Below are 254042 nucleotides of genomic sequence, written 5' to 3' on the forward strand. Positions count from 1 at the left end.
TCTGTTTCTGTTGTTTCTTGTCTTATGCCTCGATTGTAAATTCCTCAGGGTAGGGACCATCTTTCTGTTGTGTGTTTGTACAGTGCCTAACACAATGGGGTCCTAGTCTATGACTAGGGCTCCTGGGTGCTACTGCAATAAAAATAATAAATAATTTGATGCTAATACACACCTTAGCTGTGCCTTCCCCAACACTTCAAACCTAATCCAAACAATAAAATTATCTGTTGAGGAGGGCCCAGGACCTATTTTAATTTGAATAACTTTTTATAAATTTGTCAGGTGGCAGGATTCAAGCATAAGAAGAAAACATTTCTTTGGTAATTTTTTTTTCTGTTTCATCCCTGTCCTGTTGATTTAAGTGTACTCTGCACAGTGAACATGGACTGGCTCCAAGAAAGAGACTCCAGGCAGCTGTGGTTTCCCTTATGGTTACTACTTGATCATATCTGTTCTAGAACAAGCAGCATCCATCTGGCTCAATCAGCGTACAGGGGCTCAGATTCCATTTTCCTTTCTCTTAATGGCATGCAACCACCTTGACAATGAAGCAAAACATTACTGTGACAGGCCAGCTTATGCTGAACACAAATGTGTATTTGTCATTGAATTCATAGTGCTGGAAAGCAGAAGATCAAGTAGATTTCAGTAGAACACACTGATTTACAAAGCAATATATCTCTTGGTTTCTATCAGATGCAAAACTCCTGCAATTACAAAGCTCAGTCAGGATAGTCTTTGTTAACAACACTGGAGAAATTTGGGTTTAATTCCTAGTTTTACCCCATACTTCCTTTGTGAACTTAAGCAAGTAGCATTGTATCTCTGTGCCTGACTTCCCTTACCACTAAGATTGGGATAATTATACTTATTTTCTGTCTGATCTACTTAGTTTCTAAGCTTTTTGTGGCAGAGGCTGAGTTTTGTAGCACAATGGGGCCCTGAACTTATCTGGAACCTCTAGGTGCTACTGATGAAAATAACATTTGATATATTTCCTCACAAAATTCTATCACATGACTTAAAGTGGCAGTTTTGGTTTCAGTTTGTTTATAAACTTTCATCTGCGTCATTGAAATGTTAAAGAAACTAAACTTCTATGCTTGTAATATAATCTGAAGATTTGAGCCATTAGAATTCTTACAAAAACACAATATTTCATTGATATTTGAAAAGAAATGTCATGAAAACAGTACTTTGTGAGTTTCTGTAATAAAAAGGAAATAGACTGATATCTGTGAGATTGACCTAGAAGAGAAACATGTTAGTGATTAACTGGTTTCCCCACAAAGAAAACCTATGGTAGCTACAGATACACTGATGCAGCACGTTGCACTCAATTGCAGAACGGTTGGATATCAAGCTGGAGTCAAGAAACTCTCATTCTCCTAGGTAACCAAGAAACCTGAAAGCCTGCTGATTCAAAGAAAATTTCATTATTTCATGGACACCCCTCTCTGACTAATTAAGGAGTAGCAAGGCTAGGCATGGTCTTGATAGTGGGGGAGAGAAAAACAGGAAATCAAGGGAAATATGTTTTCTTCTGACAGAGCAAAGTATTAAAAACTAGGAATTAAGGCTGGAAGAACTAGTGTGGTGAAAATAAACAAGATCTTCACCTCCTCCTCGCTCTGGACCCATCCCATGAACCAAGCAACCAGTAACTCATTTCAGTCAATGGCAAGGACAGTGGGAGAGGGGAAATATTACTGATGAGCAAATTCACCATTTAATTCAGCCATGTTTATACCATTTATAACTTCTTGTTCTATGAATATTTGTGAAGTGGGTTTTGTGCTTGCCTTGCCTATTGACACATGCTTCATGAATGTAGGAGAGAGAGCATGTTAGGAATCAAGAAGAGAAAGGGTAGTTTGATTTTTGAACCGCTGAGTGATCACTAAACATAGCCAGCAGTGAGGGGGAGGGGAAAGGAAGTTCATGCCTGAGCAGCAGAAGAGTTGCAGTGCCTGGAGACCCCTTGTGCTTTGTTCTAGCCCAGAACTTGGAGCAAAGTGTCCAGATATTAAGGCAGGATGAGGCATAAGAGATTTACAGCTACCCTGTGTAACCACCTCTGCACAAACACAGGATAATGGTTATGGACTCATATGCTGGCATGGTGTTGAAGGGCTAATAAGGAGGAGAGATATCGCATCTACTTTCTTATTCAGGGAGAAATAGGGAAGTCAGAAAGTAGCAGCTCTAGTTAGGAGGAAAGGTGGCCACAGAAACAGAAATAAGAGTTAATTGTGACAAGAGAAAATTCAGCATAAAGCCTGCTGGACACTAAGTAGATCTGGTTTATCTCTTTTGCACCAGCATCTCACCACTCCTGAAAAGGTCACTTATTTAGGTGCTAAAATATGGAGTTGGGAATCTAATGTTACATACCCATTTCTGAAAACATTTTGGCATCTGCTACTGAAAATGCAAAAAAATTGAAAAGAGCTTTGTATTAGAGCTATGATAGTAAAGTGTATCAAACAGAATGGGCCGAGATAATCCCAGATCCTCCAGTGCAGCAATATATGGCTTTGGGTAGTGATTTCTCAGTTTATCTATTTGTTCAATGGAGATCAAATTTACCTTAGTCACAGATGTGTTGTGAGGGTTAATTAGTATTTGTAGAGCACTCTGAAGACACAGGTTCAGAGTCACTGCTGTGCCAACCATCTGCTTAGCGCAGCAGAGGAGTAGGAATCTGGCTATGGCTCCCCAATTTTCAGGGTAAATCTGGAGGCAGTGTATACTAGTGGGTAGACCCCCTAAACTGAACCTCCGGAGACCTGGATCCTGGTCCAGGATTTGCCATTAGGCTGTTGGGTGACCTAGGTCTTCAGTTTCCCCATTTCTAAAATGAGGATAATGCTAGTGATCTTTGTAAAGCTCTTTGAAAGCTGGGGATGAAAAGCACTATACAAGAGCTAGATATTATTAGTATCATCTGCATCATCCAAAACCCGGGTATAAATTAGAGCAGCCTAGAGAGACCATATGCCAGCTAAGGATAATCAAAGAACAGCCCCTGCACTTGGGTGGTGCAAATATCTGAATCACAGCCAATAATCTGGCCCATAATCTGCTTCTAAATATTAGTGCAGTCCTTCTCAAATGATGCTTAGAGAATTCAGAAGTATAATTTACAGATCAAACATTCAGCCACTTACACAAACTTCTGCAACAACACTTTCCTTTAACAGGTTTCTAATTTAAAAGCATTTAATGCTCATGGTTCACAACTTATGACATTTCAAAATTTTAATAAATCTGTGAAATTGTGTTGCTAAACTAATTAGGCAACTGCCTTTCATTACAGTGCTGCATTAGCTTCCTGCCAGCTTGGATTTTTATAAGTGAAATGAGTGTGATGATCCCAGCTTACTTTCTAGCAGTCTGTCACACATAACCCTCATATTTGGCACACCTTAGCAATCAGCATAGCTTCCAAATGTAATGACTTTGCCAGCATAGTACCTGAGCTCCACCTCTGGTATCTAAGATAGTTTACTAAGTAAAATAAAACCAACAGGTTGCAAATGTTTATTGAAAGTGATACAACACTGAGGGCCAAATCCTACTTTGCTTCACCCATGCACTTAGTCCCATTGATAGAGGTAGGGCTATTTGCAGGAGTGACTTTAGCCATAGTTTGAGGTGGAGCATGGCCTCTGTATCTAACATATACCATACATAATAATAACAAAGAAGCTTTTATTTGTAGCTGCTCTCTACATATCAGGCATTATAAACGAATGACAGGTGATTAGTGACACAAGAGAATGGGGTCCAATTTCCTGCTCCACTAGTCTTCCTGGGTGACCTTGGGCAAATAACATACCTTTGCTGTGCCCAAGCTTCCCTACTGTTAAATGGGGATAATAGTACTCCTATGTCTCATAAAGGAGTTGTGAGATTCATACATTAAAGATTGTGAGCCTATGGCTACACTGACAGCGGCAAAGTCGCCGCCGTCAGATCGATTTCTCTGGATCGACTGAGCGGTCAGTTAAGACCCGCTCAGTCGATCCAGAAATCGACGTACTAAGACCACCTTCACAAGTGCCATAGCACTGCATCAACAGGAACGCAGTTCCCGTCAGCGCAGTGCAGTGAAGCTGGCGCGCCGAAGAGGAGCAGAGAAGTCGACGGGAGTTATGAAAGTTTTTTTGCCTAGTTTGCATAACTCCCGTCGACTGCCACTGAATCTCGGAGGTAAGTGTAGACAGGGTCTCAGATATTCAGATACTGTGGGAATGGTGGATGTATAAATAACTTGGCTGGAACAGCGCTGACTTTAGTGCAAAACTTCTAGTCCTTCTGCATGCTCTTCACACTCTCTCTTTCTGTTCCACTGGCAAACAACTAAGGGTAAATCCTACAGTACAAGAATAACACAGAAGTGGAAGAACCAGACATGAGAAGGATGATATTTCAGAGAAACAGACCGGATTCCACAAAAGCACTGAATTGAACTCTTTTTGCCCCACTCCATACATGAAATGTTCACTTTATAAGGAAGGTTTTCCCACTTTTAAAGGGATTTTTTATGGCCAAAAAAAGAGCCATTTTCTTACAGATGAAAGGAAGTTATTTAAAAGAAAGAGAGAGAGACAACTCAGTATACAGACAGAAATTTCACAAATCAAATAGAATGCAACCCCTCCAGCATCTGAAAGGCCAAAATGTTATAGGCACACTTTGCAGACTTACGGCAAAATAGCAGGATAAAAATTCCTCTACAAAGAGATAATGGGTACATTGTTCATGATAATACCAGACATAAAGCCAAGTTGCATTTTACAATAATGTCTCTTCCTCCGTAGATGACATTGTTCAAACAGTTCTGTGCTCCTTTCCTTACTATGACGAATGAATCGTGCACATTGTATTGTATTGTATTGTTTAATCTGCCCAGTACTTGAATGGGGAAATTCCAAGGATAACCCAAGATATGGCTGCAGTAGAAGTTGAGAGCCTGAGACGTGAGGCCTAGTATAACAGGCCTGGTATGAGGCCTGAGCTAAAGTAGCTGGGCCCTGCTGTGATAAAGGAAAGTTAACAGGAGTCAGGCTGTGAGCCTGCTTGTAATTTCACAAAAACTGCAAACACACTGTCACGGATGTGCAGCCTGATGCAGCTTGAATCTGGGGTACTGCTGAACCTCCTTACCCTTGCAGCTTGGGCTGACCTCGAAACATGCTGTAACACAATGCGGCCCACGTACACCCTTATGGTGTGATTGTGTATCATTCATGTTCACCCTTATAGTGTAACTGTGTATTGTTTAATGCAAAGTATGTCATGTAAGATATTTTTGGAATGTTCATGACATACTGAACATTGTTGTTATGACAGTATGCTTCTGGCAATGTCACATGCGTGGTTATGGAGCTTTGCTATGTAATATTCCCAAATATGTGTCTCACACTGTTTGGAGCAGATCCAGGCCAACACTGACCGCAGAGTGAGAGTTCATGCCTTGCTGAGGCATACATACAGGAACAATGGACTGGCCTGAGCATCTGATAAGGTGATGCACATTTGACTTAAGTGGAGAAAGCCACAGAGGACATTGTAGTCACCTGACTACAGGCATTTTGGTCTCTGGAGCTCTCTTGTAATCCATCTAAGAAGCAACATCAAGCAACTGAAAGACTGACCACAGGGAGGCGAGCTTGGCTGAATGAGTCAGCCAGCCTCTGGTAAGAGAACGTCAAAGACTGTAAGGCTACTGAAGTGTTAAGTTTAGTGTAGAATGTGATTTGCCTTTTTATTTCTTCCTGATCAAATCTGAAGTATTATTCTGACTTATCACTTAAAATCTTTCTGTACTTAATAAACTTATTTGTTTATTTTATTTAAAGCAGTGCAGGTGGTTTGAGTGTGTGTGGAGACCTCATTTAGAATGACAGAGCTGGTGCATATCAATTTTTTTGATAAATCAACTAACCAATGAGCTTGCAGAGTTCAGTGGGCAGCACTGAACTTCATAATATGGCAGTTCCGAGGGTTGCATCTGGGACTGAGGATATTATCTGGGGGACATACCATTGCAGAATCCCACAAGTGGATGGCCAAAAGCACTCACTCACTAAGGTCTGAGTCGCTTGCTTGCAGGAGACTGAGTGAGCTGACTCAGAAATGGGTGGTTCACACAGCAGGGCAAGTACAAAACAGGCTCCAGGAGTGAGGGTTTGGGGTGACACAGCCATATACCAGTCCAGATTGCAGAGAGGAACGTCACACATGCTTCTGCTGCTGATGGTACACAGGCAGTCTCTCAAGAGCTCATTATCACCCAACACGTCAGCAGGTGGCGCTACACACCCAACTGAGTCACATGAATACTCTGCCTGAGCCACTCATGCACCCACCATAGAGCAAGGTATCAGCCAATAACTCTTCCATTGACAAGCTCTTCACTATAGGAGTGCACACCAAGATTATACCATCTTATACTGGACAAAGATTTGTTCAGTGCAAGCTCATTAATAAGTCCACCCCACCCCTTGATGTGAGGAGAATATGCACCTGCCTTCTGAACTGAGACTGCCTAAACACTTCACTCAAGAATACACTAGTTAACATAAAACACTAAACAAGTTTATTAACTACAAAAAATAGATTTTAAGTGATAAGTGGTGAGCGTAAAGAGACTAGAAATAGTTACCAAAGAAATAAAAATAAGATTGTAGTCTAAATTCTACACACTAACAGGATTTGAATCTAAAAATGTCTCACCCTGAGAGATGGTACAAGCAAGCTACAGATATTCAGTACACAGGCAGGAGATGCTTTCCCCGCCTGAGACCACCCCTTCCCCAGTCCAGAATTCTTTGTCTTCCCAACATTTCTTCACGTGTTTTGCTGGGTGGAGACAGAATCCAAGCAGTGATGTCACTCCTGTTCTATTATAGTCTGTTCCTGCTTTCTGGAAAAGTTGATACTTGTGACCTGGGGGGGTTGTCCTCATTTGTCAGCCAGGATCCATTGCCTACATGTTTCTGCAATGAAGCTCCCACTGTAAACAATCCCTGTCAGTGGATTCTTTCCTTGAACTTGTGATTTGCATGTCTGGCCACTTCATTGATGTACCTGCAAAGCTAGTTTGTGTGTGTTTTCCAATTCACAACATGTTCTAGTAGCATATTCAATAATATTTTATAACTTCACATACAATGATAGCACATAGAGTTCACCAGGAGATTAATGTTTAGCAGATCAAGACTTTTTTAAATAATACTATACAAGGCATATTTTGTATAGACTATGTAATTATATGACAGTGGTAAAATGGGGTTCCAGGGCACAGCATCACACACATTCCTAAGAACTAGGCATAGAACACTCATGTAAGCACATTCCTGAAAAGTGGTACCAGAACACCCCAATACCAAGCATGGTACAAATACAAACTAACCCCTCATAAAGATAAGGTCAGGGTGACAAGATGATGAATAGAAATGTTTTGATTGAACCATCATGTACAAGGTGAAGGGTGGGAACTAGCCACTTCAGAAGATGGTAACAAGCCACATCAAAGGGACAATACATAATTTGTTTGTATCAGTGTCTAAAAGAGTCTCAGGGGGTGTGTTTTTGGCCAGCCCGGGGAGAATGGAAGATCCCACCATTCACTGTGTTGTGTCATTTGTAATGAGCATACATGTACTAGAGTAACTGTAGATCCAGGGAGCTAGCATCAAGCTTCATCCACAATAAACCTGTTCGGGCACCGTTGCTACTGAATCAGGGTCTGTGGATTTATTGGGCAGTTTGATTTAGATCTGCTGTGTCAGCTATATGCACAGAGCTGGGATGGCACGCTGAAAGAACACACACACAGACAACATATGACAACAATGGGAATAGTTGGTGTTGATTTCATAGTTGGCATTCTTCCTTTGGAGTCATCATTGAACGAGTATCTGAGTATTGATAAGGTGCTAGGGAACAAAGTATTGCAAGCAGTGCTCTCTTTTTGATAACTTATCTAATCAAACATCCCAAGAATAGAGGCGGGATATCTAGGATATCCCAAAAGTAGAAGAGGATCACCTATTCCCGCCTTGCTTTCCTGTGTGGGCATGTTAAGCTTCTCACAACAGAGCCCTTAACAAGTTTTTTCAGTGAGTCTGAGATTTGTATTGTACTGCAATGAGTTAATTTAAGATTTCAATTATTTAAGACCTTTTGTCACTGAGACCAATTCTAGTCCTTCCTTAGGTAACACTCCAATTAAAGTCAATGGGAATTTTGCAGACCTTACTAGGACTCTACTCCCATTGACTTTAAGTGAAGTTGTACCTGAAGAAAGGTTGTAAGGTTTGCAGCTACAGGGGGAAAAAAAAAGACAATAGAATTACATAAATTGACTTGTATTTTTAAATTTCAGCAGTGCTTTCAGTTCACTTGCAAAGATGCCAGAATTAATGTTCCTCCTAGTTTCCTAATATATTGCATGAAATGAACATGAAATGAATACTATTAGGGAACAAGGTCAAGGAGGTTGATCTGGTGTCATCATAAATTAAATGATTTTTTACAATAAAAATGTAGCTGCTATCACAAAACCACTGTAATTTAGAACAGTTTGCAGTCTCTAATAAGAAAAGGCCTGGATTAGAATATTAAAGATAAATCAGTAGATTGAAGGTGTACTGGCAGAGCTGTAGATGAAGCTTGCATAGAACACTTTTGCACAGGCCTGCCCACCAGTCCTTCATTTCGTGAGCACAGACAGTTTTACAAGATGGTGTCTGGAAACTAAAGGTTTACAGTACATCTGCAGTAACATTTACAAAAGTGTCTAAGGAATTTAGGAGCCTACAGGCATATCCACACAGAGATTTAGGGAGTGGCAGCCTCGAGCTGTGTAGATTTACACCCCAGCTTGCTAAGCACTAAGACCTGATCCACACTAGAAAATTAGGTCTACAAAACTATATCACTCAGAGGTGTGAAAAAGCCACACCCCTGAGCAGTGTAGTTAACCCAACCTAAATACCGGTATAGAAGAGTTCTTCTGTCAGTTTAACTACTGCCTCTCAGGGTGGTGGATTACCTGTTGCCAATGGGAGAATCCCTCCCCTCAGCATTGGTAGTGTCTACACTGAATCACTGCAGAGGCACAGCTGCAGTAGCGTTTGAAGTATAGACAAACCCTAAATGTCTCTGAACAAGCTTTAACTTTCGCTGACTTTCAGTGAATATAGGCTCCTGAGTGCTTAAATCACATTTGAAATGAAATATTTTAGGTATTTTTGAAAAGTGTATCCCTAATTTATTTTATAAAGCGTGGGAGGCAATATTAATCTCATTAAGATTATTTATTTTCTTTCAATTGTTTATCAATTGATAAACAAGACAGAATTTTCTCTTGATGAAAACAATGTTCTAAATCTTTTTATTTTTCATGTGTGATTAATAGACAAGACTGAGCTAATTTGCCTAAATATCTGAGGGAGAGAGCTAATTTTATTAAAGAAAAAAGAATTAAATGATGAAATAATAGGGTAGATCATAACAAAATGCATTAATTTCTTTTTAGCATTCTTACTATGCATATATGATGGTGTCATCTCCCTCACCCCTCAATTTGTTATTTTTTTAACTATAATGTTAGTGTAGGAACTCTCCTCAATGACAGAAATGTGATCATATTCTTCCCATGCTTCCATCAAAAGAGGAAATAAATCACTTTATGTTTAAGAAAAGTGGAAATATGAAAACTTGTTCCATAGCTAAAGGTAACAGTACTTCTGGAACCAGTCTCAGAAGTCTTAATAGGTCTCCTCTGAAGAGCAAACACTCTGTGAAGATTCTTGTATACCAGGATATCTGAGAGACAGAGATAAAGCAGCCAGTACTGCCACAGACAGGATGCAAGTCTTCCAAATCCTGTAGAAGAGTCAGAACTTAGCCCCAACGAAAGGGATTTTTTAAAGAGAGAGCTTGGTTTGTGGTGTAAGGCTTCAGGTTGTTTTCACCTAACAAGTTGTAGGTCAAAACTCATTTAAATAGCTAACAAGCATACTTGAGCCTCAAGGACAATGGCTAGTGTAAACATCTGATGGCTCAGGAAGGCAGATGTCCTCTTAGTGATTCTAATTCCATTGAGAACAGCACATCTGCTTTTAGAATTTTTGTCTCATCTGCCACCTATCTGTAAGGACCCCCGCCTTCTTCCTCCACCCTATTCCCACCCCAAGTATAGCTCTAGCATCCTTGATGTAAGTAGAGTGATTAAAGTGTCTCTGCATGTATGTAATGACCATTATCACTGTTGTTCTCTCCAGATGGGACAATGTCTGTATTTGTAAGTGAACAGATAAAGAATTTAAAACATACTATGTAATCAATAAGAAAGCGTATATAATTGACCACTAACACCATGACATTGAAGCTGATTTATCAGACTTCCCAGTATCGTGAATAAACCTCTTCAGTATTGTCTGTGCTGCCTGATTCTTAGAGAAAGAATCCTTCGTGCTTTACAGTGGCAAACAGTCAGCTTCACCTTAGTGCAGGGGTGTCAAACATACGGCCCGCGGGCCTTTTTGATCTGGCCCGCGTTTGGCCAGTGTTATTGAGTGGTGCTGACGGCATTTCTCTGCATACGGCATTGCCGCTTTAAGAGATTTGTCGGCGGAGGGCATTGCCACTTTAAGAGATTCTTAAAGCAGAAATACCTTCCTCCGCAGAACCCTGCCGCCGAAATCCTTTAAAGCGGCAATGCAGTCAGTCCGGCAACAGGGTCCACTGCGAAATCCCACCCCCGAAAAGGGCTGATGCCGCGCCACCGAAAAGGGTAAGATGGCCCGAATTTTTCAGCGGCAGGTATTGCATGGCCCCTGTAAAGTTCAGTTTATGTGAATTTGGCCCAACACCATCAGCGAGTTTGACACCCCTGCCCAGTGGGTCTTACGCTTTTGCCTCTCATAGTGGGCCAGGGAGTTGCCAGTTACCCTGTCTCCCCAGGGAGGGGGGTAGGGATCCAGGCCCACCCACTCCTTTGGGTCCCATCCCAGGGACCCTATGAGTGGCAACTCTGTGCTGCTGGCACCGTAATCACAGCTGCAGTCTTTCCGCTGGGCTACTTTCCCCCCTCTGTCCTTCTGGCTCCCCAGGCCCTGCCCCCTTGCTGCCTGGGGCTGGGCTTCCTTACCCCAGGGTGGGGATATCACAGTCCTGCTTGGGCAAGCTTCCCCCTCCTGAGCCCAGTACCTTTCTCTGTACACTCCTCTGCTCCTTCACACAATTCTGAACTCCCCCACCACCTTCACACAACTCTGAAATTCCTTTTTGCTCCTTCAAACAGCACAGCACAGCACAGCACATGCCCTGTCTGTCTGGAGCAGAGAGTTTTTATCAGACACCTGGCTGGGCCTTAATTGGCCTCAGCTGGTCCTAATTGCCCTCTAATGACTCTGGCTAATCTGCCAGGAACAGAGCCCTGAGCATTCTGGGGCTTCCCTACCTCCTAAGGCTGCCCTGGGGATACTGCTGGTCAGTGGAGCTCCTGGGGCTGCTACTCCTCCTCCTCCTCTTGCTTGGGGGCCCTCCCGGCCAGCCAGGAGGGAGTGGGTGTGGCCCCTCCACTGCCACTACTACTACTACTGCCACCACCACCACCACCACCAGTGACGGGGCCTTCCCAGGCTGGCTGTTGCTGTCACCTGGGAGCCTGCTGCTGCCGCTGCTTGTGAGGAGGAGACCAACCACCACCTTCGCCACTGCTGCTGCTGGGGGAGCGCTGTGGAGGGGGCTGCTTCCTTTTCCTGGACTGTGACTGCACCACCTCTGCTCCTGTGGTGCTGGGGACAAGTACTGTTGCTTCTGTGGGGAGTGGGGGGAGCCGTGTGGAGCTCTCCCCCTGTCCATCCGCTGCCCGCCCTACCCCACCACCACCACCACCACTGTCGCCCCCTCCATTACCTCCAGCCACCGCTCGCTTCGCCTCCTCACCCTCAGCTGAACTGCTCATCCCCTGGACCACCTGGGACCACTGCAGCAGTAGGGACTTGTTTTCCACCACTCAGGCCCAACTGGGCACATGTGCTTTCTCCCCCTCCCTGGCCTTCCTTCCCTTATCTGGCCGGAGAGCTTCCTTTGCCTTCTGCTTTGACCTCCGGTGGTTCCAGAACAGCTTATCCCCCCTCCCTTTTCCACTCACCCCTTACTGACCAGTTTTGCCCCGCCTTCCTTGGTTTTTCCTGCCCCGCCCAGCCCTGAGTGTTTGTTGGTTTGCCCCGCCCTGCCCCACACTTCAGTGTTTGTTGTCTGCCCCTGCCCCTGCCCCATTCCTTGGAGTCTTGTGCTCCCCCCTGCCCTGCCCTCGCTCCGTACCTGCTCCTACCCCCCCATGCCTTTGCTACTTCTCCATGCCCCGATCCATCTCACCCCCTCAGTGTTCCCGAGTGCTCTTCAGCGCCCGTGAGTCCCTAGAACTCCAGTTCACTTTCATATTGCCCCATTCACTGCACTCCCTGGTGAGTTTATGACCCCCCTTCCCAGTACACCCCACGTTCCCACCCTGTCCCTGTCCCCCCTTTTGTGGCACCCTCCTCCCCAGCCTGCAGCCTAGTGGGGAGGAGAGGTTAGCCCCCCCCCCGCCCCTCCCCAGTGTTTGCCCCTGGAATCCCTCCCTGCTCACAGCCTAGCAGGGTGGGGTGGTCAATCTTGACTCGCCCCCCTCCCCTTCCCCTCTGTCCCAGGTGCCTATTCCCACCCATCCCCTTCCGAAGGATCAGGCAGCCCCTTTGGTGGCCCCTGTCCCTCCCCCCATCCTGCTCCCCTGCCCACCCCCATAGTTACAAACTTGACCACCGCTCCTACTGCCACTGCTGCCCCTACTGGGGCACCAGTAGCAGCAGGCATAGGGGGGACCTCCACCGCTGCAGCAGAAGCTCCCTTCACTGGCAGGAAGGGCCAGGGCATGAAAAAGGGCAAGATCCCCTCCCAGAGGGCACTGCCCCCGGGGGGCGGGCCACCCTCCCTGCCACGGCCCTGCCATTCCCGGCTGTGCCCTCCACCAGCTCTGGGGGTGCGTCTGCCTCATCCCCCAGAGCGTACGCCCAGATAGCCGCAACCCGTCCGGCTGCCGTCTTGTCATCTGCCCTCACCGCCTCCTCCAGTTCCATCTCCAGCGGCCAGGGCCCCTTCCCAACCATGACCAGGAAGCATGGTGTCCATTGCCTCCTGGTGCCCGCCTTGCCCCACGTTGAGACCTATGTGCGGGTGCTGGCGCGAGTGGTGGGGCCCTCAGCCATCGTGGTGGCCTCCAAGATGTATGGCAAGGTCATATTCTTTCTGGCTTTGGAGGCCGCCGCCCAGGAGGTGGTAGAGAAGGGCTTGGCGGTGGTGGGCGTTTACGTCCCACTAGAGCCCCTGGAGGACCTGTCCCGCCCTTCCTCCCCAACACTGTCTTGCTTCCTTTCCTCTCCACCCTGGGGAAACTACTCTCAGGTCTCAGCCCTCTCCCGCTGGGTTGAAAGGTCCTCGCCCTCAGTCACGTTTTCTCCTTCCGCCAGCAAATTCAGCTCCAACTGCCGCCGGCGGTGGTGCGTGATGGGGAGGCCCTCGAGGGGTCCTTCCTGGTGCCCCATCAGGGAGCCCGCTATCGGATTCGTTATTCCTCGAGGGAGGCCCTGTGCTTCCTCTGCCAGGCAACAGGACACGTCCGGAGGGACTGCCCCTTGGCCCAGCACGGAGGAGTGTCTGGGTCGCCTGAGATCCTGGTGGGCACTGACTCTGTCACTGCCAGCAGCCCTGGCCCCCGTGGCTGCCCCTCCTCCTCCTCCTCTTGTGCACATCTCTGCTCAGGACGCAGGGGTGGCTCCCCCATTGTGCCCCAGTAAGCAGCCGGTCTCCGTCACCCTCACAGCGAATTCATGGAGGAGAGGGTATCCGGATTGGACCTGGGTTTGGGAGAGGGCTTTCCCCAGGGAGAGGTTTCCTGTCCCCTTGCCACCCTGTCCCTGCCCCTTCAACCCCCGATCCCGTCACCCTTGCTGCGTGGCCCCGACCCTGCGGGCCCGCCTTCCGTTACCATCCTGGAGGGCTGGGTGCTCGTTGGGGGGGGAAGCGCGGCAAGCGGAAGAAGGCTCAGAACCTCCCCACCCACTCGGACGGGGAGGAAGCCCCCCAGAAGTCTCTGAAGGGGGCTGCCATCACTGAGCCTTCTGCTGCACCCTCTAGCGAAGTCCAGTAGCGTTGCCGGTCAAGGGGGATGCTGCGGCAGTGCGGAGGAGTAGCACTGCCCCTCTCTTGGAGGCCCTCTTAGCTTCCCTGCCTGGGGGAGCCCGGAGGGTGCTGCCCGCACCACCCTGTCACCTTTGCCCCCCGTCGCCGCCGAGCTGCTTGTTGCCCCAGCTTCCGGCGGGGTGACACCTGGGAAGGCAAAGGGGGATTATGATCCATCTTTGCAGAGATCGAGTCCCTGGGTCTGACCTCGGTTACCCAGGGGGAGGACGACACTTTGCCACCGGGCCTCGATCTGGGCAGTCTTGTGCCGGCCCCTCCCCCTCCTTCCTCTCCCCTTTCCCAGACTGCTGTCTCCACCCTTGAGCCACCATCCGATGCCTCCATCTGCCTGGCTGCGGCCGGCGTCACAGCTGTGACCGCTGAGCCTGTTGAGGCGACGGCTGGTGCCGAGTGGCCAGACCCCGGGGCATCAGTGGTAGGGCGGCCACCCCCTACCCCTTTTGGGGGCCCTGACCCGGGCCGTCCCCTGCCTCTCATGGGGGCTGCGAGCACCGAGTCCACCATGGTGCCTGGGCCCAGTGTCGGCAAGGGCCCTTCTCCTGACCCCATGCCCCTGACCCCTGTGTGGCTCTGCCACTGGGACCCCTGATCCCAAACCCACCTCTGTTCCCGTTCCCACTCCTGACCCTGACCCCGTTCCTGCCCCCGATCCCGCTCCTGTCCTTCCCCTGCCCACCTCCCATATTGTTACTGCCCCTGGGGTTGTGTCATTCCCCCTTACATCTGCCAACTCCCGGGAGGCAGTATTAGAGTTCCCCCTTCCACCCGGGGCTGCTGTCTTCCCTCTGCTGCCACTTCTTGTGCCGGGGGTCGAGGCCCTATAGCGCAGCGCCCACAACATCGGCGCTGTGTTGGGGCTCTGCCCCTTGTCTGCCCGTCTCTGTCAGCCACTGTGGGGCCGCTGTGGGGACCTGGCCAGAGGACGGCCCGGGGTTTCCTACCTCGGCCCACAAGACGCTGCGGGACGAGCTGCAGACCTTCCTGGCCAACTGTTGCGGGGCCAGGGATAGGGTGCAGCTCGCCCTGCAGCGCTGGGAGGACTTCCACCTCGTCCTCCGGGCCGTGAGGGTTATACTGAAGGAGGGGAAAGGAACCAGGAGGCAGGACGCTGAGGCCTACTGGTGGGCCCTCTGCTTCCGTGACTCCCTCCTGGTCTTTGGGGTCGGTCACGGATTGCTGCGGGGCCTGACGGGGACCACCGATATTCCTGCCCGTGAGGATCCTCCCCAGCCCGCCCCATGGCTCCGACCATCTTCGCAACCCTGAACGCCAGGGACTGTCAGATGGGTCTCTGCAGGAGACAGGTGCTGTCCTTCCTCTGGGAGGGAGGGTACTCTGTGGTGTTCTTGCAGGAGACCCATATAGATCCAGCCACCAAGGCTAGTTGGGGGCTGGAGTGAGGGAAACGGGGTGTTCTTTAGTCACCTCACTGCCTGCGTGGGTGGAGTGGCCACCCTGTTCTCCCCCAAGATCGTGCCGGGTTGCCTGCTGCACCTCCAGGTCCGTATGGAGGGGCTGGCATTGAACATTGTCAACGCCTATGCCCCGAAATCGGACCTGGAGAGGGTGCATTTTTTCCAGCAGACATCCGCCTTCCTCAGCACCTTGGATCCTTGCGAGTGCCTGGTCCTGGGTGGAGATTTTGACACCACCCTCGAGCAATGGGAATGCACGGGGACAGAGCAGTGCTTGGCCACTGCAGACATCCTCTGGGAGATTGTAGCCCATCACTCCCTGGTGGACGTCTGGCGTGACCACCACCCGGACACGTCGTCACCTTCACCTTTGTCTGGGTGAGGGAAGACCAGTTGCACCACTCCCGGTTGGACCGCATTTATATTTCTCGTCACCATCTTTCGCGGGCCCACTCCTCTGGCGTTCGGTCGGCCCCTTTCTCAGATCACCATTTGGTGACCATGATGGCCTCTGTCATCATGGAGAGGCCAGGGCCGGCCTACTGGCATTTGAACAATAGCCTGCTGGAGGATGTGGGCTTTGTGGCGTCCTTCTGGGATTTCTGGCTGGCCTGGTGGGAACAGAGGCACGCCTTTCCCTCGGCATGGTGCTGGTGGGATGTGGTGAACGTGTGCGCCTGGCTCTTCTGCCGTGACTACACTCGGGGGGCCAGCTGGAGGCGGGATGCAGTGATAGAGCAGCTGGAGCAGGAGGTTTTAGGGCTGGAGAGGCATCTTGCTGCCAGCCCCGAGGATCCATCCCTCTGCGGAGTGCGCCAGGAGAAGCGGGAGGAACTCTGGGCCCTTGAAGACTTTTGGGCTTGGGGTGCCTTTGTTTGATCCCACAACTGTCTCCTTCGGGAGATGGATTGCGGCTCCCACTTCTTCTATGTCCTGGAGAAATGGCGGGGGGCCAAGAAGCACATCACCTGCCTATTGGCGGATGATGGTGCCCCCCTCATGGACCCGGTGGAGACACATGGAAGGGCTAGGGCCTTCTACCCGGACCTCTGCTCCCCGGATTTGACCAAAGTCGCTGCCCACAGGGTGCTCTGGAATGAACATCCCATGGTCAGCGCGGGCGACCGGGACCAGCTGGAGCTATCTCTCACTCTTTCTGAGTTCTCGGAAGCCCTCTGCCTCATGCCCACCAATAAGTCCCTGGGCATGGACGGGCTGACCATGGAGTTCTACGGCACATTCTGGGATGTCCTCAGCCAGGACCTTCCCATTGTCTGGGCCAAGACCGAGGGCAGCGGACCACTCCCCCTCTCGTTCAGGCGGGCCGTGCTTGCCTTGCTGCCCAAGAAGGGGGACCTCCATGACCTTCAGAATTGGCGTCCTGTCTCGCTCCTTAGCATGGACTATAAAATCATAGCCGAGACCATCTTGCTGAGGCTGGGTCTGTGCTGCAGGACATGGTCCATCCCAACCAGACCTATACCGTCCCTGGCTGCACCATCTTCGATAACCTTTATCTGGTCTGGAACCTCTTGGAGTAGGGATGGTCTGTCGTTCGCCCTCCTGACCCTGGACCAGGAGAAGGCGTTTGACCAGATGGACCATGGGTATCTCCTGGGCACCATGCAGGCATTCAGCTTCAGGCCCTGTTTTGTGGGCTTTCTCCAGTTGCTGTATGCCTCTGCAGAGTGTTTGGTCAAGCTCAACTGGACCCTGACCGAACCGTTCAGCTTCGGGCGAGGGGTGCATCAAGGCTGTCCGCTGTCGGGCCAGCTGTATGCTCTGGACATCGAGCCCTTCCTCTTTCTCCTCCGCCGGAGGTTGACGGGGTTGTTGCTCCGTGACCCAGAGCGGAGGCTGGTCCTGTCAGCGTACACTGATGACGTATTCCTAGCAGTACAGGACCCGGGTGACCTGGTGCGGCTGGAGGCCTGCCTGGCCATCTACTCAGCAACCTCCTCCACCCGGGTCAACTGTGTCAAGGGCTCTGGCCTGCTGGTAGCGGCCAGGTGGTGGGTGAGCTCCCTCCCACCCACGCGTCAAGCCATCCAGTGGAGCGCGGGTCCGCTGCTCTATCTGGGTGTTTACCTTTCCACCACCCATCCCTCCCCAGCGGAGAACTGGCAAGATTTAGAGGGCAGGGTGTCTGAGCAGCTGCGGAGGTGGACAGGACTGCTCCGGTGCCTCTCCCTCCGGGGGAGGGCGCTGGTGCTTAAACAGCTAGTCCTGTCCATGCTCTGGTACTGGCTCAATACCCTGGTCCTGACCCCGAGCCTCCTGGCCCACCTCCAGAAGACAGTTCTTGAGTTCTTTTGGCCAGGACTGCACTGGGTCTCTGCAGGGATCCTGAGTCTTCCCCTTGAGAAAGGAGGGCAGGGCCTGTGCTGTCTCCACAGTCAGGTCCACACCTTCTGCCTCCACACTCTGCAGAGACTCTTTTATGGTGCAGGTAGTCCGGCGTAGAGCCACTTGGTGCATGCCTTCCTCCGCCACCTCTGAGGGCTCCGATATGACCGGCAGCTCTTTTATCTCCATCCAAGAGGTCTTCTGTGAGACCTCTCTGAGCTGCCGGGAGATCTTCTACCGGGATCTCCTCCGGACCTTGAGGCTGGTCTCAGCCTCCAGGCCCCTTGCGGTCACCAAGGGGGAGGATCTCCTCATGGAGTCCCTGCTACACAACTCCCAGCTCCATATGCAAGTGGCAGAGACCCCCTTGGTGCGACGGAGGTTGGTCCTGGCAGGAGTCACCAAGATCGGAGATCTCCTGGATTACGACCGGGGGGACTGGGTGGATCCCCAGTGCTGGCTCGGCGCATGGGGATCTCCACCCTTTGCACCCTCCCCCCACCCCCCACCCCGGCTCATACTCCAGGATGTGAGGGCAACCTTGCCCCCTGCTGCTCAGGCTTCCCTCGAGTGGGTCTGGGAGAGGGCGCTCCCACCCCCTCTCTGTCCCAGCCCTCCGGTGCTTTCCATCAGGCTCCAGCCCTGCGAGCCCCCCTGGCCTCCCTCTCCCCACACACTGAGCCAGCTGCACGACCTGCAGCTGGTCCTCTTTCGAACCGCAATGACGGACCATCTCTACATGCTCGTGCTGCACACCCTTCACTTCCTTGCCCTCGTGTCCTGCCCTGACACCAAGTGGCAGGACCTGTTGCCACCTGCGGAGGGCGAGGACCCCCGGTGGGCAAATCTGTACTCCATCCTGACCCCACGGAACACCAGGGACATCAGTTGGCGGCTCCTTCATGGAGCCGTAAGCACATGCGTGTACTTAGCGTGGTTCACCCCTCATCCCAATACCTGCCCTTATTGCGTCGTAAGGGAGACCCTGGAGCACATCTACCTCGAGTGCGCCAGGTTGCAGCCCTTGTTCCGGCTCCTCCAGAACCTCCTGCTGATATTCTGGCTACACTTCTCCCCTCACCTGTTCATCTACGCACACCCCATCTGTGGCCCCACAAAGTTGCGAGACCTCCTCGTCAACCTCTTCCTGGCCCTGAAAATGGCCATTTACAAGACCAGGGAGAGGAGATTAGCAGGAGGGGCACTCTGCGACTGTGGGGCCTACTTCCGTTCCCTTGTGCACTCACGCATCCGGGCAGAGTTCATCTGTGCAGCGTCTGCTGGCTCCCTTGAACCTTCCGGGGCAGTGGCACTGTCCAGTGGGCAGTGGGCACTGTCCAGGGTTTGAAAGAGGACCGGCTGCAGGTCATGCAGCCGGTTTGGTACATGGGGAGAGGGCGGCCCGGTGGGCTCGCGGGGCTGGGGCCCAATGGAAAGCACCGGAAGGCTGGGACTGGAGGGGGGAGGGCAGAGAGTGCCCTCTTGCAAGACCCGCTCAAGGTAGACTCGAGCAGTGGGGGCAAGGCTGCCCTCACCTCCTGGAGTACATGCCGGGGGGTTTGAAGGGTGGAGAGCCCCATGCACCAAGCCAGCGACTGGGGATCCACCCAGTCCCTCCAGTCGTAGTCTAGGAGATCTCCGATCTTGATGACGTCTGTAGGAGAGTGGTCTATTTGTAATCCAGGGAGTGGGCAGGCACAAGCCAGCCAACTACTAAAGGCCCCTCCCCCAGCCTAAGGGGAGGAGTCAGTGAGCCCAGGATACAACTGATTACGGGGGACAACTAATGAAAAAAATGGGAAGGTGCATGGGGGTCACAGGGTCAAACAAAGAAAACCAAAATGGCAAGCCCGCCCACCCCTGGAACTCAAATAGTACCACTCTCCTTCTGCCCTCTGCCCTTGCTATATCACAGGTTATAAGCCTTAGTTCTGGGATGCAGCTTGTTTTAAATCTCTAAACAAAATCAAACACAAAAACAAAACCCCTAAAAAAACCCTGTGTTCTTCATTTTACATGCCAGAACAATCAGTCCCTCTTTTATATAAGGCCACATTTTACCTTCATTTATTGTGGTGTAAATGGAGAGTAACTCAATGGACTTTTTCTGGATTTACTTTATAACCTACAGAATAATTTCGTTCAGAACCTGCATATTACTGAGCCTTAGCAATTTATACTTCTGTTACTCTCAGTACGTGGCGGTCTCAGTCCATCAATTTGACATAACTCAGAGTTATGTTACAAAATAAAAACGGTTTCTCTTGGTGAGCTGTGACTTTTCTGAAAGTCATTCTGATCTCCCAGTGCAAACAACCACACTCTTCTGTAACTTTTGCCAAGGCTCTGTCTCTAGGCTTAATATCAACCTAACAACTGTGATTATAGGTGAGGGTGGCAACACTGCTTATTACTAAGGTTGTCCAACACTGCACAGTATAAAACTATGTTTTCATTTCCATATAGCCAAAACTTTCACTGTTTGGGCTGAAATTTCCCATACCAGGTGTCTGCTTCAGGCTAATATTTATTTATTTATATTAAATTGGATGGGGGGAAGTTTTAGCCATTTCTGAAAATGAAGTTAGAAAAAATACATTGTTTTGCAATTAAAAAAAACTTCTGGTGTCCTTTTCTTTGGCAAGCTCTAATACCCCAAAGCTTCAGTGCCAGGGTGGCTTTTGTGTCCTGGATTCTCCTTTAGCTGTTCTTGTGAAATCAACAGCCCTCATTATCTAATTATCTAACATAGCTAATTATTAGATTTGGTTTAAATTTGGAGGGAAAAGTCTGCAAAATATTAATTGAAAGATTTTTTTTCTGCTCTTGTCAAAAATTTCAAAATGAGCTCTACTGATTGCATTAACTCTTTCTCTGGGGAAGGATAGAAAAGTAGAAACCAGTCTCATACCGGTATATATTTCAGAAGCAGATACTTCGGCACTCTGACCACAGGATCCAGGAGAAGCTATCAGAGGATGTCATTTGGGAATCATGTACTTGCAAACAAGCCTGTGAGTGCAGCTGATGTACATCCTCACACAGCCCCACACGGTGATAATACTTGCAACTTCCTTTAGAAAGTAGATTCATTTTTCTCTCCGTTTTTCAAGAAACTGTTAAGCATGGGTAAGGCACAGACATATAAATATATATATATTCACTCAGTTGTGTCACTAGCTAATGTAAACAGACATTTTGTGTATTTTTCTGTGCAGACTCCTTGTTTCCTGAGTGTTTAAGTATGTAACTGTAGTTGTTTTGTCTGATTGAACCATGGCATGGTTCCCCCTTAGAGTGGGCTAGAACCTTCATAGAGCTAGCTTGACCACTCTCAGTTGTAGGAGATTTATGCTGTGAGCCTCTGCCTCCTGGCTTCAGAAGCGCTGGACTTATTAAGGTTTCCAAGTGAGTTCACAAGCCCTCCAAGTTGGTGTTCATTGTGAGGCCTAAAGCATATGAAAGGCAGAAGCCATACCTTTGTGGACATTGTAATGGGCTGACCACCATTGTAACGAGTTGAACACCTGTGTCGGAACCCATACTTGTTCTTTCATGTATTTTGGGGAGTGGCCCCTGTGAAAAAGTCAGGTTGGGCAGCTGCAAAGGAGTGGTCTTATTGGGTTTTGGGATGTGGGTGGGGACTGAAGACCCCTTCCCCAGCCTAAGAGGATGAGCTAATAAGCCTTGGACTCAAATAATTGTGGGGGTGGGCAACAAATGAAAAAAACAGGAATAGGCGGGGGGGTCAAAGGGTCAAAAGTAGGGAAGTTGAAGGGGACACCAAGCAGAGAACCCCAGACAGCGCACACTGCTCCTTGAAGGTTTCTAAGGAGCCAGCAGACACAGCCCAGAGGAAATCTGCCCAGATACGTGAACAAAGAGGAATGGAAACAGGCCCCAATGTTACAGAGAACCCTCTCAGCCAACATCCTCTCCCTGTTTTTATTGATGACCACTTTGGCCAGTGCCAGGAGGAGGTTGACGAGGAGGTCTTGTGACTTTGCGGGGCCCTGGATAGGATGGGCATAAATTAGAAGATGTGGGGAAAAGTGCAACCGGAACTGTAAAAGAAGGTTTTGGAGCAGCCGGAAGAGGGGCTGCAGCCTGGAGCACTGCAGATAGCCATGCACCAAGGTCTCCCTCACACTACGAAAGGAATAGGCATCAGGGACGGGGGGGAAACCATGCCATGCAAGAGGCTGGTCTTGTGTGGTACTGGGACATGTGCAGGCTTCTGCCTGGACTTCTGCCCTCCCACGGCTAAAATCCCTTCCCCCAGCCTAAGGGAAGGAGTTACTGAGCTCAGGACTCAACTAAGAATGAGGAGCAACAAATGAATAAAACAGGAACACCTGTGCTAGTCAGGTTGGATTTGAACTGTGGAGACAACTTCGTTGCACATGGCTTGAAATTTCTTGGGGGAAGGGAGGGAACTTTGCTTCATTCCCCCCTCCCCCCACACCCTGCTTGGATTTAGAGCCAGACTGCTCAACTTCCTCAGTAGTGGAAAGTGGGGGGGAGGAGGAGGTCTCATATCTCCTAGATATTATTTCTTTCCCTTTTTAGCCTTTTTTACATTTTTAAACTTTGTTTGCACACTTTGGGAATGTAGAAATTCTGCTGCAACTTTGGTGAGGCCTTATGCGGTTTGCCTTCCTTAGGGCCTGGAACCCTCTCGAGAGATCTGTGTCAGAATCCTCCCCCCACTGAATTCCATTCCACCATTGTCAGAGTCCCCCTGCTTGGCTCAGGAGGAATGGGGGCTGATTAGAAGTCCAGCTTCTTTCCCCAGAGTGCTCAGGATCCACTTTAGGAGTTGGTGGGACTGGATAGAACTAGTGGCCTCACAACCCTCCCCTTTTTGTTCTGCAAGGGTCTCCTGAGACTTACTCCCTGAGTCAAATGAACAGGGTCCTCCTGACTTTTGGAACCTCTCCCTGCTCTGCACTGGGGATCCTGGTCCTTTTTTCCCTGGTTGAAGTCACAGCTGCCTTGGTAGAAGGAAGAAAGCTGAGAGGACAGAACACTACTCCCCAGTGCCTCAAAAACTGGGCAGAAAAGTTAAAATAGAAGGAGGAAGCAAAAGAAACCACCACTGTTGTATTGGAGACAGAGTCTGACAGGAGCAGAGGGGATACAGCCAGACCCTGTGGTGCCAAAATGCTAATCATCCTCCGTGTCCTGCAGAGAGAAGAGGGCAGACCCAATGTCCAGAATTGTGGGAGTTATTGGGCTGAAGAAAATAAAAGTATGTGATTTTTTGCCAAACATTAAACTCCTTAAACAAGTAATGCTGCTGGATAAATTACTTTTATCTTATTACTGGAATGTTCCATCTTATTTTATTATGTTTTTAAAATGTCACTTAATTTAGAACTTATGGAAATGAAGAATTAATAACAGTGGCTGTACCAATGCATAGTGCAGACAGAGTTTCCATATACCTCCAACAGTGCCTCTGAAGTACCCTTTTCTTGAAGTCTCCCTAGAGAAGAGGCTGCCAACCATTCAAAGGTTTAATTGTTAAGGATTTCGTGATGTGGCTGTGTGATGATTAGGATGAAAACACAAACCTCATTTTTAATTGTGAACTACGGCTGTATGTGAACGAAGCCCGTCAGAAATGAAAGAAGAGTGCATTGACTGAGTGTGCGATCTAGCCCTTAGCATGGTGCATGTTTTGAGTTGGAGAAGCTATTGCTCCTTGGGCTGGTTATAGTATCATTAATAGTTAAACCAGTTGAGTCGCAGGAGGATCATTGTGTCATTGAATCACTTGCAGATTGAGTCATTAAGGTTCAGACTTCTCATCTATATATGAGAAATGGAAGGTAGAATGCTCCCCATGGCAGCTCATCTGTCAAAAGTATGTGCCAATATTGTCTGAATATTTTATTGATCTGAGGGGAATGTAGTGTGTAAATGTAAATTAATAGCCCATACATTTCTTTGGTCTTAATGCTACAGTATCTGATTATAACACTTCTCCCTGTTCTGAATCTGTGGGGTGGGGTTTTTTTTTCTTTTGCTTCCCTACTACTATACATGTCTCTTACTAAACTATTCAATTGCATTGGTCCACCAGCACCAGAGATTTTACCATACAATGTAGGTGATAGCTATATATTTTTCTCATGTTAAAACTGGCTATAAAAAAGGCCTGTTCTAAAGACCCCAGAATAATAATTTTTAATGTGAGAAAGTCAAATGTTCCTGTCATTTGCTTTTCCAAGTACTAACATAGTGTATTAGTAAAATTGTGATTAAATTTGTAACAGATTTCTCAACAAATGTAAGAAGCAGGAAACATCGACTGCACCATTTTTATATATATACTGTGTGCAGTATTTTGTATGACTGCCCACTTCCATAGTAAAGATATAGGAAGAACTTCATGTTCAGAGTGGCACCAATCACTACCAGAACAAGGTACTTCGCTCTACTGGCAGCACCCTGTGACACGTCCGTGCCTAGGGCAGCCACCTGAAAATGCCAAGGTCAGGGCACGCTGTAAAAGGAGAGCAGATTCTCCCAGCACTGGTGGGTGGCACTGAAGCCAGATTTCCCAACCAGCCACACACTGCACTTCTGAATCCCCACAGAAGCCAGTACACAAATGCACTCAGCCCCCATTTACTGCATTTACAGCTCCAGGCTCCCAAATCAGCACCAGGTCCAGGAAAGAGACCAGTTATTTAAAACTCTATGCTCTTTACCACAAAGATTTGTCCTGACCCCAAAGTGTCAGCCACAGTACCAGATCAATATAAGTTTGGATCTTACCTAAAATACCACGCTGCCAGCCCATCCTTTAGTAACTAAACCTAAAGGTTTATTGTAAAAAGAAAGAAAGAAACCATGAGAGAAATGTTAAAGGATTAGAGCAATCACATACGTACAAATGATTAAAAGTCCATATACATCAGGTTTCTGGAAGAAATATGGAGTTGCGGGCTTGTATAGTTCCCTCTGGTACACATCCAGTACCTGGATGGGTCTAAGTCCTTCGGTTCAGTTGCAAAATAAATTGATCCAGAGGTAGGTGTGTGTCTGTAGCTGGACAGGAACATAGACAAAATTGTTTCTGGGGTTTGATCTTATATACCCTCTGTCCCTGGCCATGCGGTCTGTGGAAACTTACAGGAACTAAAATGGAGTCCAGAGTCACATGGGCCAATCCTGGTGACGCTTCAGGTATGCCTTTAGTTTCTTCCTGGGCCTCTTGCATCCGTTAGTGTCTTAATGGGCCATCAAGCAGGCTATTGTTCTGCCGCCTCTCTGTCTGGGGTGTGTTCCAACCAGCCCAAATTGACATATAGAAATATCAAATACATTCATAACTTCCATTTCACATATAATACGTGAACATGAATATTATCTTACTCAGAACGATATATCCCTTCTAACAGTACCTGACATGATATATCTCACACGAATTATCATGATTCTGACATACTGATGTCACACAATATACTAAATGCACCCCCCCCCTCCCCAGCCATCCCACGTGACACACCACAGGATACTCAATATATTCCCAGCATAGTTGATGAGACTGCTCATGTGCTAAAAAGTAAGCATGTGCTTAAGTGCATTGCTGACTCAGGGCCCAAGTGGTTGGAGGGGGTCAAGGGTCATCTTCCCTGGGGCATAAAGGTGTATCGTTACTTAGATGACTGGCTCTAGACATGGATAGGGTTCGTAGACAATAATAATCTTGTCTTTGTTGGTCATATCCTACTGGAGTGTTTCTTCATTGTCAAATCCCTTGGCCTGAGAGAAGTTTGAAGAAAGCCACTCTGGTAGTTAGAGGCTCTTGCCTGTAGAGGAAGTATCCTTGAGTCAACAAGAACTCTAGACTACTGTTCCAGCAAAGGTTTTGGGATCTTCTCCTAGTAGTGGGCCAATTAAGTTCAGAGTAGATGGACTACTTCGATTCTACTTGGGGGTATTGGGCCTGATGACATCCTATACTTTCCCCACCACTTCCAAAGACCATGGATGTGTTCTTTGATGGTGTAGTGGTATTTGGCTTATAGAACCTTTTGATAATAGTATGGTCATGGCCATTTCCCACTCTCAGAAATTCAAAGATTTTGACATGTGGTGGATGCAGCCAGATCATTTATTGGAGGGAATATTATTTTTACAACCAAGACTTTGGATAATGATGGGTATAGATGACTCTAGCTTAGTCTGAGGGCTAATATGGGAGCTTTGCCTATTCATAGGCAGCCCTGGAAGTTGAGGCTTCTCATACACATATAGTCATCAGACCAGCTCTCAAATTTTCCTTTCAAAGAAGAGAAGGAAAGAGATGCCGAATCTCACAGACAACATGGCTATTATATTCTGTCTGAGCAGGCAAGAGGGAATCTTGCTCTCTCCCTCAATGTATTAATCCTTCTGGAATTGTGTGCCAGTGCGTAATGCAATAATGTTCCCCACATTTTTCATGAAGAATTTGTGATTTCCACCAAAATGCTTCCTTTTGATAGAAATTACAAATATCAGCCCCATGTGCAGCAGCACTGACAGAAGAGAATTTTGCAGAATTTTAAAATATTGTTTATGGAATTTTTATTTCTTTGGCACACAATTCCCAAAGGAATACTGTATATCAGAAATTAATACATTTGTCAGAATGGTACATCAGGTGATCTCATGTGTGCTGAGTCTGATACTTATCAAAAAGAAAAATTCCAACATGGCTGATAATCAACTTTTAAAAGTTTAGATCAACTTGAGTTGCCATGCAAGTCCTTAATGGCATGTCTGACTGTTGCCAAGCAAAGTCTCCCAAACATAAATTAATCAGAAAAAAAGCCTCAAAATGCTTAAAAGAGATTTTTTTTTACATTAAGGGAAAAGGGCTCCCCTGTGAGTGTATTTCTTTCCCTCTTATCCCTATTGTCTTGAGAAATATTCAACAAGATAAAGATTACAGCTAGATGTAAAAAGGGACAAATTTGTCATGAAAAGATTATTTTTTAGTTTTCAACTATTTCAACCATTTTCAACTGAAAATGTTGATCAACTTCATTAAAAATACTACAGAATCCCTAACCATATAAGAACCTGGATGGCTAGAAGGCATTGTTCCAGTGGTTCCAGTGCACAGCACAATTAATTCCTGGTTATTTTATCTATTTGCTCTATCCATGTCTAAAAATAATCCCTGGCAACAAATAAAGCATACCTAGTGGCTATTTCTTCTTACCATGTCCCCATGAAAAGAGCATTTGAGTTCATTGAGCACTGTGTTCATTCCATGGTAAAATGCTATTTGAAAGGCTTTGCAGACTTATATCCTCACATTCAGGAACCTGCTGACCAGAGGGTTTTGAATTTTATGTTGAATGGGCTTATGGTTGGGCCCTTTGAGCCTTTAAGATACTGTTGTATATATCAACTTCTAATAGAAGGTCTTTCCTAGTGGATCTTTCCTAATCTTTTCCTAGGATCTAGAAATTGCAGTCATTTAAGGCAAAAACATCTCTTATGATCTTTTTATAAGAATAAGGTGGCTCTGAAGCCTCGCCCATTTTCTCATGAAAATGGTGTTGATATTAATCTAAATCAATCCAAGTCACTTCCTGTAGTTTTTTTTCTGTAGCCCACAGCCTTCCAATAGAAGCCAGGATGTTTTTCTAAGAGAAATTCTTTAGTTCAAACAGGAATTAATTTAGGGATGTCCTATGGCCTGTGCTATGCAGGTGATCTGTCTAGATGATTAAAGTAGTCACTTCCAGCCTTAGATTCTATGAATCTACAGCCAGAATGCAAAGCTTGCTGTCAGATCCTATTTAGACAGGAGTGAGTCTTTCAAGATATCCAGTAAATCCTTTGTGGCCACCTAAGCTCAGTGGTAGTTGCTGCTTCTAGGAGGGCAACAAATCATTGTCCAACTAATGGAGCTCCACAGTCCATCTCCTGTATAATGTCACTAGTTGTTAGTCTCTTAAAGAGTGGCACAGTGGAAATAAAGTCAAGAAGGAAAAAAAGGGGTTATTTATTACACTAACTCTTGTTATCTTAATGTTTTGCCCCCACAGCCATGCTGACATTCTCTCCTCCTGTGGTATTGGAGACTGTCTTTAAAGGTTGATATTCCCTGAAAGAGACTCTGGGAAAGGCACTGGGAAGCTCTTGCTGCTATGCACAGTCAGTTGGATTCAGACACAGAATAAACCAGGTTTCTTATAAGCATCCTAGGCACTGAGTACTCATTGAGTGGAGTATAAGTGGAGTGGAGTGGAGTATGAACCCACATGGGCGTGCATCCTGAGGTAGTCACCCCAGATGGGCAAATACTATGGAGGGATCAGTGACACCTTCTCCAAATCACAGAAGGGGGAAGGTAAAGGGGGCACTGAGTATGCTGTTCTGCCCACGAATATTGCAGACAGACAATAACCAGGTTGATACAATGGAGACCTAAAATGCGACCCAATCAGAACAAGTGAAGTTGTTGATTCCTGGCAGCGGTAGCTAATGTTGCAGGGGAACTCCATAGATCCAAGTGACAGCACAAGGCACCTCAAAGACTAATTTGTAGATGTAATTATTAAATTTTGGCTTGGAAGGAAAGCTGTGCTATTGGAAACTTTGTCTTTAAGGGCTGAGTTTACTAGAGAGTCGGGGCAGGGCACCGTGAAGCTCTCGTTATGCCCAGCTAGCTGGGACTGGATGCAGAATAAAGCAGGCTCTCTCAAGCACCTTACGTACTGAGTGATGTTGGAATTCCATGCCCCAATGGTGCTTTGGAGTTCAAGCTCCAAGATGCAGAGAAGAACTAAGAGACTTTAAAGATATTTTTTTTTAGACAATTACAAGTTTGGTTGATAAAGGTAACAGTGGGGACATAATATACTTAGACTTCCATGAGGCATTTGACTTGGTACCACACAACATTTGATTAAAAAATTGAAACAGTATAAAATTAGCATGGCATACGTTAAATGGATTGAAAACTGGCCCACTGATGGGTCTCAAAATGTAACAGTCAATGGGCAATGTCATCAGATGAGTGTGTTCCAGTGGGGTCCTGCAGGGTTTGATTCTTGGCCCTATACTATTTAACATTTTTATCAATGAGTTGGAAGAAAACAAAATCATCCCTAGTAAAGTTTGTAGGCAAAACAAGTTAGGGGAGTGGCAAATAATGAAGAGGGCAGGTCACTGATTCAGTGCAATCTAGATCACTTGATAAACTGGATGCAAGCAAACTATGTATTTTAACATGGCTAATGGTAAATTTATTCATCTCTTAACAAAGAATATAGGGATATACTTGCAGAATTGGGGACTCTATCCTGGAAAGCAGGGACACTGGAAAAGATTTGTGGTTTGGGATGGATAGTTAGCTGAACATGAGCCCCCAGTGCAACTCTGTGGCCAAAAGGGCTAATGTGATCCTGGGATGCATAAACAGGGGAATCTTTAGTTGGATAGAGAGGTTTCTTAGCACTGATGCACCAGCTAATGGAACATTGTGCCCAGTTGTGGTGCCCACAATTGAAGAAATATTTTGATAAATTGAAGAGGGTTCAGACAAGAACCATGAAAATGAGTAAAGGATTAGAAAACATGACTTATAAATTCAAAGAACTCAATCTATTTAGTTTAACAAAATGAAGGTTAAGGGGTGACTTGTTTACAGTCTATAAGTATTTACACTGGGGAACAAATATTTAATATTTAATAGTGGACTCTTCAATCCAGCAGAGAAAGATGTAACAGAATCCAATGGCTGAAAGTTGAAGCTCACCAAATTCAAACTAGAACTAAGCCATACATTTTTAAGGGTGAGCATAATTAACCATTGGAACAATTTCCCAAGAGTGGTTGTGGATTTTCCATCACTGACCATTTTTAAATCAAGATTGGCTGTGTTTCTAAAAGATATGCTCTAGGAATTATTTTGGGAGAAGTTCTATCGCTTGTATTATATAGTAGGTCAGTGTATATAAACACAGTGGTCCCTTTTGGCTTTGGAATCTATGAAAGGGCATAGGGTATTTAAAGGTCACAGGGCTTGAGAGCTGTGCAGCCATCCTGTAACTGTAAAATACTGTTTAAATAAGTTTTATGGCCCCATAATTAGACACATGACTCAAACAATGTGGGACTTCACAGCTCTATGGAGGTATTACCTTTGGAGAACAAGAATAACCCATTTTTAATTATTATTATTACTGAGTTCATACTTCGCAAAATCTCTGTATATCTACTTACCTCTCATATGAGACAGCAAAATGTGCTCTGTTTCTCCCACGTGGTAATGACTTTTATGACATAGCCAGGAAAAACATCACTAAGGTTCACATTTCACAGGGAGAATCAACAGAAGCACTTACTGCAGCTGATCACACTTGGCATTAAAAGATATGTCTACACTGTAATGTAAGCAGAGGGTTAGTGGGATTCAAGTCAGGTGACCTGTATTAGGGAACTCTGGATTTGAGCATCTATACTGTATTTTAACCCTAGGTTAAGAATTTTTTGACCCATGCTCAAACCTAGGGCTTTGGCATCCACACTGCAGTGTGCAGACCCAAGTCAAAATAACCATATCCCAGATTCCCTAGCATCCCTGCCTCGAAATGTGGCCGCCCTAGGTGCACTGTGGTGAAAACTTTACTGCCTGCTCTGCATATTGCCAGTGTGACCCTTCCGTACCTAGGGTAGACACCTGAAAATGCCAAAGTCAAGGCAGACTGCAAAAGGAGAGCAGATTCTCCCAGCCCTGGTGGGTAACACTGAAGACTTCCCAACCAGCCACAAACAATGCTTCTTATTCCCCACACTGGTTATCAAGAAGCAAAAACAAAATATACACATCCCCCTTTACTGCATTTCAGTCTCTGGCTCTCAATCAGCCACTAGGTCTAGTAAAGAGATAAGTTATTTAAAACTCTATGCTCTTTACCAAAAAGGTTCTCTTGACCCCAAAATGGTGAGTCACATTACCAGATCAATATACGTTTGGATCTTATCCAAAATACCATGCTGCCAGCCAATCCTTTAGTAACTAAAACTGAAGGTTTATTGTAAAAGGAAAGAAACAAACTATAAGAGAAGTGTTAAATGATTAAAGAAATCAGATATATACAAATGATTTGAAAATCCATATATATCAAGTTTTCAGCAGAACCGTGGAGTGTGCAGGCTTGTACAGTCCCTCTAGTGTACATCCAGTATCTGGATGGGTCTCAATCCTTTGTTTCACAGCTTCAGTTAGATGAGTTGATCCAGAGGAAGTTGAAGGCTGAAGACTAAAGACAAAATGGATGTGGTGCAGCTGCCTTTAATGTCCCTTTTCCATGCTGTTTGTGAAATTTTACAGAAATAAGATGGAGTCCAGGGCCACATGAGTAAGTCCTGGTGACTCATCTGGTGTAGCCCTGATTTCTCCCCCTGGGCCCATTGTACCTGTGAGTTTCCTTAATGGGCCATTAAGCAAGCTAGTGCTGCAGCCATCCGGTCTGAGGCGTCACCCAGAAACACAGCACAAGTTGAACTACAGATACATCAAACATATTCATAATTTCCAATACAAATATGACACGTGCACATAAACAATATTGTTGCAGGCTTGACTGAAGAAAGATTGAGCCGGGTGGAGCGATAAGCATTTATTTGGTTACAGCCTCTAGTCCACTTGTTCCTCTTCACCTCGTGATCAACGAAGTGAACCCCAAATTAACTACTCTATAACTCTTTATCTAAAATAATATATAAATACACACACTTTTACAATGCCCCATGAAACCCCTATTTGGTGATATAAATGGTTATAAAATGAATATTAATGGCTATAGGAGGCATATAATTATACCCACCCCAGTTTATTATTTACCACTTACCCTGAGTGGCATATGTATTTTTGCCATGAATTTGACTATCTTGACAGCAGGAATGACAATAAATTTCCTTAACGAACCAACTGCATGGGAAGAATATCCTGAGCTTTCTCTAACAGGCATGCTGTCTGAGACAGAAGAGATAACACACTTCTTACCACCTTCTTTGTCCAGATGGTGAGCGGAGGAATAGAAGGGGGGACTTGGCCTGCCAGTATTATAACCCTGTTACCATGGTACCTATTGGTCAGGTCATTTTGCCCTGCTTCAGCTTTTACCTCCCCACTCCCCAACTCCTAGGCTAGGAAGCTGCTGTGTGATCAGCGCATGATTATTGCTTGTGCTTTTTAGCCCAAGCCAGGGGTCCCACAGAGGACAATTTGTGCCCAAAGCCTGGGCTCAATTCCCAGCCCCGCAGGAATTTGGCCTAGCGCTGGCCTCCTTTGTCCCTGTGCCCACAAATATCATCCTACTTAGCAAATTATAACCTTTCTAATAGCATTCTGACAATGAATATCTCATATGAATTATTGTAATTCTGAAATATTGATGTTAAATAATCTCATAAATGGTCCCCCTAATCCAACGAGTGGCACAAGCAGGAAACAGCTTGCTTTGCAAAATACTTGATCAATTTACTCTCCATTGCCAACCGAGGAAGCTTTCTGATAGTGTGCTTGAAGATCGATAATCAGAAAATAATGAGTTAATGCTGACCTAAGCTGCAGTCTTTTGCAAAGGGGGGGAGGCTTCCATTTTCAACAGAATGAATTGCAGATTGTTGGGAAGAAAGTTGTTCCATGGAATTGTGGTATACTTCTGGATAACTCCTAGGACCTGAGGCAAGTGGGCCTGTGGCTGCCCTGCAAAGCAATAAGTCAGGACATAGGGTCTAAGCCCTAATTCAAGTTTGGACCCTCCAGTTCTGCAGGATCCTGGAACCCTGGGTCCAAGTCCTGAGTTAACGCAATTACAGTGTAGATGCAAGGGGGGGAGGTTAGCCTTGAGCCCAGGCTCAAGCATGGGTTTACACTGCAGTGCAGACATATCCAAGGAGCACAGTATTCTGATTTGAAAGTCCAGGGTAGACTTGAAATGACAATTTGGTAGCAAGGAAAATGAGTAGGAAACAGTCAGATCACTTCACTTGTGGATATGCTTCTTTCTGAGAAATGAAGAAATTCACTTGATAATTGCCAGTATTAATGTGAGTCTCACATGTTTTTGGCCCCCTCTTTTGACCCTTCTTTAGTAATATTACTCATTTAAATAGAAATTATTGAAATAAGTAGCATTATAACATTTCAGATTTTAATTCAGTTACAAAGGTTCCAGTTTATTGTACTGAATGCAGCATGTATTACCTTCCTTATCGCTGGGTGGCATATTTGTGCATTCAGTGCAAGGAGCTCCTGGCCCTCAGAGACCATGCATGGCCTTTCGAGACCAGGGTAGCTGAAATGGAGGCACTAAGGGAAGACAGAGAGGTACATAGATGAGACTTTCCAGGACACAGTAGAATGGTCCCACCCCCAGACTAACAACCTCTGTACTGTTGAGGAGGATAAAAGTCTCAGGGAAGGAGAATATTAAACAGGAGCAGAGGGAAACAATCCGATAGTTGGGACCCTCCTTCCAGATGATGTCATGGTATCTTCTCACACTGAGGATACCTTTCTGGAGGAGGGAACTCCAGTTATTAGCAAGAGACAGATAATAATAATGGAGGATTTGATCATTAGAAACATAGATAGCTGGGTTTGCGATGACCAAGGGAACCGCATGGTGACATGCCTGCTGGGTGTGAAGGTTGCAGATCTCTCAAGACATCTAGACAGACTTATGTGTAGTGCTGGGGAGGAGCTGTGGTTGTGGTACCTATAGGAAAGAGGTCCTGGAGGCCAAATTCAGGTAAGAGACTGAAGTCCAGGACCTCCATAGTAGCATTCTCTGAAATGCTTCAAGTTCTATTCACAGGACTAGTTAGACAGGCAGAACTACATGGTCTCAATGTGTGAATGAGACAATGGTGTAGAGAGGAAGGGTTTAGATTTATTAGGAACTCGGGAACCTTTTGGGAAAGGGGGAACCTATACAGGAAAGATAGGCTCCACCTAAACCAGATTGGAACCAGTTTGCTAGCAAGTAAAATTCAAAAGGTCATAGTGCAGTTTTTAATCTAAGGCCTGGGTCAACAGGTGCAGAGGAGCACGTGGTTCCAACAGAGACATCCCTTAGGGGAGTATCTATTAATGGAGAGTCTCTATATCAAGAGAGGATATCAAGAAGAGGAAGGAAGATGATAAAATATGGGTAGGATCTGATGAGAAACAGTCAAATGAAAAAGAATCCCATTCAATTACATCACATTATGGCAAACAGCTAAAAAGTGACAATTTTTTTAAAGTGCTTATATACAAGTTCTAGAAGTCTAAATACTAAGATGGGTGAATTTGAGAGCCTCATATTAAATGGGGTGATAGCTATAATAGGCATCACAGAAACTTGGTGGAAAGAGGCTAATCAATGGGACATAGTAATACCAGGGTACAAAATATATCAGAAGGACAGAATAGGTCTTACTGGTGGGGGTGTGGCACTATATGCGGAAGAAAGTATAGAGTCAAATGAAGTAAAAATCTTAAATGAACCAAACTGTATCATAAAATCTCTGTGGATAGTAATTCCATGCTTGAATAATAAGAATGTAGCAGTAGGGATATACTATCGACCATCTGACCAGGATGGTGATAGTAATAATAATGGGGGATTTCAACTATCCCCATATTGACTGTGTAGAAGTCATCCTAGGACAGGATGCACAGATAAAGTTTCTTCACACTTTAAAAGTCTGCTTCTTGGAGCAGCTAGTCCTGGAACCCACAAGAGGAGAGGCAATTCTTGATTTAGACCTAACCTGAGCACAGGATCTGGTCCAGGAGGTGAATATAGCTGAACTACTTGATAATAGTGACCATAACATAACAAAAGTTAACATCCCTGTAGGGGAGAGGGGGAAACCAAAGTAGCCCAGTACAGTAGCATTTAATTTCAGAAAGAGGTACTACACAAAAGTGAGGAAGTTAGTTAAACAGAAGGTACAGTGCCAAAAGTGAAATCCCTGCAAGCTGCATGGAAACTTTTTAAAGACCCCATAATAGAGGCTCAGATTAAATGTATACCCCAAACTGGAAAACATAGTAATAGGACCAAAGAAAGTGTCACTGTGGCTAAACAACAAAGTAAAAGAAGCAGTTAGAGGCAAAAAGGCATCCTTTAAAAAGTGAAAGATAAATCCTACTGAGGAAAAAAGAAAGGAGAATCAACTCTGGCAAGTGAAGTGTAAAAATATAATTAGAAAGGTCAAAAAAGAATTTGAAGTACAGCTAGCCAAAGACTCAAAAACTAACAACAACAAAAATTATGTATATCAGAAGCAGGAAGCCTGCTAAACAACCAGTGGGGTCACTGGACAATCGAGATACTAAAGGAGCACTCAAGGAAGATAAGGTTATTGTGAAGAAACTAAATGAACTCTTTGCATTGCTCTTCATGGTGGAGAATGTCAGGGAGATTCCCAAACATGAACCATTCCTTTTAGGTGACAACTCTGAGGAACTGTCCCAGATTGAGGTCTCATTAGAGGAGGTTTTGGAACAAATTGATAAACTAAAAAATAATAAATCACCAGGACAAGATGGTATTCACCAAAGAGTTCTGAAAGATCTCAAATGTGAAACTGCAGAACTATTAACTGTGATATGTAACCTATCACTTAAATCAGACTCAGTACCAGATGACTGGAGGACAGCTACTGTGATGCTAATTTTTAAAAAGGCTCCACAGGTGATCTTGGTAATTACAGGCTGGTAAACCTAACTTCAGTATCATGCAAATTGGTTGAAACTATAGTAAAGAACAGACAAGACACATAGATGAACATGATTTGTTGGAGAAGAGTCAACATGGTTTTTGTATAGGGAAATCATGCCTCACCAATCTACTAGAATTCTTTGAGGGGGTCAACAAGTATATGGACAAGGGTGATCCACTGGATATAGTGTACTTATATTTTCAGAAAGCCTTTGACAAGGTCCCTCACCAAAGGCTCTTAAGCGAAGTAAGCAGTCATGATAAGAAGGAAGGTCCTCTCATGGATGGCAAACTGGTTAAAAAGATAGGAAAAAAGAGGGTACAAATAAATGGTCAGTTTTCAGAATGGAGAGAGGTAAATAGTCGTGTTCCCCAAGGGTCTGCTCTGAAACCCATACAGTTCAACATATTCATAAATGATCTGGAAAAAGGGCTAAACAGTGAGACGGCAAAGTGTGCAGATGATACAAAACTATTCAAGATAGTTAAGTCCAAAGCAGATTGTGAAGAGTTACAAAGGGATCTGTCCAAACTGGGTGACTGAGCAACAAAATGGCAGATGAAATTCAATGTTGATAAATGCATATTGGAAAACATAATCCCGACTATACATATAAAATGATGGGGTCTAAATTAGCTGTTACCACTCAAGAAAGAGATCTTGGAGTCATTGTGGATGGCTCTCTGAAAATATCCACTCAATGTGCAGCAGCAGTCAAAAAAGCAAACAGCATGTTGGGAATCATTAGGAAAGGGATAGATAATAAGATAGAAAATCTCATATTGCCCATTGTGACAGAGTGGGCTTACCCCGCACTGAAACAGTGAAACCCACATTATGGGCAGCAGAAGTTCCGCCCTCCCAGCTGTGCTGGGCATGTTCCAACTGCTGCCTCAGTATGAAAGAGAGCAGCCCAGCTCATTCCAGGCAGACTGCCAAGGAGGAACGACACTTGGAGAAGGCTCCAAGGAGGGAGTCGCTTCAGCCCCCAGCTCAAGGAACCAGAGACCACGGAGACGTGAACGAAGACCCACTGTCCACAGCCAATGCCTGGAGTCAGACATTCAGGGAGCTACCGATGCCAGGGAATCTGAAGGCCCCAAGGAGACCCGGACAACAGCATCGGGAGGCATGGTAGGAAGTGGTGCAGGGGGACGGTGCAAGTAAATCTCCCATCAGAGGCAGATCAGCATGTTGCAGTGTGATCCCTGCTAAGCAAGGTGGGGATCACCCCCATCATGAACAGGGGCCTGGGCTGGGACATGGTGGAGTCAGGTGGGCCCGTGCCCCTACCACCCTGCCCCTCCCCTTGGGGTTACAGCAGTCCCTTACCTGCGCACAGACTACAGAAGTGTGAAAAACCCTGCTGTGACTGTAGCCTGCATGCAGCCCTGCCCTTCCTGAGGTCTTGGGCTATAGACTGTTTACTGCCCTGTCCTGACCCGAGGGTGTCTATTGACTCTGCCCGCTAAGCCTCACAGGACCAGCCCTAAAGGTGGTCACCCTGACTCAGACCCTTGAGACATACGGCCGGGAGGGGACCAGTCTGGTAGACTGCACCTGTGGGGACGCCCTACTCCCCCTTCACCCACCCAAACCTCCCCACCGGGTGGGGGACGGAGTGGGTTTACCCCAGAATACCTCTTTTAAATCCTTGGTACGCCCACATCTTGAATACTGTGTGCAGATCTGGTCACCTCATCTTAAAAAAGATGTATTGGAATTTGAAAAGGTACAGAAAAGGACAACAAAAATGATTAATAGTCAGCTTCCGTATGAGGAGGGGTCAATGATTAGGGGTCAGCTTCCATATGAAGAACGATTAATAAGATTGGGACTTTTCGGCTTTGAAAAGAAACAGCTAAGGGGGAATATGATAGAGGTCTATAAAATCATGACTGGTGCCGAGAAAGTAAATAAGGAAGTGTTATTTACTCCTTCTCATAACACAAGAACTAAGGGTCACCGAATGAAATTAATAGGCAGCAAGTTTAAAATGAACAAAAGGAAGTGCAGAAGAACAAAACACACAGTCAACTTGTGAAACTCTTTGCCAGAGGATATTGTGAAATCCAAGACTATAACAGGGTTAAACAAATAACTAGATAAGTTCATGGAGGATAGGTCCATAAATGGCTATTGGCCAGGATGGGCAGGGATGCAGAACCATGCTCTGAAGTGTCCCTAGTCTCTTGGGAATGGGCAACAGGGGATGGTCTGAACCAGTATAGCAGTTCTTATCATGTTTGTGGGTTTTTTTTAATAAAATAGTTACATCGTGTTTTGACTTTGATGGCATCTAGACTCCAGGCAGATTATGTAATATGTGAAAGTGTTACCAATATGATTCGGTTTCATACAGAATCCTAGAAAATCTTCAGCACACAAAATGTTAATTCATATGCAAAATCATATAAACCATTGGAACAAATTCTGGTCTCATTTGTACTGCCTGAAGCACAGACTAACTCCATTAGTTAATTGGATTTAAACTGGTAAGGAAAGAAATTTGACTGGGAAAGAAATTGGATCATACTGTGGATACTTTCATATTACATTGTCTGACTGGTGTCATGATGCTAGCAGATAAAATCAAACCAAAGAGTAACCATTTTTTTCAGTGAACATAATTATTTGTGTTCATCATTTTGAAATAAGAATTATAATAACAACATATTAAAATACAGGCCTCATGGTTAGATAATTTAAATAATGTGGGGTGTTCATGTCTCACCCAAACCCTGTTTGTGAACTGAAGGAAAAAGGATAAAATAAATGTCTTGTTATGCACCAGAATTTGTCAGCTCCATGTTATTTTATCTGTCAGGTGTTTTTGTACAATTGGTGCCTGAAGGCGTTTGCGTACATTTCATCACTCTCATACTATGTAATCTTTCAAAAGGTTGTATTCTATGAAAAGCATTCTTTTACATTTTCAGGAGTAAATGTACTTCAAGATGGAGCTTTTAAGCTGTTCCAGTGCCTCCAGACATCAGCATAGTGACACTCTGAGAACACCAGGAAGTCCCGGTCCCTGAGATGTGGGTGGTGTCCATGTGATACTGGAGTGTTGATCAGGAAGAACTGAGGAGGCGTGGGCTGACTTGCTATAGATCTTTAATGGCTGGTAAATGCATTACTAAGTATTTTTATTTAAATTATCTGTAACTGCAGTCAATAATGCAGGGATGTCTGCAAGTCTAATTGACATGAGAAGATGCATATTTGCTATGGGTTTCTGCTTTGCTCAAAGTGTTTTTGTTTCTCCTCAAGATGCTTGCAAGCAGGGGAAGTTTTAGCTGTTCTCCATAATTCTCAATAATGGCTTTTTGACTCTTCATACTGTGGATACAAATAATACACTGCATTTCTTTCTCTCCTTTTATCAAATGTGTTTCTAAAGTCCTGGTTCAGCAGTCCAACCCTATCCAGAAAAACATTTAAACACTTAAACAAGTGACTAATTGTTGGAATGTCTGTAAGTATTCCTGAATAGGGATAGACGTTACCATGTAGTGAAATGTTTACTTAATTGGAGCCTAAAATTCTGAGGTTCTGTGTCTTCTTGTATGTATGGGCCAATTTTGAATGATCTCAGAATTAATAATAATAAATAATAATAATAATAGTAGTAATAGGTAATGAGCAGTTTACATAAGACTCTGTTCTGCCACCAATACTCATGGAGAGTAGTAGTACACTACCTATGGAAGTAGTTCCATTGAAAGTTACCAAAGTGACTGAGGTTCTACTCATCTTGAGTAAGGGTGGAAGAATCAGATGGACAGTCAGCAAAACACACACAAAATATCATAAAAATATTCATCTAAATCACTTTGCATTTGAGGATTTCAAAGCACTTTACCAAGATTAACAATCTAGGTCCCAATCCTTTAATTACACATGTGAGCAGTTCCATTAAATACATTTGTCAAGTTACTCCAAGGCATGTTTAAGGGATGGAGCCCTTCATCCCTTCAGATTTTTAAAGGCATTTAGGTATTGCAGAGATCAGCGTTGCAATGCCAAACTGATTTAGTACCCTGAATCTCATTTTAAAGGGTTTAGGCACCTAGGAGCAGACATGCTATTGGATTTAGGCTCCTAACTCAGTTAGGCACTGCAACACTGAGCCGCACAATGCCTAAATCCCTTTAAAAATCTGGGCCTTACTCCTCACAGTACCTCTTGTGAATATGGTAAACATAAAGCAGCTTTTCTCAGTCTCTTGCATTTAATAGTTCTTAAGTGAAATTAGCTATATGACATGCCATTTTTACCAGCAATTCCAACTCTGTCTTTCTAAATTAATTTAGAATATTTGTATTCTGCTGACGGTTTAATACTAAACCCAAAGTTTGAACAATTGGTATAAACAATTTAAGCTCCTTTTTCACTGTTTATTCAAATGTTTGCTTGAGGATTGCTTTGATAACCAAATTGAATTAAAATCTGTACCAACACTGATAACAACTTAAGAAAATAACTTACTAATGAACTGATCTCAGACTTGGCTTTATTTTGTTGCTATTGCTGTTGAGTAGTACAGCTTTTTCCCAGATTAAGATTTTTTTCCCACGAATTTTCTGGAAAACTATAGCTTGTAATTTATTCTAATTAAATGTGTTAGGTTCCAAGGTCCAAAAAACCAAAATTTACTCAGATAAAAGAATGGATATGATTTGGCCTAATAATTTGAGCACCTCTGAAGCTTCAACAGCCTGTCAAATTAATACAAAAGTCAGAGTTAATTGTTCAGTATTAGTTTTAATATATCCACTTTTTACAATTTCTCATGTCAGATTAAAGTGAAGAAAAGCTACACAGAGAATTCACAATGTATGTATTTGGAGGGAAAAAGTTAGCACTCATTACACAGAGCTAAAAATCACTTACTAAAATACCTACTGCAAGCAGTTGATTTACCAAATATTTCTGAAGCCTATTGAAAAGTACAAATCTCAGGATGAAAAATCCAGGATTTTTTAAATTCTGAGGATGTACTGTAAATTACAAAGGGGGGAATTTTACTAGAGCTGGGTGAATTTTTTTTTTTTTTTTGGACAAATAGTTTATTCACCAAAACACATAGCTTTGGTCAACCTGAAACTATTTGAGAATATGATATGAACCTGCCAATTAGTTTTGTCCAGAAAATTTTTCTGGACAGATTCAGCAGATAGATGGAGGAGGATGCGGTGAAGGCACTCCACTGAGAGATGCATATTTGAATCTCTGGAGTAGAAATTTGAACAAAGCACTCCATCCTCCTAGCAGAATACCCTAACCACCAGGATAGAGGTTATTGTGAGGTAGGGTTCTCTCACTTTCTCCTGTTGAAGATATTACACTTTGTATAAACAAATAACTATTCATTGGAGCAAGAACTTAAATTTGGATCTCCCACGAGTCCCCTGACTACCAAGCTATAGAGTCATTCTCTCTCTGGCCAAGTGCTTATTCAAATATTTTATGCAAAGTGGAACATCTTCAAAAGCAGTGCTGAAGAGAAACCCAATCCAGAATACTCTAATCTGAAAAGCCAATCCCAGTTGATTGGCATATTAAAATGGATTGTACAGCGATTATAACTGCAACTACAGTAATTGGAAATACATTTTTTAAATGTCAATGTACTTTGTAACAAAAGTTCTGTGAATAATGGATTTCTCATTTCACTGGTCTTCAAAAAGAAAAAAACGGGAAAAACATTGTTTCAGGTTGAACTGAAAAAACAAGGTTACTTACTGGTAACTGATGTTCTTCGAGATGTGTTGCTCATGTCCATTCCACTATAGGTGAGTGCACGTCTCCGTGCACCGTTCCCGGAACTTATTTCCCGGAATTTATTTCCCCTGGAGTCCTGGGCACATGCCGCGGTATATGAAGCGCTGCTGGCCCTACGCCCCCTCAGTCTCTTCTTTCTGCCAACTCCGGCAGTGGGGAGAGGGGTGGTTGTGGAATGGACATGAGCAACACATCTCGAAGAACATCAATTACTGATAAGTAACCTTGTTTTCTTCTTTGAGTGATTGCTCACATCCATTCCACTATAGGTGATTAACAAGCAATACCTTTGGTGGTGGGCCGGAGTTACTGGTGAGCTGTCTTCAGTATGGCTCTGCCAAATCCAGTGTCCTGTCTCGCCTGCTGGACGATGACGTAGAAGGCCATGAAAGTATGCACCGATGACCAGGTGGCAGCTTTGCAGATGTCCTGCAGGGGTACTCTCTCCAGAAAGGCTGTAGACAAGGCTTGAGCTCTGGTTGAGTGCGCTGTGATGGTTCCCGGAAGTGGCACCCTCGCCTGCTCGTAGTAGAACTTGATGCACAATGTAATCCACGAGGAGATGCGCTAGATGGAGACAGGCGAGCTTTTCATCTGGTCCGCCACTGCGATGAAGAGCTGCGTCGATTTTTGGAACGGCTTTGTCCTCTTGATGTAGTAAACCAGGGCTCGTCTCACGTCCAGCGAATGCCATCTCCTCTCCTCCTCCGAACCGTGTGGTTTGGGAAAGAATACAGGGAGAAAAATATCTTGGTTACAATGAAATTGGGAAACCACCTTGAGCAGGAAGGCTGGATACAGCCTCAACTGCACCTTATCCTTATAGAGTACTGTATAAGGGGGCTCCGAGGTTAAGGCCCTAATCTCGGAGACCCTCCTACTGAGGTAATAGCCACCAGGATGGCTACCTTCCATGAAAGGACGAGCAGAGAGCATGAAGCCATGGGTTCAAAGGGGAGCCCTGTGAGTCTCGAGAGGACCAGGTTGAGATCCCAGGAAGGCACCGGGTTATGGACCTGCAAATAAAGCTTCTCCACCCCCTTGAGGAACCTGACTGACATGGGGTGGGAGAACAAGGATCTCCCCTCTAGCAGCTGATGGAAGGCCGAAATGGCCGCCAGGGGAACCCTCAGGGAGGCCAGCACCAAACCCTGGAGTTTTAGCTGGAGCAGGTACTCCAGGATCGCCTGAATAGGAGAGAGTCTGGGTGGAATACCCCGGGACTCCGCCCACGAGGTAAACCGCCTCTACTTAGCCCAATACACAACCTGTGCTGAAGGTTTCCTGCTGCCTAGCAGGACTTGTTGGACCTGCGCCGAGCAGGCTCTTTCTCCCTCCGTCAGCCACAGAGCTTCCAGGCTGTGAGGTGTAGGGAGTCCAGGTTCGGGTGCAACAGGCGGCCATCGTCCTGGGAGAGAAGGTCATGTTGTCTTGGGAGCTCCATGGGCAGGGCAATCGAAAGGTCCAGCAGCATGCTGAACCAATCTGTTTCGGCCAGGCTGTGGCGATGAGTATGACATCCGCCTTGTCCCTCTTGATTTTCAAGAGAACTTTGGGCAGAAGCGGAATGGGTGGGAACGCATACATGAGGGTTCCCGTCCAGTCAATGAGGAACGCGTCAGAAATTGATCCAGCCTCGCAATTCTGGAGCGAGCAGAACCTCGGGCACTTCGTGTTCCAGGTCGACGAAAATAGGTCCAGTTGGGGAATACCCCACCTCTGGAAGATCAAAGTCATGACCTCCGGGTGCAATGACCAGTTGTGGCAGGGTAGAAATGACCTGATGAGGCAATCCGCCTCGTTGTTCCTCACTCCCGGGAGGTGAGAGGCAGTCAGGTGGAAGTTGTGCTTCACGGCAAAGTTCCACAGGTGGATGGTTTCCTGGTAGAGAGCTGAGGAGCGCGCTCCCCCCTGCCTGTTTATATAGAACATGGCTGCAGTGTTGTCCATCAGCACCTGCACCACGCTGCCCGTCAGGAATCGGAGGAACACCTTGCACGCTAAGCTAATGGCCCTGAACTCCTTCACCTTGATGTGCAGGCGTATCTCCTCCTCTGCCCAGCACCCCTGAGTGCCTAAGTTGGCACTGATGTGGGCTCCCCATCCCACATTCAAGACACCGGAGATCAGGGTGACTGACGGGATCAGGTCTCTGAATGGTACACCTCTCATCACTACCCTGGGAGTCCACCACCACTTTAGAGAGGCTAGGACTGGCGGGGGAACTGTGACCACCCAGTCGAAGGGGTGCCTGCTTGGTACATAAGCCAAGGCCAACCATGCCTGAAACGGTCTGAGTCTCAGACGAGCTAGCCTCACTACATAGGTGCAGGCTGCCATGTGGCCTAACAGCTGTAGGCAGTGCCTCGCTGTTCTTGTGGGGCACTGGTGCAGTTGGGCGATGATTGAGGCCATCGCCTCGAACCATGGTTGGGGGAGGAATGCTCTGGCCTGGGATGCATCCAGGGTGGCCCCAATTAATTCTATGTGCTGCACCGGGGCTAGCGTTGACTTCTGCTCGTTTATGAGCAGTCCCAGCCTGCTGCACATGGAGCAAGTGAGGGTCACGCTGTCCTGCACATGGGACCTGGACCTGCCTCTGATCAACCAGTCGTCCAGGTATGGGAAGATTTGCACACCCTTACCGGCAGCACAGGGGGGTGTCCGTGTTCCGTGCGCTGCCGCTTCTTCTTCTTTGGTGCCAGGAATGTGCCTCAGCGCCGAGTCGATGTTGGTGCCGGGCGTGCGCTCTGCACCGAGGACACACTTGGCGCCGAGGTGGATTGGGTCGGCTCGAAGGCTGGGCGGAGCGCTACTTCCATCAGCATGGCTTTCAACCAAACATCTCGGTCCTTTTGGGTTCTCAGTTTAAAAGCCCTACAGATTTTACATTTCTCTTTTCTGTGCTCTTCCCCCAAGCACCTAAGGCAGCGGTCAAGGGGGTCACTGAGCGGGAAAGCCTTCCTGCAGGAGGCACACAGCTTAAATCCAGGTGACCCGGGCATGGCCCAGCCACCCTAAGCCCCTCAGGGGCTTCTAATCTATCTAAACTAACAATACTTAACAACAATTAACTAAGGTATTAAAGAACAAAGTTCAAACAATGGGGAATGGTACTTACGAAGAGCAAAGCTAGTTCCAGCAATCGTTATGGGTGGAAAGAAAGAACTGAGGGGTCATAGGGCCGGCAGTGCCTCATATACCACGGCATGCGCACAGGACTCCAGGGGGCAACAGAGCCGGCCCTATGGGATCTGCTAAGGGGAAAAAAGTTCCGGGTAACCATGCGCGGAGGCATGCACTCACCTATAGTGGAATGGACATGAGCAAGCACTTGAAGAAGAACAGTTTTTTTCAGCGATTCAAAAATTTTAAAAGTAAATAAAAAACCAGACATTTTTGGTTGAATGAAATTTTTTGTTTGACAAAATTGAAATATTTCCTTTTGATTTTGACTATTTCAAAACATTTTTGTTTATTTTTAAAACACATATAAAAGGAATTTTGAAACAAGAAGTCATTTTGAACCAAAACAATTTGTCAATGAGGTGAATTTGCAAAATGTTTTGATGTCACTGAATCTGCTTTTTTTTCCCAGAAAAAGTTTCATGCAAAAATATTTGCCACAATATATTTGTAAGATTTTGGTTCTTTGTCCTTCCCATGTACATAATTACTGAGTTTTCTGAAATAGAAGAGTCTGACTGAAATTCACATAGCACCTTTCTTCCAAAATCCTATAGTGTTCAAAGCACATTTCAAGCTACACTGAATATATAAGAACCTCTCTTCCTTTACCCATCTCTAAAATGCAACCAGCTCTGAGGTCGAAGGTAGCAATGCTCAAGGAGCATTGTACAAAAGCTAAGGACAGAAGGACTCAGATGAAAATGAAGGGGGTAATTTACATGAGTATAATGTAACCAATTACAATTATCTAGGAGATCATTGAGGTTACTATTGCTACCTTGCAAAATGGAAAAAAAATCTTTTAAATTTAATGTTAGAGACAGCACTTCTAACAGCAGCACAATGCCCTCTAGCATCATAGTGAGACATTTGTTCAGCTTCTGAACTGAGGGAAAGTGCCACTTAATGAATCATCACTACTAATTCCTGCAATGTGTAGATTTTCCTTGGGGATCTCCAATCCAAACTCAGCCCCATTTAGTTTATGAGATTTGGCAGGATCATAACCCAAGGTGGTATAACTATAGGACAAACAAATATATATCTAACAATTACTGAAGAAAAATATATTTCTGTGATAATAGCACTCAAATAAGTTTATAAATATATGACACAGAACTTAGATATTTTATAGCATAAATGAATTATTCACATTATCTAGTTTATTAATATTCTCTCCAAAATTTTAAAGAAGCACCTGGTATCATTAAAGCTGGTTGAATAATTTGATCTCCCTATGATATCTGTACTTACTGCTGCTGTCATGGTAGTCTGTGTTTTTGAGAACAATGCTACTATCACTGCTACCAAGGTCAACCTTCACATTACTCCCTTCCCTCCAAATAAAAATTCTGTACAGAGGCAGAATTCATATTCATCACTATGGTACATATAATGTATTGCTTCTCCAGAGTGTTGCATCTTGTGGGTTCTGGATTGGTAATCTGTTTGAGACCAGTTTTTTATTTATTTTTAAAATCATTCAGTGTTCCTTGACTATCCCTGTGGTAGTAGGAGGCTGCCGTGTGGGAATGGGCAGTTGATGTCCCCAGTGACTGTGTTCATTAAACATTTCTCCTCCTTAGCACTGACTGGCAGTCTACAGTGTGCTGGTGTAAGAGCAGAGGTCATGTTGGGCAAAGAGATGATTGTCATCTCCTCTTTCAAAGAGGGAAAGCTTCTTCACAGCCTGAAGCACGAAACACATTGATCGGTAGTATTAGGGAAAAAAAGAAAAGAAAAAAAGTCACTACTTATGACCTCACAAACTGCTGCCCAGTATCTAAGCTCCTTTATCAAAGCAAACTCACTGAGATACTAGCAAAATATCTGGATCCACATCTATCAGGCTTCAGCACTTATTGCTCTAGTCAGTTATTTCTTCCTTTTCCTAAGCAAAGTCAGGACATCCATATTCCTCTAACTGGCCCCCTCTGTGATACTGATATTATTCACCACCAAATACATCTGTCTGGCCTCCAAGGATCACCTGGTGTGTGTGGATAGTGCCTCGTGCTTTGTAGTGCTATCCAAATAAAAATAGTCGTATTTTTAATTAAATGGCTTGGTTTATTTATCTCTGGCTGTATTCAGATCTGCCTCCAGATCTCTCTCATTTGTGAAGCCTTGCAAGGCTCAGCCCTCTCCCCTACGTTAGTCTATATCATCACGAAGCTGTTGGGAGAGCAGGTGAGACAACATAGCAAGTGCTGGCAGCACATAGATATCACCTAGGTCTACATCTCTTTTATGTCAGTCATAAATACCTCCATTTCCCAACTTTCTCAACCTGCAATCGTGTGCATTTGCGTATGTAAGACTGTTGTTAAAATGTACTATTTTGGTAGACTATGTTGGATTATGGTGTGACCCGTCCCATGCCCAGGGTAACCCCCTGAAAATGCCAAGGTCAGGGCAGGCTGTAAAAAGAGAGCAGATTCTCCCAACACGGGTGGGTGACACTGAAATCAGGCGTCCCAACCGGACACAAACTGCACTTCTGAATCCCCACAGAAGCCAGTACACAAATACACACAGCCCCCTTTACTGCATTTCACATTCTGGCTCCCAATTAGCCACTGGGTCCAGTAAAGAGACCAGTTATTTAAACTCTATGCTCTTTACTAAAAAGGTTCCCTCTGACCCCAAAGGGTCAGCCACAGTACCAGATCAATATAAGTTTGGATCTTACCCAAAATACCATGCTGCCAGCGAGTCCTTTAGTAACTAAAACTAAAATTTATTGCAAAAAGAAAGAAAGAAACCATAAGAGAAATGTTAAAGGCTTAAACCAATCAGATACATACAAATAATTAAAAGTTCATATTCATCAAGTTTCTGGGAGATTTGTGGAGTTTGCAGGTTTGTACAGTTCCTCTGGCATACATCCAGTATCTGGATGGGTCTTAGTCCTTCTGTTCAGTTGCAAGTGAATTGATCCAGAGGCAGGTATATCTCTGTAGCTGAACAGGAACAAAGACAAAATGGTTTCCCAGGCCACCACCTTATATATTCCCTGGTCTTGGCCATGCTGTTTGTGGAATTTTACAGGGACTAAAATGGAGTCCAGAGTCACATGGGCCAATCCTGGTTACTCTTCAGGTATGCCTTTAGTTTCTTCCTGGGCCCCTTGCATCCCTGAGTGTCTTAATGGGCCATTAAGCAGTCTATTGTTCTGCCACCATCCTATCTGGGGTGTTGCCCAGGAAGCACACTTTGAAATACAGATATCTCAAATATACCTATAACTTCCATTTCACATATTACACATGAACATAAGTATTATCATCTGACTTAGCATATTATAACCTTTCTAACAGTACCTGACATGGCATATCTCACATGGATTATTATGATTTTGACATATTGATGTTAACCCATTTGTTAAATCCCCTCCCCCAATCTAACCAGCATGACATATGGTACTAAATAAAGAAATAGCCCTGCTTTATCCTCCCTCTGTGATTTCCTCTAATACTTTCAGAAACGTTGATACAAATAGTTTGAAAATGTCCTCTGGTCTTTTTGTCTTGGAAACACCTGTTTATTCCATCAGTTTTAGCTGCCAAGATAGAATTTTCCCAAGTATATGCTCATATTTGAGAGTTCACATAAAGCCTTTTCTGGGACTTTAAAAATGTTCTTAAACAGTCTATTTTTATTGCATAAACATTTATACATCCCTTGAGATGTTGAATCGGAGTTGTAGTTTCCTAGAGCTTTTCTAGCTGACAATGTGTGCTCCCCCCCCCACCCAGTTATATGCAGTGTAGTTGTAGCCATGTCGGTCCCAGGATATTAGAGAAACAAGATGAGTATGCTGGTCTAATAAAAGATATTACCTCACACACCCAGTCCTCCCATCAGATAGTTCTTTTTCAATTTACAGGAATTTTGATTTAAAAAATCTATTAAATTTGACAAGTTCCAGAGGGGGAGTCGTGTTAGTCTGTATTCAGCAAAACAATTAGAGTTCAGTGGCACTTTAAAGATTAACAAATTTATCTGGGCATAAACTTTCGTGGACAGAAATTACATTTGATTTTATTTGTGGCCCATGGAATACCTTGGCAAGGACACTGTAGTCTTGCTATCAACTGAAGTAAGAAGATTTCTCAGGTTGTGATAACTGATGCTTTCAGGAGCTAAGTATTAAAATTCATGCTAAAAGAATAATGAATGATTGACAGATATTTTGTAGAAGAGAAGGAAAGAGAAAAATAATATAGAAATAATTTAACTCTATATTCAAAATAAAATATTCAGGTCAAAAAGCACTGAATATTAAGGTAATGGCCACTTCTTGTATTGCTCATTAGAATAAAATAAGCAGCTTCATCCCTTCAGGTTATTCCAGTGATGGTTGATCCCTTATTCATTAGTTGACTAATACTGAACACAGATTTTTTTACTGACAGTTTTCATGTGGCAGGGGAAGACCTTCAAGGATTTCTTAAGAACTGCATCCCGAATAATGTTAAATTAGTAAATGTAAAAGAAAACTCAAATGGAGCTGTTTAGGAAAGGAGCTTTCAGAAAATGACATCCTCTTTCATAGATTCCAAGGCTAAAAGGGACCATTCTGATCATCTAGTCTGACCTCCTGTGTAACACACATTATATATGTTCCCCAAAAATAATTCCTAGAGCATACATTTTAGGAAAACATCCAAACTTGATTTAAAAATTATCAGTGAAGAAGAATCCACTGCATCTCTTGATAAGTTTTTTCCAATTGTTAATTATTCTTACTGTTAAAAGTTAATGCCTTATTTCCAGCTGGAATTCATCTAACTTCAACTTCCAGCCATTGGATCATGTTATATCTTTCTCTGCTAGACTGAAGAGCCCATTATCAAATACTTGTTCCCCATGTAGTTACTTATAGAATGTAGTCAAGTCACCCCTTAAACCTTAACCTTCTCTTTGTTAAACTAAATAGACTGAGTTTTTTGAGTCGATCACTATAAAGCATATTTTCTAATCCTTGAATCATTCCTGTGGCTCTTCTCTGCATCCTCTTCAGTTTAATCAACATTCTTCTTAAATTGTGGATAGCAGAATTGGATACAGCATTCCAGCAGTGGTCACAGCAGAGCCAAATATAGAGGTAAAATAACTTCCCTACTCCTACTCAAGATTCACCTGTTTATGCATCCAAAGATTGCATTAGCCCTTTTGGCCACAACATTGAACTGGTAGCCATGTTCAGTTGATTATCCCCCATGAGCCCCAGATCTTTCTCAGAGTAACTGCTCCCCAGGATAGTCTTCCATCCTGTAACTATGTCCCTATATTCTTTGCTCTGGAACGTATACTTTCCTGGAGCCGTATTAAAATGCTTATTGTTTGCTTGCACCCAGTTTGTCAAGCCACTCCATAATGTTGCCCAGGATTGATTTCAGGCTAACAGGCTTATAACTACCTGGTTCATCCCATTTACCCTTTTCAAATATTGGCACAACATTAGCTTTCTTCCAGTCTTCTGGAACTTCCCAGATGTTCCAAGACTTACTGAAAATAAACATTAATGATCCAGCAAGCTCCTCAGACAGCTCTTCTAAAACTCTTGGATGTTAGGTATCTGGACCTACTTATTCCTTAAGTGAATATGTAACATAGAGCCTGTTTTGATTGTCTTGTCAGCTGATAATAATTCAAGTTTTATTCCTTTCTGATTACTACAGAAAGAATCTCATAAGTAATGCCACTATTCCTGCATGAGATATAAAGTTTTAACTGTCAGCTTTCTTTTCCATTTTGCATTTGGTGTAAGTTAAGATGGGGTGGCTCAGGGATCAGTCATAGGATATGGAGTCTTTCTCCTCTAGGTTATTGGTTTGAGTGCAGCACTAGCTCAGGAGTAATTACTTTCACAGCTTTGCAATGGTGCAGTCATTTACATCTGTGCAAAGTAGGGGTAAAATACTGCTAAGCAGAATAGTAGTATACACTCCCTTTGTACATATGTAAATGGTTACACTAAGTGTAAGATAGTGCAGAATCAGATTCAGTGCATTCATATCATGACTGTTGCATCATCACTGGAGTATGTATATTTCTGTTCTTCTCAGAAGAAGCAATGTGCTTATCAGACCTCCTGCCTGTCTTTGCTCGATACTCATATGCCCCATTTTTAGCTATGCTCCATTTTCTCTGAACCATGCTCACATAGGCCAAGGTACATATCTCCACACCTTCCAGAGCTAGACCTGCCAGTGTACCCTAATGTAGAATATTGTCAGCCCTCATACACTGGAAACAAGCTATCCTAAACCCCCTTTTTTCTCCTTGTGTTCATGTGCAAGAGGAATATTGAATCTGGTATATTCAGACCATATGGAATATCTCCAAGTTCCAAGAAAGACATTTCTTTGGGATAGAGGATCCTGGAGAAGATCTATATTGCACAAGATAATGAACTCAGAAGACAGCACTACATTTAAATGTCTAGAACTAGGAAAGTAAAAGACCTCAAGTCTAATTTTCAAAGCCAAATAAATACTCTTTCAGAATAATTTTTGGTATATTTGTTGTAAATAATTTAAAACATATAAATACAAAAAAAGTCATTTGTGGATTGATTCCAACATTTGGTTTTAGGTCTTATCAGTCATTAAGTTCTGCTCTATTCTAGGCATCCCTTTGTCTTCCTTTTACTGATGGTCAAGGGGAAACAATAATTAGTATTGTTTAGTCTTTAATCTCTGAGATGAAAGAAAGACAAGTAAGATCAAGACTTGAGAGGTGAGAAAATGGAGAGGAAAGAGAGAAAAGCAAGCATAGAAACAGCTACTGGGCAATCCATTGTAAAACATGAAGGAAGGAAGGAAGAAGAAATGTTTACAGCTTTGGAAGAATTTAAACAAAATCAAGCAGATCTCATAAAAGTTTCTTTATTGACAGAGAGAGGAAATATGATGCCAGACAATTGTTTTTTTTTTCCTTCGCCTGCTCCCTAAACCTGAGTGATGTTTTATGCTTAGTAATTATGTGTCTTCTATTACAAAAAAGTACCTCTCTGAAGCAATATTCCATGAGCCAATTAGGCAGATTACTTTCAGAACACACATGATGCAGCATTGCTCATTTGTTGACCTTTGGAACGCTCTACTAATGGGCTTGTCTCTAGATTATCAGTGTATTAGCCCAATTACAACTGTAGATAAAAATAAAATGCTAGGAACCTCATTTAAATTTATAGTTGAGACAGAATATGTGGCCTGATGTTCCAGCTTTTTCTTATTTCACTGAGCACAAATACTACAGCCAGAGAGGACAAAGCAGCATGAGGTAAAGTGGGAAAGTCAGCTCAGACTGCCAGATCTAAATAGCCTTATTGGTGGCTACTTAAATGTGTTTGTTTGTTTGACATTGAGTGTCTCTTTTAATAATGCATGCAATATTTAGTTTTGATGTAGCAAAAGAAATACAGACATAAAATGTGGATGTAACAAGGAGGTCTGATCCTTTAAGGGCTCGGGAGAAAAGAAAGCAGCTTACCCTGTTTTGGTAGGAAGCCCAGAAGGCAGATGCTAAGAATTAGCTGACCCAGCCCAATAGCACCTCTTGACTGGATCTGATTCCCAGCTAGAGGATATAAATGAGGGCCTGATTCTACTACAGCTGCAGCAGAAGACTGCAAGAGGGCAAGCAGGGATAGCCTCCCTCCCTAGGGAGGGCCAGATCCTATTGTTACCAGAGGTCAGGGCTTCTACAGTCTCAGCCAAGAACAGAGCTTTTGCTCTACAGTTTCTTTTGTTCTGTGTTGGAGAATAAACAGACCCTGAGGAAAGGAGCTAAAAATGGAAGTAGGAGTGACTGATTGTCCCAGCTTACACCTGGTGGAGAATATGGGCATAGTGTGCTACTACCTATGGGTTAGTGTTGATCCCAAAGCTCTGATAAAATGGAGGGGATAGCACAGAAACAACAGGTCCTGGTGCAGCAAAAGTTACAGCAGAATTAATAAATCAGCAACTACAATTACTAGAACAGGAAAATGAACAGAAGTTCATGCTTTGACTGCTGACCCAGGATGGCCAGGGCACACAGGTTGGTGGGGGGCCATGGTTATGTATGTGGGAGGGCAGAGTCCTCCCTAAGATGTGGGCAGAAAATGACTATGAGGCCTTCTTAGAAACTTTTGAGTGAGTGGCTGAGGCTATGCTTTGGGTGTAACTGTGACAGAAGACTATGGGATGCTCAAGGCTGCCATATTGGATTGCCCTAGGGCTCTGTGAGGGAAGGTATTGATGGTGATTCAGATGGGAACCTTTTACTCTAGACTATAGCAGTAGCCTAGCAGCTCTGAGACTTTTGCTTGCATTCATTGAAACCAGAGACAGGTTCTTCAATGAAAACAGTTGAGCTGGTGAATTTAGAGCAGTTCTGTTAGATCATATTGTTCTACATTTCCTCTTGTTCTGTGTTGGAGAATAAACAGAGCCCTGAGTTAAGGGGCTATAAATGGAACAGGTGTGGCTGATTATTTGTCCCAGGTTGGTGATCAGATCCACTAGCCACAGTACTTATTTTTCTTTTATTCTACTGTGTAAGGATGAGTGAAGTATGGGGTTTTTTGTTTGTTTGCTTAAGTGGATTTTTGTTTTGTTTTGTTTTTGTTGCATTTGATGCTTTTTAGACTTGAATACATTTTTTAAAATTCCTTTGATTAGCATAGATTTTTTTACTTGATATACAGTCTTTCGTTCTCTGTTTTGGTAACAGAAAGGCAAATGCAGCAGCCATTATTTGCTTATCTGTTGCTGCTCACACACTGCTTTTGATCATAGGATATGTTTTCAGAGACAAGGAATCCCTGGTCTAAACACTAATTATCCCCTTCTCAGATGGAGTCATGGGACCTTTAATGTTCAGGCAGACTGGTACCAGGCACCATAGTTTAATGATTCAGAGTAAGACACCACATCACATCAGACCTCCCCACTCCAATACTGGACTGCAAGTTTAGCCTGGGATTTAACTAAAGCATAGTTTCCAAAGTACCAAAAACCAAAACATGATCTTCTAGCGATGTAGAACCAACATAGGATATCTTATGTTCCAACCTCTTCTTGCTGCTCATGTAGCTGGGGAAAAGGAGGCATGGCTGGGATACTCCTAACCTATCCCAATTCTGAGCTGTGGTTTTGGTCCTCTGTAGACCTTCTAGTCTAGAGTAAGTTAGAACCGTCCTCAGGCTACTCTAAAACAGTACAGGGAGACTTGTCTGTACAGAGCAACATCAGGATCAGCATAGTTTAAAAGAGGGTTTTATGCCAGCTTGCATCCCCTCAATATTACTTTTATAAAGGGACCATTCAGTTCAACAAGAACAATCTCTTTTTGCTGGGATTCCTCAGGCTGGGAACTTGCTACTTTATTCAACTGCACCATAACAGATGGTTGGATTCGGTAGGCTAGGGAGAAATCCCACTTACAAGTCAAGAAGTAAGGGAGGGTTGGAGCATAACTCCATCCCATAATACTTTGGGTAAACCAGTTAACATCAGTAATGAGCACTTTACTACACTGACCTTTTAGTCACACACTAGGAACAAATAAAGATGAATCTGCTGCTCTAGATTATTTAAATCTAGAGATGGTTAAAACATTTCCATAATATGTAATAGAAATTAACTTTTCAAGCAAAAATATTTTTTTTTGGTTAGGAAAAAATGATTTTTCAACAAAAAGCTGAAAAAACTGAAGAAAAATTTGATAAGTGATTTTTTTTTCTTTTCATTTTTGTGGGGAAAAAATCATTTCCTGACCAGTTCTTTTTAAAACTATGTATGAACATTCATTTGGGGCAGTGAATTAAAGTTAGGCAAAGAATGATCCACCTCACCATTTAATTTTCTTGTAGCAGCAATCTGTGATATCAGATTTCTCAGTCCTGCTTAGAGTAGCACAGGGCAGAACACACACAGGCTGATTTTAAACCCTCACTCGCATTGACATGAACCTGGACTACTTGAATGTATAAGTACTACTCCTTGGATTGGATTGACCGTACTTTGTGTAGCCATTTACTCCAGGGAGAAGTGAGTGCAAGTTAGGTGTAAAATGCTATCAAATCAGAATAGAAGTATATTACACCCCCTTTGTATTTATGTAAATGATCACACAAGATGGATAGCAGTGATGAACTGAACCCAGTGTAAGTAAGGGTTGCAGAATCAGGCACATAACATAATCATTGTTTTCCTTATAGCATGGAAGTTAGAAGTGAAGACAACCCACAGCTTGAATCTAATCAATCAACAAACCCTCCATCAATCTCCCCTGCTCCTATGAAGAACATAGGATCAGATCCTCAGTAGTGTAAATGGGTGTAGGTCTATTGATTTCACCATTGCCTGAACATTGTGTAGTTATTGACACCAATATAAAACTGATGGAACCATTCTGATTTACATGAGGTGAAGATCTGGCCCACAATCACAGATAAAGCATCATTTCATAAAGTGTTATGTACTGAGTTTTGCTCACATCTGTTTTTTTGCTGTTAACACATGCTTCCATTTTCCCCTACAATTATTCAACCTGTTTCACAATTTAGACATGTGCAATAACAAATCTTTTATTTCTCTCCAAATTATTCATGACAAATTTACAGCTATTAGCACCAGGCCTGGGAATGTCCTAGATAACATGATCAGGCAGCTGGTAACATAACTGACTTATCTCATTTCTTTACCAGTCAGAGCCTGTTTAGTGTTGAGAGGAAATTCATATTTTTTAAAGATTTCTGTCCCATTCTGTGTCTGATCCATCTGTCCCCAGTAGCATTGACTCCAAACTTCTAGCAGAAATAACTTTGGGAACTTTGTGGACACTCTGAAAGAATTTACTTATCATTCAGAAGTTCCTGTGAGGATACTGTTAAAGAAGGCCTTTGATGAAAACATTGTAAAAATTCAACCTTGATTAAAGATGAAGTGAGGGGGAAATTGGAGGATTTGAATTCACTTTCCTTTTTGTTGCCTTCAGTGCAGTAGCCTAGTGATCCTCATTTACCAATGCCTTGCAACTTGCACAATTACTTATAGCTGTGCAAGATGTGCCTAAAATGTTACTGCTGGAGGAAGTGGAAAATTCTGAACTGGTAGCATATTAGATCCACTTTACACAGGTGTAAAAGACTCTAGAAAATGCATTGCAGTGGAGAATCAGACCAAGTGTTCTTACGCCAAAATAGTAGGAAAGCCAAGGAAAGCTCTCAACCTGAAGTTCTAATACGGCAATGTAAAAGACTGCTTCAACACGCCAGGCTGGCCTTTGATGGGTTTTAAATGTCACTTCAGGATAGCAGGCCAGCCTCATTTTTCAATTTATTTAAAAAAGTAAAAAAGATTTTTCTCCCCTGAAGGACTCAGCTTCTTAGAGAGAGAGAGAAATCGCCTCATCTGAAAGGCTCAGACCTGAGTTTTTATTCTCTCCAGTTCAGTACTCCGCTGTAGAGTCTTAAAAGGTACCCTTGACCCTATCCTACTTCATTTCTTCTGTTAAACTGTGGCTATCATGAACAGAGAGGCAAGTACATTTCTGGCTTTGATTAAAGGGATGTTTCAGGGCAATTCCTTTTATCTTCTGGAAAGATCTCCTGATAGCTTAGAGGACCAGGAGAGATCCCATTTACTGATCAGTGCAACCAAAGTTTTTTACCCTTTCCTTTTATATCCATTTTAAAAATAATCTTCCTAACAAGAAGTGCTTAAGGAGATGACATATAAAATAGAGAGTTAATTATGAATATGAAGACGCTGCTTGAATTAAATAAAGATGGTTCCCTATGAGCAGGAGAGCTTTAAAAAGTTGAAATATAAAATGATATTTAATCATTAATATTTTAAATGGAAAAGAATTAGATGGAAATTCAGCTGAAAGTTACCTGGAAAGCTCCCCAGGAAGTTCATGCTCAATACAGCAGATTCCTATGAACCTTTACATTTCCATGCTGTGAAAAATGAAAGTGCAAGTAAAATGTAAAAGCTAAATACAATAATGGGCTTTTAAAATTATTTGATCTGAGAACCATTACTTTGATGCCAGTACAAAATTTGCTTGAACTTTTTACATCTCAGCTTCCATTCAATGTAAGATGTACTGAGTAAATAACCCAGAGAAGTAATCACTTTCTGGTATAAGTTACATTTTCCTGAGGACATTTAGCAGATATAGAAGGTTATATAAAATGTATAGACAAATGAGATAAGACAACCTACACAAATACACAACATCCTGAGGGCTTTTTTCATACATACCTAGGAATCTCACCTGGGACTGATTTTCAATAGAGCCTCACTCCAGTCTCATGTTTTTCCAGCACTCACTTGCATGTCCAATGGATAGAGTCTAACATCTGCATAGACAGATGGTGGAATTTACCTGTGTAATACATGTGGCTGGAATTTTCAAAGCTCTTGCTATCCTGCAGCTGTGAACCACCACCTTACACAGATGTGTCCATTATAAAATAGGCTCCAGTCCTTCAGGCACTCATGAAGTCCCTGGAGTTCCGTGCACGTACAAAGGTTCACCTGCCTGGATTTGATTGCCGGACTAGGCTAAAGTGGTAAAGCCATTAGAGCAGACCTATTTCCGCCCCTTGTATGTCAGTTAGACTGTCATGCAGGCCAGTTTAGTAGTACCCTTCTTAGCTCACTTCCTGGGGTTTTCAACAAACAAAGCATCTACCATTAAAAAGTAATCTTTTAGTGTAAATAATCCATTTAAAATTACACTCCCTATTGCAGGAGTATGGCATACAATTTCTGGGGCAGATCCTACACTGATGAACATCCCTGAAATCAATGGAGTGACATCAATTTACTTCAACTGAGAGGCTAGCTCTCCTCCAAATAGTCCATTGTAACAATAGCACTTTTTCCTCCAGAGAAGCACACGTGGTTGCTGAGCCTTGCTCCTCATGAATAAGGAAGGAAACAGAAAAAGTGATTGAACCAACACTGTGTGATTCTGCCTTTGTTGCTTGTCATCCTCTTTTCCTCCCCCAGGTCTTACCCCCTCATGCCCATTTTGTTTTCTGAATGAAAGGTTTTCAGCACAGGGTGTCTTCCTGTCTGATTTTAATCCTCGTTAGTGCAATAGATCCCAATCCTGAGCCGGGCCTTTGGGGTGCTACAACAATAAAGAAAGGCAGTAAGCAGCTCAAATTAGCAGCTAAATACAACTGAGCTGTACAATAGCAAAAGCCAGGTAACCACCTTATTTGCTATTCTAGTCCCTTATTTTCTCTGTATTCCAGCTGGTAGCTTTGTGAATAACTATGCAATATTGATCTAGAGCACATTTGATGGAGCTCTCTCAACACATTGGCCCTGATTCTGTATTGGCCTGCACCTGGTCTAGCCAATGCAAAGTAGGCACAATTCTTCTCTGGTAGTTGTACACTCACTTTGCTTTACTGATTTGCATGGGTACATATCTTACTACACAAGGTGGAGGGCAACAGAAAGTCAGGAGACATTAGCCTACAGACCTACTTACATCTCTAGTGAAAGTTCCAATAGAAACAAGGGCCTGGTATAGTATATACAATTATATACCCATAGGTTTATGATGCAATCTTACACAATAATAGTTTACCTTTGCAATTTCAGTTGTGTTTGGAGAGAGAAATCCGTGCAGTGGAAGTTACCCTAATCAAAATGAAGCATCTGTGAAAGTAAACACGAGGAGCTAATATCTCGAAAACATTGCTCATTTAATAATTGCGCACTTACTCTTATCACAGCTTTCAGAGGACCCAAAACAATAATATAATTTAGGACTGGCTATCTGAAGTCACATATTGGTTGATCATCTCTGTATCATACATAGCATAAATGGCTAACTCAAAAGAGATGAAAACCCCACAATCACTCTCGGGTTGGAATCTCCTTTCTCCTATAACTAAATAGTTTTATTTACAGCATTCTAACCAAAACAATACACTGAAGCATAGGGCCTCCAATATCATACCCCTTTTTAAGATGCTGCATATGCTAATATATCTAGCACCAATTATGATTTACATACTATTTCCAAAGTATAAAATTCCTAGCACATAATCTATTAGCACTGTTGCAAGTGTGCACATCTATTATCACTGAGTGCTTAGAAACACTTGTTAGAAATCAACAACTATATGGGACAAACATTTGCTTTTAACTTAGTATGTAACTGAGAGTTTCTGTTACCTACCCACTTAACCCTACACCCCCACTGGAATCAGAGCAGGAAAGTAGCTGCTATTTAGGAAAGCTAGCACCTCATGTTGAGAATTTATTGCATGCATTTCTGTGACACTGATCAGATGTTACTAGGGCAATCAGGAAAATAGCATATGTTTTGAGAACATAATAACCACTGATTCAGCATTTTGGATTGATAGGTTTCACTGTACCTAAAAAGGTCTTTGGCCATCATTTGTCTAATATTTATATTGGAAAATTAGGAAGAGAGAAATCAAGTAGGATAAGCTGGTGAAATTCACGCAACAAGTATGAGGCAGAGGTAGGAACTGAACTCTCATGTCCCTGCGCCAATACTGTTGTCTTAGTCTCTATACTACACTGCCTGTCTGGAATTATTTTTCACAATATGCAACCCTTTCCAAAAACGCTTATACTGCAGCACAAGATCTGCTGCATTGGAGAAAGGTCTGCAGGAAACAGGTACCATGATGGTTATTGTATTGCTTTTTTTCACTGATACTTGCATTGCCATGCTTATACGTTAAAGGTTTCTACAGAGTAACACCCGCCCAACCTAACTTGTTGTTTTAATATATATTTTTCCAAACTCTTGTCACTGATACATCTCTCCCAAGGAGAGAGAGTTTGCAGCTTAAGTATGTGCTTGTAGGGCTGTTTGACTGCTTGTAGGTATGGTTCTAAAGCTCAGGCTCCTTAGAAGTATACAGGGACTAATACAATCCCATTGGGAAGAATGTTCCTTAGTTGGAGGAGGTTTTCTTTTCATTTTCCTTGCAAATCATATTCACACAGCCTTTGCTCTCACAGGCTTATCAGTGTGGACAACTGAGCCATGAGAGACTGTGTTCATGATAAAAGAAATTCTAAATTATTTTGCGAACTCAAGAGGAACTGTGTTTTAGAGCACCTGTGCCAACTTCCCTGCCACCAGAATACACTGTCATAAATTGCAAATCATCACAACTGTAGAGTGGCTTGACTTTACTCCAGCCTATAGCATCCAGAACCATGAGGAACTAAGATAAGTGTAATTGAAAGTTGCTTAATTTGCTCTACTCTCCAGTTATTTACATGCATCTGCATGATGTAGCACAGAGTGAGGAAGAAGTTGCACAGTACTCTGAATAATTGCAGTCCTTTATAACTTTGATTTGACTGAGTGCTACAGGCAGTGGGGACGGGGGAGAGTGGGTGTGATGGGAACAGAGACAGGGCATAGACATGGGCTATTGCAAATACTTAAATCTATCCAGAAAATGAAAATAAAATGTGGAGCAAACAGGATTTTTCAGTTATTCCTACTGCCAACCAGGAATAGCAACTCACTCATTCAAGCGTGCTTCAGAGGTGCACTAAAGTGAGAGCAGACGTTGCCATGAAAACTGGACAAAGACTGTTGCGCTGATGGAGCAAAGGGGCCTTATTGTGGCTATGCAAATTACAATAGAATGTAGGACTGGAAAGGACCTCGAAAGGTCATCTAGTCCAGTCCCCAGCACTTAAGGCAGGACTACATAATAACTAGACCATTCCTGACAGGTGTTTGTCTAGCCTGTTCTTAAAAGCCTCCAATGACAGAGATTCCACAACCTCCCTAGGCGATTTGTTCCACTGCTTAACTACCCTGATAGTTATGTATTGCTTCCTGTCCTATACTCAGAGGTTAAGGAGAACAATTTTTCTCCTGCCTCCTTGTAACAACCTTTTATGTACCTGAAAACAGTTATCATGTCCCCCGTCAGTCTTCTCTTCTCCAGACTAAACAAACCCAATTTTTTTACTCTTCCCTCATAGGTCGTGTTTTCTAGACCATTAATCATTTTTGTTGCTCTTCTCTGGACTTTCTCCAATTTGTCCACATCTTTTCTGAAATGTAGCACCCAGAACTGGACACAAGACTTCATCTGAGGGCTCATCAGCGCAGAATAGAGCAGAATTACTTCTGGTGCCCTGCTTACAACACACCTGCTAATCATCCCATAATGATATTTGCTTTTTTCATTGTTACAGTGTTACACTGTTGTCTCATATTTAGCTTGTGATGCACTATAACACCCCGATCCCTTTCTGCAGTACTCCTGCCTAGGAAGTCATTTCTCATTTTGCATGTGTGCAAATGATGGTTCCTTCCTACATGGTGTACTTTTTATTTCTCCTTATTGAATTTCATCCTGTTTACTTTCAGACCATTTCTCCAGTTTGTCCATATCATTTTGAATTATAATCATATCCTCCAAAGGACTTGCAACCCCTCCCAGTTTGGTATCATCTGCAAACTTTATAAGTGTACTTTCTATGCCATTATCTAAATCATTGATGAAGATATTGAACAGAACTGGACCCAGACCTGATCCCTGCGGGACCAGACTTGATATGCTCTTCCTGCTTGATTGTGAAGCACTAACTGCTCTCTGGGAAAGGTTTTCCAACCAGTTATGTATCCATTTTATAGCAGCTCCATTTAGGTTGTATTTCCCTAGTTTATTTATGAGACAGTCATGCGAGATAGTATCAAAAGCCTTACTAAGTCAAGATACACCACATCTACTGTTTCTCATCTATCCACAAGGCTTGTTACCCTGTCAGAGAAAGCTATTAGATTAGTTTGATATGATTTGTTCTTGACAAATCCATGTTGACAGTTATTTATCACCTTCTTCTCTTCTAGGTGTTTGCAAATTGATTGCTTAATTATTTGCTCCATTAGCTTTAGTTATTAATGGGTATACATTGGGGGGGTGTCACAGTTGGCGGGGGGAGGGGGAGAACAGGAGCATGATGAGTTCTGCTGCTTTCCTGTTGTTGGAACAGTCCCTAAGGGATTGTTCTAGCCAGTGTAACTTAGAGCAACCCTGTGGCTGTTCTAACTTGCACCAGCCTAAAACTACATCTACACTTGTAGCTGGGGGTGTGATTCTCAGCTTGAGCAGCAATACTCATGCTATCTCTTATCGAGCTAGCTCACTGAAAACAGTAGTATATCCACAGGCAGCAACGAGTGGCGGCACAGACTAGCCACTCTGAGTACCTGCTCATGGGATCCAGGTGGGCGTGCCCTTGGCAGCTAGCTCATTCTGCTGCCTGTGCTACTGTGGCTACATTGCTACTTTTAGCATCTTGTTCAATGATAGCAAGCACAAGTATGTCTGCATGAGCTGGGAAATCCCAATCTTCAAGTGTAGACATAACCTAACTGTCTTCCTAAGAGCATCCTTCGCCTCCCCTACTCTGTCAGCTGCATCAAGAGTGATCTTGATACCACTGAAGACTTTGCCCAGTGTACAGATCTCGAGGACAAGTTTGGGTCATCCATTTTTAATGAATTTTTCTTGTCAATTTTAAGATAAAGTTTTCTTGCGTCAAAACTGAATAAGCATTTGGCCCAGGGACTGGTACTTTTAATTTATGGGGAAAATACTGTTGAAATAGTGATTTCTATTTGACAATAATGCCATGGCCTATAGCCTTGGGCATTATTTCCTATTCTCAGTTACTTTTTTTTTTTTACAAATGAGTCAATAGTGTCTCTGTCTTACCACTCTCTTTGAAGCTGCAGATTTAAGTGGAAATTTGTTGCCCTATAGGGAATAATTCTAAATGGGCTCAGCCAGTATCTCTAATCTAACAAATCCAGTGTAAATGTTAATAAGAAACAAGAAACAGATATGGATTTTATGAATATCTAGTATGAAACCTTGGATCTATTTGTTTGCTATCAACATGATCTGTTTCAAATTAAAAAGGGAGAGCAAATCATTAATGTCAATCTGCTGGGTTTTTTTTTATTATTTATTTTTTCTGTCAAGATAAAATGCAGTGCTACCTTTTGAAATCAATGAATTGCTAACTGAAGATAGCAGGGGGGGAAACAAACTACAAACTGATGGAAAATCATTGGCAGACATTTCCTAGCACTATATTGTAAGTTGATTTAACTATGTGAGTGATTTAAAGTGAAAATTACTAACTCCTTTTTTTCAGTTTGTTTGGGGTGTGTGGTTTGTTTGTTTTTATCAGTAATAGGGACTTTTCCCAAATTCTTGTCCATACTTAGATTGTAAAATCTTTAGGCCAGGGATTGTCTCTTATTCTGTATGTATGCAGCACAGAGCATAACAGGGCTCTGAATTGATTAGGGGCCCTAGGCACTACTTTTATACTACTGCTAAGATATCAGTTATGCCATACTGGAATTGCAAACATGAACCAAAATGTGTTCTGCTTGTTGGTTTTTTTAAAAAAAGAATCCGTATTCCTCAGGATTACTGCACTATTAGTCAATGTGAGCTTTTAGCCTGATTTTTAAAAGTGTTGAGCATCTACCTATATTGGCATCTTAACTATGGATTTAGGAGTCTAATTTAAGGGACCATTTTTGAAAATGTTTGCATTAGTATTGTCCATGGAATATACAAGTTACGGAATGTTGAATGAGATAAGATGAAATATCCTTTCTTCATAACCACAAACCTTTGTCCAAAACTTACACTAAATCTAAATGGAACCCTTTGAAGATCTAAAGAATAATTCACATTTTTCCTTATTATTTTTAATGCTCACATGCCTCTTCTCTTCGGAGTTCCAGGTGGAACTCAAAGCACTGAGATTTGATTTGAAGCCCATTGAACTCAATGTGAGACTTTCCATATGATTCAGTGGACTTCAAATGAGGACCTTAGATTGAAATCTAAAAGGTCATTAGGCACCTAACTCCAATGAGACAAATATTATGCACAGGCTGGCTTTGGAGATTTTCTATCTTGACCAAAAACTTACCCAGCATTATTAAAAATAGTGTATATTCACACCATTTCAGGTTTGATAACTCTTTATGACTAAATTCTGAACAGATTAGAGTTCAAAATATATTAGAATCCAAGATTTATAGTTAAAATAAAGTAATTGTTGTAGCACACTAATAAATCTTACCACCTGGAATCTACCACATTGGATTTCCAAATGTTATAATTCTAGCATCTAATTCTGTGATGATTCCAAATAATTTGAAAAATAAGGTTACTTACGAGTAACTGATGTTCTTCGAGATGTGTTGCTCATGTCCATTCCACTATAGGTGAGTGCACGCCTCCGTGCACCGTTCCCGGAACTTTTTTCTTCTTAGCAGACCCCGTAGGGCCGGCTCTGTTGCACCCTGGAGTCCCGCGCGCATGCGGCGGTATATGAGGCACTGCTGGCCCTATGACCCCTCAGTCCCTTCTTTCTGCCAACTCCAGCAGCGGGTACAGGAGGTGGGTTGTGGAATAGACATGAGCAACACATCTCGAAGAACATCAGTTACTGGTAAGTAACCTTGTTTTCTTCTTCGAGTGATTGCTCACATCCATTCCACTATAGGTGATTAACAAGCAATACCTTCGGTGGTGGGCCGGAGTTACCGGTGAGCTGCCCTCAGTACGGCTCTGCCAAATCCAGCGTCCTGTCGCCTGCTGGATGATGGTGTAGTGCGCCGTGAAGGTATGCACCGACGACCAGGTGGAAGCTTTGCAGATGTCCTGCAGGAGCACTCTCTCCAGGAAGGCTGTAGACGAGGCTTGAGCTCTGGTTGAGTGCACTGTGATGGTTCCCGGAAGTGGCACCCTCGCCTGCTCGTAGCAGAACTTGATGCAAGATATAATCCACGAGGAGATGCGCTGGGTGGAGACAGGTGAGCCTTTCATCCAGTCAGCCACTGTGATGAAGAGCTGCGTCGATTTCCGGAAAGGCTTTGTCCTCTCAATGTAGTAGGCCAGGGCTTGTCTCACGTCCAGCGAATGCCATCTCCTCTCCCACTCCGAACTGTGAGGTTTGGGAAAAACATGGGGAGAAAAATATCTTGATTACAATGAAATTGGGAAACCACCTTGGGCAGGAAGGCTGGATGTGGCCGCAACTGCACCTTATCTTTATAGAGTACTGTATAAGGGGGCTCCGAGGTTAAAGCCCTAATCTCGAAGACCCTCGCAGCTGAGGTAATGGCCACCAGGAAGGCTACCTTCCATGAATGCATGAGCAGAGGGCATGAAGCCATGGTTTCAAGGTAGGGCCCTGTAAGTCTCGAGAGGACCAGGATGAGATCCCAGGGAGGCACTGAGTCACGGACCTGCGGATAAAGCCTCTCCATCCTCTTAAGGAACCTGACCGACATGGGATGGGAGAACAGAGATCTCCCCTTAGCGGCTGATGGAAGGCTGAAATGGCCGCCAGGTGAACCTTCAGCGAGGCCAGCGCCAGACCCTGGAGCTTTAGCTGGAGCAGGTACTCCAGGATTGCGTATACAGGCGAGAGTCTGGGCAGAATACCCCGGGACTCTGCCCAAGAGGTAAACCATTTCCACTTAGCCCAATACATGACCTGCGTAGAAGGCTTCCTGCTGCCAAGCAGGAATTGTTGGACCTGCACTGAGCAGGCTCTCTCTCCCTCTGTCAGCCACAGAGCCTCCAGGCTCTGAGGTGCAGGGAGTCCAGGTCGGGGTGCAACAGGCGACCATGGTCCTGGGAGAGAAGGTTGTGTCGCCTCGGGAGCTCCAGGGATGGGGCAATCGAAAAGTCCAACAGCATGCTGAACCAGTGCTGTCTCAGCCAGGCCGGAGTGATGAGTATACCGTCCGCCCTGTCCCTCTTTATTTTCAGCAGGATCTTAGGCAGGAGCGGAATGGGCGGGAATGCGTCCATGAAGGTCCTCGTCCAGTTGATGAGGAACGCATCGGAAATCGACCCAGACTCACGACACCAGAGTGAGCAGAACCTCAGGCACTTCATTTTCCAGGTCGACATGAACAGGTCCAGTTGGGGAACACCCCACTTCTGGAAGATCATAGCCACTCCGGGTGCAACTACCAGTCGTGGCAGGGTAGAAACAACCTGCTTAGGTGATCCACCTCATTGTTCCTCACTCCTGGGAGGTGAGGGGCAGTCAGGTGGTAATCGCGCCTCACGGCAAAGTCCCACAAATGGATAGCTTCCTCGCAGAGGGCCGAGGAGCATACTCCCCCCTGCCTGTTCATGTAGAACATGGCTGCGGTGTTGTCCGTCAGCACCTGTACCACTCTGCCTGCCAGGAAATGGAGGAACACCTTGCATGCTAGGCGAATGGCCCTCAGCTCCTTCACGTTTATGTGCAGGTGCCTCTCCTCCCCTGACCAGAGCCCCTGAGTGCCTAAGTTGGCGCTGATGTGCACTCCCCATCCTACATCTGAAGCGTCGGAAATTAGGGTGACCAACAGGACCAGTTCCCTGAATGGAGTGCCCTTTATCACTGCCCTGGGAGTCTGCCACCAGTTCAGGGAGCCTAAGATGGGCGGGAGAACTGTGACCACCCAGTCCAATGGGTGTCTGCTCTGCACATATACCGAGGCCAACCATGCCTGAAGTGGTCTAAGCCTCAGGCAAGCTAGTCTCACTACATACATGCAGGACGTCATGTGGCCTAACATCTGTAGGCAGTGCCTGCCTGTTGTCGTGGGGCATCGGTGCAGCTGGGAGATGATAGAGACCATCGCCTCGAAATGTGGCTGAGGCAGGAAGGCTCTGGCCTGGGAAACGTCCAGGGTGGCCCCAATGAATTCTATGCGTTGCACTGGGGGTAGTGTGGACTTCTGCTCGTTCATGAGCAGTCCCAGCCTGCTGCACGTGGAGCAAGTGAGGGTCATGCTGTCCGGTACTTGGGACCTGGACCTGCCCCTGATCAGCCAATCGTCTAGGTAAGGAAAAATTTTCACACCCTTTCATCTCAGGTGGGCAGCCACTGCCGCCATGCACTTGGTGAACACCTTTGGAGCCAAAGATAGGCCAAAAGGTAGGGCTGTAAACTGGTAGTGGGAGCCAGCCGCCATGAAACAGAGAAAACGCCTGTGGCTGGGGAGGATAGACACATGAAAGTATGCTTCCTTGAGGTCAAGAGCGGCATACCAGTCTCCTGGATCCAGGGAAGGGATTATGGAAGCTAGGGAGACTATGCGAAATTTGAGTCGTTCGACATATTTGTTTAGATGACACAGGTCTAGTATGGTCTCAGACCCTCCTCCGCCTTGGGGATGAGGAAGTATCTCGAATAGAACCCCTTCTGCCTTGAGGGACCATTTCCACCGCTCCTATGTTGAGGAGGGTGTCCACCTCCTGCAAGAGGAGGTGCTCGTGAGAGGGGTCCCTGAAGAGGGATGGAGGGGGAGGGTTGTTGGGGGGCAGTAGATGCAAACTGTAGGGCATATCCCCCTGAGACTATCCCAGGGACGCAACGGTCCAAAGTGATCTTTGCCCATTCTGGATATAAGGGCCTTAACCTGTTTAGGAAGGGGCAGGGCAGATCCAGGAGAGCTGTTGGGGCGCCACCCTCAGGCACACCATCAAAATTGTTTCCTCTGGTTGCCCGACCTTTTGGGGGCCCTTGCTGGGGAGCTGAGGACGAGCTGGGGGGCTGGTTTCTCCTTCTAAACCCCCTATTCCTATCCCTATTCCTATAGGATTGAAAAGGCCTGGGCAGAGGTCTTGGCTGCTGCTGCACCTGGGGCCGTGACTGACGCCTTGAAAACTGGGGCATGTACAGGCCCAGGGAGCGAAGCATGGCCCTGGAGTCCTTCAGACTGTGCAGCTTCGCATTGGTCTGATCGGAGAATAGGGCCAACCCATCAAAGGGGAGGTCCTGAATCGACTGCTGCACCTCCTGGGACAGGCCCGAGGATTGCAGCCACAAGCATCTTCTCATGCAGATGGCGGAGGCTATGGCTCTGCCCGCCGAGTCAGCAGCATCACAGGACATCTGGAACTCTTCCCTAGTCACTGTGGTTCCTTCCTCCATGATGGTGTTAAAGTCTGCGGCCTGATCCTGGGGCAGAGTCTCAGTGAATTGTCTGAGGGAGCCCCACAGATTGAAATTATATCTACCCAGGAGGGCCTGATGGTTGGCAATCCTGAACTGCAGACTTGCCGTGGAATAAACCTTTCTCCCAAACAAATTCAGCTTTTTATTGTCTTTGTTCTTGGGAGTGGACCCTGGCTAACTTTGCCGGTCTCTCTGGTTAGCCATGTCTACCACCAGGGTTCCTGGGGTGGGGTGAGTGAACAAATATTCAACCCTTAGGCCAGAACATAATACTTTTTCTCGGGCACCTTTGACGTAGGGGCAACCGAGGAAGGGGTTTTCCACACGGCCTTTACAATTTTAAGGATCCTTTCATGGACTGGGAGGGCCACACTTGCTGGGGCAGGTGCCGCCAGCACATTAAAGAGGCTATCTTTGGCCTCTTCTAACTCCTTCACCTCCAGCCCCAAGTTGGAGGCTACCCTCTTGAGCAACTCCTGGTGCGCCCTGAAATCCTCCAGTGGTGCCCATTGGTCCCGGGAGGCTGCCTCATCCACTGAGGAGGAAGAGGACTGCTGAGTTGTGGCCTGCAGGTGCGCCGCCTCCTGGCGAAGGGTTGCACCCATTGAGGGTCTCTTCATGGGGTCCAACTCCTCGTCCGAGGTGTGGTGTCTATGGCTGCCTCCCCCATGACAGGATGGATTGGGGCCCTGTCCCACCTGGATACCCCATGGGGCACAATAAGGCCATTGTTGCAGCCATTGACCCTAGAGCCAACCTGGGCCTGACTGCACCACAGTCTCTGATGCTTTGTGGGGGCGTCAGCTCTTTTGACGACTGTCCTCCCTAGGAGACCCCGAGTCACTGGACCGGTGGTGCCATAGACATCCTCGGACCCGGGCGGCCTTCCGTGCTGGGGACCGCCCTCTCGATGCCTCCGACCTGGAGGATGACGAGGACTGCCTCCATCGCCGCGAGTGGTGCTGACGAACAGAGGTGTGCTCCGAAGAGCTAGAGGTATCGGAGCGTCATCTTGGTACCGAAGATTTCCAGTGCCGCTTGCCTTGTGGTCCTGCAGACCCTTTAGGTGAACGAGGTCGGCGTTGCTCCGAACTCCTCGGTGCCGAGCTGGACTCCGGCGACAGGGTTCCGTGTCAAAGATTGCTTGGTGCTGGGTCCTCTGATGGTGACCGGGTTCTGCGCTGCCTCGGTGCGGGCAAACTCCTCGGTGCCGGGTCCTCCGACGGCGACGGGGTTCTGCACCGCCTCAGTGTGAACGAACTTTTCGGCGCAGGGGATCTGGAATGGGAGCTGTCCGAGCACCACCTGGCAGACCTCAACCGGTGCCGCCTCCTGTCATGTGCTGCCTCTGGTGCCGGGGATCGACGTTGGCGCCGAGAGGGAGACTCCGCGTTCTGTGTCGAAGGAGGTCGGCTCGACACTGCCATCCTGGAGCGACTACTGGGGGAACGGCTTGGCTCTACCTCCGGAGGCCATCCTGTGGGAGATCTTCCTCCCTTTACCGGAGATCTCCACCAACGTGGGTTTCCCCCGTGACACCGGCCCCTTCTCCCTCGGCAGAGGGTGGGGCGGAGGTAGCGTAGGCAAGGCCAACAAGGCTCTTGCCTCCTGAAAAGTCTCCGGTGTCGACGGTGTCGGCAGGGGCACTTTCCCACTTCTAGGAGTCGGGGGAGGCTCCCTGACCAGAGATTCAGGCACCGGAGAAGACACAATGGGCCGGGTCCGGTGCATCTCCATGCTTGAACCTGCCCATACCGACGGCACAGGGGAATGTCCGCGCACTGCGCGCTGCTTCTTCTTCTTCGGCACCGGTGATATTGCACGGCGCCGAGTCAAGGGCGGTGCTGGCGGTGCGCTGTGCACCGAGGTCACGTTCGGTGACGAGGTGGAGCGAGCCGGATTGGATGCTGGGCGGAGCACTGTCTCCATCAGCAGGGCTTTTAACCGGATTTCTCGGTCCTTTTGGGTCCTCGGTTTAAAAGCTCTGCAGATCTTGCATTTTTCTTTTCTGTGCGCTTCCCTAAAGCACTTAAGGCAGTGGTTGTGGGGGTCACTGAGCGGGAAAGCCTTCCCGCAGGAGGCACACGGCTTGAATCCAGGCGACCGGTTCATAGCCCGGCTGCTCTAAGTCCCCGCAGGGACTTGCCATATCTCTAACTACTCTAAACACATTTAACAACTACTTAACTAACTAAAACTAACTTAGAATAACAAACAAGTTCAAACATGGGGAATCATACTTGCTGAGAGCAAGGTTAGTTCCAGCAACCATCACAGGAGGAAAGAAGGAACTGAGGGGGCACAGGGCTTGCAGTGCCTCATATACATATGTGTGTGGGGCTTCAGGGGTGCCGGAGCCGGCCCTACGGGATCTGCTAAAGGGAAAAAAGTTCCGGGAACTATGCATGGAGGCATGTACTCACCTATAGTGGAATGGACTTGAGCAAGCACTCAAAAAAGAATACTGTGTTTTGGTGGTGGCTGGAAAGCTTGATTAGCATGTTTTTCATTAATGCATTTATGAGACAATCCATGGTGCCAAGAATCAACTTTTCATGATTTGAACATTATGTACTGTATGGCCAGGAATCTCTCAACATGACCTGCTATATTTCACTTTTCCCAAGATTTAAACAAAGGACTATTTTGTTGCTGTAACATTGTAACGCGTTGCAGAGAATGTCAATCATCCGAGCAGCCAGTAGAAATATTACACATTTTATATGCTTGGATAGTTTCCCAGCAAGTCCACTGTGAAAACGATGAAGGTTAAGAAGGTGTGCACATGAAAAAAGGCAAGTAGGTTTAAATGGCTTTCTAGCCTCTTTTGGACTCTATATTATATACTTGGGACAGATGCTCCCAAACTACTGGATAGGGTCAGCAGTATGTTTTCAGAGTACATATGGGTTTTGGGTGACTCACTTGATATCTGGGCCCCCAAAAAAGAACCCCCAAATAGGATATCTTTGAAACTCAGTTTTAAAACTGAGTTTAATGAAGTAGCATTCCAAGTGTTCCCAGTGGTAGTTTTCCCAGTGCTAAAGTATCAATGTCAAATATAGTAGGCTAACTTATAAAGGCTTTCCCCTTCCTCCCCCCATTTTGATAGTTTCTTATAATTCTAGGAATATTTCCATGAGGAGTAACCCCTTACACCTGTGAAAACCCAGTGGAACTCTGGGTTGACCTCAGTGCACTTGGAGAATCAAGTTTTGTACTAATTTGCACTATCAAAGTGGTGTCTGACATGTGCGGTGGCAGGCACACTGAAGGAAATTTGAGGGATCTGAAAATCGTCTTTAAAATTTTCATACATGGTCAAGAGATAAGACACTTTCTATGGAAAAATTCAAGGTCCCAAAGGGTTACATCATCCTAAACAAATACTTGCTGACTAACAAGTCCTAATACATCTTCAAAATTAGGAGCTCTTTTTATTGCAAATTAAGTGTTTATTCAAACAATGAATATTATTAACTGATTATTAGAGATACAAGGTGGGTAAGGTAATATCGTTTATTGAAACAACTTCAAATGTTGAGACAAGCTTTTGAGTTCTCTCACCAACAGACAGGGGCATGCACAAAGGGGGGGAGGGGGACAAGCAGGGCACGCTCTCCTCCCCGTCATCAGTGGGGGCACAACTCCTCCGGGGCTAGGACGGGATCAATGAGCTCCTCTGGCTGCAGAGAGCACAGAAAGTGCCCCTCCGAAAGCGGCCAAATTTTAATTCCTGTGCATGCCCCTGCCAACAGAAGTTGGTCCAATAAAATATATTACCTCACCCACCTTGTCTCTAATATCCTGGGACCATAATGGCTACAACAATATTGCATTCTCTGATTATTAGTTCATATGCATGAATTTATTTTCTTTTGTGTCTGCTTCTGATTACATCTTTAAACATAAAATTTAGTATCCCTGAGCTTGAAAAGGATTGCCTCATCTTAAATTAGAAGCAATACTGGAAGTGAAATGCTGAGAATTGCATGTCATTATGTAAGAGGCATTGTGAAAATAGCAAATATTTTCATAATTATTTTTTTAAAGATAATTACACAGGAACTGTATCTGGATGGCAGAGTCTAGGACTGTGCACAGAAATTCTCTGAGTCATCCAGATGTCAGGGGTTTGAACCCTGAATAAAGGTGTGGGGTAATTACTCCTGAGACAGAGTAACTGGTGCTACATGTTAACTCCAACCAAGAGAATAAGAGGTTGGAAACTCTCTCAATGGGACAGAATAGCTTCTGCAGGGGTAATGTACTAACAGCCAACATTAGGGAGAAACCTTAGGCTGAGATTTTCATTCTGTTGTTACTGAATTACCAATAAATCTATTTTAGCCCAGCAAGGGGTAAGTTTGGACTGCATTTAGGATGGCAATGATTCAGAAAGGGACTGAATCATGTGCCTAATTTGAAGCATATGAATCGTCCCATTGCCTTTAATGGAAGCACTCAAACATTTAGTTAGGATGTGAGTGTTATCAACTGTGTGCAATAAACAGGGTTAATATCAGTATCCCACTGGAAGAAAAACAAATATTGCAGGAAGCCACTTTGGACTCATTCCCTTATCTCAGTTATCCCAACTTCAACATTTTCATTCTGGTATTTTGAGCTCTATCTTACTGCTTAAGGTGTATATTTTAAAATATTTTATTTCTTAAGAACCTAAGTAATATGGAGGCAGTCTAAATAAAAAGGTGTCTAAACAACATTCTAAATAATTTTTGTTAGTTGAATCAATATTAGCAGACTAAGTAGGCTGTAGCAAAAATCATAGAACACTGAAGATAAATGGACTACAAAAGTCTAAAAAGGAAAGACTATATGCTCTCAAGTTCTTCCTCTGAAGCATATACACCAGTTCACTGTTTTCTAAAGTAATACACACTTAGGGTGACCAGATGTCCCGATTTTATAGGGACAGCCCCGATATTCTGCGCTTTGTCTTATATAGGCGCCTATTACTCTCCCCCCATCCCGATTTTTCACACTTGCAATCAAGTCACCCTATACGCACTTGTTCTCTAGCACCCCATTGTTCTTCTGTCCAGCAGAAGATGCATCTTGATATCCTGATGTTAGGCTGAAAAATCATAAGGATGTTGAATAATGCTCCTGAATTTAAAATGACCAACCTGAGTCTGAGCTTGATGATACTGTAAATCTGCCCTTTTCACTGAGGCAAATTGTGATAAAAGTGGTGTAAAATGAGAATCTGCCCAATTGATTAGCATATATGATCTGGGAGAGACAATAACCTGCACATGCTCATTTCAAGTCTTAGGGGCATAGGCACAGATCTTCAAAGGTATTTAGGTGCATTGATTTCCATGGGATTTAGGCACTTAAATACCGATAATTTGGGCCATATGGATGAACATATATCATTCCCATGATTATTAATGGGAGTTACATACATGTAACAAGAGGAGACTATAACACCTACTTAATCTTTCTCTATGAAACAAATAACGATAGATACATTTTATAAGTGAAAACAAATTGGTATGCATACATCCAAAGAACAGATAAAGTTGACATTATTTCACAAACTTTACATGATAATTTTATTTTTAGTTTTCATTTCTTTAAATTGCTTATCATAGGTAATTTTTCTTGTAATTCCATATATATGGACAAACTGGACACATTAGTCTCTAATACAGGCTTGGAATAGGAGTTAATGAGCAAGAAGAAATAAATATACATATATATATATACATTATATAGTGTATAAGCATTTATACAGTGTTAATATACAGTATGAACAACGAAATTTTATCAAGTCAAAAAAGCTTATTGAATGTAGACAGATGTTTATTATCAGCCTAAACATCTTTGGAATATGAATAGCACCCCTAACTAATAAATGATTGTAAAAAAATTCCAGTCACTATGTTCAAGTAAAAAATGTACAGTATTGCAAATTTTAAAAAAATGTTGTTAGTCAATAAGAATGGCTAATACGTTTAATTATTGCATAGCAAATTCTGCTGATATGGTGCAGAAGTGGTGCATTTTCTAAGTAGGCCATGGGTGGAAAATGCGCCAATGTCTCACTTAAGAAAGGGTGCTTTTCATACACTACTTTGAAAAAACACTCTATTCTTCCTGATGAAATTTTCTCTTGGGTCATAGGCTAATGCAGTTTTTCTCTCTGTATTGTGTACCTTCACGCAGGTTGAAACATATACAAAAGGTACGAAAAGATAACTCGTCAGCATGATGTTGTTTTAACTTTGACATTAATTAAACTTCAGTAACAACATTAAGAAAGGTTTTCTAAAATCCAAGGGTTGGCCCAAATTTTCAAGGTTCTATGCTTCTGTGTTTCTCCTGCACCTTCAATTCCCACTGAATTGTAAGGGACTTAATTGCCCTCAGCACCTCATAGAATCAGGCCATTTATGTTTGTACTATTATAGATGAAAATCCAGCCAAAATTTTACCATTTGTTCAGAGATCATCTATATAATATTTCTTCAGTTAGATTATAAAAAGCTCCTATTTTTTTAACAGCAGTTACAATACCCAATAATATTTTGGGCCATGTTGAACACGTGGGACATGGTAGAACACCAGTGATATATAATATTGCCATTATCTCTTTGAATTAATTTCTAATATAAATAAAACTAGAAGAAATTTTAAAATAATTAAATATATTCCTGTAGAAAATTTTCAGTTTCATTCATTGAAGTCCTTTTTTTAATCCACTTACAAATGTTTTATTTACGAAGCACAGTTTGTAATCCAGTATATATATATACATATACATAAAATTCCTTTAATTTATTTCTATTACCTGATATTCCAGTAATTATATATGTGATACCCTGGCGTGTGTGTATGTGTGTGTGTGTATAAAATATTTGTAAGTGGATTAAAATATATATAAAAATCCACAAAGAAATAAAACACATTCCCAGGAGATATGAATAATGAAAACTACAATCTGCTGAAGAAAAACTTTAAAAGAATGCAGTAACTTTCCTTTGGTTTTAAATAAGATTTGTTCAGGTATTTATTTAAATATACCTTTCATATTTAATAATCTACGTCTTCATTATTTACATAGACTATTAAAATAGTACACATTGTGCAAAAATGTAAGGACGGATTCATTAGGAAAATTATTCATTAGGAAAATTTGCCACATAGCTAGTATTTGTTATGTTATATTTGGTATCCCTGAGGACTGATATAGATAGTTAAAGACTAAGGATGAAATTTAGGCTCCTTTAAAGTCAATTGAAGTTTTGCCACTGACTTCAATGTGAACAGGATTTCACCCTCACAATCTGATCCAAACCCCTTTCAATGGGAGTCTCTCTATTGACTTAAATGGCTTTGTATCAGGCCATAGAATGGCAAGAATAGAGTTGCAGGATGAAAATAAGGATGTCTTTGTAGGAAAAGCCATCTGTGCTGTTGTACAAAAGACATGAAGAGAACTAACTGCACCTTGAACCCAATCCTACTTTCTATGATCATTCCCCTCCCCACAAATGACAAAAAAAAAAAAAAAAAAAAAAGCAGCAATATCAAATTCCTTATTATTTGTGAAATAAAGGAAGCATTGGTTTCAAACCTATAAAAGGCATTAGTTTACTGTAACATTCTCCCTTTGAGAAATGTGTCATATATATGTACCAAAATTCCTATAATTTGTTTCTATTACCAGATTCCTTCTTTTCCAGTAATTATAAATGTGGTAACCTGGTGTATCTGATGGAAAAATCAATAGGACACTTCATGTACTTATGATACCATAGTGAGTATTAAAGGTTAGATATGTGTAAAACCCATGCCAGTCAAGGGTCAGATACTCTGCTGATAGTCCAATTTCTCAGCTGGTAGTCAACAGAGCGAGCCCAGATATCTGAGAATCTGGTTTTAAATTTGCAATGTTTGTTTAAAATAATAATAATAAAATAAAAAAAAATATAATAGCTGTCTTTTAAAATATTTGGGAGGCTTTCTAATTCATTTTATAAGTTTTATCATGCTATATTTGCTTTCTCTTAGGGTCATGGACTTCTCTAAACCATAACTGAGAGGTAGATGATAGAAAAAGAACATTTACTGAATTACAAAAAAAAAATATGCAATTTATGCTGAGAAATATATTCTACATTTTTCATGCAAAGAATAGGCAGAAGGTGCCTATAAATGGCAAATGTATTTATATACATAAACCAATATAAAAACAGTACAAATAAAGACTTTAGAGAGAAAATTTATTAAAACTGAAATACCATATTTGGTAGAAACCTATAAAAGCTCCCCTTATACAAGTGTATATGAGTAGAAAAATAGTTATCGATAGAGAAATTAGCAAAAGTTGTCTTAATTTCATTTTGGTTCTAGGCAAAAATGTCAACCTAACTTACAGCAAGATTGTCTAAAAACAACTATCACTAATTTCTCTTACTGAAACCCTCAGGAGTGCATCATAGCAGAGACAGAACTGATGGTTATGTGTGATGTATATGGTTTGTTATAATATGATATAAACATTACTTACCTCATTCCAAGAAATCACAGCCCACTCAGGGAGACTGTGGAAAAGGAAGACAGTCACACAGGCATTTAAAGAAAAATAAATCAGAAGAACACCCTCAACAAAAGTCACAATATACCAGATGCTACTTCTATTGTGTTACATCAATATAGAGAAAAAACAACATAATGCGAGAGAAAAGGAGAGGAGGAAAATAAATGACGTGGTGACCACAGCTGAAGGGATGTAAGGACAATAAAACTACCAAACCTCAAAGTTTTTTTATAAAAGCCAAAGGACAAGAGCCAACCATCATCAGTATTCTTTAGGCCCTGTTCTGTAGATTGACTCTGTGGTGTGGGGAGTTTTTTGAGTCAATACTATTAACAGTCTCAGTGCAATAAAGGCAGATGATAGGTTAATAGAAAAAAAATCCTGCTCAAAGTCAAGATGAAGACACTGCAGAAAAAAATGAGAAGCCATGACAATTGAGAGTGAAAGGAATGACAGGTACTGCACATACTGACCATCTTGTTATGCTGTCACACACATTTGTATTTGCAATATTTTTGCCATCCCCTGCATGATAGAATCTTGTAAAAGAATCCTTGAAGGAAAGAAGAGGAAATGATTATGTCCTTCTTGATGTCATGTGACCTGCTAATGTGAAGGAATCATCTAGTGAGCCTACCTAAAGCACTGTATGGCTTTCTTACAAGGACATATTGTTAACCCATCCCAGTATGGCTAAGAGCATCCTGATCTTCCATCTGATCAAGTGCATCTCCCATTTTGGAGAGCACTTGCATCAAAATGGAAAATGTGAAAACAACCTACTTTTCAGCCTTTTAAAAACTAGTTAAAAAAAAGTATTTTCAACACACACTAAATCACATGTCCCATGTTTTGTTGCCTCATTAATTTACCATCCAACACTGTACATTAAATATTTGGAACTGATCAGCTTTCACTAAAGTCAATTGTACAACTATCATTGACGTCATTGGGAGCAAGAGTTGTCCAATTATGTTAACATTGAGAGAAATTTCATCTGCACTCGAAAGTTGGCAGGTATACAAGAGTCAGAAAAGGAAGAGACTTGGTATGAAATCTGGCCCTATTGAAGTCAATGGAAGTGTTGCCATTAACTTCTAGAGAGCCAGGATTTCACCCTCTAAAGGAGAGCAATGTTTAAAATAATGAGAAGGCAAAAGCCGACAATGGGAAAAGTAAGACCTTGCTGAACTCAACCAGGATATTTCACAATTCATGTTTTTTAATGAGGAGGGCCCTAGTATGGGGCTTCTTATGCCACAATGTGTACAATCAAAGGCATTTTTGTGAGTTTGGGGATAATTTAGAACTGAAGAAAGTTATAAACTGTTCAGTGATGTGCAGATGAGGAGAGGGGTTGGTGTACATCTACATGCATTATAAGCTTGAAAAAGAGAAATAACCAGACTCATTGGTGTGAAGTCTTTCTTTGTCGTTAAAAAGGACAGAGTCACAAAAATAAAAGGAAATTAACTGCATGTGAACATAGGCTCCAAGAAGCTAGCTAAAAAATAGCCATGTAGTAGCATGGGAGAAACGCCACTGCATATTGCAGTGTGCCTGATTCTCACACTAGTATAAAATTTCAGTGCTGTTATTCTGATACTAAACAGGTGTAAGCAAAAAGAGAAACTGGCATGCACTGAAGGCACAAACTCTATGGCTCAGGTCAGTCAAAAAGAGACTGAGGACAGCACTAAGCATAACTGCTATAGGAGAGCAATTCTACCTGTTTATTCTGAGAACTATTACTCAGTGCTGCAGGAGTCAGTTTCACCAACCAAAGAGCTTGTCTATTACTGAGAGTTTGCCATTCATAAAGATAAAAGCACCTTTCCGCCTATAGATTAAACCTTAGAATTACTTTGGTTAGTAGTTTTGTAAGGAAAGGGAAGGAGAAAATATTAATAAGGAAAATGCCAAATGCCCCATTTGTTACTAATCACAGAAATGAAAAAGACTCATCTAACAAGGTGCTGAGAGCTTTCTAAGAGGTACTATACTAAGCTCCATTCACTTCCATAAACCAGGAGGGAGTTTCTTAACATTTCCCAGAATTAGGCCCCCAAAGTGCTGGAGAAAGTTAAAGTTGCTGATGATATTACTTAAGGAATAAGGTACTTCTTTGCATAAGCAAGGATGCCACAATGTGGCCCATAGGCACAGTTGTACTCATTTTAATGTTTTGTTCTTCAGTGTAGCTTAGTGAGCTGATTGAGAGAGTTATGATTTTGTAAAAACGAGAATAATTTCCTTTTTTAAAAAACTGATTTTTGCACATGCTATTTGCAAAACAGCAAATCTTAATTCCAGACAAATTTTACCCAGAGATAATCCCAACCTGTGCCATTCAGATCTAGATAGAAACTTCCCCAGGGTTCAAGACTTTTTACATCTGAGTTTTAAGTTACTTATCTCTCTAGTTTAAGGGGAAAAAAATATTGGCATAAGAAAAAATATTTCATTTTGACTCCAGAGTTGACACTTTATATTGCATGAGGTGCCTGCTTCATCATTTTATCTAGTTATATGGGTTACAGTTGCACATTGGTGGGTGGTAAGGAACCAGTTTTTTTATTTCCTATTATTTTATTGGCAGCAGATGAGAGACTAATAGTTCTTCAGAGGGTTGTGTTTCTAGGATAGTAACTTAATTTTTGTCACCAGTGTTCATTCTTGTCTAAATCCCTGAAGCACTTCCCTTCTTCTGCTCCTTTCCTCTGCTGCACTGTCTTGAACAGGAGAATAGCCTCTGTGCCTCTGGAGGCCTCCTTTCATCATCTTTCTTCTAAGCCTCTTGTTTTACCCACAGCAACATTCAGTAGATGTCATCAAAAGCTATATTCCGTAGAGTTTATCCTGCATTTTTAACCAAGCTGTTTTGTGCAAGAAGATAATGAATACCTAGCTTCTTGCTTTTCTTGGTGTGGCTCTTCCTCCATATTTAATTTCTTTTGTTTATAATCCAGGCCTTTCTACTGCTCACTTCAGCAAGCAGAGTGACACTCCTGACTACTACTCTTTACGCAGCTTCTTAAATTAATCTTTCTTGATCTATCAGGGCTGGATTATGCTCTGATAGCATGCGGCAGTAAGGTTTCTCATCCTATATGGCCACATGGGACCCTGCTAGATGGTGGATCTAAGTGGTGCTGGGCTTTGCACCTGGTATCTCCCACACAAGCCATTTGACTGGGGAATGGGATGATCTTTGGCTCTACCTTGCTATATGCTGGCTACTCTATATCCTGAAAATGGGTGGACTAAATTACTTCCTCCCTCAAGCAAAGTGGGGGAAACAGGGCAGGAACCGTGACTGAGCCCTCTGGTGACACAGCTATAGACTTCCCATTACACAGCACTGAGCCTACTTTCATTCCATCGCAGAGTGAATAACAATGGTTGTTTTGTCTCCAAGATTTGCTTGTATTGTGCATTAGACACTGCTGAGATTCCAATAAAATCACCAGATTTTTCTCAAAATTGTCCAGTTTTGCTGCAAGAGCATTGGTAAACTGGAAGTGGATTCAATATGTTACTGAAATCAGCACTGAGGTCTTGAAAGGAAGGACAGTGTTGCAAATGCTATGGTGATTCGTTGTGTGTTAAATGTAATAGCACATCAAACGAAAAACAAAACACATGATGTAAATAATCAAATTGAATATGAGTACGGGGGCAAGTCTACCTTAACTGCACTCACATCTGCCAAATTTTTCACAGTATTTATTTATTTTATCTCAGATATTGGTACTTCATCTTCTGCTTAGTTTAAAAGTCTGTTTGATATGTTCACACCTTTCAAAGGTAAGAAAAAGGGCTCAAATTAACTGCAAAATAGCATATTTTCCTGAATCATGTGTATGTGTGTTGCATAAGCTGTCATAAATGTTGCATGAATCAGACCCTTAATTTTCACAATTTCTGATGCATTTAGACATAGGGGTCTCCCTTCAACATTTATGAATAGCATTTTCCCTTACTTATCTAAATAAAACAGAAATATTTTCATTTAACACAATCATTCTGAAACTTTGGCAAGCATGGAATTAACTTTTAGCATTAGCTTAGAAGAGTAAATCATATGTTGACATTGTTAAGTAAAACTGTTTAGTAGTTGTATTTTCGTTCTCCTTCAAGAAAAAATCTGTCATTTTTTCAACTGAAATTGAATACGAGTTTTTATGCAATATTGTAGGTACAAGACCAACATCCAGTAGGAAAAAATAGCACTACAGGCAGTGGCAGTGCCAGGTTTCCCACTCTGCACTGCCAACATGTTTCAGCTGTTTTACAGAGGGTACAGTTCTTGGCCTCTGCTCACAGAGTCAACAAAGGAGTTAGTTTATGTTTAATGTGTTGTGTGGGTAGATGAGATTGTGATGAGGTTACCTGTCCACAAGGACCTGAAGTTAAATCTTAAAATGACCTTCTGCCAATAAACATATGGCTCCGATTTGAACTAATTACCAAAGGACTGATTGATCCAAAGCCCACTGAAATTAATGTAAAGACTCACTTTGACTTTACTGGGTATTGGATTAGGTTCCTACAGATAAAAAGATGAACAAGCATTCCAATCCCCTCAATCAGTTAGTCTCTCTTGTTAATTTAAGTCTACGTATCTGATGAATGAAATGGTAGCTACTCTTACAAGCTATGTACCGTTGATATGTTCATCATTTTTTTAATTGTTCCAGAGGGGTAGCCGTGTTAGTCTGTATACAGCAAAAACAATGAGAGTTCTGTGGCACTTTAAAGACTAACAAATTTAATTTTTGTAGGCGTAAGCTTTTGTGAGACTCAGCTCACTTCGCATCTGACGAAGTGAGCTGAGTCTCACGAAATCTTATGCCTACAAAAATTAAATTTGTTAGTCTTTAAAGTGCCACAGAACTCACGTCATTTTTTTAATATAGCTTTTTAACATAATTTGGATTAAAGCAGCCTGAGTGTACTCTGTGTTCAAAAGTAAATGTTTAAACATGTGGCTAGCTATCACTGGAGGAAACAAAAACTTGCATTTATTATAAAGGAAGTGTTGATTGCATTTTAGCAATTCAAAATCTTTTTTGTCTTCTAACCTTATCTTCTACATCCACATTGTAAAGCTATATGTAGAAATACATCCTTTTGATCTAGTGGGCATACATTATAAAAGGAGAGGCAGTTTATTGTGCACTTCATTCAGGTAATTTCAGTATTTTGTCTTCCTTTTCAGATCTTAACCCATTAGTCGAAATCCTTCTTTAATACTAGAGGCCAAAATGTGGTGGGGAGAAGTCAACAGGCACTAGTAGTCCAGGGGGTTAAGACAGATGCTTTCTGTAACAGGTACTGTTGCATTAGAAGTTATTTTGGAACAAGATAATTTGTCATGGAAGACCTTAAAGTGTAACTCTACCTGACCAATATTGTCCAGCGTCACACTGGAATGGACTCATGTGCATGGAGTCACTGTCTCTGAAAACTAAAACTTTTATCATCAAAATAAACAAACAAACTGTAGATGGCAATTTGTCTGGAATCTTGGCATTGGGCAAATTTCTGTTCTCATCCAATATTGTGACTGATCACTATTACTACAAAACCTGGCCTGTATCTCGACGAAATACATCTAATGGAAGTCAAAAACATTGACGTCTGAACCACATTTCATATTAAATATTAGTTTCCCTTTCCAAAGAATCATTGAGTACTTTGTCAGCCCTGCTGGCAGGCTCCTCGTTCTCATTGTTGGTCAAAGGTTCTGCTTCCTTGGGATCAGCATTATTTAATGCTTTCTGCTTTTCATCTTCTAACTTCTTTTCTTTTGCCAAAAGCCTGTAGTTGATGGCATTGCCGATGAACAACCAGATACTTGCCACAATCACAATCGATCCACAGACAATGTACATGTATTTGTATTCTCCAGTTATATCCACTAACCAACCTGAAAGACAGAAACCAAACAAAACCAAACTTGAGAATGTTCTGGCTATAGACAGAAATAAATTCCAGTTCCTTCCCACAGATATTATCAATAAATATGATCAATTTTCAATAACAAATTATCAATAAATGTTTGATACAAATCAAATAAATATTTGATGTTAAAAGTATACAGTAAAGTTTGTCCTACATTGGGCGTTTTCACAGCCAGATGTACAGTGCAGCTCTAACAAATTTTATACTGATTAGATTGACAGTTATTATTGCATTTGTTATATGTATTAAAATAACTGAGAAACTAAGTAGAGCCTAGTCAACAATAGTAGGCTGTATACTTTTCTATTCAAACCTGTCTTTTTTCCCCCTTCTAATGTTTTTCTTCTGTTGTTTTGGAATGAATATCTGGCACTCAAAAGGGCTGCTTTCAGACAACAGGTTGGACAAATGTCTGCCTTCTCAGCTGCTGCCACTGTGGTTCATTGTTCAGCTGCTATTTGTGCTCCACTTATTCAGTCAGAAAATTTCACCTTGGCGTGCAGACCCACTGTTGTGAAAACTGAGTTTCAAACTCTGAAGCATGTTCCAAAACTAATATGGGTAATGCTTACTCCCCTGGAAAGGTCATCAGCAGCGGAGATCAAATGTCACACCTCTGTATCTTAATGCATGAGCCTCTATTGTCTGAACTAAAAGAACTTGCTCTCTTAGCAAGATTGCATCAGGCTCATCAACCACTAGAAGGGGACAGAGTGCTATGCTGAGCAGGCATGGCTTGCATAAATAAGCCATTGGGATCAAAGAAAAATGTATTCTGACTACATTTTTACATTGAGACATTTTTGTAATTCTGTTGCGTTTTCTAAACTCTAAAATTAAAAGAGAGACTTCCAGTACAGCAAAGCACACAAGCATGTATTTAAATTTAAGCATATGAGTAATCTTACTGAAGTCAATGGGATGATTCACATAATTTAAGTATGTGCTTAAGTGCTTTGCTGGCTGTAATATTGACATATTAACTAGACCTAGTCAAAACTTGGAATTTCTGTTCTGTGGGAAACTTCAACATCTAAAACACATTTTCCAAATCAGAATAAAATTGAAAAATTTCCAATTCCCTGCTAAGTAGAAATTTCTAGGGGGAAAAAATAGTTTTGAGTCACTCTAGAGGTTAAGAACAGAAGAACATAAAACAGCCATACTGGGTCTTCTGACAGTGGCCAATGCCAGGTGCTTTGAGGGAATGAACAGAACAGGTAACCATCAAGTGGTTTTATTTCTATTTTGATTTATCTATATATTTATAATTTTTGTATATTTTAAAATTGGGTTTTAATGATTTTTATAATATAACATAATAGAAAAGAATAGAATATATATAATTTCAAACCAAAAAAATCAAACTGTGCATTCTGATAAGGTCAAAATATTTGATTTTATCAAAATGCTTCATTTTTTTTTTCAAAAGGTAATTGTCAAAATCAACATTTTCTAACAGAAAAATGCTCTATTTGAAAATTTTTGACCTGCTTGAATATTAACCTTTATAATTTTATAAAGCATTTAAAGGCAATAATATTCTATCAAATGCAATAAGATCTTTGAAGATAATATACAATAGTTACCCTTTATAAAGTTAGCAGTTTTGCCTTAAATAAATAGACAAGTTTACCTCAGCATCTGCAGTATTTCCTATGCTTACTACTAAAATAATTTAAATATTGAGATATTAATAATATAGTACTGCAAACATATTAATATATTATTGTAACCTATCTAGATATCCCAGACAATTTGCTAATTTTTAAGGGTGCCCAGTCTCATAGAATTATTAACAAAAATTAGCTTAGTGTTCAAGCATGAAATCATCATAATACTTTAAGAGACCTGATCAAAACTGTAGTATGAGCTTTTCTCTATATTTATCCCTACTTGGTTTTCTCTGTTCAAGTAGAAAAATTAACAAAGGTGACCTAATTATATCCAAAATGCACCATTAAAAAATCTACGCAATAAATATAAGAAAAATAAATAGCTATATACTTTAGCATTACATATTAGATTTAATATTAATGTAGGTTTAAAAAACGTTTGAGGTGACTGGATTTTATTAGTCATAGGCACAGTCCCTCCACTAGGTGACATGAGTCTTGTATTTGAGGAATCTATTGTGTTCCAACTTCTATGAAAATAAAATGAGACTGGATTCTCTGGAATGACTTGTATAACTATTAAATATTAATTTCAATAAAATAATGTTTGTGTGTTCTAATCAGCTGACATCATTTAGCAGATGTTAGTTTTATACTCTTAATTTATAATTTAGTACAAACTATACCCTGAGTCCTGCAAACATTTACATACATAACTTTAGCCATGTGAGCAGTCCCATTGACTTCAATGGAAGTACTCCTGAGTGCAGTATTGAACATGTTTGTGTTTGCAGCACCAGGATCTATATTTATAATTCACACCTATAAAATATAATATTGTTTAGTTCAAATGTATATTTGGATATATTCCATTTGTATAAATTTAGGTCAAATTAATATTTGGTCTGGGATTTTACAAGTGGATTTGGGCACCTAAATCTCTCTTTTGAAAATCTCAACTCTATTATCAGAATTCTGAAGGTGATTGGTATACGAAAATTAATTAACACTGCCTTTTCTGAATGAGGAACAATGCTCTGAGGGGGAGTATCCTTTAGAGTCCTCGGGTGTATGCACCTTACCTAGCCATGTTGTGAGAATCCCTCTTATTTCAGTAACCTCCCTTGTCTTTGGGATTAAGGCAGCAAGGTAGTAAAGCAGCTTGTGGGGAGCATTAAAATTACAATTTATATATGTATCATTTTATTTTTAAGCAGCTACTGGTTTGGCAGCCATTGGTTAGGGAAATTAGGTGCCTTTTTGTGATGTAGCAACTACAGAAGTAGCTTCTTTGCTGTGGGGAAGGAAGTGGAGTCCTATGAATGGTGCCAATTTGAGAGAGACGGAGATATGCTGGCCAGGAGGTAGTGAAAGCACCACTATGGAAGAGATGTTATCAGCACTGCTAACTGTTGGGTAAGGCACAAACAAGACTGTGAGGCTAGCACTGAGAGCAAATATGGTCCTACCATATCTTATCTATGTGTGTATCTCTACCTATATAGCTACATACATAGCCATAGGGGGCTTACACCATACACACACAAGGAATATAAATCTGCATATAAATCTAAATTTATGAAATGTCCAACAACAACAAAAAAAAAGTTATGTTACAAAGGTAAATGCAAAAGAACAGGCAGTGGAAACATTACAGTTCTTGTGGAAACATTAACTAACATGCACATCTAATATTTTACATGAATATTAATAATACATTAAATGTTTACCACCGGCCCAGTGATATCTGAAAGGAGAATTTAAAAAACATCCTTACCTCCTAAAGGGGGTCCTAAGAGAACAGGGCAGCACTCCACAATTGTGACAAGTCCGACAGCACTGGAAAACCTGGCAGCACCAACGAGATCCATCAATGACTCAAAAAGGATACTGCTAACCATGCCAAAAGCAAACCCAAAAAATACGGCATACACCACCAGGCCTGTGTAGTCCTCTGCCAGTGGGCACATGATATGACAGACGCCATTGTACAAGACAGCAAAACTAAAGAAGTATTGGATCTTTGGCCGGATGTATTTGGAGTTTGCTACAAGTCCCATTGAAGGCCTAGCAAACATGTCTACAAAAGCTAGGATAGACAGCAGAAAAGCAGCGGAATATTCATCAATTCCCTTGTGCTTGGCATAAGGAGCCAAGAATACTATCGGGGCAAAGAAACCAACAAACATAATAACATTTCCTGACAAATAAACCAGAAACCCTCTGTGTTTAAAGAGGGATAGATCTAAATATTTATTCAGGGTTTGCCAGAATGATGACTTCTTGTTATTCACGTGCAAGGTTGAATCTCCTGCTCCCTTCTCAACATCTTTTTTCACAGGAAGGACTGGTTTTGGTCCAAGAGGTCTCATAAGTGACCCAGCCACACAGCAGTTCAAAAGAAGTCCTCCCAGAATGAGAAAGCTTCCTTTCCATCCAAATGCATTAAAGAGGAATTGATTAAGAGGTGCCAGTGTGCTTAGAAACACTGGACTTCCAGCCATAGACAGTCCATTAGCAATGGGACGCTTCTTATAGAAATACTTGCCAATCATAGTCAAGGCCGGCTGCAAGTTGAAGGCTAAGCCAAGACCTAAAGAGCAAAAGAGCACAGCGTTATTGCATGTAATACATTGAAAATCCTTCACTATAATCAGACAAAATCATTCAAAAAAACTAAAATGCTATTCAGAGATTCCCAGTGAAGATAAACAGCTATCAACACTGGAAAATGAAATGTGGTTTAACTGCTTTCCACACATTTTAATGTCACTACTATGTCGCACTCAAGTTCTGTCATTTCCTTGTATTGCACTGCAATAAAAGTAAATACTCCTAGTAATGTTTGAGCAATTATATAGACAATGGACTGACAGAGAAACAATGGTATCAAGATCTTGAATACACCATTTTTTGTATTTTACTAAGCTGAAACACAATTCTCTCTCATTTCACAAAAGTTATTAAATGTCACCTTGTCTACAAAAAAGAGCATATTATATTTAGAAGTATAAATCCACTGGCTTTTATCCCTCTATCCCTTTTTAAGGTTGAACATGTATCCAAAGTAAGGCTTAAAATAGTTAATAAACAATAATGATTTTGCAGGTAATCCAGCCCCACATCCACAGCTTTGAAGGTCCTGGCAGTGGAATCACTGGCTAAGCAGGGGCTGCATGGGGGTGCAGAGCCCCAGCTTCCTGCACAGCAGAGCACAGGGGTGAGGCACAGTTGGGCTAGATGCACAGAGGATTCACCTTTGGTCCTTCTCCTTGTGGTGGGTTACATTAGAGCAGCAAGGTTTTGTAGCTATGCACCGCTCTGTAGTCAAAGATGAAGGATTCCTTCTCTCTTCTCCCATGGACATACCCAGTGCCCAGTTTACTCCTTGGGTTAGGCAGTGGTCCCTGGTTTGGCTCTTAAAAAGTGGAGATGTGAGGTCTTAAACAAACCAAACCAAAGAAGAAACCCACCATGCTCAGTAAGGAAGGGTTCTTTTGAAATTATTAACTTCTCAAGTAAATTACAGATAAACATAAGCTTTTGATGTAGCGACAGAATAAGATCTTATTTGTGTATTGCATGCCACTATATGACCTCTAACCTTACCTTCTTTCTTTATTCAGAAGAGATGGTTTAATAAATTAAAATTCCTTTGGTAGTGAGGTAAATTTAACATAGTGGCCTTACTATCACTTTAATTACCACCGTTTGATCAGTTCCAGAATTTTAGTGAGTTAGCATTGTTCTTAGGAATAATTTTATTTTGAGGCCATCTGGACCCTGCCCAGCATACTATTGAGTTGGGTATGGATATATATTTTTGTGAGTCTACAGAAGCTTAGTATTAGAGTTTGCATATCTACTAGACCTTTATTCATCTCTGCTCTTTTATTCAAACTTTAGTAGGACTGAAGGCTAAAAAAAAATCAGTGCAAAATCCAACGCAAATAACTCTAATAAGTGCTGTCATAAGTCAATCAATTCCTGGATTGTAATTATAGTGCAGTACAGTATAGTACATACATAGAGAATTTATTGAATAAAATAGATGTGTATGAAGTATCTCGAGCAGTAATTTAATATCCTAAGAGTCAATTTAAGGGAGTACAGTTCAAGATAGCTGAAAATAACTGGACTAGTTACCATTTTTGAACCAGTCACTTACCTCCAACAATTCCTACACATATGTAAAGCTCCAGGACGCTGTTGCAGAAAGAAGAAGCAATCATTCCAAATGAACATAATACACCTCCTGCTATCATCACTGGCCGGCTACCATATTTGTTCACCAAGACACTGCTTATGGGACCTAATGGCAAGAAAAGGCTAAATTATCCATCATGCAGTGATAAATATATTTGCAGGTGAGTGTTTTCAGTGACTAAAAATCCCTCCCTGTGAGCCTGCCCCCAGGAGAACTTACATACTTGAAGTCAAAACGACTATTCACCCTCACAAAGTTATGCATGGGTGTGTGTTTGCAGAATCTGGCTCTGTATAATTACCTGTGATCATGGAAGTGGATCCAAGCATGTAAGACATGAGCTGTGCAAGCTGGCTTGTTACACTTCTCAAAGAACCAACAACGGGCCTACCAGTCAATAAAAGCTTTGGGCATGAATTGCAGGATTAGGCCCACAGTTTAATTAATAATTTCTGCAGTTTAATTCATAATTTAAAATGGGAAGAAGTTGTTTAATCAAGACTAAAGTTAACAGAGCAGAAGAGATTCTAAATGAGTCAGATTACAACATCTTTTGATAGGATGAATATTCTTTCTGAATTCCTTATAATTGCTGCTGTTGACTAAGGCAACATACTTAATTGTGTCAACGGGACCACTCCCCTGCTTAAAGTGTTGACATGGGGCATAAATAACTGACAGCTGGAATCTATTTTCCTTGTTCAGCTCTAATGAGGGTGATAATGTTCTGTTGTCTGAGACATCTGAATAGTGGTTGATGGTCTATAAACTTTGAAAATACAGCTACAAACCTGGTGTTTAGTTTCAAATGAAATGTATTCCAGGGTAATTTTTTGTCTATACCAAACAAAGAACCAGTATGCAATCTGTCATGATGTGCACTATATGTTCTTTAAAGGCCCACAACAGGAATAGATGGCATGTTGCGTATCAAGATTAAAAGGCTGTCAGAGCTGTTTTAGGAAGCTTGCACAACACCTGATTGTACTGTATGTGGCCCTAACTAATATTAACAATTTTACCTTTTTAAGCACTATATTCACTCCATTTAGAAACAAAAGGGGGAGGGAAGAAACAAATGTAAACTAAGATTTAAAACTGGTGATAAAAGAGACAACAGATATAAAGTGAAATTTCAAACACTGCATTTGGTTTTACTGCAAATCATTTTGGTTCCTACTGTGAATTGGCTCCAGTACAAATTTCCCATAGTAAACACCTGAAGAAATATACATCAGCATTTTCATTGGCAGCAAAACTCAAGTTCACCAAAACTGGAGATACACATTGTTTGCCATGTGTTCTATTTTGTGTCGCAATGTTTGACCTACCTTAAAACCATAGTCATGGGTTAAGTGCAAAAATCTTAGACCCATACTATGCCACAAATATTTAAGCATAAATCTCCATTGAATCTGATGGAAGTAGGATGACCAGATAGCAAGTGTGAAAAATCAGGACAGGGGTGGCAGTAATAAGTGCTTATATAAGACAAGGTCCTGAATGTTGGGACTGTCCCTATAAAGTCGGGACATCTGGTCACCCTAGAAGGAAATTTAATTTAAAAATCAATGGCATGATACAGTCCTTAGTTTGGTTAAATATACTGAAGTCTGGATACTTGTAAAAAGGTTTCCAGCACAGTTTTAAAGAGAGAAGAGGTTTGGATGACTGGCCATCTCATGAGATTTTCAATACTTTTCATTTTTTGTCAGGTCAGAGATACTTTGGGAACAGTTTCCTATGTGATAGGTTGGCATGTCTTCTTTCAGAAATAAAAACAATTACTGAGACGCATGGAATTGAGAAATCAAAATCAAAGCTTTGATCAAACAGATACATCTTGCACTGTGCCCTGAAGCCTACTGAATTTATGCTCTCATGAGCCATGTTCCAACCATGAAAGCTCATATTGAGATCACCCTTTTGCCAGTCCTGGGATGTTCAACTCCAAGAAAGAACCATCATGCTAGGAGATAGGGGGAGAGGTGATCTCTCAGATAGCTGGGTCCCAAGCCGTTTAAATCTTTGTACATTATAAACAACATCTTGAACTGCAAGTAGATGTGTACAACAAGCAAATGCAGATGATGGAATACTGGACTTCATGTACTTATAGCAGTATGACCCTCTTCTCATGAGAGGAAGAAGGAGAACCAGGAACAGGAGAGGGGTTAGAAGAGTTAGAAGAGTTAGAAGAGCTAGGGAAGGGTGGATAGGGAGAGGATGAGGAATGGATTGGGTGTTGAAAAGACAGGGAGACAGCACCACAAAGAGGCTACAGTGCCACATGGAATTATGTTGTTGACTCAAATTTATTAATATACATACCAAAGAGGAGGTTACGCATCACTGATGACTATTTAAAAGCACAACCAAACATGGAGACAAAACCCGAATAGCCTTCATCATACACCACAGAAACTAATTAAAGATAATAGGCGAATACTCCACATTCCCTAAAATTGATCCTTAAAACAGCACTCTTTTTCTCAGAATCCCAACAACGTGTCCTAAAGGTGAACATATGTGGGGGGAGGAGGAGTTTCAGAATGGGACAACAAAAGTTACATAGCAGAGGCCCTTCACAGAGAAAGCCCTGCCAGCAGCTCCTTGGAAACTCCAGCTCAAGCAACTCTACTTGTCTTAAACTGTGGCAGTAATGCATGGTGATCTCGTAAGTAGAGAGACATAGTATTCTGAAATTCGCTTTCCTAGACCCGAAGAAGAGCTCTATGTGACTTGAAAGCTTGTCTTTCTCTCACCAACAGAAGTTGGTCCAGTCAAAGATATTACCTCCCCCACTTTGTCTCTCTAATATCTTGGGACTGACATGGCTACAACTACAATGAATACAATGGAAGATCTCATAAGTAGACAGGTCCCAGCCCATTTAGCACTTTGTAGGTCAATCCAATACTTTGAACTCCAACTAGAGGGCAACCAGTACAGACCCCAGAATACCCATTGTCCTATCTGAGATCCCATGGTCTTGGGTGGGTGGTGGGTGAAGATAAAAGGGAAGCATTAGAGGCACCTGCACTCTGTACTGCCATAGAGTCTAATGTTTTAAGCGAAACTTTGAAATCAAATTGCTGACTTTCAAAATTATTTTTAACTACAACATGCTATTAAATTTTTTTTATCAACATGTATTTACCACCTTCACTCCAGTTTGATTTTGTTTTCTGGGAATATTCCAGTATTTCAGTTTAAAATCCAGACACGTGGGGAATATTAATTGTCATATATACCATAATGTGGGGTTAAGCCACTGAATGAGAAAACTCGATATATTCCCAGTTTCCATCAGACCTGATAAGTGGATTATACATTTTCTTCTGATATCTTTGCATATACTTTGGTTTTAGAGTCTTATAAAAATACCACATATTCATCAATGTATATGGATTTATGAATCTACATAAATTCTAGCTGTGAGCATGTAATCAGGCTTTTTATGGGCAAGTACAAATTTGATTTTACATTTAACTGCATCTACAATCACTTAAGTAATGTTCACTTGCCAGCATGTATCTATACCATGCTGCAAATTCTTCTTCTAAATACAAAGCAAATTTCAACCACTCAACTTCAAGTAACAAATCAGTGGCAAAATCATGCTATCTGCTAATATATATATATTTTTTTAAAAATCAAATAAAAATAAATTCTGATTCAATATGCAGATTATTTTACTCTTAAATGGGAAAATTATTTACTCATTTCAATCCTTCCCTGGATTTTCACATGATTGGTCTCTGGCTGGCAAGGCAGACAGACTTCAAGGGAAGAAGGGGACAATTGCCACCAATGTATGTATCAGACTGCAGGATAGGAGGGCTATAGAGAGATGGTTTGGGAGAGGGTCAGTGAGCTGTACAGAAGCAGCTTTTGGCAGTCCACTCCTCCTCATGTGCCTCACTGAAAGGTAGATTCAGCTCTATCTGCAGGGGAAGTCTGACTCCATAGCTCATACATTTGCAGGCTCATTTGGTAGTCTTGTTTGTGTGTGTGAGACCAGTGAGTCAACAACAACGTGAGAGAACTAATGCGAGTTGGTTCTGCAGGTGCGTATCTACTCAGCTAATCTGCTGTCATTTTCACCAGCCCTGGTGGCTGGATGTTCTTTCAGGTAGCCAGTCAGCAGGCATTTGCTAACTTGACGCAAAACACTGTTTTTAGTAAAACTGACAAAGATGCTGAGACAGGTCAAAACTCACCTTCTTCTAGGGGACTGGTTTGGCCAACAGAGGAATTAAAAATAGCATAAGATTCTGCTAAAGTATTTTCTTTTGGATTGGTCACTACTTGACTTCCTACCTCAGGACTGTTTAGCCCAGATGTTTGCTGTCTAGACAGCCATTTATACTTCTTTTTATCTCAGACTAGAGTGGACCAGATTCTTCTCAAAGGTTTGTTTTTTTCCAGGCTCTGACTCTTACCTATTGCAACACATTTATACTTAAGAGTGGGAAAAGGGAGGAGTTTTGCCCAAGTCCATGGCTGGGAAAGTCACAGTCCAAAGCAAAATGCTATTAAAAGTACTTTAAAAGAGCCACAGTCCCCGTGCCACCATAAAGCTCTAGCTTCCACCCCCTACTGCTGCATCTTGAGGGAAGACAGTTCATTCCCTGTGAAGGTAAACACATGTCCTCTATAATCAAAAGGGAATCAATCATAACAAACACATGCCAGTAGAGGAGGTCTGCTCCCTTGGGCTCCCAGAGATTTTAAAGAATGCTTTTGGATGTCTCTAATAGTTCTTCTCCTTGCTTTTCTCTTTTAAAACTTCTCACTATTATGGGAGCACCCAGATGTGTATGACAAATACAGGAAAAGATGGTTTCCAACTTCCTCCTACTCCACTCTTTTCTAGACTTGCCCTTTCCAGAAAGCATGGAAATAGAAGACTGAAAATGTTGATGAAAAATTGAAATATTTTGTATGGATATTTTGAGCAAGGTGTCTCCCATTCTCTGACTATCTACACTCAGTATAAAGTTATTCCTTCCTTGCATCTGAGAACTCTCAGCATATTACATATAAAAAGAGGAAACATCACAGAAGCATCTGCTTGACTAAATTGGGAGGAATTTGGTCAACATAGATGACCAGCTTGACAATAAAAGTCAAGTTTTATCAAAGCAAGAAATATAGATAGACTATTCCGAAGATTATCAGCAGGTAGATGGCAACAGCTGAAGCCTTATCAAATGGCAAAGGAATCTGGATTTCTATCTGGAGATTTTTTTTTCTTAAACTGTCACCAGTGGGAAAAGCCGGATGTATTAGCCAGCTCTCAAAAATCAGCGCTCTGAAATTCTTCACCATGATCCCGTGCACTCTCTATCCCCTGGTCATGTACAATTCCTGAGTGGCTTATTTTACACCCTCTTTTTAGTTGCTTTTTCTTCTTATGCATTTCTCATTTTCTGGGCCCGTTTCTCTTTAGCCTTGAAGCTAAATTAATCATTTATACTAGTGCTACTGAAAAGAGTGGAAACGTTTTACATCCACTTTGCAGTGATGTAAATAGCTACAAAAGGGGCAGGGCAACATAGTTTCAGGCCCACTGCTTTCTCAGTATGTAAATTACTCTTATTTTGCACACCACAGGATGCCAGGTTAGTGCGAGTGGCACTAATTTTATCATTTACATTCTTGTTTTTTCTCTAACATAAACTTAAAGTGTAATCGACATCAGTGGTTAAGTCACTGATTAATTTGACTTGTTGTATTTTGCTTTAGTATTTGTTTAATGCATTTGGGTATATATAAAGTACCTGTATATATTTGGGTATATCATAGGTAACATAGGTTATCTTTCCTATATATAAAGTACCTTTATATAATACAGTATATTATCTACAATACAGAATTAAATCAACTTAAGTTACATAGACAATCATAAACAGCTTTAATTACATTGGTTGTGCACGTCCACATAATGCTTCTTGTGTCGGCGGAGTGCGTCCATAGTCATTACTCTTGTGTTGACAGAGAAAGCATTGCATCGTGGGTAGCTATCCCACTGTGCAACTCATCACCCTCTGCTGCTGGGAGCTATGGGAATCCATCCCATCATTCCATCAACTTCCAACTTCATTTTGCGCCATTTTTCAACAGCCCTTGTAAACTGTGTGCCCGCCATCTCTGCCTGACAGCATCAATCCTGAACTGCTGACCAGTCTGGTGATGAGCATTATGAACACAATGTGGCTGGTCCTGCAGTATTTCATGAGATGCAAAACAGAGACTGAATTGGTGGGGCCTACCTTGCTGTCTGCCATAGAAACAAATAATTTAAGATTGCTGCAGGCATTCATGGAACAGCTGCACACAGTGGACCATCAATATTTGGCTCAAGAAATAAGCACTGAGTGGTGAGATCACATCATTGTGCAGGTATGGAATGATGAGCAGCAGCTGCAGAACTTTCAGATGCACAAATCCACTTTTCTGAGTAGTTTTATATCATCTATATACCACTTTCCTGAGTAGTTTTACATCATCTGCAAATTTTGCCACCTCACTGTTTACCCCTTTTTCCAGATTCTTTATGAATATGTTGAACAGTACTGGTCCCAGTACAGACCCATGAAAGACACCACTATTTACCTCTCTCCATTCTGAAAACTGACCGTTTATTCCTGCTCTTCATTTCCTATCTTTTTAAGCAGTTTGTGATCAATGAGAGGACCTTCCCTCTTATCCCATGACTGCTTACTTTGCTTAAGAGCCTTTGGTGAGGGAACTTGTCAAAAGCTTTCTAAAAATCTAAGTAAACTATATCCACTGGATCACTTCTGTGCACATGCTTGTTGACACCCTCAAAGAATTCTAGTAGATTGGTGAGGCATGATTTCCCTTTGCAAAAACCATGTTGACTCTTCCCCAACAAATCATGTTCATCTACATGTCCGATAATTCTGATCTTTACTATAGTTTTAAGCAGTTTGTCTAGTACTGAAGTTAGGCTTACTGACCTGTAATTGCTGGGATAGCCTTTGGAGCATTTTTTAAAAATTTGCATCACATTAGCTATCCTCCAGTCATCCGGTACAGAAGCTGATTTAAATGATAGGTTATGATAGGTTATGTACCACCATTAGTGGCTCTGCAATTTCACATTTGAGTTCCCTCAGAACTCTTGGGTGAATACCTTTGAGTCCTGGTGACTTATTACTGTTTAATTTAGTAAATGAATTTATGTGTGTGGCTTCAGATTGGCTCTGTATGTCGCTCGCCTCTGTGCCACTCTGTTCTCTACAGAAATAATTGTTGGGTGGTGCGGCACAGCTTCCTACAGCAGGGGAAGAAACAAGGCAGTTCTGCAAAGGAAATTTCAGCAGAAGTTTACCTACAAAAAAGTTTCCTAGAGATCTCTATGGAGGATTCCTGGGCATCACCGTGTACATTAACAAACTTTTCCACTGGTCCTGCACTGTGCGGATGCCAGGCTCTGTTGTTAATTTCTGTCCCCTATCCCTCCTCTACTATATAACAAAGTACATGAGAGCTTAATCTCCTTTCACCGTGCAATATCATAGTAAAATGAGCATTTACTGTAGTTCCTCTCTTCTTCATCTTGCACATCAGAGTCAGATTGCTGGGACTGGCTAGACCCCTCTGAAATAAAAAAGAGGTCCTGACTTGCCATGTCACCATATGATCCTGTTGTGTGCTCCACATCATCCTCCAACTCCACTTTCTCATCCACCACTTCGTCTTCGGAGTTGAGTCTGCTGGCCACTGCATCCAGTTCCCCTAAAGTATACATGGGGCTCTTGGCGGTGGATGTGGGGTCTCCGCTGTGGATGGTGTGCAGCTCCTTTTAGAAGCAGCATGTCTTCGACACCACATCAGAGCAACGGTTGCCCTATTTGCCTTCTGGTACGCCTGTCTCAGCTCCTTGATCTTAGCACGGCACTGCTGCATGTCCCTGCCGTGCCCCTTCTCCTTCATGCCACTAGCAATCAGCCCGTAGGTATCAGAGTTCCTAAGGCTGGAGCAAAGCTGCGACTGCACAGCCTCCTCTCCTCATAGAGCCAGCAGATCCAAGAGATCCGGTGTACAGGAGCACATCTGCTGTGGAAAGCCATCATGGTCAGTTGGGAACATGCTGCGTGAACTGTGCACACCAAGCAAACAGGAAGAGGAATTTCAAAAATTCCCAGGCCTTTAAACAGGGGAGGGGCGCATACCTGTATACCTTCAGGGTGGTGGAGTTCAAACTGCTGACCAGAGAGGTCAGGATGGTCACCTCCTGGAGGCCAATTATGGTGACATAAACAAGCATAGTGTCTACACTGATGCTGTGTCATTCTGTCTATATTACAAAAAGCCCTATGCCTTTCATCAAGATGGTTTTATTATGTCTGCAAAGCAGGGGAGTTACATTGGCAGGAAGAGCACTTTAGTGTGAACATCTCCACTGTTTTGTCAATGAAAGCTGACTTTCGTTGACAAAAATGTGTAATGTCGACAAAGCCACAGATTCTATTTTGAGTGTTTACATGAGACTTTAGTGCTTAGTACACCTTGTCTTGACCCTTCTGCAAAGTGGAAAATTTAAACCCATTGGACAGATCCTCAGCTGACATAAATCATCATACCTCTATTGCAGTTAATTTACACTAGCTAAAGATGTGGCCCTAGGTGAACAAAAGTACTCTGATGTAAAAATAGAATATATTATTGTTCCCATTAAATAAACAGAATTACCTTTTCTTTAAATAATAAAGGTATCAGTAATCTATGCTGTTCTTTTCCTCTCACTTGTTAATTTCTCTTTTCAATCACCATTTTAATCTTTCCTCTTTTGCTAAGCCATGATGGTGTATATGAGCAGCAGTTAAAAAAGCAGTTAAAATGACTGAATAATAAGGCATAAAAAAGCAGATGTTTGAAGGAATGACCCTTTTTCTTTTTATAAAATGCTACTGTGGTAATATGATCTTAACAGAACTTGACCAATAAAATATTCTATTGTTCAAAATCATAACATGATATTTTTGTTGAACTGAATGTTTAGGAGTCATATTATGTGTTATACATTTAACATACACATATACAATCACACACACACTTACCTGTTCTGATCTTTTTGTCATCCCTGTAAAGAATACATAGTTCATGAATGATCTAGCACTGATGACAATGAAACAGCTTTCTACTTAAGGTTTCTAAGAGTTCAAAGGATGCAAACCAGATGACAATATTCCCATTTCATAATACCTAGATGTTTCCATTGCATAATATCGAGAGGTAGTGGTAGTGGCAGATCAGTTTTAAGGCCACAGAATAGAATAAAGGAAGATTTATTTGGCATAAAATCTATATCCTGCAGAGCTCTGAGATAGAATAACATTTATGCCATCATGTGCCAGTAATGCCCCATGTACATTGGCCAAACCGGACCATCACTATACAAAAGAATAAATGGAGACAAATCAGACATAAAAATGGTAACATCCATAAGCCAGTAGGAGAGCTCTTCAATCTCCCAGCTAACTTGAAAGTTGCCATACTTCAACAAAAAAACTTCAAAAACAGACTTCAGTGAGAAACTGCAGAGCTGGAACTCATATGGTTATCTCATTACAAGAAGTAATTGTCACTGTTCACACATTCATACCTTCTAATCAATGGTTGTGAATAGACCTCATCTACCCTAACTGAATTGACTTTGTTAGCATTTGCCCTCTCCCTTGTTATGTTTCTTACCCTTCGATGTATATATATACCTCCTATCTGTGGTTTCCATTTCATGAATTTGATGAAGTGGGTTGCAGCCCATGAAAGCTTATGCCTGAAGAAATTTGTTAGTCTTTAAGGTGCTACAGGACTCTCATTGTTTTTGCTATATACAAACTAACATGGCTACCCTTCTGGAATTTATGAGTCCAAATATATTAGGTGTACTCCATTAATTTATAAGAAGAAGAGAATCTAGGACACTAGAATCCCTGCTTTCTTCTCTCTGTTCCATCAATTGTTTATATTAAGAACAAATACATTTCTCTTAGACAGATTGCTCTTAGACTTAACTGGATGATAGCTAATCAGACTGCAAAGACGATAACACCAGGGATTAGCTGGTACGGGTATCAAGCTGCCTCCAATGACCTTCAGTTCTACACAGAGGTCATCTTCAAGTCCTTCCTATGTATACACAGAAGTGACATTTATTTTATTAAATAAATAAATTTGTTTTTTAGGTATCTTCTCAATTCTTACTTCTAGTTTGACTTATTGCTGTAATTTGTGATGGAACTAAAAGCCTTTAATGCTCACATTGTGTTTAGTATACCACCCACTTGTGCTTTGAATTTTCTTATCTGTCTTGACTTCTGTATTGAAATACACTAGACGTTGCTTAATACAATGATGGCATTTTAAACATATGTTAACAATGAACACTGCATACATCAAACTTGATCACTTTGAAACCACGAATTTGAAACGAGTCAATTTGAACAATATGACACTTTTGTACATAATATAAAAGTCAAAAGAAATTGAAAATAAGCACAATCGTTTTATTTTTAGCTTTCAGTAATTCAGTGTTATAGATGGCAGCCTGCCAAGTCAAATGATATAAATACAACTACAAGTTTGGACATATGGTTGGCAAAGTCAATGTAGATCTTTTCTCAGTCTGGATTTATTTCTTTTTTCTACCAGACTGGAAATGTCTGAAGAACTTTACAATCTTAAGAACCTCCTCCACACATGTCAGTTGAGTATTTTACTACATACAAAACCTATTTACATGTGATGAGTTGATTTGTTTGGACAAAAAACCCTAGGTTAGTTTGCTAAAACAAAATCTTATTTTTCCCTTTATAAGCTCTTTGCTCAGCAACAAATGCTATTTGGAACTTTCTGACACTGCTTACAAAATGGCTTCTGTGGCATCAGGTGAAACATAAATTTTTTAGTCTGGTACTTGTTCACGTCCTTGGATAACGTTTTAAAATCTATTTTATTTTATATTTTTAATGGCTAAATGGAACTAGTGGGCTTTGTGAGGCGATACGATTTCTATTTCCAAAGGCTTTTGATCACTGTTGTAGGATTGGCGGGGTGTGGAGATAGGTGTGGGTGCAGAATGGCATGGAGGAAAGGAACCCCAAAAAAGGATACATGAGTTTTAAAATGCTAAAACTTGTCACAATTTGCAGTACATATATCTACATTCTCACATTCTCCCTGCTTCCCCCTCCCAAAAAAAGCCGAATGTTGACTTAAGGTTGCTAAACTGCAGAGCTCATCAGCACAAAGCATATAAATCAAGGAAAAAGCAGTAAAGTCATTCAATATCCTATCTGCACTCTATGCATTAGTTCCTCATCTTAAGCTAAACTACCTCACTTTCATCACTTGTAGCCCACATATCTCCAAATCCACCCTGAACAACTTTTGAACTCTAACCATGTTTCCTGGTTATTTGCTCATGAGTTATGTCGGCTAATATAGGGTTGGTTTGACTTTCATGTACTACACTGCACATGGTTCTTTTTTATTAATAATAATAACAGTAATTATTTTTATTATTATTTGTGCTGCGGTAGCACCTAGGAGCCCCAATCATACGGCAGAACCCCAGTACAAGGGGCACTTGGCAGGGGGCCAAGTTGGGGTTGCTAGTGGTTGTAGCAGGCATCAGGCCAAGTGAATAGGGCAGACATCAATAGCAGGAATGATATCCCAGGGTCAGAGGTTGAGTCAGAGGCCAGATGCCATAGCCAAGGGTCAGAGCCGAAGTCAGGAATCTCAGCTAAGGGTCAGAGCCGGGTTCCCTGGTGTAAGGCAAGGCAAGGCAGGGGCAAAGCTTGGTCTAAAGAAGGAGCAGGGCTGGGTTCAGGGCAGAGTCTAGGCTGGAGCAAGGTGGGAGCCATGCAAAAGCAGGGCTTAGAGCAAGACAAGCACAGGTAGGAAGCATAACTGAAGTTGTGTGCTCTGAGCAGCCAGCGAACAGCTGCTAGCTTCTTCAACCAATCAGGAGAGGTGATCCATCAGGCAGTTTAGCTGATCTGTCCAGCTGTGCTTTTTAGGCTGTAAGGAGACTAAGCAGGAGCAGCTGCAGGGCCTCATTCCTAACAGTATGTCCTACCTTTAGGGGTGCCCCCGAGGCACCCCCAGGCCTGGCTTCTGGGGGTAGTTTCTGTGAAAAGCTCACAGCAAACCTGGGGTGTGGATGTGTTCTGCTGGTTCCCAGGACAATTCGTAAGGGCTGTTTTCCTCCCAGTCCAACAAGTATAGCTGTTGTCCTTTAAGACACTGGGAGTCAAAAATCTGTTTCACTATGCACTCATCTTATCCTTGGATTTGTGACAGGTGGAGGCAAAGGGCTGGAGTGGTGCAGGAAGGGGTTTTCAGTATATGGGTTCAGGAGGAAGACATCAAAGATGGAATGAATCTTCAGGGACTTGGGTAATTGCCATTTGATCCATGCCTTACTCCTGAATGCGCACAGATAATGGTGATCCATCTTGGCCAAGAGGTTGATTTAAGATTGCGGGTGGACAGTCAGACCTTGTGTCCTATGGCAAGTCTCAGGGTGGCCTATCATTCCTGGTCAGTGTAATGTTGATATACTTCCTTAGTTATTTGTAACTGCTCCCTGAGCTCCAGGTGTGCTTGGCAGAGATAGATAGCTAGATCTGCGACAGTGGGTACTGGGAACTTCATGGGGACATCTGAATGAAAACCATGATAAAACCCCTAGTGTGCAAAAACAGGACTTTGCTGGATGGAGGCATGGATGGCATTATTATAAACATGCGCGGTATATGGAAGCAGAGACAACCAGTGATCCTGATGATAATTCAAGAAGCAGTGAAGCTATTGCTCAGGAATCTGGTTGACCTGCTCCACTTGTCCATTGGTGTGGCACTGGTAGCAGGATGAGAGAAGGGACTCAATCCCCATAAGCCTTAGAAATTCGTACAAGAACTGAGAAACAAATTGAGAACCATGGTCTGACGTGATGACTGATGGTAAGCCATGGAGAAAAAAGATGTTCTCCAAGAAGAGACAAGGCTTTTCCTGGGTGATAGGGATGCCAAGACAGGGGATGACATGAGGCATCTTTGTTAAGAGATCACCCACAACTAGATTCACTGTATACATCTGGGAATGCAACGTCTACACAATGAAGTTAATGGATATGGCAGCCCACAGCTGAGATGGAATGGGCAAGGACTGGAGAAGGTTGAGTAGTTTCGAGCATGGACATTTTGTCCAGGTGCAAGGATCACAGGATCTTATGTAGCTCTTGACTGAGTTCTGAAAGCCTGGCCACCAGAAACTCCTTGTGAGTAGGTTTCAGGTCTTGAGATGGCTGAAGTGCCCTGCAAAGGACATATGATGACATAAATTCAGAACCTGAACCCTTGGCTATCCCTCTGGGATGTAGATATGGCCCTGATCATAGAGATTCCCATCTTGGAACCTGAACTCGGGGGCTGGCAAGGCACTGGCATTACTCAGGGATCTGGAATATCTGAGTAGAGAAGGGGGTCACTGGTCAAGAAGGAATGAATTGACACCATTAGACTATTGTCTACTGTGCCATTAATAAAACTGGCTGCTTTGAGAATCATGGAAGGAGTCTCCCCACCAGTTTCCCAGTACTCAGAATTATAGGACAGGGCAACAGACTTCCCACTTCTTGCTCCTGAGTAATAGGTGACTATGATTAAATCAAACCAGGCAAAGAAGAGGGATCAGCGGACCTGATGTCTGGCCATTCAGAGATACTCCAGGTTTTTGTGATCTGTGAGAACTTGGATGGGGGATGGCTCTCTACAGTAGATGACACCATTCCTTGAATGCTGCCTTGATGGCTAAGGGCTCCTTGTCCCATTTATCATAATTCTTTTCTGCTGGGGCAAGAGTGAAAGGCACAGTGATGAAGTCAACCGTCAGGATCTTTTGGCTGGGACAGTATTCCATCTAATGTGAAGCTGGATTTGTTGGCTTCCGCCATAAATGGACCAGGATGGGCATTATGATGAACTTCTACTTTAGTCAGCTGAAGGCAGTTCACGTTTCTGAGAACCAGGTGAACTGGACTCCCTTTCACAGAAGTACAGATAGAAGAGTAATGACACTGGAAAATCCCTCAATGAACTGCCTGTACAAGTTAGTGAAGTCTAGGAATTGTGGAACTCTGAGGATGTTCTTTGATGCAGATCAGTAGGATATGGCTGCAACCTTGCATTGGTCCATGGTTAGCTTGCTGGGGGACATAATGTAGCTAATGAATTATGTCATATACTGCTCAAACTCACATTTTTCGAGCTTCACACATAGATGGTGTTGGTGAAGTCTTTCTAAGACACTGCATATGTGGTGATCATGGAGAACTTGATTATCAGAAAAGATGTAGATGTTATCAAGATAAATGGCTACATAGCAGTTCTAGCATATTCCTGAAGATATCATTTAGGAAGTGCAGGAAAGACACTGGGCTGAAAGGCATGATCAAATATTCAAAGTGTCTGTACTGAGTGCACTCAGATCCTTTTCTAATCCGGACCAAGCTATAGGCCCTGCAAAGGTCCGGTGTAGTAAAAACCTTGGTGGAGTGGAGTCTTCCAGAGTTCATTAACGAGAAGGAGGGGATATCAATTTTGAATTATAACCCTGTTCAACACTGGTAGTCAACACAAGGCCTTAGAGATCCATTCTTTTTCTTTACCAGAAAATCAGAACCCTAGCCAGAGTTATAGAAAGATGGATAAATCCTTTTTGTAGGTTTTCCTGGAGAGAGTCATGGAGAGCCTACAGTTCAGGGAGTAGATGCAGCCGAAAGGGACTTCTGCAACAGGTTGGAGGTCAATGGGATCACTGTAGCTGCGATGGGATGGCAGGGTATCTGCATTCTTTTGTCACACACATCAACAAAGTCCTTGTATTTGGGAAGTTGCACAGAGGCAGTGGAAGAGGCCATAGAGAATCCCTGTTGATTAATGCACTCAGAGTCGGAATCTCGGGAAAGGCAAACCAAACTGTAGAAGGCTTCTGGTTTGTGATCCCCATGATCAGGTATCAGGAGACAAAATTGTTGGAAATGCAGGGAGCTGAAATGTACTGTGCCCACCCACTAATGAATGCGTGGTGGTGAGCCAGGGCATGCCAAGGACAACTGAAAAGTGTGGTGCTTGGATAAGGCCCAGCTAGAGTGTTTCTTGATGACCTTAAAGGGTAACAACTTTGAAGAGGATGGTCTGGTGGGTAACTGGACTTGACAAAAGAGAAAACTGTAGACAGACACTACCAAATCTTAAGAGTTCTTGGATTGGGATTGCATGTAACTGCACATAGTTCAAGTCCAAGAAGTTGCTGTTAGCATGAGTCCACCAGTAGCTCAAGGCTGATTTCGGACATGGTGAGGTGTCAGATCTGCAGGGGGATTTAGAGATGTGCCAGATCCCACTTAGTTGTTGCTAAGGTATCAGCAGACAAATACGTTGGGTGCCAAACAGAGGGAAAGAGTGCCACTCTAGCTCAGACCCTCTATTGGGGCTGGGGACTTGGTATTTCCCTACCAGGAAGCAAATTGGATGTTGGCAGGGCAACTTGATGCCAAGTGCCCTGGTTCCCCACAGTATAGTCTTAGACCCAATGCCCAGTGTAATTTCTCCACATCAGACAGGTGGGGACAAGCCTGATTGATTTGCATGGGTTTGGGCAATGGAGATGGTGCTTGTGATTGGAGGACTGGGGCCAACCAGGCTGGAGGGGCTCAGGAGACTGGTCCTTTTTCTTGATGGTATTCTGTCAGGCAGTCATCAATCTTCATGCTAAGGTTATTCCAAGCCAAGCAGGGAATCCACCCACGCTACCTCATCTTGGATGTTGTCACGTAGGCTGAGACAAAAATGATAGTGATGCACAGCCTTGTTCCTGATGTCTGATATAAACACGGCCTTGTTCCTTGTGTCTGACAAAAGCGATGGAACTTCACAGTATACTTAGCAACAGGCCATCATCCCTGCTGCAGCACCTGAAGGGCAGCTCTACGCTCGTTACTCAGGTCATCGAAGATAACAGCCAGGGCTTGAATGAAATTCTCAAGCTAGCCCAGGAGTGGGCTTGCTTTCTCTAGGAGTCTGGCCCAGGCCAGAGCCTCCCCAGTCAGCAGGCTGATAATCAGTCCCATTCTGGATTGGTCAGCAGGGAATGATTGCAAGCACAGAAGAAACAGGAGCCAACACTGGTTTAGAAACCCTCATGATCACTGTTAAATGTGTCATCCAGGGAAATCTTTGGCTTGCGGGGATCAGGAGTCGGAGTTCGAGATGGCGCAGTCTGTCCTTGCAATGCTGCATTTCGCAGCTCCAGGCAGCAGCCTGGACCAGCAAGATCTGCAAGGCACCACTGTTTCTGGCAGGAAAATACTGGGATAGGGATGCTCTTCTTTGGGGTGGGAGAGGTTCAAACTGTCACGAGACCAGGACGTGGGTGGCTGTGCTTAGTAATTGGAACAGGCATCAGGCCTAGTTGTTATGGCAGATATTGGTAGCCAGGAATTGGAACCCAGAGCCAGATGCCAGGTGTCAGAGCCAAGGGTGACAGCCAGATTCAGGAGCCAGGATTTGGAGCCCAGGGTTGAAACTGGAATCAGAACTAGACACTAGAGCCAAGGTCAAAGCCAAAGTCAGAGGTTATTTATTGGAGCCACGCGTCAGAACTAGGTTACTTGGACTGAGGCAAGGCGGGGAAAGGCTCGGTCCAAGGCGAGAGCAGGTGCTGGACAGGGTCCAGGCTGGAGCAAGGTGGAAACAATGCAAAAGCAGGGCTAGGAACAAGACAAGCATAGGAAGGAAGCATAACTGCAGGCATATATGTTGAGCAGCCAGCAAATTGCTGCATCTGCTGAGCTTAAGAGCAAGCCTGCCAGACTCTTCAGCCAATCAGGCAGGGCGATCTGTCAGGCTAATTAGGTTGTGAGGAGACAGAGCAGGCATAGCTGCATGGCTTTATTCCTGACCATGTTGTACAAACACATAATGAAAAGACTGCCTCTTCCCCAAAGAGTTTACTGCACATGAGTTTGTACTGGTATATGTAAATTAGCAAGATGCTATGTCAGATTGCAAATGGTAGCTGTGAGATGCTTTTCTATAACGTTTATAAAAAAGCTATACAAATGGAAGAGCTATATCGCTAGTGATTGCTCTAAATGTGATATATTTATGTCAAAATTACAGGATTGAAATCGGCATATCTGTGTGCACTGGTGAAGTAGAAATGTGATCAGAGTTAAGACTGCTAGTTGGATTGTTCAGGATAAGGCTGAGATTTGTGGGCTGTGGGTTATAGAAGAGAGATAGGTTGAAAAGCTTTGCTGAATGACTTAGTTGCTATTTCCTTGTTTGCCATGGTGTGGATTTGTGGCCTATGCACTCTAGAAACCTTAATTTAAAGTTAATGCTGTTTTGCACAGGCAAACACACACAGAGAGACACAATAGAAGTTGTGAGTTCAGCCCCTATTTTTTTAAAAAGTGTGAGAACTGTCCCAGATGTTAATGTGTGTATCCATCTTGATTGTTATTTATATGAATCACTTTCTTTGTATTTATTATCCCTTACATGCCCTACTGTGTAGCTTTTTTTATTACAACAAGGTAGTACAGTGAATCACAAAGCAGAAGTATTAATTAATACAGTTTGTAACACTTCTTTGTAAAGCAGCAGGAAAAAACTTTGTCAAGTGCAGTAAAAAAAGGCCCAATTCTGAGAGGAGCAAAATACATTAATCTCCCATGTAGGGGGGTTGTATGGCTTCAGAATCAGACTCCTTTAGTCCCATTGACTTCAGAGGAAAGTTCTGCTTAAAAACTGATGGCACAATATTTTTTCATGTTGGAATGAGTTAAGCAAGATCCTGCATACAATTGAGCACGTGCTTAACTTTATTCATGCGAATATTTCCATTGATTTAAATAAGACTATTCACATGAGTAAAGCCAAGTACAGGGATAGATGTTTGCAGGTTTTAATCCTTAGAGTGGGGAATAATAGGTAGAAATGAGGTGAAGTCTATGAAAGAGAGCTCTATTAATAGATATAATACAATACAGGGCACATATTTTTAACAAAGGATCCTTCATGCTATTGTAATGAAGATAGCTGGAAATAGAATCGGTGCATAGGTAAATTGCAAATGCTCTTCTCAGAAAACCATAACATTTGGAAAACCAGCAGCTTGTAATTTAAGTGGCAAATGTGTCACCACGAACATTAGCAAATTCACTGGCAAATGCAAGGTGTTTTGCAGAATTAATAAATGTTTCCAGCAGAGGAAAAGACAGACTGAACTTTTCCTGCTTAGCATTTAACAGTGATTAATTCAATTCCCTGAGGGCTTATGTGCTGCTGTGAAACTAAACTTAACACAGTTTTTTTCATCTCTAAAATTTTCAAAGATTTCACCTAAACATTATTACTAGTGACCTGAACAATGAACCACTGGCACAAAAGACTTCTCATTTCTGAAATGAGAAAACAAACCAGAACCACTAAACTTGCTAATCTAATATTAAAAATACAGGAATGTTATTTAAATGATACACCTCATGAAATATATACTTTTTTTAGTTCTTCAACAGAGATTTTATGAGGCATGACTCTAAGGCCTGGTTTACACGGGCCATGGATTTCGGTGGCAGTCGATGGGAGATATGCAAGCTATGTACAGTAACTTGCGTATCTCCCATCAACTCCCTAATGTCTACTTATCGCGGCGTCTCCACTGCGCTGCGCTGACGGGAAATGCCCTCCTATCGATGAAGCACTATGGTTCTTGCAGGGGTGGATTTACAGAGTCCACTTTTGGATTCGATTGAGTGAGTCTTCACTGCCACTCCGTAGAACCTGTAAAATTGATCATGCACTGCCAGTCGCAGTGTGGATATAGCCTTACTATAGCAATGCCCCAAGTAAAACACTTAACAGTGTTCCTGCTGAGGCCCAGTTCTTTGAAACATTATCTACTAATCTCAGTAGGTGTTTCTTTTTCTTTCTATGTGGATGGTGAAAGTCTGAGTTCAGTTTAGCAATATCTCTCTTGGCACAGTTTTGCTGATCGAAGTATTGTATTTTTGAAAAGATTAATATGGACCCTATCTAATTTGTCTACTTCCGTGGAACTAAGAAAAATTAGTATTAACATTGTACTAAAGATTAGGCATATTAAGCAATCCAATGTAATGGACAAATTTCCAATGGTCATAGCAATACTGTACTTATCTATAGCAAACCAGTATTTATAGTAGTTCTTCTATCCTCAGAATAATCTTATTAGAAAACAGCTATGCAAAGACTAAGACTGTGCATTCACATTTTGCTTAAATGCATAGTCCTAAAAAATAATCTGTTTTAAAAAATTTGCTGAAACATATTCACCATAATGCAAAAGACTTTAGTATAAGCTTGGATATTTGTTATGCTGATATTAAGAGCCATTGTTCTCATTTGACAGTGAAGCTCCCAATGATATCAATAAGAACATAAGAACTTAAGAATGGCCACGCTGGGTCAGACCAATGGTCTCTCTGGCCAAGTATCTTGTCTTCCGACAGTGGCTGGTGCCAGATGCTGGAAACAGGATGAACAGAACAAAGCAATTTATCATGTGATCTATGCCCTATCATCCAGTTCCTGCTTCTAGGAATCAGAGGATTAGGGACACCCTGAGTATGGGGTTGCATCCTTGACCATCTTGGCTAATAGCCACTATCCTCCATGAACCTATCTAATTCTCTTATGAACCCAGATATGGCTTTGGCCTTCACAACATTCCATAGTAACAAGTTCAACAGCTTGACTGCATTGTATGAAGAAGAACTTCCTTATGTTTGTTTTAAACCTGTTGCCTATTCATTTCATTAGGTGACCCCTGGTTCTTGTGTTATGTGAAGAGATAAATAACACTTCCTTATTCACTTTCACCATCTCATTTATGATTTTATAGATCTCTATTATCTCTCTCCTTAGTCACCTCTTTTCAGAGGTGTTTTCAGAGGGCAGTCCAAAATGACTCCAAGATTTCTTTCTTGAGTAGTAACAACTAATTTACATCATTTTGTATGTAAAATTGGAATTTTCCATTATGCGTTACTTTGCATTTATCAACATTGAATTTCATCTGTCATTTTCTTGTCCAGTTTTGTGAGATCTCTTTGTAACTCTTCACATTCTGTTTTGGACTTAAATAGCTTGTGTAATTGTATCATTTGCAATCTTTGCCTCCTCACTGTTTAACCCTTTTTCCAGATCATTTATGAATATGTTGAACAATACTGGTCCCAGTACAGACCCTTGGAGGACCCCTGCTATTTATCTCGGTCCACTATGAAAATTGACAGTTTATTCCTACTCTTTGTTTCCTATCTTTTAACAAGGTGCTGATCTCGAGAAGACCCTTCCTCTTATCCAATGACTTGCTTACTTTGCTTAAGATCCTTTGATAAGAGACCTTGTCAAAGAGTTCAAGTGCCATTATATTCACAGATCACCCTTGTCCACATCCTTGTTGACCCCCTCAAAGAATTTTAATAAATTGGTGAGGCATGATTTCCCTTTAAAAAAGCCATGTTGACTCTTCCCCAACATATTGTGTTTAACTATGTGTCTGATAACTCTGTTCTTTACTATAGTTTCAACAAATTTGCGTGGTACTGAAGTGAGGTTTGCCAGCCTGTAATTGCCAGGATCGCCTCTTGAAACTTTTTTTTTAAATCTGCATCACGTTAGCTATTCTCCAGTCATCTGGTTCAGAAGCTGATTTAAGTGTTAGATTACATACCACAGTTAGTAGTTTTGCAATTTCATATTTGAATTCCTTCAGAACTCTTAGATCAATATCATCTGGGCCAAGTGACTTTTTACTGTTTAATTTATCAATTTCTTCCAAAACCTCCTCCATCTCTCCTCAGTCTGGGACAGTTCTACATATTTGTCACCTAAAAAGAATGGCTCAGGTGTGGTAATCCCTCACATCCTGTGCAGTAAAGACTGATGCAAAGAATTCATTTAGCTCCCCTGCAATGGACTTGTCTTCCTTTAGTACTCCTTTAGCATCTCAGTTGTCTCAAACTGATTGGTTGGCAGGCTTCCTAGTCTGATGTACTTAAAAAAAAAGTTTGCTGTTTGTTTCTGTGTCTTTTGCTAGTTGTTCTGCAAATTCTTTTTTGGCCTACCTAATTATACTTTTATACATGACTTGCCAGAGTTTATGTTCCTTTCCTCAGTAGGATTTGACTTCCAATTTTTAAAGGATGTCTTTTTGCCTCTAACTGCCTCTTTTATTCTGTTGTTTAGTGATGGCGGCATTTTTTTTTTGGTCCTCTGTTTTTATTTTATTTTACTTTATTTTAGTTTGGTTTAGTTTAGTTCATTTGGGGTATAAATTTAATATGAGCCTCTATTATAGTGTTTTTTAAACACTCTTGTGACTGTTCATTTTAATTTACATTTAACTAGCCTCCTTTATTTTTTGTGTAGTTCTACTTTCTGAAGTTAAAAGCTACTGTGGTGGGTGTCTTTGATATTTTCTCCACTACAAAGATGTTAAATTTAAGTATGTTATGGTCACTATTACCGAGTGGTTCAGCTATATTCACCTCGTGTGTCACTTAGGACTAGATCAAAAATTGCTTCTCCCCTTGTGGGTTCCAGGACTAGCTGCTCTAAAAGCACTCATTAATGGTGTCTAAAAATTTTACCTCTGTATCCTGTTCTGCAGTGACATATACCCAGTCAATATGGGGATAGTTCAAATCCCACTTTATTATTGGGTTTTCTAGTTTGGTAGCCTCTCTAATCTCCCTGAGCATCCCATAATCATGGTCACCAACTTCATCAGGTGTTTGGAAGTATATTCCTACTGCTATACTCTTATTATTCAAGCATGGCATTTCTATCCATACAGAGTCTGTGATATGGGATGATTCATTTAAGATTTGTATTACACTTGACTCTATGCTTTCTTGCATAGTACCACTCCCGCACCAGCATGACCTACTCTGTCATTCCCATGTATTTTGTATGCTGGCATTACTGTTTCCCATGGATTATCGTAATTCGACCAAGTATCTGTGACACCTCTTCTATCAGCATCCTCATCTAATACCCATCAGTTCATCCATCAATATTTAGACTTCTTGCATTTGCATATAAGCACTAAAAAAATTGTCAATATTTCATTATCTGCCTTCATGTGATGTAATTTAATTGGACTCTTTTTCATTTGAATGTTTCTTTTCAGCTTATACTTGTACTTTATCAACTTCTATCCTCTCCTCTTTACTAAAATATAGAATATATTATGGGCATAGTGTTCTAGAATCATGGATAGCGTATGGTCCTAAGAGAACCAGGAAGTGCCAGCCGCCTTCACTCATAGTCTTCAGTCTCTAGACAAGCTAGGCTGTGACACAAGACTTCAAAATGCATGACAAATGGCCAGAGTGTGCAATACCTGACTTTTGCTATGCCTCGTGTCATGCGTGACAGATGATAATCATCTTTAACTATAACACCTGTTTTAAAGATGATTGCTCCATGTGCAAATCAAATCGCAAAACCTTGCATATTTTTGTTTTGCCTGTTAAAAGGCACACTGGGTGACATCTCTTTTCTCTTCTTTCAGTTTTGTTTCAAAGTGGAAGAGAATATAATGCTCAAAAAAAAAAAAATGAAGATAAAGAGCTTAGCGGCCTATTCTGCAAATATTTTGTCTTCTAGTTTGGACTTCTTTTCAGATCTGATCCTGCACCACTGAAATCGATTGGAGTAGTGCCATTGATTTCAGGGGGTGAAGGATCAGTCTCTTAGAATATGTCTGTGCAACAGGTGGGAGGTGTGATTCCCAACACAGGTAGACAACACATGGTAGCTCTGCTTGAGCTAGCACTTAAAAATTGCAGCATGGCCACAGCAGCACAGGTTCGCCACCTGAGAATAATCCTGCCTGATTCCCTGTGTATGTACTGAGATGGCTAGCCTGTGCCGCCATGCCCACACTGCTATTTTTAGGCATTAGCTCAAGCAGAGCTAGAGCATGTATGTCTACCTGTATTGCGAATGCATTCCCAGCTGCTGTCTAAGACAGACCATTAGAGTCCTAGATATCTTCCTCCGAAGCCATTATTTCCTTTTTGCTATTGCATTTATATCTTAGGAATGCTAGATTGAAAGAAAAGATAGTGATTAAAATTATAACAATTCTCACTGTTATAGTAGATGATGGTATATTGTCTTTCTCATCGTTGAGGTAACATATCTTTCTTTTACTGTTAAGCTTAGAGCTGTCTGAATATTGCAAAAACAGTGTTTTCAACCATTTGTTTGCATTCTGAATGAGCTCTTTGTCTGCCTGTGTTCCATTTTATTAGCTATTGTCAAATGTTTCCAGGAGAGGTTTTTGTTCACATGAATGTTTGGGGAATGGCTGCTCTTCACACAAATACTTGTATACCCTTGCTCACATGCATATGAGTGTGAAGGAGAATATTAGCTATTCATTATTCCCTGTTTGTTATTCTCTGCTCACATTATTTCTTATTCAGTTTAAAAATCTTTGGTCATCCTGTCAGGGAGCAGAAACAAAACTTTGGTGAACAATTATATATCTCAGATAGCAAATCGTCAAAGTTAACAGTTTATTAAGACCCCCAGATTGATAATTAGGCAAATATTTATGAACACATTACCTGAAACTAGAATAAGTTCACTTGCAATTTGCAAATAGAAAGAAAAGCTCCCTTTGTCAACTAATGTATTCATTATGAAGCAGTCAACCAGCTCTAGTTAATATTCCATTTGAATTTCTTTGACTTCCACAAATTGCCCATCATATTAGTTGTCTTACAGGATTCCTTGTTTACCCCTTGCTTCATCCCAGCATCTATTTATTTTTCCTATAAAAGAGTTTCATCCTACTCAGTTAGAATTATTTCATATATATATGACACTGTGTAATTTCAAAGAATTAGAAAAGATAAATTGTAAGTGGCTCCTTTCATCACTGTTGTATCCCCTGCATCAAGACATGGCATTGCAGGCACTCTCAGCCTAAGTTTACAAGGTGTGGCAGCTGGTCCAGAGGAAGGCAGCATATGCCACAAGCTTTGGCATACAGTCTTCAAACCCTTAAATAATAACCAGCTCCAAATTGGGCAATCCGTGCCCTAAAACAAGCAAGCAAATGTAAAGGCAGATTCCTGGTTTCAGCACTTTAATCCAGGACCCGACCTGGTGTTCTGGGTTACCCTGGGAAGTGCCTCCTCTGTCTCACTCTCACTCTGCACTACCCTCAGAAGAATCAGGCAAGCCTCCCTAACTGGCCTGCTGGCTCCTTATTGGCTTGTTTTGCTCCCTGACCCTTCTAAGGCCTCCGGAGGACTACATTTTGCTGACAGCCTGGCCCTAAGGGTTTTTTCTTAAGTAGGAGTGTCGGGCACTAATGCCTACGGCAGGGACCGAGATGGCCTGACAGACCCTATCACATACATGTTCCTTATTTATGCGGCCTGCTCACTCATTTATTTTCATCCCTTTCTTTCCCTCCTTTGATTTTCCTATCTCCTCTTAAGTCCTCGATCATGCAAACACTTACAGATGCACTTAACTTGGTGCAAATGGGAAGTCCCATTATCTCCAATGGGACCATGTCACATGTGTAAAGTTAAGCATGTACATATGTGTTTGCAGGTCTGGAGCCTTAAATTCTCTCTTTCTATTCCCCATTACCCTAAGAACTGCCGTTAGTGGTCCTGTACACAGGGCTTCTTCAGAAGGAGCAACATAACAAAACTAATGCAATCCTCAAAGTTCCACACTGCAGTGCTTTCTTGTGCACTGCTATGCACAGGAGCAGCAGGGGCAGAGAGGTGATGCTCCATTGCTTGACCAATCCCCAACATGGAGAGTTACTCTTCTGCTGCCCTTCCACATAATGCCGTCCTACAAGGCCCTATAGATGGTGGGGATCACATTCATTTCATTGTGCTGCTCCCATCGCTGTTATAGAAAAGAGCTGTGTGCAGGCCAACACAGGGGTAATTCTGATTTAAAAAAAAGTAACTCATGGGGAAAATGGAATTCTCAAGATTGCCCGCACAGTTAAACCCCTCAGTTAAAGCTGGAGACCTGTGCCCATTAATATCAAGGGCTTTCAAGAGTCCTCTTGCCCATGCCACATATTTCAAACTGAGTAAGAATTAAATATACCCCTGATGTTCACCTGATTACGGGGACAGAGCCCAAGAGCGGAATGACATAAGCCAGACAATGAGGTAGAAAATGTGAAAAGAGCTAAATCCAAAATACTGGGGGCTTCCCTGGCAAGAGAGTGAGTGATCCTGTGATGTGTAAGATTGTGTCTCCAACCAGGGCTGCATCCTGTACTTGTCACTGTATTCGCAGTAATCAGCTGAGAGTTTATGACTGTCTGCAGTTCCTTTTTGGAGACTGATAGCTTTGTCCATATGAGTTGGACATCTAAAGACTGAAGTTCAAATTTCGGTGGTGAATTTTTGCCCTGTCAATTTGAAAGTGCTCTATTAACTTACTATAATTATCCCTCATGCTTAGATTATTCCCAACTCTGATTTTGCTATTTTATCCACATTCAACATTGAAGCCCAATATACACTTTCTGGAGAACTTCACCACCAAAAGTTTATGGGAATCTTTTTCATTGTTATCAAGACAACGATATGTATTCAGAGATGCTTACTAGTAACATTAATTGGTACTGGAAACACATTCAAGTCAGTTCTGGATCTCATACACTGGTTATGTTCCTGTATGGCCTGTAACTTATACCCTTGATTTCAGAAACGATATAAAAAAAATTCTATTAATATTATTTACTGAACATTTTGCTTCACTGTTCTTATCCCTTTATCATAACACTGATAAATGAGTGTCTAATTGGAAAGGCAATTTCTACTACTTGATTAAACTATTAAATAGCACTGCTGTCAGGATAACACTGACTAACTAAGAACTAATCAATGTCAGACAGTTAGTCTTTGTACTGGCAACTAAACTGTGAAGTGAGTCAGAAAACAATGGTAATGAAAAACTGTTAATCTGTGAGGACCACTGTCTGTATAATGATGATGACAGCCTTTAAATTGCATAAAAACAAGATGTATGTTAAAATAAATGTTGGCTATAAGATTAATTGGCTAACACCACCATGTTTAATATTTAGAGATGGGTGCCGAAGTACTGCAATTGTTAGCGGTGAATCACTGATTTGCCTCATTATCACAGGAGAGGTGCATAAAACTGTACATATGGTGATACAATGCCTAAATCTAAATAACATGCTTGGCAATTACAGTGTGAGCTTTTTAGAAACTGTAGATGATGCCAGTTGTTCAAACTAGCAAATGATCTTTTGGTGTGTCTCCTTTCAAACCTTCTAATATGAATGTAACTGATTCATGGTAGATTAAAAGATGCTCTCAACTAGATTATCTTAGTTTTTACTTGTCTGAGGAACTATTAGGATGCAGAATTGATGCTTACATTTGTATGCTTCTATCTGTGAATTAAAAAAAAATCATCTGGAAAAAGAAGACGAAAACTACCAGTATGATCAAAATAAAGGGCGAGCACTAGCTCCACTGAACTCAGCAAAGTTAGATCAATTTACAACATCTGAGAATCTGGCCCATTGTCTTTACACGTGCACACTCTAGATTACAAATGCCAGGACACTGCATACATGTAGACTATATATGTTTGTTTCCAACCCCCATGATCTTAAGCATGGAAATTCAGGCTAGTATATCAATGTGATTTTGCCAGTATGATAGCTTGTGTTATTCCTTGTGAATACTTTATAAATGGCAAACTGACAAGACCAGAAAAATCACAAATAAATTCTGCGATCAAACAACCCTGAGAATCTTTGGGTTTTTTTCAGGCAAGTCAAAAATTAGACCTATGGGGATTGACAGGGTCCCTTTAATAACAGGATGACATCTAAAGGTTACACTGTTTGTTTTTTCTTATGGATCAAAAAGACTAGAAGCAATATAACTGTTAAATACTTAGAAACACAAGAGATTTAAGATTGAAAGGAGCCAGAAGTCCTATATAGGTCCATCCTGCTGAGCTGGCAGTAGTAATAACAACACTTAGAACTTACATGGTGCATTGCATCTTGAAATGCTTGAAAGATATTTATTACACCTAGAACATCTTTCCACTCTCTGTTATCCAAGTGATCTCACTGTCCTCCTTCAAATCCTTTTCAAAACTTATTTATTTCAAATAGCTCTGTACCACTAACATCTACTCCAGCCCAAAGCTGGTCAAAATTTGGGGAAATAACTTTGTGAAGAAATTCAGACTATGGTAGGAGTTTCCATTTTACAGGATTCAGAAGGAATACTTTCCCATTTTTCATGAAAATTTCAACAATATTTTACCCTGAATTTTTTATCAAAATCATTTTAGGAAGTCATTTACCAGAAGTCACACTTTCTTACTGAATTTGGTTTTGGGAAAACAGAAAAATATTTCTGCTCTCCTGCTCCTCTTTTTATCTTCCTGCTCTTCTCTCATTTTTCCCCTCTGCTTTTGTCTCTCTATCTATACGCTGCAGTAACTAGAGATGTGATTAAACACTTTGTGGAGATCTGATGATAATATTCTATTCAGTAAAGGGCAATATTAGTGAGGACAGACAGAAAGACAGGAGCCTAACACATATTATTTGCATAGTATCTTTCAGTATTTTCCATATCCCATTTCCTTCCATGATTTTATCCCATTTTATTCTTTGCAGAACTTCTTGTATATATGTAAATCTGAGCAAAATATCTGACATAAAATATTAAAAAGGCAATACGTGCAGTTTGTTATGACCTTGGTTGCAAGGAGTTCCTTTAATCAAGAAAGACTTAGTAAGAAAGTGTGCATATCAATGAATTCACTACTGCCAACTCTTGCAATTTGATTGAAAATCTCACACTATCTGGTGTTTTTTAAAGATCTTAGAGTTCTTAGATTACATGAGATCTCTGCTTTCATTTAAAAAAACCCAACAAATACGTTTCTAGCAATCATGGTTGTGGAGAAAAACTTGAAAACATGTACCTGAGTGCACCTAAAAAGTTTAAAATAAGAAGAACCCATCATTTATTATTTTATTTTATTTCATGATATTTCAGTCAGTCTATGATTTCTGGGGGCTTGACTCATGACTTTTGAATGCCTAGGATTGGCAGTACTTTGAATGTCATTGCTCCTATCTGACTATATGACTAGTCACACAGCACTGGTTATGCTCCCAAAGAGAGCTAATTGAATAATTTATTTTTTGATTCAAGTCGTTGAAAACCAAAATCAATTCATTTCAAACCAAAACTGAATTATTTTGTTTTTTATCATTGAAACAAACACAACAACAAATTCATTTCAGTAAAACAAAACATTTTAAATGTTGATTTGAAATGACATGTTTGAAACAACAAAATTCAGCAATAGTTAAAACATGAAGAACAACTGAAGACCTAATGAAGAGCTCTGTGTAAGCTTAAGAACTTTGTCTCTCTCACCAATAGAAGCTGGTGCAATAAAAGATATTACTTCACCCACTTTGTCTCTTTAGCAATTCAAATTGACATTTTATTTAAAAAATGTTGATTCTAAATAATATTTCATTTTGAAAATATCATTTAAAAATGTTGCAATGATTCACTTGGAAAATGTCAAAAATAAACCAGAAAACTTTGGAAATGTAGATACTTTCAATTTTTTAATACATTTTTTTCAGTTGAAACTATTTGCCAAATATGACCTGAATTTTCAGTGCCTCAATAAATGAATTTTTGGTGAATTTACTATCAGTGGAAAAATTTCACTCAACTCTACATCCAAATTCCTGTTGCAACATGCACTAAGCTTAATGTTAAATCAGGGCTGGACTCTCAGTGGGCAATGTCTTTTAAGTTGTTCTAAAGTCCTGATCGTGTCTATGGAGAGGATGTTCCCAGGATGCCATTACATTGTGTTTCCATGAAAATACGTCTTTGCCCTTGAAATTTTTCAGGTCAGCATGCATTTTGTCAAAGTTATGCACACTTCCTAGATTTCAGCAAAAATGTCAGTGCAGCTTTTCATGGTGTGATTTCCAGCTTCAAGCTGTGTTTGTTGGGTGTTGTCAGATGGCTGAATTCACATAGTATTTCTTCTCTGGATTGGCTGTATTATTCATGTGCGTCCATGTGCTGCAGAGCCAGCAGAAGCAGTTTTGACTTGTTTTTATTCTGTAAGGAAAATGTGTTGTCCTTGATAAAAATAGTATTACAATAATGTGGCCAAACAGGGAGGGTTAGAGTTATGAAAAGTGAAGAGGAGATGCCTGAAATTGATGCAGTAGAAGAGGAAGAGACAGAGGAGGTGACAGGGCAAGAGAGATGACCAAAAAAGGTATTTTTAGTTCCTGAAAGTTTTACATGGACTAGAAGGGCAGTAATAATCTGTGGTGTGTTTTTCCTCCCATATAGCAACGATGCATAGAGAACCATTCTCTGGTTCTTCTGAATATTAATGAAATTATATTGATGAAGTTTGCTCATGTGAGTAGAGAAAGATATGAGCATTACTGGAAAGAATTAGTGACCAAATGCCCTCTTACTGTAGTTAGTGGCAGAATTTATTTGGCTTTTGAAATAGGCATATTTTCTTAACTGACATTAAATAATAAGAAAATCTGCCACTGGCAGAAACCTTATTTTCCAAGAGCTAATGTAAAGTATCTTACTTCTAATGATTGCAATGCATCACAAATTCAAAATAAATTAATGGCCATTAAACCACAGGCTTCTCATGATTTATATTACAAATGCTGCCTAGACATCATGCATTACTGGAACCACCTTTCATCTAAGGAGTTATGTTGATATTCTTCAGCCAGAACACATTAAAATGATCCAGCTTCAACAAGAATTTAACATGTGTGCTTGTGATGAGAATATAATTTAGTTTTACTAGTAAACGAATGAATTTCTTCCTTTAGGAAGAACTATTATTCTCTAGTAAGAATTAATACATCTCAATGAGGAATGACTAGACAGTAACCTTGCTGATCTAACCAATGTATGTACTTGAACACTTTAGCAGTTAAATTTTTATGGCACGTAGCAACAGGGAGTGATTAAAACAAAATTTGTAATTTGCTATTTTCTTTTAATCCTACCTCTGCTTTCTTAATGGTCACAAGGCCTGAATCTCCACGGCCTTGCACTTGTTTAATTATTTACATCTTTGAAAAGAGAGTGGCGAAAGTTACTAATCAGAATGGTAGTGGTGTACACCTCCTTTGCACTCACTTTGCTCCAGTGTAAATGATGACACAAGGTGCAAAACTGGAGAATCTAACCCACACATTGTGCTTTCAGTTATTAAGTGGGACAAAGTACTTTGCTGTAGAGTTAATTAGCAGGCAAAAGCTTTGTGGCATTCAGACTGAGTGTCAAGGAACAAGACAGAAAGCCATGATTTCATTACTCCATACCCTTTAAATGAGTTGTGTTTCATGACTGCTGTTCTGCTGGTGCCCACACTCCTCTGCACAGTGGGCACAGCAGCCATAAAGCCTACAGAAATCCTGAGGCTTTACTTGTGGCTGAGAAATGGCTCTGCTGCCACTTTGCAGCCCCTACAGGCAGAAAATGTTCATTTCTCTGTCCCTTGCACAGTCAACTTACTCATGAAAACAGAGTTTATAATGGAAACTTTTTTTGCCATTTAACTATGGCTAATATTGTTGCTGTCTACTACAAAACCATCTATCTATAGGTGATAATTATATGGCCTCCATCACGGTATTATTTGAGTATTTCACAATTTTAAAATGTATTTATTTGAGCTGAGTGAAATTTGGTATTTTTGTCCTGCAGGAATTCTAACATTTCAACATTTTTTTTCATCTTACATTGGGGTGAAATTTGAAATTTCAAAATTATTGATGGAAAGAAAATGTAAAACAAATAGGGTTTTTTTTTTTCAAAATTTTCATCTGAAATGAAACATTCTGACATTCCCACAATCAACATGTGTCTTTTTGTTTGTTGAAATGATTTGAAATGTTTTGTTTCAGTAATTTCAACAATAAGTTGTATTTCCATTTCCATGCTGTGACATATTGTCTTATGGTAGTTGTAGTTTGGAAGCATGACGCTCCCAATATTCTGTAGTGAGACTCCTTAGCAGGACTGCATCTGCCATAAAGCAACCACACCCATGTGACTCCCACGATATACCCCACAGCTCAGTCAGAGGGGCATCCCTGCATGGAATTATGGGAGACCCCCAGAGAGTCCAGCCCCTAGGAAAGAATTGGGTCCTGAACCTCAGCTCCTATAAGGCAATGAGTGCATGATAGGGAAATGTAATTTCATGTTGAAATGACTCATAATGTAGCATTTCATGTCATATCAACAAACCCAAATGTTTTCATTTGGGGCTGAACAACCTGAAATGAAACGTTTCATTTAGATTTATCTAACAGAAAATCAATTTTTTTAGCAAAATCTTTTTTTTTTTTTAATTTATGGAAACTGAATTTTTTGTTGAAAAATAATTGTGACAGAAAATTCTTTACCAGTTCTAGCATTTATTCTCACAACCCCAGTATTATCCCTATTTTACAGATGAGGTGTTGAGGCACAGAGAGACTAAGGCCTTGTCTACATGACAAAGATAAGTCAATCTATGTTAGGTCGACTTACAACCACTGCATTAATTACTTGTGGTAGCTGATGTCCACGTGTCGGTGGTGCGTGTCCTCACCAGAAGCGCTTCTACCGACCTAAGAGGGGCAGTGTGGGGAGCTCAAAGCCTGGTCTTTCAGGTCTGCTTGCAGCTCTCTGACTGAAGCCTGGCTACCCCACAGGCTCCCAGGCTTCCGGTAGGCTGCCCCTCACTCCTCATTCCTCCAGATGCTCCGGCTTCTCATCCTACCCTCCATCACCCCACTCTCTGTGGGAGCCAGGCAACCTTGTCAATTTCGGCTCAGCTGTGAAATTAACAAGGTTGCCCTGGCTCAACAGAGAAACTGCCCAGGCTTCTCCCCCTTCCCCACCAGGAGTGAGGTCTAGTTGTCCGGGCTTCTTACCCCTCTCCTAGACTGACGCAGGGTCCGGCACCCGGGCTTCTCGCCCACTCCCAGCTCTCCAGGGATGCGGAGGGCAGCGGGGCTCTAGCTGCTCAGGTTTCTTATCAATTTCACGGTTCTAGTGGAACCATGAAATTGACAAGAATGACAGCCAACAGCCAATGTAAGGAACACAGTATCTACACTAATATTACATCACTTTAACTACACCAACATAAGCCCTGCACCTCTTGTTGAGATGGTTTTATTATGTTGGCATAGCAGGGAGTTATTTCAGTGTCCCTATAATATCGAGGTGTCAGGTCACCCTAGCTGAAGCAGCATAGTATTTAAGGCACCCAGAGTTGCATGGCAGGCAATGACACAGCATCTTACTGGTCTACTCTGAATCCCAAAGCATCACAAGAGGATTTTACTCATCCTTCAAGATCATAATGAACTGTATTGTTTTCTAACTCAGTGCTGAAAGAAAAAGGCGATGGTGAGCAATCCCATTAGATAATGTAAAGATTTAAAATTTTAAAGTACATTTTACCTGGAAAAGATTTCTTTCAAGATTTAAGACCCACATAAATGGGAGCAAAACAAAAAGCAGAAATAAGTTTAGCAGCAAATAGGTCTTATACTGAAGAGCTTAAGCAAGTGGATACCCAAATGAGGAGCTCAACTCCACCATTCCTCAAATACTGCACATCTTAGCTGTTAATCTTCTCTATTTTATTTATTTATATTTTGCTTTGGCGTGAGATGATTAATAGTTTATATATAATATAATGTTACTTCATTAAACAAGTGGGAATAAATAACAAAGATGGAATTGCAAGAGTACCTAAGAGAAGCAGGCTACTGAAGATAAACTGGTGTAAGACTCTGATCCCAAAAGCACTTGGACACCTGCTTAACTTTAAGCATGTGTGTAGTACATCATAACTAAGGATAAGATTATGTCACAGAAGTCATGGATTCTGTGACTTCCAGAGACTTCAGTGACGTTTTCCACTTCAGCCCTGAGGCAGTGGAGCTGGAGCTGTCACCTGGCAGGGGCTCTGTAGCTCTGAGTTGCCACACGCAGTGGCGGGACCCTGTAACTCTCAGATGCCGGGAGCAGCAGGGGGACCCCACAGCTCTGAGCCACCATGGGCTTTGGGGTACCTGGAGCTCCAGGCTACCAGCCCTGGAACTCTGAGCTGCCTGGGCAGCAGGGGGATCTGGATCTGTCAGCCACAGCAGTGGTGGGTGCAGGACCCCCACCTCCACACCGCACAGCAGAATTTGGGGCTCTCATACCCCCATCAGCCCTCTTTGTCACAGTTATTTTTAGTAAAAGTCAGGGACAGGTCATGAGCTTCCATGAATTTTTGTTTATTGTCCATAACCTGTCCCTGACTTTTACTAAAAATAACCATGACAAAATCTTAACCTTAATTTTGAAATCAATGGGTCTACTCATATGCTTAAACTTAAATGCATGCCTAAATGTTGGCAGGATCAGAGGCATAGTGAGCTCAGGATCAGGCCCACAGTTTGGATTGAGTCTCAGGAAGCTATTTTACATGCCTGAAACATCAGCACAAGTTTGCAGATGAAGAGTGTCATTCATCAGTGTTTCTCCCAATAGGTCCACTATCTGATTCCCTATTTTCACCTTTCAATTTTTTTCAGTAGCAACTAGTTAGACCAGGGTGGATTTGTTTAAATCAAAGCAATTTAAGTCACCAATTTTAATCATGATTTAAATCAGCAAGCAGGAAAATTTGATTTAAATAATCAATTTTAATTGTTTTTTGTACTTTTTAGCTTTTTTTCTAAAGAAAGATTGTTTCTTTACCTGGTACCATTAAAACATGTTGCTTTGTAATTCAATATATCTTTTAAACTAAATCAGGTGCTTCTTTTTGTTAATCAGCAGGATACAGTATATCCAGATATTTTTATCTCTGGAATTATATAGCTTAACTTACATTTATTCAGATTCTTAATTTTTACATTTTTATTATATTAGGAAATGGTGAACAATACATTTTTTATTTACTAGATGATTAATTTTTACTTGTAATTTGTGTCAAGCTCTAGTTGGATGGAAATTCAAATTTACTTTAAAAAAAAATGAAAATGACCGCACCACACCTTAAATGGGAGGAGGAGCCATTGTCTTGCTTGCTGGGAGGAAGGATATAGCACTTTACAAGTGGGTGTGAGAGAGAGGCATAGAAATGGCTGCAAATGTAGAGTGGGTAAATGTGGCGACGTTGACTCATCCTCCAGAGACCAGAAGGGCTGGGGAGTTGATAAAGGGCAAGCGCACCGGGAGAAGCCCATTTTCCTTGGATTAAGCAGAGCAGCACCCACTCCACCCTTCCCTTGGAAGTGGCAAAATACCAGGTTTGGTTGGAACCTGCTGTGAGCATCGCACTAGCCACTCCTTTCTCAGGGGGCTGGAAATAAATTTTTCCTTCAATTCCCGATTGGTGATAGTAGAGTGGGTTTCTTTTCTCCTTCCTCACAGCAGGTTCGGGAGTGGGGGGATTTTGTTAAGGTCAATAGGAAAGGGAGTTAGGCTATGATGTCACAACTCATTACGTGAATGTGGGGCAGATGAACAATGCAGATATTCCAGAGGAAAGACATACAGCGATCAGATAAATGGCTTAGTAAAGGATTTAAAGAAGGTGTTTGTTAAAGAAATGGAATGGAGGGCAGGGCACCTATGACTGGTATGGCAGGAAACTAACTCCTCCTCCCCTTCCTTTATAGCCCACCTTAACCCTCATTCAAGGGGTAGGGCAGGATGGTAACATCCCAGCAATGGGTTGGCTGGGGACCAGGACAGAAAAAGGGAATGTTGGCAGAAGTCCCTGAGGTAGATATTGAAATAATCATGCAGTTCCCGCACTGTGCTCTTTTATCTTCTGGGTAGTCTCAGACATCTAATAATAAAGTTGTGGCCTGATTAAACCATACCCAGTATTTTATATCCTTCTTTCCTTACCTTAAATGTTCTGAATATATAAGACAAAAAGTTTAACCATACATGTTGTGTATTTAAAATGAACTTGTTTACTAAACAAAGGAAGTATTATCTGTAGTTAGTGATGGAAACTGATTGTTTCCGGTCACTCTGTCCTTCAAGATTTCAGAACTAGAAGATCTCATCCTCTCACATCAAATTTTTATTCATAGATTGAAGACAAAAACAAGCTTTCTTGCTTTTTCAATTCCCAATTGGTTTCTTAACTTTGAATTAACTAGACCTTGAACTGAACTACATTATGAAGCTGAAATGAAGAAAGTATTCTCTTTATATCTCAGAATAGGCTACTGTTGTCTAAAGCTGGCTTAGCAGCTGAAACTCTGGTTTCAGGCACTTAGCTGGTGACTTCCAGCAGTTCAGTGGTTTGACTTACTTTAAAACTTGGCTGCAGTGTTGTAGCCGTGTTGGTTCCAGGATATTAGAGACACAAGGTGGGTGAAGTAATATCTTTTATTGGACTAACTTCTGTTCAAGTTACAACTTACCAAACTTTCAAGTTACACAGAGCTCTTCTTCAGCTCTGGAAAAGGTGGGATTTTTAGATTATAATAAATTTAGGCCTTAACATAGGTTGTGAATTTAAATAATTTTATTTTTAATAACTAAACCCATATTTAATGTCAATAAAAACAAACAAACAAAAACATCTGACAAATTAAAAAGACACTGATTTTTATCCATCCAGACCTAAATTAATATCCCAGAATGTATTGGTTTCAATTTTAATATCACCTGCAGACTCCTCATCAATACAGTATGATTTTCCCAGTGTTAGTTCTTCAGTTTTACTGCATTGTGCTGGGCAGGGGTCCAGAAAACAAACAAACAAGAACCTCAGTCTCACCATAAGTAATGTCATGCTTGCCCTGTGCTTCCTTTAAAACTTTATGCAGTTCACTCATACCTTTCAGGATAGAAATTATGGTGTCTCCATTCCCTTCCAGATTGCCTGGTTTCTGCAAAGGGAATCTCTAGTATCTCTCCAAATAGAACCTATGTGCAGCAACTAGGGAATTAATTCATAGCACCTGTGGAAATCAGAATCATTTTTATTAGATGTATAACTAGCAGTTTAGGAGCTTAACTTTAGGCATTCACATTTGAAGAATGTGACTGCAGGGTGCCATTTAGGCACAGACCAACTGAAGAAGCAGTTTAGGGCATAACAACCGTGGGAGAAGTTAAGGGAGGGATTCTACCTCGAAGAGACAAAATTCTTACTTGATTTCTCCTGCATCTGGGGAGGGCACACTCAGAGCTATAACCCTTCAAGATCGCTCTCTCAGCTGTGCCAATCCTACCCAGCAGGCCATTGCAAAAGAGCTGTGCCACTTTCTCCCTGTCCATTTAGAGCAATGTGTGCACCAGGGAAAACAGGGAGCAATCCCTGCACTTCCATGCTCACAGAGACTCTGGTGTGTAGCCCTTATGCAGATTGTGCAAGGTGAGGAAATTCATTATGCCTTCTCTATTGTTCACATGCTTAAAGGCCAAACACATGCTAGCACTAAGAAATATACAAGGTGAAGATAAAATTCAAGCCACATTAGTATTTCCACAGGGGTAAAAAGCTTATTCTTATAAAGGAAAACAGTGCTGACTCAATCTGTTTTTGTTTCTGAAAAGTCAAAGAAGGCATCACACTGAACTGCAAAACATAAGATGCCTCATACCATCAGAGGAAAATTGGTGTGGCCGACTGATACTGACCTTTATAGGGAAATGATTGGGGACTCTGCTCCATATAAAGTGAAGTATGTTCAACTTTTAAAGCACGCAGTAAGCAGAAGAACTGATGACAGATCCACAGATTTCAAGCTTCACTTGATCGATCGACTACAGAGGAGTGTAATCTTGGCAGTTCATTTGGATTAATCAGCAGATACATCCAGCTGTGCTATTTTTAGTGGGTGATGTGATTTAGGGAAATTATATTTGTAAAGAACAACAGCTCAGTGAACAACTTCAGCATAAAGTAGATAACTTTATGAGCTCTAGCAAGTTGTAATGGCACCACAACAGGTCTCCCAATTGATAAAGCTGTGCCATTGAGAAAGAAACATTGTGAAATGATATACAGGATACAAAATACAAAGTCAGATAGCATATGGGCTTATTGTTTTGTGCACCAAGAAATTCTGTCATCTAAAAATGTGTTCAGAACTTCACAAAGAGAAAAGTTGGTCTTGTGGATAAGGTATTAGACTAGGGCCAGGCCTATATTTGAATGGCTTTGCCAGTATAGCTATACTTGTATGCTGTGCCAGCAAAGTGCTCCTAGGGTGGATACAGCTTACACTAGCAAAACTGCACTTGTGCCACTAAAGCTTATTCCACTCCCTTCACCAAAATAACCTATACCAGCAAAAGCACAATTTTACCAATATAACCGCATCTACGCAAGAGGTTTTTTCCGGCACAACTATGCCAATCACAAATCACATCTGATCACACCCTTGACTGAAGTAGCTATGCTGACAAAATTTTGTGACTCTGAAGATTTGGGTTAAACCATTCTTCTGCCACAGACTTCCTGTGGCACCTTGAACAAGTCATTTAATCTCTCTGTGCCTCAGTTCCCTATCAGTAAAATGGATATAATAATATTTCCTTTCCACCCCTCTGTCTGTCTTGCGTACTTAGATTGCAAGCTCTTTGGGGATGGGACTGTCTTTTAGTGAGGCCCTGATATCAATTGGGGTCTCCAGGTGCCACTGGAATATAAATCATCATAATCGCAAGAACTTGAAGAGAACAATTAAATTGTAAATTTTGTAAAATCAGTGCATTTAATTATAATCATTTCAAACTTTTATACAGAGAAATGGGAACAGACCACATTGCTCGCAGAAGTTATCACGAGGGAAATTCTTGCAAGGGGTGTTAGAATTAGGTGAAGAAATCAACATCTTTTTTCACAACTAGAAAGTTGTCTAAGTTAATCACATTCTTTGATCTGGTTGTCAAAGCTAGCATAGCTAGAAGAAATATTTCCTCATCTGAATAAACGTAATGCAAATCTGTAGTACAACTGCTTCACTGGTTTTTGACTTTAGAAGAAACATAGCCTGTCAAAACTTGTGGGGAAAAAGAACATCAGACTGGTCATATTCCTTGTTACTTCTGAAATTCTGAGAGAAAACAATGCACAATTTGCTTTTAAATAAGTAGTTATAATTAATCATTTGGCAATGGTGAATTTAAAATTGACAGAGTACTATAAAAATGACACATGAGAAGGATTTGATTGAATTGAGAAACCCTTTGCAGTAGCTATTGCATGTGATCTCCCCACAGAGTAGGAAAACTAGTTAATTAAATTAACTGTTAGACTAGCCTCGGAAGCCAGGTCAACACTATCTCAATGTTTGTATTTTGGAGTTCCCTCGGGGTCAGTACCCATCTCTCACTAATGAGTCCATGATCTACTTACTCCCACTATCAGTCACATATATTTATGAAAGACAGTACGATTCTTCTGAGCAATAACAGCCATTTGACTCTGACTTGGAAACAGCTTACAAATGAGCCTCAGTTCAACTCTGTTCCACTGAAATATACTCTTCAAAAATAAATGGGCAAATACATCTTACTGATTCAAAAACAATGGAGCAATCGTGCTTCATAATAGGTACTCTGTGAAGTGTTACGTTTATTATTTCATTCACTGTAGTAATATGATTACAATAGTATACACAGCATGATAGATAGACTTTTCCTTCCCCACGGTATTTTCTTGGGTGTCTGCCTAAGTATCTCGGGATTCCGTATGCACTACACCATTGTTTCTCAACCTTTTGAGACCCATGACACACTTATCATAACTATGAGCATTGTATGATCCTTGATATGATGAACTGTATGGGAACTAATCCAATATTATTAGTACACACAAAGTAAGCACGCTTTACAAGTTGAATACACATATCAAAGGACAAAACTTGTCCCTTGATATCTATCTTAAACAAACCAAAGGTTTTAGTCCCTCAGAGACTGTACTTTATGGTGGATTCTATTTATTATTGTTTTTCAGTGACTGGTTACTCAGAAAAACTTGGGACAGGAATAAAGAAATTTTATTTTTGGATAGAAACACTGGTAGTATTAGCACTTAGCTGATGTAAGTGTCCAGTTTTAAAAAAAGAAGAAGAAGAAGGCAAGTAAAATTGGTTATGGTTGGAAATTGTTGTTCTCCTGAATGATAAATAAAATAATTCATGTTACATGGATGGATGTAAATGTCAATGGTTTGAACAAGTCAAGCCACGTAAACAATTTAACCTGAAAACATATTTTATAGTATACACGGTATTGTCATTTATCACAGTTTTTTGGGGGACGGGGATTTGGGGTGATAATTTCGTGACATTTTAATGTTTCTATATTAATTATTTATAATTATGATAAACATTATAACAGAAGAGAAAATCAGATGGTATTTCTCTCAATAGCAGCATAGTCCTAACTGTGAAGCTGGCCTCCCACAGAAAGCTCAAGCGACCCTATGGAGAAATGATTATTGAATTCGAGCCCAACATGAAGATCAACATGAAAGGAAAAATAGCAGACAGATATTATCCACGTTTAGAGTAATCTGAAAACAGCAACATTAAATAAAAGTCACCAGTGAAGGCCCTTTGGACATTTCTCTTCCTGCGTCCATTTAAACAAAGGTTTTCTGTGCATTAAGCAAGCTTGAGGATTTAGGAGGATTGCTATCATAGTACTTAGAAAACTGTCCTACAGAGTACACTTTCAATCTTATTAGCAAAGTTTTGGAAATGCCATAGGAAGAAGAGGTTATACTAGCCTATGAAGGATTTCTCTGGCTTCTTTAACCTGCAAGTCTTTTTTAAATTAAGCTACTGTAAGTTTATATTCTTTTTGTTACTCTTGAATCTTCTTTTCTTGTATTTCTCTCAATTTGTTAATAAGACTCACAATTCTCTGTTCTTGTGTCACCTCATTATGACTCCTTTCCCTTTATCAGCCGTCTCAAATTAACTTGACATAGATGTTTTACATATATTTTAAACTAAATGTGAACTATTCCCTCATGCCCATGAGGCATTTGGAAAGTTGATAAGTTCCGTTTTCAAGGACACTCTAAATTAGGTTATTAAAATTCAACACTTTGCATATTCTGGTGGAGAATATAGTTTTGTCCCTCACAACAAGGGATATAGGTCAGGGCAGAGAAGTTTCTCAATCACCTTCTCCTTGTCCACTCAGATTTGTGTGCCAAGCTCTATAAAAATCAGAAAAACCTCTCAGTACTTCAAGGGAAAAATCACTGGAGCCTAGCACTTGTGTAAAAGTTAAAAATGCAGCCATCTGTTGTTTGTGTTACATGGATTTTGCAAACTGTCATTTCCATAGAGCACGCCATTTCATCTTCACAGCAATATCACTGAAACACCCACTGAGGTAAAATTGCAAATATTTTGAACATAACATACGAAAAGTTATTTTCCCAATTAATATTTGACAAAGACACTATGAATACTTGTCTGTAGGTTATTTTTGAATTGTCATCTGAACAGACCCTTTCAGAGTTCGATGCTATATAAAAATAAGTAATCTAAAACATAGATAACTTAAGACAGAGGGGAAAAAAGAGCAGAAAAAGTGAAGTACTGTAAGTTTTGTCTACTGTAAGAGCCTATCTAGTGTAAAATAGTAACAACTATTACTTAAGTTTCTATAGCATCTTTCATCCAGAAAGATCACCAATGCTTTTTAAATTATCTGTGTAGAAAAATCACTTCAAACTTAGAACAGAGATGGCTCCTTCTCTGGGTGAACTGTGGCAACTCTTCAGGGGATTCAGTCCTGCTAGATGCTGATCCCTCAACTCCCATTGAAGTAGAAGTTGAGACAATGGGAGTTAAGGGCACTTAGCACTGCTCAGGTTTAGGCGAGGACACCATAATACATTGCCATTCCTTTCTATCATGTCTGTGGGTCTTTAATTTTAAGTACTACCAGTACCAGTGCAAAAAAAAAAAAAAAAAAAAAAAGTATTTTAATGAATAAAGGCTATATATGCAACACCATTTTGTCTTACGCTAAATAGTATTGTCTGTTTTCTTGTGAAAAGTTATCAACTAATGGAAGGGGGCTTTGAAGTTGTATATTGAAATGGCTATAATTTTATTGATTTATTTATCTATTACAACCATAAAACACCCAAACACTTTTCATTGATTGAAATGTTTAATTCTGCTGGGCTGAAGGTTTGAAGGTTTAGATCTTAATGATGATTTGCTATCTCTATTAATCTAGCATCAACCCCAAATAGTCATTATTGGGCTACCATGGAATTTTATCAGTGAAGAAAACAGTAGCAAAACAGAGTCTACTAGCAAAACCAAATATTATTTCTCAAGGAAAACTAACACACAGGGTCAGATATGTCTGAGGTGTACTGAGCTGTCACATGGAACTGGCTTCATAGTTGTCAATAAGGGCCCTATCAAACTTCTGTTGCAGACAATGAGAATCTTTACACTGACTTTAATGGGAAGTGGATTGAGCCCCGAGAAGGCAACCATTTGGAAGAAGCTTCCTGTTTTGCTGCAGCCACTTTTTTGGCAGTTAATGCTGTGCAGAGTGAAAAGTGAATTTATGAAATAAAGAGAGAGCAAAGATTAAAGCTATACTTATATAAATATAAAAACAGTCCATGAATAGAAATAAGTTGCACAATAGCCATTGACACATAAGCCCCACAACATCCTGTGTCTTGGCCTCTTGTAAAATAAGTTTGGTGGCCTCAATCTTAGTCCCTTGTGGTCAGGAGTCCATCACAAAACCATCACCTTTAATTTAACACAATTGACAGTTTCTGCTCAAGAGAGGCAGAAGAATGAGTTGCCATGGAGACTGAATTACTGTTCCTCTCCAGAGAGGATGATTCAGACTGCACAGGCTGAGCAATATAGGGAGCTCTCACTGCCACTGGCTGCCCATTTTCCATGTACCATGATCACACAGAAGACTTTGTTTTCAGGGTTAGTAATTTAATAAATGTGAAGAAAGAAAGAAAGAAAGAAAGAAAAAGAAAATATATGTGCTCATTGCTAAAAGTATATAAGTGTGCATTATATCAGTTTGAGATGGGGGAAAATGTTTCATATTGATTTAATTTATCCTATTTGCCACCTCTGCTTAGTGCTTTCCTAACAGGCTGAACACTATGCTTGACCTATTTGCTGGAATTCACCAGGACTCCAGGAGACCATATGGATTGCCAGATGGCCTGCTATAATTTAATGCCATTTATTCTAAGTATGAAGTAAGTGATAAACATAATTAACATTCTTTTAGCTCCTTACTGGATGCCTTTTATTAGGTTCATTTTTTTCAAACATTGAAAGGTAAGTTAATATCTCGTTACTGAGACACAGATGCCATGTAATTACTGCAAGAGGCTGCGGCCTCTAAAGCAAAGAACCTCTGAATAGGTTCTAACTTACTCAGTGACCCCACTGAGATGATTAGTAGGCTGAATGCTAAGACATAATGAGCATATTAAAATTTAAGATTTTTTTCAGGTTACCTTAATTAGCAGTGTGATAAACAAAGTGTACCAGAAACATTTTAGATATACCTATTGCACTTCATAGGAAAAAGTTCAGCTTGTACCTCCTGCTTATTTCAGATTACAGTACATCAAATGCTAGAATGCAAACATAGCCATACCTAGAGAGGAAAAACAATAGATTGGTTTCCTTCTCAAATGTTTTTCTTAGAGCTTGCCTATTTCATATTCTGCCAGTGATTGTCTAAATGGTCTATTTTTTAGGAAGTAGTTACAGTAGCTGTGGCTTCAAAGAAAGTTTATATTGCCCACTGTTAGTATTGTAAAACCGTATTTCCATAACAAGACATCAAAATAACTTTATACGGTTTTCTTGTGCGGACATTATTTACATTGACTGAGGTATGTGTCGGTTAGTCTAGACTGAATAGGAAATTAGCAGGTTGTCGGCCATTGGATTTAAACAAATACTAAATAAAAAAATAGGTAATAGCATGAACTTTTTGTGCTTTGTAGACTCCTAAAATGAGTACTCCCATTGTTGAATATAATATAATATGCATTTGTACTATTAATAATTAAGGGACAAACTGAGAGATGATATAGATGGTTGTGAAAATTAAAAGTAATCGCAGACCAAAAACACCACTTACTTTAAGGTTGCAAGATAAATCTGCCTTTACAAAACATTGTAGTGATTAGAGGGGCATGTTAAAAACAGAAAGCTAGACTCCATGCCCCTAGGAGACCCTGCACAGAAGGCACAGCTCAGGGGAAGAGAAAGCAAAAATGGCTTTAAGAAACGTTTGCACCTCCCAGATTCTGTATGGAGCAGAGGCTAATACAAGAACCTCCAGCCTTAAAGAATAGGCATAGTACAAAGTACTATGCAGGGGTGGCCAAACTTACTGACTCCCTGAGACTCTCCTCCCTGCTGGGCAGAATCCTCTAGCCCCAACATCCTGCTCCCCAGTTTGGTAGGTGGAGAATGGGGGGGGAAGAGGGGTCTCCGCGAGCCACACTTTAACACTTTAACATGAGCATGTGGCTCATGAGCCAGTTTGGCCACCCCTGGATAGTCACTCCATCTCCTGTCCTAGTACTGCCCCTGAACATCCCAGGCCAGGGGCTGTGAGGTCTACGTCTGTAAGGAAAAGGGCTAGGAGCTTACTTTGTTAAAAATGAAAGTGTATGTCTTCAGCAATCACTTAATGGGCTATTTTAAGTTTTACTGTATTACTATTCAGGTGTCACTTATGAGAAATATGGGGGTACTCTTTAATAATGAATACTGTATCATGATCTGCCACTGGCCTTTTTCAGTACAAATATCTTCTGACTGAGTGTTTCCCCATAGATGGCCATCTGGAACATTTCAGACAGGAAGGAGGAGATGTCACCTATCAGCTGCCGCTTAAATGTCATTAAATTACAATGCCAGAATTACTGGCTCTGACAACCCTGAGCTAGTCTCCTGGACAGCCTACAGCACTAGTTTGATCGGGGGTCGGGGGACAAGCCCCCAACACCTAAAGAAGCCTCCAGGAGAATGAAGAAACCTGGCAGGGTTTTAAAACACACTCCAGGATGTGGAGAGAGACACTCAGACAGGGTTGCCAATATGGAATGGTAGTACTTTAGGTAAGATAGAAATAGGTACATATGTAAATATGAAATATGTACAAGTTTTATTTTTAATCCTTTTTTTCTAATTCATAAATACCTTTTCTAACCTTAAATACAGTTACTTGTTTGTTTTCAAGAACATGGCGTCAGCTCTCAAAGGGAGGAAATGCAGGTGCCTGAAACTCAGCAGGACTTGCAAGGTGAAAGGCAGCTGGTATACACAGGGAGTGTTCTAGGTCTTGGTCTAAGAGTGGAATAATTATGAGATTCCATCCGAAACAGGTAAGGGCAAGAGGTCTAACACCTGAAGGGAAGCACTCTCAGAGACAGCGCAGAAGGGACAGAGTGGCAGCTAGCCTCATAAACTTGACATTAATATCTTCAGAATTTTCTAAATGTAAGCTCAATCAGCTAATATTTGGTACTGGGAACTCTTGTGAGGCCCTGAGCATCAGTGGCAGCTGAGAGCACTCACCACCCTGTCTCAGCACATTGCAGTATCAAGACCTAAATCTGAACTAAATGAATTAAGGGAACAGACTGACTAAATTTTTATTACCTTCCCTTATATGTATGATTTTTTTGTTTGTTTGACTGATTTTTTGAGGTGGGGTTTTTTTGGCTACAGAATGACAAAGTTAGAAGTCTTTTTGAAGAATCTTTTGTCCAATTCAGGACAAATATAGTAGACCAACTTTACCTTGGTTCCCGAGCTAACCCTCAAAAGTTCTGACTGATATTACTTTGTGGATTTAAAAAGGATCAGGAATTGGTGCAAAAATTGGGTTCATGATAAAAACATAGATACAACCTTAATTATGGAATAGCCACAACTACTCCATAATAAGTCAGGGTATGGTGGTGAGCGAGTGTGTAAGCAGGCAACAGGAATTCACTTTATATTATTTAAGACTACAGAAAATCTTAAATAGCTATGTTATTTGTTAATTTCTCAAATGCCTTACCTCCTGCGTACATGACAGCCAACATAATCGATGATATCCAAGCTATCTCGCTATATGATGTGTGAAAGATCTCCTGAATTTCCTTGAAGAACACTGTGATGGCTTTTGGGAATGCATAGGAAAATCCAATGGAGATGAAAGCCCCAAAGACCACAACCCAGCCCCATCCTCCATCTGGAGGTGCGTATTGTGGTGCTGCTGTTGCTGGTGGCATTGTCAGGCTTTGTCTGTTTTCCAACTCGGCTGCAAATGAAAAGTAGAAAACAATTATTTCAGATAGCATCCTTTGTGCTTTAGCACACTGAATTTAACAAATGCATATTACTCATAATAATGATAACAGATGATAAATCATAATCACAATAGAATACAAACTCTCCCAAATTGCACAGACTGCATGGGATGATATAGCATGAATACTTGTCTTTAAAGCCACATCTACCCTAGAGGGAGAGCGGGAATAACTTGGCAAGAGAAAATCACATACAGTATGTTGTAACTGTTACAGATCATTGATCCCAATCACTGAAACTATATTTAGCAATTAATCACTTATGGAAAAGTGGCATTTTGGGCCGCATGCTCAGCTGGTGTGAACTGACATAGCTCCAGTGACTTCAATAAGAATTTGACCTTTTAATTCAAGTACAGGTGTCAATATATAATATAATGCTTGATCTCATCCTTATAGTAAATAATGGTAAAAAGTTACAATCCACTCTTCCTAAACGCCATTTCAATAATATCTACTCAAAGTTTACAAGTCTTTGGGCAATAATACCACCAAACTGCCAAAACAATGCTTTTATTAAATTGGACACTACTTGAAATCTCTTTCACTTTTATTATATGAGAATGTTGTAAAAATAAGATTTCAAATCAGATTTAAATTCTATGTATATCCATCATAAGAATAAAATAAGTTAAGATTCTGTGACATGTATTTATTTTTTAATTTTTCAACCTGCTTTGTTGGCATACTTATATGTATCCTGTAACTTGTAAAAATACAGTTCTTCTTTCAGATGCACGTAACAGAACTTGACTGTAATACTTTACTTTTCTTACATATACAGAATGTAATGTCAGAGAGAGTTCTGAACATGTATAGGTGGCAGATTCTTAAAGTCAATACCTGCTGAGAGGATATGAGAGCAAAGTTTTTTACCAAGAGAATAAAACGTCTCACAAACTTTAAACGACTAATAATATGCTATAGTAAAAACTTCAGGAGCCAGATCCTACAGGTATATCACTTCATGCTCCTCTTATGGGAGAGTAACAGGTGCAACCTGCAAAACCCAAGAATTCATAGGCAAGTCAAATCAACCCCTGTTGGACCTAATCTAATTAAGGTTTATATTTTGCTCATCTGGTATCTGAACACCAAGACCATCCACATCCTGCTTAGAAATCAACTGGTGTCAGTCTAGAACATGTTGGATAGAGTGTCTGCTTCTCAGTTTTGCTATCCTACCACCATGGTATCCCCTAACCTTAAAAACATGGAGCTCCAGTATTTACTTCAATGCATTTCCAGAGCATGTAGAGAGCATGAGGTAAAGCCTCCACCCTCCCCTTCTGTTCCTTTTTGGGCATTTCATCTGTTTTAAGCTCAAGTGGTCACCTCTATACCGCCAACCAAAGTTATGGACCCAGAATTATGTGTAGGTTTCCATTATGCATACTTTTGTCAGTGGGTCTCCATGCCACTTAGATAATGCTCAGATTTCTCATAGCAAATTGTATCAATAGTGGCAGTGATATGATTACTGTTATCAAAACATAAAATATGAACTGTCTTTGCTTAAATTAATCTCTCTGGAGTGTGCCTTGAGTACCATCATAGTAAAGTACATCTAACAATGCATACAATATATGTTAGAAATAAGCACAGGGCTGTCTTTTATGATTATCTATTACCAGCTTAGCCTGTACATAAAGTCACTACACTCTGATTCGCCAGTTAATTGAAGCTGATTGTAAACATCACCTTTGCAATAGAAAAACTCTATGGGCTCAATCAAACACAAATACATTTGGCTCTTATGCAAAGTTGAAAAAGCCCAAACAATTTGGCTTTTGCATCACCTCAGACATGTCTGGTTTTGGCAGGAATAGGTATCTGTTGCATATCTAGAGCACATGATATATATAAAGTAGAAGAAAAACCTTTGGCCCTTATTCTGATCTCACTTATCGTGTTTTTACTTTCATGTAACTCTGTTGAGTTACACTGGAGTGAGAAGAGAATCAGGTCCTTTATTTGGAAGAAATAAAGAATCTGGACTATGGGGACAAAGAGTTTTTCTGGCTGCATAGTTTGCTAGCTGAGGTTTGACTTGAGCAAAGCACTTAAGTCCATGATTAAGTGTTTTGCTGAATCAGGGCCTGAAATACTAACATCTCAAACAGCCCATTCCCCCTTGGCCATCCAAAAAACATGTTGATTTATTAATTCCCCTTATAAGCATACAGAAAACAAACACAACATAGCATGAAATACACAACTCATTTGTATGGGTAGACCAACTGAGGGTGTACTACAGGGTAATTGTAGAGATCCCCACTTTCCACTGATGAGAATTACTTTGCTCTACTGACACACTTTTTGGATAGATCATACAACACACATTAAAAAATATTCAGATGGGAACCTATTTTCCTATATTTCTTCAGTTTGAACTGAAGATATTTCAGATTCATGTATCAACATTTCATCCCCATTAAAATTATACCAATACAGTCTATATGATACCAATGTTTAAGTCCAGAATATAACATAGTTTGAAGTGATAATAAACTGTCATTCATTTTCAAAAAATAAAATATATCTGTTTTAAAATCACTGCCATCACATCATTCAGAAAAAGTTGAAGAAATATAGTTTTTGAACTTTACAAAACATAAGTTCCCAAGAAATGCACCCATTGAATAGGCTTTTCCACCAGGTGCTGAGCTGGCTCTGCCTGTTCTTTCCCTTCTGGACAAGGACCCCATTATGTAATGCATAGTTACCTAGATTTCAGTTAGCTCACTGGAATCTAATTTCTAGCCATGAAGAAAATCAAATGGACAAATATTAAGTCCATCTCTATGGACAGTTCAATGTCAAAGTGAAAGAGAGAAAGAAAGAAAGAAAGAAAGAAAGAAAGAAATTGCAGTAACGAGGTCAGATTAAGACCAATAATTAGATACAAATAATGCTTCTTGATATCATGCCCTTCAGCTTTTGATCAGTCATGACCAACATGTTCGGATTGCTCTTCTCCCAATACTTTATTAATATTCTGCAGTTGCCCACTGCCAAAATCAACCATCAACAGTTTGTCAAGAAATACTCTGAAAAGGTTTGTATTTCTCATGTTTACAGAGACTCTACTTTTATGGTGAGTTTCAGTTTTGCTTTCAAGTGTATCTAACTGTAATTTTTTTCTCTTTTTTAACCAAGGCAGGCTTGCAACTTCCTTGTGCTTGACTCAGTAGCCATTATTCTGTGCAGGAAAAAAGTTGGAACATGAAAAATCTGCCCTTAATTAAAGTATAATAACATGAATACATGACATGTGTATAGTTCATTCCAAACCTGCAGGATGAGCCAAGAATAACAAAGGACTTTGCAAAAATGTATGCATTAAGCCTCACAATACCTTGTGTGGCCGTTAAGCATTATTATCCCTTTTACAGATGGAGAAATTAATGTATGAAGAGGTTAAATCACCAGCCCAAATCTCACAGTAAATCAGTGGCAGAGTAGGGATAAGGATCAGTGTCTATGTGAAGTATGTGGTAAGGGTGTGGTTTTCAAAAGCACTTAGGTGATTTAGGAGCATGAATCCCATTGGCTTGTACACGGGTCTGCCTGTAGAGCTGGGGCCCAAGTCAGAAAGAAATTTGAGCTTTAGTGATTTGAATAATCTAATGATGTAGCTTAATCTCAAACTCATTCATGACTAGGCATATCTTCTACATTTAAAATTAGTGGTTTGCCAGTTGCACCATCCCAAAAGAATGGACTACACAGGAATTACACTTTCTGCGATATAGATGAAAATTATCTTGTTTAAAAGCTGCAGAAATTAAACTTTTCTTATTTTTTATAAACTGTTGTTTAGTGGTATTTGGATAATTTCTTGTTATGGCAGGAGTCACCAGTTGGCATAGTCAGACATACTTGTACAAATTATTTTTATTACCCCGTTAGCACTGGTCAGTCTTTGAATAAAAGGTGTATCCTTGTTTGTTTTGTGATGAAGGTTTTTTTGAGGGAGGCAGCTACAATTTGCGCTTTGTCTTAAACTCTATAACTGCAGCCAATTCTGGGGGCAGAGTTACTCTTAGGGCACTGGGAACTGCGGTGTGTTTTGGCAAAGATTCCTTAAAGAAGATAATTGCTTGCATGCAGTCTGACCACTTCTTTTTAAGGACTGGGGTATATAATGTAAACAAAACAAGTTAAAAAAATACTAAAAAAATACCCAGACTTCACTTAACTGATTTTTCCTCAAATGGGCAATGAATTTGCAAGGTGCCAAATTCTGGATGACAGTATTATGCTCATCTGTGTTTTTAATAATAAAAATATTCTTCTTTCCAATGGTTAATAGCATGACATACTGTACAGATGAAGCGTTTTACTAAAGGTGCTTAAGTACAGAAATATACTTTGCTGAAGAGCAGGAAGGAAGATCAAGTATTTTTTTTCTTGAAGACATGATGGAGAGAATGTATCTATATAGGTACATATATTAAATAAGCAAGGCATCCATCCCACATTCTGGACACACAAATGCAATTTGTTTTACACAATAAATGTTGTAATAGACTGTTCATTCTGATTCAATAACTATACAAATATGCCCTTGCAGACATTGTAGTTACCCCTCACCCATTGAAACCAGGCATAATAATAAAGCTCTTCCATTTTTCAGCCCACTAGCTCCACAAATGAGTGGGAGAATGATGAGATATGTCTCATGCTTAGAGTGTTAACAAAGCCGGGCTCTAGCAGAACAATGTGGGAGGAACAATTTCCAAAGCAAAAAACGTCTGCTTAAAGAGTTGATATGTTTGATGCTTGGATTTGCTGATGCAAGGAAAGAACTCAGTTCAGTGATCTAGTTATACCAGCAAAAATCTGCATAAATATCATTGCAGCTACTCTTCTACTTACATCAACATAACTAAGCCCAGTGTCTCTCTTTTATTTTCTTATCAAACAGAGATGATTGAACAAACTTTCAGTATGTTACCTTACCAAAAGCCTACATTCTCACCTGAAGACATCAATCTTTGTATTGAGAAAGCATTTTTTTTCTCTCCATTCATTTAGTGTTTGTCTCTCCTGGGTAATAATAGATACTAACAGGTAATGTCTAAGTCTCAGTGACGACTAGTCATTATTGCGTAATAAAATGTAACTTGAGACAGATTCTCTCTCTTAGGACTTATGATTGGATTCAAATTACAGTCTAAGGCTGAAAGACAGCTCCAGACTACAGAACCTTACACAGGGGTCACACTTCAAACCTTTTTACTAGTTTGAAAGTTGTTGTTCATTCAAAAAACGTTTCCTATATCTATAGTGGGGGAAACCAGCAAAAATGGTAAGAACGTCTAAAGTGGTAGAAACTTTCTAAGTGTGACTTGGAAAAATCTAATAAATTATTTGCCTTAAAATAAAAGGAATTGACATTAATACTAGATTACACAGAAAAGAAGGCAAATTGTAAACGTTTAAAGAAACATTTAAAAAAACTTGTAAAGAAGCTTGCAAAAGGAGAAAGTAGGCTTGAAAAATAAATTACTTGGGAGTTACAATAACTAAGAAAAAAAAGCCCTTCAGTGATATGTATTCAGTCTGAAAAGAACAAAATTCAGGTGACATTTATCAGAAGAGAAAAATTGTCTCAATAGTATATATTTTGTAAACTCAGAGAAATATAAGAGAGTGAGCCCATTTATTGATATGAAAACTAGAATTACAACCACATAGATAATTTGAGCTGAAAAATCAAATCAATATAAATCTGCCAAAAGAGGACAAATATGTGTTCCCCTTACCAGTTAAAGTTACAATATGAACAACTGAGTTCAAAACGCATTCAAGTCTGGAGACATCTTAATCCAGAGATCATATGAGAATTACAATACTATATTATTCCAGTAAATAGAATGCGTATTTCAGACATCTGTCTTGACTGATATTAGTGGAGGTGAGAAATATTCCTTACATTAAAAAAAGTTTATAAAACAACTGAACTGATGTGGCCTCAGAACCACAAAAATATTAAAACTCCAACATATTTTATTACATGAGTGGGAGATGAATGTTTTCTCTAGATGAAGACCAGTTAATATAATAACTGCTTATGATGTGTTGCCATTTTATTAATCTCTGCCTGGCCATCGCACAGTCTGCCAGCCTCCTCATAACACCATGGTGCACTTGCTGTTCACTATCTCCAGCCCATTTAATTTTTAACCTTCATCACGGCTGTACTTATGTTTCAATATTTTTAACTGAGTTATGTCAATGGTAAAGAACTGACTTTCATTTCCACGGTCATCTGGAACTGGAAGATGAATAAAAGAACATTTAAGGACGTGCAAAAATTTTTGTTTGTCCATCTGAACCATGACAATAAAAGAATTCACTTGAAGTATGCACCAAAAGTAACATAATCTGGGACACTGACAAGGCTTTAGCATAAACAAATACAAGGAAGGAAGAATTTATGATTGTGTTTGACTTCCATAGGAGGGGAGAGGATGTTTAATTACAAACTTACTATGTACTTTGTCCAAGTGTTAATGAGCTAATGCAGTGATGTATATACAAACTAACTTTAAAGGATAATCAAATGCTAATGTGTATTTTGCCACCCATTGTAAAAAACTGGACCTGGGGAGATCAAAAACCTCCCTTTTCTTTAATGGAGGAAGTTTTTACTAAAACAGGACACATCCACCTATGAGCATATCACATTCCTGTCTCTCTCACAATCAGGGAGAGATCTGACAAATTTCTACAATGGCACAGACAAGATAATCTTTGGATGTTGTGCAACAAAGTGTAGAGCTTACCTAAAGATGCTTATCACGTTATTTATGTAGGCACATATCAATGTACATTCCCTTTCTATTTTTTCTCTTTAATCTGTAATTTGCTATATCCTCAAGGGATGCAGAGGAAAGTGATGCAGAGAAAGTCTACATACCATGTTAAAGTTGTTGTCTTCCTCTAAAGCAGTACCACTGAAAAGCTAGAGGGGCCAAGAGGGTCCAGGACCAAACCACTAAAGTATACAAGATGAATGCTACACAATTCCAGAGTGGGGACCCTCCCAGGCCAACTCACATGCACTGATCACAATAAACATTTAGGCTATGGTGGAGAACCTGTGCTTTAACCCCAAATCTTAATGAAACATGCCTTTACTAAATTATTTACTTCCCTGAATCCCCTTCCTCACCCCTCAAGAGACACTTCTACCAGGCCTGGTATTTTTCAGTGATCAACCACCAATGCCCAAAGTCCACAATGAAGACACAGGCAGAGCTCTCTCTAAAGTTCTTTCATATGTAAGCCTTTTAATTGGAATTCACAGGACTCCATAGCTTGTTACAAATCTTTGGAACAACTAGACAGAGGGAACTCCTTTACATAACTCATAACATGTAGTTGGCTGTAACTGTAATTCTAACCTAAAAACAAAACTGCAAATTGAAGTTCTGATGAGGAGCAGCCTGCTAACTACGTGAAACCCATTCATTACTGCAGTATTTCTATTTAAGCTGATAAATTACTCATTTTTGGCAGAGTACAAAATGAACAAAAGATAACATTGGTTCATTACAAAAAAATTGCCCTGTAACTCTGCATTAGTCAAAACCTATCATATATTAATCTATTATTGTAACATTGTAGCATATAGCAATCATGAAGTTTATACTGATAACTGAATTACTTTATTCCTCTTAAGCTTTCTTTGTCAATAAGAAAAAACACTAAATCTAAAAACAAAGAAACAAAAATATGCATTAGTTGAAGGTATCTTTCTATATTTCTACATCATCAGAAGAAAAGCTTTATACTTCAGAGATTATTTTTCTGTCAAGTGTGATAACATATAGCAAAATAAGTGTTTTCCATCATTACTAGAAAATATGGATCAAAACAATTCAAATCACAAAAATCCAATATGATAGCAGTAATAAGAAATGAAACACATTTTTTACATACAGTAAACTTGGATGGAACAGAAATATAAAGACACACAATAGTTCTCTGATACCAATTAACAAAAGGACACAGCAGAAACACATGCACAAGAAACGAGGTAAATCATGTTTACCTGGAAGCTTAATAAATCAAGAGTAAATTCTATTGAATGTAGGACATTTAACATCAATCTGAACAATGACTCTCCTGGCAGTTTCAGGATAGAAGTTTAATCAATTCAGTAGCAAAAATTCATAAGTCATATGTTTCTTAAGTGACATAGATACATATAGAGAGTAGACTGCTGTCAGAGATTTCTTTATAATTCCTATTGAAGGTCATCTTATACATAAAAATAAGACTTTATCATAACATTTTTATACATGACATTTTGCATAATGTGTTAAAATATGCACAATACATTATACATGTATATACTTTGTGTGTATGAGTTAGAGACAGAAAAGCTGCAGTAGAGGGTTATAATAGAAGATCTTTTGCATTTGCAAATACCTGACAATACAATACAATGCTGGAATTATACCTTGACGTCCACTAAAGGTCACTCTTTCATCCCACAAAACAATAATAGATTTCTACATATACAAAAATCTCAGCACTGGACTATGTATGTATTATTATAATCTTTATAAATAGCTTTTTGCCTTAAACATGCTGAAGGCTTAAACCATAATCCTGTAATGAGTGTGCACGGACTCCTGCTTCCACACTCAGCCCAAAAGATCACCATGGGACTTAATGTGGGGTGTGTCTGTCCACGAGTGCTCATTACTCATGGATTAGACCCTTAATAACATCTCCTAAAAGGTTAGGTGACTTTCTCAGTCATAGCACAGCTCCGGCTGAAATAGCAGCAACCATCTTGCATAGCAAGATGTAAATGAGTACCTCTTCCATTTCCAGTTTTTGCCACTAACACATTTTAAAATTTCATGCTAACTCAACATGCTGCTGGGCACCCATCTTGGTCTTCCTGGAGGAAGTGTACAAATATTTATAATTTTTTTTATTTTTTTCTCTTCATATTTTTCTTTCTATAGCCTGAGTAAGTTAAAAAAGAAGCAAACAAACACCACATCATCAAAAAATCAGGTGTGGAAAAGGCCTACTAGGTTATTAGCCAGTTTCCCCACTCCTGTAGGATTCTTCCCCAGAGCACATTCTATAGTAGTTTGTCAGGTTCTAGGCCCCTACAGTGAGCAACAGGGCAACTCAGTGATTCCCATTAGTGAACCAGATCAGGTAGTATTCTAGTTTAAGAGCCTACAAGATTTTGTTTGTCTCTCAGAATCACAAGGGACTTGAGTATTTTCCACAAGACCTCCTCCCTTGCCCCTTGGTCCTTACTGATTCAAAGAGACATACAAAATAATTTATATTCCTGAACTGGATCTAATGAGACTCCCCTGGTCTGGCAGATGAAATGGAATTTCTGTCTAGTGAGAAACTTTGATAATAGGGTAACTGAACTGTTCACATGACTGGTGATAAACAACGTGTGATGAAGCAGAAGGGCTGCCAATTCTGACCATTTATTTGTAACTTACTGTGTATTTAACTGTATGTCAGGAACACCCAGAGTGTTGGATGGGCATGTTCTAAAAGAAATTCCACACTCGACTGAAATAAATAAATAATTCCATGCAGGGTGCTAGAACCAGACATCTTATCACACACACTTATATTGTATAATAGCAAAAATATATTTCGAAATATTAGAAGGGGTGACCACTGATCACTGTCCGAACAATGCCATTTTATATATCTGTCCTCTGTGAGTCTGATTGGAATCTTGCACATATTGTGTGTTTAAAGTACACAAACACTACCTGGGCTATTTTCACTATGGAAATGAATTCAAGTTTGAGAATATTTTTTCATTATGAATAATGATAGAATGATCTGAGGAGAATTGTGAGCAGGGGGTTGTTTTGTCTAGGTCGGGGAAATAAGCAAAGATGGCAGGTCACCAGGGTCTGGTGAAGCTAAGCCATACCAACAAGGCCCCAGCTATCAAACACATTATACACAAGGGAACGGATTCTGATTCCATACCAATTTACATCATTTGCTCTCATGGAGTTAGTCTTGATTTACACCAGTGTAAATGAAAGAAATATCTGATTTATAATATATAAGGTCTGTGACTATAGTATACTATACTATATATGGTAGACCACATATGTATACATTATATTGTGGCCTATCTATGGTCTGGGTTATGTATTGCAGTGTACAGTATCACTTGCTACCAGTTGGGACTCCTGGTGGGAATAGGGCTTTTCCAGACTCTGGAAACCCTATGGCCACAGTACACATGGCTTCCCTGTGGGGCTGCTGGTGGGCTTGGAGCTGGGGGAGTTGGGTAGATGTAAAGGTAGGTGGGAAAGAGGAAGGGCTTTGAATTAGGGGTTGGGATGGGAAACGCAAAATATGGGAGTGAATGATGGGTTTCGGAGATGATGTGGAGAGAGATTCTGAGCTGCAGAGGATTGTTAGGAAACGGTGGGGGACTTCTCCACCTGAAGTCTGAGCTTAGGTGGGAAGACTTGGAGTGGAGGGGGAAGGGGCTGAACCTGTGGGTTATCTTGGAGGGAAGAGGATTTTAGCAATGGGAGTGTTGCACTTGAGGAAGCCACAGAGACTTGAAGGGTTAATGTATCAGGAGGGAGATGAGTTGGACTGGCAGTTCTGTGTGTGAGTGAATGAAAGTGTGAGTGAAGGGCACATGGGTGTGAATGAAATGATGTGTGGGGGGATGTAGTGCAAGATAGTGCGCAGAAATAGAAGGCTAGAAATCAGTATGGACAGAGACAAACTAGGTCAAAGTTTGTCGTAATCTCTTTATGGTCATGCAAGGTAAGGGGCTATGCAGGATGCCTGAACTGAGCCTTCCCATTTATGAGTCTGCTGAGATGAGGGGGAAGGGAGATATGGTGCAGGGAGCCCTTGCACCCACCCAATTCTCCTGCAAAGAGATGGGACCATTAGTGATGTTTTCCTCTCCAAAGCATGACAGAGATGTGGCCAGGACCAAACTTGCTTGCACAACAGGAAGTGGTTGCAAGGCTGGAGTAAAGCTCTGGAGGGATTTTTATGCAGTGTTCAATTGGCTGCAGTCTCCGCCCATTATGCATCTGAACAATTGCTTTGTGCTTTGTAAAGTGTGGCATACATTTAGTATAATTCATTTTATTACCTGTAATAACTACCTATATTACCTATAATATTTCACTGAGCTAATACTATTGAACCTTCCACCTAGTCCAGGAAAACTTCTTACTCTCTATCTTAAGCAGAGTTCCTAGATAATTTTGAAGACTATTTTTACATGCCTTTTCATCTACTTTTATACTTCATCAAATGAAAACAATCCAGAAAGCACCCACTTAAATGTACCACTGATATACCAACTCTAAATAATAATAAAAAAGATTAAAGGTATTTTCTGAATTAGTCACTGGAGTGTAAAATTTGATTTCCTAAGCCTATAAGAGAAGCAGTGAAGATTTTAAAAATTACAAATATGTCCTTTCGATAGGAAACTAGAATAATTTATCTCCTGTCAATTCAAGCATTAGGGCACAGTCCACAGCCCACTGTAGTCAACAGAATGGTTCCTATGGGCTTTGGAGTGTGAAAAATTCACATTTTGTTGTTTAAACACAGAGAGTTGCACTCACTTGAGAGGAGGTGAGGCCTCCTTTGAAAATCAGGCCCTGTAATTTTAGCATTACACTAGGATGTTCACTGTCTAACATTACTAGGGTTGAGTTCTGCACTCAATTATAACTTGTGCCATAACGCTGTGCCAATGTGGTTGCTCTTGGGGACACAATATGTCCCTTAAAATTAGTGTGTATCAATATGCCTAAATATAAATCTCTCACCTGTTTAGGTAAGAGAGTGTGGGGAAACATAATTAACAAATTCATGTATATATTGTATTAACCTATTTAGACCACTGTGGTATTCTGAAGAATTGTATTAGATGTAACTAATCAGCTTTTGCCTACAGCTTCTACTCTCCAGATATCCACAGTAAGAGCTTTCCTATTTTGACTTTTTTATGACTAAAAACACGATAGCTAAACAAAAACCCAACAGTCATGTAATTAAAGTGGCATATCTTTTCTACATTCAGCTCTGTAAGATGGGGAAACAAACACTGAAAGTAAAACACTCAATTCCTTTGATAAAGCTAAGTGCAAGACAGAGCTGTTCACCCAAGATTTTGATGAGTTCAAGAGGAAAGCTAACAGATTTGCTCACAACTTTTACTATGTAGATCTCAGCCCTTTGCCATGTCACTTCATATTTAAGTATCTCTAAAGCTACAATAAAATACCTCATTATGATTATAGCATAGGAGGTGACTCTTATAGACAAAAATATCAGCATACTCCATTGCTATGGGCTGTTAAATTCCAGTTGGGTGACCTAGACATAACAAGCTAAGTTGACCAGTACAAGAGCCTTCAGTCATCCAATCAAACCTTTTCAATCACTCAGTGCAACTTTTTGTAGCCTGGTTCTTATCTAGATTAAGAACATCTCCAAGGTTCATTATAACAGACAAATTGCTTAATATAGTTAATCAGGAATTGCTTGACTTCCTAAAAAAGCATAACAAACATATAATTATCTGCTGATTAACATGATTTGGAAGGAAAAAATGTTTATGTTCTATTAGAAAAAAGATTACCTTTTAACCGCTCTTGAAAACCCAAGAAAGAGCAGCAGGCCCTGAGACTCTTATGAATAACATTCATGTAATATGGAAAGAATCTTGCAAAACTATAAATATGCCTTACAAATAGCAAAGTTGTTTACTTGGTCTAGACAGTCAGATTGTACTTGTGCCTCCTCTATAATTAGACAGGAAAATGATCATTTATAGTTAAATAGCTCAGATACACAACACATCTAAAAGCTCTCATAACTGATACATTTGTGTAGCTGCCCGTTACTAATGAAAACCTTTGATTTGTCTATAAGCACAGCAAAGCATCTGTTGATTTGCTCTAACTGACCATGCATTCTTGCTCTAATATGAAACAATACAACGGTATTCTTCCATTTGCTACTATGTAACGGAAAAATCATTAACTGCCAATAAAGTGCTTGAAATGGAATGCTTTAAACAAAAGAAGATGGTTTTATGGCAGCTTTGTGTCACAATGACCATAATAGAACCACAAATAGAACTTTTTTCTTAATAGTCACAAAGAAACATATATTTCATCAAAACAAAAATCTTAAATTTGATCCCAAAATCCCTTTTTAATTACACTATTTTTATTATTTTACTTTTTGTATTCAACTATTTTCTTTTATGGGACACTGCTAAGTAGGAAATATCAATTAATGTATTAACTAATCATAGATCTTTGCTATTTCTGGGTAATAATGCTGTTTAAGTAACTGAGTAAAAAAGCATGTGACACTACTGAAGTATGTGTATAAGGTACTTCTATGACCCTGTTAACTGAGCACCTTGCAATCATTAATGTATTTGTCCTCACAACCTCCCTGTAAGGTAGGGAAACTCTATTTTATACAGAAGGATAAATGAGGCACAGAGAGTCTCTAGGACTTGCCCAAGATCTCACAGGAAGCCTGCAGTGGAGCAAGGAACTGAACACCTGTTTACAAATCCTAGGTTAGCACCCTAATCAGTGGACCATCCTTCCTCTCAAGTGTGTAGGTTTCTATATGAAGGTGATCAATATGTATCACTGATGTGTATGTGTATTACTCTCTTTTTACAGTCTTTTTTTTCAGAAGTATTTTGCATTGTGTGTATGTTTTGAGATGCCTGATGAAATAATAGGGTTGATTTGAGGTCTGTATTAATGTTGCGATATTGTGATGAAATATATATTTCTTTGCATTTGATAAGAATATAGTATCTATGCTGATCATATAGGCACATTTATGAGATCCTTAACTATTCCTTTGCTCACTTTTAAGTACTTGCGTTTCGTATGTCATGTAAGACAGAAGGATGGTCTTGTGGTAACGGCACTGACTTGGGACTCAGGCAATTGGTTCATTCCCTGGCTCTGCTACAGCCTTTTTGTGTGACCTGAGGCAAGTCACGTATGCTCTACCAAAGCACTTGAACACATGCGTAACTCCATTCATGTTCACCTTAGGTTTAAGTGCCTTGCAGAATTGGAGCCTTTATGCCTCAGTTAGTCATTTGTATAATGGAGTAGTAATATTTCACCATCTTGTAGAGGGTTGTGAGGCTAAATCTATCAATGCTCAATGTGTTCACATACTATAAGCATGGGTGGGTCATAAGGTCATGGATAATAGCGAGCTGGCCGAAGCTCAACTCACATGAGACTGAAGTGATGGAGGAGTGGGGCAAGCTGCCGAAGAAGATGGTGGAGGTAATATCAGTGCTTTTGAGTGAGAGTGTGTTTGCCATTAGTTACTAGGCTTCACAACTTAGGGGTCATTTATACTGCCCACTAGTCATCAGTGGAATTCAAGGTGTTGGTTATGATCTATTTAGTCCTAAAAGGCCTGTGATTGGCCTATATGAGGGATCTCTTTTCTCCCCGTGTCATACTGCCTCTGTTACGGTCAGAAGGAATGATCAAGATGGATCCTCTTTGTTAGAAAAGAGAGGAAGTGGCTGGCAGGGCATTCTCTGTGAGATCTCTGAGACTGAAACTTGCTCCTCCCATCTGAAATAGCCCAAATGTGGTGCCCTTGCAGGTATGCTCCAAAAATAAACTTGAGGGGGGGTTTTGGAGAGTGCTAAGGGTATGCATCCCATATTGATGAAGAGGTGAAAAGGAACTTCTGTAGGTGGCTGGCTGGCTGAAGTCCCGTTGAATTGATATTTTAATTCTGTTGAGATTTAATTATGATGTTATTGTAGTGTTAGTGTCCCTGAGGCCTTGGATAGGCATCTTTAGAGTTATTATTTAAATCTAAATAAATAAAAGTGCATAGATAATTTAGTTTATTGTAATCATTTAGCAACCTTAACCAGTTTTTTTAAACATTTTGATTGTTTCTGAATTCCCCAGGGCTGTTTTTGTTGGTGTCTGTTGTACAGATAAATGAAGATAAAGTTATTTGATATTTTATGAATCGGGACTCATCCTATCTTTAAATTAAAAGGGTGAGTTGAGCTGACCAAACTAATAATGGCAATAAAACAAAATCCACACTCCTCTAGTTATTTGGAAATTGTGAAAAGTATCTGTCATTGAAAATGCACTGTCTACAAGGAAAATGTCACCCCAGTATGTTTTCAAGGGTCATGAAAAGCTCTCGATGAGAGTGGATTTTATATCTGCAGCTCTGGTATCTTTGTTTTGGCCACTGAAATAAATCACTGATGAGAGGGGGCTATTGTGGAATATAGTCTCTATTGGCTTTTTCTTTTCTCTATCAGTTTTCAGTGATGGAGAATTGTGTCTAGTTTTTCAGTAGAAAATCCTTAAACATTTTATTATTTCTGTCCTTGAAAACTGTGTGTTGAACAAGCCAATGTCAAAATCTATCTAATCTATCTGCATTTTTAAAGTGCTTATCACTATTGTACTGTATAAAGATTAAAAGGCGACAGTAAGGCTGCCTAGGGATAGTCAGTAAAATCTATTTATGTTTTGAGTGTTGTGATATAATGAGGTTTCATTGGGCTGGTAAAGAGATACAAGAAAGCCTAGGCACTTCACAAAACTCTCCAAAAAGAGTTTTTTGAAGGCTTAAATTGAAAAAAAATATTTAATCTATTCAATGTTTTCAGAACAAATTCAATATGACTTAAACCTAAAAATAAGAAGACATCAAATCATAACTGTTTCATGCTGGGGACTCAAAAATTGAGACTACAAAAATGAGCTCATGTTTTTGAAAGTTTAGGCCACATTGTCCAAGACTTCTCTCACTGAAGAAAATGGGAGAAAAAACTCCCACTGAAATCAGTGGGAGCAGAATAGGGCCTAAAACTATCTAAAGGAAATGAAATTAATAACTTAGTTTAATTGTAACTTATTTTCTTCATTTTTGGCCCAGCACACAAGTTTTCAAGATTTATGTATGTGGAAATTTCAAAGGGGGAACAGTAACAAGCAATTTCTGAGCTACAGAAAGAAACAAAGAAACATTAGACAAAGTCAACATTTTGGATCATGAGAATTTTTAATGATCTAGTTCATTAATGATTAAAGCATATTTTTCAGGCTTTGCAAAAATATTCAAAATAAATTTGACAATTTCCAGGCTAATGAAATTTTCCAAACCAAAGTGGAAGGCAGCCTAGTGGCAACCTTGATAATGGGAAGGCAACCACCTCTGTACGATTCATCCCAGGGTATTTCCCTAATGGAAGTAAACAGATGAACCTTCCATTATATTGTGAAGTTCAACAAATTAGATATTCAACAGACCAACACAGAAAGCAAATTTTAATGCCAAGGGCCTTCTACCAAGAATGCCTTGCATCTAGTCCCCCAAAGTTCCAGTCTAAGATACAGAAGTAGTGCATCTGATTTTAAATGCTGCAAAAGGAGCAGAAAAGGAGATGTGGGCTGTTAGATAGCCAGGATTCAGGACTCAAATCAAGTAGGGCTTTACAGATGAAATCAAAGCCAGTGACATAGCTGGAGAAGTAGTGTTGTGTGTTACATTGCCTAGCTCAGATAAACAAACAAACAAACATTCTGCAAAAGCCCAGTTAATGTTTCTTTGTATTTTGCAGTATTTATACATGCCTGTTAAACAGAAAGGGGAAGAGGAAGGGAATTAGGCCTATTTTTAGTGTCAAAACAGAATTTGTTCATAATGAAAAAAATCAGAAGAGTTCAACAAACACCACAGGAAAGAAATACCTTTATTGCACTGATACATCAGAATGCTGTGTGCATAAATATTTCTTGAAGCCTTGATTGCATTTTCTCATTCACTCAGTTCACTGAACTTGTCACACACTTCTTATTTAACCTGTGTCCTTTATGTTTCCAATATTTTAATATCTATTCTAGCTCTCTCAAGGATACAGCTGGAGGACTCGATTGAGGATTCAGATAAAATATCTGACGTCAGACTGGAACAAGGTCACCTTCGTATCCTTGTGACCAGAGCCTTGGTTCACCCTCATTGACCCTGCATGCACTTACGTTTTGTGTTAAATCAAGCAAGGGTAGGGTAAGGAGAGTTGTTTATGCAAAGAAGTCTAGGTTGATTCATGTTAAACCATGTACACTTGTTACAAAATAAGCAATCAATTTTCACCTCTCTATGATTTTTACTTCTCACTTAGCTTATGGCTTCTTTGGCTTTGTTGTTTGTTCTGTTTTGTTCACTCGGAGAAAGGCTAATTTATATTTTTCACATGAATAAGTGAAGCCAGAGTAGGCACCTTTTGTTAATGTACAATATGTGGCAGTCAGAGATTTTTTTTTAAAAAAACATTCATAACAGGTCCTTAGCCTGATAATAATAATAATCTGTGAGAAGCAACCAGAAATCCTTGAAAACTTTAACAGTTCCACAGGAAACATTCTGAGTCTTTCAAGGAACAGTAAGTAGTGTTATTCAGTTTTCATTAAGCTGAAGGGGGGAGAGGGGAAGACCCAAATGCTATTTTGAAATTTGCTGAAAATAGATGATTTTTCTATGTAGTTCACAAAGAAACTTTTGACCTGTTCAGATTGGGTACAGCTGATTGAGCCTCATCCAGTGCCCACTGAAGTCAATGAAAATATTTTCAGTAACTTTAGTGAGCGTAGGACACTAGAACATGCAGGTGTGAGTATGGAACTGTAGTACAAAATATCTTTTTTATTCTATTAATTTTTAAAGCTCTGTATGGGTGTAGATAGGGGCATCATTCAGTTCTTCCAATCTCCATTTTCTCCTCAAACTAAGCAGTACAGATTGTGAAAGTGTTTCTGGAAAAGAACTGGAGCATATAACAATTTTCAACTGTGAAATCAACTAACAAATTTTGGAAAGGGCAATAAATAGTTCTGGGACAAACTGCTGGTTTTTATTTTATAGTGCTTCATCAATAAAGAATTACACAGAAGTTTCACCTAGAAGTAGAGCTTTTATTCTCTTGTAGGGCTACTATTCTTGAAAACTTTTAAGAAGCAACTAACATCATTTAAATTCCCTTTCACTGCCTCCCAAACCCTTAACTTGTTGTCTGGGTGTTCAGCGCACACCAAGAGCTGTGGTCCCCTCACTACTACTGTCAGATTCATAGTTTCCTGCAAAATATGCAGTCTTATCGGCTTGTTCTCACATAAGTTTCCTGTTACTATAAAAATAGCTGGCAGTAAGACTGCTGTAGATACTGTAGGGATAAAAAACAATGATGAAAACTCAGCAGCCAAAAGCTTAGCTCCTGGATCAAATTATTTAGGAGGGCCAAGAAAGCTCTTTATATGTAGCACTCAAGGGGTTGAATAATCTCCCTCAAATTTTGTTTCCCCTTTATAATTTAAAATAATGCAAGTTCCAAATGTAGGAAGATCAAGGATTCTTTATCGTTGACAAACTATACAAAACCATTTGTTGATCTCCTTAGTTATAGTTACAGGCAACTAGATGTATGAGGTTTATTCCCCCTCTTTACCATGACTCATAGGCCCCAAGTTATATGAAATGTTAACATCAGAGTAATGGAAGAAGTGGTGGATGGAGCTAGGTGAATTAATAACTGCTTAGGTGATGGATGTAGAGAACGGAGCCTTTATTTGGACACACTCTACTTTGCATACACAATTTTTTAGCAATGTCACTTATGCATAAAAATAAAGAGGAGGGTTGCTCTCTAAAGGAAGAATTATCTTGTTGTTTAAGCACTGGACCAGGACTCACAGGCCAAGATTTTCAAAACTGATTAGCAATATTTCAAACTCTGTTTGAGAAAGTGAGACACCTTCAATGGGACTTATTTTCAGAAAGCGTTGGGCATCTATGCTCTCTGACTCTGACCTGCTCTGCATTCACATTGCACAGGTGTAAATGGCAACCTAAGGTAGAGGAAAATGGAGCAGCTGGCCTGTTGTATATAAGACAGTGAGCAAAAACTAAACATGCAAAACTGCACATACAGAAATGGCTTAAAGACTTTTTTGAAAATAGGGCACTTGGAGTATAAGTATATATTTATATTGGAAGCAAAGATCAGGACAGAGACACTCTCTTATTTTATGTTTTTACAGCTCCCAGCACTATGGACTTCTGATTCTAATTGTGGCACCTGGGTGTAGCTGTGGTATAAATAATAAATAACAACATCCTGTGCTACTGAGTAGCATTTTTAAGATAAGTCAGTTCAAACTATTCGTAGTTTTTTTTAAGTGATAAGGCTGGAGGCTTTTATTTGATAGATATAAATTAACGCAAAATTCACAAAGTAGTAAAGGAAGCATTCTTTCACAGATATTTCCAGACCAGGTGGTAATCTAAAGTTCTATTCCTGTAAAGTGCTACCATTTGTTTCTTAATTAAAATTTAAATATTTTAGGTACCACTAAAAATGAAAAACAATTTTCCTCCCTTGATGATTCTTTCTAACCTGTGAATAAATGAATATCCAAATACCTGAAGAAAAATGTGTTCTTACAAAGGTACGTAAAGAAAGTGCTAGCTGTGCCCACAGCGGTACTGAAAAATGTCTTAACACTGACAATAATCAGTTGGCTCAATCTAGAGAAATGAAGTAAACAATACTTTAACTATTTATCTCGTATAAATTTTCCACGTCTATGGGTCCGGTCCAGTTCCTGTTGAAACCAAAGGAAAAATTCTATTGACTTATACCGGAGCAGGAACTGACTCCTTGTCATAACATCAACAATGATTTCAAGAAAAGGTTTAATATTTGTACAGAGAAATATATCAGAGCTCAATCAGTGTTACACACTAAGTAAATATGGACCCACACTATTTGATAGCCAGCATAATGAATTATATTTTCCAATTTGAAGGTTTTTCCTTTAAATTCAAATTTTCAGTTTTGGAAGAATTCTGAAAATTCATGTAATGTGTCACATATATTGCATAACATGTTATGAAAGATGCCCCAAGAATGAAGATATAACTAAAGTACAGTGATAAACATTAGAAATTAAACCAAAAAGAATTTTAAAAACACCTACACCCTCATTTTAATTTCTTTTCTCTTGGAAATAATCCCATACTTTACACAATTAATTCTTGTAATCAAACTGCAGAGCACTTTGGCACTACTTAAAATTAATGACTAATGGTCCATAAAAGCCAACAAGGAAATAAATTTATGCGAGCAGTGTAACTAGCTGAACTACTCTTAGGCAGTTGCATCCAGATAAATTAAGCACGTCATGTGATACTATGTCAAAGTTAACGTATAATTTTCCTGCTTCCATTCAGGTGGCATGCATGTGACAAATAGAACTTTAGGTTTCCAACAACAGACACTGTTATTATAGCAACTCAATAGAGCACTAAAATATACCATGTGAAAATCACAGATGACAAAAGTTATAGAGAAAGACTTGATTTATAATTGGTTCACGGAACATATTGGTGTTTTGTAAAATGATTTCCATTACAGTTTCTGAATCTGCCAGGAAACATTAAAACTTCTACTGTAAAGTACATACAATAAATGTGAATTTTCAGTCAGTGTGAAAGGTGTCAGAAATGGAGGCTAGCAGTTTAATGCAGGGTTCAAAGAACAAGGTTTGGACTAGAAAGGAATGTAGATTTTATTCTTATCTCATATTACTGTAATTCCACTGTCTTCAGTGGAGTTTCTCCTGCTTGACAGTGATATAAGAGAGATCAGAATCTGACCCTCCATGCACAAAGATTTTAGGATTGGTGGGAGGGAGGCAAAGGTGGATGTCTTTTGAAATTTTCATGAAGCAAAATTATGTTCATGTCTGGAGCCATATATGTGCTTAATTAAGTACAGTAATTTTAGTTATTAATGTGAAGAAGCATGTGCTCACGGGAGAATGAGAAATGAAGAAAACAATAAAGGAATGTTGGAAGTTTAACAGATTGAACTCAGCAAAGAAATTCTGGGAGAGCAGGAGGAGTTGAAAAACAATAAGAACCTTTGAGAGTAATATGAAAATAAGCTAATAAAATATTTTTGGTTACAAAAAATGAAAATGGACCGTCAAAACTTTATATTCTGCAAGGTGCTGAGCATTCCTATGACACAAAGAGTGCCCTCGACTTCCTTTATGTGGTTATGTAAAATGTCAGAGGTAGTTGAGCATAAAATCCTCTCAAGAGGTGTGCAGTTACTTGTAGTATCACGCTCTCCATAACTCCACTCTCACACTTCTACCCTAGTTGTAGTTCATGGAGTTACACCACTGTAAAATTGGTGTGAGAGCAGAATCAGGCCCCTTGTATTGAATGCCTGAAATAGGGCATGCTGTTCCTTAAGGCAGGCCAATAGCCCAGGAAAGCTCTGTTCCCAGTTCAGCCCAGAACCAAGGAATTCTGGAGGTTTGGACCAGGAATACTATAGGCAAGAGTCAGGAATTCTGGAAAAATGGGGATAGGAATATAAATAAATTCCATGCACTGATAGGTAATGAGAGACTAGGGAGGGAGTAAAGCCTCAAGTAGATATCTCTGCTGAGAGTCAGAGACTCTGTGTCTCTCTAGTACAAGGACCTGGAAAGAAGGCCTAAAATGACAGCCAGGTGGCTGGGTAAAATACAGTGAGAAAGGGATTTTATTTTGGCTGGAGAGCCAGAAAAGGCCAAGTCTTGAGAGGAGAATTATGGAATTGTGGCAAAGTCAAAGAAATGGGACCTAGGGGAAGAGGGGATAGGGAGATGGTGTTCTCACAGATGTAGCTTGTGCTTGTGAGTTCCTTTCTGACTCTGAGGAGCACCAGGGAGTGTTGGTGTGGTACCTTAGATGAGTGAAGATTTCAGTGAGGGATGTGACCCAGACAGAGAAAATGAGTGGGTGAAATGCAGTTACACATGGAGAAGGAGGAAAACTGACAGGCTCTTCGTGGCAGGACTGTTGCCGAAGGATAATACTGGGTAGAAGTTTTAGACTTTTGTTATCCTAGAAAAGGAAAATCTTCCTTTAGCCACAAGATTAAATTACTCTCTTAAGAGTGGGAAACTGAGGCATACCTACCTTTGATTGGTGGAATGGTTGCAATGCTTTTAAGGAGTTCTCTTTCCCTCTTTGAACTTAGCCCTCCTACAGAGAAAGTAGCAAACTGTCTCTCCCTATTATAGACTGCAGTGCAAATTAACCCTTCTTTTTAGACATAATTTTGTGAATTGGCTGATGGGACAGTTGTGATGACACAGGAAACTTCATCTCTCCCTTTGAGACTGTGCTTTGTGACATCTATGATACCTACAGTAAGGAGGGCTTTGCTTCCATTATTTCCTCAAAACCAGGCATTCCATTATGCAAAACAGAACACTGTGATGGCCAGCAATGTCCAGCATTCCAACCAACCAGTTTGATTACACAATGATAGCACTATTTTCCTCAGTTTATATCCACTTCTTGAACTGCTGTAACTTTTATTTTGAAACTAATTACATTTGCCCATATTAACATGTCTCAAATTGACTGCTTTGTCAGTCTGCTTAACAAGCCTTGCAGAAGAAAACTGGGCCCTTGAGCCTAAAATTATGTACACCCCTTGCCATTTTTATCTCATGCTGCTATTGCGCAAGTAATTCAACCAAACTATGAAGCCAGATGTTAGGACGTACTGCTGATCTAAATCAGCCGTGCCAAGTTTGAAATGAATAACATGAGATCATTTTGGACAAATATAGTACTTACCAAGAGACAAAATATAATGCATTTTATGTGAGAGATAGAAGGCTTTTTTCATATACTGTATTAACCCTTTACATTTTCACACAATGCTGCAACCCTTCATTAAGGATCAGAGCTGAGTTATTAAGTAATATAAAGTTAAATACTAAAATAGCTTAGTTATGCTAAAAAAACATAATACACAGCATTTGATAAATTGATTGGTTGTTACAAATGAATATCATAATAATATCTGTGCTATATATTGTACTTATTGCAGAAATTCCTTACTGAGAAAGCTACATTTATGTTTTTAGTAATTATTCCTAGATAAAAAAGATAAAAAACCCACCTAAATTAAACTGGAGTTAAGATTAAGGTTGAATATGTATCAGTTATTTCAAGGTAAAAACATTTCAGAGATGTTGTAATTATCCCTAAAAAAAGTTTTACAATCCCAGGAAATTCAAAGTTCAAGATTACCTTAAAAGAAATCCAAACATATTAAGATATGGAAATGCTGTTAAGGCACCCAAAGAAGCTTAACTCCATCCTGTACTGATGTTGTGCAATGACCATATAATTATGATTAGTGCATAATCTAGGTTGTAATCTCAGAATTGTTTAAAATAATTTGTAAAGGCTCTCTTTTTCCCCCCTCCTAATTGCACCACTACATGTATTTGGGTCAGGCCAGTGTTCAACCGCAAAACAAGAAAAATGATTTGTCCCTTAGACCATATTAACTCTTAAAATTCACAAAGGACATCAGTTTGTCCTCATCAAACAGATCTTTAAAGTCATCTGCTTTCAGGGGTGGATATTAAGACTTTCTGGGGATTTGAATGTATCCAGGCTACTCCCCACCTCTCAGATTAGATATTTCCACCTCTCCACCAATTTAGACAAGATATCTAAACCTAGGCAGTCCAATCCCATGTAGCCAAGCCTATCGTGAACAGGCTGGTCCTTGTTCTCTTAGAGTGAGCCAGTGTTGGCCTCATCTCTCTGCCCAGCCAGCATCAGAAAGTTTTATAAAACTGACTTGTGGCTGTGGGAATTCTTGCATCCCACTTTCATGGTGTTTACCCTTCCCCATGCTGTCACAGTCAGCTGTCATCTAACCCACACACCCTTCATTCTATGTATTTTATCAGTCCTCCTCCCTCCTACAGCATATTCTAACCTTACTGACACACACCAGGATAGCACAGCTGTCATTCCTAACCCCCACTGCTCCACATTTTCCCTTTGGTAATGTAACATGACATTGTGACAAGACCTCACACCTCCCTGACATTGTGACTAGGGGACTTCAGCCCTCCCTAGTAACTCCTGTTTTCCTAGTTTCTCCTCTGGAGCAACTAGCAAATAACACTGGGCTGGCTGTCGGATTCTCCCCTCATATCCCTTGCCCTCAGGTTACAATATGATCTAGCATTGTATAGGCATCATCTTCTCCACTCGTTCTTAATTTTGGTTTCTTGGGAGCACAAGACCAGCCAGCAGCAATCACTCGTAAGAGATACCTCCTATTGCTGCTCCTCTGCGACTCACTACTGCTTGCTGTGTCCCACTGATCACTGGGCTCCTTCCAAATGCTGATCTGAATTCCAGTGCTGCAGGATTAGTCCTCTCTGCCTGCTTTGCCCAGTAAAGGCAAACAGTAAGTCAAATGTGAAAACTACATCCAGAAATGTGGACTGAGTACCCTCAGTATCCAGGGAACTGTTTACAATTCCCAATGGAAACTGCTTACAATTATTCTCCTTCTGTGAACTCCTCTTTTCCAGAATGCATCGTTCTCTGACTTTGTAAATACCTGTGATTTTGTGGCAACCCAGGGATGTAACAGAATAATGCGTTCTTGAAGATCTTAACAAAACTAGAAGTCTCAGAGAGAAAGAAATTACCATTTGATACAATAATCACAGATAAGCCATTCTAGAAGGATGCTAAATAATCAGAAAATGTTCTTTTCCATTGCCTCTAAAGGGAACTGTGATAACATCAAACCATGTTTGTATGCTCTTGGAAGGAGCACCAAATACAATGGGATCAACTCAATGAAACTAGAATCCAAACTGTTTCAGAGCTGTACTCATGTATTCCTGTTAATTTCTGTTAAAATACTTAAAGGGAGGCAATAAAGATGTCAATATTGTTGATATTATAACATTTCCTGGGTCAAGTCTCAAAGGAAGGATATTTGCCTACATTTTTTGTCTACACTGATAAGTCTGTAGTTTTTCCACTAAAATTATCATGATTTTGGCACAGATGCCTTTTAACAATCAATTCTGTGTAAATTTTAAATATGGTAATGAACCTGCTGACTCATTACTGGGTGCCCCTGCTCTTTTGGAATGACCCGCAGAAAAAGCATTGGGTTATTATAGATGATTCGAGGATGGGCAGGACTCAGGTTAATATCTAGCCAGAAGAAGGAACTGTATGATCCAGAGTTACTAAGAAAAGAAAATAATGACACAGGTTGTAAGACCGTAAGGTTTTTGGAGCAGGTACTGTATCCAGAACAGGATATGGACAAACTGTGCAGCAGGTGGCAGGGAGGGACCCTGAGTATAACTGTCAGAAGATGTGCAGAACACCAGAGACTGAGGAAGACTAGGTCTGTGAGACCAAAGACCTAAGACTCTACCTCCTCCTAGGGAGGTACACATAAACAAGCAACTTGGATCTTAGATCCAGGGATCTCTGAGAGGCTAGCTTTTACACTTTATTTGGATGTCCCCTAGTTTACATCTACACTACAAATTACATGTAGCTACATGCTGCAGTGAAAAGCAGTCTGGTATGTCCACATAGCTACATATGTCAGTGAAAGACTCTGACAGGAGGGTGGTAGTGGGGAAAGGCATCAGCAGCTCCTTGTTGCCAAAGCCTTTCCCTACTGACGGAACTTCTCCTTGCTGTGAGGAAAGGCTCCAGGAATGGGGAGCTGACAGTCTTTGCCCACTGCTGCAGTTTTTTCCCTGTGGTGGGGGTAGGCTCCAGCAGCAGGGAGCTGATGGAGACTTTCCTCGCTACCCACTCTCCGCCTGCACATCCACGTGAGTACATATCCACGCCCTTCAGGCATGCTTTACTCTACTTGCCTAAACCGTGCCTTATCGACTACACCGCTAATTATACCCATCCTAGGGGCACTATGTTGATATGTCCTCTACATACTGTTGAAAGAAGCATGCAGTGCAGACATACCCTTTGTGGTGTAGTTTGGAAATTCTCTACTTTCCTTTCACAGCTAAGTGTAAGAATCCTACCTAATATGTCGCTTCCTTTCTTTCCTGTCAACCCTACTAAAGATTCCTCTTTACTTAATAGATATGTGTATTCAGTAGGAACCTACCACAGGACAGAGTCTGTAGAGCCTAGTGCTTGGCGTACCTAGCGTTTGTCACCCAACCTGTGGTACACGGACCACCCTGACAAATAACTAGAAGGAATTGTGTACCACAACAGTCAAAATGGTATCCAACAGTGGACTCAGTAGAGGACCCTCTACTCCCTTTTTATTACTATGACTTTTATTTATACAGATGTCTTACAGACAAATAAAAACCACAGCCCTGCCCTGAGGAATTTACAATCTAGCACAATCTAATGAGCACAATCTTGAATTTACAATCAAATGGTTTAGAGATAATCTACAACAGAGAAGAGATGTAGGTGAGGGAGCGTAAAGGTTTATACTAAATAATGTAATCATGTGCTCTCTTGTGTTTCCAGTTAATAAATGCATCATTTATTAATTTACTCATAGGTTTTTAATAGATGTTGTTTTTATTAATTTTGAGTGTCAGTCTGCATCGTAAAGACGAGAAAATGGAAAGAAGTAATATTTCAGGAGAGACTTGCAGAAGGAGACCATAGTTGCACAGTGTGCAGGATGAGGTGTAGAGGGTAGTGCAGGAAAAAGTACAGAGGAGCTCATATTAAAAGGATCTAAAGGAAGCATAAATAGAAGCAGAACAGAAATGGAAGACAGCAGGACATGAGAAGGTGGTATGGTAGGAAAAAAGAGCTAAGATCTAGATAGGGTCAGAGATCCCTAGACATATTAAGGTGAGATTGAGATATTCGCTTTTGATGAAGGAGAAGACCCAGTGAAAAAGATGGTGTTTGGAATGGGAGAGGGGTGGAGAGACACAATTAGAGAATGAGTAGAAGGTAAAGTTAACAGTGGCATTTTACAGGAAATAAGAGGATGCAAGGTGAGCATCAAATAGGTCAAATAATAAGAGGTTGTAGCAGTATAGGCAGGAGATTACTAGGTAACAGACAAAAGTATTTGCATGAGGGACAGAATTACTTTTTTTTAAAACAATGTATGTTTTTATATGTAAATCAGGCATGCACACAGCTGCTTGATCTCGATGCGCAAATCTAGGCTGTGTGGGGCAGGCTGAGGGGTTCTGTTTTCATAATGTTGAGCTTGAACTGTCAGACAAACATCCAGGAACTGATATCTCAGAGCTCTGAAACTGGAAGAGGAGGAAAGGTCAAGGTGAAGATGTTGATTTGGGAGTCCTCAATGCACAGATGGCATGTGTACATAAAATTCTCCTATAAGCACAGACTGATCCCAAGAATCGATAAAATCACCCAGGAAAAGATGTAATATTAAGAATAAGAGGCTATGTAGAGAAATGGAGGTATACTGATCGAATGGGAGAGAGAAGGAACCAACAAAGCAAGCACTAAAGGACTCATTGGAAAGTTCTCAGAAAGAGAACCACAACATGCTCCACCCCTTCTTGAAAGCATACAGAAACCGCTGGACTGAAATTTCACAGAGTCAAGACTTTGTGGCTTGGTGGATAGGGGTGGTGGAGCAGACAAATAGTTATGGAATACCAAGGGTGTACTGCATATCTGCATTAAAGCTAATGTTACTCTGTATAGCACATACTTTTGCTTCATATTTGCACCCCGTTGTTTTCACACAGGTGAAACTTGAATGCAACAGTCCATGCCTTCTCCTTAATTCTCAAACTTTCACCCCTGGTGGAAGCATTAAGTAGACATTTTCTGGTCTTTCTTTTCATCTTCAACAGATTTATCTGTAGAAAGGTACAGTACAGCTGTGATGCTCCCCAGGGACCCCAGTCTGTCATGTATCTCACCACCACCTGCCCTTAGCGTGAAGCAGCCATGTCTGTGTCTGCTGTGGATCAGCTCCCTGTAACCCAGCCTCTGGCAACACACCTTCCAGGCCTCCCCAGGCCTCGCTCTCCCTATATAGATAGCAATAGGCACACACCAACCCCTGAGTCCACCAAGCATTCCCTGCTGTGTCCAGCCCCTTATCCACTGAACACTCACTAACTAATTAGGCCTGCTGTTCCCAAAGGAACAGTACACACCAGCTTGTAAGATTCAATTAAGGACCACCGCCTTGCTTAGCACCACAGCACTGAGATATATTTAGAGTGCAAACAAGAATAAGTTTATTATCTATGATTCAAAATTGAAGTTAGAATGAGTAAGAATATTGGAAACAAATGGTTACATATAAATCAAAATCATGACACACTTTCTAGAGACTAAACCTTTAACTAAAAAGTTACTCTCTTGTCTAAAGTAGTTCTCTCTCACCCAAAGTTCTCTTCACTGTTTTCAACAAGGCCTGGCTGAGACCCCTTTTTCATGACACAAACTTGCTGTTTTTTTAGTTCTTCAGAAAAGGGTGTCTTGGTGTCTTCATTGATCTCCACCCCCAAACATAGTCATACAAACCTTTGAAATGCTCCTACAAGATAATGTTCCCTTCCCCCTTCTCTTCCTGTTAGATCTTTCTGAAGTCCCCACAATCCTTCATTTGCATTCAGTTTCTACTGTTGATAGGAAGCCCACTGTAAACAAGACAATACTCTATTTACATATTGACAGATAGATGAATAAACATCTCTTGTCTGACAGAAATCCTGTTTTTCACCTTTGAGATGACCAATACCTACAGACTTTAAGAGCATATTTTCAGTATCTATATATATCTCCTTTCATAGTATTTGTACATACATTTCACAATTACATTGATGACCAATGTGATATCAGCTTTTATTTAAGACCTCACATGACCTACTTTGATGAACCAGAAGGCACATACCAGAATCAAAAGATTCCTGTAAGCCCTCTCCATTCCCTTCTCAGTTGGCATTCAGAGGTTCTGGGGTCACAATGACCCATCATACTTTGCATCTGTGTCAGACATCCTCAACATTTTATTTTTAATATGATACAAAATTAACAATCTAATAAAAGAGAAATTATTTATTATTCCCAAGTATGAGTTAATATTGAAAGATTAAGTAATAAGTGTTTCTTTGACTTAAGAACTTAATCAAATGTAACGTATTTCTATAAACTGTATATTGTAAAATGACAGTTAATACATATAAAGATCAAAAATAAAAAGTGGTCAAATGAGAAATATTACTTTGTTTAAAAAAATCCACACGATTATTAGCTACACTGAATAAAAATGAGCTACCTACGGTCAATCAGACTTTTGTTCTCCCGCTGGGAGCAAAGTTCTTCAGTGACTCAATGGTCCTAGGTATAACAGTCCAGTGTAGTGTCCTCCTGATGTTCAGCATGTGTTTAAGTGCTTTGCTGGATCAGAGCCAGACTGCTCAGCACCGTACAAGACAGGACTCTCAGGGTGCAATATGGCTGGGTTGAAAATTGCATCCTCCCTTTGTTCTCCTGTGTACAGATGAGCCACACTGTGGCTGGTGTGCAGAAGTTTTGCCGCAAGCAGTGCCCCTCTCCCAAAAAGAAGCAGGGTGGTGGCACAGCTGACAGTAACAGAAGGAAACACATTGTACCCTCTCCCAGGGTAGCAAAGCTGCTACTGCAGCACATGCTGCCCGGGAGGAATTCTGACTAAGTCAATGCAGCACTGCCCCCCTGCAACCTCATCTGGTGGGGCCTCTGCCTTATAGTCACATGATAAAATGCAAAAAGGCCTCCATTACAATACCACTGCGTATTGCTCTTAATTATTCTACTTTCCTGTCATAGTGGCTTTGACCATCAAGTGACTTTTGAAAAGGTCAAGCTATTTCAAAGGTAAAGGTTTATTATTAGGAGAAATTGGCAATAAATAGTATTTCCAGTATAACTGAAATATACGCCTTTCCAGTTTTAATTAAAGGAATTAATTACTTTAACGGGGTTTCTGTTTCGTAGATTTATAGCGTACTCTTTGTTTTATTCCTACTCTATTGCTCTTAATAGTGTTAAAAGTCATAAACAAGCAGTAAACAAGCTCTTATTGCCTGTCTTATTCACTTGTAAGAATTTCATGCCATAGTGGCTAGTATGTTGCCTAAAAGATATGACATACTGTTCATAAACAACCAACCATCCCTGTCCACATCATGGCCTCGATCCTGTCCTTCTTGTGCACCCAAAACTCCTGTGGTTGTTAAGCATACTATTAAAAGTTTTAATGAAAATACTAACAAACACTTAACCACACAGACATTACTAGATGCCAGTGTAGGTCTGACCTTGCATTCTTTGTGCACTCAGCCTCATCCACCCCAACCCATGGGGGCCACCAAAACACTAATTTCACTGTAATTCCCTAATTAGAGGGATGCTATCTGGTCAAATTTGACCCACAACTTACAATTTGCAAATTGACTTTTACAAAATCAAAAACCAGGAGAAATGTCTGGCACTTTCTCTCTTAATGGAAATGTTTTTAAATAAACTATTAAAGATCTATTCCCCTTTGGTGTTTGTCACCCAACTTCGTAAAAAGATTTTTTATAAAGTTTATGTGATCTGAAGAGCTCATATTTTTTGGCCTCCACAGCCTGCTATAAGGATCCTGTTTTCTTGTGCTTTCTTAGGGTGGCTTGACATATTTTGGGTGGCTGGCTGCAGGGTGTTAATTTTTTCTGGATTAATAGTCAAGTTGGCAGTTTATGATATAAATAGGCTATATAGTGAAATGCCTTTCAGCAGAAAAATATTTTATCTTGAGGACATTAGTTAGACCTGGTCAATTTTTTTTTTTACAAGATATTTTGAAGGGAAAAAAAAAAAAAAAAGAGTTTTTATTTCCTTTAAATTTTTCCCCAATTTTTGAAAGAAAATAAATCTAAACAAAGTTTTTCTAAATTAAATATTTAAAAAAAAAATCATTTTGAATTTTTAGAGTTTTTCCCTTTTCACCGTTGTTCCTTCCCCCCTCCCTTTTTTCCACTAAAAAAGTGGGGGGGAAAGGTTATAATTTGTTTTGGTTTTTTTTAAAGTTGGATTTTACTTTTTTCACTTTTACAGTGGAATAAAGTTTAAAACTGCAAGAAAGTATTTTTCCTTAATTTCACTTTTTACAAGTTTTTTTCCAGTAGGAAAAGTTAAGAGGAAAAAAACCCCAAAACACACTTTCTTTAACTTTTTTTTTTTTTTTAACATCCTCCATTCCTCTTTAATTTTTTATCAGATATAATATTTATTTTTTAGTTTTAGTTTTAACATTTGTATAGAAAATTAGAATTTTGATTGGTGATTTTAATACACCTAATTAAATTAAATAATACATGAGAATAAAAAATTAATACTGATTTGAAAATGACGCCAAATAATAATGAAACTAACCCATTCGTTTTGATTGTCCAAGTAAAGAGAAACAAGTAAAGTAAACTTTTTCTTGCCCCGTTTTCATTATTAAAGTGTTTGGGCCCAATCTTGGGATCCTTACTCAGCCCTGCTCTACACTACAAAATTATGTCGATATAACATCATTCAGGGGTGTGAAAAATCCACACCCCTGAGCGACAGTTATACCTACCAAACTCCCATTGTAGATAATGCTATGTTGATGGGAGGGCTTCTGTATTTGAGCACTGTAGCCTTTTACCCTAATGGATTTATGTCAGCATTTACACTGCAGGATGCCAGCATAAACTACTGTAAAGTTGGTCCAACATGTGAGTGTGCAAAATATAATTATGAAGTTAAAAGGGGATTACAAAACAGGATTGAACAGAAAATACTATTGAGTTTTAAATTGCAATATTGTCAGTGTTTTGTGCAAAAAAAAAAAAAAACCCAAAATCAAACTACAAATGAATGTTGTAGTAATTTTGCAGTGTACTTGTAGCTGTGTCAATCCCAGAGTATTAGACAGACCAGTGTAAACCCCTGGCATAAATCCGTTAGGGAAAGAGGTTATAGTAGGGCCCTACCAAATTCACAGCCATGAAAAACATGTAACAGACCGTGAAATCTGATCTCCCCCATAATATCTGATTATTGTAGGGGAGGTAAGTCTGATCTCCACTGTGCTGCTGGAGGGGCTCCAGCTGCTAGTCCCCACTGCACTAGGGAGGACAGAACTTCCTCTTCCCCTGCAGGGGCCGCTCCTGGGGCTGGGTCAGACCCACCTCCAGGAACCTCTCCTGGCTGCAAGAAGCTCCACAGCTGCTAGCTAAGAGCCCAGCTCTGAAGGCAGCACAGAAATGAAGGTGGTACACCCTTACTTCTGCAGCATCTTCCAAACTGGGCTTTGAAGGCTGAGCTGCCACAGAGCTTCCTGGAGTAAAAAGTTGATACATCTTCACCTTTTTTGTACTCCTCTTTGTGTGTTTTAACTTGTAACTAGTGGTAAAAGAGAAATCATCAACTCAGAAATTACATTTCTTTCAGATTGTGGTTTTTTACATTTGCTTGTTACCAGTAACATTTAAGGTTAAAAAAACCAGAGAGAGATTAGAGGAAATAATTATTTTCCTCCTAACTGTTAGTTCATTTAAATGTATTGTTATTTCATGCCCATTGTGTGTTATCACATACAGCAAAACATAATCCAGAGTTTACAATCGTAACAAGAAAATGCAAGACACAAAGGGTAAGGAAAAGGGAGGCAATTAAAATACATGCAATTTTACGTAAGTTTTGTATATCATCAAAATTGCCTTATTTTTCCCAATTAAATAAATGCATCACCTATAACATATTGCCGCTCAACCTACCATTGGCCTGTTTTTTGTATGCATAATGAAAGAAGTGAGATTCAGGGAGGATTTGGAGGAAGAGAGGGTAATGGTCTTACAGATCAGTTCAGGGAGGGTATTCCATATATAGTGGACAACATGGAAGACAGAGTTCTATGTATGGGCAATTTTATTTTGGATTGATAGCCAATTTGACTTCTTTGGATTATGCATGAGCTTGATTTCATCAAATTTGTAACATCATTGTGAGTCACAAGATAGCTTTATAATTTTGCTAGTACTGTTTATCCAGGTGTAGGTGCTAGATCTAGGAAAAATGCTTATTGTCAGCTATGGTACAATTATTTTTAGATGTTAGGTACATCATCAGTAAAAATCTGGTCTGCTTTAGTCTCTCTCTAACAGAGAATATGTTTCCTTAGTTGTAAATGCTGTGGACAGATTATGCCTATACAAACAAAAAATTGCTCAAATTGCCAAAACCCTACAACACACCTGCATTGTTCTAGGCCCTGCTTGACTGTAGTTAAAGAGACAGCTTCAACATGAAAAAGGTTAATTTTGGCAAAATGAAATGAGTTTTGAAAAATGCACCAGCTTCTAAGTGCCCTTGCAATTCTCTTTCTCTCTCTCTTTTTTTAAAGGAAGGGGCATATTCTCCTAGTAATTTTACTCCCTTGATTTGGTCTGTGATTTCCAAATAAATCAATAAATCAGTGTATGTGTCTGTGTGGTTCTGGTTGGGGTTGCCAGCTATGTGAATATGTATCACCATATACTAATGGAAAATCTCAAGATAAATGTTATGAAGCAATGTTTAAACATGGTACTATTATTATTTTATAATCTCTCTAATTCCATTGTACACTGTCTTCTCCTTCTCCCTCTTTGCTCTTCTGTGCCAACTGCTAAGTGGATCGGACATGGTCGGTTTTTTTTCTCCCTGGCATTTGGGAGGGAGATGGAAAGGATGATTTTTCTCTCTCCGCTTCTTCCTCATTCTAGCTGTTTCAGGGAACAGTAAAGATATCCTGGTAGTTAGTGGGGCACTACAAAAGTGACTTTTCATGAGACCAGTTAAAACAAGAGGAATACTAATCAGTCATGGATTTCACTAAGATTGCAGCACCCTGAAAAGCTGTTGATGCCTCAGAGTGACTCCTCAGTGGAGATTTTGCCAGGAGTTTTGATCACCTCCAGCATGACTCATATTTTTGCTGTCTTGCCCATGGCCTGTGTGTATGGTGTTGCCTATCCTCTGTGTGGGAAGGTTGTGGGCACATAACCTCCACCCCAATGTATGAATGAAATTGTGGTCCAGGCCATTGGTGAGAACTAGTGCTGACCAAAAAAACAAAGAGGTTTTTCTGCAATTCCCCCAACCCCGCAAGAGTTCAAGATGTGATATATTTGACTAGGTCTAGTGAGAACATCCATCATTTGAAACCACCAGAGAGAGTTTTCAAGAGGGGCGCACAAGTGGCTGCAGCGAAGCAGCAAGTCTGAATAGAGATGTTCACATAGCAGTAGGGAGTATGAGGTAAATGATCATGTGGCTGCGGCTGGTATAGGTCCAGATGTACCCAGCGAGATCCAAGGAGCTCTGTGAGTGAAACTTGAAAGGCAGCTTTGTTTCCATGATTAAGCCTTCCCTGCCTCTCTGTCCAGGGTGGGGCTTGGAGGCTAATCATTTCCTCTCTCTACCCTCCCTTGCTGCCAATAGTACTTGTGATTCCCCTATGAATCTAGGTCTACATTGCCTTACAGGACCCATGAATAAGGCTGTTGCTTGTGCTCCCAGTGCCCTTGCTTATGGATACTGAGATGGCTACTCATCATTCCAGAGCCTCTGTCAATAGCAGAGAGGGGATTTTCAAAAGTGCCTAAGTCACTGAGGAGCACAAGTCCTATATAAAGTCAATGTAGATGCTTTTGAAAATCTTGACCTATTGCCCTTTTTCAGAATGCTTCACTTGCCCTGCTAGGCATTGAACAATGAGGGCTGTTTTCATACACCTACATGTAATGAAAATGCAGGAGCCAACTTGAAGTCTACACTTGACCTAACAAAAACACAGCAGAGACTTAAAGCAAAAGAAGGACCTTTTTAAAGAGGAACAGGAAGACCCGTAAAGTTCATCCTAGTTCAGGGATTATCCAAGCCTTCCAAAATGATTAAGAATCTGGACCTGGAGTCCCAATTAAACCTGAGGCTTCAAGTGTGTCAATATGATCCCACGCCACAAGCGTTCATTTTCAGCCTGATGCTCAGCACCAGCTGTTTACGCTTTTCATTTATTTACATACTTTTAAAATCTGTTAGTGTGCTGCAATCATGGGGCACTGAAATCTTCATAATGTGACATTGGTTGTTCCACAAGTACCACAGCAAAAACTTTATTTAAGCAGCCTTAATGGCAGTTGCTCAGGGAAAAAAAAGTTTCTAATTTAAACATGTGTCAATCACATGGAAAAATCTATTTCCTATCCTGTTCAGAACAAACAAGACACCCAAAACGAGTCTAATTTATATCAGTGATTCTCAATACAGAAGCAATGAGGAGGATCAATACAAAAATATAATACAAGTTTCACAACGTTATAATTAATGGTCCTACTTTTGCACAGAGCTGTAATAAGTTGAAGTTACCTATATTTTCAGTTTTATATTTTGATACATTTACAGCTAGCTCCTTAGCTGCGGTAAGTCAGCACACTTCTATTGACTTCAGTGGAGCTATGCAGATTTATACTACCGGAGAATCTGGCTCTTGGGCCCTAATCCTGCACTATGAAAGAATATGGGAGCTTCAGCATCAGCCTTTCAGTCTCTCAACTGTTATAATATGGATTACACAAAGACAACCCTAACAATCATCCATTTATCTTCATGAAAAACTCAGCCAAAGTTTTGCCTTAAATTGTGTATAAACAGCTATTTGAAAATTACTGGTGCATTAGCTATTAGCAAAAAAAAAAAAAAAATTACTTTTTTACATAATACATAGAGTTGAAAACTGCTGTCACACGTGCTTCACTCAAAATCAGTCTATTAATTTTAAGATGCCTGAAGGTAAAACTAGTGGTGGGAGACAGTTTTGAGATTTCAAAAGACTGGACTAAGATATTAGTTTCATTGAAACAGACTCTCATATTGTTTGCTTTGTACAAACCTATGTCCCTTATTTTTAAAAAGCTTTAATGTTGCAAATGAACTGAATGTGTAACTGCTCAGTGTTGCTCAGTATCCTGAATTACATTAGCTGTTTCTGTTCTACCGTGTTTTATATTCTGTTTTATGCCACAGACAGATTTTATTATTGCTGTCTCCCCAATGTCCTCATAAAAATAAGATACTTATCTAAGTGCCCATCCCAATAAGACCTTTTAAGTAAATATGTTGAAATGACTGTTTGCAGTGTAGGTCCAATAAAAAATATTACCTCACCATCTTCTCTCTTCAAAATGATTGCGCACTTACAAGATGTACAGGGTTGATCCTCTTTGGACTCTGGATTCTGGCTTTCCCTTCCCCACATTTGCACAAAAATCATCTACCTCGCCTGCTGATTCAACCATGTCCAAATCCTTTTATTGGCCCCCCTCATCTTTTCCACAGTAGCTGAAAGCTCACTCCTGCCTCTGTAACTTATTTCATATGTCCACTAATTGTGAGGACCCTTTCCTGTCCTCATCTGCAGTGCTATTTCTCTTTTCTTTAAGTTCCTCTTCATAAGACTCATCTTCGATAAATGTTTTCTGTTTACAGAAGTATTAACAAAATATATAAATAAAAGTGTTTGAACAAAGTCCACGAGACCGACAAGATGTGTGATAGCCACCACTCAATCTTGCTATATATATATATATATATATATATATATTTTTTTTTTTTTACAACTCTTTGGGACGGGGTCCTTGTCTTCAGACTTGTCATTGAAATGGTTATAACAGGAAATAATCATAATACTTTAGCAGCACGTATTACACAATATTCTGTATAACATTAGCTTGTTATACCTTTAATTGATCAATTAAACTTATTGCTCAAACTACTAGATAAATCCATGCAAGCTATCTGTTATCATTAAACAAAAATAAAAGAAAATAGAAAGTGATACGTTACCTGAAGAGGGCTGCTGTCCAAGATAATAACCTAGTCTCAATGGCTATAGGGACCTTCAGACAGTCTGAGCATTTAAAGACGCTGTAGTCCTGATTGGTTTATGACCACACTTGAAGTTTTTATTGTTTATTTCGAACAACCAATAGCCAAATGAACAGACATCTCAAATTACTTACATGTATGAGGTTATGATGCTTCAGTCTTAATGTTGTTTCATAAAAGGGAAAGTTATATATACAAGTCTGCCTAGGATCTCTCATAAAGCTTCTTCATCTATTACACAGGATTCTTCTGATTATCATCACGTAGCTTAAAATTTATGAAAATCTACTTTTATAAATTCTTCATATTTCATGAACAGCAATAATTTTAAAAAACGTGTGGAAAAAATTCAGACAAAAATACAACATGAACACCCACATTTAGGGGCAGCTAGGGTTTTCAGTCCATTGATAATATTAATAGGAGTTCCACACACAGGGATCATTGGGTTTTTTATGTCACTTAAGAAGTGCTATGTGGTAAATATCATATGCATACTCCTGAGAACATGAAATAGACATTCATATTGCAACCACCATATGTTGGAAAAAATGTAATGTTTTTTCTCATGTACACTAAATTATCCAGCAATTAACTATAAATATGGATTTATCTTACAGATTTCTTTAGTCAGATTCATTCACAGACATAATAAAATTTCACATTAGGTTTTATAGAGTAATTAGAACATTATATGTGTTAATAACCCCTATTAGCTTCTACATTAATTAAAAAGATATATTTCCACATGTATACTACAGATTTTGCTTTGAGATACATGATTTTTGTTTTATTTCCAAAAACTCACAGTTTTGATGTAGAGTGAAATCTAATAATTTTAAAAATAAATGAATGGATAAGAGGCAAAAAACTATCCAAAAAAAGTCACAGCTTTTCACTCTTTAGCCCCATGTAAAAATAAATTCACCATTTTCTCACAGAAGCTTTTCCCTTTTTGACTGAAAAAATTAACACATTTTCCTGTGGAAAAATAAAGAAAAAAGAAGATCAAGTGATTTGTATTGTCATAAGATCAGTGAAAATATTGTTTTTTAGCAGTCCTTCATGTGCGGTTTGACTCAGTATACAATAAGAATGACTCAGTGCTGAAAGGATTGTCACTGCATGTTTAAATGACATGGAAAACAAATTCTGTAGCCTCAGGTACAGAAATAAATTGAAACCTTAAATTTGCCCTAAATATTCACTTTACAACTGATATTAATACTGTACCTCCCAGGTTTCACACCATCAACTACTTTGATTTGTGAATTTAGCCATTCTCTGAAACTGACTTTTTAATAAGAAAATTTCCCATTTTGCTCTGCCCAGCACTTTTTGAAAGTTCACAGAGTAAAAAGCAGTTCTCACTATGAATTAAATCTATCTGAAAATAACAATTAGTTACAATCAGCATTTCTTAGCCTGGTGGCTATCTTGCTAAAACAATTAAATTAGTTATGAGACTAGTATGTCAAACTCAAGAGTTTGTTGAAATAAAGAAATGTTTTTTTCTCCTGTTTTAAAGACTAGTTTAATAATGAGAAAATACATTAATTAATCTCTGTGACGTCTGAAAGTTTAAATAGTATCTGACTTGGTTCCTTTAGGAGGGATGAAGTGTACTGGAAGATAAAGGGGAATAGTGATAGATAAGCCTCACTTACCAAAGAAAGGACCTTGTAGAAGGGTGTTCAAGTCTACTGAAGACCACAGCAGGAGGAGGTTATGTTTGCTGACATAAGTACATTAGGAAGAGGGTGGAGAGGTGGTAAACACAAAGCACAGAAGGGTGGTAAACAAAAGCTGTTCAACTCTAACACAGCAGGAACGATAGCCATCCTTTTTTTGGTCGGAAATAGGAAGCAGGCTATTGTTCCTGCTGGATGCTCTCTGTTAGAGTTCAGTAACTTGTGTTTAATTCTGTGTACATCCTCTTCCTTGTGTCACCAAACATAATCCCCTCCTGCCGCCACCTTCAGTAGAGGGTTACACTCCCTTTCACAGGATCCCTACTCTCTTTTTTTTTTTTGTCTGGTGGGTAGAGAGAGCAGGGGGAGAGAAAATAGGACCTTCATCTAAAGATTTTCATGTCCACAAAAGGTAAATGTGGGGCGAGGGAGTAGCTGCAGGCACCACTCTTGAAGGTCAGCCTGTTGCCCATAGAAGGAAGATTTGCAGGCTTCCGCTGAAGGAAGAAAGCAACCTCATGATAAGGTCACCAAAAGCAAGACTAGGAAGGAGGAGGTCAGTCACTGGAAGGGAAGGTACTGAGAGGGACAGCCAGTTGGAGGAATTATTGGTGGGAGGGAGACAGAGACTCTAGAAAGAAGTGATGTCTAGGAGATCATGGGGTATCTTTAAAAGTTCAAATAAGTTTCCAGTAAATATTCAGACTTTCAGAAACCCAGCTGAACCTCCCAACCAAATGAGGTTCGCCTCTCACTACTATCTATTTGAGTACAAGTCACAATTTAGCCATAGATTCTATTAATTTTCAGACTGTGGTGCTCGTAGCTGACGTATTGCCTTTAATTTCATGTATTTCCTTTAATCTTATTTTCCCATATCATCTCCTTCTGTCACATTCCAGCTATGTCACTAATCATCATCATAATATATCATATCATACATCATATAGCAAGAGTGGCAGCAACCATTATACTTAATGCTGTATAATCATTTATGATCCAACTACCTATTTTTGGACACTCGTAATTTTCTTTTGGGCTGACATTTTTCATGCTTGCTCTCTGTGTTAAGATGTATTTATTTATTTTAAGTTTGAGTAGAATCAGTATCGCCATGTTGCTATGGGAGGAGAGTGAATGTTAAACCCACAGTCAAATTGGCTTGGTGTTGAAAGCTGAAATTTGGCATAGGAATAGCTTTTTCTTGTGTGTTGCAGATAAAATTGATTTCAATTTGACCAAGTTATGAGCCTCTGAAAATCACATGCAGCACAGGCTCAATACATTGTGTCCATGATTTTGTTTTGCTATATTTGCAAAATGTGCAACTCAGGAAGTCTGCAATATGTATATCTGTCCAGTTAATTTAGCTATGTTGTGGAAAGTATGCATGTGGATGGTGTGCACAGTCTGGGTCCTGCTTTCTATGAATATTGTAGCCATCTAGCTTTACTAACACTTGAAAAGTGAATGTTATGTATTCATTGGCAAACACAATTTGTGACTTGTCTAGTTAACCAACAACAGCGCAAATTTCAAATTTTACACTCATAAATGCAATTCAAAATTCACGGTTAGCTTGCTGTATAAGCCATCAAAGCAGTCAAAATCAGACCGTTGAACAACAACCAGCGCCTGATATAATGGAATGTACATACAATATTCACAATGAACCGCTCATAACTGACTCACAGTACAAGAATTATTTGGTGAAGAGACATTTTCAACAACAAATTCAAGAATTCTATAGTTTATTTGTTCTCGGAAAGAAGCAAAATCCATCCAATACAATGTTCATTGTGAATTATTTAACCAGTTCTAACATTTAGGAATGAAGATTTGTTAACTTAGATAACAGTTGAAATGCCAGAACTGGACCATAAGACCTGACTGGAGGTGAAACAGCATTCAACATGTTTGAGTGTGTTACCTATGAGGAAAATTTGAGTTTAAAAATTAAACAGTATGTCATATTTCCCTATGGTGTGTGGCATGGGGGTGGAGGGGAGCAGCATGAAGAACCTTCTATGGCCCATATAAGGCCAGACAGAATTACAGCACGTGGGCCTTGGAGAGGCAAAGGGAGTTCCTTCATCTGCCCAGTGCCCCCAAAGGAACAGGAAAGAAAAGGGAAGCAGCAGGACAGTGATTCTGTCCCCCTTATTCTCCAGCCAGCAGAACTGTCCAGCCAGTGGGAGGGGCAAACCACAGCCCACAGAGAGTGGAATTGTGGGTGCACAATCTAAGGAGATTCCTCATGACTCTCTGCAATTGATCTCTCGTTACCATACGGCTGTACCTAAATCAATTGCCAAATATGTCTCTGCTCCCCCAACCAACAATGTACCATTATTTTCCCCCAAAGACCAAGAATACACCCTATTTCTGCTTCAGCCTCTGCCATTGGTACTCTTGTTGCTCCCCTTCCTCTCTCCACTTTTGTCTCACATCACCCACCCCAGAAGCTGGCTGCCTCATCTCCCCCTACTACATCCAGCCAGTGCCTCAAAAGCACAGCACGACACAAAGACCATGTTAAGAGAGACTCCTGTACATCTTAATGTTAAGTCCCACTCACAACAAGACTCCATGGCAGATGACTCCACTACAGCTCTACTTTTCCCTCAGTCTTCCCAATTTTTCATCTATTAATTAACTTCTCTCTTTTAAAGTTATCCAGATGAACAAATAGATTTCCTAAATTCCAACTATAAACAAACAAAAATGTGCTGTACTTTCTTAATTATTTTGATAGCAGTAACGCTATTAGGACAGAGCTTAAGTTACGGTTGTTATCTGAATGGAAGCCAATGCCTTCATTAGGAAGGGAAGCCTTAAAACTCTACATTTCTTATTTTTTAAACAGTGTAATTGTGGAAAAGTAGCCCACACTCAGGCCATTGATACATGCCCACAACTTTTCTAGTCTGTTCAGTCCTGTTTGGATTCTTTTACTGTACCCACCACCACTGTCATTTCACTTTAACTAAGTGTGTGTGTACACACGCATGCGTGTGTAAATATCTTTCTACGATCAGAGTTCAGATTTTGCATTTGAGTATGATTCTGAGGAACTGAATGTGTTCATTAGACATGATTGAATATAAGAAAGGAAAGGATGTCTGCTACGGAGGAAAGGAAACTGTGAGCGCATTTGGGCACCATGACAGTGTGTACCAACCCCACACTGGCAAGGCGAGCGTTAAGGAGTTGCTCTGGACATAGGAAGACATGCTCCCTCACCCCTGCGAGGCACGGTCCCAGTGGAGGGAGCAGCTCAGCTCAACCTGAGCTGACTAAGGAAAGAAGGTGCGAGCTGCAGCTTTCTGCAGAGGAGTCCCTGAGACTTCCAAAGGCTGAGACCAGGCCTCACAGTCAACCTGCTGCAGACCCTTCATTTGTGAATGCTGAACCGCTGCAGAGGGAGATCCTCTGCAGAATGTCCCCAAAGAACTCCAAAGGGGACCCCCAACACAGACCAGAGATACCACAGAGGATTTGAAGTCGGGGTAGGAAGAGGCCCAGGAAACAGGTGTAGGGGTGTCCATCTCCTATGCTGTGCAATTTGAATTATTGTTGCCTTGGGATGGAACTTGATGGAGCAGGGACGGCCTGGGTTCTCCTTCCCCTGGCCACTGACTTTTGCCACTGGGTGACACTGCTGCTGAATCCTGTTGCTAGGCTAAGATGGCCACTGACTCCTGCCACTGGGTGACATAGTCCAGAGTATTGCCACTAGATGGTACTGCTGGCCTTGGACTCAAAACCCCCTTTGACAGGCACTAAGATGTGTGGTGGTAGAGTGAGGTGAATTGAGATTTTGAGATTGGGTGGGATTTTAACACTGCCATTACTAGTAACCTCCTTGATAGCTGTGTTGTTCTGAAATTCACTTCAGCATCCTGAAGGACAAGTTAGCAAAGTTTGTGGGTGTGAACTTATTATTCGTTAAGCACCAGCAGTATTTTCAGCCCTGTACAGCACATATAAAAGAGATGGTCCCTAACCCCAGGAGCTGACAATCTAAATGGAGATATCTAAATCTAAACAGCTTACAGTCTTATGTTTGTGGGAGGCAGCCTCAAATTTTTCCACTCAAGTTTGGATTTAATTAAGATAGATAGCCAAAAAAAATGTAGCTGGACACTACACTAAGAGCAAGAGCTTCATGTTGATATGTTTTAAAACATACAAGTCTAGTGATGCTGGGGAATATTTGGAAATTAAAATAGTGACTTTGTTTATAGAGAGGTGCCTGAAACACCTGATAGTCATTAAGAGGTAGGGTGCAATTTCTATCCACTGTGCCTATAAGGGCAGCTGTACTGGCAGAGCACCCACTCCCAGAGAACTATACTGGGCTGTAGGTTCAACCAGGAGAGGACAGCTTTATTTTGGTGTCAGGGATCTGCAGAAGCCCTCACAGCTGGCCTGAATGCAGCCCAGCCCAGCTTTTCCTGATTTCTGGGGTGTGTCAGTCTCTTCCAAGCCACCCAGTGGAAAAGGGGTTTCCGGCAGCTTGAACTACTGACTCACAGTAAGGTTATGACCCAGGCCTTCAGGATGGCAGAAGCCAGAAAGTAAATGAATGTGATGCTGGATTGACCCAAAGTAAGACCAAGCAAACCTTAGAACCATGTAAAATAAATGTCCTGTCTTCACTTTCAATGCTCTGCACCATTCAGTTCCTCCCTTTCTCTCTTCTCATATCACTTCTGCTTACTCCCAATGAAAATGTCAATACAATAATAATGTGGAACAAAGAATCACTCACTATTCCTTTGAAGGAAACACATCTTAAACAAGCCCCTCTCTCTTTAGGACTTGCAACAGTTCTTCAGGGCACTTTCTTGACAGGAAAATACACAGTCATTTTTTCTTCTTAGAAGCATCAAAATAAGCAATTCAAACAGATGTGGGATTCCCTTACAGTACGGTCAAAGGAGCAGTTTGGGGTCACCCTTGGTCCAGAGTTTAACCAAACACAACAAAATGTTCCCTTCTCTGCAGGGTTCAGCTGAACAATTCAAGTCCATCCTTTTGGGAAAACATACACCCTTCTCAGCGGGGTGACAGAAATAAACACACACAGTTAAGGAAGCTAGTAGAGATCACTAAACAATTCAAATTCTCCTCTGTAGCAGTGGCAATAACTGCTACAGGTCAACCACCTCAGCCACTTGGCTACAGAAAACACAGTCCTCTCTGCTTAGACTGGGAAAATAATCCCCTCCTCTCTTACAGGAGCTCTTAACTCTTATGGGACTAGTATTACTACTGAGCCTCACTGAAGAGCCATCATTCAAAGTCTGACAGTAAATGTGGTCACTGTAAGGAGTGGAAGGAGGAGAATCTCTTCACTCAAACCATGGGAAAATAACCACTTCACTGCCAGGCAGAGCGCACACATCCCGCCACACTGCCACTCACTCTTCCTTTCCTTCACTCAAGCCTCTGTCCCTCAACTTCCTGCTTTCTCCAGGCTGCCCCCAAGATGTGGAACCGCTGCCTTTTCCTTGCACACCCTGGCCCAAATCCTTTCCAATGCACAAAGTCTGACTACCTTAACTCTGCACAGGGATGTTCCACAGGAATCAAAGGGAATCGTTCCATCTAGGTCATGGAGCAGAGGTAGAAATACTCTACTGCTATTACTGTACCGTGTACTTTAATAGCTTCTTATTTGGGAGATTGTAGTGGCTAGTAGATCTAATTACTCCAGCCTCCCCATGTGGATAGATCACCCACACAGATCACAGTTCTGTGCACAAAAAGGGTGCAGAACCTTCTGCACGGACTCTCTGTGGCATTCCCTGCAACCCACCACAATTGCTTAAAATGCCTTTTGGGTAAGGTGAGGACGGACACAGGACTCGAGCCTCAACAACCATCCTCTCCTCATTCAAATACTTCACTGAAACACACTTCTTCTTAAGAGAAAACATTCAATGCTAATCCATCAATTGGGGTCAGAGAAAGAAACGAACAATAAAAATACCTGCACTGCTTCATGCTTGGACTCCAGTCTCTGGGTATCTAGTTTATAATGTGTCTCAACTGTACTCTATGTTCAGTTTCTGGATTTAGTCTTTTAGCTCAAGCAGTACAGACCTGTGCTTTGGAGCTTCAGGACTGGGTTCAGTTCCTCTGAGAGACTACTTTAAAATACAATGAATAATTTTTAGAATACAGTATATTATTGCATGATTATTGAATGATACTCATAGTTAACCAGTGCAGTAATATTCCAAGGCAACCTAAGTCACTAGTAACACACAAGAAATGTGTAGGCAGTAATGTTGTGATTTGTAGAAAACCAGGGATGGTTCCTTGGAAATGGGGTGAGAGTGAAACAAGTAAATTTTAAACATTTGCCTCTTTTTTTAAATTTGTATTTGTGTGTTCAAGCTTTTAAAATGTTTTAAAATATATTATATTGTAGTGTTCTGGGTATGTTATATGGCCTCTTCCTGTAATCATACTTCAGATAACTGTCTTTCTTAATCAATCAGTCATCACTTCAATTATCCTTTTTTCTTTTCACCCACAAGTCTCCTATTCTCTTGTGTTATCTTAATCTGCTCTCACTTTTGTGAGAACTAGTTTCCCCACCCACCAAATCCTATCTTCCAGTGTCAATCTGTTGTTCTCTTCTCTCCCCTTTACATTTTTTATTTTCTCCCCACACTCTGTACTTTCTGCTTCCCTTCTCTTCATTCTATACTCACATCTTTGAAGGGCCAAGAGAGAGCATTTAGGTGATGTCCTTGATGCCTGCCAGCTGGAGCACAGAAAGAATGAGGAAAGAGAAATCAAACCAAACCAAATCAAACTAGGATATAATTGTGCACTGTTTATACTGCACTGTTTGTTGGCACTTAAGAGACTACAGTTCTTTTTAGAATCACTTTGTCTACTCCAGAACATTAAACATAGTAATAGTAAATAATGATAGCACTCACAGCTTACCCTGTCTGTTGACCTCAAAGCTCTCTACAAAGGTGGGTAATCATCATACACACCATTGTGTAGACAGGGAAACTCTGGTATGGAAAGGGTAAGTGATTTGCCCAAAGTCACATAGTGAATCAAACAGAGCCAGGGATAAAGCCCAGGTCATCTGACTTTTAGTCCAGCACCTCATCTACTAGACCAATGTGTACTTCTCCTACAGTTGTAATTTTTTAAAATGTTCTTTGAATACAATAAGCAGTGTATAAATATGGATATATAAATGTAGCTATAATATTCAATGGATTATCTAGTAAATATATATCACAGCCCTCTAGCTGATGAAATCAGATCTTCTTAGATCCTACATTGCCAACAGTTGCAGTAGTAGGGGGTGTATGCTTTTTGAAAGCTGGGAAATCAGCGTTCTATCTCCACATGTCAGTGCAAAGTTCACAGTGGTGTGCCGCATGCTGCTAGTGACGCCATGAAGTTTGTATCCAGAGGGCCAGAGATTTGTTATATTATTTTAAGATTTTAACTTGAGTGAGCCCCAGGCACTGAAGGTTGAGCCAAGTTTACCTAGAGGAGTCTGTTTAAAATAAAATAAAAATAAATGGCTACTGTGTATATATAACTCTTCCCTCAACGGAATCACGTAGGAACTGCTGAACCATGTGTCATAAGCCTTACCATGCTAGCAGTTAAAGAAGATTCATTCACATAATAAGAGCCCGATATCATGAAATGTCTAATGGCTAGGGAATGCAGCATGACAACAGTAAGTTCCTAGATGGCGATGGATTTTTTGTTATGGTATTTTCACATATCATATTGGAATAAAATGTATCTTATTATGGAGGTGCTGGTCACAGCTTCATATTTAAGGCTGAGCTCAGTTTTTATATCGATTATACTGTTATTCAACCAGACTAGAACTAAATGAAAACTTCTATTCAACTCCAAACTTCAAAACTATCCCATGATATTCAGTTTTTGTAACAAAAAAGTTAAAAACCAGTAGATATTCCTAATGAATAACTGGAGCCTTAAAAAGACTTTCTGCACAAGGCAAACATATCTGCAGTGTTTAATATTACCTATTACTATAATGTTATTACTTATTACTTAAATGTTTAATATTACTTATTACTATAATATTACTTATTATAAAATATGCTGTTCAATATACAGTTATAAACGGCTAATTTCATCCAGTAAGAATGTTAGTCGGAAGAAGGAATGGCTTTGAAAGCAGTATTCAGACTTCAGTAATTACAAGATAACAGCATACTTACCTAGGGTTCAGTAACACTGAAATTAAGGATCCCAATTTACGCACCTAATTTAGATTTGACAAGACAATTATTGTGCAGTGTATTAAAGAAATAATGTGTTACTCTGAATAAATATATTTCTAATATACTACTATGTTCTACTTATGTATCTGTGATAGGGCTGCTAAATGTAAAAAACAAATCAATCAGTAAATCATGTAATTGCCTTATTAAACTTAAATACATATTTTGGACTTTCACTATAAAGAATTGTTCAGGCTTCCATAAATGTGATTAGCAATTTGTCTACAACTTCAGCTCAGCTTGTATCTGACAATTGAAATAATTTGCTTAATTTGCCAACAAATAGGTGTAACAAAAATAAAAATTTCATACAGCCTCACTCACTGAAATACATGTCATTTGGTAAGAACAATATGAATTAAGTTGGCCAGCTAGATAAACAAGATTTCAGCAAAACTGTGACATATTTTATCACGAAGCATATATTGTTCAACTAGTTAAACAAGAACATTTTCTTACATTAACAATGATCAGTACTAACATGTTAGTAACAAGTGCTATTAATAGTTTAATTTAAATAACAAAAAGAACAGGCAAACTATTGTATCCCATTATAACACACTTTGCTATAAAATATTTCTGAAGTACAGTAACACTGACAAGTGCTTCTATAGTTAATGACTTGTTGTAGGGTTTTTTTACCAAATATTATTTTCAGGATTATTATTTTTTTTTTTTAAATAATAATGAATGACTTAAAACTTCAAACTTGGAAGCACATTTTTTTTTAACAAGAAGGATAATTTAGGATCAAGATTAGAGTTGTGCATAAAATTGATTTTTTGTTTTGGGGACTGACCCTCCCCCCCATCAAACTCTAGTTTGAGTCACCAAAATCATTTTCTTTTTTTGATTTTTTTTCACTGAATAACTTTAAACAATTTCATTTTAAATGGACTGTAACATTTCAAGTTGATTCTAAATGGAATTGGGGGGATGTGATTCATTTTGAGTCAACACATATGTTTTAGTTAATCAAAAATTTTTAAAGAAGATTTTCATTTTGATTTGGCGGTTTTCAGGTGTTTTTCATGCTTTAAAAAACTAGCTATTTTTAAATTCAAAACACCATTTCAAAATGAAATATGTCAAAATGAAAAAGCTGAAACAATGTTCTGATTTTTTTTTTTAATAATTTTTTTCTTGGCTGAAATTGTTTGTCAGTTTCAACTCAATTTTACAAATATTTTTGGATCATGGGAAATGTATTTTTTAATGAAAAATCTACTGATAAAAATTTGCCCAGATCTAGTCAGGATGCTGCACACAGGTGGATCTCTGGACCTACATGAAGCCCCATTGCCACGCAAACATCCCCACTGACCACACAGACCCCGTTGCAGGATCTAGCCCTTATGAATTTTTACAGATCTATACATTTTTTCTTTTTATGTAGCATTCTACAACTCAATATATTTTCAAGTTCTAGGACACATGTACACTGTACAACTAGAGACTTGTCTTATTTTTTAAGATTGCATTAAGTTTGAGACTCATGTTATTCACTTCTTCATTAACTATATCTGTATTAGCATCGTAACTGATCGATGTGCTGTTTTACAAGATAGCAAAGCCAAGAGCTGCAGAACAACTTTGTGATGGAATGACCCAACTATCAATACGCACACCCTCGCATTGGCACACAAGTAGCTAATATAGCTACCTGTCCTGAACAATAAAATAAGATAAAAATGAAAAAAAACTAAAAAGCATATTATTGAAAAACTGATCTATTATTCTACATTAGATAACCTGAAAAGGTTAAAGTCTAGGAAATCCCTGCAAAGTAATAATATTTTCCCCACAATGAAACTCGCCCAGCCTTCCACTTTGTCTTTTTTGCCTTTTACCCTCTGACGTTTGTCATCCCTTTTTTAACATTTCCTCTTTAGCCTAGCTGTAACACCATGATGGCTATGATAAGAAAACAGAAGAGGGAAATATAAACATGTATTTTCAAGGATAAATATGGGTAGAACAATCACAGATACTGCATACTCTGGTAGAGTGACATTTTTGTGATATAGGAAATTACTTCTAGCTGGGGGCAGTCCTGACAATCATTGCTTTTATTGTGGAAAACAGACAAGATAAAACCATTAAGATAAAAGCTCAATACTAAATTAAACAAACTACCACTAACTCCTCATACAGTTATTACTCCATACTAAGTTACACACTCAAGAGAAATGTTTAACTCATAGAAAAGGCCATTCTCTTCTGATGAAACTGAAATTTACCAGTTTCTATCCCTCAAAATTAATTTATAAATTTTATTGATTAGAGAAACTGCATATATTCAGCATCCTTTAATATCAGAAATATTCAATATTAAAAAAACTTTAGTATGCAGCCTAGAACGGACGGAGAGGGGAGAAGTTTCTATTGTTTTTAAACACATTTATTTTATTAATATTCCCAAATAGAACAAACAAAAATCCATGTACCCTTCCTTTATTGGCTTTCTTGTAATTTCTCTTCCTACCTTTTCTATCTAACCAAAATATCTGCAAATAAGCAGAACCTCCATATCGTGACTCAACTCTCTTTAGACCTGGGCTGGTATGTTGCTAGGTTTACCTGATGTACTGTTGAATTTACAGCCCCCCACTCCAGCCAAGTAAACTGTATGCACCTATTTCATTACTATTTGTAGTAGTTTGAGCTGCAGAAATGCAAAGAATTACTATCAAGATCATTAAAATGTATATGTAAGGCTCAACAAGCCAGTGGCCTCAGTTTCTTAAGATGTTTTAACCTCACAGGCTTTCAACAATAAACTCAATATGATTCCTTCTTCACCACTGGGCATGTGAGGCATTCTGCATGTCTGAAATGTCCCCGCCAAGTTAGATCTGGCAACTTCTTAAGTACTTGTTGATATTGTTCCTGGGACAGGGATTGAGGAGACAATGTGTCTGCTGGATAAAAGGACTGCCAGGGGATAAACCTTAGCATAGGTTAGGGCAGCTTCTTGGCCTGCTCTAAACTTGTGCCTCAGCTGTAACATTATACTGGCCATTCCAGCAGCCAGAAATAGCTGAGGCATGGCAGTGCCTCAATAATGCCCCCTGTACCAGGGCAACCTACAACAGCAGGGGCAGGGCATGTAGGGCTAACTATGCTCCTTTTGCTAAGGAGGCCCCTTGAATTGAAAGCATTCCCTGAAGGAACCTTAGGGCTACTTGGCACTCCTTGTATCCTGGCAGAGACAGCACGAAGGAGCTGCAGTAACAGAATGAACCTCCCCCCAGGTCTACTTCTCCCTCTTATACCCTGCCAATGACGCTGCTGGGTCAATAAATAACTACTAACCATAACCCAGCTTAGAATGATTGTAGCAGTAATCAGAACACCACATAGTAATATTGGAGCTGCAGATTCGGGAGACTTATTCTGGCCGAATCTCCCCCAAAGCTCGGAGAGGGCTGAGTGCACAGGATGTGTATTTTCTGCAGCCCCACCGCGAATAATAAGAAGTTAATCGTTTTGTTTTGGGGGGAGAAATTCCCACGCGTCTGGAGCACTCCCAGTGCGCAAATGTGTTTGTCTACAGAGAGCTAAACTGCGGCAGGCTCCGACAGAGGAGGCTGCACAGCCACCCCCACGGCGCCCTTGCCAGGCACGCTGCCTGCGTGAAACTGGCTGTCTGAGCATTGCAGGGCTGCGCTCCACGTGGGCCCCAGCTTCCCCTGAACGAGCCAACTGGGCGATGCCAGGCGGCCGCGCCCACCTCCCAGTCGGATCCGGTTCCCGTCCTCATCCTCTTTTCCTCTGCTGCAGCAGCAGCAGCAGCAGCAGCTGCCTGCCTGCCCGCCCGCCCTCCTTCCTTCCTTCCGTTCCGCCGCCTCCGCGCCGTTTCCTATTGGCCTGGCCGCCGCGGGGGAAAGGGGCAGACAGAGCAGCAGCCGCTGCACCCGCCCCGGCTTTATGGCTGGGCGAGCTCAGACAGAGGCCGGTGGCTGAAGGGCGCTGGTGACGTCCGCCCAGAAGCACGCCCAGCCCCTGTCTCGACTCAGCTCAGCTCCAGCCGCCGCGCGGGGGAGGAGAAAGGGGCTGCGCCCGGTGACTAGGCGAAGGAGAGGCGCAGTGATGCTGCCGTCTCCACCTCCTTTTGCAGCGCTGTCGGCTGCAGCGTAGACACAAAGGCGCCACTAGACCAGCCTGGCGGGTCTGGGGCGCTCACCTGCCCTCCCGCCCATCACAGGACACTGAATGGCCCTGGCCTCGTCCCGGTTTGAGTCTAGCCAACATCCCCCGAGGGATGTAGAAGTCCCAGCGTCAGCGCCCGGGGGGGCGGCGCACAGCGGGGGCGGCTCCAGCGCTTCCCTCCGCGGCGCAGGAGGAGACGGCGGCGTGTGCTGGGGGGGGCCTGGCCAGAGAAGCGCCAGCTTGTGGGGATGGGAGCGCGCGCTCGGCAGGGCACCATCCGAGGGCCGCACTGCAGCAGCTCTTTGTGCGCGCCTGGGTGGCGGCTGCTGGCCGGGGCTATGAGCGAGGCTCCGTTGGACTGACCTGCCACCCGCTTACCCACAATCCAAAGGCAGCAGTAATTGCGGTGGTACCCCCCCCCTCCTCCCCCCGTGCGCGTGTCAGTGTTAAGTGAGGCTGTGCTGGGAGACCTGCCCTTGCACACAACCCAAAGGCCGGGGGGACGGGGGACGCAGCTCCTTGTCCTGGGGTTGTGTGGGGCAGTGCGTGAGCCTGCTGGGGCATCCTCTCCTCGCACACACGCCAGTGGCAGCCGCTCTTTGTGCAGGGTGCGTGTCAATAAGTGAGCGCACTGGGCCACGCGCACCGCACAGCAGCAGCTCTGTGTGTGTGTGTGTGTGAGAGAGAGAAAGAGAGAGACAGCCCGACCCTGCCCAGCACACTGCTTGCCCGCTACCCACGCTCCAGGGGCAGCAGCAGCTGGTACAGAGCGTGGCGCACACAGTGGGGCACGAACACTAGCCCTGGTGCTAACCCCCTTCCTTCCCTGCCCTGACCCACCCAGGCCGGGCCCAAAGTAAGCGGCCTCTTCCTCCTCCTCCCGCCTGATGGGTCGGTTACGTTACCTGGTCTCTAGCTGGGGCTGGGTGGGCTGGACCTAATCCCGCCGCCGCCGTCGCCGGCTCCTCTCACTGGCAGGGGGTGAGTGGGTGTATTTATTTATTTATTTATTCCCCATGACGTGTCCCCAGCAGCAGCAGCAGCAGGAAGGCGCCCCTGTGTGTGTTTGGGGCAGACGGCTGCTCCCGGACCCGCTGCCGCTCGCTGCTCGGAGGACCAGGCTCCGCTGTGCTGGGCAGTGGAGACAAGGGCAGCCGCCGTTGCGGCGGCGGCTACAGCTGCAGCCGGGTGGCTGGGCGGAGGCTGCTGCAGGAGACGCCTCCTGGGCTACCCAACCGGGCTCCTGGCCGTGCCTGGATGGAACGGGAGGGGCGCAGAGGAAAGGTGGGGAGGGCGGGTACCAGAGGGGCAATAGGGGGAGGGGAGCAGGTGTCAGAACAGAGGAGCAGTGTGTGTGGGGGAGGGGGGTTGTGGAGTGGGTGTCAGACCAGAGGGGCAATATTGGGGCTTGGGACAGCAGGTGTCAGACCAGAGGGGCAGTAGTGGGGCTTGGGACAGCAGGTGTCAGACCGGATGGGAGTAGGTGAGGGGAGTAGGTGTCAGAGCACAGGGGCAATAGTGGTGGGGAGCCTCCCTAACTTCCTAGATTCCCAGATCCAGCAAGACCTACAAGATCAATTGGCCTATGCAATCTTCCACATGGCTAAGAGTAAACCCTTCCCCCCCCCCACACCCCCCCCCTTCCCCCCCCACACACACAGTATCTGTAAGCCTGGACCAACTAATTTTATGATGTGTTTTTTTGAAGGGGGAGAAGGAGAGGACAAGGGCACTTGGCCCACGAGGACCTGTCAAGTGTGACACCTTTCACATGACACTCATGCATTTGGCAGGCAAAGTGTCAGTACACGATCCAGTTTTCAGCTGCTTATGTCTTTGCAGCACTTTAACCTTTAGGGCTGAAATTTTCCATGCCAGGTGTCTGCGTCAGGCTGAAGTATTTTGGAAAGTTTGGAAGCTAAAATGGTTCAGCTATTTCTGAGAATGAGGTTACAGAAAAATACATTATTTTACAGATGCTAAAAATAAATTCTTGTGACCTTCTTTCCTTGAAGAGCTTTAACATCCCCATATTTGGGGCCGGGACTTGAAATTTGGCAGTGTGGTGGTCTTTTTGATAAGTATGTGCCTTGTGCCGTCACTGTGAAAATCAGCCCAAATCTGGCCAAATTATAAACTTCACTAAAAAAAATCTCAAATTCACACACGTTCAGTAGACGTTTGATAGAGTGGCAGCTGAATTTTCTGAAGATTCCATCTATAAGACAGGGGTCTTTTGGAAATTCATGTAATTAAAGGCTGTATCATAATACAGATGCACAAGGGGGCCAAATTAAGGTTGCGTGAGCATTCTTGATTCTGTCACTTACTAATTTTGTGTTAGACTTTTATTGTATTGTATTTTTATTGTAATTTTAGTGTATAAAATGAAGAAACATTGTTTACACTGTGGAAACTTGCACTGCACTCGGTGGGGATTCAGGAGGTTTGTTCTTAATGATTGAATACTGGTAATATTTCTGCATAGCTCACAGGTCTTATTGATCTCACACCTTTAGTTCCAGACGCAGAAACTATCATTCCCCCATTTTATATATAAGAAAAATAACAGAGGTTAAACAAGGTCTGGCTCAGCTGGGCATTGGCACAGCTAGGAAGAGAACCCAGGTCTATTGTATTACATTCTTCAAGTCTCTTCCACTCAATCTTTTAAAATAATTTTGTCAAAATGATTAGCTTAGTTATTCTGCTTCTAAATCACTGAACCACACTTTGTTCCCAGAGCCAGTAATAGAACCCAGGATCATACTCGCCATTTCACTGCTGTCCTACAAATATGAACAGCCATACTGGGCCAGACCACTAGTACATCTAGCTCAGTATCCTGTCTTTCTGACAGTGGCCAATGCCAGATGCTTCGAAGGGAATGAGTAGAACAGGACAATTATCAAATAATTCATCCCTTGTCTTCCAGTCCCAGCATCTGGTAGTCAGAGGCTTAGGGACACCCAGAGCATGGAGTTGCATCCCTGACCATCTTGGCTAATAGCCATTGATGGACCTACCCTCCATCAACTTATCTAATGCCTTTTTGCCTAGTTTTGGCCTTCACAATATCCCTGGCAATGAATTCCACAGGTTGACTGAGTTTTGTGAAGAAGTACTTCCTTGTGTTTCTTTTAAACCTGCTACCTATTAATTTCATTGAATGACCCTTGGTTCTTCTGTTATGTGGAGGAGTAAATAACACTTCCATATTCACTTTCTCCACACCATCCATGATTCTCTAAGACTCTACCATATCTCGCCCCCCTCCCCACTTTTAATTGTCTCTTTTCCAAGATGAACAGTCCCAGTCTTTTTAATCTCTCCTCATATAGAAGCTGTTTCATACCCTTAATATTTTTTGTTGCCCTTATCTGTACCTTTTCCATTTCTAATATATCTTTTGTGAGGTGGGGTGACTAGAACTGCACACAGCATTCAAGGTGTGGGGGCCCACCATGGATTTGTACAATGACATTATGATATTTACTGTCTTATTTTCTGTCCTTTTCCTCATGGCTCCTAACATTCTGATAGCTTTTTTGACTGCTGCTGCACACTGAGCAGATGTTTTCAGAGAACTATTCACAATGACTCCAAGATCTCTTTTTTGGGTGGTAACAGCTTATTTAGACTTCATCATTTTGTATGTATAGTTGGGATTCTGATTTTTAGTATCATTACTTTGCTTATATCAACACTGAATTTCATCTGCCATTTTGTTGTCCAGTCACCCAGTTTTGTGAGATCCCATTTGTAACTCTTCACAGTCTGCTTTCGACTTAACTGTCTTGAGTAATTTTGTATCATCTGCAAATTTTGCCATTTCACTGTTTATTTCTTTTTCCAGATCATTTATGAATATGCTGACAGCACTGGTCCCAGTACAGATCCTTGGGGGACACTGCTATTTACCTTTCTCCATTCTGAAAACTGACCATTTATTCCTATTTTTGTTTTCTGTCTTTTAATCAGTTATTGATACTTTGGAGGACAATCCCCTCTTATCTCATGACTGCTTAGTTTGCTTGAGAGCCTTCAGTGAGGTACCTTGTGATAGGATTTCTGAAAGTACAAGTACACTATATCCACTGAATCACCCTTGTTCACCATGTCCTCAAAGAATTCTAACAGAATGGGGAGGCTTGATTTCCCTTTTTAAAAGCCACGTTGACTCTTCCTCAACATATCATGTTCATCTATGTGTTTGATAATTCTGTTCTTTATTATAGATTCAACCAGTTTTCCTGTTACTGAAGTTAGGCTTATCAGCCTGTATTTGCCAGGATCACCTCTGCAGCCTTTTTAAAAAATTGGTGTCACATTAGCTGTCTGCCAGTAATTTGGTATAGTTATATAAGCATTGGCAAAGCATGTATTGTGTCCCCCTCTAAGGATTGGTCCACACAGAGGATAACAGCATAGCTCTTCTACTGGTTTCTCCTTTAGTTCAAGTAGATTAAGCTGGTTCTGAGTATCTTAAAACCCTGGGTTCACACCCTGCGGACCATCTATATAAGGAAAAATTGTATATAAGTAAAGGCTATATTATAATGGTTATACACAAGGAGCAGAATTATGATTGCATAGGGAACCTTAATTTTTCCCTTTCCTAACCTTTGAGTTGCTTGATTTTAAAACCTTACCTTTCTTTTTAATGGAGTTTAATGTAGACTCATAGCCTCTAAGGTCAGAAAGGACCAATATGATCATCTAGTCTGACCTCCTGCACAATGCAGACCACAGAACATCACCTATCCACTCCTATAATAAACCTCTAACCTATGACTGAGTTATTAAGTCCTCAAATCATGGTTTAGAGTTCCGGAGGGGTAGCTGTGTTAGTTTGTATACAGCAAAAACAACGAGAGTTCTGTGGCACTTCAAAAACTAATACATTTAATTTTAGCAGGCATAAGCTTTTGTGAGGCTCAGCTCACTTCGTCAGATGCAGAGGTAGAAATGAGAAACATAGGATTATCATATACATATACAAGTGCATAGAGAACAATGGGGGAGGTGGATGAAAGCCTACTTGAGGTCTAATGACAGTCATTGAGTAGGAGGTGAGAATGGGTGAGCAAAGCAATTTACCTCTTGTAATGAGAGAGCCATTTCAAATCTCTGTTTAAACCCAGTTTGAATGTATCAAGTTTGCAGATCATTTCTAACTCAGCAGTTTCTCTTTGAAGTCTGTTTTTGGAGTTTTTTTGGAGAAGTTCAGCAACTTTCAGGTCAGTGACAGTGACTTTAAGGTACAGAGAATCCACCAGCAAGTGAGCTGTGCCTCATGCTATAGAGAAAGGCGAAAACCCCCAGAGCCTTTGCCAATCTGCCGTGAGGGAAAATTCCTTCCTGACCCCAAATATGGCAATCAGTTAAATCTTGAGCATGTGAGAAGGACTCACCAGCCAGACACCCAAGAATGACTTCTCTGTAATAACTCAGAACTCACCCCATCTAACACCCCTTCATAGGCCATTGGCATATCTACCACCACTAGTCAAAGATCAGTCAATTGCCAAACTAGCCTGTCCCATTATACCATTCCCTCCATAAATTTATCAAGCTCAGTTTTGAAGCCAGCTAGGATTTTTACCCTCACTGCTCCCCTTGGAAGGCTATTCCAGAACTTCATTCCTCTAACGGTTAGAAACCTGCATCTAATTTCAAGTCTAAAATTCCTGATGGCCAGTTTATACCCACTAGTTCTTGTGTCCACATTGGTGCTGTAATATATAAGATTCTCACAAATTAGTGAGAGAAGCCTGGAAATATTGTAATTGTTGAAATGATGTTGCTAAACATTGTGTTTAAATTTGGATAACGTTAATTTTGTTGTATTTTTATTGTTTGCATTTTGGTTAAAGGGAGCTCTCCCTTTAAGAATAGGGTTAAAACTGAAATTACATGTATAAATGGAGTATAGGTAAAGGAATAGGGAATTAATTGTAGTTGAAGATGGGAGGATGTTCTGTTCCTTGGGCTGATGAGTGAGAACAGGAGAGATTTTTATTTAAATGATTGGGTTTGTGGGAAACATTTAGATTTATTTTACAACTGGTGTTAATATTATTAAACACAAGATATGTACATTAGAAACCTGAATGAGGTGACCTTTTATTGTACCTTAATCCTCCCATCTCCATCTTCCTTCTTGTTTATTTGTTGCTCTCCATTGCTTTTGTGTTGTCTTAGATTGCAAGTTCTTCAGGATAGGAACTATTTTATCATGTGTTTGTACAACACTTATCACAATGGGTACTCATTCCAGATCTAGGCATTTCTATTATGTAAAGAAGCCCTCTGGAAGATCTTGCGACACCATGGAATTCCAGCAAAGGTTATTTATTTAATAAAAGTTTTATATGATGAGAATGTATGCTGCTTCAGAACAGAGAGTGGAGACATGGAATGGTTTAAGATTGTCATTGGTGTAACACAAAGTTGCATACTATACCTGTCCTGCATTGTCATTGACTCTGTGATGAGAAGAGCCATGACTGCTGCTGAGGACACTGGTATGGTATGGACAAAAGATAAGTTGTGACACCTAGATTTTGCAGATGACATAGTCATTCTGGATACCAATTTGGGTGGAACAAAAAGACTCTTTATGAGCATACAAGCAGAAGCTGCTAAAGTTGAACTTTGAATCAGCATGTGGAAGATCATGGAGATACGAGAGAATGCTGTCAAGAGTGGCAGATATTCATTGTTCGAGAAGAGTACAAAAGAGTTGATGACTTTATCTATTTTGGAAGTACAATATCTGCTAATGACCAGCTCACAAACTGAAGGCAAGAATCAGAAAAGCCAGTGAAGCATTTTCCTATTTGTCAAATGTCTGGAAGAGTAAGAAGATACATTTACACACTAAAATGAGATTAAACAACACTATTGTCTCCCAGCATTACACCTCAGAAATGTGGCAGATAGTGGAAGTACATAACAGGAAGATGAATGCATTTTGCTAGCTTTATTTAAGAAGTATCTTGGGAATTTATTGAAGAGATCATGTAACCAATGAGGAGGTGCTGTGCCTCAGGGGTCAGCAGCCTGAGGACTCAATAATAAGACAGAGATGGCTACTCCATAGTAGATGCCATGTGGTGGGAAAAGAAGATGTGGAGAACAAAGTGTAGGAATAAAATTGTAATTGTAACCCTGGAACTTAAGTCAGAGCTTTTAATTGTAATTGTAACCCTGTAGATTAATTCATAGCTTTTAATCCATACCCTTATTTGTGTCAACCTCTATATGGTTATTATTGAAATCATGTAACATTTGAACTTCTCTCAGTCATACTCCATATTGTGAATGTAAAACCTCATTTTGACCTATGTACTCCATCTTGTGTAAAAACCCCATTTTGACCCTATGTACTCCATCTTGTGTCAAACCCTTTCTAAACCTTTAGATGAATAAGATAGTTATCTGAACAAGGTATGAATGGAGGGTGTATGTGTGTGTGAGTCAGACCCAAACTGCCAGCTTGTCCTGATGAAGTTGTCCTGATGAAGTGTGAAGTCCATCCTAGGCTGAAGAGTGTGAACATAGCCCCAAAAAGCAAAGAAGGATCCACCCCAGAAAAACTTAATCAAACTTAATCAAGACATCAAAGAACAAGCTGAAAGTCACGTCTGCTATTGTACCAGCAATCAAGGGTCACAGAGAAGCAACGTGACACAGCAGAACTGAAAAAACCTATAAAAGACTGGGTGAGATTTCAAGGCTTTGGGGGGGAAAAAACAGCGTTCTACATATCATCTAAAGAAGAGCGTCGGTGCGCGCCCGACAAAGACCCTGCTCTCCTCGTGCCCAGCTTTCCTGGCCAGGTGGCTGCCACGAGCCACGAACTCCAGCAACGGACCCTAGCTACGATCTCAAGCCACGACCAGGACTGGTAGCTATATATATAACTATAGAACGCTTTCTGGTGTGTTTGGGCGCATGTATGTGTGTGTGTATATGTGTGTGTGAGTAGGTTTAAATTAGTTATTACTTTAGTTTCTATCAATAAATGCGGCATACTGCCTTTTCCCCTTGAAAAAGTCCCGAGTGCTTAATTTTGCACAACAAAAGAAAGACTTATTGGAAGATGATAGAAAAGGATGCTGCTGTGATGGACGTGACTTATGATGGAGTCAAACACCTAGCTCTGGATAAACAACAGTGGGAAAAGTGGTCACCTCTAAATTATATAAAGAGTAATAAACCAGTCACTTTTAGGCATGTGTTACTTGCTTTCCTTTCCGGAACAGGCTGAGCTCCTCAGAGTCTATTTGTGACAATAGCCAATACGCCTGGTGCTGCTCAGGTAGCTATGTGTGTTTGTGTTTAAAAGGGTGGTTGGGAATACATTCTAAAAACAGATCAACAAATTAGGAAGAAATGCCAGCCCAAAAGAACACAATGAACAGGAAAAAATAAGCAATGATTGGTGGGAGTGTGGGGGAAGAAACTTACGTGTAAAGCCAGAAGCCAATTATCTCAGTTACAAGTTTGCCACCCCATTGATGTCAATAGAATTGCAATTGTGTACATAACGGGAGAAGCTGGCACAATATCTTTCATAAAGGAGCTGCCCTGTTCCAAGCCATTCTGCACAGGTGGCATAATAGGCAGTGGCAGCTGTTTTCCATAGAAAAACTACCCAAGCACACTGTATTCCCCTAGTGAAGTCATAGGCAGTGTAGATCCATATACAGTTCCTGTAAAACATCAGACATAATCTTTTTCAGTGAAGCACTGATTTTAGACTGCCATGCTGTGCATGTAGATGAAATAGAATTGAACTGGATAATGGAATGAAGAACAAGCAAAATCATTAATTATAAATAATTCGTTTTCTCTCTGTTTTATTTCCGCCAGTTTGTGTTTTACTCGCTAAAAAGAATGCTTCTAACAGTTTTAGATTTGGTGCAAAGTGTCAATTACAAGCCTGTATAATTTATATGTGTTTCGAGTGACTGGCAGAGAATATTTGGTAAGGGTGAGCAGGGAGGGGTCAGCCTGTGGAGAGGAGAAAAGAGGTTTTGGGTTTTTTTTGCTTTGGATTGTTAATTGCAATTGTAAACACCCCTCTGGGAGCTGCAACACATTGGTTGAGAAACTGCATTAGAGCGTTGTTGTATGGGACTTTTTGTTTGTGTTAGTACCCTTGAAAAAATACTCTATTTATGATTTTCAGGAAGAATACAGTGTAACTTCTGACTGCCATTCCACAGAAGCAACTATTACATTGTGTTATTCATTCCACTGTTAAGCACCTTCCATCTGAGTTAAGGGGATCACTGCAGGAATCTGACACTGAGTGTTATGATGGAAAATATTTGGAAATGCCAGTTTTCACAGGAGACAAAAATGTAAGGTCCTCACCACTTATTGGCATGAAAGGTCTTGTGAATATTTTTTTTTGCAAGTGTAAGCAAAATGAGCTCTCCTCTGGCATCTAGTGATGAGTTGGGGGAAAATATTTCAAGAACAGACCGTGTTTGTATAAGCATGCCTACTCTGCCTAGGTGCAGAGCATGATGGCACTGCTTTCCCAGAATAATTATTTTTGGGTGGTGTTGGGTTATAAATCACTTTTACTGAGTGCAGGGATAATGAAATGTTGTCATCCTTATTGTATGAGTAAAAGGCAGCAGAACTGTATTTAGTCTTGAGGGGGTCACCCTACACTGAATCTCACTTGGGAGTAGGATCGCTATAGCCTCCCTCTGAACTGGAGAGTGAGAGACCACTACACTCCCCCTGGTGAGTGGAGCTCAATGCGCTCTGACCCCCTCATTGGAAATCTCGGGGTGGGACAGGAAGTATAAAAGGATTGCCCTGGAGCTCAGTTGGGGCTGAAGCAGACATCTCTTTTCCAGGGAGCTGGGATTGAGAGGATCCCAGAATAGGCCCTGAGTGGAGTTGGGCTCTGCGGTCAGAGAAGGCAGAGAGGTAAACTGAAGAGCAGCTGGGATTGTCACCAGATGAATGCCCTGAGGAGCTGTGGGGACTGCAGGCTGCTGAGTACCCCCCAAGGAGATGGAGGTCCTTTGGACTACAGAGCCCTACACCCAGACTGTGGTAGGAAGAAGCCCAGGGGAACCAGACGTCAATCCAGTTTTTCTGTTGGAAAGTAAGTCACCATGTTTTGGTAGTGGAACCAACCACCACAGTTAAGACACTGGCCAGAGACCCAGGGGAATAGGGTGCGCCAAGTATGACGTTCCCCTCTGCAATGTAACCAAGGACAGCCAACTGAGTGGAGTGCAGCAGAGGGAGAGGGGAATGATGGGTTAAAGGGACATTCATTTGTTGGACTTTCCCACCATAAGGTAGGAAACTGAGGCAAGGGACACACTGCCCAAGGCACTGTGGGATCAAATTGGCTTTTGGTTTCATGCTTTTGATTGTGGGTGTGGTGTTTTCTTGAATGAATGCTGGATTCCGTTTCCCTTTTAATAAAAGCTGTCTTTTGTTACTCACAGACTCCATGTTTGCGAGTGGGGAAGTATTGCCTCTTAGAGGTGCCTTAGGGTAGTGTTAAGTTTTCCCAGTATACTGAGTGGGGGCTCGAGGCAGTTCTGTTTTGTATTATTAAGAGGAATCCCTAGATATTGAACCCTGCCCTTGTTGGTGCTGACTGCACCTGGCAGAAAGGTTACACAAGTATTATAAGAATTAGTCCCAAAGGCCTGGTTAAATCTCATTCCTCCTGCAGTTTCATTTGAATACAACATTCTTCCTCTCCTAAACTGTTTGTAATGCTATGTGCTACATGTCTGTATTCAGAGAGCCTGGTCCTGCACTTTAACCCTGGAGTGGCTGCATTTATGGTGGTTTGTGATTCTTGCCTACATTGTACAGAAGCTTATACCCGGAATGCAGTCTCCATTCCTGAACATGTAGCAATTTTTCAGGACATTGCCACTACACCTAAATGTTTATTGTGTTGTCATCTAAGCCACTCCTCTTCTCTTTGTTGTTTTATCAGCAGCTTCCCCTTGTCAGTGCCTATTTGGAGCTCCAGGAAGAGGAATCTTTCTGCTTGAAACACCAAATGGACATTATTTAGACTAAATAAAACAGTTTCACTGGGTGAAGGTAAATAATCTTGCCGGAGCCAGGTATAGCATCAGAGGTGGTGGGTATAATAGGCTTAGACAGTTGCTGTGGGAAACTCCCACTCCACCTCTCCACTCCGCCCACACGCCACTTCCACTGTGCCTCAGGCTTTGCTCCCACTCGGCCCCCTCCCTGAGGCTCCTCCACTCGCGCCTCTTCACCCCTTGTCCTCCACCCGCTGCTCATGCCTCTTGGCACTCACCCTGAGAGGCACAAGAAGAGGGTGGGAGGGAGCAAAGAGGCACGAGCAGTGGGCAGGGAGCCGAGTGGGAACAAGGGCTGGGGCCGAGTGGGGTGGGGTGGGGCCTTCGGGGACAGGGCCAAGCAGGAGCGGAGCCTGGGTTGGAGTGGGGGTGAAGCATGGATGGGGCCTCCAGGGAGGAGCAAAGGACAGGCCCACAGTCCAAGTGCCAGTAGTTGTGTCTCCCTGCCCCCCATCTCCCAAAAAGGCAGGAGTCACGTGTTCTCCATGTATATCACTCCACCTCACTACAAAGTAAAAAAGAAAGCAGCATTTTATGCCATGGTATTTGGTACCATGAAGTAGTGTCTGACATGTGAATGATTCTGAATAGTGACTTGGTAGGTAAATATTGTCCTGTTTAGAATAAAATAAGTAAAACCACACAGAAGGGAAAATTACTCAAAAATTACTGTCAAACAAGATAGATTTCATCTTATGTCATCAAATCCACATGAAAAGTATGCTGTGGGTGTGATTTTGCTGAGGTCAGCATTCTATATAAGGAAGAGGAAATGTTTACTCCAGACTCTGTACAAGCACATTTTACAGCTCTTGGAGGCCCAGAATGCAGCATGCTGCTTGTAACGACAGTAGTAGACTTAAATGTGAAAAAGTGTATCCTGCCTCCCTTAGAATTTGAGGCAGCTGCCAGTTATCAGCTGAAGCAAGTAGACAGTCAATAGAAGTATGGAAGATAAATAGAAAAGCAATCTAGAAACCCAGGAGACAGAGTAAACCTCCCTCAGGTAGGTCACTCAGGTAGGTCACTGATCAACTCAATTCCACAGTTCTCTATCACTTCTACTGATGAAAGAGCAGCAACAATTTTACTGTGCATACCTGTCAGCTCTGGAATGGTATTCAACATACTGCTGGAAATGCTGTTTGACATATTCAATTACGGAAATCACTAACACAATAAAATGAAGAAGGATCATACCCATAAATGACATCTGATAAAGATCTTTCAATCACAATGACCCCATGCGCAATTACAGTTGATTGATTACCAAACAACACACATCCCAAATCATATACGTCCTATTATATGCATATTGTTAGTATGGCAATCATAAAGAGTATTCATGTCACAGAAGAGTTACTGACGCTAGTCCTCAGAGGAGCATACGATCTCATCTGTTCTTGATGTATCCTCACACTCTTCTTCAGAGGGTTGGTTATAACTTCATTTTTCCCAGTGAGAGGCACAAAAGCAAAAGGTTTTCCTTGATGATTAGAAGAACCCAGTAGTATTAACTATATAGTTAAACAGTAATACAAAATATATTTATATTCAAATCACCATTCAAAATCTGCCTATGAAGTGCACTGCATCTGATGTGCATTCTTAACAACTGAAACACTGATAAATAATCTTGCTGGCTCCTTAGATGACATGATTGAGCTGTAGGGAAATAAAGTTAGGAGAGTTCTAGTGAGAGTGAGTGCCAAAGAGAAGCCTGTAAATGGCTCCCTTCCAATAAAGAAATGCTAGGATGAATTCATTGCCATCTGTCTTTATTTTGTTAACCCACTCAGATGGACACGAAAAAGTGGCTGAAGGTAAAGAAAAAGTGGCTGAGATGTGAACACTTAATGGCAGAATTCTGTGGAGCTGAACAAAAAATAAAAAAAGATTTCTTCCCAATGTGTTTGAAAGTGATTTTAAAAATCTGTGTGTACAATATAAAAATTATCAAACATCCTGTAGATTTATACTGGCGGATGATAATCCAGAGACACATCAGTTAAATCTATGAAAAATGTTAACCAGTGTCTTGTTATTTAGAGGAAGAACACTTAACCAAAAATCGCATTATGTCTTATATCAGACACAATACAAATTAACAATTGTGTAAAAGTGTCTAGTGTGTTGAAGACTTCATATTCTTTAATTACTTCCATGTCTAGTTCCAAGGAGGATGGCACATATAGAAAGTAACCCTTTTACATGCCGCAAATTGGGGAAAGTCCTAATTGTTTACTGCCTACTGTTTTAAATGTATTTTTAATATATCCCTGAACAATAAATAAATAGTATGCCTATGCAAATTCATAGTCTCAAATATTGATTAAAAATGTTTTACCCTAGACCACTCATTGCATGACCAATTTAAATAATCAAATGCTAAAAAATCAGAGTTAACATGAATGTAGAAACCTTAATTTTTGCATATGCTGATATTATGTGGCCTGATTATCTTTTCACTTATGCAAATGTAACTATTGGAGGATCTACACCCATCTGAATTCGGTCTTTTTATTATAACATCTTAATCTTAATGATGTGGAACTGTAGATAATTTCTGCAATTAGGCCCTGTATTCCATGACATCCCCAACTCCCATTGATTTCAAAGATTATTTTGGTTGTACTAGGGATACAGGAGCATTCCCTTAACCTGATAAGTGTTTTTAGTTGCTTGCTAGTTTCATTTGAGTGTGCGTGTGTGTGTATAAGAGGGAAAAAATCTAATTAAAAGAAAGGAGAGCTAGAAAGAGGCAAAAATATAAACAAACTTTATCCCTGACAGATTCTAAGATGCACAGGTATATTTGTTATAGCATAAGCCCCCAGTCTAGCAAAGTACCATTTGCAAGCAAGATTTTAACACTTAGCCATTTTCGCTGTAATCAGTACCAAAAGTACGTTAATTATCCTAACCTTTTTTGTACAGGACAAAGTTGTTGTTGTTTTTTTTTTAATGTTGTCAACAGTTCATCTGGCTTTTTTCTCCACTCACATTTTAAGCAAAAATTGCCAGCCATGGGAATTCTCTGCCCCAAAAGTGAATTTTTTATTAAAGCTATAAAGCAGATTAGTAGTAATTGTTGTAATTTTAACCATTATAAGTCACTGTAATGATGAATCAAGATTACATGTGTAAAAGCTAAACATGAGGAAGTGGCATCAAGGGCTATTCCTCCATGTTACTTTGATTTTCAAAATGATACTCTACATATATTATACTCTGCTTAGAGTTGTAACCATATGTTTCTACAAATTGTTGAAATACTTTACGATTAAACAGAGACCAAAACTACTCAAGAAGTAAAATCAAAGGCCTCTCTTCCTGTGCTATGTTGATGTAGCTAGATCTCTTATTAGGGCTGGCTAGAGTTCAGAATTTCTGTTTGAGGGAAAATTCCAAACTTTCTGCAACAAAAAGTTGAGCAATGGAACAGGTTTTTTTCTCCTTAGCAGATCCCGCAGGGCCAGCTCCGGCTTCTCCTGGAGCCCTGCACCCATGCCGTGGTATATGAGATCCTGCCAGCCCTATGCCCCCTCAGTTTCTTCTTTCCGCCCGTGACAGTTGCTGGAACTATCCTTGTATGCCTTGCAAGTGCTATTCCCCTTGTTTGGACTTGTTTTTCTGTTACTATATTGTTAGATAGTTTAGTTAAGTAGTTGTTAATAGTGTAGTTAGAGATTTAAGGTAGTGCACCCAGGTGGCGCAGAACCCGGTCGTCGGAGGAAGACCCGGCACCAAAGAGTTTGCCTGCACTGAAGCGGTACACAGCCCGGTTGTTGGAGACAGACTCTGTACTGAGGAGTTCCCCTGCACCGAGGCGGCACCAAACCCAGTCACCAAAAAACAACATGGAGCCGTGGGGCAAATGGTGCTGAAAGTTGTCAGTACCGAGACAATGCTCCAGTACGTCTAGCTCCTCGGAGCATGACCCTGCACACTGGCACCATTTGTGGCACCGAAGGCATCCGTCGTCGGCATCGAGGTCACTGTCATTGAGAGGGCATTCTCTGGACAGATGGAGCGCCCCTGACTTGGGACACCGTTCCCCCCCCCCCCCCCCGGCTCAGTACCACAGGGCAAGGGTCTCAGACTCCAATGCTGTTTTGGGGTCCTTCTGGTGGGGTAGTCATTAGGCAAGTCGCCGTCAACAAAAGGTGCCAGAGCCCCCGATGCAGATAGCCCCCGGATGGCCTCAAGGGCAATGGCCACCCCAATGGTTTCCAGGTGGAGCCGGGACCCCAATCTGTTAAGTCCTCGGGGGCACAGTCAATGCCTCCGGTACTGGGGAAGGCCCATCACCCCCCTTGAATGATGATTTGGACCCACAGGAGGGGACTTCTGCAGGTACCGCACATCTATAGGAAGGGGCGCCACCTCAAGCTGCACCCGTGCAATCCTCCTCCTCCTCGCCAGATGATGCAGTCTCCCAAGACCACGCAGCGCCACTGGATGACTTCAGGGCACACCAGGAGCTGCTCAAGAGGGTTGCCTCCACCTGGGGGCTGGAGATGGAGGAACTAAATGAGGCTACAGACAGTCTCTTCAATGTGCTGGTGGCGGCTGCCCCAGCTTGGGTAGCCCTCCCCATCCATGAAGGGATCCTCAAAATAGTGAAGGCCCTGTGGCAAACCCCTTTTTCAATGGCCCCGACATCTAAGGCGGCCAAGAAGAAATATTACATCCCGGCCAGGGGGTTTAAGTATCTGTTTACCCACCCCTCCCCTGGGACCCTGGTGGTGGATGCTTCCAACCAGAGGGATAGGCAGGGGCAGCTGGGGTCTACTCCCAAAAACAAGGACAACAAGAAACTGGACTTGTTTGGGAGAAAAATGTATTCGACGGCAAGCCTACAGTGTAGAATTGCCAACCAGCAGGCTCTCCTGGGCAGGTATAATTTTAACCTTTGGGACTCCCTGAGGCGCTTTGCTGAGGCCCTGCTCCAGGACCAGGACCTGAACTTTAATACAATTGTGGAGGAAGGTAGCACGGTAGCTAGAGCAGCGCTCCAGGTGTCTTCAGATGCATCTGACTCGGCGGGCAGGGCTATAGCCTCCGCCATCTGCATGCAAAGGTGCTCGTGACTCCTCTCCTCCGGGCTGTCCCAAGAGGTTCAACAGTCCATCCGGGACCTTCCCTTTGACGGGTCAGCCTTGTTTTCGGACCAGACTGGTGCGAAGTTGCATGGTTTGAAGGACTCGAGGGCCACACTTCACTCCCTGGGCCTTTGCACGCCTTGCTCTTCTAGGTGCAGAAGCAGCAAAGGTTTCAGCCTCAGCCATTCCAGTCCTATAGACAATGGGACAGAAATAGGGGGTCTAGGAGATGTAATCCGCCCCTGAGTTCCTCCTCAGTACGCCAACAAGGGCCCTCCATGCGGTCGGGCAACCAAAGGAGGTACTTTTGATGGTGTGCCCGAGGGTGGCGCCCCAACCATTCTCCTGGATCCGTCCCATCCCTTTTTGAACCACCCAGCGCCCTTCCACTCCGAGTGGGCCAAAATTACTTGGGACCACTGGACCCTTGTGGTAGTTTCGGTGGGCTATGCCTTCCAGTTTGCCTCCTTTCCCCCAAACAATCCTGCTCCCCCCCGTCCCTCTTCAGGGAACCCTCTCACAAGCAACTCCTCATACAGGAGGTGGAGACCCTCCTCAGCCTGGGAGCGGTGGAAAAGGTCCCTCAGGCCATGGTGGAGAAAGGGTTCTATTTGAGGTACTTCCTCATTCCCAAGACGAAAGGGTGTCTGAGGCCCATATTAGACCTGCATCGTTTCAACAAATATATCAAGAGACTCAAGTTTCGCATGGTCTCCCTAGCTTCCATAATCCCTTCCCTGGATCCAGGAGACTGGTATGCCGTCCTCGATCTCAAGAACACATATTTCCATATATCTATCCTCCCCAGTCACAGGCGCTTCCTTCGCTTCATGGTGGATGGCTCCCACTATCAGTTCACAGCCTTACCCTTTGGCCTATCTTTGGCCCCGAGGGTGTTTACCACGTGCATGGCAGTAGTGGCTGCCCACCTGAGACGAAAAGGTGTACAAATTTTCCCAAACCTGGATGATTGGCTAATCAGGGGCAGGTCCAGGTCTCAACTGCAGAGCAGTGAGAACCTCACTTGTGCCACATGCTGCAGGCTGGTCTGTTGATAAACGAACAGAAGTCCACGTTAAACCCAGTGCAACACATAGAGTTCATTGGGGCTACCCTGGATGCTTCCCAGGCCAGAGCTTTCCTGCCTCAGCCACGCTTTGAGGCGATGGTCTCCATTATCTCCCAGCTGCACTGATGCCCTACGACAACAGCCAGGCATTGCCTGCAGCTGTTAGGTCACATGGCAGCTGTTAGGTCACATGTGGTGAGACTCACTCGTCTGAAACTCAGACCGCTTCAGGCATGGCTGGCCTTGGTATATGCACCGAGCAGACACCTTTTGGATTGGGTGGTCACAGTTCCTGCGCCCATCCAAGCCTCCCTAGACTGATGGAAGACCCCCCGGGCAGTGCTGAGGGGCATACCATTCGAGAAACTAGTCCCGTCAATTACTCTAATTTCGGATTCCTCGGATATAGGGTGGGGGGCCCATATCAGTGCCAACCTTGGCATTCAGGGGATCTGGTCGAGAGAGGAGAGGCGCCTGCACATTATTGTGAAGGAGCCGCGGGTCATTCGCCTAGCGTGCAGAGTGTCCCTCTGCTTCCTTACAGGCAGGGTGGTACAGGTGCTGACAGACAATACTGTAGCCATGTACTACATCAACAGGCAGGGGGGAGCCCGCTTCTCAGTCCTCTGCAGAGAAGCTATCCACCTGTGGGACTTTGCCATGAGGCACAATTTCCGCATGATAGCCTTTCACCCCCCGGGAGTAAATAACGACGAGGCGGACCGCCTCAACAGGTCGTTTCCACCCCACCACGACTGGTCTCTACACCCAGAGGTGGCATCTATGATCTTCCAGACGTGGGGCTCTCCCCAAGTGGAGGTGTTTGCGTCGACTTGGAACAAGAAATGCCCACAGTTCTGCTCTCTCCATGGTCGAGAGACTGGGTCGATTTCTGATGCTTTCCTCATGGACTGGTCGGGGAGCCTCATGTCTGCGTTCCCACCCATTCCCCTCCTGCTCAGGGTCCTGCTAAAGATCAAGAGGAACAGAGCGGAAGTTATCCTGATCCTCCAGCCTGTCTGAGACAGCACTGGTTCAGCATGCTGCTGGACCTCTCCGTCACCCCCCTCTGGAGCTCCCAAGACAGCACGACCTCCTGTTCAAGGACCACGGTCGCCTGTTGCACCCGGACCTGGACTCCCTGCACCACACAGCGTGGAGGCTCTGTGGATGATGGAAGGCGAGCAAGCCTGCTCGGTGCAGGTCCAATAAGTCCTGCTTGGCAGCAGGAAGCCTTTTATGCAGGTCATGCATTGGGCTAAATGGAGACAGTTTACCTGTTGGGCAGAGTCCCGGGGTATACCACCCAGCCTCTTATCTATAGAAGCGATCCTGGAGAATCTGCTCCAGCTAAAGCTCCAGGGTCTGGCGCTAGCCTCATTGAAGGTTCACCTAGCAGCTATTTCGGCCTTCCATCAGCTGCTAAGAGGCAAGATCGCTGTTCTCTCACCCGATGTCGGTCAGGTTCCTTAAGGGGGTGGAGAGGATCTATCTGCAGGTCCATGAGCCAGTGCCTTCCTGGGATCTCAGTCTGGTCCTTTCATGATTCATGGGGCCCCCTTTGAACCCATGGCTTCATGCCCTCTGCTCCTGCTTTCCTGAAAGGTGGCCTTCCTGGTGGCCATTACCTCTGCAAGGAGGGTCTCCGAGATTAGGGCACTGACCTTGGAGCCCCTATTATATGGTGTTTTATAAAAATAAGGTTCAGTTGAGGCCGCACCCGGCCTTTCTGCCCAAGGTGGTTTCCCAATTTCATTGTATTCAGGATATTTTTCTCCCTGTGTTTTTCCCAAACCTCACCATTCAGAGGAGGAGACAAGGTGGCACTCCTGGACATGAGATGGACTCTGGCCTTCTACATTGAGCACAGAAAGCCATTCCGGAGGTCGATGCATCTCTTCGTCACAGTAGCTGACCGGATGAAAGGCTCACCTGTTTCCACCCAGCGCATCTCCTCATGGATAACATCATGCATCATACATCAGATTCTGGGAACTGTCACAGCGCACTCAACCAAAGCTCAAGCTTCATCTACAGCCTTCATGGAGAGAGTGTCCGTGCAAGACATCTGCAGAACTGCCACCTGGTAGTTGGTGCATACCTTCACGTCCCACTATACCATAATTCAGCAGGTGAGAGAGGACATGGGATTAGGCAGAGCGGTGCTGAGGGCAGCTCATGGGTAACTCCGACCTACCTCCAAGATGTTGCTTGTTAGTCACTTATAGTGGAATGGTCATGAGCAAGCACTTGAAGAAGAAAACAAGATTACTTACCAGTAACTGCTGTTCTTCGAGATGTGTTGCTCATGTCCATTCCACAACCCACCCCCGGTCCCCACTGCTGGAGTTGGCAAAAAGAAGGGACTGAGGGGACATAGGTCTGGCAGCACCTCATATACCGTGGCATGTGCGCAGGGCTCCAAGGGGTGCTGGAGCCGGCCCTATGCGATCTGCTAAGGGGAAAAAAGTTCTGGTAGCCATGCATGGAGGCGTGCACACACCTATAGTGGAATGGATGACACATTTCGAAGAACAGCAGTTACTACTAAGTAACCTTGTTTTCTTACAGAAAAACATTCAGTCAAAATGTCTGACTGACTCTCTCCCTCTCTCTCATCCCTCTTTGACTTAGTCTATTAACATCTGAACTCACTGAAAAGCTCATCTATCTGTCTAATCTTTAGGGGCAAGGACAATTGTGATGGCAATATTGATTTGTGTTTATTTTTAGCTTGGTCATTTTTCCCTAGAGGGGGTAAGTGAAATTATTGGATCTGCAATTAATAAGAATTATGTATTTTTTTTTAAATTGTCGAGTGTGCCTATATCCTGGGGAAGGCCCCTTTATTTTTTTAAGAAATCAAAGTAGATAAATCATGTTAGTGCAAGATGTAGGGTTAAGCATTATGACTCCATATCAAGTGTCTTGCCTTTTTATTCCTCCTGGCAACAGTGAAAAGGTTTGAGAAAGGAGTGTTTGCATGTATACTAATCCAAACTCCAAATTAAGGTGAGCAAATTCTTCTTTTGATGCACCCAATATCCTTGACGCATCAAGTTAACAACTGGAATGATAAACCAACACTCGAATTCAAAGCAATTTGGAATAAACTGTAATTGGGACATCTGGCATAAAGAATCATTCTTCAAAGGTAACATTTAAATTTATTATTCACTGCATTCAAAGTACAACAATGTATAAAACAAATCATACAGGGAGGTATTGTTCCCATATCTCTATTTAAAATCATGATTTTCCTCACAAGTCTCTGTGTGATAACCACAATTTCTCCTCTCATAAAATAGTGGACCAAACCTTCAGCAGGTGTAAACTGGTGTAGCTCCATTGAAAGAGTGGTGTATTTGGCTCACTATATTTTGCACACTTCAAACAAACAGTCTCAACCTTAATTACATGGGTTTTTCCTGTAATTCAAAGGTCACCTGAATTTGTAAAAGAGATTTAAGATTGAGTAAAATGTTCTTGGAGCCAGATCATTCCCTCCTGCAGAAGAACCCACAGAGAGTGAACTTTGGAGAAGAAATCTCTGTAAAGTTCTTCCTTGTGGAGTTTCCCCATGTTGTTCCATTATAAGGCATAATGGAGGATGGAGTTTAACCTCCCATGTGGATCAGACTACTACTACTACTCTGGCAAACTCTGCCTCCCAAGGGATAAACAGGAGAGCAGGGCCCTTTGCTCTGAAGTCTCATGCCTCTGCAGGTGCTGTGTCTGGCATGCTTCTGCCCCACTGCACCCTCCTTAATCCTTGGCAACCTGGCTGTATTGAACATGCACTACCAGGGACATGCCATGGCTATAGCAGCTGCCAGGACTCCTGGGGCCTTTCTGAAAAACTTTCTCCTGTGAAGATCTGTGGGGCTAGGGATGATGTTCATCTGCCCAGTCCAAGGCCCTCCCAGTCTTCTGCTTTCCTAAAGTTAATTCCAGACCCAAGGATTGCCCTCTGCAGCACCCAGCATGATGGGGTGCTACTGGCAGTACAGAAGTTCATACTCTAGGACTGGCCACATTGCAAGGAGCAAGTGCCACAGCAGGTTACCCCATGCTACCAGGGAGGAATGATTTGTGTGTGTGCAAGATGGGATTTGGTTTAAAGATGGCTGAGCATCAGTCTCAGCAGATTTAAAAGTTGACATGTGTTTCACACCTGGGAGGAGAGGCCTGCCTAAGGTAAGCCAGGGATGTATCTACTGGCCAAGTATAAATGCCCAATTGAGAATGTACATGGAATAGTTTGAGGAGCGTAAAGCATACAGTGAACAACAGAAGGAGACTCTACATCCTCATTAAATCTCAAACTCAACCCTAACCCCGGGAAAAGGTCAGAACAAACCTGTTCGCTTTTAATGACAGGAAGTGTATGGTTACAGTAGATTACTAGTCCAGTTTCTGGGTGGTGGACTGTCTGGCAGAAACTCAGGCAAGAACGATGATCCAGAAATGAAGGTGCTTTTTGCAAGGTCTGATCTACCCCAACATACTATGCTCAGACAATAAGCCACAGTACATGGCAGCAGAAATTAAATGACTCAGTGCCAATTTTGAGCACAAGATGTCTTCTTTTGGGTGCCCACAAAACAACAGGTAGGCAGAGTTTTCAGTACAGAGAGCCAAGAGAATCATGGGAAAGGCAGAACAGACAGGAAGGGATGCTTGGCATGGCAGTGTTGGACCATGCAATACATCTCCCAAAGACTACTGTGCGGTAGAAGCAGACAAGCCAGCACACCTGGACTGATGCAGGAAAGTCAGAAGAAATGAAGTATATTATCAAGACAGAGAACCAACAGGATGCCAGCCACTGCAGAATGAAGCAGCAACAGGGTGGAAACAAGTCTTCCACGCACAGCAAAAACTCAGTCAAGACGAGGGAGACTGGTTCAAAGACCAGCATTCTTGAAGGACTATGAAGCCTAATAGGTTGTAATTGGCTGGTGGTCCCTATGTCCCTATGATGGGCTATGTAGTAGTAACCCGTAGCACCAGTAGGTCAGAAAACATAACAACAGCAGTTGTTAAAAGGAAGGTGTAGCAACCTGCATGAAATTTGGAGGGAAGAGCACAGGTTGCAGGAGGGAAGAGTTTGGAGGAAGGACCAGGGGGCCAGTCTGTGATTACATGGCTGGAATTCTAGCCGCAGTTGCAGAATCTCTGTAAATTGTTTTCTTAATAAAGAGCCAGTTTCATTTAGAAACCCGGAGTCCTCTCATAGGACTCAGCATGTGATACATGAAACAGTAAGGGGCAGTGCTGCGACGGCATCTAATCCCATCTGCATAGAAAGACCACCCTAAAACTAACAGAAGCAACACATCGAATATTTTAAAAACACAAAGCATTGTTCTCTACTTGATACTCACATGTAGTTTACACGTTAGTGCTAAGAGGAGCTGCCCGTGCATATTAAGATCATAAGAACAGCCATACTGGATCAAACCAATGGCCCACCTAGCCCAGTGTCTTGTCTCCGATGGTGGCCAGCTTCAGGAAAATGTACAGAACAGAGCATTTGGAGTGGTCCACTCCTGTCTTCCCCTCCTGGCTTCTGACAACAGAGATTAAGGGTGTCCCTTTAGGATTTGCTTTTAAGATAAAGGAATACACCATAAACATGGGAACTGTTCAGATCAGATTTAAAATGTGCTGTAAAGTAACTATAAAGCAGCCCTGGGAGCATCCCTAACGGGAGAATATTTAATCACTGTTGCTTAAATGAAATCCTTAGATAATTTGTATGTGTCTTTCTTACTTATCTTTAAATAAGACCCAGGGTTTTTAGAGCAACATTGTTTAACAGGAATTCTCATAACTGAAATACTTAAAGAAATATTGGCTTTTGAAATGCACTAAGTATAATGTATTCTCTTTCTAGTCAAATTGTTTATATACTATCCTCTTATACGGAATACCATTTTGACTGAAAAATATAAAGGCTTGATTCAGCAAGGAGCTCCATGCAGGTGAACCCCTGCACCCACACAGATCTCCGCCCTTCAAAGGGGCTTCTTGATGGCATCCAAAATGTGCTAAGTGTGGTATCATCATATAGGAAGACACTGTACCTGCCCTGAAGAGCTTACAATCTAAAAAGACAGTTAAACGGATAAAGGGCGAAGTATACAAAGGTCTCTTGAGAGAGTTTATTCTTACAAGATATCCTGCCCAATTTTGTGGGCAGGAGAGTCAGATAGTCTAGATTAGATATGTAGATTAATTTTTGGGTGCTTATCAAAACACATTCTCTGAATCTTTTGAATTTTTCCCTTATGAAAAAGTGCTATAGAAATACATATGGATGGAACCAATAGGGTTCTATAGAAGTTACTATAAAACCTATCTCCCACTAAGTTTTAGATCATCCTGTAGAAGTATAGCAAGTGTATACTTTTCTATTAAGTCCTATAGGATGTTTCTAAAATATATACATCATGGATTGGACCTTGACCCCTTCCATGCTGGTGCAGGATTTGTATATCCTGAGACAACATGATTTATCATTTTCTGTTAAGTTCAATGGGAGTTTCCCTCTGAACTGGGTAAACTCTTTATTAGTAATAAGATGCACAGAAAGCTGCATGCTTTGGAAGAAGCCAGTGAATTAAAAGAAGGCCATTATGCCCTAAGTCCCATTAGCCTGCATTTTAACCAAAGATATCTAAAAATTCTTGTGCACCCCACAAATTGCTGTAATAATGTATATGGGTTTTAAATAAAATCAGCAAGGTCATAAAAAGAACTACAGGAACATTTTACAATCTTTGCAGTTACACCAACCTAAGCTTTTAGGTACAGCTTCATCAGGACCCTAATCTTCTAAGCACCTACATCTTCAAAAATCGGAGATAGACGACTATTACAGAGTTAAAAGGCAAATATAATGCCCATCTTCAAAAAAGGGAAGAAGGAGGATCCAGGGAACTACAGACCAGTGAGCCTCACCTCAATCCCTGGGAAAATCATGGAGCAGGTCCTCAAGGAATCCATTTTGAGGGACTTGAAAGAGAGGAAGGTGATCAGTAACAGTCAGCATGGCTTAAGCAAGGGCAAGTCATGCCTGACCAACCTGATTGCCTTCTATGATGAGATGACTGACTCTGTGGATGTGGGGAAAGCAGTGGATGTGATATACCTTGACTTTAGCAAAGCTTTTGATACGGTCTCCCGCAGTATTCTTATCAGCAAGTCAAAGAAGCATGGGTTGGATGAATGGACTATAAAATGGATAAAAAGCTGGCTAGATCATCAGGCTCAACAAGTAGTGATCAACAACTCGATAGTTAGTTGGCAGCCAATAACAAACAGAGTACCCCAGGGGTCGGTGCTGGGGCCAGTTTTGTTCAACATCTTCATTAATGATCTGGAGGATGGGGTGGATTGCACCCTCAGCAAGTTTGTGGTTAACACTAAGGTGAGGGGAGTGGTAGATATGCTGGAGTGCAGGGATAGCATACAGCATGACCTAGACAAATTAGAGGGTTGTGCCAAAAGAAATCTGATGAGGTTCAACAAGGACAAGTGCAGAGTCCTGCACTTAGGACGGAAGAATCCCATGCACTGCTACAGACTGGGGACTGACTGGCTAGGCAGCAGTTCAGCAGAAAAGGATTCAGAGTTATATTGGATAAGAAGCTGGATATGAGTCAACAGTGTGCCCTTATTACCAAGGAGGCTAACGGCATATTGGTCTGCATTAGTAGGAGCATTGCCAACAGATCGAGGGAAGTGATTATTCCCCTCTATTCGGCACTGGTGAGACTTCCTTTGGAGTACTGTGTCTAGTTTCAGGCCCTTCACTACAGAAAGGATATGGACAAATTGGAAAGAGTCCAGCAGAGGACAAAAAAAATGATTAGGGGGCTGGAGCACAAGACTTATGAGGAGAGGCTGAGGGAACTAGGCTTGTTTAGTCTGCAGAAGAGAAGAATAAGGGGGGTTTTGATAGCAACCTTTAACTACCTGAAAGGGGTTCCAGGGTGAATGGAACTAGTCTGTTTTCAGTGGTAATAGATGTCAGAACTAGGAGCAATGGTTTCAAATTGCCATGGGGTAGGTCTAGGTTGGATATTAGGAAAATCTTTTTCACTAGGAGGATGGTGAAGCACTGGAATGGGTTACCTAGGGAGGTGGTGGAATCTCCATCCTTAGACTTTTTAATGTGCAGCTTGACAAAGCCCCAGCTGGGTTGATTTAATTGGGGTTGGTCCTGTTTTGAGCAGGGGGTTGGACTAGATGACCTTCTGAGGTCTCTTTCAACTGTAATCTTCTATGATTCTATGATAGGCGCAAAGCATGTGACCAAAAAAGAATGAGATAATGAGAAAGAAGAATTATTTGTGTTAAACTTTGTAGTGATCCTTGAAATACCAGCATTATCATATTTAAAGTTTGGCCTGAGGTAATAGAAATAAAGAAAACATAGTTAATTGGGTACCAGGATGGAAAGGTATCTCCCAAGCCTTATCCTGTTGAGAGTATTTGCCAATACTTATAACTGTATTATTGCTAGGATATAGAGTATAAATTTCTATATGCTTATATTTTTATTTGCCTGTAAACGCCAGCAAGTAGCCTTTGGCTTAATAAAGGAATGTTTTGTTGAAATTGAATCATGACTTATTAGAGAACTTATTTCTAATTCATCAACCAATGCATCACAATATGTAACTTGCCTCCTAAAACGTTTTCCAGGAAAGGGGACATTCCTACCTCTTTTTGTACAGTACCTAGCACAATGGCGCTCCAATCCTGACTGATGCCTTGGTAATATGATAATATAAATATTAAATAAAAATAGAAATTGGCTTGACATTTTTTTATAAAAACTAAAGAAGACATATACAGTGAGTTAGATGAGAAAATAAGAATTGCCATACTAGAAGAGACCTGTGGTTTAGCTAATTCAGTCTCTGATGTTGACCAGTGACAGGTATTCAGAAGAAGGCATAGTCTCCACTATTCTTATAAGTCTCCTAATTATGCCATGGGGAAATTTATCCTGATACTACCTGCTGATCAATATGTGTCTCGAAATATAAGGACTAGTACTCCTTACAAATTACCATCCAAGTTATTGTACTGTAACTGCAAATGCCATTTTTAAACATGCACACTTCTATCCATAGGCGTGCGCACGGGGTGTGCAGGGTCTGCCCAGGCACACCCTAACGCAGTGCTTGACAGAACCGAAATGCGATGCGAGTTGCTGCCGAAAAGAAGGACTCCAGCATTTTATTCGGCAGCGGGCACCACATCACGAGCTACCGCCAAAAATAAGGACCCCCCGGTAGTTTTTCGGCAGTGGGGAAGACGTTGCTTGCTGCCGCCGAAACAGATGACGCAGTGAGATTTTTCGGCGGAGAGTAAGGCAGCGAGGGTAAGTCAATTTTAATCCAGTGTGGCCCGAAAATTCCCTAGGTGCACACCCAAATGTAATGTGCTGCGCACACCTATGCTTCTATCCCCATTTTTTAAAAGTGTACTAAGGGGTAAACCCTGTTCTGTGAGTGTGAAGTGCCCAATAGACAACAAAACCAATGCGAATGCAGTTTATGGGGTGATGAGCGGGAGGTAGTATGTGATAGAATAGACTCATGGTTGATGCTCCCCCTAATGGCTGGATGTGGTGTAACAGCCTCTTCTCCACTAGCACGCTCTGTCGACAGCCACTCCAGCTCTGTGCTGGTCTACTTGTTCTCATGACTGAGTCCTATGGCCAGGTCACATAAGTCTTAACCGTTCCAGGGTAAACAAAGAGTCCAATAAATAAAACTCAAATAAACACAACTGTTCAACCCTTCCTGGTCTCACTCCTCTACAGGCTCTGGACCCTTTCCTGGGCTCTACAGGGTTGTTTCTCACTGGAGGCTAAGCTCCAAATTCAACAGTCCTTCTCCCCCTTGTGTTAGGGTGTTTCCTCACCACATTTTCCAGTGGACCAGTAGGATAATCCACATCCTCCCTGTCCTCCAGGTTCCAGTCCAGGAAACAACTAAGATCTGCTCCCTCAGACCCCTTGCTGTTTCCATGGACATCCTCCTATCTTGACTTTCTAACCACATCTCCTTCCTAGGCTTATTGTACTTCTGCTTTTCTCTAGGCTTTCTGCCACATTCTAACAATCAGAGAGGGAGAGTAGAATTCTCCCTCTCTCTCCTGCAACTTCCTTCTTATCTAGGCTTCCTCCCTTTATGTTTACCCCAGCTCCTACCCTAGCTGGGCTTCATCTGCAGTTGGGCTGAGCCGTCCCACCAGGTGCAATCAGGTGCTCTAGTTGCTATCTGTCTCCACTTATCTCTTGCATTACCTGAATGGGGTATATACACCATCACAGACTGTAAGAATGGGATACAATGCAGACAGCTTGCATCCCCTACATGGCTCTGTGGATCTCTGACCACAGAAGCAAGGGTGTTCTGTAGGTCTGGGAAAGCTGGGTGTGGGGTAGGGACATGGCTAATATATTCACAAATTCCCTGTAGCAGATGTGAGGGCCGCAGTTACCACAGAGATTACTGTACACTGAAGCATGCCCTTGACATCTCGGGGAGGAGTCTTTTCTGCATAGGGCATCCCTGTGCCAAGACTGTTTACTAAGGCTTGGCACAGATAAGAGGATGTGGTACTGAACTATTTTCTACTTTGACAGGGAACACATTTTCTTCCTCCTGCATATTAAAACAATTGTTTCTGTTTCTTACAGCTTTCATCAAATGCTTAGCTAACCAGAGTTAGCTCTAATTGCTTTGCAGGATATGTTGGCTTTTGCCACATATCACACATCAGTGAAGTTCATATGCATCTTATTTACTCAAATTGTCAATTCTATGGTTCTTTGAATGGCAATTTTTCTGCACTAATGCAGTTGCATTTGCTGAGTAATTTTTCATATCAACAAATTTACAGTGAATAATATTTGTTAAACACGATCAGCCTGCAATCTTTTAGTACTGGTACAGTTCACTTTAGCAATGTCTAATAAAATCTGGCATGATTTTCAAAGTGGGCTAAATAGAATTTTACATAACCTGAGCTCTGTTAATTTCTATTCATTTCCATGTGGGAATTCTTAAAGAAAGCTCTGATGATGGCATTAATGCAGACACTCATACTGGAGAAAAAAAAAACACTTTGGGTTTGATTTGCTGCTAGTCAACAGGATTCATGCTTGTACTAGTTCTATATAATCAATTAATTGTTTGTCTTCATAAACTAAGCCCTGTGGCCTGAAGCCTCTTTGGTTGTGTGGAGGGTGTAGTTTTGCTGAAGTTTTTCCAAAGATTTGCTGGTGGTGGTATAATATTGTTATAAATAAAGTCAAAGGCACCCAGAATAGCAGATGAATGCCTTTTTATTGTTAACAATCCCAAGTAAATCAAATTCTAAGGTTACTTGTGACAAATTTCAGTATTAAAAAAGGAATGTAGATCCCAATTCACAATGTTCTTAAGCACGTAAGTAATCCCAGTTAAATCAGTGGGAATACTCATGTGCTTAATTGAAGTCACAGAATTAAGTACCTCAATGAATCAGGACCTAATAGTTTAGATTAATCTACCATCTTTGATACATGCCACAACTGTGCCTAGCTATTACAACATGTTGAATCCATGTAATCTTGTCTGAAAAACTTGTTAAATAATTGTTTTTTGGTGGGAGATGATTTCTTTGCAGCCCAGATGAAACCATACATGAAATTTTGGATTCAGAAATAAAATTGAACACATACATAGAAATCCAGGAAAAGAAAAAAAGGAAGTACGTAAGTTTAGGGCACTCTCATAGTACAAACTCAAAACATGACCATATAAACCATTAAAACTTAGCAGTGCTGCAATCATCTCCTCTAGCTCTCTCCCAGACTCCCTTCCAGACTGAAGGATAGAGGTGGCTTCATTTGCTCCATTTTTGTTAAAGATTTTGTTTACTTCTGATAAGGATCACATTATTTCAGAGCCCCAGTTGTATGACTTGGCCCAGAATTACAATAGGTTATATTCCCATCACATGGCATGGATTAGTATTCACTCCCTCTATTTCCTACTGTTACACAGACCACCCCAAATAACATATGGAGGAGTTGGGCCTGTGTATCCTGTTGTGTTCAGGCCTATATCATGAGTTGGAACCTTGCTGAAATAAGAGTGGGTGAAAGGCAACAAGAAGTTATTTTAACCTATAAAACATGTTACAGAAACTTGTTTTTGAAAGAAAACACAAAATGGAATAAAAAAATTATGTAAACTACATTTGTTTAAAAAAAACCCTGCTGATTATGGCATTGCAAGACTCCTCGTGAGGCGATAGAATTATCTGAGTAACAGACTAAGATTTTGTTTAAATGAAGGGAAGTGTGCATATATACATCCACCATATCTTTGTTCTGATTGATTCATTTTAATAGAATGGTGTTGCCTCCCCTTTTGGACATGCTTTGCTGGGGAGCTGCTGGGCAACCTGTTTTGGAGTCATTACATGGGAATGAATTTATGAGTAGCAGGGAGCATTAACCAGCAACACCATCCTGGCACCAGCTGGACCCCAGGGATTCACTACTGGGCCCTCTTTTTCACAATCCTATATGATGTTCTAACCCAACTAGACAAGGAGAGGGAACCAGATGACATCAGGCCAGTTCCAGGATCAGGAGTGGGGAAAAGTGGCTTGAAACCTTTTCTTCCCCTACTCTCATCTTCACCAAGCTATTAAGCCTTTAAATTTTAGTCCTTTTCACTTGATACAGGTTCCTGTGGAGTGGAATTTAATAGGATAGTAACAACAGGAGGAGATCAAGGCAGAAGCAGAACTTGAAAGTAGAGAGACCACAGATGGGTGAAGACAGGAGCAAAACTATGACAAGAAGCAAGAACTACAGCTTGAGGGAGGATGTAAAGGGGAATCTAAAGTACGGCTTTTACAATATAATGAAGGTTACAACCTTACCTATGGTGCCTTGACCTGCAGTATAGCTCTGGAAACAAAAAAAGCTGTTAGTACTATGAATAGCATCTTGCTCAGGTCTTTATTTTAGATAGCACATTAATAGTATAAAGTATTCTGAGCACAGTAGAATGGCATATTAAATTAACATGTATATATTTGTTTATAGTTTTTAAGACATATATTTTTGGCAACAGAACTGACAAATATCTGTTTACATATAAATATGTAATTTGTCAGTTCTGTTGCCAAAATATATCTGTTTTAAAAATTACAAAAATAAATGTCACCCCATTTTTATTAATTATACTTTACTTCTTGTAAACAAAATTGCATACTAACCTCTGTGAAGCACAATAAAATTGTACTATCAAATTATATATGCCCAGTGAAAATATAAACCCTGCAAGGATGACAATTTAATTATTTCTCATTGACTTGCTGGGATTTTAAAATTAGCACACTATTTTGGAATGCAGTTCTTGGAGAGAGTTACAGAAATATATTAGCATTCTCTTGTATATTATTGGTTAGAAAATAGTTGTAGAAAGTTAGTTAATGGTGACAGCGTTAATACCACAATTTTCAGAAGACTTCTTGACAAAACATGAAAAGTAACAGAAGATAGTGTAGGGTACTATCTAAAGAAAAAAAAACATTATTTTGTAGAAAAATAGCTGTAATTAAACTATAGTTCAATATTGAAATAATGTCCAGAAAAAGTATAGCAGTTACCCCTCAAAAACATGTATTAGATATTTAAATAATTTTTGCAATATGACTTTTGCAAGAAGCACTCCCTGTTGTTGATTTCTGTGATTACAGGAAGCAAGATGGACTATTTTCTGGTGAAAAAAATCCATCACCATAAATATAAATATATATATATACTCTGTACTATCAGAAGGGTTTTATTTAGTTCAAACCCAGGTCCCTTCTACTTACCTAAATGGATGTTAACATCTTTTTTTGAAACATTGGGGATAATTCCCACTGTCCTGTCCAGCATTGGGATATAGAGATATTGGGATGATATAGCAGAGGTTAGTCCTGCTTTGAGCAGGGGGTTGGACTAGATGACCTCCTGAGGTCCCTTCCAACTCTAATATTCTATGATTCTATGATTACCTGTCTCAGAAAGACCAACTTTAAGCAACGATCCATCTTAAAAAGGGATCTATCAGCACTGATTCCCATTGACTTCAGTTGGACTGTGTAGGTTTAATAGTCTGTGGTGGCAGATTCTGTTTAGTGCGGTGTATTTGCCCTTCAACTCTGTTATGATTTTTTGGGATAGTTTGTGTGAAAGGTGCTCTGCAGAATAATGGCCTGATGTGGAATGATGCTGATCAGGACCTTTAGTCGCCATCTACACTGCAATTAAACACCCTCGGCTGGCCTGTGTCAGCTGACTTGGGCTCGTGGGGCTGACTTGGGCTCAGACCCTCCCCCCTTGCAGGGTCCCAAAGCCTGGGCTCCAGCCCAAGCCCTAACATCTACATTGCAGTTAAACAGTTCCATAGCCTGAGCCCCACAAGCCTGAGTCAGCTGACATGGGCCAGCTAAAGGTGTTTGATTGCAGTGTAGATGTACCTTTAGTTGCAAGGTGAATTGTAACTCTGCTGTTTTTAGAATATTATGGACATGGCTTTACAGTGTGCCTGTGCAATATTCATTAATTTTTTAGAGGGATGAGCAAATCATCATTTCATGTGAATGATGGAAGCTTTTTGCTGAGAAATTACGAGCACAGATTGGGGATGGCGGCGGTGATGGGGATGTAATTGTGTCCCTGTAGCTATTTACCTGCTATAATGCTCCCTACTTGCTGGGTAGGCACCAATATAGTCCTTTAGTGCCTGGCTTCCAGATAAAGCTACCAGGGTACAGAGTCAGGGGCTTTGTTTAGGAGCAAAGATTGACAATGCAGGTTTGACAAACCTCCTCAAGTTCTGCATTAACCTCTGTGGGTCAGATATATCTTGAGGGCTGCATGCTGTGGGCTCCCTAGTCCTAAGTTCCATTTGATTTTTATACAAATTGCAGAAAGATTGCGATTTTGTACTGACAATTATTCGAGAAATCCAGGCTTTTAGTGTGCGTGAGAGAGAGAGAGAGAAAGGGAGAGAGAGTGTATTGTATTGCTTTTTCTGGTGGCATACCACCAGCAAACACGGCCTCTTCCCACACACATACCCATGAGGGTTGCAGCCTGGGCCGGGCCCCCTAAGGCCTCCGGGCTCTGGTAGAGTGTACCCTCGCCCCCCATGTGGGGGTCTTGCTTTGAATAGGCTGGTATCTTCTCCTTGTGCTTATCTTCTTGCTGCAATTAGTAAAAGCAGGCCTGTGAGCATCAGCTTTCAGGGCAGAGATCTTCACCACCCCTCTGGTATGGCTATCTGGCTGAACTAACTGAAGAGTTTGGCACCTTTTTACTTTATACTTGGGAGTGGAATTGGTCCCCACCCTCCAAATGTTTGTGAGGTTTTTCAATTGTTTATCTGCTAGTCCCAGACTAGCTGGAGTCAGTGGACAGCTGGCTCCATTCTTTTGGCAAAAAACAATACAAAACAAAACGGACTATTACTGTTTAAATTGAACAGCAGCAGAATCATGGATTACAGCAGCATGTGCTTGCCATAGCTGGAGGGAATTCTGTGCCAAAAAAAATAGAAATTCTGAGCACAATAGTTTAAAATTCTGTAAATGTTATTTGTCAATAAATAAATGAAGAGGCTCAAACATGGCAGTGGGAAGGACAGACTACTGGCTGCATGGAGGTGGCAGTCCCTTCCACTCCCAGGACATAGACTCAGTGGTGATGCTGCACTCAACCCTGATACAGTGCAAGGGCCACTGCTTTGTGCTAGCTGCTCCGGGTGTCCAAAATGATGCACCTGTGCTGCTGGGGAGGAGTGTGTGATGGCTCTTGTGGCTTCCCTTTGCTTCCCTGTTGGAAAATCATTTTTTCTGAGGAGAAGCAAAGAAATCTGCGGGGGATATGAATTCCACACGCGTGCAGTGATGCAGAATTCCCCCAGGAGTAACCTATGAATCACTTAAGTCCCACTTAAATAAGGCTTAAATGAAACTTATTGGTGCATAGGCCATTGCTGGCCCACAGAACTGTGGATAAGGTGAATTTCACCCAATGAGCTGTCTAGGCACAGCCAGGTGTGTCTTAAGGGTCTACCCTATTTTGAGATACATTCCCAGGGTCTTGAGAAGCAGCACAACTTTGGTTTAAGAATCAGTAATACAGTCTTGCTGAGACAGAAAGTCATGTTAAAGTTCTGTGGTCAAAACCATGTAATAAGACTTGGAGAATAGGGTCCTTGATGTAGAGAAGATTATTATAGCTATAATTGCATGTATATCATGTGTAGTTTTGCCATAACTGAATTTGGTCCATACTTATATTTGAACAAGTGTCATTTTACAATTACTGGAAATAAATATGTGATTGCAGATGTTTTCCTTGATTAAATGAATAACTGAGACATTTGTGGCCAGTTACTGTACGTGTAGCAGCACTTTTCCTGCTTTTGGGACAATACATCCCCAACTTTTACACTTCATCTGACTCATTTAGTGAGATCAGCGAGTACCCGATTTTTGTGCTTTATCGCCCTAACTCAGCAAAGCACTTAAATGCATGCTGACAGCTAAGCATCAGATGAAACCTCTTGATTTCAGTGGGACTGCTCATCTGTTTAAAATTAAGCATTTTTTATTTCTTGTTCAAGTTAACCATTCCCTTCAAATGTCTTCTTCCTTTCTTCTTGTGGATAATAAATCCACTACTTTTCATTAGAATCTCCCTCACTTTGAGACTTGAATTACAGATCCATTCTTTATGAAAAGAAATATAAAGGAAATGGTGGTATTTGAGACTACATTTATGTAATGAATCCATGAAAGTAATAGTATCAGTAACTAATATGACGAAGGTTAATTGTTCCAGTTAGCAGGCCAATAATTCCTAAGGAGACAGGCTCTATTACTGTGGGCTATTTTAAAAGGATATTGGGGAATTATATAACAAAATATTAGCAACTCTGTTGTGTTTTATATGAAGGTTGCTAATATAGTACAACAACAACTTTTATGCTTAAACTCACTAATATGATAAAGAAGCCATGGTATAGTAACAGCATTTGTATCAGACTGATAATAAAAGCAATAAAAAGACTGAGGAGCAGGTACACAAATGGGGACAGCCATGAAATATGCTTTTACTGTACTTTCATTAGCAATGGATTAGAGCTGAACAAACAACTCAGTCCAGTTTATTTCTTTTTCTATTTGTGAATTATTCAATAGCAGATCACAGACTTGTAAAGAAAAACAACAAAATTACAGATGGAACAAGTATATGAATATCAGACTGAAATGCTGTATCATAAATTAGAACCACATCCTTATTAAATAACAAAGTGGGATTCAGCCACCTCAACTTCTGTCTTGAGAATTGGAAATATGATTTTACTCAGAATTTTGAGCCCCGAACAGGACCTATTATTCACCTTGAGAGGGAAAAATTAAACTTTATGATTAGCACTAAGTCCTTCAAACCTACCTACTAGATAAAATTCGCATATCACTTCAACTCTGTGTATAAGATCCACCAGGACTGCCAAACTTGCATTTGTTTTCCCTTCAAAACCTTTTCAAGAATGTACAGCTTGCAAGTTTACATGACAATTGCCAAAAAGGCAAATAATCTGGCATATTCATATCTTCAGCGTACCATTGTTGGTATGCGGACTAAATGTTTCACCTTATTTACATTGTATGCGTGACAGCCATGGACATTGATGCCTTCTATGTACTCATAAGAGACAAAGCAAGGACAGCACAAGTAGCAGCAGCAGTCCAACCTTTCCCCACACCAATATTCCTCAACAATTGCCTGGAGGAACCGCCTCTAAATATGAGAAGTTGGTTAAATCTCTGTGCCCACTTAATCCTTCACTTTTGTCCTCTGACTGTTACCAGGGAACCAGTTTGGGTGATTGTTTTATGATGTGGACCACTATCCGTGAAAAACTAACTCAACAAAACCAATTTTGTTTGGCAACAACAATCTGTTACTATCAGCCTAGGATACATTTATATCAGCAGCCTAGAGGTGGGAGGCAGCATATCCTATCTGCTACACATCTCTCTCCAGTGTCTGTTTTGTTTGAAAGAATCAGTGCCTGGTAAAAGTCAGTAATTACACTGAAAAACAATTTTTAATGGAATTTGAAGATTGAATTAATGACAGCTGGCATATAACCTGTTAATGCAGTAACTTGGGTTACAATTCCATTGCATGTGAGTTTCCCTTCATCTACAATTGAAAGTCTGATTTCTCTGGTTCTAGATCTTGCAATTAATCAAGCACCATCTTTGGCAAGAGATGGTTATCAATTGAAGAATCACTCTTTATGAGTCATCAGCACTGGTCTGTTGCCTCATTCTTTAATCATTTTAAGATTGCCGTATTTCAGTTCTTTATTGTTTAAATTACCTGAAAAATCAGTTTCAAGTGTATGGTTTGTGCATGATGCTACTAGCTTGTGCTTAGTACATTAGGTTTGTCCTCTAAATGTTGTAGTGACTTCCTGTCAAGCTTTGAAATGATTTCCTAAAATTGTTGTTGACTTTTAGAGTGCTTACTGGTTTGGAACCTTCTTATATGAATGATTTGCATATTCCCAAAAGACCAGAGTAATCTGTGAGATCTTTATCTGTTGGCTGGTTGTCAATCATAAATTTCATTGTATGGCATGTGGATAGAAAGGTATTTGCCTGCCTTGTGTTTTGGTCACTATTCTTTTTCAAATGAGAGTTATTTATCTCAAAGCTGATTGTGAAGTTGATGTGAAATGCACTTTATAAAATCTACCTTTCGTTGTTTATTTATGAGTTATGCAATGAGATTATGGGCCTGATCCAACCCATTCTGTAGTCAATGGAGAAAACCCATGTAAAGTAATGGAAGTTGGTTCAAGTCCAGTGACAGCATAGTGTTGTGGCAATGGCAGAAAAGCAAAGCAAAAGGATTTGTAGTGAATATGTACTTAAATATAGGAGAAAATACAATACAATGCATTAAGATAAATAATAATCCCTTTTGTTTCCAAGTATTGAAGAAAACATGTATTTTATTCCATACTGTGATTTTTTTTTTTTAAGAACTGTCTATGAATTCACTTAGCCTGATGTTTTATAACTTCAAGGTCAAATAAATGGCTTCAGTTGTCTACAGTGTCTTCCAACACAGTAGACAAGCCTGATTGTGTAAGTGCTTAGCAGTAAGGACAGACTCCTAGGTGCTATGATAATACACATACTATTAAATTAGTGAAGCCAGATGAAGCTGGGCTGCTCATCCCCTTACAGGATTGGACCCACTGAGAGCAAACAATGGAAGCGGCTCATCCTAAAATCTAATTTACTGTAATATCATTTTACCCCCACATTTATAAGCTGTAGTGCATCCCGTGCCATGTTTCTTGTTTTCAGTGTGGCACTGTTCTTGTTTATTCTAAGTGTCTAGACTCTCTGGAGTCATTACAGTTCTGTTTGCTAAAGCTTTTCATACAGAAATCTTTACCTTAACACCTGACATTTCTACTTCTTTTTCAAGCATTTCCTTTCATAGCCATGTGTCTTGCTTGATACACTTCCCCTGATTTCATTATACCATATCCTTGATGCAAATCAGCCAAATATAAGAGAAAAATAGCAATTTCTTTACAACTTAAATGCTTGAAAATCCTGCAAGTTTTATTCTAATGAGTAAAAGGTGTCCCTCCCTCTCCAAAAGAGAGCTCAAAATGTAGATTTCATCCATAGTAGTAAAATACATGAGCTTTGGACTAGAGATTGAGCAGGGTTCTAGAGCTCCCTCTTCATTGGGTTGGGGGAGGAAAGTAATTTAAAACATCCCTTTTCAGAGTGCAGCTTGTTCCCCTCCCAGTGGCCAGTCAGCCCTGCTGAAGGAGAAGGGAGGTATGCAACCCTTACACTTCCCCCACATATTGTCCAAAGCAGACACCCAGGTAGCCACAGTATCCTTGTTCCTCCTTAGATCCCTGAATGGCTGCATTAGAGATCATCATAATTTCTAGAGTCAAAGTGTCAGTTTTCTCCTTTCTTTCTGAAAAGTCATTATGAGCAAAACTTAAGCTAAAAGGAAATCTGTTACTAGCAACCTCAGTTTAGATCCTAGATATAATTTAGGACTACTGTTGTGGTTATGATGACATGTCTATGCATAAATGGGCCGTATGTATAAAGAGATCTAATTCAGTTCAAAGTAATGCTTTGTCATTCTACGTTAGCAACATTCAACAAGAATGTGAATTAGAAATGCTGGCTGATCTTTAAACCCAGTGTTAGTTTTTTTTTTTTTTGGTGATGTTTTATTCCACATCTGCCAATTCAAATTACGGAATCATGCAATTCTACTTAAAAAAAGCAACTCTTACTATATCTAAAGCATCAATATGCAAACTACAAAGATCATAATAAAACTTCATGCTAGCAAAAACCATTAGCATTTCAAATGTAGTGTTAGAGGCAAGTGGCAAAATCCCTTTCCCAGTATGTCTTTAAATACATTTCTATTTTCAGAATTCCACTTTTCTTTGGGTATTAAAGTTTAGTATTCAGGCAATAAAACACAGCTAAAGTTAAGGAGGCAATCTGTTATTATATGCTATATAATCATCATTTTCAGAGTTCAGATGCTCAGAAAACAGATCAAAAGAGTGCTACAGAATTAAAAGAGAATGGAAATCCTTATTTCCATCCACTATAAAATTGTGTGTGAAACTTTAGGAAGCATCTGTTTGGATAAATAAATAAATAAAAAATACAAGAGCTAAAATGATTTGGATGATTTTATGTTTAAACAACAGTTACTAAAGATTAATAGGAATTCCCACAGAATGAGAAGACAAAAACCCTAAGTAAGCTTGAAGTTAACTCAGAAATAAGTATGTGTCAAAGAATACACATAGATTTTAGCCGTCATTAAAGGCTAGCTCATACTTTTGTTTTGCAAAATTAAGTACTGAATGAAGCACTCTGTAGAGATTAGTTGTATATCCCAAAGCAACTGTGGGTTGTTTTTGTTTTGTTTTGTTTTTTGTTTTATTTACCCATCTGCGGTCATAGAGAAAACATGTATATAGAATCCCATATTTACGAAAGATTTTTTATGCTGTACATTTTTAGTTTAATTTTGTAACTACATGAAGTGCAGTTTGTTTTTTTTAAAGGTGGGATTTTTAGTTTACAGACAACAATGAATGGACAATTATTTAGACTGAATGGGATTCAGTGGGAAACATCCTAGAATTACTGCATTTTGGCATGGTTTGACCAATCACACCCTTGTGCAAGGATTTCAGAAGTGGTCATATAAAGAAAGTTGTACTTTTTGGGGAGAATAGACCTAGAGTCTTAGATTTTTGGCGGTATCCTGCCAAGATTTGGGTGGGATACATTATATAGCATCTTGCAGGTAGCTTAGACGTGTCACTTTACCATGCCGTGATTTTTACATTGCTATGATTTTAATGCCTTTTTCTGAAGAGCTGTCTACTGGACATGAATGCTAGAAGTTGCAAGTTTCTTCTTGCTTTCTGAAGAACCAGTGGTCTTACAACATAGTGGATTAGTGAATATTTTTGTAGTACTCAAATAGACAGCTGCTATCTTGATACATGATAATTCCTAGATGTTAGATGGTGTGTTTGTTGGTACATTTATCATAATATATAACAGGTTAGAGATAATCTGTGAGTGTATAGTATTTTGGAAGAAAATTATCCATCTTGCCCAAGGAAGGGTCCTATGTAAGACATTACAAATTTCATGTTACTTCGACTTCAAATGGATCCCTAAATGGACACTTTTAAAAAATGTTAATACTGTTTGTGCCACTGCTTATGCTTCTGCAGAAAATCAGAGGGAAAATACTAGAAATTAGTTCGCACTACATGATACACAAGTTAAGGATGCACATTTAACATCACCTGTGGCATATTGTAATTGGAGTATAGATGGACATGCCCGCAGCAAAGAATTCATATGGCACATCCTATGTTTGTTATTATGCTAGGAAATAGACTGTTGTATTGATTACAATAATAGTGTTTACAGTTATTCAGATAAGTGAAATAACATGTGCATCCCTGATGTTAAAGAGAACATTTGTGCTTGGTAAATACAATATTAATGGCAGGAACTGGATATGGTTCAAAAGGTTTGAACTCTTGGTTTTTCTGAATCAAATGACCATTCAGAATGTACTCAGATTATATGAAGGTTTTTAAATATTTCTCCTCATTTTCTGTATCTAATCCTTTTATGTAATGCTCTTAGCCCAGCCTCTTTATTCAGTCTATTGTCTTTCCTTAACTACAACCAGGTCCTTTTCTTGAAGTACCTAAAGTTCTCTGGCAGATTGTTCTAGCCTGGACCTGAAGAATTCTATTCTACATGTAATTTACTTCTTTCACCCCTCAAACTGCCTACAGGATAGATCACTTGATGATTACCTGTTCTATTCATTCCCTGTGAAGCACCTGGCATTGGCCATTGTCGGAAGACAGGATACTGGGCTAGATGGACCACTGGTCTCACCCTGTATGGCTGTTCTTATGTATTCCCCAGGTTTTTTCCTAACTTTGTTAATATTTTGGAATCAATCTTTCCCATCACATCATAGTCTGCAGGGCTAGCTTTTTTCTTAGACACCCAGGTCTGCAAAGAAACGTAGGATCCCCAGATTTAGGCAGCACAAATATGAGGAAAATATGACCCAAACAGTCTAAAACTTCAAAGGTTCACATCTGGTTTAGTATTTTGACTCTTCTGAAAGTCTTTATACATATAATTTATTATAGGGTATAGCATTTACAATCATATCATAGTAATATGTTGCATTTCTTCAGTATCTCAAAGTTAAAACCAAACAGGAACAGGGCTTAGTAAGCTGATGATTCACAAATCTTATTAGCATATATACTAGTTTTGCTAGTCAAGTTTGCCTGAATCCATGAAAGATTTATTAGAACTGTGTATAAATCAATGTTTCTGCAAAACTTTTGCTTAGTTTTAGAGCTGAATATTGTGAAACCAAAAGCCAAAATTAAATATTTATTTGGTTCTGATCTCACATGTAGTTGTATTATGCAAAGTTTTGTGTGAAATGAGCTATTGGGTATATGCTATATTAATCCACAAAAGCTGATAAAACAGGCTCACATGAGCTGCGTAATATAAAACTCTATTCTAACTCAACATGTAGCTAAATCATGCAGTGTCCAAAATTGGTGTCCATGCTTTAAAAAGGACGTTGAAAGATTTAAGAGCCACAAGCATGATTAAAATGGGGAAAAACATGCTTTAGAGTGAGAGACTAAAGGAGATCATTCTATTTAGTTCTTCAAAGAGAAGGTGAAGACACAAGTTGACCATAGTCTATAAATCCCTATGCAGAGAGAAGATGATACTAGAGAGTTCTTTAATTTAGTAGATATGCCCTACATGCTCTAACATGGCTGCTCCCAGCTGCATATCTGGGAGTCACTCCTGTCTGCGTTATTAAAGTTATATTCCTTATTCATTCAATAGTTTATTTTTTAATGAACCCTCAAGATTGTTACAGTAGACACTGGCATACTGAGATCCAGTGGCTAGAACAGACAAGTTCAAACTGGAAATAAACTGTAAAATATCATTGTGACACGCTGTGTCTGAAAATAACACCACAAAAGCCCCATATTCAGCAATGTCATATAATTATGATATGTTGTGTACAAAGTATGCCTTGTTTGGTATTATTTTAAAAGTCTTGATCTGCTAAACATTAATATCCCGTCAAATTGTTTGTGCTATCATTGTACAGGAAGATATAAAATATTTCTGTAAATGCGACTAGAACATGTTGTGAGATGGGAAACGCCTAAATCAACTTGTCAGGTTCAACAATGAAGTGGATGGGCCATCAAGGAAAGAATCCACTACCAAGAATTGTTTATAGTGAAGACTTCACGTATAAAGATGAGTATGGGACACGTTCACAATGGGGTACAGATTGACCAATGGAGAGTGGCCCTTACGTCACATGCACGACCTGTCCAGCAAGCTGAGAGTAGGTATAAGAGGTGGAGAATGACATCATTACTTATCTTTACTCCCCCACAGCTAAACACCTGGAGAAATGACTGAAAGACAAAGAACTGTGGACTTGGGGATGTGAGTCCCAGGTGGGGAAAGCAGTCTCTGCCTTTGTGAATTGAAAACCGGGATCCTGCTTGTACCATCTCTCAGGGTGAGATATTTCTATATTCAAATCCTGTTAGAATTTAGATTACATTCTTTTTCCTTTGGTAACTATTCCTAGTTTCTTTATGTTTGCAATTTATAATCACTTAAATCCTATTTTTCTGTAGTTAATAAACTTGTTTAACATTTTATCTTAACCAGTGTGTTTTTGTGTGACGTGTTTAGGCAACTCAGCTCAGTAACAAAAGCTGGTGCATGTTCCTTCCACTTTGAGTGAAGGGTGGACTGGACAATAAACTTCACTGGTCAGGCTTTTGACCAGGGTAAGACGTTATAGTCTAGCTGGAGCATTTCTATTGCTGGTTTGTGAGTGGCTGGGGAAAGCATTCATTAAACTAAGTTGAGTGTGTGGCAACACTTGCTGTCAATTTGGGTGATAACAGGGTCTGGAGAGGCTGTCTCTGTGTCACCAGCCAGAATATGGTGTAGAGCTCACCCCAAGCTAAATAGTTGATAAGGATACCCAGTGGTTCTACAGCTCCCAGGCTGTACCCAGGGGTTCTGCATGTTGTCACAGTCATCACTTGGAATCAAAATCGGATGTCTTTCTGAAAGATATATTCTAAAGTCCTAAATCCCAGTTTCAAAAGTGACAGCAGTTAGGCACTTTTGAATTTTTACCCATGTTCTACTTCAGCCACAAATTATTGCACCATGTGCCTAATGAATGGGATGAATCAACAGTCTGTGTTATGGAGAGACAGACTAGATTATCATAATGGCCTTTTCCGGCCTTAAAATCTGTGAATAAAGATCAGAATTAGATATGGCAGTTTTGCAACAAATTACATTTATACAAATCTGGTTCCTATAGAACCAAATTCTGTCTACAACAGAAGCCAAGCTTGAAGAAAATCAGCTCTGTAGTTTGATAGTTATGAACAGCTTATGTTTGCAACTAGAAGAATTTCCTTTGAGTTTCTAGACCAATTCAAACCAGCACAACTATGAGAATGAAGGAGAGTTGGAAGGATATTACATTTCTTATTGTAATATGAGACAGCTGTGGTTTTTTGTTTGTTTGTTTTTTAAACTCACATCTCAAAGAGACTGAATAGATTTTGCTAGAATGTTAGTGTATTGGAACTGGAGTTAGCAAGGAGATGGTAGAATCAAATTGGATTCTGTGTTTGAGACAGCTCGTGAAAAGTAACACCTTTACCATTTTGTCTCTTCTTTTGACTCCTTTTGGCATTATCTGCTGTGTATTCCATCAACTCACTTCAATTATCATTATTACATAAAATATCTTCCAAAAACCACACCACCCCAAAAATTCATATCTGGGTGGACACACAAAATTCCACAAAAGAATTTGCTTGAAAATTAAAAACACTAAAAATCATGCTCTTAATAAAGACACTGGATTTCTGACTTATTACAATAATCTATAAACCAGTAAACCCCCTTTTTGTTGTATGACTGCAAAGGTGTTAACAGGATACTTCACCTTAAATGGTTCCTTAGAATATATATTAACTACTTATGCTAAACTATCTGTTCCACCGTGTATTTAGTTGTGACACTCGTGGTACCTTTTCCAGACCTGAAGAAGAGCTGTGTGCAGCTCAGAAGCTTGGTCTCTCTCACCAATAGAAATTGGTCCAATGAAAGATATTATTTCATCCACCTTTTCTTACAGCAGAAAAGGCTAATGGGGTTGTACAGGTGTAACTGACTGCATAATTAGGCCTGCAGAATCCTCCAGCTGCAAAGCCAGATGTCTCAGCCAACTTCCCCAGACCCTTTCCCCGACAGCCCCCATTTTTCTTATCTTCCTTTCCATCCCCCCGCTGCTGATCTACCAATCACTCTGCATTTCCAACCCCTTCCCCAATACCCATCACCAACTCCAGAGCCTCTATTTCCAGAACAAGGATGCTCTATGCCCCTGCATCCTCAGCAAACTCCAGGGCTGAAGCCTCCTCTGCCCAATGGCTAGAGGAAAAAATGTATTGCCCAACTCTACAGTAAAGGAGCAGCTTTTGCAAGAAGAGAGGAAAAATAATTCAGGGAACACATCCCCTTCCTCTAATCTAGGGCCCTGCAATAAGTGCCCCTCTTCAATCCAAAGGGGGGAGGTGGGGTGGGGATAGATCCCTATGTTACTGCTTTATGCACACTGGCTGCTACCTGCAATTTTTTTGGGACTTGACATTCTCTCTAATGCAGAACAGGATAGTCTGTGGCATTTGGTATCATCCCCTATAGGAGTAGTGGCTCTGGGAAGGTGATTTCACATTAGTTAGATGCTTAGACATAGAGCTATAGCCTCAAGAGAAAGGATGAAAGCTCAAAGAGGCACAATATCCCCAGTAGTACATGAGACAACAGCAAAGGAGAGCAGATGCCCAGGATTCCATACCTCTACTGAAATCAATTTAGTGTGGGACACAGCATGAATGGGCAAAGAAGAAATTCCCCCCACTCTAGGACAGCATTGCAAGGAGTGTGGCAAGTTGAACTATTTTAGCAGTGTTTGCATGAGTAGAGGAATGCTTCTGAAAGATTTAATCAGACTTGTACCTGAGTGAGCACATTCTGCAGTGGTGATGACATCATGATTCTCTCAAGTCCTAGAGCATATCAGGTTCAAGCTGTCATGACAGGAAAGCAATAAGGGACAACGCCAATCTTTGTGATTCAGCAATGTTAACAGGGAAATGATCTATGTGATTTCAGAAGGAAAGCTGGGCCTCCTGCTATATGATTTCCTAGGGGTGAATAGGACTCAAACGCACACATCATAAAGAGCAGTTATTATATAATCTAATAATATACAAGGAGAGTATAATGAAGCCCACCGGAAAATGTGATTTCTGGTAACTAACCTAAAAATTAACAGACAGTACAAACTGAAGTTTGAAGTGGTCGATGGTAAGCACCACAGACTCTCTTGGGGAATAAAGCCATACAAACCATGAATCTGATCAGGGTGCAGCAAAAGAACGTTATAGCTTCTGTGCCAGAAGCAAAAGGGGAGTTCCAAGGACAATAGAGACAGTTTTAAAAGCAGATGGGGAATATTTTCAAAGGTGACAGGTTCCTCAAAGAAAAGCTGTGACTGGAAACAGATCCCACAGTGGAATCTGTGTGCTTACCACATAGGAAAATTCCAGTGGCACTGTGTAATCCAGTATGCAGGGAACTTGAAAGTCTGCAGAGCACAGGTTTCATAGCACTTACAGAGGCCCATACAGCATGGTGATAGTAAAGAAGGCTTCAGGCAAAATACACATCTGAATAGACCCAAAGCCATTGAATGGGACATTGAAAAGATGCAAAATCCACTGCCCACAATTGGTGACATCTTGCCAGAATTTTCCAAAGACATAATTTTTATGGCCTGTGATATGAGTAATAGGTTTTGGCACATAAGCTTGGATAAAGAGCCCATCATTCTGTCAACCACCGCAACACCACTATAGATGGCTATATGTGCCTCTCGGCATAAACCCAGCACTGCAGGTGTTCAGAGAAGACTTACCCAAGTGCCAGATGGTCGGCCTGGGGTAAAAGTAATTGCAGATGATATCCTTATTGTAGATGAAGGGAGCAATGATATAGAAGCTGAACAAGGCCATGACAGAAAACTACAAGTTTTCTACACCATTGCAGGGACAAGAATATAAAATTCAACCAGGAAAAATGTGACTCAAACAGTGTAAAGTGACGTATGTTGGACATCTGCTCACAGCAGAGGGACTGAAAGCAGATCCCCACAAGATCAAGGCAGTCAGACATGCCAGCTCCAGTTGATGTGAAATGGTCACAGTACTGTCCACACTTGGCTGCCATAACAGAACCCATACATCAGCTCACAAGGCAGGATGTTGAGTGTGACTGGGCCAGTCTCCAACAGCAAGCACTTGACATGCTGAAACAAATTATAACAGATGCCCCTGTCCTGAAGTACTACCTGCCAGGAGAGCCACTGACTCTCCAGTGTGATGCATCAGAGAAAGCATTAGGTTTAGCTCTTTCCCAGGAGCAACCACTTGCTTATGCTAGCAGACCACTGTCAGAGACTGAACAGGGGTACCCCAAATAAAACAGAGCTTCTTCTGGCTGTGGTATTTGGCATGGAGCAAATCCATCAGTATACCTGTGGCCACTTAGCAATAGTGCAATCAGACCACATATAATCCTTGCAAAGCCCATTCTGAGCGCTCCAAAGAGATTGCAGCACCTGTTGATGCAACTTTGGCACTAACAGGGAGAGATCAGATCTTGTCCAGGATGATTATTTGTGTTAGCTGACACCCTGAGCAGGGCATAAATATCGAGATGGGAGAAGGGGATTAGGACACTGAATCCATTAACATGTTGCACTGCCCCCCAGTTTCAAGAGCAAAGCTGATGGTAGTCAAAGAGGTGATGGAAAAGACATCCAACTACAGGCAGTCAAGAGACCAATAGGAGCAGGATGGCCAGAAAACAAAAGTCAACTACTGATAGGAGCCAATCATATTTTCAAATTACAGATGAGCTGAGTGTGCAGGATGGAATCCTATTTTGAGAGCGGAAAACTGTTTTCCCCACCTCGTTACATAAAGATGTTATGCAAAAAATACATGTTTCACACCTGGGCTTTAACAGTTGGGTAGATGAACTCAAGAGCATATTTACTGGCCAGGAATGAATACACAACTCTGTTCCTTAATCAAAGGGTGTTTCACCTGCTGCTCATGTGATAAAAGTCTGCAGAAAGAGACTTGGTTACCACATGACCTGTCTACCTGATGCTGGGAAAAGGTGGGAGTGGAGTTATTTATCTCCAATGAAAAGAAGTACTTGATTACAGTTGACTAGTCTGATACAAGCCTGATACAAGAAGCAACTGATACAAGAAGCCTGATACAAGAAGCAACTCAGTGATTGGCAAACTGGAGGCTCACTTTGAGAGATATGGCATTCTGGCATTGTATTCACCAATAACAGACCACAATTTGCCTTAGAAGAATTCAGGGAATTTGCATGCAAATGGGAATTTGACTACCACACTTCCTTCCCAGCATACCCAGGGTAAAGGTAAGGTAGAATGAGCTGTGAAAACAGCTAAAAGACTATTACACAAGGCTACTTCTTCTGGTTTAGAGCTCTTGTTAGCATTTTCTGACACGCAGGAATACCAGGGGATGCCAAAATAGTCCTGTGCAGTCACTGATGGGACACAGGACCAATACCTTGCTACCAATGAGGGGAGACCTTTTGCAGTCAGAAGGATGAGAACACCACTGAGAGATGAAGTGGGCATTAGAGTATGACAGTTCAGCCAAGGACCTGCCAACACTGGAGACAGGCACTCCTGTGAGGATCTAACCATTCAAGAGACACCAGGAGTGGAGAGGACTAAAGGAGTTGTGGTGGGCACAGTGGCATCTGGGTCAAAGGCAGTGACTACATAAGAGGGACACGTGATCTGAAGGAACAAGAGACACTTATGAGACAGCAGACATAACACCCAGAGAGAATTTACAGAGATAATCACAGAATAGAGATATGGAGAACCACTAGCAGGCCAAGCCCCCAGGGAAGGGGATACTCCACAGAGAGATTGTTTGTTAAACTCAGAGACAGAGATAGGTCACTCTTGGTGTGGTCATCTGTGGAGGAACACAAACTATCTCCAAGATGATGTAACCAGTTGAGTCTGTGGTAAAGACAAGATACCAGCTGGGCTATGTACCAGTAACCTCTGGCTGAAGGGACATGGGATAGTGGTCTGGGCATCAATTGTTTTTAAAGCTTATATTAAAATGTTTGCAAAATAGGGAAGCTGTCTCATAATCAGAGGAACTGGAGTCAGAGGGCCCATGTTCCTTGGAAGGACTGTTATTGACAGGATACCAAAGAAACAAGTGAAGTTAGGCTTGAAGCAACTCAGGTACATGTGCACTCCACAGGGTGTGATTAAGTTCCACTTGTTCAGCTGAACCTGTATTCAGCTTCTTGCTTTGCTAATGAAACAGGTTGGACTCAGGTGGGGAAGAAACACAAAGATTTACTTGCCCTCTCCACCCCCAGCTAAATGATGGGGTGAAGGTTTGCTTAAGTACCACGTTCAGGCTTTGGTTAAATAAATTAGACCCCTGCTGGGGCACCATTCACTACATCAAAGCCTCACTGAACTCATTGAAAGGCCCAGTGGGGGGAAACAGAGGTAGGGACATACATGCAGTTCTTCACCAGGCCATCAATGAGCATGGGGGCAGACACAGCAGCCGGGAGACAAGGGTGCATTCTAGGAGTAAGTGCCTGTCATAACACCACCTTTTATCCATCATGTTTATTGTTTGGATTTCACTTAGCGTGGTCAATAAAACTGGAATGTTCAGTTTCATGTTAGTTGCTCGTCAGAGTCATAATCCATTCCTGTGCACTCTTGTAATACTGTTGCATTTGTCTCAAAGTACTGCAGCTCAGTGGGTATAGTGATATAACTGAAACTCTAAAATATCATGAACACATTTCAGCTTAGATTTTGTAACACCTCCTCCTCCCTGTCCTTTTTTGTTTTAAATCCAGATTCAGAACCAAGACTAAACTGACCGGAGTCATTTACCCGTATTATTTTCAGGTTTTATATGCTGTGTTCCAGGCTGAAATTATTGATTTATTTGTTTCCTACAGTTTTTAAACTGGCTTGTTCCATTAGTGGTGTTTTTCAGTGATGTCATGAACAAAGAAAGCATTTTCTGTTTAGTTTTAGATAGTAAAGACAGATACCGTTCAAGATTTCATACAGAAATGAAGTATTTGCAGGTGGGAGAGAAGGAAACATCTTATAACAGTAAGCACAGGTAAAGTTCCATTAAGGAATTTTAACAAATCATTTGATTTCATTAAAAATATATCAGAGATAATGTTACTGTGGCCTACTGTCAAGCAGTCAATAAACAGAGATTCAGAAGAAGATATGATTCTGACACATCCTTGTGAGATGCATTTCTACTTTGGGTCATAAGTGTACAACCAATGCCCTAAAGTAGGAACATTTTCCCAGCCTAAATCCCTGTTTGCATTTCATATATGATTCTGTATTTAGTATCCAAATGAACAGCATCTCAGTTCTAAAACTAGTCTATTTTTCTTTAAATCTAGAATAAGGCATTTCAGAACATCATGTTATTGCATAACAGGGCACAATGAAACAGGTTTGAATTAGGTTTCAGGATGAATAGCTGTCTATATAAGGACTGGCATTTTTTATTCTCAATCTATGTATTTTACAGTTATCCAAGATAACTTTTTATCTTAAGACATTTCTGGTGAAAACTAAACAAGTACAGGGCCCGCACATGGGTGGGGAAAAGGGTTCATTCCACTGGGGCCTGGAGGCCCTCGGGGGCCCAGCCTAGGCTGCAAACCCCATTACCACAAGGAAAAAATTTTTCATGGCTCATGAGATTGTCTGTATGGGATGAGGGATTGTGGTATGTGTGTGGGAGGAGGCCCGTGTTACAAGTTTGTACTGGGCCTGAAAAAATTATGCTTGGGCCCTGAACAAGTTAGTGGGTTAGTTGGTTAGTGGGGAAGAAAGTCCCAAACATCCCAAATGATTGAAGAAGTAGAATTTAGAGCAGAGCTACATTGAAACTCAAAGCCTGGCTCTCATGGAGCTTAGATGTGTTTTAGAAGTATCTTGAGATAAAAAATAATAAAAGTTGCTGAGACGTTAAATGTCATGGATATGAAGAATCAGATGCTGAGTTCACTTACGCTAGTTTCCATGAGTGTAACTAACTACATTGTTTTCAGTGGAGGTACCCTAGGCTTATACCAGAGTAGCTAAGATCACAACCCTGCTGAAAAACAATTTGACGTAAGTATCAGAAACATATTTTTTCCTAAGTTTACCGATTGACCTTCCTGATTTCACTCCTGCATGCTCAAGCAGTATTTTTATACTTATCCTTAGTCATCTGACCAAGCTTCCACTTCTTGTAAGCTTCCTTTTTGTGTTTAAAATCACCGAAGACTTCTTTGTTAAGCTAAGTTGGTGGTCTGCCATATTTGCTATTCTTTCTGCACATAGGGATGGTTTGTTCCTCCGCCCTCAATAAGGTTTCTTTAAAATACAGCTAGCTTTCTTGGACTCCTTTCACCCTCATGTTTGACTCCTTCAGGGAGCTGATGGGCAGGATCCTCTGGGAGGCTAAGTCTGCTTTTATGAAGTCCAGAGTCTGTATCCTGCTGTTCTCCTTTCTTCCTTTTGTCATGATCCTGCACTCTACCATCTCATGGTCACTGCTGCCTAGGTTACCACCCACTTCTCCTTCCCCTACCAATTCTTCCCGGTTTGTGAGTCATTGGAGGACAGCTTTATTCTTGTTTTATCAGTGCCTATTCTGGGAATCCTCCCCAGAAAGGGGACTCTTAGGGCCTTTAAAACATTCCAGCACTTTTATTCAATGTAAAGGGACAAAAGGAGGAGTGAAGCATTCTTATTTCCTAAACTTCTAGTTTTGGACCCAAATCCACTAAGGGACTTAGGTGTGGTGACTCTCAGCATCACAACATCTAACTTTTAGGCAGCTAGAAAAACATTGGAACATCACTGCAGTCCACAAAGCCTGAGCTAGGCATCTAGGTTACCTATATGATGAATGGAGAGAGATAGGTGCCTAAGAATGAGATCCACAAAAGCCAGCACAGAAGGAGGGGAATCACCTAAGCTAGCCAATGGGAGATGCTGACAAGAGGGATGTGTCCTAAACCTTACCCCTTTCACAGAGATAGGCGCCTTAATCTGGGCTGCAGGATTAGGTAGTAATTGAGCAGGAGTTACATGAATTGCAGTGGAGCATGAATTGGGATGTAGGCACCTAAATCTGGGGTTTAGGCACTTAGTACCTTTGTAGATCTGGGCCTTGGAGACCTTCATATAGCTCTTGGCTAAGGGAGTTTCTTAAATTACTTAACAACAGCTACTCCAGTCAATTAAGGAATGGAATTGATAGGCTCATCAGTATGTAATCCTCCTTGATTAGAAGGAGGAGGATTTCAATATTGGATAATCTTCAGAGGTTTGCCTAAAAGAGTGCAGGAGGACCTTGTAAAAGCAATAGGATAATTCTTTCTTGGACAATAATTGGGGGAGTACTGATGTACAGCGGGGAGGGGAGAAGAGAGACAGCAACTGCAGTAGATAAGGCAAGAACAAGGTTTTAATAGTGAGAATGAAGAGAAAAGGCTAGTTGTGCTGCTGCAGGATAGATAGAGGAACAATTAGCGCCATTGATATCCTCCTTGCCTGTGCATTGCAGGGCCAAGAGTGCAAATTATTGAAGTAAGGAGTGTATTCATTGTAATTTTCTCCACAGCATTTTTTGTTGTATTTTGACTGAAACAAATGAGTAATTTTTAACATAAAATTTGATTATTTACTCAAGGCAACTCAAATTAAGTAGTGCTCAGCATTTATTTCTGATCTTCCTTCCCTGAATTATATTCCTCAAGCTCTTTCCAGAATTCTTAGCTGTGTGTAGTATTTATTCACTCCTGCCCTATTAATTTATCATTTGAGACAACAGCCTTCATTTTTGTGGTGTCGACCTGGAGTGATGGAGAGTAATATGTTTTGATGGCCTCCCAACATTCATCCTTATTAGATCTTGTGTAACATAATAATAGCTGCCACTACTAGGAAAGGCATAACTTCTTTTTGGGCAGCACCACTGTGAGCAGGGGACCACCACAAAGAGGATAAGAAGGAAAACAACCCACATGGGTGAGTGTACTTTCTCACAAAGATCTCTGGAGCAACAGTGAAACAAATATAGGTTCAAAGAATCACTGCCTGCTTTTGTTTATGAGGTCCAAGGTACTGGACTAGAAAACCTCTCGAGGTTCCTGCCAGTCTTATGATTCTATGATATTGCCTTCTTTGGTTCCTGGAATTAGCCCTTTCTAGCCTTTCAGCTCTAAATGTAATGGTAACTAAACAATAAAAAGTCCACCTAAGTTTCTAATAACTTCAAACTGCATATAGATGGCTTTGTAAAAATGGCATTTTTGGATATCTGTTTACTGCATGTCCATGGGACCAACATGGCTACTACTGCACTGCTTACATATTAAATTTACTTTGTTTACAAGTGAAAAGAGATTGTTTTCCACAAAACAAAATAAAAAGTTGGCCAACTCAGCCTGGGCCCTGAGAATCAAAAACCTTATTCTTTCTTGTACACATCTCCACCAGTAATAAAAGTTCTGCAAGCCAGATTTGATCCTCACACCTGCATGGTCCCAGTGTCTTCATATTATTCGTTGTGACACCTATCTAAACCCATTGCCTTTAAACAGAATTATACAGCTGTATATGAAGAAAGTATTTGTACATTGGTACTCTAAGTTTCTAGTGGACTGGGCCTTTAGATATATTTTGATTTCTGTTTTTCCTCCAGTTTTTCATCCCTACTGTATCCTGGAGTCTAAGTTAGACACTATGCAGGTTCGATGATCTCAGACTGTATCATGGCCCTACAAATGTCTATGCTCTGATTCAGTTTTAATATCCTGTGCTCACTGAGAACTGTTTCTAAAACTCAAAACAAGCTTGTTTAAACTTTACTTCTCCATTACCAAGCTGCAGAATCTCTTTAGAAGTTTCTTACCAAAGACAGTGCTGCAGTTTTGTAGGGACTAAAACTATCTGAGTCAGAAAAGGAATAATGCTGAATGCCAGTGTCTATGTGTGGCAGCTTACAACCACAATTCAGGGAATTGTACACCATCCATTTTGAGGAACTGTAGGAATAAGTATTCTTCAGTCAACTTTTTGCCTGCAGAATCTGATCACTACAGTTTTAATGCCAAAGGAACTTGGTATATAGAGGGATCAGTGCAGTGGTGAATTGCACCACATAAAGCATGTCTACTCCCTTTGTGTGCCAGGAATCTCCAGGAGGCATTTGTCTCCCTGATGTAGACTTCTTTCCAGTTCTTTCCCCAGAGAAGCTGACTTTGCACCACCCCTTACTTTGGGATGTACCTAAATGATAAAATGCATGTTATAGGGTGGTTTTCTCACATTAGTGAGCACTTACCCATGGGAGCAGTCATTGTCAGACTGTGTCAATATCTGTGTTGCTCTCTTTTCTATTTTGAATCCTTTTGCTATCTTAAGATCCCTTCCCTCCTGCATAAAATATTTTTAGATTAATAAATGACTTGCAGTTTTGCCTGAAAAAGTAGTGAAACATCAATGCCTTCAGCCTACAGCACCTTTAATTAATTCAATTCCTTCTTCATGGTTTGGATCATTGAGTTTAAGACTGGGGGAAAAACACCTTCAGACTGCAAATCTGTTGCAACTGTAGCCTTTCGTGAGAGGTGTTCAAAGTCCCTGGAATGTTACTGTTATGGTGCCTCCATTCACACTGTTGAGGCCTACTTCAGTAACTGAAATCCAGCAGCACATATTGCATATTGAATATAGGAGCCTCTCTGTGTGCAGCGTTCAAGTCTGCAAATGGGGAGGACGGGGGTGGCAAGGGAGGCAATTGCCTAGGGGCCCAGTGATTTAGAAGGGTCTGGGTGGATGGGAGGATAGATATGAATCCTCCTCTCCCCCACACAACTTCCTTACTCTGAGGCCCCCACTGCCCATCCTCTCCACTCCTCCCCTGAGCCGAGCTTATTTTTTATGCACCACACAGGTTCCCGGGTGGCTGATGCGGCGGTATCTGCTACTCAGCTTCCTGGATTCATTGGTCATCTCCCTGGGGAGTCCAAGGGGCCCAGGAAGCTGAGTAGCAGATACCGCCTCCTCAGCCACCCAGGAACCTGTATGGCACATAATAAATAAGTGAATATTTTTGGCAGAAGCCCACTCAGAACTCAGCCATCCCTTTCTAGGGAGGCCATTGACTGTTCTGCCCTGGGGCCTGGAATTGCTGTCAGTGGGCCTGGCTGTGTTGCTGTAAGTACTGATAAAAAAGGACTTAAGTGTAAGTGCCAAACACAGCATTACAGAAGTATAAGTGTGCTGTGGAAATAGTACTTATGAGTACAAGTGCATGTATAAGTCTAAGCACAAGTACTTTTAACTCCCATATTCTCAGCAATTGTCTGAATCCTAAATAACATAAGCACATAGTGGAAGAGAAAGAAAAAGACTAACAATGAAATGTTATTCATAATTCAAAATACTTATGTACAAATGTGTACTGTGTGTAAGAAAATGTATACTGCATTTTCCAGCCAAATCTGTTGAGTATGGTAACTACATAGTCGAAGGCAGGTTGAATGAATGAATGCCTAAAGCCCTTATGCAACTTTCTACTTGCACTGTATTCTTTCTACAACCAGATTATTCCTCAGGAGTACCGTGATTTTATTTTTCTCTTAACTTGCCAGTTGATTTTCCTGATGTTTTTCCAAAAGGGAATTCAGTCTTTTTCTCCTTTTGTTATTCCAGCTGTCTTGTTTAATAATAACAACAGATAATATTTCAAACCTTCTTTCAAATCATACCAAAGTATCTTACGTGTTCATAGTATTAAAAATGCAAATATTTATGTATTATTGTGAGATTGTGTGTAACATCTCTATGAGGGAGACGTGACTAATGTAAACCCTGGGAAGTATTATGAGCTGCAGAGAACTATTTGAAACAAGGTGTCAGACAAAAATGAACCTTTCAAGTTAAGTGGTTTCCTAGGAAAGCTCTAGGTGCAGGTGTATGCAGTTATGCAGGAACTCAACCTTTTGAAATGTCACCCTCAGGAGGGGACTTTGCTGATCACCTGTTTCATGAGAACAAGATTGGAGATCCAAACTGTATAAAGAAGTGATTCACAGATTGATGGGAGTTCTTGTTCTAAGCTAAGGCTATTATGAACTTTAACCCCAGAAAACCCCTCTGTGGGGTTTGAAGGACCGGCTCCTAGCAGAGCCCTTGATGGAGTTGGTGTGATCTCTAGTAAGTTTATTAGCATGCCTATAGGTTCTTTTATTACAGAGAAAATGTATTAAAGCAATGCTTTCACCTTAAGAATAAATGTTCTTGCTTAGGAAGAGCTGTGTGGCACCTTATAACTGTGGGCAATTAGGCTGTTTATAGCCTCTGAGGAGATAAGCAAATCGGGCATGCTTAGGCAGGGAAACTCACAGTGTAGGCAGGGAACTGTGCAGCCAGGAAAAACCCTGTTAGGAGGGGGAGAGATGTGGGTCACTACCCAAGAGAGGTGACATTGGGAGTCCAAAAGTGGGTGTCCCTGGCTGGATCCAAGGGGGAAATACAGTTGCAATTGCCCTGAACTGTGGCACTCATGATGGGAGGTCAATTTCTCTAGTAGATCTTTGATAGGAATGTCTAACTCCCACTTGTGACGCAGCGGAGTGAACATTCATTCTACTCTGGAGAAGTCTATTTTCTTGCTTTCTGTCTTTCTCTTTTACCAATTTAAAATTAGTTTTTGTTTCACTAAGTTTGCACTCTCATATTGATACCAAGGGATACTTCTTATTTTTGCAAACATTACCTTTTTTAATTAAACATGAGCCAGATCTGCAACATTTGGGTCTGAATTTCCCTAAAGTCTGAATGGATTTGAATCTAGTGTATTGAGTCCCACTAGTGTCAGTGCACACTTGGAATTCAGTGAGGCTGTGTGTGTACCTGCACACTTCTGAGTAGTCCAGGAACTGTCTTCAAATTTGAAACCTTCTTATAAACATAGGTCATAGGTATAAAGATCCAGTCCAGGCCATAATATCACCACCATCAACTGCACATTTGTATGAAGGGAGTTTGGCCTAATCTCTATTTAACTGCCAACAAATTACTTCAGGATCACAGTACCTCAATATACTTGAGTTAAGGGATGACTCCAAATGATATAATTTTTAAAAAATCACAAGATTGATTAGTTTTAAAAGAATCAAATACTATGGTTGTAAAGATATTGTGCGACTAAATCACGCCATTTCATTTAACAATTAACTTTATAAACCTTTAGGAAATACCTCTTATCACAATAGTTTCCTGTATCATGGTAGATGGCAGAATATGCAGATGGATTTGATCTTGCACTGACCTCAGTGTGGACAGATAACTGCAGCCAAGCAGAACCCTACTGAAGGCTGGTCTACATATTTACAAGGATCTGTGGTGGACCTACGTGGAGTTCATTGTAGGATCTGGAGTGATGCATGGATTGTTGGTGGCAGCAACTTTTGGGGAGCACAGGAATTTGAAATTTAATGTATAAAACACTGGTGGGAGGACAACTATGAACTAACATTCTTTCATCTGAATTTTCCATTGCAACTGGATCTGCCAAAAAAATTAAATCCTAAAATATTGACATCAGTTTTCCCAAGTCTGCTCTCTGATTCAGCTGTTTTCATAGTGCCTTTTTTCAATGGCTGCTGATCAGTGACTGGGGAGATTTAAGCTATGTACATTAGAGACATGTGACTCCCACTTCTGATATTTGCACAGGAGACGAGATTTGAAATTGGTTGCCTTACTTCCTTCTTCTGTTTCTGCTGGGTAGATTATATTTAATATTTATTTTCACACCGTTACCTCCTCCTGCTATTTCTATTTACAGATCCTGCAATTTCCATTCTTCTGTAAGTCTCCTCAGAGTTTAATGTAAGTCTACACCAAAGCTGCTTTGTAAATGTTTATGTGAGGCTGCAAGGCTTCTGTGACAACAGACATTTAATTTGTTTGTCTGACTATCAGGTGCTCATACAAAGAATTGTACTGCCTGGGTTGGGTGTAAATCTGCTTTGAGAGCAGGGTATTTACAATAGGTCACTAGACTGCCAAGTGGATAGCTTCATTCATCTTTTATTAAGCTTTCTATTTTTTTCCTTCTGGTACGCGGAAGCAAAGTGGTTGCTTACACCACACATAAGAATAGCACTAACAACAAAAAATTAGTTATGCCCTAGTTTTACTAAATTATGCAAATTACAAATCCTTCAAAAGAGTTATTTAGCAATCTGATACTGATGGTATGATCATTATTGAGAGCTGTTTATTGTGTGTATTTGTGTGGATGTATACACAAACACACAATATGCAAAGCAGTATATTATTAGCAATAGGAAATAGTATGCATTTAATTCATGATTAAGGACTGTCATGCTTTAGAGGGAAAATAAATTAATAATTCTGCCTGTATGAACAGGTACAGCTGGGAATAAGGAGAAGAACAGAGATAAATTGGCCATTTACTGTATGATGGTATTTGTGGATGTTAAAAAAGAAATCAAAAGACCCAAACTCATAAACACTGCATACAAAATAGGATTAAAATATGTTGAGAAGCTTATACTGAAAATGTATATTTCCAGTTCCAGAGTCAGAAAGAAACAAATTTGGAGGGAACATGGTATCTATGTAAGTTGCATGTTGGTAAATTATTTTAAACTGGTGTGAGTGTAAAACCATGTTACATATAAAGTAAGGTGAAAGAGAGGGTATGTTGCAGTAGAAAATCTAAGATTAAGCAAATCTACACCCCTGATTTTCCTACGACAGTCCTGCCTTTTCACCCCCTCAAGTTAAGTTATGTATTTAGTTTTATATTCACACTAAGAAAAGGCACTGATCCATATACTCTTATTGTCCTTGGCATAACCTAAAACACAAAACTAATACCTAAACATAACTGAAGTGTATAACTATAGCCCATGTCCAGCACACCAGGCAACTCAAGAGCTCCAATCCCTGTCCTGCTCTAACAATTCCCCAATGTTGTTATTGCCTGGGCAAAATAGATGAACTTCGTAAAATTTCTTGAAGATTATCAGATTTGGCATATTTTAGACAAAAGGAGTAGGGCTGGCTGGAAAACAGGAGTTCTGTTTCCTAAAATGTTTTCAGGTTTCAAAACATGTTTTCATGCCACATTGGAAACAGAGACCTTGAGTAAGGACTTAAAAGGGTCTCCCACATCCCAAGGGAGTGCCCTAACCACTGGGTTATTGGCTATTCTTAGGGGTTTAGGGTTTTTTTTTCTCCTTCTCTCTCCCGTCTCTCTCATTTTCACCAGAAATTCCACCCTGGACCTAAGAAACTTGTCCAGCATATATGTTGTTGAAAAGTTTTGCTTTCAAGGAAGTGCCATTTTCTAACAAAAAATGTTTTGTTAAAAATTTCCCAACCAGTTCTAAGTAGGAGCAAATTCCAGAGCCATGGGGCCTTCACAGAGTGCCCAACTACCTGGCCTGCTTGTTTATATCATTAGGACTACAGCTCAAGGGTCTTTGCTGATCTTAACTGTTGTGGTATGGAATGAGGAGAGAGGCTGTCCTCCAAGTCACTGGATCCTAAACCATTTAGAGCTTTATAGGTCATATGTCAGCCAGAAGCCCCACACCGTCTCTACCTATTGTAGCGTGCAGGTTGAATATGCTTATGACAAGATATTCCACTTACTAAGCAGACTGCTGCATTAAGCACTAGCTGCAGTTTGTGGGGGGCATTAAGGCACAGCTCCACATAGTGCACATTGCTGTAGTCTTGAAGTGACAAAGGAATAGGTGACAGATGTGAGATTCCAAAAGGCACAGTCGCACCTCCTGGCCATACATACGTGATAAAAAAGTGACCTCCCTGTTGCTGCTCTCTGACCTTTTAGTACAGGTAGGAGTCTAGCCAAGGCCCCTAGATTACAAACCTCATGAACAAATGACAGCTAAACAGCATAATTAAAGGGATAATTCCTGCTATATCCTCTGGTTGCCTCCTCCAACTACACCAATTTAATTTCAATGTTGTCTGCATTAAGCTTCAGAGCTAGCTCTTATCTGTGCCCCAATCTCACTATTTTTGACAGGTCACATGAAATCGAGACATCATTATTACATGTTATATGTAAACTGAGCATGCTGCTCCCCATATCTCCTTAAAATCATTCCAATGGCCCATGTTAAGCAAGAAGAGTGGTAAGACAGAAGGGTGATCAAAGAGGAGAAGCAGTTTCCCTACTACCTTCTGAGACTGCTCCATAGAGAAAGGATGTGGCCATTTTAAAGCAGCCTTATTCACACTTGCTGTTATCCAAAGGTTAATTATGTCCTCTCTGACTCAAAGTGACCTGCAAAAAGACAGTTGTGGGCTAACATTAAGTCCCCACTATATTTACCAGGCACGATCATTTGTTTGTAAAGCTTCCCAGGACCTCTGTTTTTCCCTATAGGAGTTTCTCTGTACATTCTTTCCACCTCTGCAAAAAATCTTCCTCTGTTTCCCTTAATCAGAGTCTCAATGATTTTGATTTCTCTTCTGTTCTTTAGGAAGGTGACTGCTCTCTGCTATGCTGCAAATTCCTGGCTATGGCCAGCACTAAGAGCTCTCTCAAGTATGCGAGGTGACTTCTTCTCTCACAGTCCTAGCCATTTTCTTCTGATACATCTTCTCTGTGACATTCGCCTGGGTACAATCTGGACTGTTGAACAGCAATGTCTCCTTAACTCGTTAGCTTATGGTGCCTTTTACACTGCTTTACTGCCAGAACAGCCACTCCTGGTCTGCTCACCCAGCCGTCAGCATGTAAATTCACTCCCAGCTAAATACATGAGCACTCTGACCAGTCACTCATGAACTATATGCAAGATGACATCTGCAAATTCTTAGTCTCAGACTTTCCTCTAGGAATGTGCATCTTGTACCGCACAGTACCCTCTTGGGCAGTACAAGCTCATAATAAGTCCATCATTTCATTGAAGGAAAATGATAATGCCCCAGTTTTGTTATCCCAAATGGAGTTTCCCACATACTTTTAAAATGATTACAAGTGATAAGGCATAAAAGTTAGAACTGGCTACAAATGAAATGAAAAGATAAAAATGCAAGCTAATTCCTAAACTTTAAGAAATTAGTAAGATTTAAAGCAAGTGTCTTTCACTCACTACAAGTTGTAATAGTTCACAGGCTGGATTTCCTTTCAGCCAGGGACTCCTCCTCCAGTTCAGAGTCCTTCAGGTGTTCCTTGATGTTATGAGCAGGGAGATGGGACAAGGAGAGGTGAGGTATCTTTTTCTTGTATACCAGCCTTCCCTCTTTGAGGATTGCTCCCTGCTGAGATGTAGGCAATATGTAGTCCCTTGTGGATGTGAGGGTTGAAACATCTCTGAGTAAATTTCTTGTTTACACTTTCCCAGTGCTGAAGAATGGCTGCTTAAGTAAGTAAGGTATCAACAAGTGACTTTGTTGATACCTATCTGCAGGGTGCCAGCGTGCCTTTGTCTCTGAAAACTGGTTTGTGGGTGTTAACCACCCATACAAGATATTTCAGTGACAACCATACAGTAGAATCTCATGATTTCCTATACAATGTTGCTGCATGTATTTCAATGGAATACATTTTCAGGAGATTCTGAGTTTTCAAATGATACCTCCCAAGGCATACTTTGTATGAAATTTATCATAATCTTAAAAAATGTTGACCATAATAGTATAGACTGTCATCCCGCTCAGATGCTTTTCTGTTCTCACAGTTCCTTTCTGGGACCACAGAGCCATATCTATTTTTACTATGAGTTAATATAATAACAGCTTTCACACAGTCAATATATTATTACCAATTAAAATGTCTGCTGGAATGCTATCCAGTATTCCAACATTTAAAGTACCTTTCAGATCTCCCCATTCCAACTGTACTTTAGCTAAAGGCTTTCTTGGCCTGTCATTCTGTGATAGAGGTCTGTGAATACGATTACCAGGGACCTATTTTTTATTCCAGGTTTTTTGCCCTTCTTTTTGGGATTTTTCCTCCCTTCACAGCCTCGCCTGTACATATAAATCAACTGATTCAGCAGCAGCTTCTGCTGATCCTGGATTCTTCTCCTACACCATAATCGTATGTCCTCACTGCAAACCTCAAAGAACTGCCCTTCAGAAATTAAATCCACCAACTTGTCATGGGTGGCTACCCCTTTATTCTTCTTCCACTTTTACAAATAATCCACAATTTTATGCACACATTCCCTATGACTTAATTTACCAACATTTTTAAGGCTCCTGAACCTGAGGAAATAAGTTTCTGGTGTAATCTGAAACTGTTTTAACCAAGATGTTTTAAAAACATCAGATTTCATTGCTTCACTAAGGACTAGTCTACACAGCAGCACAGTGTTTTTTTCATACGCCTGAGCGACAAACATTTTGCCGGCATAAGTGATAGTGTAGAAAAGGTCTTACATCCATATCATTAAACACCTGTAAAACTTTATCTGCCATCTTAAAGGACATTCATTTTTTGGCTCTGAGGAATGTTCTGAATGCTACAGATTCTTTCAAAGGTGGTCAAATATTCCTCAATACAACCAGTTTCCTTGTAACTAGAGGACAATTTTTCCAGCTGGATGGGTTTTGGGGTGGATGGATTATTACTTAAGGGTTTTCTATCCGTGACTCTAGCATATGTGTTAATGTTATTTTTCCTTGCACTTTCTGTCTTCCTGCTCCAAGGTTTGCCAATGTGCAGCTTCCTTAGCTTCCTAGGCTCTTTGGTTTACTTCTTCCTGCTGTTGCTTTTCTGACTCTCTTTCTTTGACTGTCTGTTCAGCTTTCCGGCTCTGGTTCCCACGTGCCTGTCTACTTTCTCTATTTCAGCCAGTTTGATTTGCATGGCTGTCTCACTGGGGGCTTTGTCTTTGCCCTCAAGCCCTTTAGATAGATCAGATTGTTCTTTTTGGTGTTCTGCATGTTTATTCATCATTATACATTCTTTTGTTCTATTTTATCACCCAAAATAAACAAACAAAAAAAGAAACTGTAACTTTTCCTTTGTCTATTCCCAATCTTTCTCTTGTGAATCTCTTAAAAATCTACTTTACCAGTGCTTGAAGTGTGATCCCTAGTTAACCAGTCATCTGTGTGTAAATTCTTGTATGACTACACCACTGTGAGAATTTCTCAGGGTGTCCAGAACCATAGGTCACCATGTTTCTCAATTTCTCTCACTGAGGCAAGTGAGAGAGAGACTCACTGATGCTAAATTGTGTATCAATTTCCTGACACTCCCAGTCAGTTAGCCACACAAACAAACTCCTCAAGGCTCCACCAGCCCTTACTTTGCCTTGCAGGTTAACCCTTGGTGTAGCCCAGTCCCTAAACTCCATTTGAAGAGCACAGCTTCCAGCCCCTGTCACTGACACTCGCTCTAATTACCAGGCAAACTGTCCCCAAAAAGAGAGTGTATACACAGCTGGAAGGTTACAACTCACGTCCTTTATAACAAAACAACAGTGTAATCTATTTATGGTGGAAACAAATGTAAGTTTATTAACAAAGAAAAGAGATTCACAGATTCAAGTGAGAATTGAGTAAGAATAATGGAAACAGAAATGGGTACAAATAAAACAGAAATATAACATGCTTTCTAGAGACAAAAACTTAACATGCTACAATCCTTGTCTAAAGCAGTTTTTCACCCTCAAAATCTTTCTGCAGAGCTTTCTGGTTTTCAGTCAAGCCAGGATTCATTCCTTTACAAATCATTCCCTTCCACCAAGGGTGGTTCCTCAGTGGAATGGATAATGGACTGTTGATTTTGCACCCCCTGTTATAGTCCAGTAAGACATTGACATGCCTTCCTGTTGTTTGTTCTGTAATATGCTGGTTAAGTTCACATCCCCTCCATCAACCTGTTCTTCCTGCTGACTTTAAGTGAAAATATAGCTCCCATTGTTTTTGGCTTCAGATTTTAATTTACATTTGACAGAGAGATAACTACCTTCCCTCCTGTCTGGAAGAAACCTGTTTCTTACTTTATTTGGTTACAGACTTTAAGGCCCTTATTAGTAGGTATATATAATTTCTCAGCGTGACAAAGTTAGACCTGACAGCTATCAGAGAGTGGTGGAACACAGGTACATCAGCTCTAGAATGGTGAAGGCCTTTTTCCCTGCAAACTAAAAAGAGGTTACCTCAGGTCAATTACGAACACCTGAGTCCAATTAAGGGCTGCCAGCGACCTTTAAAAACCCTCTTCTGCTGCCAGAAAAGGAGGTGGGGTGAGAAACAAGCTGTAGCAGCAGGGTGAAGTGGCTTTTTCTGGGTGGAAGGCTACCCTCCTCCCCATAGGGAAAACAACCAAATGAGCTAGCTAGCTGCCTGCCTGGGGCAGGACTGGCAACTAGAAACCAGCATAACATGGCAATACCCTGGAGAGTGGATAGGGAAAGGCATTCATTTTTTGTGTTGTCAGTTTGTTGGGGTTTTTTTCATTTGCTTAAGAGAACTACTTGGGCTTATCTTGTAAATACTGAAAACCAAACCAGAGTAAAGAATAAAAATCCTCTGGAATAGGACTGATTTATTTCAGGCCCCCACCTCCAAAGGGAGAAATGCTGGAGATGATGAGGCAAAGGAGTTGCCTGGCCACATTAGATACTAATGTATCTTCCCTCCATCACTAGCTTTCATCTGATACTTCACACAACATTTTCTATAGATAAATACTATGACAATGTGTAAGGTGTAGTGAGTTTCCCAGGCCTTAATTAACAAGGTTTGGGGAGATCTGAGGTTACTTGATACTCTGTGAGTTGGTCTCACCACAGCTTATTGAATAACTTTGCCAAAACTTATACCCTGTTGTTAAGGCCCAGCTTTCTGCAAGCAGAAGTTGGCAGAAACTTAGGCTCTGTAAAGTAGGCACAGAACCTTAAGATGGAATGTCTGCTACAATGATATTGCAATGTCAGAATTTGGCTGCAAACTCCTGCGCACCTATAAGGGCCAATGCGGGAAACTCTTCTCCATTTATCAAGGCCATTGTAGCCCAAAAGAAGAGGTAGGCTATATGGGACCTGTGACAAATATAGGGATACTGTTTAATTATTAATACTGTATTTAGATGTCATTAGCACTGTTTCTGTACCATTTATGGGGAATGAATATTGTGGCTAGGTAGCAGAGTCCACTCACGTAGAAGAGGAAAGAGAAGGCCTTTTATAGTATCATTTAAGGGATTCCTCTTAAGTATTACTAAGAAAACATGCTAGAACCAGTGGCCTTAATGGCTACCCAACCTCCTGGGCAGTCCTCATACCGGTTTGAGCAGAGGGGTCATGATTTGTGTACACCTGCACACGTAGATGGGGGTTGTGTAGCAGGGGTTCCATAAGGAGGTCTTTCCCCTCAGTGGCCACTTTAGAAGGTGTGTAGTGAATGAGGCAGTGGATTACACGTAGGAAGTTGAGTGCTGCCTTGCAGAATTGGATTCTATCCCTGCCTCTGGCACAGAGTTCCTATGTGATGCTGGCAAGTCACTTAAACCAAACTTTTCACAGCTGATCCCTATCTGTATGTTCCTCATTTTCTGGGTGCTGTAGACAGGCTGAGCACTCACAACTTCAGCTGATTTTAATGGGCGCTGTGCTTTCAACATAGCATTATATAGCACCTTCTACATACTCTGAAAAACTAGGCCGAAGGATATCAAGTCAGGCACTCAAAATTAGAGGATACTTTTGACCTCCGTGCTTCAGTTCTCCAACTGTAAAATGCGGATAATAATGCCCCCACTCACATCACAAAAGAAATGTGAAAATTATGTCATGTGTGTGAAGCACTCAGATACCATAGTGATGACTGACATAAAAAAGCCCATGAGGAAATCCATAATTCTGTCTTCAGAGCAAGGTTTGATATTGTGCAGTAAAGAAGGCCTAGGGCCACACGTTGAACAAGGAGGAGAAAACAAAATATTGAAGAGCTGCTCCTTAAGTTGAGCACTGTCCCTTCTGTGCACTGACTGAGGCAGGGTCCTGTGGGGAAAAAAAGTATATCATCATGTAACTAAAGACTGTAGCATAATGCAGACTCGCAAGGGAGTGGAGTTAAGGTTGCACAGGCAATTTTCTTGCTGGCATTTCCTGACTTAAGTGCTGAGTTTGCACTTTTAACTTAGTTTTTGTATGCAATATAAACGTTATATTACATTTTATTATTTAAGAAATATCATGGGGCCATATAATGAAGCACTGAAACATGAGGCATTTGAGTGCCTCACTTTGCAAACATAACATTGTCAATGTGGTTTTTGGAATGGAATTAAGTAAGAAAAGCATTATTGCTCTTGCTTTCTCTTTCACCGTTTTGCACTCATTTAACAGGCTCCTATTCAATTTTATATGCCATTGGGCACCATATTCTCCCCATCCTCTCTGCCCCATTCTTCTCTCCCTGCCAGTCTGCTTTTTCTATTCCTCTGACATTTTTGTCCATTCCACCAACTACAGTGGGCGATGGCAGTGGCAGCAGCTGCTATTTCACTGAAATGCCAGTGACTGTCTCTTTTGCTTTTGTTCTGCGGTGCGAAAGCAAGTGAGAGGCAACAGCACTGCAGAGAGATGTGAGAAAAGGGCAGAGGCAACTCAGTGCCACCAAGCGCACTCTTCTTTTCAAGTGTGATAGGAAACTGCTGCGGTAGAGCCAGGGCAGGTGTACTGGGCTTTGTGGTCCACTGCAGTTCTAGGCACAACTCTAATTGTCCTAATGATTATTGAGGCTCTGTGTAAAATCAAAGAACAGCAGCTCTCCCTAAGCAGGTGCGGGCATCCCCACCCACAAAATCTGTCCCTGTTTGTCTGAGCATCTGGGCTTTTCAGTACTTATCCAAATTTCATCTGAACTCCATTTTTTTTAATTGTCCATTGATAATTGGAGCATGTATGCACTGAAGCATAAGATGAAATCTCATCTTTGGCAGTTATTTGGAGACTTTCAATTGTTCACCTTAGTAATTTTATATATCAGCATGATCATCCTATCATAAAGAACCCTGGCAAGTTAGAACAGCTACTGTCTCTAATCCATTCCTAGCAAGCCTGTTAGCAGCAGGTCATATTTTAACAAGTCTCCCCATTAGACAGTATCTTGTTGCCTTCCTCATTATAGAAAGAATGTGATTTTCTTCATTAACTAAGAAAGTTCTATTTGTGGTGCAAATATCCAAGAACCGGTGATGACATTAGACTTTCTAAACTAACATCCGTGTCCAATTAGAGCTGGTCAGATTATTTATTATGAATAAGATTCATTGCAAATTTAAGGCCTGATTCTAATTTACACCAAGACACTTATCGCAGTGTAAAAGGAACTTAGTTGTATAACTTTAAGGGCCCTTTTATGCTGCCAGAGTATAGGGGGTTTTGGATTAAATGAGAATCAGGTCCCTAATCTTTTTACGTATTTATGAACCAATCCTGATTATTTCAGATGTATTTGTAACTCATAGGTATCTGTCAAATGTCTGCCTATGGGTTACTCTTTCACTTTAACTCTTTGCTATTCATTCGTGGTGTGTGATTGGTGGGATACATTACAGGGGATTTCTTGAGACCCAAGTCCGGTTCCCTACTTCACCACAGACTTGTTGTGTGACCTTCAACAAGTCACTCAGGCACAAGGTTGTTCCATTCAGTGTCATAAAACCTAATTCAGAAGGCAATAAATAAATAAATACATCCCCATGGCAGCAAGTCTCAGAGCCCAGGTCAACTGACTCAGGCTCATGGGGTTTGCATCATGGGGCTTAAAATAGCTGTGTACCACTTGGGTTGGAGCCCAGGCTCTGAGATCCTTTGCTCACCAGGTTTCAGAGTCCAGGCTCCAGCCCAAGCGGGAACATCTACACTGCTATTTTTAGTCCAAGAGCAGGAGCCCTGTGAGTCCGAGTCAGTTGATCTGGGCTCTGAGATGTGATGCTGCAGGGTTTTTTTTGTAATGTAGATGTACCATACATTGCCTGCCACTGAGTTGAATTCTCAGCTCCAAGTTAGGTGTCCAATGCTTGAGGATTTTTTTGGTGCCTAAGAAAAGGATCCTCTGAAGCCAGCAAACTGAGTGGGGAGCCACCTAAGCTCCCCATGAGTGAAATGGTGGGGAGGGGAGAGGGATTTAGGCACCTAAGCAGCCAACCTGATGCTCTTGGGTGATGGCCAGAGATAGGCATTTATGTCCACTCAGGAATGGATTCCTCAGTTGCAAACCCTTCTCCTGGAGTTAGGCACCTAAGCCAGATCAGCTACATAAGTAACCAATAGTTTAGCAGCCAAGCCATCTCTCTTGCCTGCTCACACTTGATACCTTTCTCACTCTTGCCCTGCATTTCTCTGTGCCCCTGGCTGTCTGTTTAGGTCCTGAGCTACCCCACCTACCTATTAGAGACCTGCATCCATGCCTCCTGCTGTGGGGTCTGGTGGTTATCATGGGCTAGACATATTCAGACAATACCTAAAGGATCAGTTCCCCCTGGCAAGATAGCCATTTCTCCCCACCTCATCTGAGATCCCACTTCAGGACCTCCAGGGCTTTGGTTTGAGCTAGGGCTTTGAGCTGCTCAATAGCTGTGGGGTGGCATCAGCAGTTGGGCAGCTTTTGCAAATGCTGACTGGTGGAAATTTAGGTGCCATGGGGACAAAAGGCATATCTACGCAGCAATTAAAAGCCTGCAACTGGCCTGTGCCAGATTGCTCAGGCTAAGGGGCTGTTTAATTGCAGTGTAGATGTTCAGGCTCGGGCTGGATTCAGAGCTCTGGGATCCTGCGAAGGGGGAAGGTCTCAGAGCTCAGGCTCCAGCCCCAGCCCAAAGTGTCTACAACACAATTAAGCAGCCACCTAGCCTGAATCCCGTGAGCCTTAGTCAGCTGGCATGGGCCAGCTAGGGTGTCAAATTGAAGATACCTAAGTGAATAGGCACTGAGTGACAGCTTTGAAAATGTCAGTTGCGTCTAAAGGGTGGATTTTAACACCTGAAGAGGAAGATGGGCCCAAGTTCCTTGAAGCATCTGGGCCTTAGTGTCTCTGTGCCACAGTTATCCATGTGTAAAATGAGGATAATAGCACTTCCCTGCCTCCCGGAGAGTCTGAGGAAAAAGACATTAAAGATTGTGAGGCATTCAGATGCATTGGTAATGGGGACCACATAAGCATCATAGACAGTTTCTGATCCATGAATAAACCTTTGTAAACAATAAAATCAATGGTGAATAGCAAACAATGAATAATGCATTTTTGGTACAAAATTTTGGGCAAATTATTCATACAAAAAGCTTATGAAACATTCAAGATTTGCAAACACTTTTTATTAATACCTATCCAAGTATTCAAGACCAACAAGCCAAACTTGCTGCTTTTATTCCACAAAATAATCACAAATCCAGTTTTGTATGATTTGACCCCAACCTTCTATTGATCTACATTCTGATACAGGTGTTCACGTCTGGCCATTCATTGCCATAAAGGTACTAAGATATTAAGGTTATTATTATGATAATGGGGATAACCCAAACAAGGACTTTTAATTAGACCTCTTCTGTTTCAGATCAGTGATATGTCATATAATGTTGTCAGTACAGCTTGTCATACAAGCTCTTAATACCCTAATACACCATCTATTTGCCCTTGATTTGGTGATACCCTGTGTTTCTAAGCAGAAAATACAAAAGTTAACTTTTCATTTATGTTTCTAATTTTTAACCTGAAACAGTCTTTGATTCTGACACATTAGCTCCGAAGACTCAGCTGCAGGTATCATAGCTCCCTTGAATTAATTCTGGTAATGCTGGCAGGTATTCAATTGCCTTACTCCTTGCATAGGGCTAGTGCAGTAACAATGCATTATTAGGTGCTGTTGCTTTACGAATTAAAGATATTTTAAATTTCCTGCTAGCAGGGAATGAGGCAGGCAGGAATATGTGAAAAGCTCATAGCTGCTGGTAGTTAAGGTGCAGTAGTACAGCTGAGTAAACGGAGATATCTTACAAATGGCGCTCCTTATTATCAAAGTACAGTTGCCATTTTAACATATGGTGCAATGAAATTCACCCCTTTGAGGAAAATGTTAGTATTTTTATGGTACTGAAATCCCATGCTAGAGTAACTATTGGTGGCAGCAATTAACTACCGTAAAAATGACTGTTTCTCACCAATTTCTTGTTTTATTTTTTCCATACTTGCATCATTTGCTTCCTGTCCCATATAATATTGTAATGAATGTTGTTACAACAGGATTTACTGTATGTGGATTTGATATAGATGAAAGAAGCCATGGCACACACAATGACTTTAAGACTACTAGCTTTGTAAAGGTGGCAGGGATGCAGTCTTAACATGGAATAATTTTTATGCTGGATGTTGCACCATGCTGTTAGTACTGCACTGCTGAGAGCATACCACTCATATTTGTCTCTCTGGGCCTGATCCAAAGTCTGCTGACATCAGTGGAAAGACTTGGGAGAGGTGGTCCATGAGTATGTATGCATGTGGAAAGGCCTAACTGTGTGTGAAACCGTGGATTCTACTTGTACCTGATATAACTGGAAAAAGCAAGTTTAAAAACTTCTGGATCACACTTGCTCAAACGAACTTGTCTAGTTAGCAAAATGTTACTGAGGAGAGTTAGCCCCTTCTATGAATATCTGTCTTTTTTTAAAATGTGATCAGAAAGGTTTCATTTACTTTAATCGTAGAACAGTTTACAAGCTTTTTTACACGCAACAATTTCATACTTTACTGCAAAGTTTGTGTATTAATATAATTCTGGTGAACACTAGAGATGAAAAATTACATTATATGACTTGTACAGTATGTTCTTTTTTTCCTTACAGGATTGCAACAGTT

The 254042-nt window shown here is 41.1% G+C and overlaps 1 protein-coding gene and 1 long non-coding RNA gene across 3 annotated transcripts; one reads left to right on the forward strand and one right to left on the reverse strand.

Moving 5' to 3' along the window:
* The first annotated feature begins 10719 nt into the window (after nt 1-10719).
* On the forward strand, nt 10720-23323 carry LOC137163648 (uncharacterized). 2 transcript variants are annotated; one of them, XR_010922757.1, is made up of 3 exons: nt 10720-10813; nt 20959-21043; nt 22906-23323. It is a non-coding gene; the product is annotated as an uncharacterized lncRNA (long non-coding RNA). The 2 variants fall into 2 exon arrangements; XR_010922758.1 differs by lacking the exon at nt 10720-10813 and having other exon boundaries at nt 21023-21158.
* Nucleotides 23324-73341: 50018 nt separating this feature from the next.
* SLC16A7 (solute carrier family 16 member 7) lies at nt 73342-185915 on the reverse strand. Its single transcript, XM_067564137.1, has 6 exons — nt 185744-185915; nt 133489-133731; nt 88116-88259; nt 85725-86540; nt 82064-82296; nt 73342-76917 (listed from the first exon to the last, which is right to left on the reverse strand). The coding sequence occupies exons 2-6, from the start codon at nt 133700-133702 to the stop codon at nt 76756-76758; spliced, it is 1569 nt and encodes a 522-aa protein (XP_067420238.1). The 5' UTR covers nt 133703-133731; nt 185744-185915; the 3' UTR covers nt 73342-76755.
* Between the last annotated feature and the right edge of the window lie 68127 nt (nt 185916-254042).

This window comes from Emydura macquarii, unplaced genomic scaffold (assembly GCF_026122565.2).
Source record: "Emydura macquarii macquarii isolate MOO-44397 ecotype Brisbane River unplaced genomic scaffold, CSIRO-AGI_Emac_v2 contig_2636, whole genome shotgun sequence".
NCBI lineage: Eukaryota > Metazoa > Chordata > Testudines > Chelidae > Emydura > Emydura macquarii.

Excerpts from the sequence above, each read along its gene's own strand:
- SLC16A7 (XM_067564137.1), bottom strand. The coding sequence starts at position 133,702 with ATGCCACCAGCAACAGCAGCACCACAATACGCACCTCCAGATGGAGGA. Across the intron at positions 88,260-133,488 it reads GGCTGTCATGTACGCAGGAG|GTCCCATAAGCAGTGTCTTG; the intron begins GTAAGGCATTTG and ends TCTTGCCATTAG. Across the intron at positions 76,918-82,063 it reads CTGCCAGCAGGGCTGACAAA|GATTCTTTTACAAGATTCTA; the intron begins GTACTCAATGAT and ends CTTTCCTTCAAG.